The sequence below is a fragment of the Lepidothrix coronata genome, unplaced genomic scaffold, assembly GCF_001604755.1.
Source record: "Lepidothrix coronata isolate B3197 unplaced genomic scaffold, Lepidothrix_coronata-1.0 Scaffold39, whole genome shotgun sequence".
NCBI lineage: Eukaryota > Metazoa > Chordata > Aves > Passeriformes > Pipridae > Lepidothrix > Lepidothrix coronata.
This window is the reverse complement of record NW_016690219.1, coordinates 1269217-1557574: the sequence shown is the minus strand read 5'-3', so window position 1 is coordinate 1557574 and position 288358 is coordinate 1269217. Positions and strand designations below refer to the sequence as shown.

The 288358-nt window shown below is 37.0% G+C and overlaps 1 non-coding gene across 1 annotated transcript; it reads right to left on the bottom strand.

Moving 5' to 3' along the window:
* Nucleotides 1-63520: 63520 nt before the first annotated feature.
* TRNAA-AGC lies at nucleotides 63521-63593 on the bottom strand. The gene has a single exon. It is a non-coding gene; the product is annotated as a tRNA-Ala (tRNA).
* Nucleotides 63594-288358: the final 224765 nt, after the last annotated feature.

The window sequence follows — 288358 nt, the reverse complement described above, 5'->3', positions numbered from 1 at the left end:
CATGGATTTCTTCCTCAGCAAGGGACCAGTGTTAGCTTTGGATGTGAAAGTCTTCACTTTGTATCCCAACCCACCTCCAGTGAATTTTGCTAAGAAAATAATTTGTAAGTGACCTTTCCTTCTTATTTATGAGGTAGACTAAAATAAAGAGCTATTAAATCAGCTCTCATATAGTTTGTGAGCTCTGTCAAGAAGGAAAGAGAGGCAAAGAGGAAGGGTTTTTTTCCCTGCTGAGCTGATTTTCTCAAGGTCTAAACACTTCAGTTTAAAAGCAATAAAAATTCAATTATATGTTCAAAATTATAGATTTTTTTCCCAGTAGTTCCTTCTGTGATTAATTACTATAATGGTTTAGAAATAGCTGTTATTACAGAACCATCTTATGTTCCAAAGCTTATGGATCCCCACTCACTGTGAGAGTGAACTCATAAAAATACAGCCATTTTCTAAAAAGTAAGGAAGGAGGGAAAAGCAAGGTGGTTATTTTATATGCTACAAGGAGGTGTGATTATGTAAGTTGACTTATTGCTACATAAAGGGAGTCAGATCAAAATTAAGACATTCAACTCAAGCACACAAAATTCATTGCAAGTGCTGCAGGTAAACTGGCATTTGTTGAAGAAAGTTTGTGCTACAAATAGATGCGCCATTGGAAACAGAAACACAAAATTTCTTCCCTAGGACCATTCTGCTTTATTAAGACTGACAACTTCCACTTGAGCTCTGTGTCCTGATCTAAAAAAGTGTTTCATATTTGCTTTAAGCAATTGTCACATAATGTGCCAGTTGGAAAAGAGTTGGCTTGTAATTTTACTCAGTGTCCCAGAAAAAAACCCAAGAATTTCTTAAAAATTCTACAGTATTCTTGATGATGATAAATAAAGAAAAAAATACCTCTTTTATCTTTGTTTCATTGCTTTCTGCAATTGTGGAGATAATGGTATTAAAAACTGAGTTTCTGAGCTTCTGTTTATTAGTTGAAGTAAAATAAAGCATTTGAAAGTCTCCCACAGTGGCAAAAAATATTCAAGTTCAAATTTTCCTGATCGGCTTGTTAGCTCTGCAGTCCTAAAGTCTGTATAGTATGTCATCTGGGTTAGTACAGAATGAATGTTTCTTTAAATATCTAGTTGTATTGTATGACATTAATCAGAGGTATGATCCATAATAAAATATATTCTACCTCTTTGCTTTCATGGGATAAGTAACTTTACATGTCATTTACTTCAAATACTGTTATGTCTGTTCTCTCAATTCACACATATAACGTTCATTAATACCAGTTGAAGTCATTCATAAAACCAGAAAAAAACAGTGTTCCCCCATTATTAACTCCCTTTTGCATCTCTGTATTAATGACATTCATACAGAGATAGAAGGCGAGAAAACCTGAAATGGAGGATGGAAAGGAACACATATCCAAACTGGTTCTTTTTAAGTGCATGAGATTCAGTCGAAGGACAATTTAAAGGGAAGTAACCAGCAGACACACCCACTTCATCCATAGGTTTGGTTAAGAATGCAAAATTTTGTGGAACATATAGTAGGGGAACAAGTTAATAGTTCATTATTTGGATTACGATACAACCTGGAGACCTATTGTGCTGGACACTTCACAAATGCATGGTGCAAGTCAGTCCCTGTCTGGGAGTATAATCCAAACAGACAGGAGAGATGAATGACTTTTGGGAGCACATGAATGGAAAAACAAGAAATTACTCAGAATTGGGACTGTAAGACAGACGAACTATCCATTGTTATACATTGCATTTCCAGTGAATTTTCAGTCTCTTCTATGTATATTCAGATGATCCATAAATCAGAAGGGAGCAAGCAATGCTTGTTTCTAACTCCTTCTTCCCCCAAAGACTACAAAAATAATAACACATAATTATTTCTTCAGAACTAAAAATGATTAGCAACTCAGCTTCTTCTGAAATACCAGTCCTACCACACAAGAGGCTCATGGAAGAATATTTTAAGGAAGCATAACCAACTCTTTACATTTCAGTTTTATATTGATTCCTGAAACTAACAATAAACCTTCAGATTAATCTTTTCAATTGTTTATTGATTTAATTGGTCCTTAGGTTTTTAATGAAAATAAAAGCCGTTCCACTCTTTTTTTAAATGTTTTTGGGCCAGGATTTATTCCATTTCCACTCATCACTGAGGACAGTGGTCAGTTCATGTAGGTTGAGCCCTGCTGTTCATTCAGAACCTGCTGTCCCACAGTCAGAAACTGTTCTTCTTCTGGGCACATCTTCAAGCCCTTTGTCATATTTCCTGAAGATTCTGCTCTTCAGGAGGCCTGTCTGACCAAGTTCGACACAATGAGAGAAAGAACATGGAAAGAGGAAGACAGGAAATTCAGTTTCTGAATTACCCTGGCCTTTTGAATTTTTTTTTTATATTTTTTCTGTTTAACCACGTGGGAAGAGCTGGGCAGAGCCCCTTCCACTCATCCTCTCCTAAGAGTACATATAGCAAAGCAAGGTAATCTGGACCTTAGTCTACCTTTGAGCTGGCACAGGGAGGCTTTTAATTGCAAACACAACCCAAAAAGCCAGCAAGTGATTTAATTTCAATTAATACTTTATCCCATTTGCACCAGGTTGTTTCCCATAAAATTTATATCTGAATTACGCCTTCACTTTTGCTATTTGGTTATGGAGGGTATTTCTAGGTATGAAAGACTGAACTAGAGAGAAGATGGAGGAGGGAAGACCCAAGGAAGGCATAAAGGCAAACTGAAGCAAACACTGAATCATAATCAAGTTTCTGTCTTTTTGGTCTTTCTGTTTTCTTTTGTGCTTCCTTGTCCTCTTATTGCTGATGAATGCAATTCTTCAGGCTGGTGTTCCTGTTTTTTTCTTTGAAAGCATAGCTGTTTAAAGTCGTGTCATCAGCTATTAGACATCACAAACCCTTTCATTTACTCAGATACAGGCAATTATATTTCAGAGGGAATCTTTCTTATGTCTTTATGTTTGCTCTTTGCATGCCAAAAATAATACTTTTTTACATACCCTAACTCAACACTTCAATAATTTGTCACTTTTCCTCTCCTTTTATTTTGTCTTCAGTTTCTCTTGGCCGCCAGCCAAACATTCCTGTAATCAAGTGTCCCTATAACAGTGTAAACCCCAAAACATTAAGTTTTAGCTTCCTGCGAGCAAAAAAAGTTGTTTCTGTTTGATTGCAAGTTCAGGACAAGACAGGTAAAATTCCAGAGAGAGATCTTGAGCCTCGGTATCAACTCTGACTTGCTTTTAGTCAACTATGAGCAGTCTTCAACAGATCAAACAAACTGCAATATCTCAGGTGTACTAGCTGTTTTTCTTAACTTAGCTCTGTTCTCTAGATCTGATGACAACTTTCGAACACTTTCCTTTCTCTAAGTTTAATAGCAATAACACTGACGTTTGAAGACCGCCTGAAACTGCTTTTGCTAAGAGGAAAGTAGAGCTGAATAGAAAAAAGAAATAAACTTTTTAGTTGGGATTTGGTGATCTCAAAATTTAGTTTCTTTTATTTCTTTGAAACTTAGAACTAAGGTTAGTATTTTGCAAAATGCTTAGGAGTGCACCGTCTATTAAAACATTAAATTTTAATATTTGACTTCTTTATGGTAATGATGGAAAATAACATATATTAAAAAAAAATAAAAATCAAAGCATGACCACTTCAGAAAAAGAAATTAGCATATAAAATTTTGTTGTTCTCAGAATATTGTTTTTCCTCTTGCTTTCATTCAAAGCAAATGTCAAAGTAATTTAACATAGATATCAGCACACTTGGCAGATGATGGGGAAGGCACCTTCACTATCATTTCCTATTTTAAGTTTGGTCCACACTCCATATTACTATTACTACTACTGCTTTTTCTACTAGTCCTGCTACTACTTCTACTGCTACTAGTGCCAATAATAATTGTACATAATTTGTCTGACCTTTTCTTGCATATCTACTGAGAAATTTTACTCTGTTTAAAAATGCTTGAAAGATAATACGACTTTTGCAGAATGTACTGACAAATCTGTCTTCAAAAGGATACAAAAGAAAGATCTAGTGATTTACAGACCAGTTTACTTCAGTTTAGCCCTTGAATAAAACATACGGAATATATAATCAAATACATAGATGATAATCATGTGCTGTTGAGTAAAAAAAACAAACCACAAATAAAAAAAAAAGTTACATTAACTTAATTTCCTCTTGCAACACGACAGTTAGCCTAGTAGATTGCCAAAGAGCAGACTGCAAAAGCTTTAACTTCAGAGACACTTCTGGCATTGTATGCAATGACATTCTCATAAATGGGCTAGAAAAACGTAGTCTACATAATATGAGGGTACAAATAATACAACAACAGTGGTACAATAATGGTAGAATCCCCTCCCATATTTACACAATTTTTTCCAATCTTTCATTTGTCAAACTGATCTGATAAATAGAATAAAGTTACAAAGACTGTCATAGGTTCAGAGGTTTTATTTGACATTTTCATTAATGACTTAAATGATAGAATAAAAATAACAGTGAGTTCATTACTTTTGTAGACACAGTAAAATTGAATAGATTGTACACATATTGGAATGTGGAAGGACCTTCAGCCCAGCATGCTGTTACAGAGAAGGTAATGGAGAGAAATATTTGCACAGAAAAGTGCATTGACTTTGGGTGAATGGGGAAAGAGAAGGCAATTTTTTGGATCAGAACCTGGATCCAGCTGTGAATTTTGTTTCCTTAGACATTTAATGGTTTTTTACAACTGTGAATGAAATCTGAGGTGTTTTGAGAGCTGGGTTTGTGTCTGAATTTTGCAGTTTAAGTCTTTTATGTACTTTAATGGGATATGCTGTGACATACTGAAGTGGGAGCTTGCTCCTTGACACTGTGAAATGGAGAACAAAAGTGCTTAGGAATCAGATTTAAAACACAGGATCAAAAATACATCTTTGACACTAGAAAACTGAAGAGAGATAAGATCACAGACTATACAGGATATTATGTTCATTTAATCACAATAGCACTAGAGTTTAGCATGTCTCACTGTGTGAGGAAACATTATCTCTGCAATACTTAGAAATTTTCTGTCATTGTTTTGGATATTCAGCACTAAAATAGTGACTGTCGAGGTAAGATTAGGAATTCTAAAGCTATTCATTTTACAGGAAAGGGAACAGACTGGCATAGCCTTGACCCAGTGAAGATTTAATTTCTGTTGTCTCTTCTTGAAAACAGTGGTAAAACTAGCAAACATTCAGGTCACATCATGATAAATCACAGTGTGTTGCATTTTCATGTGTCACACTTCTTCTTTTTAATAGTTTTGTAATGTAATTATTTTTATGATGACCTGAGTTTATGTATATTTTGATTTTTCATAAAATGCTGTGCTATATGACAAAAATCCTGTATAACTCCATGAAGTTGCATGAAGCTTACAATATAGCAAAAGGTGACAGAGAAACAATTGTATCAGTCTCTGTCGGGAACTTTCAGAATGTTCCTTCAATATCTATCTCAGGGTTCAAAAGATTTTGAAACGTCAGAGTACAAAATCGTTTGAAGTAACAGACATTCTCTTGCTTTTTGTTTATAATATTTAGAAGACAGATAATATCAAGCCCTTTCACCTAAACCCATAAATGTTTCCTTCATATATGAGGTTAATTTCAAGGGCATCATATGCTCAGGTCCCTTATGCAGTGCAGCATATGCTGTTCTCTTAGAAATACAAAAATACCCCACAAAAAAACACAACAGAGTGCAAAGATGTATATATCTTTGCATATTGCTCATTATTTAACTCTCCTTTCCAACTAGCTAATAGAAATGTAATTAAATTTTTTAAGATTACAATAACAGTGGGTGGAGTTCTGGATTGTCCTTCATATCCTTCATATAAAAGGGCAGTTTGAAGATTATAAATTCAAGTAGTGTTAGCTAAAATCGTGGTGATTTATCATAAACTGCACTAGGAATATTGTAATACTAGAAAACACTGCAATTTCTTGTTTTAAGATCCAAGTATATTTAACACTTCAAAGAGGAGATACCAAGAAGATGTGATTTTCACACTGCATCCTCCTAATTCTAGTCCACTCGTATTTAACCTTCCTTCCACATAAATCAAAAATTCCCCAGGAGCTTTAACTTGTAACAATCAGTCTAGGGGAAGGGATGACAGTATTTCTCCCTGGAGAGGTGTTTGCGTGGATGAACCCTACAAGTATCACAGTCAACCATTGCTGTTCAAATCTGACAAAGAATGCTGTTTTGCAATGTCTCCTGAAAAATGCAAATAAAAGATTTAGGCAGAAAATATTAGTTCCAAAAGTGTAGGTGTTGCTTAGAGTGCAAAGTTAATATAATTGATTATCACAGTTACTTTCACTTTTTCTATCCACCTTCTTTTAGGTCCCAAGCATCATTTTTAGCTGACATACCAAACACTATCAATCTGTAGGAGCCAAATTTGCCCCCAGTAGGATGAGAATAATTAAGTGTAAAAGAATCCCTCCCTGCCATACAAAAGTAAGATATATGGATGGATGGGTGACTGTAAATTTGGGTAGCTTTAACACAAACACAATATGTATATTTGTGCTGAAAGTGTCATACACTTCAGAACAGCATATTGTGGTGTGACATGTGCATCCAGATGTGAACATTAAAAATAGACCAAACTCTTTTTTTTTTATCTTGAGAAGCTGGTGTTCTAAAAGCTATGATTAAAGAAATACAGTTGTCAGAAGGAAAAAGCTCTAATAATAATAATGCCAAGAAGAAAGAGTAGTTTAGAAAATTTACCATGAAAAGCCAACTCTGCAAAACAGTATCTCTGTGTACAGCAAAACTGAGTGTGGTGTACAAAGTTTGAGCCAGTAAAGTTTTATTTGCACTGTATTTACAATAGAAGAAGTACTAAAATAGAGAACACCTCAGCATTTTAGACTTATACACATAAACATATTGTTCCATCATCATTTTTATATACTATTTTTACTACTAATTTGTTATTTTAAGATTCTGTTTTGTTTAGTCTTAACATAGAGGCTGGGCTGTACTCAGGTAACTTAGGCCACCACTTACAGTTAGTCACCTTTATTATGCTAACTGATAGGTATTTTGACAAGAAATAGGTCTGGAAAACTGAAGTTTAGTGAGATTAGCTGGGATGACTCTTTATAACTAGTCAAATGCAACTCACATTGCATTAGTTTTTTCCAGGGTAGCTAACCAGTTTGGAGTGTGAACATCCCATTCTTTCCATTAGATGCATTAATGAATTCTCATTCTCTTCCTGTCTGTCTGGTATATATTTCAATATCTCATAGAGAGATTTTTCGTTTTAATAGTAACGTACAAATTTTTTTGACCCATGACTGGCAAAAAAAAAACCCCACAAGATTTTTAGACTGCCTGTAACAAACTTAAGATATAATTGGTAAAGCAAGAGTTCATTTATATAGTGGCATTTCCCCACCTCTCTGTCCCCCCATAAATATAAGCTTTGATGTGAAGGGAGTCTGAGCCTCCAGGGTAGAACATAAGTAGGGCTAACAATAAGCTCAATTTTAGTCCTTTAGGTTGGGGTATATTGGAAGTGATGCTGCATTATGAATTTTAATAAAAAATTAGATTTTCTTGAGTTCTTTGACATGCTCATCAATTTTTCACCTTACATTTATGCCAATAGCGGTTTGGTTTTTATTTTTTTTAAATAAAGTGTCTATAGGTTAAGTTGTGGAAACAAATTTACATACTTTGATCTGTCTATGATAAAAATATGATTGCATTAGGAAAATAATTTAAATATTATCTACATATATAGGGACTGAAGCCTATAGGAAGGAGAAAAGATGACTTATTAGGTGCTGCTTGGAATATGTTCCTGCTAAGGTAGTGGAGAGTTGAAACCTTTGAAGGTATCTCAGTTGAATAAAGAGACTGTCTTAGACAATTTTCAGAAATGAAAAGGATCTAAACTGGGATGGTGATGTATCAGAGAGCTTGAAAATATTACTTTAAACATTGTAATGAAAGATCAGTATTTTCCTACAGTGAGGAAAAGATTTCTGTGTGGTTGTTTTACTAGATAACCTACAAAAGTGTGTGAGTGAAAAAAGAAATTTTTTCATTTTATTCAGTAAGATTCTGAAGTCAGATGGTTAATATTCGAAGTACAATGCAAGTGCTGACCATTTCTGATTAATTATGTATTCTCTCTGAAACTACTGAATTAGTGTTAATCTAAATTATGCAAGGAATATATATGGTCATGATAGACTTGTAAAAACTCTGCTGTAGTTAATTTAAAGATACTTTAGTGTCAGCAGGAAGTGTTTGGACATCTGTAGGCACATGTGTGTGGTTATCACCAGTTTTCAAGCGCTATCAGTCTGTATGATTTTTTGTCATTTTGAACACAAAGGATGTAGACAGATCTGTTAACATTATCAGATGTGGAGATGCTGACTTCTTCAGTTTAAGTTTAATAATCAGCTTTTTTGAGTTTGATGATAGAATTTCAAGTTATTGATGCCTATACACCTGGTAGAAAGTTTAAAGGATTTATCAGTAGTGATCTTTCTTAAACAGTCGTTAAAATGTGTAGGTGAAGGTCTTCAGTCTGCAATATGCAGGAGATCAGACAAATTCTCCTAAATGTTACCTTCCTACTGAAAAATCTATGGACTAATAATGGGACGAAAAGTGCACTAAACTTCTGCATACAGATCTGGGCTCTTTGTAGGGAGTGGAAAACTTGCACAGTTTCCACACATACCAAACATGATTCATTTGCTTGAATATTTTTACATGTGAATATGTTACAACGTTCACATTTGGAATTTCTTCCATACAAAGCTCTAAAATAATTTCAGAAATATACGACATTGTAATACAGAAGTAAATAACTAGTATTAATGTCCTTCTTATACAGAACAACTTTGAGTGGGTTTTTTTGCAAGGTTTCTGGTCACATCTTTTCCAGATTTGGTAAATAGAACTCCATCTTTATCCTTCTTGTACTGTGATATCCATTACATTATAGTTAAAACTCTCTGAGCTGGACATTTCAGGAATTACTTTTAAAATAAAATACCTTGTAAGAGTAACATAGAATTTACTTTCCTTAGAAAAAAATAGTTGCAGCTAGAAGATAGCAATGTCATGTCTTCAAGGAAGACGAGCCAAAATTTAGACCGTGACCTAATTTTAAACACACAAACTATCTTGTTACATTCATCCCACAGAGAATATCAGCTGAAGTCAATAGCACACCAGAGAGATAAGATGGCCTAACTAAGCCTTTTTTACTGCTTTCCATACAATTTTAAGCCAGCACACATTATTAACCTTTCATTGATAAAGGAAACCAGTTTTAAGCAGATAACATCTTCTAATGATGGGCCTAAAAGCTGGAATTTAACACAAGTAAAGACATTTTATTTTATCCTCTAAAGCATCTAGTTCAGCTAAAGCTGAGGAGCCATTTCAAAAAATGTAATTAATAAACACATCCTTATTTCGAAAATGATAAACCTAAAAATGTCTCCAAGGGCTGTGCACATATACATCAGAACAAAGTAAATCAAAAAAATCCAAACAGAACTGGTATTTTCCATAAAGGTGGAAACATAATATATCCCCAAAATGACTGAACTGAATTAAAAATCATAGAATTCTAGAATAGTTTGTATTGGAAGGAATGTTAAAGATCATCCAGTTTCAACAGCCTGCCACCATGGGCAGGGGCATCTTCCACTAGGGGTTGCTCAAAGCCCCATCCAACCTGGCCTTGAACACATCCAGGCATGGGACAACACAGCTTCTCTGGGCAACCTGTGCCAGGGCCTGGACACCCTCCAGCAAACAATTTCTTCCTTATATACAATCTAAACCAACACTCCTTTAAAAGGTTGAAAATAGTCATTCCACCTCATTCTATCACTCTGTGCCCTTGTAAAAATTAGCTCTCCGTCTCTCTTGTAGTCCTTTCAGGTTCTGAATGGCTTCTAAAAGTTTTCTTCAGAGCCTTCTCTGCTCCAGGCTGAACAATCCCAGCTCTCTCATCTTGTCTCCACATGTGAGGTGCTCTAGCCCTCTGATCATCTTTCTGGACTCCTCTGGACTTGCTCCAGCAGGTCCATGTCATTCTTATGTTGGAGGGGCCAGAGCTGGATGCAGCACTCCATTGCACTCCATTGCACTAGAGAGTGCAATAGAGAAGAAGAATCATCTGCCTGGATCTGCTGGCCATGCTGCTTTTGATGCAGCCCAAGACATAGTTGACTTTCTGGGTTACTAGCACACATTGCTCATGCTGAGCTTCTCATCAACCAACATCCCCAAGTCTCTCTCCTCAGGCCTTCTCTCAATCCTTTCTCTGTCCAGCCTGTTTTAGTGCTTGGGATTGCTCTGACCCAGGTGCAGGACCTTCCACTTGACCTTATTATTCTTCATGAGCTTGCATGCGCCCAACTCTCCACCCATCCAGGTCCCTCTTTCACTTCCCTCCAGTGTGTCAACTGCACCGCACAGCTCGATGTCATTGGCAAACTTGCTAAGGGCGCACTTGATCCCACTGTCCATGTCGCTGACAAAGATATTAAACTGCACGGTTCCCAGTGCTGACCCCTGAGCACGACACTCGTCATTGATCTACACTTGGACACTGAGCTGTTGACCACAATTCTTTGGATGTGACCATCCACCCAATTCTTTATTCACTGTGTTGTCCATCTGTCAAATCCAAGTCTCTTCAGTTTGGAGACAAGGGTGTTGTGCTGGAGAGTGTCAAATGCTTTGCACAAGTCCAGGTAGATGATGTCAGTTGCTCTTCCCTAATCTACCAACACTGTAACCCTGTTGTAGAAGGTCATCATATTTGTCAACTATGATTTTCCCTTAATAAAGTCATTTGGATGTTACCAATCGCCGCCTCATTTTCCATGTGCCTTAGCATAATTTCCAGGAGGATTGAGGTTAATTACCATGACATTAAGCAAACTGTTGATGTCAATTTATATTTATATTTTACTCATGAATTTTCTAGGAAAAGAAAAAGCCATTGTCATGCTTTTAGCATTAACTATATAAACATGGAAGTCAAAGGTGATCTCTATGAGACCTGAGTTCTGTTATAACCCCAAGAAATCAAAACTCAAGGCCTTTAAAAATGTACTTAAGATTCAGCTTAAGAGTACTTTCCTTTCATTAAGTAGGCCTACTTGGGTAACTAAGCAAAAACTTTATTCTTTCCTCCTTCAGGAGCCAAGGCAATGCTCAATATTCATAAAGCTGACATAACCTGGCTTAGTGACAAGCATTTACTTCTAGCTAGGGCTTTTGGGAATTAACTATATTAAAATAATTTTTTCAGACATCACTTACATCATATTGATTTGTAATGAAATGTCCATATGTGTTTATAAATAGAACATGATCCATACCCTGTGCACCTTCCTTCATGAATCTCCAATATCTCCTATGTATGAGTATTTCAGTGAGAGTTAAGTCTAATTGAATGATAATTTGCCATAGCATTACAAATTGTGGTTTAACTAGAATTATGTGGAACTTTATATAAAACCCAATCAGACAGTAAAACAGATTTTTAGCCTTAAACCAGAGGTCATCCTTCCACTGAATTTTAATGAGTTATTCTGAATCCCTCAGAGGATAGAAATGTCTTTAACCCTTGCATTGCAAATAGGGACTTGCAAATAGCAGTGCTTCAAAATTCCCTAATAAAATGACATCGTGGTAACATCAGGAACCAATGTGATCTGATGCCAATTAACCCAATTAATCATAATTAACAGCAGAACAACTTTCCACTAACCTTTCATAAAAAGAAAATAAGAGGATTTTTCCATACTGTGTCACCAGGGCAGAAAAAGTATGTAACAGTGATTTAGACAAGTCCAAAATCACAATGTAACTGCTTCTAGAGGGTTTTGGCAGGGAAGTTGTAAGAAGAATACAGCTGGGGTGCTGAACAGCAATCCCAGAGTTTCGGTTTAATTCCTGATTTTTTCTGTGAACCTGAGAAAAAGGTGAAACATACTATGTGTCACATACTGTGTTTTCAGTTATGGAATGCATCTGAAAAAAACTAAATCACCTGCATGTAAATTATATTTATTAACAATGATAATCTTATACAAGAATTTATACTGAGTTCTGGAACAATTTTGATGTGAGAAGTTGATTTACTTTTAATGTCTGTGAGGGCCAACTTATACTGAAGTTCAGAGGAAACTTCCCGTGTTTCAATTTGTGTCCATTACATCTGATTTAGTCACACGCACCACTGAAAAGAGCATGCATACATCTTCTTTGCACACTCTCTTCCCCCGTTTATATACGTTGGTGAGATTCCACTGTCTTATCTTCTCCAAGCTGAACAGTCCCAGATCTCTCAGCCTCTCCTCACGTGTGAGGTGATTTGGTCCCATCGTGATCTCAGTGGTCCTTTGTTGGATGCTCCGTGTATGCCCATGTACCGAGGAGTCCATAACTGAACACAGTTCTCCAGGTGTGGCCTCACCTGTGCTTAGTATAGAGGAAGAATCACCTCCCTTGAACTGCTGGCAACATCTCTATTTCAGTGTATGATACCATCAACCTCCTCTGCCATAAAGACATATCTAGGGCTGTGTGGCACAAGGCACTGGGGAAATGGCACCATCAGTGCAAGACTCTTGGGACAATCACTCTGGTTAGCATAAATAGCCTTCTCAAACTCATGGCAAAAATATCTAGTTTGAGTCCTAGTTCTTCTAAATACGGAGCATAAAGAGGCAAAACAATGTCTAGTGGAGCTATGAATAGTAATAAGCATCCACCCCACGCCTGCTTTAAATTTATTCAAATCAGCTTTTCAGGTCTTGGGCTGGGTTATATTTGGTTTTGTCAGAATCATTAGTAGACAAATGCAGAGCATTACAGGAAAAGGACTCTATTCTGTCTGTGTGCTCTGCGTGTCAGAGCAGTGGAATGCTTTTCTCTCTTTTTGCCTGCAGACCTTTCTTGTGTTTGAGTAGATAAATGTAAATTGGAGATTGAGCAAATAGTGTTAGATATTTTAATGCAGGCAGATATGGTTGCTGCTGGATAAGAGCTTATGCTTCTATTATGTTCTAAATTTGAATAACTTGGTACAGCAAAATTCCTTTAGAGTTCTTAGCAAAAATAAAATCAGGAAAAAACTTGAGCAGCTCTGAGTTTATGACCAGCAATTTATCGTGAAACTCAGATGAAGCCCACAGAGAATTCATTTTATTTTTTTTTTTTTTTAATAAGAATGGAAGAGAAGCCTTGAAACATACAAATTCACAAAATTGCCCTTTTGATGTCTGGGGTATTGGAAGGGAGACACCTGCCCAGTGGCAGTCCATGCTCTGCAAAGACTTATTCACCTTCTGAACTTTAAGTGTATAAAAACACCCTCCTACATGCTCGAAGCTAAACAAACAAATGATATATCATACTGCAGTGGACTGCTAAGGTAGTTGAGCTAGATCTGTGTAAAGCATCTCAGGTGCATACACTGATGCCTGGCATACTGGGAAGCTCATAATGAGCTAATTTATCCAATTTCTTAACCCAGCTAAGTTCAGTACTCTTTAGATTGCTTTCATTGTGTAAAGCCAGCCCATCTATGGTTGGCTCAGGTATCTTTTTAACAGATCAGAGAGTGTTAAAAGACATGCTATTTTGACACCTTTTCAAGGTAGCTCATTGAAAATTCACCTTAGATGAGGTTTAGATTACGCAGCTGTTTCATGGACCCTCCTCTAAGGTATTTACAATGGCATCAGCACTTCCCAATGATTATCAGTTGGCAATGGGATACTTCACTGACCAATATATACTGTCATCCCCGACCCCAGGTTGGTGCCTGACGCCTGGGGACGTTCCCACTCCACGTCCTCCCCCAGCTCTCTGCCTGCCCTGCCCCTCACTGGGGTGGTGGGACCAGACCTGGCCATGAGGTCCTGCCCTGACCTTTCCTGTGGTAAACAGCACTGCTCCCAGCTTCTGCTGCAGGGATGTCACTGAGCCATGGCAGTTTTAAGAATTGAGACTTTAAATTAAACTTGATGAGTTTTGTAGAGTTGGTAGGTTTAGCAAAAAAAAAAAAAAACAAAAACAACCTTTCAAGTTTCAAGTATGTTGCAAAACGGTTCTCACCTGTGTATAAATGTTGTCTTTACTTAACATCGCTTTTTGTCATACAGATTTAATGGCCCGTATGCATTTTTTCATGGAGTTTTAGCTCTTTGTATTTGTATTTATTATTTAAGTGTTCATATTATCTGTCCTGCCCAGAGAATATCTGAAATATAATAAATTGGTAGACAAAATGAATTGAAGATTATATATACATTCCTGTGAGCAACAATTTTACTTTCCTGAGCACTGAGTTGAAATCTACTTTGAAGATTCAAAGAAGTGTTCTGGAAAAGTACAAGAGCAGCAGAATACTTTATATAATGTAGGGAAACTCTGGATGGGGCCTAAAAATAACAGAAAAAGAACTATAGGTACCTTGCTCTTAATCACTGACTGTTCAAAAGCAAAATGTCTAAAAATTACTCTACTGTTAACAATCTGTATAAAGATATTTTAATGGGGCAAGGCAAAAATATCTCAGGTTATGTTTCTTTGTTGATAGGAACACCAGGTTGCCTTTATATGGGGTATTTTGGGTTTTTTAATCGATTCTGGCTTAAAACTTAATTTGTTTTATTTAATAGCTATATGATTTGAATTGTAAAGATATTAATTCTATGTATGGAAACTTTAATTGCTTTTATTCTTTTAAAAATCTATTTAATTTCAGAAAATGCATGTATACATTGAGGAAAGGATTCTTCTCACACACAGGAGTTCAAATGCATGTAAATCCCTCAACCTGTGTTTATGAAGTAAATTCTTGGTTTACTGTAGTGCAAATAAGAGGGGAATCAAATCCATATATCCGGTGAATTACAGTACTAGAATAAACATAATACTGCTTAGTGTGTGTCCTGAAGAATACCATTTATTTACAACCCGCTATCAGAGCTTTTTGTCGGTCTCTCTTTACTGTACATATGAGAGAGAGTCCATAGACTCTTCTTGTTTTGTATTTATTGTAACGCACATAAAACTTTACTAAATTTTTATGGGTACACTTTACTAAGTTTTTTAAAGGTATTGCAATGAATATCAAACGAGTAGGAACAAGCCGGAATCACAGACTTTGCGGGAATTAAGACACTAAACCTGCCTCTCACAAATATCCCGTGGGTGGAATTTCTAAAAGCAATTCTTGGAATAAGGTACCCAGTTGCTATTGATTTTTCATTGACATTTAATGGATGTAGTGTTATAGAATTTTGTTTCTGTCTTTTATTAAAAAATAAATCTGAGTACAGTATAATGCAGTGACTTTCCCAACTTAGGTCCATGCATAAATATTGGTTAAAAAGAAATCACAGCAAATGTTCTTCCAAAAAAAAACATAACATTTGCATCTTTAACTGTCACACAGTGTGTTTAGTTGATGGTTTATATGTACACTGTGTTCTTCAGTGGTCAAAATTAGAAATATTGAGGAACTATTGGCATGGTGACAAGTATATTTAGGAACCATTGGCATGGTGACAAGTGTATGAAGAATTTACAACTTTCCGGGCTGATTTTTGATTTTCAAGAGACAGTAGTGTTATGAGTTAGGTCTTAGTATCACTTTGTAACTTATAAGTTTCACAAGATTCTGTACTTAAAACACCACATATATGTCTGCTCAGAAAACAAAACCAAAAAACCCAAAAAATCACATACAAAAGAACACTTGAAACAAAACAAAATCCAGTGCACCATGGCCGTAACCTGAAAGATAGCGAGCGTCCTGCAAGCACTCCAGGACTGCAGCTGAGACAGGAAGTCACTGGTGTAGGTATGTAAGAACTTGTTTGCAATTTTGAGCATAACTTCTGTAATGTGGACTTTCAACTTGATACAAAAAATCAGTACAAGTGTGGTGAATGCATTCTCTGTGCTCTGTGGTCACAGATGTCCTGCCAGCAGTTCTCAAGCAAGGGTTTTCAAAGCTAGCTCAGGTAGATTATGCATCCAGGAGCAATGCCAGCCCCTCTAATATGCTTTCCCTGGCTTTTCTTCCCCACAGATTCAATGAGCTGTGAGCCCAAGATTTTATGGAGACCCAAATCGTCAACTATCCTGTTGTGTAACTGTTTTGCACTACAGAAAGATCGAATGGCTCAGACAAAGAAGAGGCATTTAATCCATACAATAACCTTAGTAACTCTCCCCATGTGGCTTCTGCACAGCATTGTTAATTATTTCTGTGGACAGATTTGCCCTGAATGTTTATGTAAGGATAAACCTTATGTGTTTGCCATTTTCATGTCACCTTATATCTATAAGAATTTTTAATTTCTACCACAGAAGAAGAAATTACATATAACGTTACGACCAGGCTTAGCTATACCAGTCATTTCTGTCTGAACAAGTCAGAAGTAGTCATAGGCAAATGCACGTTAAGGATTAGAATCAATAATCAAAACTAAATATGAGCTATTTTACTTTGCTAGAGCTTCTGTCTCCACCATATTGACACTTCTTTCTACCAATGTCCACACAGGGAGTGTGTCAGAAATAGTTAGTGCACATTAAATTTGCATTTTAGCATGCTGTACACCAATAAAATAGGTCAAGATCCTGAGATTGTGCAGTTCTCACCTTCTTGATGCTTTCTATATAGAAACAGGGAGGTGGAGAGGTCACAGTGCTGCACTGCTACTGTACCTTCTGCCAGATGACAGGACCTCCTCCTCCAAGAGGCTCGGGTCCTTAGATACACTCTTGAGCAGTGGTTCCTCCTGTCTCACATCACCCACTGTGCCCTTGTTGTGTTACCTGTCACAGTGGTGTCTCACTTAGACAAAAACAGCTATTTGAGAGATTTACCCAATTTCCAAAGTTATATAAGCCATAAATTTCAGCTAAAAATGAAGGAGTCTGGTGGCATGCATTTGGAGAAAGCTTTCCACACCCAGGCCAAGGGTGAATCCCTGTTCTGCCTGTCTTTTCTGACTGGAACCAAAGAACACTGCTGCCTTTCTGCAGATTTAAAGCCAGCTTGTCAGCTCTCATTGCTGTTTTTCAGCTCCACATGGGGAACAGAGTGACTGAGAAAAATCAAGCCAGATTTATGACTAAAACTTACTGATATCATTTAGGGGTGTAATTCTGAATAACATCTCTATGCTAGCAAAAAGCCTAGCAGTGCTGCAGTTCCCAGGGAAAAAAATTGGATGAAACCTTTTACTTTTCTCCTCCACAATAGAACTGCATCCATAATAGAGTGCTTGCCAGTATTAGCTGTACTGAGAGATATATCTATTCCAGTAAACCTTTTACTAGTGTAGGCTAGACATCAATTTCACTCTGCTGAAGCTCAGGAAATCAATGACCACCTGCAAAGACAGGCACTGAAAATAATCACTGGGAATTATGTTAAATCCTTCTGGAGTTATGAGATTATGGAAGAAGCTCAGTCTACATTAAAATATGCATATATTCCAGCTCTTGTGGTTGCAGAAAGATGGCAAAAAACACAATGTGGCTATCAAAAGAAAAAGAGCAAACCCTAAAATGTTATGCAAAAACAAGGATGAAGGTTGTTTCCTTGTTCAGCTCTTTCTGTTACTGTAGTAAGAGACTGACATAATGTTTCACACAAGAATTTATGAGGCTGGGTTATAACCATGATCCTAACTCTCAGTCCCTCAACCTCATCTGGCATGAAGATATCACTGAACACAACAGTATTACCAGCTCATTCCAGGGACAATTGATTCTATATGAGTGTCTCCAAACCTTACGTTCCTGCACAGATAGAAAGTATCTGTATATACAATGATACCTATATATATCTATATGCGTGCTTGTGTGTGTGTGTGTGTTTCTGTCCAAGTGAGAGTGCTGCTGCTCCATGTACCCAGGTGTAACAAGTAGTGAGAACGAAGATCTAAATCCAGCACATACATGCACACAAAGCATGCATATATACTATATAAATGCATATATACTATATTAATGTATATGTACTATATAAATGTATATGTACTATGTTCACATGTTTTCATGCACATATAAATATATACACACATATATAGAAACATAGAATTATAGAGTTTTTCATATTGGAAAAAACCTTTAAGATCATCAAGTTTAAACATTAACCCAGCACTGCCAAGTCCAGCACTAAACTGTGGCCCAAATGCCATATCCACACGTTGTTTAAATCCCTCCAGAGATAGTGACTCCACTACTTCCTAGGATAGCCTGTTCCAATGCTTGACAACACTTTTGGTGAAAAGGGATTTTTCCTAATATTCAATCTAAACCTCCCCTGGTGCAATTTGGGGTCATTTCTTCATAGATATTCACACATCATATATACATATAAACATATGCATATGTACATGCGATCAGCCACACTGATCAGACACACACGCTCTGAGCACCAATGCAAACTGAGATAACACCAACAGCCTCATCCTGCTCCCCTCTCTGGCTGGGCAGGATGGAAGTCCACTGATGAAAATATGTACATATATGTACGTACGATATTTGTGTAGGATCCCTCAAACAGCTGGACTCAGACATTTTGTCTGTCCAGCAGCTGGCCTCTGAATGGCAGTCTCAACAAGCCCGTAGTCCTTCTCCAGTTGCTGATAGGGTGTCACACAGACAGAGTGATTCAGGACTTCCCAGATCCCATAGCTGACATATCTGTGCTCTCGCTCCTTGAGAAACACAGGCACTCTCACTTAGAGACTCACTCTACCCCCTGGCTCCAAGGCTACTCAGTGGCTAGCCAAGCTTGATCTTTCTCCACTTTCATTCCTTCCGAAATCACCTAAGCCCTTTCCTTGTCCTGCCTTTGGTTCTTCCCCTAAACATCCCATAATAAGTATGATCCAGAACCTCTTTTTCCTGCATCCTATATGTCCCACCCCTAGGCAGCCATAACTCCTCATAATCCAAAAGGTGATATAGAGAGAGCTTCTTCCAGTGACCTGTGGATTTCATGCTTTGGCACTGGGGCTGACGGCTCTGCTGGAACAACCTTGGGAACAGTCCAGACAGGGTGGGCATTCCTTGGGAGTCTCTGATTCGGATTCCTGTCTGCCATTGTGCCCCTGTGCTCCTCTGGGCTTGTGTAGATGTGCATTTGATAGGCTAATGGCCCCTGTGATGGGCCAATGGCCACTGTGATGGGCCAGGAAGTAGCCTGCCAGGGCAGTGTCAGAGTCTCCCTCCAGTCATTGTCTCTCTGAACTCCTTTGTGGGTGTCTAGATGGGCTTTATCATATAACCTAACAGGATGTACATAGCACATAAGAATACACTGTATTTAGATTGGAAGAGCAGTGATCTAAACAGACCTTGATTGCTATTGTACTATCTCTTGTCACACATGGCCTGCCATGCTTCTAGTCAAAACCCCATCATTTTAATTCACTGTGGTACTTTTATGCACTTGGATTTGACATAGTTTTAAAGAAAGCTTATTTAGAGAGAATTTTAAGTAGCTAGTGTGTGAAAAGAGCCAGTAATGACATTAATGAGTATAACAAAAAGTAATGAGGAGTTCTGAGAGAATAATGTAGGGCATAGGGCCTGACCTTTGCCCTTCTCATAAGTATGAGAAAAGGTTGGGGTGTCTGAGCCTTAGAGTCAGCTTCAGTAGTGATCCAACTTGGGAGATTTCTACGATAAATTTCATTGCAAGCCTGTAACACTAATGAATCACCAAAATAGTGTCCTCACCCTCTGTCCAGTGAATATTTAAGAAATTTTCTGGCAAATTACAAATTCTAGTCATGATATGAACAAACAAAACTGTGATATTTTTGAAGCTTCTTCCAGACTGTGCATACAGTCTGTTTACTGCATCTTGTCTTTTTCTCATGAACTTGATACAATGGCAAAAGATTGAGATTAGTGAGATGTTAAATTACACTTACTGGACAATAATTATACTACTGAGAATTTTGAAAGTAATAGAACCAATTCTCTTTTAACTTTTTGTAGGTGACTAGTATTTGGTTAATAAAAAAATACAAGGCACCGAAAAGAAAGCTAAGGGTTTGAAGAGGGGGATGGGGGTATAAACTAGGGAAACTTCACAAAGGCATACAAGTGTTGTGTAGGAGTGGGAAATAATTATGAACAGAATTTCAAAGCAAGAAGACATCCATAGAAGATTTGATTGCCACCCAAGAAGGCGGATGAAAATCAAGAAGGAAATTATATGCAGGGTTTATTATTATTTGTGTTTATATGTTTCTTGAAATAATGGCAATGATTTCAAAATCTGGGGAAAATTATTGTTAAAGGAAGGGCGAATTTCATTATCACATACTGAATATTAGTTAAAATCCCAAGACAGTCATGGGAGATTTTTTTCATGGTAAGAGGAATAATGACTCCCCTAAAGGAGTCAAGTGAGCCCAGTTTCAGTAAAGCAGCACTGCAAATACAGCAGGTGTGCTTTGGCAAAAATAATAAGTAACCTAAAGCACACCAAGTCTAACTGGTCAGGATACAAGGTAAATACAGCAAATACACATGTGCACAAGAAACAGTACAACAACATCTCCCACTTTGTGGTTTTCACACTTTTACCACTTCCCTTACCTGGGTAAGAGGTAAAAGATGTGAATTCCCTGTAGCATCTTCACCTATTTGCTAGGGTAATTCTAATTCAGAGCTAGGTGCGTCTACAGGCCTCCTATGTCCCTGTTCCCCTGCTCTGCCATGAGCCCTGGCCATATCGCTGTCACCAACCTAGCCCTGCTCAGACTCTGCCTGGTCAGTGACGATGCTGCCTCTGCTGTGGTGGTCCCAGCTCCCAGCTCTGACTCCTTGCTGGAGCAGACCTGTTTTTACTGATCTTTCTTGAGACACCTATATAAGAAAACTAAACAGGACTGGGGCACAGGCTGAACACTGGCACTGAGCTCTCCACAGTGTTTTAGCCTTGTGCATGGCACTGTTTCACTGACTCAAGTTCCTGTGTGGTTGCAGACAGCATTTGGTTTAGTGCATGAACCAGGGACCTTTTCCACTGGCCTATTTGGAGGAGTTCACTTTGTAAGTAAGAGGGTTCTGGCCATGCATGTGTAATCTGTGCAGCACTCATTGGCTTTGGGGATAGAGAGAGGTTTCTAGCTTAAATAAGCAAGTATGGTTATTTAGTTTCTATTTCCCACTGAGATATTGAGAAGAAATGGATTTCAGTGCTAACAAGTAGAGACTTAAAGGGAGACTTAAATATGCCATTAAGAAAATTTGTTTTAAGCTAAAATTAATTAGGCAGTGGGTGACCTAAGACGGCTTTGGAAGGTGTAAAAGTGGTGAACTTAGGAAGCAAATTTGTAAGAAATGCAGGAGTATCTCTCCTATCTCAGCAAAATACAGTGGACTGGTATAGGTTGCCCAGAGAAATTGTGGATGCCCCATTCCTGAAGATGTTCAAGGACGGGGCATCTTGGATGGGGCTCTGAGCAACCTGGTCTAGTGAAAGGTGTCTCTGCCCATGGTGGGGTGGTGGGAACAAGAAGATCTTTAAGGTCCCTTCCAAATCAAACTGTTCTGTGATTCTACCATTATATGACTGTTTTAAAAAAGATATCTTTTTAAGGCTTATAAGTAGTTTTAATACTCTTCTGAATAGATATAAAATATGCTACAGAAATAAAAATGGAAGAAGAAAGAGGAGAAGAAAATATAAAGTAAAGAATGTACTTGTGAGTGGACGTAAAAACAAAGATATCTTTGAGAAATAAGAAACAGACACAGCTCAAGGAACAAATCACCATAGTCTTACTAAGAAAGGGAAACACAGAATGAGGGAGGACAGGATTATCCATGTGACAAAATCTAGGGATAGAAAACTGTTAACTTAAATGAATAAATTTATGCCAACAGTTAAACATGGGCTGTTTATTAAGGGTTAATGAAGAACATTTTGCAAGCAGCATTGTAGTGATTCTATTTAAAGCACTCACTTTTTCTTCTGTCTATTCTGTCGCCTACTGAAAATTGCACAACTCTGTTCTCCAACACTATTATGAAGAAAGCAATCAACTGAATTGTCTGGGGTGTATTGATGCTGACTCCCTCCTTCCAGCATTCAGAGAGAGAGAGAGAAAATAAGATAAATAACCTGAGACAAAACCACAAATCATTAGAATTTTTAATAAACCTTCACCAACAGAAAGCTGAACACTGTTAGTTATATCTGCCAACTACTGCTCATGGTCCGTTGGACAACACACTGCACAGGGAGCTCAGAGATTTCTGCTCTTCTTCCAGCTCTTATAGTCTTGCTGCATAACAGCTTTAACAGGTAAGGTGAGCTTCAGCTTTGAGTAGTACAATGGAGATAATTAAGTAACATATAAATAGTGCTGGAGGTGTAGCATTCTGGGAAAAAAAGATACACCAAAATTGAGAGCAACCTTTCTCTGTTCTTGTTCAGATAGGAACAGTGACCCTCCCAAATGAAGTGTTGTGACCTCATGTAAGACATGGGGTCATGAGCCTGAGGGAAATTCAGTTGCAGACGTGCGGTTATAAGTCTAGAAATAGAAGCAGGCAAGTATTTCTGGCAAGAGGTTGCAGGAAACTGAACTAGAAGTTATTACTGTCAAGACTGCAACTAGAACTTTCAATGTGCACAAAGGCCCAAAGAAAATCTCCAGGAAACCATAGTTTGAAAGCCTTTTAATGCCTCTGTTTCTGGTTCATTCTTAGTTTCAGTTCTCTGATCTCTCTGATTAGGTTTTCCATAGTGGTTTTTTTCTTTTTTTTCTTGGCAAACCAGGACCAGTATGGTCTGGAAGTATGGCTGTGCTGGAGACATAAAGAAACTTCAACCTGCCACAGAAAAACTAAGAATGATTACCTGGGTAGTAAAAAAGATATCAAATTGCAAAAAGCTAGAAAAATTACCACAGTCCAAATCAAAGGCATCACCAGACCTGAAACAATATATATAAATAAACCTTTCACGACAACAAAGAATTTAAACCCATGCCACTGTGACTATATTATGTTTAAAGGCATCTCTTTTATGTTTGCCTAAATAACGCATACATTTCAACCCATCTGATCCTCCTTTCTGCTTATGGACTTTACAGCAGGAAATACATTGTTGAATTCATGATCCATTTGTCTTGTGGGTGTAGACAACAGAAAAACCAAAATGGCTTTCCTCCTATTTGCTTATTTTTCTCTCACAGACCAATTCTCAGTATTCACATAGATTTTGAAATTATAGCTAGGTTTAGGTCTCTTGGGAAGAAAGTTAGGTTGATAACACACCATGGCAAGAGAACAACGTGGGAACAGAGAAGCCCATCTGGGTCAGGTCGGTGATGTACCCAACAGTGGCAAAAGGAGGGAAAACACATGAACCTGGCAGCCACTTGTATCCATTCCCTTTGTACTCTTTTTGTACTCACATTAAGTTGTTGAGTTTTTTTCACTTGTTCCTGTTTTGGAGGTACACTGATACTGTCTGCTACCACTATATCCTTTGGCAGTGAGTTTTAAAAGTTTGCAACTCTCCATCTGTAGGGTTTCACTTTTTGACCTTGAACGCATTGAACTGCAGATTTCTGGATATGTGATAAAAATCATGATCTGTTTTACCACTAACTAATGCCTTTGTGAACTCTTATCCATGGTCAGACTTAAAAAGCTTTCTGTACAGATATGTTTGCTGTCTTTTTTTTTTTTTTTTGATGAGGGTACGGCATGCAGCTCAAACTCTTTGTGGGAGCACTATGTAAAGGGTAAAGCATAGTGTTAAAGAAGAGTGTATCTCCAGCTCTTCCGTAAGAAAATAGAGGAGAAGAAACACATCTACTTAACTGGGACAATTTCATGTGACTGATTCAGAGCAATTCATTTCAATTACTCTGATCATCAGATAAATAGCACATCTGGTAGTGTCTGCAAACTAATCATTAACAGGTGTGAATTGGTGTCTGCAAGCATGTATTTCCTACTGTGTGGCCCTTTGTTCACTTCAGGACACTTCTTAATTAGAGACAATCTGAACCACAAGCCTTAAGATGTGGATCTGTTCTTTGAACACCCCCAAAATCAACACTTTGTACATCAGGTTGTTATTTAGAGAAAAGATCTCTGAAAAAAAAGTCAGTTTCATGGTTCTGAGCAAGCATTCATTGCCCAGTTCTGACTTATTGGCATTAGCCTTGGATTTTGTCTTCTATTTACAGCAATAATGGCACGTATGATTTGTATGATGTGTTTACAGCCCATGGTACTTATAATTGAAATAACATTCATTGTAATTGTCAAGGACACATAAGTAAAAGTTTCCTTTACAAATGTAGAACCTTCTACTGTCATTGTTGTTGGATGACAGTTGTCATCATAGGTATTTAGGAAGAGGCATCAATAGGCTTTAGGGAAGTCTATATAAAATGTGGGAAAAAGGAGTAAACAGAATTGGAATGTAATAGCATGTGACCTAATAAAAGATAACTGTTACTGTGCCAGCAAATTTGAATGTAGATCATAGAATCATGAAATTGTTTCAGTTGGAAAAGAGCTTTAAGACCATAAGGTCAAACTGTTAAGGTAAAGACAGAGGATATTTTTCCATTTGAGTCCTGACCCTCATCTAACATACTGCGATGAAATTCCATGTCTTGATTTTAGAGCTGTGTCCCAAGAACACTTAGTCATATACCTGTGTGTAGCCATACACCAAAACTGTGTGGCTATCTTGGCTAACCTGCTTTGAATGTGATTATGTACATTCTTTTGAATTAAGCAGTTAAAGTAAATGTAAACCACTAGAACATGCAGGCTTCTGAGCTTCTTTTAATAATGATTCAAGTTTTAATATGATCTGAAAATTTAGTTTGCATGAGAACTTGTGAGATAAGAGGGTCATGGGGGCAAAAAAAAGGATATAAATGTTATGTTTTCATCCTTGTTTACAAGGCTAGTATTGCAAAGTACCACCTCTGCAAGAGGTGCAAGAGAAGTTGCACCAGTCTTCCCTGTGAGTATTGATGGGTGTCTTTCTGGCAAGAAATTTATATTACAAATTGTACCAGCACAGTTCAGCAAGGATTTCACCCTACTTTGTTATTTAATTCTTTTGTAATTATTTTCTGACAAGGTAAAGCAAACTTGGAATTTAAAATTTCATAGATGTTAATTGATTACTGCTGTTTCTAATATTTTTTACTAAAGACATGTACACAGAAACCCTGAAATGGACAAGAAAAGATCATGGGTCAATATTTAGGGAGAGGACTAAACTGCACAAATAAAATCAATCATGGAAGGAAACATTTTTGCTTGTAGAGCAGGTTAAACAAAGTACTTTTAAAGCATGAGGGGAATATCCTAAAATCATTCACTAGCTAAACACATGGTGTATGTAACTCTCTGTAGGCCTTTTCTGATCAATTAGGTATAAATTAAGTCAGGAAACTATAAGATAAAAGACACAAACAAGAAAACAAGAGACCACAGCAACTATAAAGAAGATCAAAACAGTGAAAGGTAAGGTAAGAAACCAAAGACTGAAAACCAACTGAGGCTTAGTAGAGATCTTTGTTTTTATTTTAACAGAGGTAGCAGTTCACTAGTCAAACTAGTTAAAAATTCACTTTACTTGTTAAAAAAACCAGAAAACATGACAGAGCTTTGGATCTGGTTCTCTCTAGTATTAAATTTTTAGTATAATGTCTGGCCAACTAGCACTTTCTCCAAAATTTCCAAGCATGGTTCGGGAGCTAGCAGAGACAAAAGATTTTTCTCAGTAAGTGGTTTGAATATGTTGACTTTGTTTTAGAAAGTTTGAATGTATACAGACCTGTCCATTTGAACTCAGGGCCAGAAAATAAGTGCTTGCATGTATTGTTTGTGATGTAGATGTAGCCACAAGCTACTTAAACTTCATGCTCATCATAAGGTAGGGAGTGTTGCTGATGTGAGCATTAATGCTGGGTGGTTGTGTGGGCTATGAGGCAACTATGATTATTGTTGCTCAGACAGGCAAAATGAGTATAAAACTACTGTTTGGAATTGGGTGCATTTTACATTCACTTTACACTGCTGTAAACATCTGCTCAGTTTCCAGGAAAATTGGAATGTTGTCTTATGATCCAATGATATGGAGCAAAGAGAAACTAAAGATAGAAGAATACTAGAGAAAAGATTCTTGTATTTTTATTCTTCTAAAATCTAAAAGATTTTCAACTCCTTCTTCTTGGAACATTCTGAATGTAGACTCCACTATACTTCTTCAATTAAAAGAGTTGAAAAGTGTTGTGCTATAATAGGAGACTACTGAGGCTTCGCTACTGCATGTGGGAAGCCCCAGGAGATCAGTAACAGTACAAAAAGTTATAAATTTGCACAAAATTCCAAGCAAGGGGGACCAAAATTTGTTTTTCAGGAAAGTTAAAAGAGGTAAGAGGTTATTATTACTAATAAATAAACACCCATAAATTTAGTGAAAATTCACCAAAAAAAAAAAAAAAGAAAAAAAGAGATGTTTTTCCCTTCTGTTTTTAGCATACCCAGCTTAACTGTTTTGCAGAGTTAACAGAGGAATGGATTCAGGGCACAGTAACAGAAATTTTTTCTTTCTGAGGACAATAACATAGAAAACAGAGCTCCATGGAACAAATTGAAGAATCCTCTGGCATGCAAAGACTAAAGATGCAATTCCTGTGCAGTGAAAAAGCCTTTTCCTGAGGTTCTAAAGTTTGCCCTTGATTATCTTCAGAATGAAATAGAATGTGTGTATGAGGCAGAGCACATCTTGCACTGCAAGGAGAAGAGTCAGTAATGGGTGGGAAACTACATGATCTAATCTGCAGACTGCACATTTTCAAATGCCACAATCTCAATTATATTGAATTCAAAGCAAAATTGAAACTGTCCCTGGTTCTGCAAATCCCATCCTATCAGCCTCTATCTGGATTTGCTTGAGGGACCTTCTAAATAAATAATAATAATAAATAAAGGAGTTGGGTTAAGTTATATATATGTTTTTAAAACAGCTATCGTTATTTTGAAGCGAAATGGGGGCTTATGGCACAGACACTCTTTTGTTAAAGTTAATGTACCTTGAAATCTTTCGACTCAGCACAGCAGACTGCCAAAGGTGCTTAAAAAAATAGTCCAATATTCTCCAAAGCTCTTTCTGCAAGAGGGGTCTTGTGTGAAATGATAACAGCCACAACCCCAATATTGTTTACAGAAATACAGCTTTTCACTGCAGAAGCATCGCATTGAAACTTGAGAGGAAAAGGAATACAAAATGAGACAAAGACTTTAGTTTATGAGTTTTGGAAGTTAATAAACCTTCAAAATTTTTTCTGCATATTGCATTTTTTCCTGAGTTCATTCAAATAGAGGTCATAGCGTTATGAGTACATTTTTAAGGGTCCCTTCTTCCTATACAAAAAGAATAGTGCTTTCTCTATTTGGAGATAGACTTATTTTCCTGTCCCTGGGATTTTGTGCCCCCAAATGTAGGGTTACCCACCTTCAAACCTCTTTTCCTCTTTTGTTTGCTTGAACTACCTCAGTAACTCTGGAGTGTAATTCTGGGAAATAGGCTATTTATATTTGTGCATCTTCATGATGGGATGGTAGCTCCTGCACTGTTATGCAGTGCTGCTGATCTTGCCCATCACAACTCCTTGGCTAATGTTGTGGAGTTGCAACAAAAAATAAAGTCATTGCATTACCTGCTTTTCAAAGCATTAATGGTTTGCATTAAAGTAGAATTACACTAAACAGATTGGATAATTCCAGGGATGGAAGTACACTTAATGTAAATGAGGTTCTTAGATCTCTCTCAAGGAATTCCGTGTTGGGCTAGTGCTGAGTGCAAGTTCTTCAGTCTAGAATGTGAGTGTCTGTGCAGCTATAGATTTTTGTGGTCCAAAACAAACATATTGACAGAACATTATGCACTGCAAAGTTGATATATGAATTTACTTTCCATAAACCTAAATGCTTACATTCCACCTAAGTGCTATCTGAAGCTGGAAAACAGATGCTCTGAATGTTATCCTTCGTCTCTTATGCTCCAGTTTACTGTATAGTAGTAGTTGTGATAACAGTGTTGGAAGGAAAAGCATATACCACATTCTAGCCACTCAACTGAAAATGAAGCAGATGCAACAGATTTGTGAATATACTAAAAAAACAAAATTATAAAAATTATGAGGAACCTTAGGTTTTTATTATTACTGTGATTATATTCATATTGCAGGAGAACCCAGAAACCGGAAAACTGAGCTCAATTTGTGAAGTGCTCTACAAGCACCATCCAAAAGTATGCTGCATAAAAATGCACGTACTATATGCAGGAGACAAGAAACAACACAAAAATAAACAAAAACATAGGAAGAAAAGGAAATAAAACAATAACAATAGGCAACAATCCTTGTATCATTTTCAGCTTATTTACACAAAGTATTTTTATAACCATAATGTCAAAAGACAGATTTAAAGAGACTTTAAGGAAAGCAATGACATTCCTTTGGAGTGTTTCTTCCAAGCGTGAACATGAAAGTAACTGCTTGAGAACAAATCAAGTGGGTGATGGAGGGTGTTATCAGTAGCTGATTAGAAGCAGGAGACAATCTCTTGTTTCTGAAGGAGAGGTAAAGAGGGATTAAGCTATGAACATAAAACAAATAACATAAATTTAATAGTGAAGTCACAAGCAAACTGTAAACAGAGCAGCACGTGATCAAAGGGTAGGGAAATGCACATACACAGCAACATTTCGTAGCAGAACAGGGGTATTTTTGTTGTGTACTCAGTAAGTAGGATGCTCACCAAGCAGGACCAGGGCTTTGGTTGTATGGATAAACAGGTAAAGAATAATATTGCATGCAGAATGAATGTAAGAAAATTAGGGATAATTTGGATTTAAGAAATCAAACATTTAAAATCATGTTAGAAGTTCAAGTCACTAGCAGATTGGCAGTTGTGTCCACAGTGTTGAAAAGGCATAGTAGTGACTTGTCTGCGGCTGAGGAATTATTTTAATCGTGCTTAGCTTGAACTGTTCAGTGAGTGGTATCATGGGTGTGGTATCAAAAGGGACTAGATAGTAATACTGAGACAGATGTGCCATCCAGACAGAGCTGTTTCTTAGGAGTATCTTGCAGATGTTGAGGTTTGGAGTGGGGAGGGGGAAGAAACAGGAACAACACTTGAGCATTATGAAAGCTCCCAGAGGAAGTTAGACAGAATGTGAGGGATTTTCTCTGAAGAACAAGCTGAAAGAAGCGCTGGAGGCATACAAGAACTGGAAGATAAGATGATCATACAAGGCAGAGAAAGGCAACATCTCAGCATAAGGAGCATGAACAACAGGGTTGAAATGAGGCAGCCACATAGGTTTTCTCATGAGGCAGCAGACTGATCTCAATTCTTGGCTAAGAAGAAGCTGGTGACTGGTGATCATACATCTATCACCAATGTCATTATACTATCAACATGCCTGCCCAGCATAAAGAAAGTCTATTCAGGAAGAATACATTGCTGAGTTGCTTTCTAACAGCTTCATAGAAATCATGCCAGTAAGAATATACTATGATACAACAAATGGAATTGAAACTTTGTTTCATTTACTGTAATTATAAATACTGTACTCTTTCAGTGTTCACTCAAACATACATAATTATAACATCCATTGCTATAAGAAGATATTGACTGTGAAAAAGAAATGGAAAGACTGGTTGATCGGTAGGTGAAACAGTGTCTGAACAATGGCAGTTTATTGTTTTACAGCCTGGCAACTTAATGTAAATCTACACTGATTTGCTTTTACCTTTGATAGCACAGAAGTTGTTTTGTTATCAGTTTTGCTGTTATTGCTCTAGGGATGGTAACTTTGAAGACAGCTTGGATAGATGAAACAAAACAGAACAGGACTTCACTCGGGGCCATAAGTGCAGCAGCCCCAGGTCTGACTTTATGGTAACATTTGCTGAATGTCCTGAAATTATAGATCCAGTTACAGTGAACTGCAGAAAAGGGAATACAGTAAGCATGTAAGAACAGAGTTAATGCTTCACCAAGTGTGTCTAACCCAGTCACTTGACTTCAGTTGTGGCTGTAATAGTTGTCTAGGGAAACGTAAGCTACACTTCTGATCACTCACTCTGACTGTTTTCTGCTTCGAGGACGATCTGAACCCACTCTAGTTTATATATTTGGCAACCATAATAGATATTTTTGTCTGAGTATTTATTGTTCCTCCCCTGGATTACCTAACAATTTTCACATGCACAGCATCCTATGATGAGAAATTCTACAAGTTCCTCATCTGTGTGGAGAACCAACTCCTTGTTGCTGTAAATGTGGTTCACACTGGGCCCAGATGACTGTGCCTCATTAGACAGTGAAAATCAACATCTTCACTCACTCTGGCCCACTCTTGACTTATAGTCCAATATCATATTCCTTTCTATCAAACATAACAACATGAGCTGGTATGGGCACCTAGCATTTCATAACAAGTAACTAATTTTAAAATGCCATCTCTGAAATGGTAGGCTTATAATAACTAGAATGGTGTTTTCTTCTTTATTTTTGTTCTGTTGTTGATGTAAAACATCTAAAGCATAGTTTGAACTCTGTTTCCTCTAATATCTTAGACCCTGCATTTATTGCACATGGAGTAGAAACTGGAATTTTTTTTCATTATGAGTCCCAATGTCTCTTTTGGTCCATGGATTAGCTTCAGACAGCAGCCACCAAAGACAGCACTAGTGTTCCATTAGAGGTAGAGTGGATTTTCAGCATTAAAAGGTTGATTTATTTTTTTCCCTAGAAGTTATGATGAGGTTCACTTGGAAATTGTGGGTTTAGTAACATTACATTTAAACATTTTTAGCACAAAGAGTTTTTTATTCTACATTAGTTCAGGTATTAGTACAATTGTTTCTTAACTCATCTATTGAGCTACTTGATGCAACACTAGCAAATTTCTGCTGAAAGCTTCAAACTCTAGGAGCTGAGTATTCCAAACAAACACTAATTAGTTAAACATCCAAGATTGTTCTTACCCAACAGTAGGATATATCACAACGCACACAATGTATTTTTGAGCTGATGAACTCTTTCTTCCACCCAGGAACTGGTAATGATTTCACATTAGCAAGGCTAATTGACATCATGTTTACTTGCTGCAAACAGTGATAGATGAACAAACACATTTCAATTCCTAAAAAAGCCTTCTGTGTTTAAAATAGTTTTAAGTTGTTAGAAAGACTTTTTTTCTGGTAGCAGAAATGAGAATCTTAATTTTACAGGTATTATCCACAATTTCACCCCAAGACAATTTGGATCTTCTACAAGTTCCAGGTTAAAGACAGAGATTTTGATCCTTAGAGAATTCTTGGGACCTTGCTATGTTCTCTGGTTCTTAGTGCTTTATCTCAAGCTTGAGCTTCTTATTTACTGTTATTTACTCTTCCTATATAGCTGAGGATTGTTTCATCCATATCCCTTAAGAGGAAATGAACTGACTCCTTGTTTCTCCATTATGCATATTCAATAATATTTTGCACACCAGATTCACTGTCCAGAGAGTTTAGCACTGTTCAGAATATTCAGCATTGCTGGCGGGGTTATAGGACAGAAATTAATATAGACTTCATGAAAAATCTGCGTCATTTCTTTTTGCTTATATCTGCTTACAAAGTTTATGTTGATACATTTTGGCATTTTAATTAAAAGACAACAGCTTTTTCAGTCTAATATCATCCTTTCAAATACTCTTCCATGTTTTTCTCCTAATATTCTGTCCAGCTCCTACATAATTCACTGTACCCTGTCCTTCTCATCTGATATTAGATTTTCAGATTTATGAGAACCATTCTAACCTTCTTACAGATTTTCCGTTCCCCTTCCAAGGATACTGTTTGGCTTGTAGTGTATTCTTTCACCCTTCGTTACTTACACAATTGATGCTTTTTCTTACCTCGTTTAAATGTCTCTTGGTTCTTTTTCTAGTGTGATGAATTTCTCTGTATTTGTGTCTGGTTTCATACTCCTTTGTTCCATCACATATTTCTTCAAGTGTATTTTCTTAGCCTTTTTACACTTTTCCTGTTATATTTATATCTGTAATATAGCTATATTACCACACCCTTTTATTGTGATGTAATATAATAATACATAACATGTTTCTTTTGCTGTAAGGAAACAGCTACACAGGCTGAGCTTCTTCATTGGCCCAGAGTTCCAGTAAAATGTCACTCCCCCTCTCCAGCACAAGAGAGACTTTAAAATGCACCAGTAGTAAATATTTTCCTCGTGTTTTTTTCTGGTCATTGCTTGCTGTTTCCAAGTAACTTCTTGTCCTCCATCCCTCACTGCTTTACATGGGCCTGTTTTCTCTTGCAGTATAAGCAAGGCAAATCATTTGTATTGCAGAGATATTTGGACTGGCAAATGACATCAGCTTTCTTTGTTCTAAATGTTGTGGCCATCTCTAGTACAGGAAGACTTCTTTTCAGAGGTAGACTATGGTGAATATTAAGCACATAGTCCAAGCTAAGCACAGCTTTCGCTTCCTTTCTAGAGCAAAATAAAACCAGTGATATCTTCTAAAGGTGAAATACACCTTGATACTTGACTGAACCGGGACATTAATTATTCATTTAAGGTGAGATTTACATTACTTACAGGTGGGTGACTAAATCAGGAATAATTTTCTACATTTCTGTTTGGAGGAAAGGAGATATAGTCAATAGGATTAATGGAATACAGGGTGTAATTCATCTGAGTAGGTGTAAATAAATGTCTGTTTTGGCATGAGATGAATTGTTCCTAAGGCTTCATTGACGCTATTGAGTAGATCCCTACTGGTCATAAGGAAAGTCTGGTCAAATTGGTCAGGTGTGGTGGTCTTTATTTAGCCAGAATGTCTGTGGAAGAGGTAGGAATAAAATTTCTATCCTTAAATTTCAGTCTATATCTCCTAATTAAATAGATTATGGTTTATTCTCGGCATATTAGCCTGATTCTCTGAAAACTGTATGTGAGCTTTCAGATTTATGGAAAAAAATGGAGTAGAATCTCTTTGCCTGTGTCTGCTCAACATGACAACAATAACATTTCCATCACTGATTGTAAAGAATGCCATAGAACACTCCAGGCATCCACAGATCCAGTATAAAACAAAAGTTGTCAGACTTTACTTCAATTTTTTTATTGTTACTTTTATTATTTCCAAGGCTGTCATATGCTCAAAAGTTACATTACAATCAGTTAATGATTTAATGGAAGTAAGTAAGACAATTCCCTTAGAGCTAGTAAAGCCCCAGGATTAAACAGATTTCTGTCAGGTTATAATAAACCTTCCTAACACCTACTGGGCCCAGTTTCATACCTCTTCAAAGAACCAGTTAAAATACCACCAATGAAAGGGAAAATTGAAAGAGCTTTTTAATCACTTTGTTTGTCCTTAAAATCACACAAAATATTCTCACAATGACACCAGCTCAGGGAAAACAACACAAAGACAAATCTCTTAAGCTTTTATATTTAAGGATATTTTAAACAGTGCACAGAGAACCAGAATTACCGTACAGGTGTTTCTCATTTAGCTCAAAGCAACAAATTTTGCCCATACATCCCAATTTACACCCACTAGAAAGTGTGTGAATACCTTGATGGCGTGCTGCTGATGCACGAGTTATTTTTCTTTTCTGAATTTCATGCCATTTGAGCAGGGAAGAAGGGCTGTGACTGCAGCAGCAGGTGCCATTTAGTCAAGGTTTTCAGAACTGAAGATGCCCAGCCTTTTGTTCCTGGCCACTCTTAACGGGCTCAGGAGCTGTTAGGGATCCACTTCTCTTTCTGAAGGGCAAGATTACATCAGCACCCAATGGATTTTATGGTGAGAGGTGACCTGCACAATAGATTGCTCTGTCTTTTGTTCATTACTTTTCGCTCCTTCTTCTGCATGGTACTTATTCTAGCAAAACATAGCCAACAATTGCAGAAGGCTAAGTGCTGAGCTGCAACCCAGTGCAGATCAATGCAGAATATGACTCTGGTTGGTAATTAATGGTTAGATCTGAGTACTCCACTTGCATTTTCATTGTAGCAGTAATAATAGATAGGAAAAAGTGAGGATTTTTGTTCTTTTACCTTCATTTACCATTTTACAAAATGCAGCCGAATCCACCTTATAGTTACAACTGCTTTAAAATTTGCTAAGTATGAAATCAACATGTAATGTATTTCTTTGTAAAACTCCCTCAAGTACTGGGTTATTTTAGATGAAGTTTGCCAAATCAGTCTCATGCTGTGACCTCTGAAATGCTGAAGAGATGTCTTGTGTATCCTCTCCGCTTGAATTAAATACTGAGCTTCTTTAAAACATGCATTTTAATTAGTTTTGGAGCTAAAAATGCCACCTGTGCTGAATGGTGATGCTGAGGGAATTCCATTAGTATTCCAGAATTTCTTTGAAAGCCATCTTCCATATGACAGATGGTAAAAGATGGTACATGAACCAAGTGAAATAAATAATGCAAATAAATGTAGATATGTGCCTTGTGGTTGCCCCTTTTTTCTGACCAAATTGTTATAACAAAAGCTATATGTGTCAATAGATGTAAAAAATTTTACACTTTTCTAGCTATTCCAAAATAATGAACTTCAGGTGCTCACTACAAATGAGGTTGATTTTTACCTTGCAAGAACAAGCATGAACTTTATGTCACAGTTTATCAGTCATTAAATACTGCCCAGAGACCACCATGTGTACCACAGCACGCTTCTGCCAAGAAGGAGAAAGAAAAAGCACGTTAGTGTTGCAAAGCCTGGATACAGTATGTCTCAATTCTAGAAGGAAGAAAATAAGAAATCAGACAGGAAAAGAATCATCTGGTAGATTGTTTGTTTCATGGCTCCAATGCTACATTGATCTTCTTCGTATTCTCTATTATTCAGAAATAAAAATTGGTACTGCAGTTATTGTAACAGTATGTTTCCAGTCATGCAGCACTATCCAGGTATTAGCAATTTATTGGGAAGGCAGCATCATTTACGCATCCGCTGTTCCATTTCTAATTGCCTGACACTTATTTAGTATTGAATGGAAGGACATAGCAGAGATCATTGGAGCAAAACTCCTTTTCTACTCTGCCCCATAAGCTTGCCTGGCTTTCTAAGATATCTGCGAGACAGGCACTCACTCTCTCTCTGCTACTGTGAGAATTGAGAAACCCAAGATCCGGAAAGGCACCAATTACTGTATTTTATGGGAATGTATGTTGTTCATTTTTAAGGTGATAGAGGGCAAAGAAAGTCTTTTCCTTTTCGTATACTTCGCTGCCTCTCTCTTATTAATCAGAAAACTTTTTAGCTCCAGCACAGCTTCAAATATATATTTTTAAGGTGCCTTATTCTTATTGATTCTTTTGTGACTTGGAGTCTTTCAGTCCATTAACATAAGAGCCTGCACTGCACTCTCATGTACCTAACTCTGTGCTTCATCATCCCTCTCAAATCTCATTCAAAATGTGAGACTGACATGGACTAAGATCCATGTGGTTAGTATTGTATATACCTTCCATTAGAAACTGGATTTCATGGCTAATGTCTGCCTTGAACATACCAGATCAATTTTAATACCATTATTTCTAGCATCTGCCAGGGAGAAGAAAGTCGAATGGGGGAATCAATAAACTACAAAAAGAAGAAAAATAAAATATATAATTAATATATTTAAAAGCTTCGAGTATCTTATTATTATTAATCTCCTTGAGTTCAGAACTGCTGGTATTAGTCTTTTCTGGTGAAAGTAATCAGCAGCTGTGACTAACTAATAGTGGTGTGGTTCCTTGTATATGACTGGCACTGCCACTTGCTGTTTGGTGTGTTTGCTTGCTCGGACCATGTCCTGAGCAGTCCAAATTAATCTGAGCTTTTTCTCCAGCTCTCCCACGAAAGCTTCTCCTAAGTAGTTGGAAAGGTGTCTAATGGTGAGGGCTGAAAGGATAAGTAATGTTTGCAACAATGTCAACAGAAAGATTTTATATTAAAAACAAAGATAAAATGAAAGGTAAAATGACATTTAAACTTGAAATATGCTTTTCACTACAGGAGTTTTCATTCTCATTTAGTCTTTAAATCTATATTGCATTATCTGAAATCAGTAATATCTTTGCAAACTGTGGATTCTAGAATTTCAAACTACTTTTTCTTTGGCTTGATCCCACTCTCCCATACCTCATTCACAAGCTCAGGCCTTGAAAAGTGTATCAATCATATATATTGGATTTAGTTGTACTACAGAGTTTGATTTAGTTGTACTACAGAGTTTAATTTAGTTGTATTAGCAGAGGTTGTATTAACATTTAGTTGTATTAAAATAGACTGCAACACATTCACTAAAAATATACATGCAAAGATACTATATTCTGGCATGTTGGAATTTAAATTCCCTTCTCACTTAGAATATTGTTCATTAAATCATACTCAGTGACAAATTACCAGTAAATTCAACCACTAGAAATGTATGTACTTAGTCTTCTGGTACCTAAGCAAATTACAAGCCTTTTGTTTAGACTGCAGAATAAACTTTTATCTTTTTGCAATGAGCGAAAGAATTTGGACTTTGTAGGGCACTAGACTCCAGATCACTGCACCAAAATGTAAACTCAAGGCTGTGCACACTGTCTTTCCTTTGACAGACAGGAGGTGCAGTGTCTGGGTAAGTGCTCTTGGTTCCACCCAAATGACGACCTTGTATTTGCAACAGCATCAGTCCTGCTTTGTCCTCTGTTAATGAGCTGTCTTACAATGTTACTAAACACTCTTGTGTGATTTTCTGCTGACCAGTCATTTCCTGTGATTGCTGCCACATCCACTGTCCTGCTTCTACATGTCTGGGTGTGGGAAAAGACATAAGGTGCCCTTTTAGTTCTGAATTATTTGTCCACATGAAACCAATATAACAGAGAAGTAGCTGAGAGACCAAGACAAAGCATTGTTTCATTTGATAGATTATTAATCTATTAAAGATCTCTCTTCAGAATGGATTTCTACTTTGTTAGTTCCAGTCTTTTTTTGGTCTTCTAGAAAAAAACAAAACAAAACAAATATTTTTATAAATATAGTAATTTCTCCTTCTGCCTAAGTTTAATCTTGCTATCTCTGCAAAGGTACTTTCACCCTGAAATGAGACTTTGATCCTCCTCAGGACAGTTCTCTGTTTTACAGGGATGGGTGGTGTGAGTGAGACACAGCAAATCGCAATGATAGTAGCTTTTTATAAATTGGTGACTGTGTAAATGTCAATCTGTAAATGTTTGTTTTTATAGCTGAAACAGTCTCACTTGATTTCTCCCCATCAAATGCAAGTACTTGAAAATTCCACAGGGAAAGCAAAGACATTGCTTATAGCTCATTTCTTCCTTTAAATGTGCTCTAGATATTCAAGCTTTGCAAGTGTCTTTGTTCTTGCATTTTTGTAAAGATAGTTTTCCTGAGGGATGTGCCAATAGTAATCACTGGTGCATCCACACCATAAATTGGAAATGCACATTATTGATTTTGTCAGAATTGTTGATGATAATGCAAAATATTAATAAAAAAATTTGTTTCAGTCTTTTTCTAAAATTAATTAATCTCCTATTGCATCAGGAGATGGATTAGGATCTGAATCTAACAGTCAGAGGAGGTTGTATCAAACAGCAGGTAAGGATGAAGTGCTAGTCCTGTGCTTGTAGCCTGGGAATGAAGGTGAATGGATCTGCTTTATGTTGCTTTCACATATCACCTCTGTGATCCTAGTCAAGTGTGTCTCTACTTCATGCCCTCATCAATCTGCATGTAAGTATGAGTATATATAAATAAGAGATATCTTGATTAATAAAACTATCTGCTTCCAAGATTAAGACAAAAAGAAATGCAATTTTTGGCTTCTGATAGCACCTAAAACCATCAAAGAATACAACTTGGAGAAAATGACTAAACATTCATGAAAAATGAGACAGACTTAAAAAGTATGGGTCTTGTTATGTAGTAGTATGCTAGTTGTGCATGTTTTTTGACTGTTTTTTCCTGAGATTGTACTTAATTCCAGTTTATTTGAAACTTTACCTTTGCCTATATAGTTCATAAAATAACATTTTTTATTTATTAAGTATTTTAATCTGACAAGCAAAATATCTCTAAATGTATTTTTAATTGAGTTTGTGTAGGGGGCACTAAAGGAAAGGTATGTTGGATGAAAGAGAGCTGGTACATAGTAGAAGAAAGTTTAGATTTTCTGAAAGCTATGCTTAGTTAGAATTGATATTTTAAGGAAAGGTATTAAAATACACTGGTGAAAAACAATGTTATAAATTTGTTGACCCAAGAGACATTTTTTAACTAAAACAATTGCAGCAATGAACTTTGCCTTAGGTTACGTAAAACTTTAAACCTAGATTTAGAAGTTCTTTGCCTTTCTATGACATTGCTAGTTTGTGCTAGAGAAAAGTGATATCGCAGTTTTCACTATGGTTGTGTGCTTGAGAGTGTTTGATACACACAAACCCCGCAAGTTGCTGACCCTGAAATCACTTAAAATATAATTCCTATGAAAGGCAGATTATCATATATCATGGTACAAAACTAACATGCCTGCAAATGTTATGGGGGAATGATATATTCAGTGTCTTCAGATCTTCTGGAATAAATACATGACTGAAGATACACTTCACACTACTCTGCCACAGACATCATTTTATCATCTCTTGGATACACTTGTCCGTTCCAATCAAGAAAAAAGAGTGATTTGTTTGTCTGGCCATCTACTACTTTTTCCTATTGCTATTACTTGCAATCTTTCATTTCTTATAGGGATAACTTTCCTATCTACTACAGTAAAATTAAGAAAATTTGTTATCAGGGAATAAGAGAATATCCAAGAGAAGAAAAAAGTAAATCAACTTGTACTTAAAATCAAGCAACCTTTAAATGGAAATGCGTTTAATGGAGGGCAGGGGAAATATATTTTATTGGACCATCTGACAAATCTAAAAGTTGGAGAAACTTCCCAACATGAAGGTCTTTTTTTCAAGACTAAGAAAGAAGCAGCAGCTTCAAGCAAACCCTGAGATAAAAACAATCATTCCTTGTTTAGCTTAATTCTATAAACCATCACATTGTGAGAGAAAAATGAGTCACAAGCTTCTGAAAGAGAAATGGATGTCTTAGAAGTAAGTTTAATTTGCCTTTTGAGAAACTAATAATGTGGGGCAGACGAAAAGGTTTTGAGCAGGATTATGATAACTGAGACAGTTAGGAGCTGGTGGCTCCGTACTGGTGGGTGGAAGTGACTCATGACACGTAATTAGTTCCACTGTTCATGGAGCAACTTGCTCTGATAATTACTAATGTTTTCGTTCTTGATTAAGCTCAGTGAGACAGAATCAATGGAGTCAATAATATTTCCGTGATTTTCACAGGACGTCTGTTGGAAGTAGCAAGAAGACTTGAGGATTTGCTAGCCGACATCCACAAGGATGACCAAATCAGACGTGGATGGATTTTGTTAAAAATGGTGAAATTAATTCAGAGAATGACTCCTTCATCTTTGGTCCTTTAATGCTCAACTGAGAAGGACATATTCTGTGGCAAAATTCTGACCAATAAATGTCTTAAGTACCAATTGCTTCTAAAAAAGCCTGTCAAAAAGCAATTATGCAAAAAAACCCCAAAATAACCAAGAGCCTATATTGATCATTTGCCTCGGAAGAGCACTTATCCTTATTTTAAACAGGCAGCTCAGATTATGATACTTCGCAATTTAAAAAGAAAGGAGCTCAGCCAATGGTTGCCTTATCAGTGTTTAAACTCTGACTGTAGTGGATTTTTAGAAGATTACCTTTAAAGGACTTTTTTTGCAAGCTCCAGAATGGAAAGCCAGGGAAAGTGGGCTCAGGAACTTCTGTTCAAGATCAATCACCTAGTAAGGAAAAGATGATAGATGTTAAAAGTCCTTTACCAATTTAATACTAAATAATCACTCAACTATACTGGATAAGGCCATGGATCTACCCAGACCTATATCCAACCTTTAACAGCATCAAGCAATAGATGCCTGTGACAGCAATTTGAGACTTGAATGTGTGGTGACTGGCAGCATTGTCTGTTCATAAACAGAGAAAACGAATGCAAACCCACCCCAAGTTACAAACCTGCTAGCTTCACATCATCTTCTATAAACCAGTGTTGAATCTTGTATTTGCAAAATGTTGGTAATATTAATTTAACTGCAAAAATGTTGATGGAAAATGTATTCTTTTTGACAGCTTCTTATTGGAGAATAAATGCTTCATTAATCTTAGACATTTCATGCTAAGAATATTATTGAAGTCAGACAGAATGATGAGTAACATTGCAGGGAGCACAGATTGCTACATGCAGGAATGCTTTCTCCCATTACGCTCCCTCCATACTGTTCAAGTCACTTCTTTTGTTCCTCAGGCTGCAGGCTGAGCATGCTGCTCTACCCCTGTTCCACAGCTCCTGATTTAATTAAAAGAAGACAGATGGAGTGGAGTGCATTAGTATATGTTAACCTGAGTGCCTTTGGTCATCTCAGGTAAAAAAATTGAAAGAGGAAGGGGAAAGAATCTTGAAACCAACATTAAATATTATGGATAAGAGTGAGTCTAACCACAATACTCGAGGGTATACTCTGTCCGATTGTGAGCTGTGTTTTCACCTTCTAATTTAATGCAAGCATGACAAAGCTAAGCAGGTATAAGATGGATGTTGAAAGTTTACATTATTTTGTTGTGAAGATAATTTAATCTACAATGGAAGAATATAACAGAATACCCCATTTTGCCAAGATACTTAAAGCTGTGTGAATGCTGTGAGTGTAAACGATAATAAGAAAAGGCAAAACTTAGTTCCAAGTTCTCCCTGGGTGAGATAAAGAAGGCTGCTGTGACTCTCCATTCTTATATTTTCCTTTGAAGGTTTTCTAAATTTTTGAAGATTTGCCTAAAACAAACCTTTATGTTTTTGATCAGTGTTTTAACTGAGAGAAAAGAGAATCAGAGACTTTCACAATGAGGTTTATACTCTCACTGTTTCAATAACTTTGCCTGGTAGCATACCTATGAACAGCAGATCGTTGCCTAGCTAAGAAAAACAAAAAAGTATATTTCTTTAATCTTGATTCTCAAAGAGTGATTTTAATCATGGGGTTATATGACTTGGGGAGTTATTTGTAAGTCGATTTAAAAAATGTAACTGCTTAAAAAATCTTTCCACTGCACTTTGGAAGTTCACTAAACTTCGTGACCTCTCAGATGAACAAACATAAACATGATGTGTTGCTGCCGAACCATTATAAGGAAGAAGGAGATTGGGGGTTCAAGAAAAATTAACGAAGTGTCTGTCATGCTCAAGCCCATCATCTTTTGACATTCCAGGAGCTTGGATCCAGCATGTCCAGTGGATGCTGAGGCTGTGCCTGTGCTTTAGACGAACTCTGGAGTGTTTGAGATGTAAAATGCTAAGTGCTCGCAAAGTGAGAAAGGCAGGACCATTCAGAGGTGGAAACCCTTTGCTTCTAGATAGCACTTTAGTATAGGCAAGTTTAAAAGTATACATCTCTATAATTCTGAGGAAGAAAAATGAAACCAGCTTCATAAAAAATATATTTTTGCCTTTTTCCAGTGTCCTTAAAGGTCTATTTCTCCACAAAATAGATCTGTTCTTCATGAATATTGAAACGAGTGTTTATAGAGTAATTAGTGTTTAAAAAGCATTTTTTCTCAACTACATGCATCTAGTCAGTCCAGTTAAAATTTTCTCTTTTAAATAATACAAATTGGTGTCTTTTTACTTGATTGGAAAGTTCATCCTGAGATTTATATATAGTTGCTAAATGGGAAGTAGAATATCAGGAAAAAAAACTCAAATAATGGAGTGAATCTAGAAACATTACATTTGAGATTTGTAGTGGGAAGATAATTAGTTCAGGCTTTTCCCAATATCTCAAGATCAGTCTTTCACAAGGTCTTCCATCAGAAACTTTAAACTAGCTGACTAAACTCTTTTCTCACTGTGAGGTGAAATGAAGTTATATTCTTGTTACAATCCATTTTTATCACTGCCCCAAATTAATTCCTGGATTGGTAAAAAATACAGGCTTTCATCAGTAAACACTCTCAGTTCACACTGAGTTTGTTAACTAAGGGTTTATTCGTGTCTGCTAATAGCTGTATAGAGGTATATGGAAAATAAATGCTGAACCAGCAATCTCTCACATCGTTAAACAAATAAAACAGTCACTATAAGAAAAGAAGGGATAAAACCAAGGAGAAACACTCATCATTCCTATTACTCATAAAATCTTTTGAGGTTGCACTATTTATCGTGACTTCTTATTTTAAAAAGTGTTGTTTTATAGACTAGACCAACAGAGTTCTAGTTGTGATGGGGAGATCTTTGAGCACAAAAGCAACATAAATAGGTTATAAAACCGTATGATCTGGCATGCTGCCATGTTTCTAGTTCTCTTGAAAGGTATTCTGATTTCCTAAATTTGCACCCCATAGATATCATCCATTGAGGATTCGTGCTTCAGACTAGACTCTTTAATTTTAACTTATGGATAAGCATGTTTAAAGTTCCACAAACATCAATAGGTTTAAATTAGTCTGTATAACCTGGTGTAGTTCTATCAATCTGTTTCTAAAATTCAGGACTAGCCTGAAAGATAATGCTCCAAAATTAAAATACTATGCCTTAAGGTTGAATATGAACTATGCTGCATGAGGAAACATATAAAGTATATACTTCCAGACAGTATTATTTCAGGGTAGACTCATTTGTAGAGCAATAGTCTCTCTGTCTCTTTTAGCTGGTTTTAAAAAATGTTTTCACTCAACATGTCTACTCTGTGACTCATGATATACATGTTAAGTACTAAAGCTATAACTCATAGAGCACTTTATCTTTCCCTGCCCTGCTCCTGGCACCATTTTCTTAAGTATTTCACATACTGACCAAAGTTAATCAAGTTCATTGTCAAATTGTTGAGAACCTTCCCATGGTTTCATTTTTTTTTCTGTATAAATTATGAGACTTTAATGATGAGATATAGAAATCATATGGCTTCTATTCAAATTAAGAAGCTGATAAAAAAGAATATGTCTTATTAGGTAGGCATTAAAACATTTTTCTGCAATTCACAGCTTGACTACTCTGACTTTCCCTTCTGGTAAAACAATGAAAGGACTCAAACTGGACCCAGAAAGCAAAGGAACAAGAAAAAGTCTAATTATTGTTTTCAGCAGAGCAATTAGCCTCTTTAATTGCCTATCTTCTGTGATTTAAGCAAACTCTAGGAATCTTCAGGGAGATAAACATTAGCTATTTCTGAAACAGCTAAGTGAATCTAAGAAGAGGAGGCTAAATACAAACATTCAAGGGTATTTTTCCTGAAATTCAGACAAAGTAAACACTGATCACCTTCAAATCAACAAAAAGTAAATCCATATATCCATTGTTGTGTTTAATGAGAATTTTCTAGTGAAATCTGTCTATCAGAGTATGTATCTCTCTTGTCTTAGTCTTTTAATTTCGCTCTCTTCTCATACTCTTTTGGAACGTAAGTTAAGCTAATTCAATGGATAGATGTTTCCTGGTGTCTTTGTCTACCACTCCTCGAGGTTCAATACAGAATGTTGTCAGCCCTAGATGGTGACAAGTATCATGATAACTTGCTATTTTACCAGAAGGTAATGTTTCAGACCTATTAATATGTGATATATCCAAAGTATATTGTCAAAAGAATGTGCCGATTCTTTGCTAGACGCTTGTGACACATTCATAAAGTGTGTTTGCTGATCTTTCTTTGGCAGGTGCATCCTCCCATATTTCCCCAATATGTTCCATTGTTTACAGTCTTGCAACCAGCTTGTTGACAACAGATATTTTCTGCTATTGTGACTTCATGAAAGCAAGTGGAGTTCTTGCTAATTCCCTCGCTATTTCATTTTCAGGCACGAGTATAACTTGCAATTATGCCCTTTTCTATGCACCAAGTCTAACCATTTTTAAATAACGTTTAGTTCCATGCTTTATTGGCTTTTCATGGACTTTGAATGTACTTGATGCAATTTTCCCCATATCCCAAATCATTTCATCATTCTTTGACAGCCAGTTTAATTAACCCACAGGCATTTGGATTTTGTAACGTAATGTCAACTTCGGGTTAGGTTTTGGGCTGGGATATTCATCAAACTTTTTGTAATACAGTAATTTTTCCCCCTTCATTTCAGATAACACATAATTTAATAGATTGCAAGTCCAGAAAGAACCATTGTGATCACCTTACGTAACCTCTCAAACAAATCAGCACAATGAATGTCACCCAGAGTTTTATCCACCCATCCATTTATTTTAACTGTACGTCTATACAAGTGCCTCTGAAGTAAATGAGTCACATTTCTTCTCCTACCACCTCTGTGTTTTCAGGATACTCTGCAAGCTTCTAGGGTTTTTTGTGCCCTATTCAGGAATTTTCCCTTTTTCTCCAGTCTAATTGTGCTCCCATTGTAGGTGGTGACTATGCATCAGAAATATATGGATAAGAACAGGCAACGTGTAACCCCGACTTGTGTCTGAACAATGTTATTTGTTATATTTCACTTTAATAGCAGTGTTTATTTTCTTACACAAGCTCTGACAAGCAAGCTTCCTTTGCAGTTTGTGTTTTCATCATGAAATACTGACCAAAGATACCAGTCTCATGAGATATTATGACTCAGTTAAGCTCACGGTGAAATCTGTAGATATGAATAAGCTTAAGGGCAGAAAATTTTCAAGTAATGGATTCATGTGGCAATGAAGGTGTTAAAGCTAAAAGGTTTTTAAAATATGTGTGCTCTGACAGGAGTGGGGAACATGCTGAATCACTTACAATGATGAATATTTAAAAATAGGGCACAGATGTCTAATTTAAATACAGAAATTTTCTTGGCATCTTACTAGTTGTTACTACATTTTTTTAACATGTATTTTATTCACACATTCAAATTTACTTGCTCTGATTTGCTTTGTCAACTGCAGGAGGCTGACTGATAATCCACACTTTGAAAGCTGCCAATGCCTCTCAAACAAATGTGAAATTTAAGTTTGCAGTGTGGACTTCAAAATTGCTCAAAACTTTTAGTTGCTTTGTCATTAAGTTTGGTGGGTGAAAGTGCCTTTCTGATGAATGAGAAAAAAGAGTTAGAGGGTGAAATCCTGGTGCCTTTGATATCATGACAGACCTCCCATTGACTGTAATGGGGCCAGAAGTTCACCTGCTGTTATCTGCTTAGCTATCTGTCTGTACATTTTTAATGTACTGAGGAAAGTGGAATCTGAACACTAGTTTAAAGCTGGGCTATGGAAATACCTCTTCTTCCTAAGTGACTCAATTGATTGTGCAGTCTGGAAGATGTGAGAAGCTGCTAATCCTTTTCAAAGCAGCTTCAAATAATGAGATATAAAGAGCAATATAGTATTCAAGCAATCTGTTTGTAGTGTGCTTAATTTTTCTTTACAGATTGATTTTAAAGAATTTTTACCCTTTAAGAAAGAAGGTAGAATAATTTTAGAGAGGAATTAAATTTTGACAAAATGAATGTTTTCTTTTACAAGATTTTCTTTCTAGTTAATACTTTTCATGTAAAAAAGATGAAAATTGTCTTCAGCTGTGTTTTGCTAATTTTTTCACCCTTTTTTGCAGAATATTTTTAACAAAGGAAAGACCTTATACCTCATCTGCTTAAACAACAACTGAAAATAATTGTTTAGGTTAGATTGGTTCTCTCAAAATTCCATATTCCTACAGTGCTTTAAAATTCCTAAAAAAAAAAAAAGCAAACCAAAAAACAATGAAACATATACTTATGGTATATTTATGTTATACTTATGATCTAGTTATTCATATGCATTTAAAAACAAAACAGCAAGTATCTTTTAGTTCATTATAATATAATTAAGATGACAAAATTTCTTTTAAAGAGTCTATCAATTACTTTTTTCATCATCATTTAAATGTTAAATACAGCATGTAGTAGTGCATTAAATAGTTTTCTTGAAGCCTCTTCTTATTCCTAGTGTACACAGCTATTATTATATTAATTTCTCTAGCACATTAAACTGAATTGTATTTAGCTCATCCACACAATGCAGGAATCATGGAAAATTCAGTGCCATGGATCATACAACAAGTAAGAACAGATGGCTATCACATTTGGTTTTAGAATGAAAATCTATGAATCTTCATTTATTCAGTGCCTTCCAGCTACTGGAAAAGTGTAGGTTTGTTTTCACTAAAACGTGCATGAATCCTTCTATTGAACATCACTGGCAGATATATAAGTATTAATAAAATAGCTCTGTGACTGCCTCAGAGAATTACTTGAGGGAAAGAAACCAATGAAATGACATTGGAAGGTGTCTGTATGAAATGACAAGTGTGTTCCTGACCCATCAGCAGTGGCAGACTCAGGTAAATGTGATGAGTGTCCTGAGACTCCTTCATGAAGGTCAACTCAAAGGCTTAACTTCAATGGCTTTTGTTTTGGTTTGGTTTGGGGTTTTTTGTTAGATAATATAAGTGAAGGCATTTCTTTCTGTTGTCCATATTTCACCATCTTCTTAATCTTTAATGTGTTCTCAAAAAATGCAACGACTCTGAGCTTGGTTGAGCACTTGATGCACACAAATATATTTTGGCCTTGCTCTGACAGCTGCTCACTTTCCATTATACTCAAAATGTCCTTTGTAGCTTTTGGAACTTGGTTTACTAGACAAACTTCTGTAGATGGTTCCAGCTCTGATGATTACTATTTGCCTATTTGCATTCATGAACCAACTGGCCTATCTCAACCCACGTTCCATGCAGGCTGCAAAGCTGGGTCTTTATTTATTTAACTACTAATTCTCGTAAAATGACTCCCCTGGATGCCTATCAAGTGATAGTCATTAACACGAGTAATGCATGTAGAAAATATAATGTGCACTTGAAGCTATACACTCTTTAATTAAATATCAGCATATAAAATGGACAATGAACTATTAATTTTTTTGCTATTATGAGCTTTGCAGTTGATATTGCAAACAAAATGCTAAAACACATCTTCCAGCAGGGAAATAAGGAACATTACTTCTGTTTATGAACTTTGTCTATTTAATTTGTTCATGGAATTACTTTCAAAAATATAGTGATTGTAAAATTAATAAATTACATGTATTTTTTATTGAAAAGATTATAACCATAGACATCAAGTAACATATTATGAAATATTTATTATCTGATAGCTAATAAGATGCAGAGAATGAGAGAGGGAGAAAAACGCAATATGCATCCTATTTTAAGGGTAATAAAATAATCAAAGTAATAAAATTATGTCTTTGGGTATGAGCTCCCAGAAATAGGGCTAAAACCTGTGTCACATAAGGTAATTATGACCTGCTGACAAGGTGAAAGGTCATCAGTTCAATATCTCATGGAGACATTTTTGATTTAAAAGTCCAAAATTATACATTTCCCTCTATCACCAGCACATTCTGTGTTTAGTTTCAGAACTTGTTTCCCTGGGGTGTTATTATAACACATAGGGTTATTTATGTGGTATATAGGTAAAGATATTTCTCTTTATTACAGATTTTTCTAGAATATTATTAATTGACAGGGATAAATTCCATTAGCCGAACTCATTATTTTTAAAATTTTAATTTATTTACACTGAGAATACCTCCTCCTCAGATGATTAGCTGCAGTATTAGTAATAATAATTCTTCTTTGTTTTCCCTTTATTAAGACAGCTAATTCAATTTTGTATGGGGATGAGCACTATTACATGGGCTGAAAAATAGATAAGGTATGTGGCAATGAAACTGTACTGAAGGCTACATCTGGGATCAATTCTACTGTGTTTCATATTAGATGTGATATAAAATGTGCATTATTATTCATATGTTTTTAATTATAGAGTGGACATAAATAGTACACAGAAAATGTATGTTAACTTTGTTGCTACATTCTGTAAAGTCCAGTATTTAATTAAAGTGAAAAGATATCTTTCACCTCTTTCATATTTCTCGAAAGAAGAAGAGAATTAAAATATAGAAATGTAACTGAAGGAAACAGTTTAAAAATTTTTGCTGTGAGTTTTTGAACTGTTTAATACTCTGTTGTTTAGTAAAGGCAGTCAAAGGGTACCCAAAAACAACCACAGTAAACCTATCCTATGAAAAGATTATCCTAAAAAAAGATCAAAAATCTGCAGAGATGGGTGAGTTATGTGTTTTTAGATAGAAATTGCATGTTACTCTATGCAAATAATTTGCCAATTCACATTTGAGGTGATTTACTTATACTTGATTTCTTTGAGAAATCTACTTTGGGTTGACTGTGACATGAGCTTTCCACATCCAATAACACGCACACAGGAAACGTGAAGCTTTCTTGAGTCTAAAAATCTGTCACACAATCATCTATCTGTAATGTTATTCTGTACGGATTTCTTCATGAATTATATATGGGTTAAAAGAGTTTGCCATAAATAGTGGGTTCACAGAAAGGACAGGATGAACATTTGAACTCATTGGTAAAAGGGGGAAGCCATTTTTTACTTTCCCCTCTCAACGTGCAATCACCCGTCTAATGCAGCCGGCTACAAACGTAACATTAGTTCAACATTAAAATTCAATAAACCTTTTTCGTAGTTTCCCAAACAGGTCTCAGATATTGCACAGAGAGGCACTACGAGGCTGCCACCACAGCTCTTTCCAAGCACTGTGAGGAAGTGGGTAACACCACGTCTTTGCTTGACTTACGTAAGTCAGGTAAAAAACCAATAGAATTGTTGTTTAGCCCTGTGAGAATCATTTAACCTTGTGAGGGTTTTTTCCTTGCTTTTTTTTTTATTTTTTTTTTTTTTTTTTTTGTCTTTCATGCAATTCTGTTTTGTTTGAGAAAAAAAAATGCATTTGAGAATGTTGAAAAGAGAAATAAAATAATATAAATTTTTCCCAGTGTTATGAGGAATGTGCACAGACACAAGTGTGAAATGGTAATTAATCATTCAGTTAGTGGATAAGCAGTCTGTGTGGGAGTGAAAAAGGGAGTTATTTCTGGTTTTATTTCCAGTGCCATCAGATATCAGGAGAAGCATCACTATAGTTTGAGTCATATGAGCATAAAGAAATGTTTTGTCTGTGCATATTTATTAAATTGTGCATGTATTATGTAAGAAAATATTGAAAACCAAAGATTTGTAACCTTCCAGACAAATTAAAGAAAACAAGTACACCCCAAACCAGCTAAAGATGTTGTTGCACAATACAGTTCCCAGGCAAATGATGTGGGTTTTACTACTGGACAATGCCATTATAGTGAGAAAAGAAATACAAATGATAGATTTCTCATGTGGATGCAACATAAATAAATGCAAGCTTCCTAGTGAAACAGTTCTTTAAAGAATCCAAAGTGGGTTAAGACTGTAAAATAATATGAGGTTAAGGTGCTTATAACAAGACAGTATTTGTTAGTTCCTCTGGCTTAAGCTCTCTGAAGAAACAGCAGTTTTCAGGGATGATTAGTTATGCTTTTTGAAGAGAATAGACACATCATTTTGTTACAATATTTTGATACTAATGCATGTAAATGTATCTGAAATGAACTGTGAAAAGACAAAGAGCAATTGTATTCTTCTCCCATAGTTTCCTAAATATCACCTTTGAGGAATCTGACTGTGCACTATCTCTCTAAATTGTTTCTTCCTGTCAATCTATATTGCTAAGATTGTTTTGCTAATTTCAGAAATCTTAAATTCACTGTTTATTCAGAAGCATTCACACCACTTCTACATACTATGATCTCTTAGTCATGGCAATTTTAAATAGCTAGTTGCTTGTCTCAGGTTTCAGAAAACAGTGAAATACTATTTTGCTTCAGCATATCATTAAGGATTGATTCTGCAAGCACTTTTTTGTGTACTTAACTGCTCTACTGGATAGCAGACTTCAGAGAAGTTGTCCTTATGACTTATTGTACTGAAGTGATTTTGTTTTGTCTTTATCTACACAGAAAGCTTACTTGTCAAAAACCCCCTACATATTCCAGAATATGCTGAATTAGACTTGGTTCAAGTAGGTATAAAAAGAACAGATTTTTATTTTCCCAGAATGATTTAGCAAATGGCAAATAATGAATAAATAACCTAAACATTGTCATTTTTGAAATGTTGTTCATCTGAAAGCTTTTAGCAGTTCTGAAGTGTGTTTTTTTGTGAAAATACTAAAGCTCATTATAAACATTTAGCTGAAATAGTTTGAGGGGATTTTACTGGCTTGTAAAACTGTGATGAACTTGTTCAGTGAAAACAAAATATTTTTACTAACTCTATATGTTATTTCTCAAAGAATCTGAAAATGAGCAAACAACTGACCGGTTATCCTTCCTATTTATTTTTTCTTCTATTTATTTTTTCTTTTCTTGTTACTATAAGCATTTCACATTTCTCATAATGTAGTTGGTTTTATAATGTGGTGGTGAGGTATTAATTTCATATTAACAGGATACTGAATATTTAAAATATAACACTGGGGAATAGAATTAAACATTTATATACTTATAAGAATATTTATTCAATAAAAATATTATATTTATTATTAAATATAATAAATGATTGTAATTTTTTAGAATTTTTGTTGAATGTAAGATGCAGAGATCACTTGTATATATATTTAATTAATTTAATCTAATTATTGATGTTTCAATCTATTGCTGCCTCATTTGTGCAAATCTCAATTTAATTCAGATGTAACTGAGCCCTTATTTTTTACAGTCATTCAATGTGCAAACTATGAAGAAAATGCCAACATATATTGATTTATTATCAAACATAGCTTCTAGCAAAATTTTAAATTTCACATTAAGCTTTCTTTATTGGATTTATTTTTTTTCTTGGAAAACTATCTTGTCATATTCTATTTTTAAGCACTAGCTTAAAGCACAGAGGACTCTAGGAGCTGCAAGAAAAATTCAGCTGTGTTATCTTTTTTGTTCTGTTTTTATGCCTTCTCTTTTTCTATTCATGGTGAATACACCAGGATTATTTTTCATTAATTTGAGACCATTTAAGAAGCAAGAGCAAACTTTTTCATATGCATAAAAATTTTAAAATCTTTGTACTAAGTTAGTAGGTTTATGCTCTTACGTTTAAATGACAACATATAATTCACAGGAAAATAGCATGGTGTGTCAAGCAACTCTTGGAAAAAGGGTTTTGCGAGACATTGAGTCCTTTTTTTCTCAGCAAGAAACTTGTCAAACCCCTGAGACTCCTAAATTATATTTTCTCTAATCTACAAGAGTAGTCGTTGTTCTTATATTTTTAAATAGAGTTTACTTGCCGAGTAGGTTTATAAATATACCCAGTGTCTCAGTCATCTACGAAATACACATAGATCTTTAGGCAAGATGTTTAACATTACTGTGCTGCTTTAGCTATTACACAGGTGCACGCCAGCTGTAGGTGAAAATGTTGGCAAGAAAGTGCTCAGTGATCCAGCTGGACCAGAATCCTTCCCCCTCACTGATCTCACTACAAATTCCTGAGGGATAGCACCACCTAGACCACTCCAACACATACTGAATGTATGGGCAATGAACATATTGACATTTCGGGAAGAGAATGGATCATTATTTACCGCTTTACAGAAAGGATGACAGTAAAAGTGGAATAGGGCTAACAAAAACGAAATGTCAAAAAACCAGTTTAGAATTCAAGAAGAACCCCTCTAAGGCATGTGGTCTGTAGACTGACTTTCTTGAAGCATTCCTCTACTCTTAGTTCAGATATTGAGGGCCCAAATCACTGGCCTATTCTTCCTTCCAAAACTACAGAAGTAATGACACCTTCTAAATACCGAACAGTTGTTTTGCAAGTAATGACCAGTAATTTGGATTCTAAAACTGTGGCTGTTGCCCTAATGAATGCAGTGAGGAACATGTAAAAGGCTCCCTTCTACCAGATTAGGAAGCCTCAAGGTTTAATGCACTCACAGGAATTCTTCACAGCACTTACAGGCAGTAATTCATCTCACTTAATTTTCACCACAGAAAAGAATAAGTAGAAATAATCTACTTAAACTAATCATCTAAGTCTTCTTTTTAGGAAATAGTGAGACTGTCTCCTTGAGAGGATAAATCCTAGTTTCAGTCCCACATATTAGGTTGGGATTGGTTACTCAAGGGCTCACATAAGGAACCCAAACATTTAATTTAAGTAAGGTAATTGGACAGCTTTCCTCTCCAAAGCACACCAGAGACCTTGGTTCTCTCTAAGTTTTACTTAGCCAAGCATTGGTGGGAATATTTTTCTACCTTTTTTTTGTTCCACTCTTTTTATAAGAAATGTGTTGCCTTGAAGCCTGAATTCTGGCACATAGTTTTTTTAGAAATTTACTCATGTGTAAGATTTGAGGCTTTTATTTCTCTTTGGTGATAAGTACTATGGTTTTACTCTATGTTCAAAATACTGGCGACATTGCAAGTTATAATAAAACATCCTACCTCTTTGCTTTCTGTTTCAGAGCAGTAGTCTGTAAAGTTTTTAGGAAAGCAAAGGGTGTTTGGTACATATCTGTCTAACAGTTATGACATCATGGTGCAGGAAAGCAGACAAATGAGATTCACTATGACTTAAAAGGCTTATTGACTTCCAAGGAGTTGGAGGAATAGGTTGCGAGGATAGAAAACAAAATCTGGAAACTGTGGGGAAGCAAGGGTTAAAAGAAGGAGGTGTATCTAAGCACCTCAGAAAACTGTGAGAAGTTAAAAAGAAATTTCAGAAACTATTTGAGAGGATATAATACCAGGGGATTTGGAAAAGATTAGCTTGACCAAAGACAACCAGTATTGGAAAGGAGTGCTATGCTTCACTGCCCTGTAATTCCTTGTGAGTGCTACGGCTGGAGAAGGCCATGGGATAGTATATATGGTGCTTAGATTATCAGTAAATACCTGACAGTGCCATTAAAAGTTTATAGCGTTGAGCCATGACACAAATTACTGGCTCATCAGATTATGAGACTGGGTAAAATAAGGAACAAAGAAGACAAAACAGGCAAGGACTAACTAAAGACATTAGGAATGCAGAAATTACACATTCCAACTTCTGTCTTTGTATTATGTGAGAGACACAGGGGATGATGGTGCCTGGTGGGAGTAATATCTTCAAGCCAGCAAATTTCTTAATGCTCAGAAAGAGAACAATGGGGGACAGGACCACCAGATTCAAAGGCAATGAAAATTCACTGCAGAAGAATAAAGAACCATATACCTCAGTGCAATGGATGTCAAAGAGGCCAATTTCCAGTGCTGAGCATTACACAGTGGATCTGATTTCCATACTTATGATCCCACTATAAGATGGATAAACGGTAGTTCTCTGAAGGAATTTCCATGTTCTCCTCTTTCACATCTCTTTTTTGATACCTGTACTCTTTCCCCATAATGAATTTTGTTACATGTTGGGCTTTTTTTTTTATTTCATTTGTAACCAGAATATGTTTCCTAAAGGGGATTTAACTCAAATGGCAAAATTCTAAATATATTAAAGAACTACTTTTGCACTTCACGAAGCACTGTTTAAAAATAAATAAAATTGTCTAATCAGAGTTGGAGCTGATGGACTGTAGCTAGAACAGACTGAGGATATTTTTAAAAGATTTGCACAGATTTTATCTTTTGTCTTTTTGCTCTATGTAAGTAGTTGCATGCTGGATGACTGTTTCAAAATAAAGTTATAAGAGTACCAAAACATGAATGAGTAATAAAGCAAACAGCAACCTCTAAAATGTGCACAACTTAGAAAAGAGCGTGTTTGCACTGTTCTCAATAAATGTTTCTAGCTCCTCTTTCCTGTGTTTTCTTCTCCCAGAAGTCACGGGACTGGCTTTTCACAGCCACGCCTAGATTTCAGGATTGCCTATTCAACTGAAATGCTATGATATAAAAAAGAATAAGCAAAATGACAAACACTCTGCTTTTGCTGCTTTTGCCATTGTTGTTGTTTCTGTGGGTTTTTTTAACCACATGGAATATTGAGATTCTGGTTTTGCAGTGAGCAAATTTGATCATTCAACGACACACAGAAATAGCACCAGAACGCCACAGAAGACAGCTCTCTTGAAATGCAGTTTCTGAATGTTACCTTTGCTGTTTAACTCTGTTTTCATCACCTTTTTTTTTAGACTCTGTGAATTTAGAGAAACACAATAATTTTAAAAATTATGTAGATATTTTTGAATTACTGTGCTTTTTTTAAGAAATGCAAACATTTTCCTCAAGTACTGTAATGAAAAGATAGCAACCAAAACATCTACGAGCTATTAGCCATACACCTTTAAAAGAACAATATTAAACATGACAAGAACTCACTGGAGAGCACTAGCAAAAGAAAAAGGTTTGTCTGAATTGTCCTCCCATTGAACTTACAGTGCTTAAGCAAACAAAAAATGTCATTAACTTGCAGCTATGAGTGTGTCAATTTATTGTCAGAGGAAATACTTTGAGACTGCTGACACTTTCTTAGAGTATTAAAAAACTTCACAATCAGAAGTTAAGTTCTCATGTGTATTTTGATATCTGTTTTCTGGAAAAAGGTGCCAAATCTAAACATTCCCTGTTCTGGTTGTCAGCCCTGTTTGAGCTAAGCCTTATCTCTGAGTTCTGTGCTCCCTGATTTCTCTGGAGGAGATTTGGATATAGCTTAAAACTGGATTCCATGTTTTTATTATAAACATTTTTATGGACATGTGGTTACTTGGACCATACTAAAACTGAGATGTTGTCAACTGTGAAGCCACTCCACCGAAAGTTTCCCTTGCATAAGAGTTTATGGAACTTTTCAGCACTGCAGCAGAGAATTGAATGTTGACCAGCATGACAGCAATGACGAAAACCTGAGGTTTGAAAATGTTTGCTGATCCCCAGCTCACTTAAAGATTATCAGAGATGTGTTGCCGAAGTCTCTTGCCAGCTAATTCAGATAAATTCAGTTCCCCTTTGCTGAACAGGGCATGAGTTAGGTGCTGGAATTCACTGAGTTCAATCCTGCTGAAGGACACCTAACCTGAAGGATACTGAACCCATGAAACAGCTTAGTCTGACCCCTAAATGAGATAATAAGATACAGTAAATTCAGCCACTTCCAGTGAAAAGCTTTCTGTGCTAGCGATACCGTTTCAACTTGGTGTAAGTATTTTGCCTTTCCTCACCAGGATTTGGCAGTGATTCTGATTCATATCCATGCCCATTCCAGCCCTAAGCCCATAATGAGTGCCTCAGTGTGCCAGGCTGTAATGTTCTGCAGTCAAATAGGATTTTCATATTTACCTTCAGGCTAGTCTAAACCTTTAGCTCATGTACTTGCCACCAGAGCTGCCCACAGATTTTTTTATAAGGAAAGCAAACAAAACCAACTCATATTTAGGCTATTTGTTTCTGGAAAAGAAATGTAGTAATTTTGGAAAATGCAAGTACAAATCCAGGCATTATTTTAATGAACTAGTCCATTAGTGAGCCTCATGATTAGCAAAAATAGCCTTGCTTATGTGAATAGTTAGTGCTCTAAATGCATGTTTTTGCTTACTGGGCCACTTGAAGGACTTGGCATATAACATTTTAAGTATGTTGTTTTGGACCAGTGACAATTCCTTCTGCAGCCCAAAAAAAGATGCACTTAGATGAAACGTTGGCAAAGGACCAACTCCTGCAAAGAAATGGCAATTTCTTGTCAAAGACACAGCACAGCTCTATTCTCATTTCCTGGTAAATGAAAGTGTTCTTGCTGTGACCTGTAAACATATTACACACTATTCTTCAATTTCGTTCATGGCAAGACTGACCCTCACTTGATAAAACTGCTTGATTATGGCAGCGTGACAGGAGTATGGCAGTGGTCCTCACATTCCCATTGTCCCCATACATGTGCAGATGCTGGTAAGAGTAACTAGTCTGGGATTTAGCTACTGCAACAGCCATTTTTCCCCTTTTCATTTTTCAAGACGCTTTCTTTTTCTTATATTACTTTTTAATAAAATTTCTGTGCTTTCCCACTGCATCATGCAATGAATTTTGCCTCTAGACAAGAATAGAGTGAGAAGGGAAGCAGAAAAAAGGTCAGTAGATGCTTCATGGTATCGCATGGTCTGTGTACACTGGTACTGTTTACAAATCTCTGTCCAGTGATACTCCTGTGCCCTAGAGGTAGAGGGAGAAACATTTCCATTCAGCTTTGTGAATGCAAACCACAAAGTTTTTTTTATTTTTGACTCCAACTCTTAGCTGTGGTAAATGTCTTAAAAAGAATTCCTCCCCCTTTCCTGTGCCAGTTCATCTTCCTGGGATAACTTCCAGTTGGTCTGAATCAGGCTAACTATTTCTGGATTTGGTGTAGATACACCATCTTCTCCCAGTGAAGGATAAGTCCATCAGTCTGAGACGCTTGCTTTAATTTAAATACATTTTACATTACAGTATTTCCTGGTTTATCTTATATACTCCAAAGGAATATAATTTTCAAAGGCAAAAGCCTTTCATGTAATATAGGTGGTGCCAGATCAATTTATAGTTTCCTGAAAGCTTTTTTCAACTGTAACAATTAAGTAAGAAAGCTGAAAACAAACATCTGAGTAATTTTAGTGTAGCACAGCTCTGCTGAATAAATGTGTTCTTTTAGTGAACTGGTCACAGTTGCACCAACAAAACTTTTTTCTGAAGTGATATTTAGAAGTCTACTGAATATAGAGAAGGACCATACATTAATACGACAATTCCACCCAAATTAGGGTTTCTTGTTGCCTAAATTTATTTCGTATCTTGGTTACATGGAAATAAGAATTACTGTGAGATGTTGTCCTACATAAAATACATATGGTTTATCAAACAGCAAGAAATGGTCTGTTGGTGAAGGTCTATGTTTTGTTGAAGGAGGTGTTTATTTTGTATTGTTGTTTAATGAGAAATTTCTTGAAGAGAGGGGGAGTTTTGTGACCATATAAAATGTATGTATATGCAGACAACCTTCCATAAGGAAGGGAAATTCAAGTAGACAGTACTTTAACGAGTTGTAAAATTTAAGTCATTCTTATTAAATAAAAAAATGAGAGTGTTCTCTCACTTCTCCAAATCACTCTTTCTTGTAAATCCTTAAAATTTTTACAAATTAAGACAGTGTGAGATGTCCTGGTTTTATAGACCTTTGTTTTTCATTTGTACTGATGTTTTGTTTATTTATTTTTATGTTCTTTTTTTTGGCAGCTTCTCACAGCAAGTCAAAATAAGAGCTAAAAATCAGACAAAGATTTCTTAAGTAAGGCCAGATGTTATGGCTACATAAATGTGCAATTTATAAGCAAAATTAAACTTTTTCTAAACTTTATTTTTCTTATTTCCTGAAACACTGATCTAAAGACATGATATTTGATGGAAATATAATTTCATAGGAATACAAGGGTCATGATATAAAATAGCAATGGTTCGTTTCTGAGCTACTCAGATCTGGGCATGTATTGTTCTTTAAACAGACTTTGCTCTCAAGAACAGTCTTGGCTCTCAAGAGATGTTTGTGCATTTTCAGGAGGAGGTATTAGTAATGTCTCCATATGTTATTTGTGATCCAGGATTTGTCTGTGATGGGAAATTTTGTTGGTCCTCAGCATTTACATAAGAATTTGAAGAATTTCAAGGAGCAGAAATGTACCACTAATAGTGTATTTCAAACTCCAAAAGTCTTTTCTAAAAAACCACTGAATGTACTGAAAACAAAAATCCTGCATACATTATAGGAAAATTCATCTGATGCCACGGGTAGTATTTCAGTTTTCTGCTTTCCAAGTATATCTTGGGGGGACCTAACTTTCTTCCAACCATATGAGTAAAATTTTGAGAAAGTGTTAAGGATTGCCAGGATGTCTACAGTTTCTCCTGTATCCTATATCACTGGTTGAATATAGGGATATCACTTATGAGAGTGTTTATTATGCATATGTAGAAGGTCAAACTTCCAACTCAGACTACTCAATCATTCTGTGATTCTACATACATTTTGCATTCCACATTCCTGTAGAGCTGCATTGTGAAGTATTGGAGGCTTGTGAGACCCAGGAATAGCCTAAAGACTTAATCTTAACTTCTAACTTAACTGAAAGCTTTATGAGGTTTCAGAGTTATTCTGACTTATTGAAAGCCTGGCATCTTCATACTGCTGTGGAGGCTGATAGTGATATAAGAACCACACCTAGATTTTGACCCAAAGATTTGGGTAATGTGTATTTTATGTGCCAAACTGCTTACTGTTTTTTCTCTCTATCATTTGAAAAAGCAAATAAATTATACTTTCAGGATTCTGCTTAATGGATCTAGTTTGAAACACTATAGGACTCTGTTTTCTGCAGGTAGTAAACTCTGCTGTGGTCCCAGAAAGAGCAGACAAAATTTTTGGGCCAACTCACGTTTGATGTTTTTATTTGCTTGTTCTTGCTCTGAGTACTCACTTTTGAAAAGCAACAAAATATAGATTATCATGCAAACTCCACTTCCCTGGTGATGGAGCAGCTGTCTTTGCTTCTTAATATTAGAATAATGAGACACAATACAAGATTAAAATTTTGAGACGTATGTACAGACATTTTATTTTGCTGCCTCCAGCCCAGCTCTGAAAATCTAAAGCATTTGCTGTCAGGTCTGGTGATTTAATAGTTCTGACATCCCTGCTCTTACCAAATTCATCACAATAGCAATACTCAGTCAAATCAAAGGTATGATTGGCTGAATATATTACAATATTTGTGTTTTTTCATTTAAGAAAAGTGTGTTTAGAATTAAAGTCTTCATGTGTGCACATGCACAAGTGTGTTTATATATGAGAAAGAGAGAAAGTGAGCTACTGTGCAAGTATTTTGAATGGAGTAAATACATTGATTATGCATATCACATATCCTCCCTTTAAATTGCAAATCCTGAGATCAGAAATCTGGGTGGGATTAAGCTGAAAAAAGAACAGATGGGACTGTTGATGTGACTGCCAGAGGCTTGGGCAGAAGGCAACAAAAAATAATTCTATTTTTCCCCTAAATTGAGAAAGCTAAACTGGTGATCAGTGGTAGATTTTGGGCAGATGGGATGACTTGGAGTAAATGGTTGGAAGACTTAGTCACAAGATAATGAGAGTAAGATAAGGAGTTTTAGGTGGCATCAGGGGATCTTGAATCACGTAGCTGTGCATGTTTTTACAAAGGCAATAGTACATGGAGAAGAACCTTTACCGACAATATGTGATAATCATTCCAGTTCTATTTATCACCCAGCACATGTGTGACACTGAATACACTGCAGTAAATACGTATGTTTCCATCCAGAATTGGAAATGTGTTTGTATATATGTCAGTCTGAATATTTCTACTATTATTATCAGTATAATAAACTGAGGTTTTTTCCTTTCCCTCACTCCATTTTGCACTTAAACCTTCTCCCAGCCCTCCGATTTTACCCAGTTGCTCACTCTCCCATTTTCTTTGCCATGAATTATCCACTGTTAATTTGTAAACACTGAAATGTGAACATATCATTGTGTTGTGAAAGAAGCAGAAAGATGAAGTCAAAATGCTTCTTCTCAATGAAAAAAAGTACTAACATTTACTACAGTAACAATAGCAAATTTATCTTGAAAAATACATCATTAACTTAAGTGTGATGGGATAAAATAAATATTAAATAATGGGGATTCTATTGAGCATTTTTCCAGAATTTTCTTTCCTTTCCATTCTTTCCATATCAGATGTTAAGATTAAAGATCATTGTAGTGACAATTTATTTTGATTTATTTTAGTATCTCTTATTGCATAAATGTATATTTTATAAACAAAGAAAAACGACTCAATTTATAGCACATATGGAAGGATTGTTTAAATATGAAAGACTGAAAGGATGATTAAATCTCAACTATTCAAATTTCATTATTTGTGTTGCAGGGAATCTGTTTCATGTTGAAAAATGATAGCAACAAAAGCGTTGGAGTTGTAATATAACTCATGGTACAATCAGTACAGTTTGTTGTGTTTGAATGTCACCATACCTTTAAATATTGGCAAAAGACCTCAGCAGATAGACTAAAGTGCCACTGGAAAGTGATTTTTTACCCCACTGGCTTTTTCATAGTCTATAGCAATTCAACCAGTCAAATCTAATCAGCTTTTACAAAGAGATCTTAGTATTCCTGAAAGAATACCTTTCAGACTTGCTCTGCAGCATTTGAAGGACAAGCTGACATCTTTTAACCAACGAATGGAATAGCCTTTCATATGAGTAATGTTAACATTTTACAGTACATGTTAAAAAAGGTAATTATGGTACCAGATTGCCTCACCTATAAATTGGAGCTCATAAAGAAGATCTGTAGGATCAGGAAAGCTTTGAATCCAACTATTTGGGCATTCCAAGCTGTGTAGGGTAAGAGAAGATTCAGCAGCTGCTGGAGTAGGACCTGGGCAATCTTTCATTGTGAAATGATCCTGGTCAGCTGGTTTGGTATGTGCTGTAGCACATGCTGGTGCATACACATATCTGTGCAGAAAATTTCTTTTACGCATTATGACATTCTGCTGTTCTGTATCTTTTAATTTCAGTTCTCCTTCCAAAATCAGATCCTGAATTTGAATATCCTCATCAACCCAGAAACAGCCACAGGCTGAGTTGTAGTTACATGATCCTGCATGTTACTACCTAAGCCCAAGAAGATTTAAGTAAGAGCAATGCCACACATGCTGGATATAATGTGCATTTCAACACCCATCTTCTGTGTTAACTGTAGGAATGCAAGGAAATAACCAGTATGGAAGCCCAGTCTTCATCATAATCACATCTGATTTCCCTGTCAGTTTAAGAGTGTGGCAGCTATAAGTAGCTGGCTATAAACTGACATACTTGAGTAGCCAGTTGAGATATCACCCACTATGTTTCAGGTGCTGTACAAATGTTGTTCACACGAAATTCGTAGGACTCATTTAATACCAGTACTTTTGGAGTTCAGTGACAAAACTTTGTCAGCTGCTGTGACAGTTTAATGAAGATAAAGAAAACTTTAAAAGCTTGTACTATAAAGGAATGTCCTATTTGGGGAAAATAATGAATGGATACCTGGCTAGGCTGGGAAACAGAGAAAAGATGAATCACTTCTCACTGTTGCAGGATGTCACAATGGCATTTTGGCCAAACTCTCTTTGAAGGATGTCCACATAAAACAAACTTTTTATTCTGATATTTGAAGCAACAGGGAAGATTTGAAATAGTGGCAAGAAGTTTAAAATTTGAAATCTAAGTACAGGATATTTAAATCCATAAATAGTAAGTAACTTGATTATCTGGACTGATCAGATGAAGTAATCAGCAGAGGTCCCTCTTTTGTTAGACTTTGTGGGAAAGAGGGGAAAAGGTAGCCAGGCTAACCAACCACACAGATATATTTAGTTAATGAGAAAAGAGCAAAAGATTTTAGCATACTGATATCCTTTTTCAGCAGTGAGGCAGGTACTTACCATTCAGTTTCACACAATCTGAGCCATATAAGCTGTTCATTCATGTCATACCATATGTGAGGTGCAGTCGTACTTTCTGAAATTTCTTTTCTTTTATTTTTTTCTTTCTCAGAATATTTTTAAAATAAGTCACCTGGAAAATGTTCTGTACTTTTATCATTAACCAACACTTCTCACCATTTCACTCTCAGAGACATGGGTGTTGTCTTCATTTTGGGCTTTAGAACACTTCTGACTTGCAATAGCGTCTCATGGCACTGCCAGGACAAATATTGTGCTTCACCGCTGATTTCAGGTACTACTTACATGCATCTTTACTGCACCAGCCACTCATGTTTGAGCTGACATTCCGGCAAGTGGATTTATAAGAGGTCTATAAGAGCTCATAGAAGTATGTAGGGTTGGGATTACCTGATTGTCTGCTATATTAATATTCATTCAACATTCTGGATAGATAAGACTGGTTTTTTTGTTGCCTTAACAATTCTATACACATCAGTGAAAAATACAGTGTAACCTTGGATCCCAATTTTTTTCCCCACTGTAAGTCTCAGTAAAAGAATAATTTCTTTTCTTGAACCATGAAACAAATTTTTGGAAGCCACACAGGTGAGCTAAACCTATTACAAAACCACCCAAAAAAAGTAAAAATTTTCTTCACATTATGTTTTGGATAAATATTTATGTACCATCAAATTTCTATTACATTCCCTTATGAAAAACTCACCAGGAAAGCAATGACATTAACAGAATCACCTACCATGAGGTTTCCTACAAATCATACTTCAGTTTTGAAATGCATATATCTTGTGGGCCTCAGAGGCATTTAACAATGTTGGTCTTTGGTTAAATGGAATTGAGTTCTCTACATACCATTTTTTATGGAACTATTCATGAAACATGTAACAGTTTTCTTCTACAGTAATAAAGTGCTTCTATTCATGCCTACATTTTTTTATTAGACTTTACTTTTAGTTAGACTTTATATGGTGCCTACAGCATCTGCAATGCTACCAATATTGCATCATTTTTATGTGAATCATAGAATCATAGAATGTCCTGAGTTGGAAGGGACTCACAAGTACCATCTAGTCCAACTACTGGCCCTGCACATGAATGCCCCAAGAATCACACCACGTGCATGAAAGCATTGTCCAAATATTTCTGAACTCTGTCAGGCTTGTTGCTGTGACCACTGCCCTGGGGAACCTGTTCCAGTGCCCAACCATCCTCTGGGTGGTGAACCTATTCCTAATAATCAACCTAAACAGCCCTGACACACCTTCAGACCATTCCCTCTGGTCCTGTAAGTGGTCATCAGAGAGAAGAGATCAGTGCCTGCCCCTCTTCTTCCCTTCATGAGGAAGTTGTAACTGCAATGAGGTCTCCCCTCAGTCTCCTCCAGGCTGAACAGACCAAGTGCCCTCAGCCACTCCTCATATGGCTTCCTCTCAAGGCCCTTCACCATCTTTGTAACTCTCTTTTGGATGCTCTCTAATAGCTTTATATCCTTTTATTGTGATGCCCAAAACTGCACACAGGCCTTGAGGTAAAGCAACATCAGTACAGAGCAGAGCGGGACCACCCCCTCCCTCGACTGGCCAGTGTTGTTTTACCTGATGCACAGGACATGATTACCCCTCCTGGCTGCCAGGGCATACTGCTCACTCATATTCAATTTGCCATTGAGCAGGACCCCTATGTCCCTCTCCATGGTGCTGCTCTCCAGCCTCTCATTCCCCAAAAATTGTGGAGAATGCGGGTATCGATCCCGCTACCTCTCGCATGCTAAGCGAGCGCTCTACCATTTGAGCTAATTCCCCTTCCTATCTGGAACATTTTCATGTAAAAATATCCATCATATTGTTACTATACTTGTGTCATCATCTTATTGTGAAAGTCTCAGAGAAATAAGTGTCACAAGAGTTCCATTCATCAGGAATGGACTTTGTTCACAAAATAATTATACGTAATAAAGAGACATGCTATGGTAGCTACCGTAACACCAGCTGATTGAACAAAGCCTTTATCACATTCAACTCATCCTTAACTACCTTTTACCTGTATAAAGACTACCATCAAAGGAACTCACATGCTGGATTCACATCACCCAGCTTTCATGAAGTTAAAGTTTCGCACGATAGCTAATTTGCCTGGCTCTCTCACCAGACAGTGGATCAAAATATGTGACTTTGGGACACGGATGTTCATATCCTAAACAGGATTTCTGAAGGTGCTTTTCCCTTTATTTCATGAAGATTTTTAATGAATGTTTAGTCTAGATACTAATTTTTAGCTGTCTGTGTGAGTGGGATAAATCCCACCTTGTGAGCTAAACTGATACTGAAGAAAATGCAAGCACTGAAGTATATAAGACCTTAAATAGCATTACTAATGAACTCTGTTGATCTGAGTCATGCTACCCTGATCACAACTAATGACACAATGCTGGCTTGTCCTCCCATCAGCTAAATGAGTTATAGATAAATCTGTTAACTTGTACTTCTGAGAAACTGCTTCATACAATTCTCCTACCAATTTCATTAACTTCTGAAGGCAAAATCTGGGCTCAGCCTTGTGGTTCTGTTTTACGCATGCAAACTTTTCAGTCTTACAACACCAGTTTAAAAATCACTGAGCTCTAAATACCACTAAATTAATCAGAACATAAAATTGAATAAATATTGGCTCATGAAGAGACAGATGCTACTTTGCCAGATAATGTCCTTCATCAAGAAATGAATTAATGCATGTTTCTTCCTTCCAAAATTATTGCTATATTCTTTTTCTTTCTTGCAGGTACCATTAATTTTAGTCAGGGGAATTGTAAGGGCAAAAAGCAAAATCAGGCCAGAATACTCATGCTCTATCACTGTCTTCCAGGCCAATGTATAGACCCAGTTAAGTATATTTGTTGGCCAAAACAAATGAGATATATTTTTGGTCAGACATATTTTTTATTTGTAGAGAAAAATAATTTTGAATATACTGACAGCTAATGGAATGCAGCTGGTCTAGAGCCAGCCCTTTCATTTTAGCAGGAAGTACCATTCAGAGGCTTGAAGTAGTACAGATTTATCGAAGTCCACTCCTAATGACAGGATAGAATTTGGATTCATACTCTCTGTGCTTGACAAAGATATGCCAAGCAGTTGAGAATGACTGGGAATCATTAACTGTTTTTCTGTTCAAAAAGTATAGAATAGATGATACTGTAGTTATTATTGGTTTTGAAAATCTCTCTGGAATTGAACAGCATGCTTAAAAAAAGAAGAAAAAAAAAAGAAAAAAAAGAAAAGACCAAACACAACACATTCTGGAGAAGAATCTCTTAGCATAAAAAGAGAAACTCAGCCAAAAAAAAAAAAGTGTGCAAAAAGATGGATATATTTTACAGATTAGCTCAGATCCTCAGCTGCAAAGCACCCTGAAGTCAGCAGAACTGTATCTATTTGTCCCAGTTTGTGCATCTGATCCAATCTTCCCTTGGAGAGCATGGGGATAGCGCAGACACTGTTGTTGAGATCAGCAACACTTTTGTACATCTAAGCAGCATGACAGCAGAGCCTCCCGGACAGTTGCATGAGCACAATTAACAGATTGGGCTGGAAAATCACACCGTTTGTGTGATAAGTGCCCCTTTGCAGGGTGCAAGCTGTTCCACATCTCCAAACTGCTTTGCTGCTTTTTCCTTTACACAGGGAGAATCCTCCACAGTGTGTGACTTAGTGGCAAACTGCCACTGCCAAATTCATGCAGCTATTTAATGCCTTGCTGCTGAGATTTGGGATTTCTTGATGTTCATCTCAAATGTAAAATATATCTGAATCATAATCTCTGAGAGGTTAAAGATTTCAGCAGGGGAAAAAGTGGTATTTTGTCATCCTGTCATCTGAAATTGTTTTATATTTCACACTACAAAGTAAAAATATAAAGGGATCATCACCTAGGTGATAAACTGCCAGTTTCCAGACAAACATTTTAACTGATTTACACCTGTTTTCCTCTAGGAAAAGCTCCGTTTTATGTGATGTGTTTCTTTCTCAACTGATAAATGACAATGGTGCAAGTATCTTCATCTTGGTGTGAATTGACCCAGATTTTAGAAGACTAAGTTTTTACATTTTGACCAATCAACTTCTAGAAACATAAAAACTGCTGAGAGTTTAGTTCTGAAACTTTTATAATATTCACCTGGTGACAGAGTAATGTCCTTAATTATATACTTTATATAAATGAAACTTCAAGAAAAGATAAAACCCATTTTCATTGTAGCACATCAATATTTGATTTAATATCAAATAAGAGTCAGAAAACATAGCTCAGTCTTCTTTTTTCTGTTCTATAATTTCTGTGAATACCTTCAAGATCTTTCCAAAATGCGAAATGGAAAGAAAGAGAGTCCAAACAAGTCTGCATATAGATTTTCAAAAAATTCCTTTAGTATATACATCTCAGAAAATATACATAATGATGAAAATATACATTTGAGTTTGAAGATAATTTTGTAAACTATGATCAGTCTCTCCTCAATGATGAATGATGCTTCTGTAAAGTAACAGAAGATTATTTTTACAATGTGTCAAGACACAGAAAGCAAAAATGAAGAATCAAAAGTAACAAATCTGCAGATACACAGTATTATTCTTTTTATAACTCTCGTAAAGCTCCCCTTTCCATGATGAGTACCAAAACCACCGGGAATGCTCAAAATGGCAATGCTTTCCTCTTTACAGTATCATGAGTTTGGTCTGCTCTCCGTCTTTCTGCATCTTTTTTCTTAAGTTTTTGGTGGAAGTATCTTATTAAGCAGATGGTCCAGAACTAGACTACTCATTAATATGGTAATGCAAATAAATAATCATAATGATCCCTTTCCTCCCCTCCCTCCCTTCCCCTTCCCTTCCCTTCCCTTTATGGCAGTTTAAGAGATTTCATCTCTATTTGGTTTGAATTAAAGGGAACAATCACTGTTTTTAAAAATGCATTTTTCCAGTCATCATCAGAACAGGAACTAAAGGTGGGATATGTTAGGTTTACCTGAACTAATTCAAGCATTAATAGAACATCCCATTTGTTTAGCTGGGGAAGTAGAATTGCACTGAGTAGTGAGGGAAAAATAAAGTCAGAATTCAGGGTGAAAAAAAATCAGTTGCTCACTCATAAGGCAAAAGAACCAGAGATTTCATTTTAAGGTATTTGAGAACTGTTGCATGTCTACTGAGCATCCTCAGGCTACTGAGTCTCATGGATGTGTTTTCCTAATGAAATTCAGCAAATGCTAGCTACTACTTCAGTATTCCTCAGAGACTGGAATTTGATAGCTGGGGGACAGGTAATGAAGCTCTATGTATATTTAAGTTTTGTTAGTAGCATATGACTTGTCCCACTATGTAGTTAATCAGCAAATGTAGCTCCTCTGAAATGAAAGCTTACAAAATTCAGACTAGCTTTGGAATGTTAAACATGTTTGCCTTTTTCTCTGTAACCTGTAGATAATATTATTAATATCATCATTATTAATAATAATTAATTACTATTATTTTAAGATCTAGTTCAATGTTACATGAGTTTTATTATATCACTAGAAAAATATGCTCTGTATAGTCTCTTGCTGCTGGAAGGGGGATAAAATTTAGAAAATAAGAGTTTTCAATGACTTTTTTCTTTTTGTACAACAAAATCAATCCTTATTTTATCTTTACATTTTATCACAAAATTAGCTTAAAACTGCAAAATTAAAATATAAAAACTATGACAATCATAAGAAAGGCTTTGAAAATCACAGAAACATTTTGCTGATTAAAGGTCTTCTTTTGAGACACAGCTACGCAACACATTTACTTTTTCACTCAGAGAAATGAAAGCATAAAAATATGTGTAAAGTTTTGATCATTTTCTGCTCTTGAACAAAAAGAGAGAATTAATTCACCTTATCAAGACAGCACTTTTTTTTAAGGGAGGAACTGTCCTCTGCAATGTCGCATGGACAGACAGACACGACCTTTTCATCTTCCACATGAGTTTAAAGAGCAGTGGAGGTCAAGCTCTCCTTGAGTTTAGAGTGTGTGCTTGAGTTTCTGTGGATATGCGTGCCTCAGGGAACTTTCAAGATATGTTTTCTCACTCCTCAAGGGCTCTATCTGTCATGTCGTTGACATTGCTCAGAGCAAGGTTCTTCACCCAGAGAGTGGTTGGGCACTGGAACAGTCTCCCCGGGAAGTGGTCACAGCAACAAGCCTGACAGAGTTCAGAAATATTTGGACAATGCTTTCATGCACATGGTGTGATTCTTGGGGCATTCATGTGCAGGGCCAGGAGTTGGACTAGGTGGTACTTGTGGGTCCCTTCCAACTCAGGCTATTCTATGATTCTATGAAATATTTTCGCTATGTGGTCCTTCCTAGAAGGTCCTTAAGACTGTGTGTCTCAAAGGCAGCTGGGGTATGTGATGTCATGTATGGGTCTTCTCCTGTAAGAGCCCTTCAGTTGCTGTCACCTTTCACCAAGGTCACAAGGTTGGAATCTGCTTTCTGTGTCACACTTACAATGGGCAAGATGGAAATATACATTTTGTGACATATGTTTGTGACGCCTTTGTTAAGGGAACTTTTGCATCTGACCATTCAGCAGGCACTCTGGCAGTCACACTCCCACCACCAAAGACTTTCACTGAGGGGATTGGAGCCCTTTTGCAGTGGGTGACTCCAGTGAGCCTACGGGTCCTTTTTTGATTCCCTGCACACACCACTTTCACGCAGTCAGACCAGATTTCCTTACTGGTTCAACCCTGGAGTTCCCATAGCAGAGTCTCAAATGCCTCATTACATAAATCAATTTATTCACAGTGCACTAACATAAAAGCAGCTCAAGCTGGGTGTTACCATGAAGAGACCCCAAAGGAAGGAATTCCTGGTTTTTTATACCCTCACAATCTAAGCACATGACAGTTTCAACTCTTCCTCCTGAATCCTCGGCTCCTGCTGTGTCACTATGTCCAGACACCTGGTCAGCGCCAGGGGTCCCCATACCCCTTGTTGTGCAAAGGGTTGGCAGTTAACATTGCCTCTTGCTTCAGGGCCTCAACACCCAGAGCTCAACCTGCAGCTTGCACTGTAACTGCACCCTGAGCTACCTACACGCCTCAACACCTTGCTAAGCTTTGTTGTATTGCACTCACATTAAAGCATATATTTGAAATTCATATTGAATAAAATATGGTAGGGTGGCCTCTGATGAACTAAAGGTTGGTCCTGTTGCCAGGGAAGGGAAGGAGATATTGGTCAGTAATTTCAGCTGGTCATTTGTGGATTTTGTGGATTGCTTCTTCATGACCAATACTTTCCTCATCAAAGACTTCTGTTAAAGATAGAGAAGATTTACTATACCAACACACTAATAAATTCCCCTTACTGTTATAGAGTGAATATATCTTTAATCTCTTTGAGGTTGCAAGTCTGAACTTGTCTCCTCTGATGTTCATCTCATGTTGAACAAGAATTTTACAGGTAGCTGCTGATCAAGAATGTGAAGAAAATACGCAGTTAAGGAACAACGAACAGATGTAAAGAAAATTATTGTGTTATGTTAGTGATCAGAAGATTATGATCAGAAGGCTTCACCCTTGAAGGAGATGAATCATTTTTTTGTTTGTATAAACAGAAGCTTCATGCAAAATCCAGAGCAGTAAGGCGTGTTGGCTGTATTTGGTTCAATCTTGTGAAGCAGCAAATTTCATTCCTTTTTATGCACTTGGAAAAGTTGACTGTAAATGACCTCATGTAGAACTTAAAAACATGTTATGAAAGAGGAAACCACCATTCATTTGAGTCTATATCCTTTTAAAAGCATTTTTAAGTGCTCTCTCATTCATAACTTCATCCAGCAAAACAGGAGGAAAGCATGTGAAACAAACATTGTAACCTTGATTATTTTGTTAACTCTTGGTGCATTTTTTTCAAAGAATTGCTTTCACTAAACAAGCAACTGATTCAGAAGTTCTCCAGAAAGATTGAACTTATTAATATATATTCTTTTAAGATCTCTGGAAGATTTTTTCATCTAAACCTTTGTCTTAAATGAAGAAGAAACTTTCCTATTCATGCATCCTTCTGATAGTGATCCTTCTCTAAATGTGAAATTTCAGTGTGGTCTAGATTTTGGGGGTTTGAGAGGCCTTTTGTGGGTTAGGCCACATTAGCAGAGAGATGTTATTTTATATCTCATGAACACAGTTGGGCAGAGATTGACTGCGTCTTAGGAGTACAACTCCAGTTCCATTTGCTTCTTCATGAAGACACTAAATATCCAATTTATATAAAAGGATTTCTACAGAAAACCAAATCTTTTTAATCATCCTTTGACACCTATGCAAGTTCTCTCAAAATCAAATCTCAGTTAAAAGACCAAGAAAGTACATTATAGCTCTCTTCAAATGGCTCTAAGCATGTATTACTCTTTTGACTCTCATGATTTTTAATGCATTTCTTTGTCAAGAGGCAGAGGAAACTTTTAATTTTATATATTAACTAGTTCATCTAAGTACTGAATTTTTATGAGAAAACACAGATTTGTTGCAAGTAAATGTAAGGGCTTGGGTGAACTCGTTACTGGCGTGATTTGTCTTTCCTAAGTTTATGTCCAACTAAGTTGATTTTCAGACTTCTATAATCACCTTCTGAGGTCATGTACCTTGTCTATTCATGGGCTTGGGTTTGGCCAGTGGTGGATTCCTCCTGGAGCTGACTGGCACTGGCTCTGTCAGACATGGTGGGAGCTTCCAGCAGTTTCTCACCAAAGCCACCTCTGTAGCCCCCCTGTTACCAAAACCTTGCCAAACAAACCCAATACAATTTGTTACCCACAGTAAATTTCACAATTGTTCTTTAAGACTACTGCCAATAAAATCATGGGAAACCACTCCTGATGCTTCCATATAGATACAGTATTGCTGTATCTACTGTTAACAATGCCGTAAGCATTAACATGAAAATAATGAAATGGCGATATCACTGAAGTATAGCTAAAATCAAGGTAAAATGTGGACATCTTATGTAGCTTGTAATTTTTTCAAGAAATGTTGACAAATATGTTTATGTACTTCCTTGGTTTCAAACAGGGTATTTTAAGACAGTTATAAATACTCTATAGTAATGCTGGTTTTCATCAAAACATTTTAATTTTTTAAAAAAGAGAAAGAAGAACAAATAGAAGCTTCACAGAGGAAAACACCTCTCTTTCTTCCTTGGGTTCTTCAGCCAACACTTTTCCCATCCAGGAGAAAAAGAACAAGGTAAGTAAAGAACTCCTGAGAATTTTTTTTTCCTTATTTTGCAATCAGTTTCATGATACATGATTTTTTTTTTTTTTTGATCGATCCTTTTCTTGTTCATCAATCATTGTCCGAAAAATTAGGCACCGGCCTTACGGACTCCATGTTGGAGCACAGGAAAAGTGTGAGGAGTCCTCCCCCTGAGAAGGAAGGAGCGTCTGAGACAACGTGTGATGAACTGACCACAGCTCGCATTCCCTATCCCCCTGAGCTGCTATGGGGATGAGTGAGAGAAAATTGGAGTGAAATTAAGCCCAGGAGGAAGGGAGGGCTGGGGAAAAGGTGTTTCTAAGATTTCATCTGATTTCTTCTTATCCAACTCTGATTTGATTGGTTATGAATTAAGCTGCCTTCTATAAGACAAGTGTGTTTTGCTCAAGATGGTCACTGGTGAGTGATCTCACCCATGAGATTTTCACTTTATTTTGTCCCTGTCTGGTTTATAGTGGGGGGGGTAATAGAGTAGTTTCGATGGGTGCCTGGCATCCAGCCAGAGCCAACCCACCACACAAATTAGGAAAATATTGACTGTCATTATAGATTGACGCGGATAAATATAGTAAAGTAATAAAAAATTTGAGAAATATAATTTCTCTTTTTTTGGCAACACAGTTATTGTCATCTAATAACACATATATTAAGAAGAAATGATTTAATCAAATTTTACATTCTTCAGCTCTCCCAAAAAATATGTAGATCAACAGTTGTGATTAGAAGTGCTTTGATTTATAAAATATATCACATATTTACCAATAAAAATATGTTTACTATTGGCAATTACATTGCTAATAGTTTCTCCTTTATCCTCATTAATCTTGCTATATATGCCTCTACCACATGTAACCATGCATTTCTCTTGCATTTTTTAAACTAACTTCAGAAAATGTTGCACATTTATAATTGCTTGGGATTTTAATTGTATGTTACAGAAAAATCTGGATAAATTGCAAAGCACTGACACTCCAATACTTTAAACCAGGAAAGTGCTGAAACATTTTATAACAGCAGATTGAAGTTAAATCAGCTATTGAAGTGGAGATAAAATGCCGTCAAAAGGAACAAATATTTTTTGCTGACATCCACTGCACTTATTTAAAAACTGATTGTTTTCTAGTGTCTCAAAGTTTGAAATTAAGCATCTGACTTTTCCAATGAATCAATTTCTTAGTTCATGCATTAATATGGCACTAGATTAAGCATTTGCAACACAATTTTTTGAAGAAGAAATTAATTTCCTGTGGGGAGATGGGCATTCAGGTTTCTTCCACCTTTGCCTATTTCTCCTGATAAAGTCTCAGTACAAAGTTGGAACTACTTGGAAGAAATTTGTGAGCATTTCTTTTGTTCTATATTGGCTCCCTTGCCCAAAGATGGACAACTCACGTTTCAAGTCCATATCTTGTACTGAAGCTGTGTCTGCTGACTTGTGTGTAGCTTTGCTATTCTAGCCTGAGGGCTGTAAGAAAAAATAAATCCCATGATAAAAACCAATCTGTAGCAGTAGAAACTGTTGAGATCAACTGATGGATTGTTTTGGGAACTGCCTGAATAATTCTCCCAGGGCTAGTCTGCAGCAGACTGAGCTGTTTTGCTTTGCTAACGATGAACTGCTCCCAGGGTAGGATGAGGAAGGAAAGATACCTCTATCTTAGCACAAATCCAACCCAGCACAAGGTTGCTAATCGTTTCAGCAAAATTTAGGGGAATGCTTTCTACTCCTCCCAAGACAGACACTTTCATTTGTTTGGCTGGATTAGTCTCCATTGCTTATAATGGGAGTGTAGGCACATATACTTTAAATGTCTAAGGTGAGATAAAATCAATCACACTCTAGATATCTCTGATGTAGACATCTACAGCAGGGCTAGTTTCTTGGTATTCCTTTATAGTCAATGGAGAGAATAGGCACTTTTATGTGCAATTCATTTGATCTATTTTAGACATGTACTTTAGGACGAGATGAATTGCACACTAGAAACTCTCATTTCTCTCTGTTGAATTTAAAGGGAGTCTAGGGTGACTAGTTCAGGTGCAGGCATCTGCATTTGCGTTTAATTAATCAAATCCCTCTGCAGTATGTCTGATGGTTCCAAGAAATGTTGGGTGGACTTAAACACATGTCTGTAGGATTTTTATAGCAAGGAATATTAGATTTACTATGTGTTGTATGTGGACAATCTGTTTATCCATCAACCCAGAGCTTCTTGTAACTGTTATTTTTACCCTATTTGTTTAATGGAGAATTCACACATATTTCTGTGCAGTAAACCAAAAAAGTAGAAATGTGGCAGTTTTAAGCTGAAAGTTAATTGTATGTTTTATTCCCTATACATCTTAAGTTATTCTCTGATTCTAAGTGATAATAAATTGCCATGGACTACATCATCCCTATGAACTTCCTTCCAGGGCTGCATGGGTTGAACCATTCTGGTTAGCTGTTGGTGGAAGAGAAAGGGAAATTATGAGAAACCAAAATTTTCTTGTTCATTCTCTTTACCCAACTCTTCTTTGGGTGGAGTAACATTCCCATTTAGGTGCTATAAATTAGATATTGCACTTTAAATAGAAATTAAATAGTACACTATGTTGCAACCAAAAAATTGTGATTTCAAAATTGTCCAACACATCTCAGTGGTCATTAACTTACTTCTTTGGACTGCTGAAAGCAGTGAATTTGTAGCAGCATGGATTTCACTCATGGTCATGTCTGCCAACACACATCTGAGTACTTGTACAACCTGCAGAGAAGGTCACACCAGTGTAAGTGAATAATGGCCCATGTGTGTTTACAAGTATGTAAATTCAGCATATTTAGATATTTAAATGAAAGCTGGTTTGTTATATTTTTGGAGCTCAAAACTTTCACATGGTGTAAATACTTGTAAGTTTGGATGACAATTGAGACTGAAGTATGTGAAAATCAGCAAGGGGAATATGAATCATCTCATTCTTTGATAGACTCAGAGTTTTGAAATAAATCCTTGTTCAGAAAGGAGAAGTTGTGTATGGGAAAAAAGGAAGGAAACTATCCTGAAAAGTGAAGAAAGCTCAAGGATATTCTCTCATCATAAAACTGACAACTCAGAAACGAAATAAGCCTTATCCCTGAAAAATCTTAATATTTCAACAATTTTTGGGTGGTTTTTTTTTTGTTTATTTGTTGGAGTTTGTTGCTGTTGTTGTTCTGGGTTTTTATTTTATTTTTTTTTGTTCTTTGTTTGTTTGTTGTTTTTGTTTCTGTGGCTACTGTATCCCTAGACCCAAAATGCAGACTGGTAGAACTGGATAATGCATTTTCTCATAGCTAATCAATATTTGTCAACAGAGATTTAATTTTTTTCAACAGCTTCTACCCCTCTGATTAGAAAAAAGATCTGTTCTTAACTAGTTATATGCTTTCAGTTAACCTTTGACAGGAGTATCTTATATAAAGATTTTTCTTTAAAAGCTATATTAATACAGAATAATTCAGATAGTTTGAGGCATATCAGATCAACCAGCTTTGACAATGCAATTGCTTTAGGCTTTCACAGCTATGATAATAGCATCCCTTTAGACTATAGTAGATTGAGTCCTCTGAGTTGGATCAACACCATCTCAGCCTAATAATGGGGATAATTTTTATGTCTCCAGTCCCTGATCAGTATTTTCATTCGCCTTCCACTGTTCATGATTCTTTCCACAGTCAGTCCACATAGTTTTATATTTTCATTCTATTTTACATATTATTTTATTTTATATCTTTTGTCTAATTTTGTTTATGCTCTATATATTTTTTCTTGTCATCCTTGTCATCTGAAATAATTGAAACTTTAGAAAAGGATTCTCTTGCAATAATTCTTCAGCAAAGAGAATCTCAGTTTTTCTCTTCGTATTTAAAACAACAAAGAAACTCAAACATTTTTTTTAAAGAACACTCACCCACCAAAAAATCCACCAGAAACAAACAAACAAAAAGACCAAAACACTGAAAATGAGCACTAATTTCCCTCCCTGAATGATTCTTCTTCTGGTTTGTTACACTATCATCTTTGCATGTCTTGCAGATTTTGGTTCCCGATGAACCCAAGGGGGAAATTAGAGTACCTCTTTAATCATCACTTTCTGAACCTGGGGCAATGATTCTGAGAAGATATTTGCACTGCAATTTAAAAAGGAAAAGAATCATAGAAAATGTCTTCCCCTAATCAGCACTTATGATAGAATATATGTTAATAATAATTAAAAAAAAAGTATTCCCATTCCATTCATGATTCATAAAGCAGATAGGTTGGAACTCGTACACAATATAGTGTGTGGAAGTAGATATGTGGCTATAATCTTCTTTTAGATAACCATGACATAGCTTTATTGAGACCAGTGGAGCTACTGCTGATTTACACCAGTTCGAGTAGGATAGAAATCAAGTCAGTCATACTTTAAGGAAAACCTTAAGTGGTACACAGAGTGTTTTAAAGGAGGCATTCTACTTTTATGCTTTAATATTTTGCAACCTGAATCTCCTATTTGTTAACAAGGTTTTAATACTGCTGCTACTTGAACAGAGCCAATAGTCACAACAAGGTGAAAGTGTCATAGGAGACTGGAAAATCATTGAAGTAAGATGATCTGTCCATAAAAGAAGAGACTGTGGATATTTGTAGCTGGAAGGATTGACTTGTGTTGCCCAAGATCTGTCTCCAATATTTCTCCTTAGGTTCCATCTTGAAAAGACCCAAGGCAGTGTGTATTGGTCCAGAGGCACCACAGAACAGGAAGAAATTATACCGAGACAGAAAAATCAACTTTGGTGCCTCTTCTCTCACTCTTTCGCTTCTATGCCACCAACTCAAACAGAAGCAACGTGGTGAGGCACAAGCAGCAATAGGATATCACCTTGTAGTAGTAGCACGTAAGGGAGCACCAAGTAAATGTCTTGGGAGGAAATGGTCTCGTAAAAGAATATAGTGTTATTTCCAAAAACAAATGGAAGAGAAATTGTGTTTATGAATAGTAGAGTATCTCCTTGGGGCTGGATTCTCATCTTAATCATTCCGGTATTGGAGAGATGGTGCTGCCTCACAGTCAGCAATAACTCACCTCCCACGCTGTCTGAAGATTTCATAGTCTTTTATTTATCCTGCAGCCTTAGTATTTTTACTGATAGGGAAGAAGACAGCTGTATTCAGGCCACCTACTGCAGGGGAAATGAGGGATTCAGATGGTACTTTATGAGCTGACAGTCTCTGGCTCCATATTCCGTTAACAAGAAGAGGGAGTCATGATTTCTAAGTCAGACAGAGTGTTTGCTGTAGCTGCCTCACCCAAACATTGTGATTAGTTCTCTTCAGTTTCAAACAAATCCAGAGCATACGTCTTCAGTCATTCAATTCCCCTTTGAATTTATATGCCATGGGAGGTGTTTAATTGCATCTTTGGCTCTCTACTAGGCAATCTGACTATGGGCCAGTGCGACTAACAACATCGTGATGCCTAGAATATTTTCTGTGACGGTTGGAACCCACTCCATAAAATAATACATTGATGGCTCATTCATCCTCCTTAATGTTTGTGAGCCAGATGTACAAAAATATGGTACCAATGTGAGGTCGAAATTAGGAATTTATCTTAAAAAAGAAAAGCTCTTAGGCGTACGAAGTCTCTGCAGAATGCAGATGTCTGCTTTTAAGATACTATTGAAGATTCTACTAGAATAGGCTTCATGTAACTGATAAAAATAGATCATTATATATAGATTATGCTGTGATTCAAACCTGTGATTCAGGATAATATAGCTGGGGAAGCCATTGTGACACTTGGGAAACCATCCTTATCATGGAAATGTTGCCTCCTTGCAATAATGCAGAAATAATCACTGCCTTGTACCAGATCTCATTAACTGTATTCAAATGTTTTAACATTTTTCAAATCTTTGGCTTTAAATTGTTACAAGTTACAGCAGAACTGCAAGCATTATTAGATGGGCATAGAAGTTAAAAATGAAATTGCAAAAAACGAAATGGCGGGACAAGGTGTCATTACAATGAGCTGTAGGAATATATGACTCTTAATCTCATTCTTCTGGACTGACAAATGCACTGTCTGTCTATATGGCATTAATGAATGACAGCTTCTCACCATTTGGTAGAATCATGTGTCATCATTTGTCTAGATGACATCTTGATTTATAGACATCATTGAAAAACATTATAAAATCTTTCTACAAGTTTGATGGGAATTCTGAATATGTGCAAGTAAGGACTATTATTTTTTTCAGAACAGTTCATTGGGGTGTACTATTTCAGGCAGTCAGAGGGGCCATATGGTCCATTGGTTAGGCTTTCACTTGGAAGATGGGTGCCTTGAATGAAGTTTACTGCTGTACCTGAAGCTGCTTTTTGATCTTGGGCAAATAATCTATTTTATCAGACTCACTTAACTCTACTGTAAACAAAAAATGTGATAATTCCTCCTCTCACAATGGTAAATAAAATCTTGTTGAACATGCTGAGTTGTTTAGAGGCTACAGTAATTAGAATCACATATCAATTTGAATTTATGCATTAAACTAGATTTGAAAAGCAAATTTCTCTTAAAAGTATACGAGAAAATGCAAAGGGATATATAAGGAATAATTTGCAAAAAGTATTTTATATGTTTTCATTATGTACATTGAAAATGTGGAAAAGAAAGAAAAATTCATCCCACTGCACTGCAGAAAAATAATTCTAGCATAGGAAAAAAATCAAATGGTTGGAATGGTTGGAATACCGTGGAATGTTATCACTAAGAGTTGACAAATATGTGTGTGTACATGTGTGTGTATGGTGTACAATAACATACACAACTTCTGCCAGGCTGCCTGCACACAGAAATTTGCACAGTTCAAATTAGCAATGTATTACATTTTCCAAAGACTGAGCATTCATTTGCAGCTTAAGATCAAGAAAAAACCAAGCAGATATTTATTATAATTCTGCTTTAATAGAGAATTATTATTTTCCCATGGAGCTTTTTATTAATCATTCTGGTTCTACTTGTCATTCTAATATTTTTTATAGGATTTCCCCAACAAGTACCAACCCTCTGACTGTTCTGTATATGTTGCAGCAGTCTGCAGCAGACAGGATTCACACAATATCTTTGGGTGTGCAGGACTGGATATCAGGCAGCTTCCACACAGCCACTCACACACACAGATGAGCATTTTCTGGCATCACGTGAGGCACTCGAAAGGTGTAATACTGCTAAAAATATAAGCTTTGAAGCACAGTAAGGCAGAAATTGTTTCAGAATGGCTTATTCCTATCTCCTGTAGGGTGTGCTGCCCTGTTAAACAGGGAAACAGGGTAGTGACCAGACATTTCAGTTGAGCCAGGACAATCCTAGAAGACAATGCTTTTCCTTCCTCTTTGAAAAAAACCCAAACATCTCCAGAATTTTTTTTCGTCTCATATTTTGATTTTTTTTTTTTTTTTCTGGCTCTCACCATCCAGTAACATTCCTGGCAACTTACCTTTTCCCTGGACTAGAACTGTAAAGCTGAAAACAGAGATCTCCTTCCCAGCTTCAGCTCCAGCTTCTCTGACCAGGCAGGATGAAAGGTCTTTACATCACCCAACCCTTCTCATGTGACCCTCCTTTGAAATAAAACTAAATTTGGTTAAACTGACGGAGGAACCTTTAGGGGAGCCAGGGGTGGTACCTTTCTATTCCTTTCCAAGCAGTTAGGATGAATAGGTACACCCTAACCTAGAGTGAGTACCTCTGGTGGAAGGATATTCTTCAGAATAAAGCATCTCATCAAGAATTGCCTCCAGGCTTTTTGGGTTGCCTGCACTGTGCTTTGGAGGAAGGATACAAGGCTTCAACTTTGCTGTAAGAAGCATTTCTACCTTCCCAGGACTGCCCAGGCTTGACCCCATTTAGCTAGAGAGATCAATTTAGGTCAGGAAGAGAGGTCATCTTCTATACACTGTTCTTGGAGAGTTTAAAAATGACTACCTAGAGGTAGTTAGCCATTATGCTTGTCTCAGATCATCTCTCACCTCTTTCTGCCAGGGTAAGAGAAGTCATATGTAAGAGTGCTTTGAAGTGATGGATGTTATAGTTGAACTTTTAGTGGACAGCCTGTTAACTGGGCTGAAAAAGATAACAATAATATGTAATAAAGAAAAGGGATAAGGTTATACATGCTAACTTTCAGCAATGGTCTCTGAATCAGATGCTTGTTGTCATCTCACCATGAGGTGAAGCTGACCTAGAACAGTGGAAAGGACTCATGAATATGAGTACAAATTACATGTCATAGCTGATTAGTGATTGATGATTAAGTACTGTAGCACTCTTTTCTTGGAATTAAAGGCTAACACTGGGAAAAGTATAGGCTGCAAAACTTCTTCCCTTTAGAAAGGATCACCATAGGATGGTTTGGATTGGAAGGGACCATCAATATCACCTAGTTCCAACCCTGCTACTGTGGGCAGGCACACCTTTCACTAGATCCGGTTGCTCAAAGCCCCATCCAGCCTGCTCTTGAACATTTCCAGGAATGGGGCAGCCACAGCTTCCCTGGGCAACCTGTGCCAGTGCCTCAGCACTCTCACAGTCAAAAAGTTCTTACTTATACCTAATCTAAACCTACTCTCTTTCAGGTTAAAGACTGAAACTTTCCTATGTTCCCTGTGTCCATCTTACATGCCCTTGTAAAAAGTCCCTCTCCAACTCTCTTGTAGTCCCGTCAGGTACTGAAAGGTGCTATAAGGTCTCCCTGAAGTCTTCTCTTCTCCAGGCTGAACAGCCCCAACTCTCAGCCTGTCTTCATAGAAGAGGTCTTTTTATATCTCTTTACATCCTTACATTTACACAAAATACATTTCTTTATTCACACACTCATATTTCATGTAATTTTGAGGTTTAAGGGTGGTTTTGTTTGGTTTTTGTTTTGGGGTTTTTTGACTGATTTTTCTTTAGATTTTTTTTACATGTGGTCTTTTTTTATTCCTTCTTCTCAGCAAAATCCATTAATGGAAGAGCCTATATGTTTTTGTTTTAATCTGTGCTTATAGATCAAAGTAACTGAGAAAAAAAATCCCTCTTAGAACACTATTATAATCATTACAACAGAGATCATTGAGGGAGATAAATTATAGTTTGTAGGAATGATGGAGGAAAAGGACAGAAAAAAGGATTTCTTTAGTCTTCACCTGTACAGCTTCTAACATATGTAGGACTTACAGATGTGGCCACAAATAAAGTACCAGTAATAGTCATAGTAAATATTAAATTTAATGACTCAAAGAGCCAGAAAAACAGAAACAGTGGAGATCCATAGTTGGAGTTGGTTTAAGTTGACATCTGCATGTTGACTTCAAAGGTAGATGCATTTGAAGATCAAGTATCAGATTACAAGTGTTTGAAATGCACAAATTTCTCCACATTAGGCAATACAAAGGGTGATTTTGAAACTTCATGAATGGGAGCTGAAAATTCCTGATTTTTAACTAAGAAGATGTTTGGACAAACAAATGGATATTTGCAGGTAAACAAAGCATGTTAACTTGAAAGCTTCAAGCAGTGACTTTGGCTTCAAACATTTGAGTCTAAATATCAAACTGAACTATGGTCATAATAGGATTTTGAAATCAAAAACATGCAGTGTCTCATTAGTTTATATTTTCTTGTATCTGTAGTCTTCTAACAAATTAAATATGAAGATTTGCAGAAATCCAAAATCAAGGCTAGGAATGCTGATCTAATAGCCAGCTGGTTAACACAGAGCTATGATTAGTGTTGGTTGTTCTGCCAAAAGTGCAGTTGGTTTAATAAGTAGAACTTTTCCCTAGTCATTTTAGGGAAAAAAAAGATAATTAAAAAAAAAAAAAAGAAAAAAAAAGAATGAAAGGAGCTCTGTCAGATGAGGTTTAGCTTTTACGAAGTAGATGATTCAGCAATACTTTCTAACCATCTCCCTACAGCCTGAACTCCTCCTTTCCACCTTCCAATGTTCCATCTCCATATTTAAAAAGAAATAATAAAAGGATATTTTAAACTATATATTTCCAGAATATTATTCTTCTATTAAAACCACTTGCAGAATTTCAAATAATGCAGTGCATGATGCTCTTATTCTGTGAACTAAAGAGATTAAATTAAAGCTATTCATGTGCTTTTAGAATAAATTACACACATGGATAAATTCTGTAGGATTCAAGGTAAAAGAGTAATTTTCTAGAGTTTATATTAATAACCAACAAAACTTTGGGAGTCTTATGTACAAGCCATTTGTACTGCTTACCCACAGTCTTGCATCATGGTTCTAGTAGCAGGAAGCTCAGCCACTGTGCTGTCATACATTGTGCTTTGAAGAAATTAGTTGGATAGCAACTAATATTTCACTTGGTAAAAATATATTCTAAAAAACTTTGCGGTAAGAGACCTTAGGAAAAACCTGTATTTGGCATAAATTGCCATTTTCTGTCTAAGTCAATGGACCTGTTACAGTTCACGCTGGCCAAGTGTTTGACTCTTCTCAGATCATGAGCTGTAACAAAGCTGGAGGTACAAACAGATATGGAAAGACTGTTTATGTTTTGGGTAGATACTATGTAAGGGAAAAGTACATGTGTAACAATTTAAAGATGTGTATAATAACAAGACCTCAGGAATTTATATATACATTTGAATCTTTTGAAAAGGAAAATTTTAAGGGCTAAATGTTCACCAGTTTTCCAAGGATTTTTATTTTTTCAATCCTAGAATTGTTTTAAACATATACTGAAATATCTATTTGTTCAAATTTCACTGTTTCTTGTCACCTGATAAACTTGGTTCTTAGGATTAACTAAAGCCACGACTATTTTCTTTTACATCTTTGTATTTGATTTTGTCCCAAACATACTATAAGAAAGAAAAAAAAAAAGTCCTATAGCTGAAATACAATATGACATTGTAAACAGATTGATCTAAACATTTGTGGTATCCTCAAAAGTAGAATCTATAAAATAATAATAATAATATGAAGTACCTGCTGATGTATGTCTGTTTAATTTCAATTCAATCATTACAGAATTTTACATATACTTTCTGTAAAACTTACATATTAAAATTTTATTATTAAATATAATTGATTAGCTTTTCAGCAGTATAGATATGTGCAGGGTATCCATTTTATCTTTGAATTGGTGGTCCTTTTCCACATTTAGTTAAAATGGAAAAAAACTAACAGCATCAAATAAATTAGTCATGCTGAAATTAAACAAATATTTTCTCCTTGTTTCTTTTCTCTAGCCCACACCCCATTTCATGAGTGCATTAAACGTCCACTTATTCTTATAAATATTATTTTTTCTATGAGGGTCTCATACTCCCTTACAGATATCTACATTATCACATAATCTTTACAGATACAAATATAATTCTCATGTGCTGCTGTCTGTAGTTTGTGGATCTATTTTCCAATCAATTCAGGGCCAACTCTCATTAATGCAAGGAGAGCTTTCATGAATAAATCCCTCATTTTTCAATGATGGAATAGATTCTTCATTATTGAGTTGCATGAACTCAAGTGGGATCTATGTGCATCCAAAGAAATAAATTCATGATTTTTTAAATCATAATGAATGCCCCAGTATATTTCTTACCATTTTGTTTCTTCAGAACTGTATCTAATTTCCTGAATACCTTTGATAAACATTGGCTTTTTTTCTACCTTCTTGGTTAATGAAAACTCAGGAATTATTTCTCAAGCCTATTAATTAGGAATATTTGTGTATTTTTCAATCTACCCTGAGGAGTGAGTGGTATCCAGTGATATAAACAATACTGAAAGTCCAAGAACGAAAGGATGTATGGGTTGTCATTAACAAAATGACCAAAAAAAGAGTCTATGATTGTTATTTGCACGGTATCTATCTAATCAGTGGTAGATTCAGTGCAAATTTACATGGATTATATTGAAACTTCCTCTTCTTGCTTTAAAATCATCTAGGAGGTGTGCATAATTTACAAAAGCAGTGTTATAGAAAGTAAAAATATAAAATTATTATGGTGGGTAGAGTATATTGAGTTTCATCCACTAAATTAAATATTATGATTTTACCAGAAATACTGGATATCCAAAAAATATTCCTACTCTGTTTATTTATGAGATAAAGTATACTTTCATTGATGATATTGTGATTTTTTTTTTTTTTTAGTATTTGATGCCTTGATTACATACTAAAAAATTAAGAATTTTAAATGCTCTTCATTGTTATTAATGTGACTGAAAAGGTAAAACCACTGTTTTGTGTCCCATTAGGACAGATAAAACACTTATGAATGAGATTCAGAAGTCTGGAGGTTGCTGAGACCTTCTAGGTCTTTTTTTCTGTTTCAGTCTTTGGTCCTTCCCAGGCTGCCCTTCACAGGGTGATAATGTCACGTGAAGTATTGAGCCACTTTCACAGCAATAGAAATAAGACTGTGAAATATCATCCCTATATAAAGAGGTTGAATAAACACCTGTCAGGCATTAAGTGTTTTGGATCCTGCCTTAAAACAAGACAGAGAGCAGAATGGCTTGCTGAAGTGTCTTGCAGCACCCAGTTCCAGGGTTTTGACTGATATTTGGGAATTAGTCACTGATAAGATATTCCCATCTGGATAGATCTTCTATTTCATTATATCTAAAATGAAAAGGTTTTTTGAATACAGCCAAGGAAAAATGGGCTGAATCACCTCCTGATGACCTAAGGTGAATTGTCTTACAAAAGGACCTCTCTCTCCTCTACAGCATTCAGAAAAAACTAGTGACTACACAGTTAGCAGAAATATCACACTTGAATCTGCAAGGTTTTGAGGGAAGAATTCAGTTTTTTTGTGTTTAGTAAAGTTTTCACTGCATGTAAAGATGTGTCTTTAGAGACAAAACATTTATCCAGTTTTATTTCATATTAGATTTTTGGAAAGACAGGGGCTGCAGAGCTCAGCTGCAACCCAGAGTCCAATCACCTGTTTTCTCAGCTATCAGTTATGTTAAAATAAAAATTACTTCCCTGTAGAAATAAAGTATACTGTAAGTCAGTGCAGTTTGTGTTGAAGACAAAGTAGATCTTCTATTAGCAGAGCAGTGCAAGAATCCCTTTTCCATGAATTAGGGAAAAATAACTAGTTATGAACTACTGGAACATTATGCATCCTCTGATCCACAGAGAATACCTTAGTGCTTTCAGCTGCAGTGCTACACTACTTGCTAAGTCCCTAAACCCAGCAACTTTATCAGTTGTAGAGTTTTCTAGGATAATTCCCTTTCATACGTAAAAATATATAAGGTCAAGTAATGCAAAAAGGACATTTGCAACAACTCAAGCCGACAAAAAAATTCAGGTTTGTTGCAGTGACACTGGAGATTGATGACGGCCTGATTCTGCAGCCTATAAAAAAATATGCAGATAAACTGCAGTGCTGAGTATTATTAATTTAAATGGCTTCATATACCTGCAATAGTTTGCACTTTTTCTATTGAAGACCATTTCTCTACATTATAAAACAAGTAGCTTTTGCCCAGAGTGTTCTGATTCTGATAGTTGTTCCAGTGGCTTACACTGCTCAATATTTTGTAGTCCCCTGTGACATCCCTTTTTCTTGAGTGTAGTAGACTTCTTATCTAAGTCAATTCCAGCAGTTTATTTAGGTGTTCTCTTTTAAAATTGATTGCCTGGATTTATTTATGAATCACTGTTGTGGTTTAACCCCAACAATCAACCAAGCCCCACGCAGACACTTGGTCACTCCCCCATCAGTGCGATCAGGGAGAGAATTGGAAGGGTAAAAGACAGAAAACTTGTGGATTGAGACAAATAGAGTTTGATAGGGAAAGCAAAAATTCACCACTTCCCAAGGGCAGTCAGGTGTTCAGTCACCTCCAAGAGAGCAGGGCCCTATCATATGTAATGGTTACTTGGGAAGACAAACACCATCACTCCAAACGTCCTCTCCTTACTCCTGCTTTCCCCTACTTTATATACTGAGCATGAAGTCATATGTGATGGAATATCCCTTTGGTCAGTTTGGATCACCTATCTCAGCTGTGTCTTATCCCAGCTTCCAATGCAACTCCAGTCTCCTCACTAGTGTGGCAGAAGGAAAAGCAGAAAAGGCCTTGGCTCCGTGTGAGCCCTGCTCAGCAATAACAAAAACATCTGTACGTTATCAACCCTGTGCTCATCAGAAATCTAAAACATCCCCATACTAGACACTGTGAAGAGAACCAACTCTACCCCAACCAAAATCAGCACAATCACTCATCTACCTTTTTCTTTTTTTTTTTTTATCTTGATCTATAAAATAATGACAGAAGCAGACGTGAAAAGAGATCAACAGACTTACCATTACAGGCAGAAACTGTGTCATGAATTTACAGACAATCTGCACTGCCTGATACACTGTAAACCAATGGGTACCTGCTTTCTTTTTTTCACCTTTTCCCTACCTGACATATAAAAGATGATTTTTGAGTAATTTTGAATGCAGTAGATATTCACATAAGTTTTAATTTTACTACTGGATTTGCTGATTCATTAAGAATATCCTCACATATAAAAAAAATTTGCTCTTAAGTTTTGACATTATTTTCCAGTGTTTTCTATTCTTAACAATTAGTATGGGATGTGTAGCCACAGAGAAGATATAAAAATGGAGTAAGTAATTTAGAATCTGTACTTAGAACCAAAAAGGAAAGACAACTTCTGTTGCCATGTGTCTGAATGTGTTAATTGCATCGGATTTTAAATAAATATGATATTTCCTTGATGCAAATATCCTTTGTTCATAATAACAATAAATCAAAATTTCTGTAAAGTTCAGACAAAGTGATCTTTGTCTTATGAAGATGACTCTTTATTGGTTTCGTCTTTTTTTTCTTTTATTTGGCTTTCTTTAGGCACTTCTTTATCTGTGTCACATATATGCCTCAGAAACTACATATTAGCAGAGTAAGGAAGTTTTGTGGTAAGATATTGCAGATTTAGGGATTTTTTTTTTCTTGGTTTAGAAGAGCAAAGTCAAGGACAATTCCATGTGTTCTGCAAAGTTCAGCAGTAATATTATTATTCACACAAGTTGTCTCAGCTGTGAAGTCAGTACATTTGTTCTGGATGTCTCTTTATTATTAATGGCCCTTTCACCTGACTTTCTACATTTGTTTGAGCCAATATAGCTCTTACCTGCTGGCCAGTTCACCTAGACTGTTTTCATCCCCTGGTTGCCTTAAAGGTGAAGCTTTGTTCCAAATGTCTTCTGAAAGGTTAGTCTTAACTACTGTACGGATATAGGATTGAAAATAAAATACTCAGGAAATAACTAGGGCAAATGAAATAGTGAAGCCTCTCCTCTTACTTCCAAGGTATCACTCAGTCAATCAGAAATGCTACCCCCATCATGACATCGTAGGGTAAAATTGATCATGGACCCAAGGTAAATATAGCACAAAGATCCACTCGAGTTTGACACTGCCCTGTATCTACCTTAAGAGAATTTTAAATGGGAATGAAGAGGTCTGGCTTTCTATAGGCCCTTTGCAAGGGTTTCATAATCTGAGATTTATTTGTAATATAATTTTCATTTAAATCTTAAAATACTTAAGAATATTGCTGACGGAGAGCTACTTATATTATCTAAGATGTTTATATACAGCAGAAGTAACACTGCCAAAGAATTAATTAGCACAAGCAGTGGAGGTCACTGGAACGTGAAGTGCAGGGCTCTTACTGCAGAATCACGAGCTGAGAAAAATGAGATATTGGTTTAGCTTCAGTAGATTATATTACAAAGATCTCTGTACCAAATGGCTACAATTTCATCTGCTTGTCTTTTCTCATTTATGAAGTACCTTTAGGAAGTTATTCCAGTCTTTCAAGAGGATTTGTAGGGTGACTCAGTACTCAAAAAAACATATATCACAATCAGAGTAAAATAATAAGTTACAAAAGACTTTTTAAACTCAATACCAAGTAACATTCAGATATTTCTAGTGTATGGGGATGTATGCGTGCATGCTAGAGTAATGTGAAATACAGAGCACCAAGGTGATAATATGCCACATTAGGACAATTCATTTTAAACATCTTAAAATAGAAATGTCTAAGGAATGAGAGATGGAGGTCAGAAAAAATTCATGAATTCTTCCACCTTATTTTCATAAATCAATGCCTTAGGCCCCACTGAGGCAGCTAAAAATACATTTCTCTTTCAGATGAAGGAGATTAGGAGGTGGGAGGGAGGGCACGTTGCCTAGCAAACAGAGGATGTCAGAATTGTCATGTATTTATGAACATGTTGTGTAGGTTACTGCATGAGGGATCCACTTTCCCTTTTAGTGACATAGGCAATAATAGTCTTTTAAAATCCACTATATAAAATTTAAAATTTCACCTTTCAAACTATTATGTTTGTGGTGCAGCCCCTAAACAGCCAATAGGAGAGAAGGGGTGAGGTTGAATGGGCTGAATGAATTTTCTTTACTGTTGTGCAAAATTTGTGGATTTTGGGCAAGAAACTGATGATGAAGTGGTACATGATGAATGCATCATGCATCATGTTCTTTTTCTAGGAACTATTGACTTTCCTGGGTGTTCTCTTTAAAAAAGACAGAATTACCAAGGTGAGTGCATTTCACTCTGGATGATGCTGCTGATACTTTGGAACTATCTGTTTCCCAGTGAGTGAAGCAAGTCCTAGAGACTGCAGCCATTTCAAAGGTACAAAATGTGAGCTGAAGTCATGTAAATCCAGTTCAAACCCCTGCTTCTTAAACACATGGCTATTAATCAGTTACTTAAGTTAGCTAAAATGTGAATATAGACTTCACTAGAGAGGTGATAGCACCTCCTTACATATTCATCGTGGAGAAGCAAAGTCTGAACTCTAATGACTAGACTTTCATGGTACAAAAATTAAGAAGACAAATAATGGTATGGGTACCTGTTAATTGGAACAACTCAGTGGGTAGCCAGTTAAATGGCTGTCTTGATGAGGAGAAAAAAACCACAAAAATACCTTTGAAAATAACCAAATTGATATAAAACTGCACACAAACTAAAAATTGTAAAGCTAAACATTTTATATGCTCCTTCTTTATGGAATCTGCCTCCTATAATGCATCCTTTGCAAGACAGAGGTGTCAGTATCTGTTCCGTATTGAAGAATACAGAATACACTGCAAGTATGGTGGCAGAAAAGGTAAAGATGGTTGCACTCACTAGGCAGATCCTAGTTTTTCTTCAACAGATGTAAACTTTGGAGCTTCTAAAAGAAAATGTTTATTTTTCTCACTTTTTTGTTGCATATAACTTTTTACTTGCTACCTGACAACTCCTGCATCAAAACATCAATTTCTGTGACTCGGCAGAAACGATTTCTGTGCAAAGATTATGCAAATACTTGCACACTCACTGAACTTGACCCACCTATGTTCTAGTGAATGGCACTACCAACCTTTACAATGGCATATTGCCATTTTCATATAACTGCTAAGTATCATATTTATGCCTTCTATATAGCAGCTCAAGGAGGGCAGTATCAATTAAGAACCCAATATTTCCCCCATCCTTAAATAGACCTACATAATTTCGCACTGTGATGACCACTGGAGGAACAGCTTTGTTCAAAATGCTCCGCATTCTGTAACTAAATGAATTTTGTAGAATTTTAGTCTGATTTTCTCCTAGTGCTGCTGTGGTGGGAAATATTCTCTCTAACGTGATGGAGCTGCAACTCAGCTATGTGTCCCAAGAAAGGATTATCTTTTTTTTTTCTTCTTACAGTGTTTCATCACTGTTTTTTACAATTTCCCTCCTGCTTTTTCACTTACCTGTGATGTATCTCCTGTCAGCACAAGGTCTTCGGTACATCTGTGCGCTTTGCCCTGCACTTTTTTGGTCGGAGCTTCTGCAGCTCACCTTGCAGTCTTGCACTTGAACATATGAGAAGATAACTCTCTGGTGGAATGTTTTTTCGTTTTGTATTGGGCTCACATGGCAAGATTTTGATAGTGGGGTATTGGGAGGGAGAGTGGTGCAGGCATGGCTTCTGTAAGAAGACAACATAAGATTCCCTCATGTCAGAGAGGTCCTATTCCAGCCTGTTCAAAAATGGATTACAGTTAGGTAGGCCATCCCCTTGCATCTGAACCCTGTCCTATATACTTGAAGGAAACTTAGGGAGATTTTGGCATCTTATTATGGCATGCAGAATGGAAATACCAATAAATGCATTCAAGTGCCTTGAGCTGAGCAAGAAGGATACTACCCAATCTTTCTAATTTTCCCATAGGACTCACAGTTTATAGCCCAGGAGTGTTTGTTGAAAGGGTATAAATACATCTTTAAAAAAACTAAACAATATGGGCTTTTTTGTGATTTTATTGGTTTTTCCCCCCAGATTTTTGAGCAGATCTCTCACCGAACTTGAGACATCTAAATTGTAAATACTAGAGGTAGTACTATTTGAACCCTTTAGAGTCAATGAAAAGAAGTAGATTAATTGCTCCAAAAAGGAGTTGCCTGATTAATTTGTCAAATTGCTGTATAGGTGTACCTTTATAATGTAGTATCTGAAAATTCATGTATTTTGATTGGTTGAAGTCATTATTAACTAGAAAAAGTTCTGTGAATCATTTAATATGCACCAAGATTTTCGGCATCAGCAACTTGCTTTAACATCTCAGTCTCTTTTCTGATTCGCTGCTGCTGTCAGCATTCTTCATCTCTGTGTGATTACCAGTCCTGGGAACCTGTTTATCTTCTGACCCTGCTTCTCATCCCAAATCCAAAGATTTTATCTGCCTCAGGCAGAAATAAACACGTCTTAACAGCCATGAATCCCCATGGGAAGTACAGATCAAAGGATGATAAATCCTATAAAATTTAATTTAGTTGATTATTGGTAGACAGTGAAGAGGAGTAAGTGCACTCTTGTTTTTGACAAAGAGAATTTAAGAGCAGTTATGTCTGCAGTTATGTCTGGTGAGAATTTTTTCTTAGCTATCTTACTGTTTCCTCCTTGCTGCTCATCACCTCCTCTTTATCAAAGGCTGTTTATTCCCCATCTCCCTCTGTTAAGCTTTAAGTTCTCTTTACTATCTTTCAATCAATCTGAAATTAGCAAAAACTCCTACTTAAGCTGTTCTGCTGGCTTGTCTCATTTTCATGGAGACTTGCTGGGAAGTTACCTCATGGGCAGCAAATGCCACAGCTCTAATGAAATGCAATAGGGAGCAGCGGTGTCTGTAACCCATTTTAAGTTTTGCACCTGAAGATGAAAGACACAGGAGTACAAGCCCTGTGAAACCTGGAATTATGATACTGGAAGGAAATAAATTAACACAGAGAAGGCAACTTTGCTTTAATCATATATGTTGAGAGAGCAGGAGCTAATCAGATCAGAATACAGACATGGAGAGAACTGCTGAAAGTATCTAGGTACATTCAATAACGCTTACCAGTAATGACAGATGTCTCAGCTTTGTAAAGTTCATAGCAGCTCTAATAAAGAGCTCTGCAGTCCATTTATGTTATTTTTTTCTTTCTTTTTTCTTTTTTTCCAAGAGTCTTGAAGAAATTTCATAGGATTGGATGAAAAACAGTGTTAGGTCAGTACTAAAAGGGCAAACAGGCTGACTTAGGGTAGCTATACTGTAGTTAGTTTGAAATTGGTACTAGGCAAAAAGATAGAAAGGTTGACATAAGAAGCAATCAGCTCATAATTAAAGAATATTCTTAGTGACAACCAGTATTGTTTCCTGTAAGAAAAAAATTAGTTTGCAACACAGCTACAATCACTGTGGAAAAAACTGTCAGTGTATGGCATTGTCTATGGCCAGCTGTAATAGAAACACAATCTAAAACTGGCAGTGAATTTGGTAACAACAAAGTGCTGGAAGCCAGAGCTACCTATCTATTTCAGGTGATCACAGTGTTGTGGTAAAATATAGAACTACTGAATATTATTTTGCTGAGATTTCCTGCAGGAGAAAATACTTACGTTGGTGTGAATGATACTAGTTCCTGAACCATTATTGTTTTTCAGCACAAGAAGTTGCCACTACCTTTGGTTTAAAGTCAGGCTTAAAGTCAGGTGCCGAAGGAAGTTCATACACAGTAACAAATAGAGTTATCAGGCTCCTAATGATCTATTTTCCCATTGATACTCCTGGGATGTTGCATAAAGTTCTCATTAATGCAAATAGAAATGTGGAAAGTACATGCTGAAATCAACAACTCCCCCTATTGTTATAATGAGTGAATGGTCCCCTTAGGCAAAAAGGAACATTACTGACTTTAATTTTTCCTTGACTACCTCCTCCTCCTTACGAGACAAATCATGCTAAAAAGTGTGGTCTTTTGGATTTGTTTGTTTTTTAAGTGGATGTCACAGGAGAAAGTCAGTCAGGAGGATTTATCGAAAACAACATTCTTGTTACAACCCAATTCTGACCCAGCGTAGCCAAATCATCAATCATGGTGACAATGGGCCATATTTATCCCTGGTGCAGCTGTACTGTAATTGACAGAATTACATTTAGAGGAGGTTTGCCCTATGGCTGTTTAGTAAGAAGTCTGGGGTGATGATTAGTCGAAGGTTTGCCTTTCTCGGCAGCTTGGATTAATGCATATATTATGCAAAGGTATATGTGTATTCAGTTTGCTACAGATGTTGTAGTCAAGAATTCATGGATGTTTGCACTTTTTCACTCCTAGTTTCATTATAACAGAATGTAAAGATTACAGGGCCAGAATCCTGTTATACAGTTGAAAGGTTGACAGAATAATTTGATTGTATTCTGCTTTTTTACCCTAATATTCAGGTATACTTGGTGGCTTGTAATAAATACTAGGCATGGGAGAGCTAAAATGGATAGCACTAATGATGTCCTACAGCAAACAAATATTATTCCAAGACTTTTTATTACCAAAAACAACACACAGACAAAGTCAGAACTCATTTACATGGTTCTAGTGAAAGAACAAAAATACTTGCCAGAGTCTAAGATATCTGCTCACTTTTAGTATCCTTTTTAAGTTTAGATGCCATTTAATCAATTGGAGTGATCAAATCCAAACGTTTCATTCTATGGAAGGAAATTTTTCAAACTCTCTGATAGCATTAACGAACTGGATCTGTTAAAGTTAGTTGGTGTTACCTAATGTTAATTAAGCAGTGTGTTACAACTTTTATTTCCTAAACTTAGCAGTCACAATCAGCTACTTAATGGGTGACGTTATTGCTAACCTGAATTAAGGGGAGTCCTAACATTGACTTCACTGGGGTTATGATTTCATCTTTATCACATGAATTAAATGCAACATGACTAAGTAACAGGGCTCAATACATTGATCAGTTAACGAAAAAGTAAAGATTAACACTTAATGCAGGTGTCATCTAAACACAGAAAGCAGGGATAGAACAACCTCTGGTTTATTACAGTGCCCTGTGATACATATTTCACAGTTGTGCTATGTCTGTATATAAATGTGGCTGGTATCGCTTTCTAGAACTGAAAGTAGTTATGAATTTACTATTTAGTAAATGGATAATATATGTGAGGAAATTATTTACTCACAGTAATGCTGCAGTCCAGCTGAATAACTAGTTGTTTTACTCACTAATAGGTAGTTGTGTATCTCATGCCTCTATAATTCTATCAAAAATTGTTCCAAATTAATTGGATTCACAATTTCTACAAACACAGGTTTAGGCACAATAAATAAAGCTCCTGGATCTCTTTTGGAGGAGATATGTAGAACAAGACTGGACTGACCAATTTTTTTCAATTTTACTGGAAAATTTTCTGAGATATAGAGTTAGTGTGATGTGTAGTAATATGAGGGCTTTGTACTGAAATTCCATGTGGGGTTGTGTTATCAATCAATGCGTCCTAGGGATTTACACAGAAATCTGCTAATGGAATACAGTTAACATAAAACTATGCCATCAGTAAGTGTCACTTGCACTATTGGGAGACATTAGCTATCACAGCAGTGGCTGGGAAAAATACAGAGTACAGTATATGTAGTTCATAAACTGTTGTGAATTACATGGCAGTTTTTTCTGAGTTTCTTTTGTCTAATAATCTTAAGATTTTTAATAGCACTCTTTGCTCTTACCCTGGCACAAAAGACAGATCAATTAGAAGAAGAAATCAATGTAAACCTTCTTCTCAGTAAAATAAAATAGGTGTTGGAGATCTTGAAAGCTTCTGACTACATCTACACAGCTTACGCTCTGTGTCAGTATTTCTCATTCAGTGGGTTACAATCCCAAAGTCATGAAAAAATGTCACCAGAGGGCTAAAAGAGAGTAAAAATTTTATAACAACTTAAAGGATGTCTCAGTCTCCTGTTCTTTTCTCAGATCTTTATCTTTTAACGCTCAGCAACTTTTTTAAATCTCTTGAAACACACATAATGGCAATTACTTTTCTCACTGTTAGATTTGTAGCATATAGAGGAGGTTCATAATTTTTTTCTAATATCTATTAAATAACCCCTGTGTAAATGCTCATAAGTCATACTTCCATTAAAATGTTCTGATGCTTGTGATACATGATACTAGCTAGCACTTGATAGCTAATGCACATTACAGTTCTTGGGAGGATTATGTGAATTTTAACACATCAGCTGACAGGATTTACTGCAACTAGCATTGGCCAGATAGTTTATGGTAAAAGTACAGCAGGACTTTAGAACATTAATTAGTATGTGTTAGCCATAGGAGATGAAATGAATCTATTTATGTAATGATAACTCAAACACTAATTTTTGTGGGATGCAAAAGTTAACAAAACTCAGGAAAAACTTACCATATTTTCTTTCAGAGCTAATTAAATTAAAAGTACTGAGATATTATGCCCATATATAGCATTTACACCTGTGTTTATCCCAGCATTCAACACAGAAGTATAGTTTTGTGTGTTAACAGTATTTTTTGTTTTAGAAAGCTTGTGCTGATATGAGCTTTACTGAGCTGAAGCAATGCTAGCTAAGAAAATGAGCCATGAGATGTTATCCGCAGTTGTCCCTTTGAGAGGCTGCTACTCCTTCATTCTCGTCCAGCTGCTCCTTTACCTGCTGTCTTACTGGTTGCTGCATCCACTCCTTTACCCAGCAAAATGAAGTCCCTAACCTTAACAAGTTTATTAACAAATCTTTGTCCATCTGGTCTGATGATTGATCATCTCTGTGATGACCAATCAAAAAATCTCTAAAGATAATGACAAAGAATAAAAACAAATTTGGCAGAAATTAATGTAGTTTCTTCTGTTATACATATGTATACATATACATTTAGGGTATGCCTCAGCCCTGGAAGTGTTCAAGCCCAGGTTGGTCTAGTGAAAGATATGTCAACAACTTGGTCTAGTGAAAGATATGCCTGCCCTTGGAAAGGGGATTGGAACTACATGATCTTTAAGGTCCCTTCCAAACCAAACCATCTGACAGGACAAGAGGAAAAGGGATGTTCAGATTGGGCCTCAGAAAGGCTTTCTTCACCAAAAGAGTGGCCAGACACTGTAACAGGCTGCCCAGGGAGTGCTGGAGTCACCATCCCTGGAAGTGTTCAAGCCCAGGCTGGTCTAGTGAAAGATATGCCTGCCCTTGGAAAGGGGATTGGAACTACATGATCTTTAAGGTCCTTTCCAAACCAAACCATCTGACAGGACAAGAGGAAACGGGATGTTCAAATTGGGCCTCAGAAAGACTTTCTTGACCAAAAGAGTGGCCAGGCACTGTAACAGGCTGCCCAGGGAGTGCTGGAGTCACCATCCCTGGAAGTGTTCAAGAAACGATTGGACATGATGTTAAGTGCTATGGTTTACTTGGCATGGTGGTGTTTGGTCAAAGGTTGGTCTAGATGATCTTGAAGGTTTTGTCCGACCTTAATGATTCAATGATTCTATGTGGGGGGAAGTGGCAGCTCCACAAAGCCCCTGGAGCTTGAGGAGTTTGAAATATTGGAGAGTGTTAGGCCGTTTCCCATGAGAACAGTAAGGCTAATTAAATGTTCCCCATGGACACAGCCTTGAATTTTAGGGAATTAGCTAGAAAAGGATAACAGTGCAAGGATGAGGTTGTTGGTTGTGTGCAGGTGTTACATTCCTAAGTGGTTTTGCAAAAATATATTTTCATTATGTGTGTGAGAAAGTAGAAGCCAATGAGCTCAATAAAGCCTTCCTGCTACACCCAGCAGGCAGACACCTCTTGTCTCATCACTCTGTTCATGTTTGTGTGTGTGTCTTCTTTTCTTCACGGACAAAGACCTACCGACAGATACCCTAGGACAATTCTATGATTCTATGACTCTACTATTCTATGGTTCTATTTCTTTTACATGTGTACCTGCATATGTAAGTTATGCTCCAACTTTACTTAAGAAGAAGAAAAGATTAAACACAAAATCATAGAATGAAGAACCACAGAGCATATACCTCACCCAGGAAGTAATCTTGCTGCAGAAGAGACCACAGGCAGACAAATAAACTTGCAGTAACGTGAAATTGTAATTTGATGGTTATTTGGGTCAAAAATATTTCAGAGAAAAACCAGAACAGTTTACACTTTCCTCTCTGTGTCATTGTATTTTTCTCTTCTAGTAATCTAGTTTAGGGAACTGATCTAGCTGTAAAATAGTCAGCAAAAGACAAGATAAAGATCAGTTTGTTTTTTTATTTGATCAATTCTAGTTCATGATTGAGAAATACATTTGTTGACAGTTCAGTGAGATCCACGGCCCCTTGCAGAAGAAACTAGCAACGTTGTCTTCAGTGCAGCTCAAGCTGTGCCTGATACTTGATATGGGAGAGGTAGCTGATGCGGCAAGATGCCTTACAGCTATAGGAATCGGCTGGTAGGTAAGAATATGGAGAGAATCCATACGAATGTTGAAGAAAAAGGTGTGGCTTTTCTATATTTTCTTTCCCAGATAAACAGGAAAGCAACAAAGTGACACACTATACTAAAAAATGAAGAGCGAAGTGAGAAAAGAGAAAGAAGGTCAAACTGCATCATTGTCCTGGGCATTGAGCAGACTTTATAACGCTTCTGCTGGAATATATTTTCCCTGTTTGCAGACAACCAGAGTCTGTGTTCTACCATTGCTCATCTCTTTCTATTTTCATGGATGTACATGATGAGACAATAAAGGATCTTGGCAAGGTACTGGACAAAGTCTAAAAACAGCTAACAAGAGGAGCATAGCCTCTAGATTCCTCACGGAGGAAGAGACAGGATTTTTGCTGTCCTGTGGGATGCAATTATGTTGTCCACAACCAAAGAGTGACCTGTATTGCCTGTCCTGTTTATTGAATGCAAACCTGATGCCTGGTTTCATTGCAAATTCCCTGCCTAAGATGGATATCCTAAGGCCAAATTCAATAGGCAGTCAACCTCTATACCTGCCAAGAGCCAGTATTTTCAAAAGAATGAATGTCAGTAGATTATGATGTCTGTTCCAGTTAGAATCAACATTTCTTTTCTAGTTCACTTAAAATCAAATACACCACAGTCCAAGAGATATATGCCTTAATTCCCACACATTTTAGAGCATCATCATTCTAATATGTGATTCTGACACTCAGAAGAATTTGGGTTAAATTTTCAGATGCTTCTCTGATGTTGGATATTTAACTTCTTTGAATCCTGAAAGAAGAGACTTCAGGATTAATACTTGACTATGTCTTCTCAGAGAATAAAAGTAGCAACAATAAGCTGCTAACAGAAATATCTGAAATAGAATCAGTATTGCAAGTATCAGAGCTATGGCTCTTTCAAAGAGGCACTCAGAAAAGAATTTGGAGAAGAAGCTTTAAAATCTTCGTGTGACTTTATCCAGTGGCAATCTAAAGGATCCAATTCCAGCAAAGGAAAACCACACTGATGTCCATGTTGTTTGGAACCTTTTTGTGATGAAATCACAGGAAAATATACCAATGAAGAGAAATTTTATTTTTGAATTTTGAGGGGTTTCGGACCCAACTAGTACTGTATATGTACAAAGCAAGGGGTTTATCTCACTGCTCATTTTTGTCAGACTAACAAGGTTTCCCAGACACCATGTCTCAGATCCATACCATTCTCTCTGCTTTTATATGGACCTGTAGGCTATCTACATGTATTTATTTATTAAAGAGAGATATAGATTTCCCTAGAGAACAATTCAGGGCATTGCCCTCTTCCTAGAATTTAATATTTCAATATGCTACAATAACACAATAACATCAGATAAACTAGCTCAGACAACTAAGATAGTAATTTAGGCATTTTGTTTAGCTACCTCAGTTCAGATGAAGCAATCCAAGCTGATGGCATTGCAAAAATAGTCATAATAACATGAAAAACAGTAATAACAATGAAGCAATATTATTGCAGATTATGGAAAACTGGCGTATTTTATCATTGATGTTATAAAATACGGGTCATTTTCTACCAAGTCACTAAGAAACTTAGTGAAGCAATGAAAAACAAAATAATCCCATACTGGATCAATCTGCTTTGTTATTGTGTTGGTTCTTCTGGACAGTCTCTAATGAATACTTTATAGGATCCTGATAAATTGACTGAATAAGCACAGATTTTATATATCAGTGGGCAGTTGGAAGATGGGAGAGCCTCTATCTATTCCAGAGGAGAGAGAGACAAACATCAAGGAAACCTTGGGATTTAAAGGAAAAAAATAAAATCCTTACAAATTTGAATCTACATTGAAATATAGCAGATATTAACCCCAAAAAGATAATACATGGAGAAGTGTATGTGCTGTTGCTGGAATACAATCTCACTGGGATCACAGAGGTATAGTGGGATAGCACTGCCGTGGCCATATACCATCCAGGAAGGTGAAGAGAGGTAACTATCCTTTATGTCAGAGAGCAGTGGGAATGCATGGAGCTATGCCTTGGGACGAATGAGGAGGGAGCTGAAACTTTATGCATTAGGATTATACAGCAAACAACATTGGCAACATCATGGTGGTGTCTCTTCCAGATCACCTGATCAGGAAGAAAAAATAAAGAGACCTTCTTCAGAAATAGGAAAAAGTTGCACATTAACATTAACACTTTGTCCTTCAGACTTTCTCCTCTTCAATAGCTGATCCAGGAGTTTTCTGAGGTCCCCGAAGAGCAAGAAAACAATTAAAACATTGGAGCATCTTTCATATAAGGAGAGGCTGAGAGAACAGGAGAAGCAAAGACTCAGAGCAATCAATGTGTATAAATACCTGATAGTAGGAGGTAAAGAAGAGACTCATTTCAGTAAGTTCAAGTGAACAGGATAGGATACAATGGGCAAAAATCAAAAGAAAGGAAATTCTATTTAAAATGAGCGAAAACATTGTAAGGAAGGTCAGACACTGCAAGAACCTGCCCAGAGACATTGTGGAGTAAATCTCCATCCTTGGAGATTTTAAAAATCAATTTGGATAATGCCCTGAGCTGTGACTGACCCTGCTTCGAACTGGAGGTTTGGACTAGATGATTTCCAGAGGCATCTTTCAGCCTCCACTCTCTGATTTTGTGTAATCCTGTGATATATGCTGCATTTTGTTAAACTGAAAGGAGTGGTAGCAGAAGTTAATTAAGCTGTAGTACATACACAAACTCATGAAATCACGGAGTTATAGCCATTAATATTTCCTCCTTTATTTATAAGTGATTGAAGTCTATATCACGCCATTGCCCGTCTCTTTCTATTTATGTGTCTGCACTGAATGATAGGAGTAGAAGGCTCGAGGCAAGATTTTTAGAGAAAAGAGAAAAGCTAAGTCAATTGAAAGCAATTTCTGAAGGGAATAACATCAAAAACAAGGAGGAGAAATATTTTAAGAAGAGGAAAAGGATTGAAGGATATTGAAGATATTATGTTTATGTGGCATTCTGGCACTTCTGAATGTCCTAAAAAAAGAATTACACCAACAGTAAGTTAGTGGATAAAGAAAAAATTTTGAGGAGAGGCACAAAGGAAAACCAATAGAACATTAAGAGCATTTGAACTGCTAGGAGGCATTTTCCTTGTGGAAAATATCTGAAAATCCTTAGGAGAACTCATGAAACTTCATTTAAATAGCTGAGCAGCTCATTTAAGCAGTCAGCCAAAAGCCTCAGTATAGCTTTACAAAATCAAGCCGTTGCTATAAACTGGTGGCACAAAAGACAGAAAGAAAAATGCATCATGTGTTCTGACACTGTACTTTGTCAGAAATTCCTTACAATTGGCTTAAAATATGCACTGATTAGGCTCCACAAAATACCTATAGTGCACTACGTGCTAGAGGTTAAAGAACAGATAAAGCCTAAGCACAGTATTTAAAAATTATAAAATGAAGATTCTTTGGGAATGTACTTCTGCTCTCAAACACAAAAGCAAGCCAAAAGACCAGAACTTCTGTTGATTCTGCAAACTGCAGGACCAAAGTTTACCGGGCACTTATTGCTCACAGAACATCTGGCAGCAACAGAGGAAGGAAAAATATTCCCATTATTGATATCATATGCAGTATATTGCAATAACATAGAAGCATTTTACATTTTGTTTAAGACTTTGCAGGCATATCAGAACAACTGGAGACTTCCACGGAAGAAATGAAACTCTCTATTGCTGCTTTGAAGATAATTTTCACGTTTTGGTGATACTTTGAAATCTTAGAATCTGATTAATCCCGCTGCCTAGATATTGGCACTGGTTTAGATACTCAAGAATAATAGCAGCAGTAAGGATGTTGATGAAAAGAAAAAACTACACTGATTTCTTTTCTAACAACTGTGAGAGAAAAGCTTGAGTCTAAGATGCACACCTAATGTCTTGTTGATCTGACATCTGTCACAGGTAGCAGTGGTTCTAAGACAAAAGAACTCAGGAAGAAATAAGCACTTTCAGTTTTCCTTGTACATCTTATACATCTTCAAATAACAAATTTGAAAATGAAGGCCTAAGGGAAGGAAAAAGAAAGGTTTCAATGCAACATCATGACAGTAAATTATAAAATCATAAAATCAAAGTTTCTGAAAATTTGTGTTTGATGGAAGGGTCACTGTAACTAGAGTAAAAATGACACATCAAAGAGTTCCTAGAACCCTTCTCTAGAGAAATTTACACTAGAATACAAGTTCAAAATTAATCTTTTTTTTTCTTTTTTTTTGGCAGATGATCTGGTTAACACTAGGTCACAGATACCAAGGTTTAATATTGTCTTTTCCATTATGCAAAATAATGAAATAGAGTATAGAGTATTTATAAATATGTAGCAAGTAAAATATGTAATCTAATAATACTAATGTTATATGAAAGAAATAATTACATTACAGAAAGTTCTTGTATCGCCATAATTCACTTTCTGAATTATAACTTGTTTTCCTTCCACATTACATTGAACTTGTTCCACACATTTGGAGATAAGCAGTGAGTGAGGGATCTGTCAAAAAGAGAAGGTTGTGTCTGACTCTTGTAACTCAGCCAGGAATTGATAGCACTTAAGAGAAAAATATCGGTACAAGATTTGGAAGCTTCAGTTCTTTCTTTCTAAACCAAGCCATGACAGGCAATAAAACATTTTTTTATCTGTTTCCTTGATGCAAGTAATGAACCACTGAAGAAACTTCTTGAGCTTAGATGTGGACAATACTCAAGAAACCTGAGCAATATTTGATTCATTAGAAAAACAACCAACCAACAATAACAAAACAATTAAAAAACAAATAAAAACATCACCAAAAAACCCAACAGTAATTTTCTGCATTAAATGCTTAAAACTTTAGTGTAAACTATAAAATAGATACTTCTATATGTCTGTTGCTCTTACAGAAGAAGTGAAAAATGTGTGATTGAGTTTTCTGATTTATAAGTAAGAAATAAGTTTTATTCTGTTCTAAAATAAGATTTTAAAACCCCAGATTATTATCCTGATGAGAAAAATGGAAGGGCAGTTGAGGACAGTAAGAGGCAGGGGTTCCAGGGTTAGCTACTGTAAGAAGACATGAGGAGATGCCCCCGTGTCGTGTAGAGGCAGTGCCAGCTGGCTCCAAGACAGACCTGCCACTGACCAAAGCTGATCCCATCAGCAGTGTTGGTAACACCTCTTTGATAACATATATAAGAAGGGGTAAAAATGCTGCACAACAGTAGCTGTGAGAGAGGACTGAGAATAAGCGAGAGACCAACTCTAGAGACACCCAAGTCAGTGCAGAAGGAGGGGTAGGAGGTGCTTCAGGATCTGAAGCAGAGATTCCCTTGTAGTTCATGGTGCAGACATGGTGAGGGCAGGGTGACCCCACGCAGTCTGGTGGGTGTGTGGGGGGTGTATGTTGTATCATTTCTACCCACTGGCACCAGAGAGAAAACTGACTTGTTGACAACGCTCTGTGCCTTGCTCCTAATGCCAAAATACAACAATGAATACATTCCTGTGGGATGGAAACTTTTAAGGCTTCAAGGTAATATTACTGTGTATTCAAAGCCCTAAAGGTCTCTTCAGACAAGTTATTCCACTGGCCTATGGGCAAGTTGGTGTATCAGCTCCTAAAGCACAGTTTCTCTTCCTCTAGCAAGTTTCAGAATTTTTCCCATGTTATCTCAGTAGCATTGTGTCTTCCAGTCACTAAAGCAACTTCCTGAAGTCATTGGCAGAGCACTAGAAAAAACTTCACAATGATTTTACATCCAACATAACTACAGCTAATCAGCAGAAGATTTAAAATGAGAGAGAAACTTGAATTCGGTAGTAGAGCTTTTTCAATCTAACAGGATGTGCAAACTTAACATGTATTCTCTGGAAAATATTATGAGTATCTATAGACTTTACAGAAGAGAGTTTTCAAGTTGTGCACCCTTTCTTAGACTGCTTCGGCTCAGATATAAAGGCCTTTTACATACTACAGAAAATTTGGTTCAAAAAAGGCAGACAAAAAAACCCCACCATACAGAACAGAATTATAAACAGGAAAGATGTAGGGTGTTCTAGAAACAATTCTGCCATGATACAAAAGAAACTATTAATCATCAGCCTGCCCTACCCCAAATAAGGTCATAAATCCAAAACCCAGCCTTTTCCTCATCACATCAGTACACTACAAGTAGAAACAATGTGAATCACTGTGCACAGATGAGAAGCTGGGACCAGTAAGTAGTTGCTAAAGGAATATAACAATGTATGAAAGACCTCTGATCATGGAGGGTTAGGAATTACATTTGTATTGTAAAAAATGATTAAATATGTGTGATACCTGCTGATGGCATATATTTGTCAACTGAGGTATAAAAACCAGAGATATGCAAAAAATGGTTTCATAGTTTAAAAAAAAATCATATTTTATGGTACTAATGAAATGTTTAGTATCTATTGGTTTATAGGAAAGATTGTTACACAGCAATTACTAAGTTTAAATGCCTTGGCTACCAAACATAGACAATTTATTCCCTATATTCAAAGAATTAACCATGAAACTTTCTGATTTCTGAAAAACCATGTTCTAGATGTCAGCTAAGAATTTGTCATGACAATGTTGAAAAAAATAAGTGGAGTGCTCAGGAGAGTGAAAGCTGTGTAAGAAGTCAGTGGGACACATACAGAAAGGGTCTCTGATATGGAATTAAGTCCATATAGACCTAGACCACAAACAAATTATTTTTGCCAACTAACATCTTATGATGGAAGGGGTTTTTTTGTACTTGATTCTCTTCAATGAAGAGAAAGCAGAAAAGGAGAAGCCCTTTCTCATAGGTGATGAGAATGTTTTTCCTTTTCATGTGTTGAAGAATTGTATATGGCTATCCACAATATTGTATTTTTTTTCCAAATTCTTTGTAACACAGGGCCAGGAGTTGGACTCGACGATCCTGATGGGTCCCTTCTAACTAAGTATATTCTATGATTCTACGATTTTTTTTGTGAGAAACACAAAATACAGACATTTTTTGTGGTTGATATTTAATCATGATTATAATTTAATTATTTTCACAGTTAGATTGTATATCCCTTTTTCCAGAAAGGGTGGCTAGAAGGATCATTTTCAGCACTGTACTTTGATTTTATTGATGCAAAATGTGGTGTCCCTCATTTCAGTACTGGACACTTGTACAGTGACTTACAGAATGGTAGTGTGTCATTTTGGGATTGATCCAGATTTGCTTTAATTCCTTTGCAAAAGTATGTTGTGTTTGTGCTGGGAATCTCTCTTATGGATTGTATATGAAGTTTGCTAGACACTATCAATTTTTTTATTCTGCATTACAGGTGTTGACTGTACTGTTAACATGGGTCAAATTGGTTTTTCTTGATTCATCCTGGAGATTTTAATAGAAAGGTATTCACTGGAGAACAATATGAAATATCTTGAGGGACAGAATTCATCAAAATCTAAGGAAGATCAGCTAACTCCAAATGTTCTGCAGGTATCTGGGGCCAAAGGAGGGAAAAAAAAAAACTTGAAAGAAAATACTATAAAAGAAATGTCAAACTGCAGAACCAAGTGAAGAAAAAAAGTAGAACTGATACACACCTGACCTGACTTCAGCTATCTACAAAGGAAACATGTATATCTTAGCTGGTCTCCACAGGTTTACTTTAAAGTCGATGGAGGCTTAGCAAAAGTCCACATGTAGGCACTTGGTTTAGGATTAAATTAATTCCCCCACTGATTATATTGCCTAGAGATATGCTAAATACAAAGGGAATCCCAGATAGCTAGCCTACATTTCTACTTTGTCAGAAACTATAGGTAATTGAATGAATTCTATTATAACTTTCCAGAGTGAGAAATATCATCTGAAGAAATATTCTGGATGCCCTAGAGAATTCTAACCAAAGACAGGTTTACTGTGCTTAGGAGGCAGAAAAATCAGTATTTGCCATTATGGTTCATAGTTTGTTAAAGCTGCATGGTTTAGGGATTGCTGAAGAAGCCAGTAAAGGCTTTCAGCAATGCTTAAAACACTTGTAGTATGAATACACCTTATGTCCTTGAAGAAAGCTGTCAGTGAAAAACACTGCACGGGTAAAGCTCTGCAAAAGGATCTGGGATCTGAGTAGCTGGTACAGGTTGTGACAGGAAAACAGAGAAATCGTCTGTGAAATGGACAAGATGCTTCCAGTGAAAGTCTGTCCTGCAGCATGTAAAGTCAAAAGAAATGCAGCAGAACACTACTCTTCTCATTGGCACTGTTGTCTAAAAGACCAAGAAGGAAAAAAGACTCCAGGCCAATTTAGGTTGGAGATAAGGAGAGCAGAAGCTTTAATGAGCCTCCAGACCCCAGGAATACAAACCACTGCCCGTGCGTTCGAACACAGGTTCTATGATTTTGTAATGATGTCCATTCAATCCCCGCTCGTCCACCCCCCTGTTCCACCCCTCAGCACACTCCCTCGGGAATTGAATCTGGGGGTGTTTGGGTCCCCTCTTTCATTATCTTCATCCTCCTCTCCACACGTTGAGTCCTTGGAGGCTCTCCAAAGTTCTGGGCTTGAAGGTCGTTGTGCCTATGTTTACACCTCCTGGTGCAGGCCTTAAGGTGTTTTTCTACAATTCTATCTTGATAAGGAGACTAAACAGCTAATGGAGTTTTGAGGGATTGATATGAGATGGGGTTTGGTACGTGCAACCATTAAGCTACTTCCGTTACTTTTACTGGAAAATGCTGGTAAGAGATATAATACCGTGAGACAGTAAAAGAATGCATGTTAACTATTCTGGTAGAGACCTCAGTGTGAAAATGATATCTCAGTTTTGTGCAGCTGTAGTTACTTCTACTAGAAATACTGATACATTAAAATCTACATCCACTACATAACTACTTCTAAAAATCTATAAAAATTAAAAAAAATAAAAAATAGAGATTGGACAAAACTCAAAGATCTTGTCCAATCTCTACTACACAGGTAGAGCAGCTCAGTGAGTTTCCAGGCAGAACTGTTAGAAAGAAAAGTATTTCAAGAGGCACATTAACAATTGAGAGTTTCCATTAGAAACATAATGCTGACTATTCCTCTGTACACTCATTCCCATTTAAGGAAGTTTCATCTGAGGGGCCACATGTTGCTCAGCCCAACAAAGTAAATTCCCTATTCATCTTCCAAAGAGTGAAACCCAGCTAGTCCTGCACTGGTCATTTGCTGTATAACAGCCATCCTTTTGTTTTCTGATGAAATTTTATGCTCCAAGATGAAACAAACCTCCTGAAATGCAATCCTTGAAAAAGCCAAAGCCGACATGGTTGCCTGTTGTCTGTTCAACTGTCAATGAGCAATAGGATGACTAGAGGCAATCTGCATTATTTATTAGACAGTACAATTAAGGCAAACCATTTTCCTTTCCAGAGAGGAAATATATGTTAATTCATGCACATGACAAGTCTTACATTTTGCAAGTATCTGTAGGTAGAGGTAAACAATACGTATTCTTCTATCTACATATTTCTTATAGATTAGATTTGCCAAGCAATCCAGGTCACTATAAAAAGAAAGTGGTTTGGTCTTGCTACCTTTTTTTCCTCCCATAAGCAATTAAGAAAGAAGTTTCTTTTTGCCTTGAAATGATCACTGTTCAGAAGACTGTTGAGATGGCTCTTTAATTGGCAGCTGCATCGCTGTGGGTCTTTTGAGTGGGCTGTGCTCACTGAAAAATGACCAACAAATTTTATTATTCTTACTAATTGAGCAGCTGCCTGCCTCCAAGAGTATTTCAGGTGGTAAAGCCAGTTATTTCATTTAGGAAACAGAAAATGAATATAAATTAACCGAGAAAGTATCACCTTTCATACACCGACAACAGAAACCTGATATTGAAAGACATTTTCAGTACTTAGGAAAATAAATTTTCTATACTTGCTGATGGTAGTCTACTTCAAATCTTCAAGCTTTTCAATATTACAGATCCATTTCATGAAAATATTATATTGCTTATTAACCAAAATAATCTAATATTTTTTATTAAAAATAAGAGCAATGGAAAATATATTCCTCAATACTAATTTCAGGGGTTTTATTAGACTCAGTTTTATTTTTTGATCCTCTTTTTCTGCATTTATTCTTCACAAATTTTTAAGTGATCTTATTTTGTTGACAATAAGTGTGCAATGGAGGAGGATTCCAAAGTCACAGTTGTGAATATGTGTGCTGGAAATACCTCTGCTGTTACCAGAAAAGTAAAGAGCAATAAAATGATGCGAAATTTATCATTAGTCACTATCAAGAAGTACATCTCAAGCACCAGGTTAAAAAATTTTTGATTGCCTCAAAATTTTAAAAATAAAGAGATCATCAAAAAATATAGCATGGACAACTGATTAAAAGACAGTAGGATTTATTCATTAAAAGATTGTATATGAGGAAAAGAGGTACCATCCTGTGATTTAAATGACTATTTCTGTGGGGTTTTTTGTTTTTCTTAGTGCTAAGTAGTTGCAACAGTCATAATAATTTCCATTTCATAAACCCTCAGCCCCTCCACATTCTTAGTGATAATGAAATTTCATTGGTTGACAATATAATTTCTGAATGTGTTGGTTTATTTATTCATCAAAGCATGAGATAAAAGCAACTATGTGACTGGAGAGCCCAGTCTCCCAACATCCCCATCATCATCACATAACACCCTGAATCCCTGTCATGCCCTGAAAAAAAGCACAAGCATTACTCAGCCTGAATAAAACACATCACTTCTTAAAAATTCTGCCTTCTACCCTCCTTCCTTCATTTTCAGGTTGTCTTGTAGATAGACAGCTAAAGGGGCCAGCTAAAAGGGTTTTCACCTTAATTTCTGACAGGTTTCAGAACAAAAATGATTAACAGGCTTGATCTGCACAACAGATGCTCAGAGCCATTACAGAGCAGCATACCAAGCGACACATGAAAACCACTTTCATGAGGGATAATTTGATAACACCACATTCCCAAGGAGATTTTTCATCTGGGCAGCTCAGTTGCTTTTGTTTTTTCAGCCTTGATGCAACCAGAACTGCTCTGTGGAATGTCCCTGTCCCTCTGTCACACACACCTAAAAATCCATCTCTCAGAAGCCGTTTCCTCAGGAGATGAAGGTCATCCTTTTCTTCAGGTTTCCAACATTGAACTTATGCAGAATGTAGGTAAACTGATATCTAAAAGTCCTGGCAATCTTCAGATTTTTTATGGATATCTACATACTATGATAGATAAAGGAAGACTTTCCTGAGCTACATCTTCAAGTTCACTTGGTTCACAAACTTATACAACTTAATAAATGAAGACAAGTACTGGGCCATAAATTAATTTCTGAAGATTAGAAATTAAATTAAGTTACTCATCATTATGGGGCTCTATGAATCATGTCTTTTTCTTTCTGCTATTTAACTATTTAAAATAAGCATTTTAAGCTTAAAAGTATTTCAAACTGCCTTCATTTGGCTTATATTTTTGATTCTTTTGAGACAATTTGACACATCTCTGAATAACTGGAATGGCAGATTTCACTGTTGCTCATATGGACCAATCAAAGCAAGTGTGAATGTAGTAAGTAGTAATTTCCCATCCTATCTGATAGAGATTGTTTGCCCTAATATCAATCATAGAATCGAAATATTGGGAGAAATTTGCTTCCAGAAAATATAATCTCAGGGTAAGTGTAACATGAAGGACAAAGAAAGATCATACTTTTTTACCTGTACATCTAAGCTAAGTGATGAAGGGATTTCTTTCCACTTAAAAATATTGTGCTGTCAGGCTTACTAAGTACCATCTTCAACTGTTCTATTACTGAAGTGATTGAAAAAAAGTAGTCACAAGAAAGATTTAAGTTGTCTATTTGTTTTCTGTGTGACAGGCTAAAAAAGAGAAAGTTTTAGGTTTAGGCGGGGTTGTCTAAATTAAAAAAAAAATTGAGCTATGAAACTTTAAAAAACATCAATTTATTTTTTTTAAAGTATCATAGTCAGAATATTTTCCCATCTGTACTTGAAGCTTCTCATTTTTCATTTTCTTATGAATATGATGCAATAAATAACCTCCAGTTTTTATCCAACAGCTATCTTTCTTCATCCTTCCTGCCTTTTTTTTTTTTTCTGTATAGTTAAACTTATGCAGAGTAAGTATTTCAATATGTATCTGAGGTCTTAAACAGCAACTGTACTATACCACATGTTGCTCCATGTATATACACATATGAATTCCCATTTATAATCTTTCACACCCGTTTTTAGATACCTCATGTTCATTCCTATATCTCAAACAGCTACTAAGAAACCAGCAAAACGTTGAAATTTTATTATAAAGCCAGTATCTGTGATGCTGTCAGGACTTAGATTTTGGAGACTTTCCTACAGCAGAATTAGAAATTGATGTTTGACTATTTGACTTTAAATCTTTCCTCCTTTTCAAAGAAAGTATTTCCAGCACTTAATAATTCCTCCTGACAACATACATAAGCAGAGAATCATTTAGGCTCAGTAAGATTCAGGGGTAGACTAATGGAAAGTAGCACAGCACAGCCTTCTCCTTCATGTACAACAAATTGCAGATCACAAATGGTGTATAGGTTTGATACGAAGCACTTGTATTTCCTTCTCTCTTTCTGCTCTTAAGTGTCTTAGCCTATTCCTTGTCTTTCACCTGCACTCTTAGTTCTTGTTGTAGATGTTTGGTTTGCAGCAGCAAGCACTGGTCTCGACTCTTAAGGGGTATTAAAAAGAGGCTAAGTGTGAAAAGTTTGCTGTTTTCAAAACATGCCTTTGGTAAGTACTTGTAAGACGCATCTGATATGAGTGAAAATGCAGTAAAGACATGCCCTGAGCCATGTGTCAAAAGGACAAGTTTATCTAGGGCTGCCAGGATTTTTTAAAAAGAAAAAATAGTTATGAAAACTTGCTTTTTCATCATATCTACTTGATAAAAAAAGCCTGTTGGGGAAAAAAAATTGAGGAAGATTGAAAATGAATGTTGATGACTACTTCCAAAGAAAAATGATGTGGCTTAAATAAAAGATAATTGTATTATTTAAAGCTATTATGTATTATTCCAAAAGGAAATGGGTTAAATAAGGATTGAATAAACCTTGTCACTGATGAGGCACAGCCCACAGTCCCCCAGAAAAGGGAGGAGAGCGGGTCTGGTGATGGAAACCAGGGTCAGACACAGTCCAGACAAATCCGTGCTCATGACTTACATCCAAGATCAGACCAGGAACCCAGGGTGTCTGGGTGAGAGGCACAGCTGACTCAAACTAGCACTGTGGATATCCTGACCCGAGTGGAAAGTAAGACTGGCTGATCTGTGGAAATGCCAATAAACCAATGCTTCTGTGAAACTTTAAATCTGTGAACTCCTATATCTGGAATAGGCAAAATAGAAATAGAATGCAAAACCTGCAGTGCTCAGAAGCCTGTTTTAAAAACAATTGGACCACAATGATTTCACTCTTAAGTTCAGTTCTTAATGACTCCTAGGTGATCTTTGACAGCTGTATATCCAAACAGAACCCAAAATCTTACTGTGTTTTAGTTCATAGTGTCTTTGTGACATTTTGAGACGTTTGTAAATAAAAAGAAGAGTAGTTATGGATTATTAACCTATCTATGTTGGAGCAGAAACTGGAAGTTCTGCTAGAAAACATAATGGCTATGTCTGAACTGATAAATAAAAGGGGCTAGTCACTATTGTCTTGCTTAAATCAAGTGACATGCCTTGGGTTGTGTTCATATGAGTACTCTAACAGAGATCCCTGAAACAGACTCATACGGGGAATTGTTCCTGGGCCACTTTGTCCTTTGAACTGTGGCAAAACATTATTCAGGGGAGTGTTGGTTTGAAATAGTCCAAAACTCTGCCAGGAACTCATCTAACAATTACACTGTAAGAAAGAGTGTGTGACAGGTCTTGATCTCAAATTCTGGCCCTGTTATTTGCTGATATAAACATGTAAGAAATGTCCACATAACATAATGATTAATTGAAAAATTATATTAAAAGTTTACACGTAGTGGGATGTTCTTGGGTGACAGATATTGAGGTTATTGACTCATATTAGGGCCAGAAAAAAATCTAGTGCAATGGAAAATTTTCTCTAAATCACTGAATCTCTCCCAGGTGTAGAAAACAAAGAGACATAATTACTAATCCAGGCCAGACCCACCATATTTTAATGCATGTGTCCTCTTAAGGCTCCCTGGATACAAATTTTTCCACCCCTATTTTTCAGAAAGGAGAACAAAGCATAGATCATTAAAGAAGTACAAAATGCCATATTCATATTGTTTCAATATAAATGAAATGAGAAATAATAATTTAAATACCCTGGGGGTCAAGATCTAGGTCTTTTACCTGCTGTCACACAAGAAGTCTCTCAGAATACACTTGAGTTGGATTATCTCTTAATGAACTGTCTTGATTAAAAAAAAGGATCACCTTTCAAGAAGGAGGAAATGTCAAGCAAAAAGATTTTAGGATATTTATTGAGCATGCAAGCACCTAGATCCTCTTTATATTTCTGTTATTTGTATGATCTTTGTGAGCATAGTGTTACTAGGTTTTTTTTAGTACTAAGGGAACAGTTAAAGTTACAATAAATGGGCATTTCAAAAGCCAATTACATTTTAAATAATTGATCCAATCCATCTGGGCAAGATTAATTTATTACATACTTTGGAAAGTGTCTAGCTGTTCAGTTACTATTTTACACTCCTAAGTTTGAAAGTACTGGCCCAAGGATGCACCTTAAGTTTTCCATGAGAAAAACTTATTCATAGGCTCAACTATTTAATATCACATGCAAGCACATTTTAATAGGTGCTTGAAGTTATGGGAAGTGCTTATCCAGAAGCTATGGAAGCCATTATTGATCTTCCTTCCATTTGCTGTTAAAAGCACAATTTGTTTGAAATCTTGTAGTCTTTCTGTTTTAGGAATTTTTATGTCATTTTGGTTTTAATTGTCTTCATATTTTTAGTACAGTGTTGTTCTACCCATGCAGCCAGATGGGGCTCCCCAATTAAATTGTATTGGTATTTTTCCATTCCTGCAAACCAGTCTATTTACCTTGGCAGAGTAAAGTATGTTTTCTGCTTTAAAATTTATTTTACTATACATCTATATATATATATATGTAAAGTATATGTATGCAATATATATACATACACATATAGATTATATATACATACTACAGCACACTTATATATAATGCACATGCATATACAATTATACAGTTATTCCAAGCATGTGCATATATATTTTTCTTTTTCTGTGCAAAAGGAAAGACAGTCACAAGGGTTAATTATTTTCCAATATTACCTTTATACATTTTGACTTTCAGAGTTAGGTCATGCTGTTATCTGAGTATCTAAAAAAAGCTAAAATATTTCCGAGAGGCCTTTGTTTCAATTTTAGAAAGAGAAAACCTAGGGCTAGATCATTAGAGATACTTAGGTGCTCCCTGAATGCACTGAAGGATTCTTTAACCCTTGCCCTGTGGCTGATACCCACCAATGCCAATAATTGTTAATCTTTTCCTATCCTGGAATATTTCTAAAGATGCTTAAGGTTCTTAGCTGGAAGACATCTTCAAACAGAAGAGAGGCACCTTGATCTGGTCAGTGACAGGTTATAGCAAAACACAGAGATTAAAAGTGCCAGAAAGTCCCACTCCTTTCAAGTGATGGAATGGACTTGCCTGAACATGCACAGACCTGAATCAACCCAATATTTATCTTAGAGAACACTGCACCAAACAGCTGACTTGTTGCGTGTGTATTTGGAGACATAAGAATCAGCTGTACTACTTTGGACAGTGCTTTCTGATTTCGTGTGTCCTTTCTTGTTACTGGAAAAGAGAAGCTGAGAGGGTGGAAACACCTCACAGTAGCAGCAATCCCTGCTTTTACCTATTGAACTTATTCTTAACCTGCAGAAGTCTGAGAAAGAAAACAGTTTTGCAGGCCAGAAACATCTTCTAACTCTCCTTCACTGCTTCACTGTTCCTCCTTGTTGGCCCTGTAGTATGACAAGGAACAGCTAAAGGGATCCAACATCTTCACAAAAGGTTGGGGAAAGTAGGCAGGGATTGCTCTAGATGGATCAAGAATAAAAATGGATGTTGGGAAGGAGACGACAACAGTCTGACATCCTAGAAGAAGCGTGGAGTGAAAGCAAATGATATCAGGGAGAAGGACTGGCTGAACGAAAGGGGAGAATCACAGAATCAATTAGGTTGGAAGAGACCTCTGAGATCATCAAGTCCAATCTATCGCCAAACGTTACCATGTCATCTAGAACATGGCACTGAATATCATGTCCAGAACACCTTTAGGGACCGTGACTCCACCACCTCCCTGGGCAGCCCATTCCAATATCTGATCACCCTTTCTGTGAGGAATTTCTTCCTAATGTCCAACCTAAACCTCCCCTGGCACTTGTTGCATGAGAGAAGAGAAGAGAACAACCCCCACCTGGCTACAACCTCCCTTCAGGGAGCCTTTTTTCTCCAGGATAAGCACCTCCAGCTCCCACTACCACTCCTCATAGGACCTTTCACCAGCCTTGCTGCTCTTTGAACACACTCCAGCACCTCAATGTCCTTCCTGAATTGCAGGACCCAGCACTGGACACAGCACTTGAGGTGCAGCTTCAGCAGTGCCAAGCACAGGGGAAGAATCACTTCCCTGGTCCTGTTGGCCACACTGTTCCTGATACAGGATGCCATTGGCCTTCTGGGAGTTTTGCCTGTTGCTGAACGTGAAGTGCAGTTTCAAGATTAGTAGCACCAAGACAAGGTTAGTGGCATCAAGACAAACTAGTAGCACCAAGACAGTAGGATAATACTTTACCTGAAATAGAATCGCAGGCATCCAAAGGCTTTTTAAAACATGTAGGCACATATGCAATTAGGTGTTTCTGACATTTCCAGTATCACCTGATTTTTCAAGTCCAGTTGGACAGAAATCACTGGGTCAGCTTCATGCTAGATTGTCTATTCCTCCCATCTCACATTTGTCAGGTGGCTGGGCTTTGCGGTCTGCTGTGTCAGAGTACATGATTTAAACCTAAATTATATGGTATCTGCTATCTCTCATTTGTATCTCAGGCTCATAAAATGCCTGAGAGGAGCACCGTTGCTCTGACTTCCCTCTGTATTCAATGGACAGGGACAGTGACACAGAATATGTACGGCCGGAATCAGTTAAAATGGGGTCTGTCCAGACTTGAGTATGACTGTACTAAATCTGTGAGAGCAATGCGAATTTCCGTGTACTTGAGGAGAAGGAGATATAACTTGCAAGTCAGTGCCTGAGGCTACTAGTCACTTCTTGTGACTTCATTCCTTCCCCAAAAATTCAAACTCACACACAGGCACTTTTTTCCTTTTTATTTCATGAGAAATGAGGGTGGAAGAGCCATTTTACAGCAGATTATCAATGTTAGTATTTTGGATGTAATTGGACAAATCTACAAACTCTCTTGGGTATTTTAAAATAATTACCAAATGTAAGGCCTGGAGATTTGTAGAGCTCAGTAAGCAGTAGTGGATTCACTTTTAAAGTCTCTTGTGGCTTTATGTCTTTAAAAAGCATATTTCAGATGCTAAGTTTTTATTAATGATTCCAGACTTGGAACATTTGAAATAAGTGTAGAATAATAAAGTGTTTCATAGGAAATATTCTGTGACCTGCTTTCTCAGCCCTCTCTGGCTATGAGCCAGTAGAAGTAGGAAATGGAAAAATAACATTTAGATTACCCAGCAAAACAAAGTTAATTATTCTTTTTATTATATCTGAAAGAATGTTGTGTTTGAAATAGTGTATGAACATTTGTCACTCCATGGTAGGAGAAGTTATACTTAAGGAGTGTCTTTCATGGCTGGTTCATGGAAGAAGATTCCTGGCACATGTAAACATTTCTCAGAGAGGTGCTAGAACCCCATGGCTTGAGTAATTTAGTTTATGTCACCTGTCTTTGCCTGTGACACAGTTCTTCTGCATGTTCATGGTGAATCACTGTATGAAAAATCCATGAAAGCAAACATTTTTGGAGAATATCAAAACCTTCCTTGCTTCCTAAGGTAGATAACATAAATGATTTTATAATGTATATTTTACATACAGAAAGATGAGTATGTGCAGAGTATATTTATGAAATAGCAATAGTAAGTAACAATGAAAGCAGATGGTGGTTCAAGAAAGGATTTACTTTAAGAGCAATTACTCAACTAGAATAAAGGTGACAAAATTAGGTCTCATAAAATCAGTGACACTGTACTATACAGTATTTGAAAACAATTTACAGGAGCTCCACAGGTGTAAATATATTTATTTGAATTTAGAAAGATGTTGTGGCACAATGTTGATAGAAGTGATCAATGTATGAGAGAAAGATGCTAAAGTATCAGTCCATGATTTCTTTGGCTAGGGTATTTGACTGAAGACATATATATGCATATATATGAACTTATGTATTTATTTATAGAAATGCCCTATTGATTTTCAGTACTTCTCAGTGGTTCATGCACTTTTGGATGAGTTTTGGCTGAAGGCCTATTGGAGCTCATGAAAGAAGGGCCATAATGGTGAGGCAGAAATTGTTAGGTAGCAGTTCCGTGTTCCCAAGTCCAGAAACTTTATATTTCTATATAGTGTGTGTTCTGCCATACAAGATCTCTGGGGAAGTTATAGATCACACAGATATAACTCTTATTCATGATCTTTTTATTACACTGAAAAATTACTTAGACTGCACCCGTCACCACCTCCCACTATAGCTCTTATGAAACAGTTTGGAACGGAAATGCTGCTTAGAGATTTTGTGTCAGACACACTCCAACCTGTGCTTTTAGCAAATGTCTGCTTCCCTGCATACTCCTCCTTCTCTCCCTTTTGGCGTGCATAAAAGGAAAATAATGAAAACAGAAAATGCCATGGCTGACTTTTCTTTTTCCTCTTTGCAAGGACAAAGCAACATAATTCTTCCTTTCTTAAGCTCTGTGTGGTCTGATTTCAAATCCAATTCGAATCTTTTTAATTTCTTTGGAATTGTGAAGTTATATAGGTGAAATTAAAGTAATTGAAGGGGTCAGTAAGGTAATCAGGGCCCTGAGCCAGGGAACAAAATCTTGGATTGCATTGCTGTATCTTTGCTTTTCCAAGGGACCTCAGAGGTGGTCCTGCGTCTGGCTGGTCCCACCAAACATCAAATACATGCATCTCAGGAAAATAATGAAATTAAATGGCAAATTAGGAGCCTAAATGTGGTTAGTATAATTATATCCTTTGACGAAAACTGAAGAGTATGAAAGAGTTGTTATGAGATATACTTGTGGGCTTGAAAAAGCATTTTTAGTAGCTCAATTTCTCAAAAACATGTTTCACAATTAATAAGTTAGCTCAGATCTTGAGTTCATAATATACAAATGTGGAGATATCTTATGTTTTAACTATGAAAACCTACACTGGGTTTAAGTAATGGTCAGCAGAAGTGTAGCAAAACCTTGTGACGGAAAACCTGATGCCAGGGAAAGTTTATGAGGCAAAAATGTAGAAATCTGTGGGTGATTAACCACTGAAGCCGTGTCCCGAGAGAGTAACTGAATTAACCACAATGTTCATAAAGAGCACAAGGTGTTTTCCAAGTAGATGCATCTTAACAAGTTAATGGGTCCAAGGGTAACTAGAAGAAATGTAATTACTTTTTATATGCAGGAGATAACACAAAGCGATCTAATTAACTTATTTATTTGTATTCCACCTTCTTCTAATTCTGCAACAAGAAGTACAGGTGATACAAAGGAGATTTTGGAAATGTTAGACTACATTACAGATTGTTTTTCTTGATATCCTTTTCCAAAATTATTCATTGAGGCATTATTTTCAGTTTACTCAGATCAGCCTGTAACATTCATTTTTCCCCCAACCACATTAATAATAAGACAAAAATAATTTTTTTTCCTTTCCTTAGAAGTTTAAAAAGATATATATCTATATATAGATATATATAGGTATAGCTACATGAGGAAAACAGCCAGAGTACTTTTGATTCAGCTGTGCTGTGCATATACCTTTGCTTCTGCTTGTTTTAGAGTAGTCAATAGGAAATCAATAAGAATTTAGGGTTCTAAATAGAAGCTAAAAGCCCAGATAATTTCCTGAATCTTGGCCAAAAAGATTAAATGGCTTGTCAAAGATTGGCAGGAGACTCAGGGTCTAGATCCAGATTTTCTGATACCTTCCACTTTCCCGCACATATAAGGCCATCAGTTTCCAGATGTTTTTTACTGTGATGCTTGTCATCCCTAACAAAACAAAGCTGTGTTTCAGTCCTTTGCTGCACTTCATGCAGAGAAAAGCTGCGTGCATTTTGGGGTAGGATTTGCTCTGGCACTGGCTGCAGCCTCACTTATTTATGGTTGCTGTCAAAACAACTTACTACTATTAATTGTTTGATCATCCTTAGGAAAAGCCTAACAAACTTCCAACTGTACGTCTCTCAGAAGTGCATGAAAATAATTTAAATAAATTAAAAGCCCTCAGATAGAGTGAACTTAGGGAAAGGTTACAGAGTGAGAGAGAGAAGAGTCCCCAGAGATATTTTTTCAGATGATTTCATGGCAGTTGACATCAGTGAGATACCTGCCAAGGCAAATCAGCTGCAATATTTGAACACTGTCATATACAAAAGATGGGACTTTCACATAGGCTACATGACAGCTGGATGTTAAAGGTGCTGAATTTGGCAGGAGTTTGTCCTCTTGATAACACCTAATTCTGTTGCAATTTATTAATTTTAATTTCCATTACTTTCTTTCACAAAATTCCCATTTCAGGTGGGTCTTTAGACACCTATGTGATGACAGTCCTTGGGACAAAAGCTTAAAATTCAGGTAGGAGAAAGAATCAGAAGGCTGAAGGAAAAGAGAGTCAAGTTGCGGGCTTTGTCTCACTTTCCTCTTACACATTTTATAGCATTCCTGGCCCACATCTCTGAGTCCACAGCTCTCTCAGGAATCCTGTGGCCCAGCTAGGAACTGAAATGAACTTCTCAATTTTTATACTTTTTTATTGTTTGTCTAAAACACTTGTGACAAACAGCACACCAAATTTAGGGCATTATAGCACCATGCAGCTGAAAGGATATATGTGAAATTAAAGTGAAACCAGACTTATCTGGAAACTTAACCCCATAAGATTCTGGATGTTCAAAGTGCTCCCTCAACTCACAGCCACCAGGTTTTGAATGGAAAGAATGGTCAATTTGCTGCATTTTCTTCTGTTGCAGTGGTTCACAAGTGTCTAGATTTTTTTGCTAAATTATTTGAGAGCATGGTTTTTTAGTAGAGGTAACTTTAGTGAGTTAATGGGAAGCCTAAGTAAAGAACTTGGAAGAGATAATAGCAGCTCAAATCTAGATCTCTAGATAGTTATGTGCTTGAAAAGACTATGGTTAGGATAGATTAAGAAAAAATAATTATTTGATTTTAAATATAGGAAAAGAAAGAAGCAAAAAAAAGAAGTTTTGAACCTCTCACTGCAGCTTCTTCTTATTTGAGAGACTTGGAAATGAATTTCTTTAAGTCATAGGAGACCATCCAAATTTTTGAAAATTCAGAGATCATTTTATGTAAAAAAGACAAGGAGTCATTGGAAGGAAACTGCTGTAAGTCAGATGTCTGCAAAAAAGATTTTCATCAGAATTAGTTAGGTGAATAAAATCACATGAAATTTCTGTTCATATGTAAAGAAAGAAATATTTTTTTTTCTGAGAGAGAGAGAAAGAAAAAGAATGAAATAGAGAAAGACAGAGAGAAAAAGAGAAAGAAAAGAAAGAAAGAAAGAAAGAAAAAGAAAGAAAAAGAAAGAAAAAAGGAAAGGGAAGGGAAGGGAAGGAAGGAAGGAAGGAAAGATGGAAAAGAATTAAAACTGTGAACTTATCATAGACAATGATCAGAAGTTGTCACAAATTCTCAGCAGAGTGGTAAGGGGTGTCCCTTTCTGTTATTAGTGTTTATAATAACTTCAAAGTCAATTAGGACAAAAAATATTGTCCTAAAGGGAGTGTTTTTCCCTTGTAGATGAACGAGCACAGAAAAGGATCCTCCCGGTTCAAACAGATCTGTATAGAAAGATCCTTTTTTTCTTTCCCCATAAAATGTTGCAGAAATATCATAGCATTTACTTTAAACTTACGAGAAAAATGACTAAGATTTTAATCCCACAGAATTTCTGGGAAACAAACAAAAAAAAATTGTTTCAATCCACCTAAAATTTTAATGAAATAAAAATAGAATATTTCAAGAGAACCTGAAAATTACAGTAAAAATTGCATGGAATACATAGAAATATTTAATTTTTATAGTATCAAAAGTGGAGGGTTTTTTTCTTAGATCTATGAAAAATTGATTTGTCTAGTGGTATTTTACTGTATTTCATACAGTAAATTTACTGTTTTAATGAAAAGAAAGATAAGGAATAGCAAATCTTACATTGTTTGACTCTTTTGCATAATTTCATTTTTTTCTTTAACAGAAAATTTTAAAATATCAGGTTTATTTTTGATTTTTTTTAGTAGCTCAACAAATAAATCTTTTAGAATTTTCCAAAACCAAGCAACATGGTTCTTTAAATTTTTAACATAAATTAGTTCTTTAGAGGGTCAAGGAGAGGCTGTGATAATATACAAGTTTAAATCTCTCATATTTTATTAGTCTTTCAGAATGTTAGGCTAGAAGTACCTTCCAGTGCATGGAATAGGCTGCTGCTAAATTTGCATTAAACATGTTTTGTGAGGCAAGATTTACATGCATAAATCATAAAAAAGTCACAGTTGTTTCCATATGACACAATGCCCCCAGAATTTTAAAAATTCTTCTGCAATTTTTGAACTAAGGAACAAAGATGACACTAAAACTAATAAGAACACTGAAGAGTTAATTCATCCCAAATGAAATTGTTTAACAGATTTTATGAAGCCTGTGTGAATTGAAATTGCTAAAATTTAGTTCCTGGTTCCATGTGCTTATCTGCAGAGCTCATTGCCCTCAGAATGTTCAAGGAAGTGTAACTCCATGACTAAATGGTTGTTTAGTAAAGCAGTTTAATAAGAAGCAACAGAAGATCCATTTCTTGAGGAAGAATCGCATGCTAATTTGTGGGATGGTTTAATAATTTTTCAAGTTCACTTTCAATGTTATTTTCAGTGCTGTTATTTCCTCCTCCTTTGGTTTCAGATCTGTTTTTACCAAATGGACTCTGAAGCCAGCCCGCCTATTTGAAGTTTTCAACTTTGTTTACTGATTAACAATGCCAGAAGCTGCAGTGAAATTTTACTCATTTTAATTAGCTTTCTTCACCCACTGCACAAACGAAGTACGAGCTTATTTAATGCGACAGTGTGTGTACAGAGCCAGTGATTTGACTTTTGCTCTTTAACACATTCTTTCAAGTTGCTTTACTTGGTGATTCATTTACATCAGTAAGTGAAAAGTCATCAGTCTCATCTTCATTTGAGAGCCTTACCATACTTGCTAATGATATGCATGATTGGTCATCACAATATGAATGTACCATAATTAAAAACAAATAAATAAATTACATTATGTGAATCAATCAATATAAACCACAATGATAGCATTTTAAAACAACCCTTCCTAATCTATTGCAATTTGTTCCCACTGGAAGTAAGATTGGACTTCTCCCTTCCCCCATTTCTAAGAAGAAAAAGTCTTGCTGATATTTGCTTTAATAACATTAAAACAGGATGATAGTGAAGCAAGTTATTAATCTTGGATTAATCCTGAACCTTATTCTCTGGTGTGAGGATCACCATTTGACATGATAAAACATAATAGAAATGGTTAAATTCCTTTCATATATAGTATTCCAGCATACAAAAAATATTCAAAATATAATAAATAAGAATAAAAATAATAACTCAAGCCTGGTTAAATATTTAATGTTTTATGTGTTTCATAAGTGAATAAACTGAAGGTTGGAGAGGTTAAAAGTTGTAATCAACTCTAGGAATATATCTCTCTAGCTTTAATTCCCATTGCCTCCAGTAAACAATGTTGCACCATATACTCAAGGGCAGGAGTCATCACACTGACATAAATTGTAAAGTACCCTATTATTTCCTAGTTCAATGCTCGGTACATGCAATATTTTGTTACAGGGATGAGATTAACAAAAAAAGGAAGGATACCTGTTAGCTTCATCAGTTAGTTTTGTCTGAGCTGAAGAGAGAAGAGGAACTGTATCTGGAAGCTACAAAGACACATCCAGAAGGGTGCAATAATTTGCTGCCTTTATAAAATTAACTAAGTAAGTAAATATTAAGTATCTGATGCTTAAGTTGTGCTTTCATGCTATGGAAAGGAAGGAGGCAAGGAGCATTGCCAAGTGGGCGCAACAATATAAAAAGCTATTACAGAGCGTCCAAAGGAGGGCCACGATGGTGAAGGTCTGGAGAGGTAACCTTATGAGGGAGGAGCAGCTGAGGTCACTTGGTCTGTTCAGCCTGGAGAAGAGGAGACTGAGGGGAGACCTTGTTGCAGTTACAACATCCTCATGAGGGGAAGCGGAGGGCAGGCACTGATCTCTTCACTCTTGTGACAGGGACAGGACTAGAGGAAATGGAATGAAGCTGAGTCAGGGGAGATTTAGCTTGGATATGAGGAAAAGGCTTTCATCCAGAGGGTGGTCGAATACTGGAACAGGCTCCCCAGGGCAGTAGTCACAGCACCAAGCCTGCCAGAGTTCAAGAACCATTTGGACAATACTCTCAGGAACATGGTGTGATTCTTGTGCTGTCCTGAGCAGAGCCAGTAGTTGGACTTGATGATATTGATGGGTTGCTTCCAACTTGGCATATTCTATGATTCTATTCTGTGATTCTAAGTTTCATTCCATGTGAGAGAAAAATTTACTTCTGGTGGATCAGAATGCTTAAAATTTGCACTCAGTGAGCATGGTAGCCCATGTCCCTGTGTACATGTCACAGGACTACACAATTAAAAGCAGAGATTTTCCATTTCTTGCAAACAGACTAAAGGACTGCCAAGGAGGTGACTTATAATCATAGAATGGTTTGATTGAAAGGGACCTCTAAAGATTATCTTGTTGAAACTCCTCTGCTATGGGCAGGGACACCTTCCACTACACCAGATCACTCAAAGCCCGTTCAATCTGGCTTTGGCATCAACAAATTTTCTGGGCAACCTGTGCCAATGTCTCACAATCTTCACTGTGAAAAATGTCTTCGTCATATCCAATCTAAATCTACCCTTTTTAAGTTTTAGACTGTTGACACTTGCTTGTCACTACAGACTTTGGCAAAAAGTCTTTGCCTTTCTTATTAATCCCCTTTGATCTGAAAGGCTGCAACAATGTCTACCCCAGAGCTTTCTCTTCTCCAGGCTGAACAACCCCCACCTCTCTCAACATTTCTTCACAGGAGAGGTGTTCCAGCCCTCCAATAATTTTTGTGGCCCTCCTTCTGGACTCACCCCAACAGATCATAGAATCATAGAATCATGGAATCAATTGGGTTGGAAAAGACCTCTGAGAACATCAAGTCCAACCCTTGAGCCAACACCACCATGATTACTAGACCATGGCACTAAGTGCCACATCCAGTCTCATCCTAAAAACCTCCAGGGACAGTGAATCCACCACCTCCCTGGGCAGCCCATTCCAATGTCTGATTGCTCTCTCCGTAAAAACTTTCTTCCTAATATCCAACCTAAACTTCCCCTGGCAGAGCTTAAGACCATGTCCTCTTGTCTTACTGATAGCTGCCTGGGAGAAGAGACTGACTCCCACCTGGCTACAACCTCCTTTCAGGGAGTTGTAGAGAGTGGTGAGGTCTCCCCTGAGCCTCCTTTTCTCCAGGCTAAATAACCCCAGCTCCCTCAGCCTCTCCTCACAGCACTTGTGCTCAAGTCCCTTCACCAGCTTTGTTGCTCTTCTCTGGACCTGCTCCAGCACCTCAATATCCTTCCTGAACTGAGGGGCCCAGAACTGGACACAGCACTGCAGGTGTGGCCTCACCAGTGCTGAGTACAGGGGAAGAATCGCTTCCCTGCTCCTGCTGGCCACGCTGCTCCTGATCCAGGCCAGGATGCCATTGGCCTTCTTGGTCACCTGGGCACACTGCTGGCTCCTGTTCAGCTTTCTGTCAATCCAAACTCTCAGGTCCCTTTCTGCCTGGCTGCTCTCCAGCCACTCTGTGCCCAGCCTGTAGTGCTGCATGGGGTTGTTGTGGCCAAAGTGAAGGACCCGGTATTTGAACCTGTTGAACCCCATCCCGTTGGAATCAGACCATCTCTCCGGCTTGTCCAGGTCCTTCTACAGAGCCCTCCTGCCTTCCAGGTCATTGACATTCCCCCCCAACTTAGTGTCATCTGCAAATTTGTTAATGGTGAACTCAATCCCCTCATACAGATCATCAGTAAAGATATTAAACAGAACTGGGCCCAACACTGATCCCTGGGGGACACCACTAGTGACCAGCTGCCACCTGGATGCAACTCCATTCACCACCACTCTCTGGACTCAGCCCTCCAGCCAGTTCCTAACCCAGCAGAGTGCCCTTGTCCAAGCCATGGGCTGCCAGCTTTTTCAGGAGAATGCTGTGGGAGATGGTGTCAAAGGCTTTGCTGAAGTCCCGATAGACCACATCCACAGCCTTCCCCTCATCCACCAGGTGAGTCACCTGATCATAAAAGGAGATCAGGTTGGTCAGACAGGACCTGCCCTTCCTAAACCCGTGCTGGCTGGGTCTGATCCCTGATCCATCCTGTAGGTATTGTGTGATTACACTTAGGATGATCTGCTCCATAACCTTGCCAGGCACTGAGGTCAGGCTGATGAGCCTATAGTTTCCCAGGTCCTCCTTGCAGCCATTTTTGTGGATCAGTATGACATTTGCCTTGTACTCTTCCAGAGGGGCCCCCTGGTGGTCTAGTGGTTAGGATGCGGCGCTCTCACCGCCACGGCCTGGGTTCGATTCCCAGACAGGGAACTCCTCCGGGCAGATGGAGCTCGTCAGCCCTGTAAGGCCATCCATCTAAGAGAAGGTCACTCTAAACAAACCTACGTCCTGAGGACCTCGCTGCCACCCGGCAAATGAACCTTAGGATTAAAGGGTGGGCTCAGTTCAGCGCACACTGTGTCTCACCTAAAAAATCCACTGCACAGGCTCGAAGGGTAATGACCTTTCCCAAATCTTCGTTCGCGAAGACTGGTCGTACATATACATGATATTTGCCAACTTCCAATCATATGGGACCTCCCCAGTGAGCCAGGACTTTTGGTAAATGATGGAGAGAGGCTTGGTGAGCTCTTCCACCAGCTCCCTCATCACCCTAGGATGGATCCCATCTGATCCGTGTCTTCCTTGTACTGGGGACCCCAGAGCTGGATGCAGCACTCCAGGAGAGGTCTCACAAAAGCAGAGTAGAGAGGAGAAATACCCTCCATCAACATGCTGGCCATGCTTCCATTTATGTTTGCATGCTTGCAGACACATAGCTAAGGTAGAATTTTTCTTTATGTACTAAATATTTTGCAAAATTTGTTGCAAGACACAGATGCAGCAAATATTTTGGACTGGAAAGGAAGACTGGAAAGACTTACCCTCAATAAGCATAGAGGACATACTTTTTTTTTTAATGTTTCTTTTTTCCAAACTGAGATTTCACTATTTCAGAAATTATTGCATTGTAGCTCTGTAAAATTAAAACTTCAGGGTTTTGTAGTGTTTATTTAAGGAAAAGGTACAGGCAGTTCCATACGAAACTCTTGACAATTTTGGGTCTGTCACATGACACTTGAGAGAGAGTGTATTCACTGATGAATGACCTTGTGGCTGTCCTCAGCCAGCTGGAACCATGCTTTCCCATCCATGGCATGTATTAGAGTGTGCACCACAGCTGTTCTCCATCAGAAGCTAAGTGCAATCCTTTCAGAAAGCTGTCGGCAATTAATTGTCTCCCTTTCTGAATTTGTCTCTATTTATGGGTTTTATAAAGAAGAAAAGGCTGCAGTAGAGAGCTAGAAGTAGGGAATCTGGGGAATTTTGTTGATGTTCACAGGCTGCAGATGGATAAACATTGCTGACAGCAGAGGAATAAAAAAATGCAGGACCAAGGTCATACCCCAACATTCAATAGAATTTCCAGGCCTGGGTGGCATATATGCTAATACAGTAATTCAGTTAGGTGTCCCTAATTTGTAATGTGAGTCCTCAGTATAAGTAGAGCTAGTTATTGAGGTACATACTGGGGTATTTCTTATCCTTCATTACACCTGAAAAATGCTTGCCAGGGTCAGAAAAGTTCCTCTCTGCTTCTAGGCATTGTCTGTATTCAGCTGAGTGTACCTATTCATGCTAAAAGTCAAGCCAGTACCACAACTCTGGAATTCCTTTGTCTGTTTTGTTTATAGGGCTCCATGTAGGAATACATATTTAATTTCTCTTACAATATAATTAAGAGACAGTGGTGTTTGTCTAGGTATTAGGTCATTCATCTTATCTGTGGGAAACCTGCCTTTAAATTCCTTCTCAGCTGGACGGGACTTGGACTCAACTACTCCCTCTCCCAGGAACATTACTGAACCATTCACTGTGGCAGGCTGTGTCTGTTTAATCTCCCCTGCTCAGGCTGTTTTATGTTATGCAAGTAATGAGGTATGCACCAAACAGAGTTTGGGAACTTGCCTTTCCCATACTGTTCATGAATGTCTTAAATACTGAGCTGTTGAATTTGTGCAGTTTATTTCTCTCCATTCAGTGAGTGTCTAATTACTCAATACAGAGTTGGAGAGGTTCATTAGGACAAGTAGTGAGTCCATGTATAGAGCAGCCCATGGGTAATTCATGGGAAAGCTGTTATAGTTGGAGTTAAAACCTCTGAGCTGAGGATGAACAGGAGTCTGAACTCAGCTTGCACATTCCAGTGTCTGTGGTCTATAAGGTCTAAGCCTTGTGTGTCCTTCATGTCTGCTACTTCTCAGAGACAGAATGATTAGTTTAGGTGCCAGGAGAAGTCTAATGGCTGTAAATACAAGTGGAGATAGGTTCCTGAAGCTCTTCTCTCACTTAGAGGGAATTTAGACACTTACTTTGGGATTATGTATTCTGGAAATGGCAGAGTGCTCATTACAATTCTGATCCCAGATTCTCTTGTTCAAGCCCTATAAGAACTCCTGCTGAGACTAATTTAGTGCAACTCTTGTTTGTATGGTCAGGAGAGGACATCTTTTGGGCTTACTTACTCTCTCGTACTCTGCAAGACAGAAGAAAAGCTCTCACAGACTCCAAATACAGGTAATTAGGCCTTTGGATAGGACTCTATTGATTAAATCGATACAATACAAAATTTAAAGCTTCTTTTAAATATGAAATAATTTTAAAATATTTTTATTAATACACATATAGAGAAAATATAATAATGAAAATGTTAACATCATTCTATAAATAAAGGTTTGTCCTCGTGCGTTATACTAGTTTTGGAAATATTTCCTCAAGATTGTATGCTTTAACTGGAAAAGATTCAGACATGGTAATTAACAAAAATAGTTAGGTTTGGATGGGGTCCTTACCCAGAAAAAAAAAAAAAAAGTTATTTACTGGTGTCGTTTTCATTTGAGTAAAGGTTGAATAAGGGACACATTTTAAATTTACAGTGCCAAAACAGACATGGAAAGGTTAAATTCAGTACATCTGTCTACTCTGACCTTGTTTTCCAAGAGCACAGGGATGTATAAGGAGACTGAATGATAAAAAATTTAGAGGAGAACCCCTTTTACAAAAAAAACCTAGGACAACCCATAGCTGCATAATATCAGTAGGACTAAAAGCGAAACGGACAGTCAATAAACAATTATGAAAATATGTGGGCAGTACATCAAAGTTATGACAAATAATAGGCAAAAATGTAAAGTAAAACAATGAACGCTGCTGGTCTTTTATTTAAATCTAATGGTGACTAAAAGGAATGAAGGACACTCATTACACATAGACTTCTTCATAATTGATCTCTGCAGTATACTAGTAATTTCTAACCACAGCATGAAAATTTCTGTGCTTTTACAAGGATTGTTTGGCTGTGGCAGTCTACCCGACAAATTCAGCTATGTTAACATGAAGTACCTTGAGCCTATAACTGGAAACTGCTTAGGAAAGAAATAGGGAACACAGGATGTGTAAAATTATGCTGCTTCTGATTTCCTACTGTATTGGTATAATCCCCAGTAATTGTAGATATCCTATACAATAGTGGACATATATGGATCAAGATGCTACAATGCTGCAATATGGGACCATCATGTCACTTCAGCTTGTAAAATCAGGGAGGGAGGAAGGTCTTTTAAAAAACCCTAAGGCCTTCTTTCCAAATCCTCCTTAGGTGAATTCAGTCTATGTGATGTTCTACATCTACTAATGAACAGAGGTTTCTTTTCTATTGAAATGTAGAGCTGGAAAGAGTCAGAAGAGATTTAATCCTTTCATCCTCTACTTCTAACTCTGGCAATGAAACAATGCCCTCTATATTTACACCATACTTATCTGTTCTTAAAAACCTCCAGTGACAGATTCAAAAAGAATCACTGGCTTACCAGTTCCAGTATTTAACTGTCTTTACAGTAAAAAGGATTTTCTTAATATTTGATATGTGTCTTAGTTACAAACTAAACTGATTACTCCATCACTACTGACAGCAATCAACCACTATCCTGTTTTACTTTGGTCTTTTACATATAGGATAACCTGGGCAGGAATTAATTGAGAGGAGTCTCTGCCTGGTTTATACAGAAAAAAAACCAGGTAAGCTCAACAGTCCCTTCCAGATTTATAACTTGCAAATATGTGAATCATATATCTCTCTTGAGCAAAAATATCAAGTCATTCTGCTTTCTTTTTGCAGACAAATACTGCAGTGTTTCATTTGACAGAAATATCCCATTCTTCTCTGCACTTATGCATTCTGGGAACATTCCCATTATATTTGTAGAAAATTGCAAATTTGTTTTCAGTATGAATGACAAGTAATAAAATTAAACTGTATTGTACTGTACTAGGTCACACATGGGAGCTGGAGATTGTTTATTACCAGTTCCTCTGTTTTTCCCTTTCTTAGCAGATAGCTCATTATTTCCTACAAGATGAGTTATTTGAAATCTATAGAGTTGGCTGTAAGTGTGTGCTGTTTACTATTCTACACATCAGTCCCTTTCCTCCCTTTCTAAATATATAATTACATTTTTTATAGGTTCTTTGCTACATTTTTAAAAGGCATGTAGGTTTGGGGGTTTTTTAGAGACTCTTGGAAGTAAAGTGGGACACTTTGATGTTCATTTGCACACCAATACCCAGAATGACTGAAATTTTGTTGTAGAGGTTTTTTTGCTTTGTTTTTTTGTTTGTTGGTTTGGTTTTTTCCTTTTTTTTTTTATTTTTCTGATTTTGTTTTCTCTGCTCTGGAAATGAATGGAAATATTGGAGACTGCGCGCTGCTGCAATCATCCCCCTTGTCTGGGGATCCTATGAAAACTGAAAAACCCAGAGGGGGCCTTACCATCTTACCTTTGTTCTCTGGGTAGTCTGGGTATTGTCTTTAATTGGAAATAATGCAGCCACTAGGACAGCTTGGAGTATCTGTAAGCATGAGACTAACACACAGCTTCCTGTCTGAGAAGTATGGACTTATCATAGTCCCATAAGGACTGTGATGTAGAGGTTTGTACTCTAAATGATCTGCTGCTCTTTCTTGGATGTCCAGCATGACAGTGAAATACTTTCATTTTCCCGATGAGGAACATAAACAGTCCTGGTCAGAACACAGATCATTCACCAGCCCAAACATTAGCTTTGTTTGCAATGGGTCATCTGGCACAAATTGGGAGTTGTCCTAATACAGCACTCTCAGTTTAAGCTTTTTATGCTTTCTATTCTGTCCTAACTGAAAAATTAACTTATATTATACATTTCTAATAAAAAGAAGCAATAACTACTTAATTTATATTTTTTGTTTTCTATGTAATTACACCCACACTCTTTTAATGATCTCAAAATATTATTGTCAAAAATGACTTTTTTAACTATAAAATATACCTGTCCTAGTTTCTATGTCAAAATAGAAAACATTTTCTATTAAATTTCTAATTCTTTATGCTTCTTTGCAGTTTGGCTCCTTTTGTTGTTTTTTTTTTCTTACTTTCCAAATTCTGCTTGTTTATATGCCTAAGGACTTTCCTGTGATATGAGTAGCTTCAGGGAGGTGCTGAAAAGGAAATAGAATAAAACTACCTGGGATTCTTTCTGCAGTTTTGGATTCTCTTTAGAGATAATAAGATATACATTTCAATGTCTGATGCCAACACAGCAATGTTGATAAACTCTAACTAAGTTGAAGTGAATTGTGCTCTCAGTGGACTAAGAGGGCAACCTTAATTCCCATATCTGTATCAAACAATAAAATGTCAGGAAAATAGACCAATAAAATATCTTTTCCATCTTTAGTGGTTTTGTATTACATGTTTCATAAAGCACAGCTATTCCGAAAAATAAGAAAACCAAATAAAGCAGTAATTTGCAGTAGATGATGAGCTACTGTCCTTTTCTCCTTCCAAAATATTATTTAAAATCCTTGCCTAAATGAAAGAAAAATATGGCAAGGATTACAAATATTCTCATGGGTATAGATGAATATTTGATTTTTTTCTTGTCTTCCTGGAATATTTCCTGTTGTTGCTGAAAGTTTCAAATGGTAAGGAGGTAAAAATTAGATTATTTCAGGAGCTGCAAGTGCTTCCAATTTGATTGAAAACCCATGTACTTCAGAACCAGGCAAAGTAGGTTGTTCCTCTCTAATTATTGTGGAAACCAAAACATTTTTCCCCTTCAAGGAAAAATAATTATGAGCTGCAATAAAATGGTTAATTATATTTTAACATAACTTTACCTTGAGGTGAGTTTTTAAACTGCTAGAGCAATACAACTTCCAATAAATAAATTTTGCTAGCAGCCATAGAAATGAGGTTATTTGGGCTATCAGTAAACATTATTGTTCCTAAGCTCAATGAGTTTCCTATTAGTTATTAAGAGGCACTGATGCAAACTCCTTGTGGGGAAAACTTATAATACAGTGTATGGTAAAGATAAAGCCCTTCCTAAGGTAACACAGACTTTAGTTTTTGTTTTTGTTTTTGTTTTTTGTTCGTATTCCAGGTAATGTTTATTGTCCCACACAATTAAAGAGCCATACAGAGAGAACTTACTGAAAAATTGACTTCTGTGCATTAGTCTAAAATAATAGTCTTGGTTTTGTCTAACAAAATTGAAACCAAACATATCCCCTACTTTTACGCTCTCTTTCAGACTTTTTTCAAGCTTGCACTGGTTTTTAACTTTTCTGTTATTTCCCCTAATAGCAATGTCACATAGTGGCTCATCTCCCATGGACAGTCTAGATCAATATTTATTAATCATGCTTCTCCAAGATTAGACAGGATATTCTTATGTTGAAGAAGTCCATTCTTCTCTTTAAGCCTTAATTCTTTATTTTGAATATTGCTTTTCAAGAATTCTTGAATTTCTGCTGCAGAATCTGAGAAATATTCCTTGTTTTGAACTCCCAAAATATTAATAGAAGTATTTCTGATGCTTGAAATTGGCATGAAGTGGTGTGTGTGGCACATTAAAAGGTGACATGATACTTTCCTTTAAACAACTGGAGAAAATTATTCCAATTAAAAATTATTCTTTAGCTATTGGTGAATATTTCAGTGTCAGACCCAGGAAAGGCATAAATCCTATAAAACAAGGCTATTTGAATTTTTAAAGAGAAAATGCTGTTCTGAAACTTAGGTCTATAGATCATTTGTCTTCCGGTGTATGGATAATATTTCAGTATAAACTCTAATTTCTCATGAGATTCGGGGCTTTAGAATCTTAAAAGAATTGAAGGACTTTCATGATATGTTAGGAAAAACTGGAAAGCCTACAACTTTTTTCTAACAGTTCTTACTTTTCAACTAAAAGAAAATCTGGTCATCTTCCAGTTTGGAGCAGCTGAGACCCATCAAACAACTGAAAACAATTTGTTCAGAGCTGGAGCTGTCATAGTCCATTAACGTAAAAAACAAATGAAGTGCTGCTGCTGACTTCAGCTCACCACTTCATACAAGCACCCTCCCATTTCACTTGACAGTTGTGGACATTGAAATAATACAAAACATAACCCAATCAACAGACTGTGAAGAATATGAAAGCTAAAGACAGATGTTCAAAAGCTATCATCACCTTTCAGCTTTAATTACATTGACATGAAACAAACAAGTGATAAATCAACTATTTTATAGCGTAATAAGCCTTATTCTACCTGTTAACCTAATGCCTCTTTGGGTGGCATATTCCAGGTAGATGGAAGACCACAGAGTGTTCTGTATGCAAGCAGTCACAGAAATTAATTGTGTACTAAAATAATATTGAAATGTTCCTAGTTTTCAAGATGAATATGACATTCAACAGGATTTTCTTGGGTTTTCTTCCTATACCCCTCTACCTGTTATAACTTTGATGCTCTTCTTATGTTATTCATACTAAGTCCTGCAGCAATTTGTAACACCCAAAAGAGAGACAAAATCCATAGGTATTTTTTTATTATTTACTTTAGGTTTCAGTTTTATTGGCAATGATGAGCAATTATCCAACATGATTTATGACAATCCATTATGCACTGGACCAGCTCATAAAGATGAAAGACAGGTTGTAGCAAGGTGTGAATTCAAGGACCTATTTTATCTTTAGTGCTGGAAAAGACTCTTTGACACTTATGGAATTCTGTTCCTTAATTTCACTGTGATTTTTAATGGCAAAATTTTCCCATGGTACCCAGCACAGGAGACAAAGGACTGAAGGTTGGACCTGATGATCTTAGAGGTCTTTTCCAACCTTAATGAATCTATGAATGAACAGAGTAATCCCATCCATATTTATTGAGTTTACTCACAGTCTCTGGAACACACTGTGGCCAGACCAAGACACAGCAGCTTTAGAGTTTTATGTTTGCTCTATTAGCAGCTTACTATGAAATGCAAGCAATGGAAAGATGTACATAGACGGCAGATTTACACTAACTTTTAATGTTTGTAGACTTAGATGACTTTTATGATAATGCTTCTCTGTTTGGTTTGGGGGCTTTTGTGTATTGAATATTTAATGATGTTTTAATTGTTGTTGGTTGTTCTGATTAGAGTTAATCCATGTGGCACCTACAGCGTGCTGGCAGGGGGCGCTTTATAAATGAAAATGGTCATTATTTCTTACTGTAAAACACTGAATCACTTCCATTTAGGGAAATGGACTGAAATTTTACAGATGGGTGGTTTTATGAGTTCAGAAGAAAAAAATAATACATTCAGATTGTTAGGCAATAGTGCAAAGTAACCATCTCCTTCATCACATGGCTTTTCCCCAATTGAATAGACTCCATCTGGAAAAATTACAGAGCCAGGAAACAGATGTAAAGGTACTATTTGTCCTCCACTAAGTGAAGTCAGAAGTAATTTTCTGCCATATCTATATAACCCCTTGGTTATGTGGACAGCAGTAGTGTTGTTCTTACTTTGTTTCTACACAATCAGCCTAGGAATTGCTGCTACGTTTCAGACAACCTCCAGCATCTTCAAACTTGTGTATGAAGGGCATGGTGTACAGATGTATTGAATCTACTGCACCATGTTCAAGACCCTCTGACTTTGCAAATTTTCCCATCTGTCCCATTAGAGCAGGTTTTTGATTGTTTTGTTTTACAAAGGTTTGGCCTCCTATAGAGAGTTGTATTTCAGTGATTATATGACAATGCTCGTATCTGAATATCTGATTTCATGACAACAAATGACCTCTTCATAACTTTTGCCAAACTTTATTGATTTTGAGACAATACTGAATTTTTGAGCCCATGTTAAATTTCATGTTCCTAATAAGCATTTTCCTCTACAACAAGAAACTCCCTGCCGAAAACCATCTTCTCAGAGACCACTTACTGCTACTGTGAAATGCTAGACTGAAAAAGTTGTAAATCAACAGGCTGTCCTTATCCTCAGACCAGCTGTTGGAGGAATTAGTCAGCTCATGCTTATTTAATTTGTCCTACTCTTCTGCCTTAAGACTGACCTTCAGCAAGTGAAGCCCGGGAGAAGCAGGATTTGATGAATTCCCAGTGTTCTGAAATATTTTGCCTCAGGACTAAATGGGCTGAGAATGTCACTGTCTGGCCAGTATACAGCCATCCCTGATGTGAGAGGAAGACATATGGGTGAAAAGCTCAGTGTTGAAGAGATCAGAAATTTTTAGATTATAAGAGATTTGTCTGAAGTTGAACATTTCTGATGTACTTCGTCAGCTGACAGTTTCATCAAGAAGACAGGAAAATTTGTTAAAGTACTCAGTGGCCTCATACCCAGGTCACTCTCAGGATGTTTAGAGATTCATTCTGAAGTCCGTACTAAACCTAAACCACACAGATGATGGTCTTAATTCATACAAGCATAGCCTTGCATTAAATGCTTTACATTTTAGGTTAACCAACTACCCAAAAAGCCTCCAGCTGCAAGTTATTGGCAGCTGAGTTAGATGAGCCTCCAGCTGAGTTACTGGCAAAGCTGAGTCTGAAATGGTCTGAAATCTTGAAAGTTGCTATAAATTTGAGATTTCCCAACCACCATTTGGAAGACCCAAATCCATATTTAGTATAAAACGCCATAGTGACATTGAATTCTGCTACATCGCCAAGTGCTCAGTCATAATTTTAAAAGCCTATTGCTAACATACAGAAACAGCTGTTTCTTTCTTTTGTTCTCCTACCCTCTCTTTTTCTCCTTTAACATGAGCTATTACACCCACACTCTTTGAGTCTACTCTTCTGATATGTAGAAGGGATCACAGATAGTTGATTCCGATATGTAGAAAAGATCAAAGCTGCATTTTCCCATTTGGAATCAGAAATATGTGAAACAGGAAGATTGTAAAGGTGGCTTTACATTGTTGATATTATTCTGATGTTGTAATTTGCTTTGATCTAAAATAATTGTTGTTTCTTTGCTTTCTATGGTCAAACTGAAAGCAATAATTTAGCTAGGTAGCTCTTTAATTTGTTTTTACTTTGGATGAAACTTAAATATATTCCCTAAGATCCTTTTAAAAGGTAGGAGTAACAAAATCATAAAAAATAAAAATGCTATTAAGTAAGTTGTAAATTTCAAAATGATGCATGAATGCAATAACTGGAGAGTTGGAGAAAGTAATAAAACCAGCACTGCTAATGCAGTGCTGATAATGCAAAGGCAACAAAAATCAGAAAAGGGAGTTTAAGAATCTCAGAAATTGTAAGGTATCTGCTTGAAGTACAGTAGAATTTTTGAGAGGAAGGTATAGAGAGCTTCAATCATCAGGACTTAAAGGAAAGCAAAACTTGCACTTCAATGGATTCTTTGTTCTGTTTTTTGATGGCTTGTGATGGAGTTTTTTCTTTAATTATTTGGAACATTTATTTTTCTTTCAAATAAGGCAAAACCTTGAAACAGGACTTTGTGAACCTCGCCTTCATAAACTGAAGCTGTTAGTGTCTGGTTCTTGGTATTTACTTCAGAGCTAAATACAGCAGATGTAAATGTAATGGTACAAAACCTTTGAAAGTAATTAAATCACATAGTAAGATTAGTTCAACCCTTAAGATAAAAGGCCTGAGGCTGCTTTCATGACAAAGAGCTGTGCGTTTATAAAACCATAAAATCACTTGCTTAAATCATTAGTGTATTTAGCTGTTTCAGTAATAGATACTGGAATACATCACATCAGTCACCTCTTAGGACTTTGCATATACAACATCTGCTCTGTTTTCTGGTTCCAACAATTTCAGTTTCAAAGCAAAAATCCTAAAGATCTGTGAACAAAGAATAATTTAGGTTTTTGTGCTATTTTTGCTCCTTTATCATAATGCTTGATAAGGGGGTAGGGGTTAGTATTTTTGTCAGTCAATCTCTTTGATTATTCATGTTTCATACAAAAAGATTCAGAACTTAAATATACTTCAGTCTAATATCTGTGACTATTCATCATCTGATAGTTGAGAGCAGTTTGGAAGAGGCATAAGAAAAACAGAGGTATGTTTCAAGTCCCTCAAGTAATATGGTATTGTGATTATGATTGCTATTAAAAAAAAAAAAGACTGGTTGTTCATGGGCTTTGGCATTGTCAGAATGAAGGATGACAAAGAAAGCACATTAGAAAAAAGTTAATTGTCTAAAGACTGCTAGAACACGTGAATAGCATAATCTCATTTTCAGAGAAAGAACATTATATTAAAATTGACTGCGTATATTTAAATTTAAAACAGTTGGGCTCTTTCTCAGAGAGAGGGAGAGAAAAAATGACTATGTAAGTGAATTAAGGAGAGAGAATCTGGATTTATTTCTCTTATGGCTTTATAGCAAGTAGTTAAATGCAAGTGCACTGCCCATTTGTAACATCTAGGATTTATTAGGCAAGCTGACTTACGAGAAGGAGAAAAGGAAGAAAAAAAAAGATCTATTAATCTGCCTTTTAAGAGAGAGTCCAAGATAGTGGAGTAAACTCTAGTTTAGTCTATAAAACCCAGGTCTGGCATCTCTGGAACCTTTAGTTACTGCTGGGAAAAAAATAGCCACAGCCTTCACCAATTAGTCCAGTCCTCAGATGATTCAAGGTGTCAATATATACAATAAATTTTAAAGAAGCCAAGATACAGCCATCAAATCACTCTATATAAAAATGTCATTTTCATTCTTTCTTTTCAATAGGTCTCCATTGGACACTAAATAGCTTGGAGTTCAATATCTGTCCCAAAATAAGGTTTATCTGAAATTTGTGGCAGGGTTAAGGGGAACTATTTTCTTAAAGTCCAACTCACTGAGTGGTAGAAAAAAATCTAACTCCATCAAAAAGAAAAATATTCTCCAGAAAAACTTTAGTCCAAGTATGTCACCAATATTACTTTTAAAATATCATCTTTCATGCAAAGGTATAAAACCAATTCTTTAAGCTTTTATCCAAAAATCACCATTTAGAATCATGGAATGGTTTGGATTGGAAGGGACTTGAAAAATCACTCAGTTCCAATCCTCCTGCCATGGGCAGGGATGCCTTCCACTAGACTACACTGCTCAATATCACATCCAACCTGGTTTTGACCACTGCCAGGGATGGGGCATCCAGAAATTCTCTGAACAACCTGTTCCAGTGCCTCACCACCCTCACGGTAAAGAACTAATTATGTATATCCAAGCTAATTTTCCCCTCTTTCAGTCCAAACCCATTATTCCTTGTTCTGTCACTACAGTTCCTAAAGAAGAGTCCCTCTCTGGCTTCCCTCTAGGTCTCCTTCAGATACTGGAAGATTGCTATGAGGTCTCCACACAACTTCCCCTTCTCCAGGCTGAACAGCCACAGCTATCTCAGCCTGTCCTCATAGGGGAAGTTCTCTAGTCCTCTTATCGACTTTATGGCCTCCTCTGGACTTGCACCACCAGCTCCATGTCCGTCTTAAGATACCGGCCCCAGAGCTGAATGCAGCAGGTGGGGTTTCATGAGAGCAGAGTAGAGGAGGACAATCACTGGAAAAGTGTGAGTGGGAGAGAAAGGGCCAGGAGCTAACAGAGACACTCAAGATATTTGTGCTGAGATGTCTTTAAACCACCCCTTCACCCTGGAGATACTTGCTTAGTTGTAGTAGTTTGTCATCAGGAAGGAACAACTCTGCCGAGCCCAATTTCCTTTGAATTCAGCTCATGTTGAAGTGGTGCAGTGAGCATTTGTACACTACTCTGTAAAAGTAATAACAGTTTGATGTTCTAGTAGCATCTTGTTGTGACATAGCTTGACTGCAGACAATATCCTGAGCTCTGGTCAGCATCCTGGTTTGGGTTTAGAAAACAGATTCAGAGACACCTCTGTCTCTGATTTGCTATGTGACTTTGGGCATATCTTCTTAACTTGGCTAAGTCTGTTTCCTCAAATCTAAATATGTTTGGAGACACCATGACTTCTCTGGGAAAAACTGTTCTGCCACAAGGACCTGGGATCAGTTGTGCCAGTGCTCAGGCGGTAAGTGGCAAGTTCTCTGCCGGCCTTGCTAAGATCTCTTTCCTTTAGAAAAAACAAACCTGTATCTAATCCATGCCAGGTAGAAGTGCCAGGGCTCTTGGAAACCAAGAAGGCAGTGGGGTTAGAGTGAAGTAGTTGGTCACATAACAAGGTAGGAGTATAAAACTTTCTGTGATGGAGTTGCAACAATTTCTGCTAGAGTTAGCACCTGCCTCGGCGGGGGATTTTTCTGTGAATGCTTTTCATGGGGTTTTTACGCATTTAAACAGCAAGGATCAAGTCTTCCACTGCACTGTTAGTCTGAACCAGTCTCTGAGTTCTTACATTCTTCCTCCAGTAAGAAATTATATCAGAGGAAAAGATATATAGAAAGTAAGGGGAGAAACATCACAACTTCTGAAATTATTCATATTAACAAAAAAACCCCAACACTTTTTAAAAAGGACACAAATAAACTCATTTCTCCTCCAAATTCCTGCTCTGTTTTGAGGCAATTTGTGGTTTGAAATCCCAGAGGTTTTTAGAAAACTAGAAGAAATTAAAGTTGGAAAAAAAAGCTATACTCAAGCTTGACTAAGTCTTCCCCTCATCTCAGTATACTATTGATGCCCCCTGCATCTTGCCATCCACCTGCCTTTGAAGATCTGAGCCCCTTCCCATATGAATATAAAATAAGAAGAACACTTAGATCTCCTTCTTCTAGTATTTCCCACAAAACCCAAGCTCTCCTTGGGGGTTGGATCAATAATATAGGCTGATTATTCTCATAAATATCAAATGAGGTGTTTAGGATAATGCACCTTTAAGACAAACTCAGACCTTCCATTAAAGCCAACCAGGGTTGCACTTCTTAGCAATAGGCATACATTCAACTGTATTCACTGATATGGGTCACACTCAAACACAAAGAGGTGAGAGGAAATATAGAATATATTTTCTATTTAAGCTCATCAGGGCCAGTGGAATAGGAACAGAAAAACAGAAGCAGAAGAATAACTACACGCTACCAGCCTTTCTGAAAGCATTTTGTCTTGAAGAGACTGAGGGAACCTGCTGGAGTGCTACAGAAGTTTTGATGAAGGGAAGCACTCAAATAAGGACATTAAATCTGGGCTGATACCAGCATATGGAAGTTGAAGTCTTTTCTCATTATCTTGGCTGATTTTCTGCCAGGAGACACATCTGCTGGACTTCTGCAGGAGCACCGTGGGAATATAAACCCAGGCAGTCACACCAGCCTGCTAAGTCATATTTATGTAACATTTTTAGGTAATTTCTCACATCAAGGGATGCACTGGCTCAGAAACACATTCAGGGCTCATTGAGGGTGGGGAAAAATCATATGGGAGGCATGTTTGCCATCTGATGGGAAACTACATGGAGACCAGTGGAGAATTCTGCTCCAGAAAGATGAGAGATTACTGCTCTTCAGGATTATATAGCAAGTTGTTCACATTACATATTTAGAATGATAATTTCCCTGAGCTGTCGAAATCCCAGATTTAAGACATATGATTGAACAGCTGTTAGCAGTAATAATGGTTATGGTAAACTAATGGCAGTTTCATGCAAATTCTTTAAACTTTAAACTTCATAAAGTTTTAAAAGCTTAAGGCTTTTGTCATTTCAAGCCAACACTTTCACATTATTATCGTGGGTTTGGATTAAAATTCTTTATTTTCAGAGTTTGAATACCCCTAGAGGGTTTCCTTTTTACACAGATAGGGGAAAGAACATGGTGTGAAGCCACAATGAATTATAGCCTTGTCTCTTACCTACTCGCATAGTTTTATGTTTCAGATATTTGGCATGTTAAACTCCCACTTTCCACTTACACTTGCAGAACTCTCCAGGGCAACACCACTAATATGTCTTGATGCATTGCATATGTCAAGGTGGGTTTTATGTGTTTTTAAAGATTGGTCTTGATTTTAAAGAAAAATGAAGAAGAATATTGTGTTGCAAAAAATTGAGTTTACGTTAGCATTTCTGAGATCTTCATTTTAATTGAGAAACAGAAGTATGATTTCAGCTAAGTCCATTTTATCTCAGGGGCAGAAATCTCATGGAGGAGTATGGATTTCATGAGAAGCTATATTCTAATGTGTTCTCTCATTTACTACTGAGATTTTAAACCAAACCAAAACATATCAACCACCACCCCAAAATGTGACTTTTCTAGAGAATTTAGGATTTGTCCACTCTATGTAAATACCAACCAACCAACCAAACTGTCTGACAAAAAAACCCCATGTAATTGTAATAATTTAGAAGTTATGAAGTTTCTGAAAATTATTATTTAGCAATATACTCTCATCTGAAACCAGGGGCTACATACCGATATCTTCTTTAAGGATATTCAGCTGTTCTCACTGAATTTTGTATCTTGAGTTTCTCTCTAAAGTCTAACTCTAATAACTGACCAGTTACCTCTGCTGTTGAATCCTAGTAAGGTAAGTATGTGGGTAAATCCCAAACACAGTTTTGTGTGCATCAAAGGGTTTTGCTGGATCAAGTGAGAGCACTAAGTCATCCTCTTTCCCGATAAAACTCTAAATTTTGAATGCTTAGCAGATTCCTACCAATAATGCCCAGTAAAATGTGAGAACAGAAGAAGTCATACAGGAATTTGACATTTCTGACACAAACAAATGTCTTGAATATACAGAGTTGCTCCTTCAACCTTTTCTTAAGGAACTACCTCACACATTTTGAAAATTTATATGCCTGTGTCCAACCTGTGAACAATTAATTGCTACATCCTTCACAGTAGAGGTTTTTTTCCTCTACTCTTTTTTCCTTTGCATATATATACATGATTTCTCATTATTAAGTGTGTTGGGAGCACTTATCTGCATGGAGGAAAGATAGTGAATTTTTCCAAGTTGTAATGATAAGCTAAAAGTAAGCCCTGCAAGGTAAAATCTATTTAAAATGTGGCAATTGGGGAAAACACGTCCCCCAAGCACAGCAAACACACCATCAAAGTGAGTTAGCTACCAATTAACTTCTACATTTTGCACAAAGGGCATTAAATTCTAGGGTAAAAATAAAGCCAAATGATGTATGCTCACTCTCTGTGAACAACAGATCACACAAAACAAGCTCTAGATGAGGTGGTTTTCATTGTGTTTCAGCATTCAACTGTCTTTCTGGAAAATATTTGCTTTTCTGCTAAAAATGCCTTTTTTTTTTTTTTCTATGCAAACTCCTATCACTAGGCATGTGAAAAAAGAGAAACTATAAGTAAAATGCAATAAATTAAAATGTGAGATTTTAGGCAGGCTCAGACACTATGATCCAGGACCTAATTTGACACCAAACTAATAAATGGACCATCACTCCATAAATTCAGAGATGTGCCTAAACTCTTCCTGCTGGAACCAATCAGAGAGGTAAAACATCTTACCAGAGATAAGGAACTTAATTCTCAATTCCTGTGGCACAGACAATGTCATCTCCACACGGGAAAATAATATTTTAGCTGGTCTCTGTATTTCACTTCAGTCACTAGGAACACATATTTCAGAAAAAAAATATATGGAGTTCCCAAGAGAATACTTTGGCAGTATTATGTCCTTGGAGAATGCTATATCTTAAATCCAAATATAAAGTAGTTGACTTCTGTTACAATTTGTTATATGCTACCTTATATAAGCATAAATTTCTCCACGTTTATAAATGTCTAAAGATGTTGCAAATCTGTAGAATCATTTTATTTGAAACGGGTGACTGAGTTCACTGAAGCACAGAATCAGGGAATGGGTAAGGCTGGAAGGGACCACTGGAGGTCACCCTGTACAATGTCCCTCCTCAAGCACAGTCCCCCAAAGCACGTTATTCAGGACTGTGCCCAGACAATTTTTTTAATATCTGCAGGGAAGGAAATTCCACAACCTCTCTTGAGTTCCCCAGCTCAGTGCATTATTTCTGTGAAATACCTGCTTTATCAATTGTAAATGTGCTTGACTGCACCCGACTTTTGTCTTTCTGTGATTTTTCTTGCTGTGATTAACAGAAGACATTGTAAGGACCCTCCATTAGAGCATCACTACATTGCTCTTATGCCTTCAACAGGTAGGTACTTTTACACTGTTTTGTAAAATTGAACACTTCTAACTCTTTTTGGCATCTCATTTTGAAATTCTTCTTTTCCAGTGTTTGTATCAACTTCATACCTTAAGTGCTTTGAGAGAGGCTTCCAAATATTGCATTTTGCCTCCTGAAGATATCCAGTCAGATGCAATGTAGAATCAGATTTTAATTATTAATAATAATGAGTGTTATGCCTACATAACATACCTGAACAGTGCCACTTGTCTTCAAATTTATACCCAATCTCTGCTTCACATGTTATCACCATTAACACATTGTCCTGCACACACACACACACACACACACACACACAGAGTAAAGCAGCAGAAAATCAGGAAAAAAGATTATTGAAAATATGATAGGGAATTCTACCTCCGCATCTTATTTTTCTATGACTTTTAGGAACCTCATCAATAACCTCATCCCATGGCTCCAGTGCCAGTTGACAAGCAGTTCTTTCTCAGCCTGGGATGCTTCCCACACAGGTGACACACTATAAGACTCTCCTACTTCAGAGGAAATCCGAATAGCCTCTGTGATTTTTCCAGGGATATATCTTGAGGAAAAAACTGAGCATTAAATCAGTGAAGACCAATTCTTGGAATGGAATTACATAAATATTCCAAGGTATGCTTTAATGTGCATGTAACCCTAGAGGTATACACCTAACGTTATCCTTAAAGAAAAGCCTATTTGAAGGAATATTTGGCTAAGTGCTTCACTTAAAGGCTGTGTTTCATCTCCACTGACTTCCACAGGGTGAGATTACTGCAGTCTTGCATGTGATTCTGTTTTGAAAATCTGCAGTCTTTCAAGACTGCAGCAAGGACCTGGTTCAAGGGTTCAATGAGCTTACAAAGACTTCTTAAGTTAACTTCTTAACTTAAGACTTCTGATTGTGTTATCAGACCTTATCGAATAGAAGATTCAGCTACATTTCAATACTTTTTTAAAAATTCATCTAACATATGTTTTTTCTGTTACTCTCTAATTTTGGAGGTTTTTACTTAGTCATTTATACAGTATGTTGGAATGAATTGAGTGTCTTTCCTCAGGGTTGCTACAGGGGCCAGCATTGTTTAACATCTTTGTCAGCAGCATGGACAGTGGGATTGAGTGCACCCTCAGCAAGTCTACTGATGATACCAAGCTGTGTGGTGTGGTTGACACGTTGGAGGGAAGGGATGCCCTCCAGAGGAGTCTTAAAAAGCTTGAGAGGTGCAAAACTTATTAAGCTGAACAAGGCCAAGTGCAAGGTCCTGCACCTGGATCAGGGCAATACCAAGCATAAATACAGGCTGGGCAGAGAATGAATTGAGAGCAGGACTGAGGAGAAGCTCTTCAGGGTAGTGGTGGCAATGTGAACCCAGCAACGTGCATTCATGGTCCAGAAAACCAATCGTGTCCTGGGCTGCATCACAAGTAGCATGGGCAGCAGTTCAAGGCTGACAATTCTGTCCTTCTGCTCTGCATTTGTGAGACTCCACTTGAAGTGCTGCATCTAGCTCTGGGGCCCCAAACACGGGAAAGATGTGGACCCATTGGAGCGAGTCCAGAAGAGACAACTAAGTTGATCAGAGGGCTGGAGCACCTCTCCTATGAAGACAGAATGAGAGGGGCTGGGGCTGTTCAGTCTGGAGAAAAGAAGGCTCTGAGATGACCTTATAGCACCTTCCAGTACCTGAAGGGGCTACAAGAGAGCTGCAGAGGGATGTTTTACAAGGGCCTGTAGTACTAAAGAAGGAATGGCTTTAAGCTGAAAGAAAGCAGGTTTAGATCAGATATCATGAAGAAATTCTTGATTGTGAGGATGGTGAGACACTGGTAGAGGTTGAAAATTTGTGGGTGCCCGATCTGTGTAAGTGTTCAAGACCAGGTTGGACAGGGCTTTGAGCAACCTGGTCTGGTGGAAGGTGTCCCAGCCCATGGCAGGGGAGTTGGAACCAGATGGTCTCTAATGTCCCCTCCAACCACTCAATCATTTTATTACTTTATGAATTTCAGTATTTAATGGTGCAGTTTGTAGAATGTTTTTATAATTTTCTCCTATGAATGGATCAAAATGTATTGAAAAAAAGTGTTAAAACATTGATAAAAATACAGGAGTGAAAAACTAGGTATGAAAGAGGGAAGAGAGACAGGCATTTTATGAGCAAGCATTATAGGAATTTATATATCTAAATCCTTATCAATAAATCTTAAGTCTCAGCACACACATTTTTGCTTAGGCAAAAGCAAAATGTGTGTTTGAAAGTTGCACTCAATAACAATTTCTCTAAAGGATTCTTGTGTGGTTGATTATTTTTAAGCAGTTCACTGTAGGCATGCAAAATCCTTGTTACTGTAATCGTACACAGAGGTCACAGAGTTTGTTCCTGTAGTTTGAAATTAATCATTGTAGCTTTTATGAGTTGATTTCTAGGGAGAATACTTTCATTCATCAGGTCAGGATTTCCATGACTATTCTTTAAAAATCTAAGTTAGTGTTTTCAGATATGATGTTGATGTTTGGTAAAGATGTAAGCTTTTTTCTGTTTAGCTGAGGCATTTAGTAGGAGTTATGGCATGACTGTATTGCTTCCTGATTGTGCTGAAGTGTAAACATAAAAGTACTTTTCTACAATGAAATTATTTTTTATTTTTCTAGGAGTGCTCATGTATTTATTTTCTCATCAGGGAGACCCTTGCTATTTTGGGCTGGTTTGTTGGACACTATAGTGTATCTGTCATTAATTGTACAGCAAAATAAACACATAAAGGTGAATAAAGGCAATTATTATAATAAACTCATATTTGCAAGTCACCTGATCAAGGAGCACAGAACTGTGCCACAGCACGTTTATAATTTTCCAAGTCCTGCTTTATGTTTAAATTTCTCCTGAGGATCTACTTTTGCATGATAGATTGTGTGTACCTGCTTGAGACATGGATTTACATCAAGCTCAATTTCCCTTGTATTGTAAAGTGGAATGGTCACACCAACCACCTTTAAACTGCCTTTATACAAGTGATCAATAATTAAGGTGTGCTTGTGTGACCAGATCTAGGAGGTTGAAGCAGGAATGCCAAATAGTTCTGAAAAGTTAAAGAATCATAGAATTTTTGCAGTTCAAAAAGACCTCTAAATAACCAAATCCAACCATTAACCCAGCATCTCCATGTTCACCACTGAACCATATCCCTAAGCACAAAATTTACATGTTTTTTTTGACCCTTTCAGCAAAGGTGATTCCACTACTTCCTTGGGCAGTCTGTTCCAATGCCTGACCACTCTTTCAGTCAAGAAATTTTTCCTAATATCAAATCTAAACCTCTCCTGGTGCACCTTTAACCCGTGTTCTCCTGTCCTATCACTTGTTACCTGGTAGAAAAGACTGACCCTTACTTCACTGCAACCTCCGTTCAGGTAGTTGTAAAAACTTATAAGGTCCTCTCTGAACCTCCTTTTCTCCAGACTAAACAACCCCAATTCCCTCATCCACTCCTCATAGAATATGTGCTCTAAGCAGAGCATATGCTTGGGAGAAATTATCTCAGGGAAGGACTGTGAGATTTTTTTATTGTTATTTCTGGGAGACTCCTCTTGATCCTTGATGTCAGATGCAGGTAGAAATAAAGCACTGTAACAGCACTGGTAAAACAGAAATTATTATTTTATTCACAGATGCAGATGGACAGAAAATCATCTTCCCACAACCTGAGCTGGCCAGACCTGTGCCAGATATGGTGTCTAAAGTCCTATCCCTGAGTTCAAATGTTTTGCCATTTAGTAGTATTTCAGTGTAATCATTATTTCAGACCTGCCTGAATGTTTATATGAATTGTGTTATTTTCATGTTTGCAGATATGAACTGGAAATCAAATGCTGCTGATTATTACTCAGTGTAAAAACTAGCAGATTATCTTCTCCTAGCAGCCCTTGGCTTCTAATAGCCTTTTTTTTTTCTTTACTGACCATGATACAAAACAAAACCACTGTGTACTATTCTGATGGAAAATAAAATTTGTTTAATCTAAGAAAACTGATTTGATTTGCACTGAATGTAAAAATATTCAAAAATTAAAAAAAAATGAGAAAACTAGTAAAATGAGTTGGACTAACGAACTCAGGAACTGAACTACAATAGAGGCTTGAAATTTCAAAAATTCAGGGACAAAAAGTAGGGAAAATATGACTCTATAGCTTAAAGAATTAACCTGGTAAAGAATCCCAAGAAATTAGAAAACATGAGATAAAAAAGACATGATAAATGTAGTTTTTCAGAAGACATGACATGTAGAGGGTAAAAAAAGATGTTTCCCAAAGGGAAGTTCAAATGGACTTGTAAAACTATTAAAAGAAATGGCAAAATTCTTTCCTCAATTAAAAAAAAAAGGGAGTGGGGGCAAGAAAATGAGGAAATAAATAGAATGAAGAGAGATATAAAACTAACGGGTTTGAATGTGTTCAAATGTAGGAGGATTGGACAATTTCTAACCCCATTTCTGAAAGAGCTGGGACATGAAATTACAGGCTGAAGAGTAAGCATTTAGAATAAATCTGACACCTTATTTGAGAATAGCAAATTAACACCTATATTTAAGAAGGGAGGAGGGGAAAGTGATCTAACTCAGTGCAAGCTTGTTAATCTAATTAACAATTTTATAAAGGATTTTATAATTTTATAAAGGATTTAGAATTCTTTCTTTATAAAAATACAGAAACCATGGTAAGTGTAATATAAAATCATGCACAAAGCTATGTTAGCAAAAATAGATCATGCCAGACAGTCTATTGAAAGAGATTTCATATTTAAATGAAAGGATGGTAACTCTAATACATATGGATTTCAGCAAAGTATTTGACATGATGCTTAGAAGAAAAAAGGTCATACTAGAATGTAAGGAATGGTAGAATAGAGGGCATATGTTTAAATTCTAGTAAAGAGGGAAAATATTGAGTAGAAAGAAACTATCAGTGGCAATTGCGGACTTCATTAGTTCCCACAGTAAAGAAGCAGGGGAAATACTGATAAAATTTACTGACATCGTGAGTTTTGGAGTCATAATTAATACAGAGAAATATTTGTCTATTACACTGAAAGGAAGGCATGAGAGATAGCCCTGAGGACTAGAATAGCGAGGATGAGATGAAACTCAGAAGTACAAAATACAAAGCCATGAACTTTCAAAATAGTAACAACAATTTTCCTCTAAACTTGGATTTCATGAGGTGGTAATGATAGAGGGACAGACCTTGTAGAACTGACTGATCACAGACCAATTTGATGCAGCCAACAGAAAAAGGCACTGAACATCCTTGTATGTCTGAAGTGAGACAATTCCTGCATCCCACAGAAGTAAAACTCAGACTAGATTAAGTGTAGAGTAGGGTACACAGAAATGATTGGGAAATAAAAAACTTCTCTTATGAAAGGAGACTGAAACAGCTTGGCTTGTTAGCCTTGCAAAATGAAGGCTAAGTAAGGATTATACTTGCTTTCTGTAAATACATCAGTGATGATAAACATCCGAGAGGGGAAAGTCTACTTGGCACAAGAATAAATGGAAATAAACTTGAACTGAATAAAATTTATGTTGGAAATTAAAAGAAGGTTTCTGAGAACCAGGAGTGTGGAAAAGTGTCCAATACAAGAGGTGCAAAAAGCTTAATTAATTTTAAACTTTGATTAGTTTATGAAATGGGATGTGTAACATAATTGCTTGTAAAAGCAGAGACTGAACTCATTAATCTATGAAGTCCCTTGCAGTTCCACGTTCATATTTGTACTGAAGATGATGTGAGGTTTATGACATATGATAATAATCCATTTACATATTTAATGGGAACAATCACGGCTGTATGGCCACATATCTGATGTCCCTTCTTGCAGTACATTGAAATAATTGGCCAAAAAGAAATTAAAAGCAACCTGGTCTGCTGAGTGCACACGATTTGTCATTTAGTCAGTGGTTTGTGCTTATTCATTATCATCAGCTGGCATTCTCTATCACAGAGAAATTTTTATGGACAAATGAGTTAAAGCAAGAATGACAATATGCAAAAGAGATCAGAAAATAGAAGGTCTTTTTCCTCCTCTCTTTTATTGTTTGGTTAAGGAGCGTGTCACTGAGATCAGCACTCTTGATAAAGTATGTAAATGTTTAGAGCCTGTTATTCCTGGACTATTACTTGCATAGTCTTATCATAACAGCAATCTGACAGAAAGTGATAGGGATCAGCTCCCAGGAGGAGAAAGCTTAGAATGACTTTTTGGTTCAAATAGCACCATGACACTGTTAGTTCTGGCTTAATAACTCTGATGTGGTTTTTGCCTTCAGGTCATTGAGGTATCTTCAACCTTGCTGACTAGTATTCTGTTTTTTAATAATTCTAAACACTCCAAACTCTGTTTGTGATTATTTTAGCATTTTAACAATGTTTATCTAATGTGTTCTAAGGATTATTGTAATAAGAAGTTTCTATATTTTCCTATTCCTATATCATATTTTCAAGTTGGCCTCTAAAAAGTAAACCAGGTTTGCGCCACAAGGAAAACTTTTCCAGTTCAAGTGGTTTGAACCAGAGATCAAAGCAAATGGTTTATTTATTTATTAATAGCACAAAACTAACATTCAGTGAACTATACATTTAAGGTCAGTATCGACAATACAACAGATAAACTGCACTACTAGATGCTGTCAATATTATTAAATATGCAACTACTAATTTCTAAACACTCTTCTGAGCTCATAACATTTTATCGAAATTATACTCAAATACACACGGGCTAATATTTACATGCACACACTCACATCCCGCACAAATTGTGTGGGTTTCAGGCACAACAAACTTCTCCAGGATTTGCAGTCCTCAGCTGCAGCCCCCTTCTGTGGGAGATGCAGATGCTTCAGCTGTACACGTGTCCATGCTGTTCGCTGCAACCCCCAATGTACACGTGGGGAAGAAATCAGACACACACCCAAGGGTTCCTGCTTGCTATCTCCAGCTGCCCTGTGTTGTCCAGGTGCAGGCTACTCATAGCACCCTAGGGGAGGATGCTCAGCCTGGACTCGGCAGGGTGATGATGCCATGGAACAACTACCAGCAGGAGCAAAACAGATTTTGACAGGTTTTCTGTTTCTGTCTGTCTCTTACTCTCTGTTGCTCCCTACAAGTTATATTTTTAATACACTTTTTCAAGCTGATTGCTTTTTCCAAAAGTGCTTTTGCAATTAAACTGATTCTCTTCCTGTTTAGCTTTGCTGGCCCGGGACAATGGCCACTCAGGCAGTTTTGAGTATTTCACCTTCAAACAACGCTGTGCTCACATTCCTGCCTAACCATAATTTTTTAACCAGGGTGTGTTTTCTCAGAAGAGGCAAACAAGCTCCCCAGAGACTGTAATTGTAATGCTAAATCATAAACTCCTCCTTAATGACTGTCTGTCATAAACAGACAGCCTGAATTTTATAATAGAGTTGAGTACAAATCCAGAATATTAGGTGTATCATGCTATTCTGAATTCTGGAAATGAATGTCACAAACAATCAGGCAAAATATTATGGCTGAAACAGAGTTGCTTCTATAAAAGTCTGAATAACAAATGATCTGTTGGACAAGTATTGGAGTTCGAAATGTGAAAAGGTAGAACGCTATTTTTTTCTAGTAGTTTCCACTTGAAATTCTGTGTCAGGAGAATGTACCAGTCAATAAGTCAAACATGACTTATGTATTCTGGTGAAAAGTCTGACAAAAGTATGTTCTTTAAATTAGATCCTTTTTATGAATTGGGTTAAGCATCTGGAATCTAATCTGCACTCCTCAAATCTTCACTGTATTGTCTGTAAAGAGCAAAACAAAACAAAGTAACGGAGAATCATAGAAAAGTTTTCTAGAGTTTATGATTTCTTTTTTCTGATATTGAAAACTATTCTTGAACTTTCAAACTGGGATCTAAAGGGTGGTCCTGAAGGATCATGTAATCAAATGCTTAACTTTAAGGGTCATCACCTCTTATTTTATCATATTTAGACTTCTAGAAAAGGTCTACTGTTGAGAGTACAGTCCACTGTTGAGAGCACAGAAGATACCTAAACTATATCTGGTCTGGAACTTGGGAACAGATTAAGTGCCTAACTTATCAGCACATTAATCTCTAGCAGAGCAACATATCCACACCTGAAATATTAACCTACATCCACACACTAGTTCATAGCTAAATAGTTAATAGCTAATTTCTCCCGCTAGAAATACTCTCCACGACAACTACTGAGGACAAAAGAGATTGAGCTGATGCTTTCTAAGGAGTTCCTCTTTTTCCTTAGACTCTGTGAATCATTTCTGTGTCTGTACACTTTTGTCTACAACAGAATTTATAATATCCACCCAATTTAGCTCCTGGGATGAGCCAGAGAAATAAGCTTTCTCTTCTGCAGAGTTCTGGAAACTAGTGTCTGGATCCTGTCATGTTCCTATCCTATTTAACAGGCAGCCCCTTTTCTGTGCCAGATAATTACTTATTATAATGATAAGCTTTTTGCTTCTCTTATGTCCAGTCCTGCAATGTTATGTCAAGTCTTGCCATTCTTTTATAGGTGTAACTCCTACCAAGATCAGGTGAAAGCTGAAAGAGTCAAGATTTATTCCTGCTCATGACTTTCATATAAAGTCATTTAGGTTAGAACTGTAACCTGGCATCTCTCTACCTGTCCAATTATGTCCTTCCTGCACTGATACAATAATTTGTGATTAACTTTTAAGATCTCAGAGACTTAAGAACTAAACAGAGACAAGGAGCAAGATGCTCTTAAGTCAGCAGTGATTTGGGGTATGTAGCTCAAGGTTTTTATTTCCTGGAGGACAAAGTTTCCAGTTCATTGAAATATGTCTTGCAGAAGTTGCAGTTCTTAGCACTTTTCTTCTTAATCAGTTGGAGAAAGTGCTGTACGCTCGTCATAAACAAGTGATGTTGGAGGTCAAAGCTGGGGCTGTAGTAACACCCTGTTTAAGGAGAAAATCACATTTCAGACTGGAGGCCCAGTGCAGTTGTTGTCTCTCAACCTGTTGCCACTTATGATGTTTGATATTCTGCTTGAATTGAGGATTGACTCAAGACTGAAGATTCGAATTAAAATTCAAGATTGAAAATCAGCTTAATTAAATTGTCTGAGAATAAATTTGCATTCAAAAGTGTGTTAAGACCATGTGCACTGGCCCTGTTGAGCTTATCAAGGATGTTATGCCATAACTTAGATATCATGAACATTGATACATAAGTTAATACATATAACTGTCCTCAATGAAGGTAATAGAAGGCTTTTTCATTGGTATTAGTAGGAATATTTTTTTTTCTTTTTAGAGTTATTTCACCATCCTTCTATTTTACCTGCTTCTTGCTGTAGCCTTTGAGTCTAGATTCTGACAATGAGGGACTATACATTGCTGGTGCAATGCTGCTACAAAAAGACAGCTCTTCTACTGGGGCCATTATCTATCTCTTTGATACAAATTCAAAATAAACACAGTCAGAGACAATTATTGTGCAATTAACCATAAAATATAAGCATATTACCTGAAAATGAGTAATAAGTTGCTGTATTAGGATAAGGTGGCCTGATATGACGGAAAGCTAGATATAAAACAAAAAGAAAAATTTTCCAGTTTCATAATCTGCCCTCTCTTATAATACAAAATATTTTTAGTTCTCCTGAGCTAACACTAATGCATTACCTTTTTCAGAAGTTGAGACTAAAACTCCCTGTCACACTCCCATCAATGAACAGACATCAAGAGGAGAGTTCCCACAATAAGGACTTTGGGTGTAGATTTCCATTTGTAGCAAAACATTGCCTTATCTACTGGAATATTGATTAAAGTGAGATGAAGACAATGTATAGCTCATTCCTAATATACTAAATCATACTGTAAGAAGTTTACAACATTCTTTCATTTTTTTTAATGATACACTAATAATGAATTTTATATTGTTTAAGAAAACAAGATACCAAAGTGAAGAAATACTTTTTTCTAAATCACAGCCTCTAATTCTCCTCTTCAGTTGCTTCTCATACATTTTAAAGAACAAAATATGTCTACATTGGTTAAAAAATCCCTTTGGGGTGCCCAGCTAAAACCAGTCAGCTAGAGAATAGAATAATTAATTAAAAAAAATAAATGTAAAATGAATGGGTCAAGTAGAGAATGGGTACATTTTTTTGTGACAAAAAATCTCTCCTGTGACATTTGCATAGAAATGGCCTGAATATATATATTTGGGAATATAACCCACACTGTTCAGCATGGAATGTTTTATTAATCATAGTTCTTAAAGACAGTGAACATGGGAGGGAATAGATCAGGAAATAAATAATACATACAACAGAAATGGCCCTGAGATGAGTGGCTCTTCCCTTTATAAATATTACAAGCTTCCCACAATCCCCCAGGTAAGAACACAGTATTCAACACGTTTAATGATGAGCAACAACAAAAGAAGAGCATTTTAATTTAACATGGGAGTCAGTTCTAAGTCTATCTTGGCTATCCTGAGAAGTGTATTACAGCCCTAATATTGCTAATATGGTGAATTCCGGTATATTTTTATCCTTCATTACTGGAAACTGCCTCATGCAGTAGCAGCTTTGTAACATATTACTGGGGATGAAATTATTGGACTCTGTATGAATCATCAATAGCAGATTAAAAAGTGGCAGCAGTGAATTTTGTACCATGCTGCCACGTGATACAATAACGGTGTTAGTAATATGTGAAATTATGATTTCTAGTCCCCAGTTAGATGATTCCAGAAAGGGGGGGGGGATGGAATAATTTTTTTTTCATGTATCTCTTTTTCAAGTAAATGTTCTCTTGAATTAAATTAAAATGTTCTCTCTCTAAATTAAAAATAAAAAAAAAAGTGTGCAAAGATATTGGGGAGCCCTGATGTGGTTTCAGCTGTCCCCCTGCTGACAGCATAGGATGAGTCAGTGCCTAATTGAGGTGTACTGAACCGTGCTGTCAGGGCTTGAATGTACATTTTAAGCATTACAATAACATCTACAGTAGCTGGCGTAAATCTCTTCCCCAGAGGCTGGCATTAATTGTGTGAACATAAGAACACTGTTAATGGGTCAGGGCAGGAATCCACGTAGCTCCGTTTCCAGCACTGACCAGCGGCAGGTGCACAGGGAGGCTTGTAAGAGCAGGACAACATATGGAGCCACCTCCCTGGCATGATCCTTTGGCAGCAGTGACTTCTGCCTCTGGGACTGCCTGAATGGAAGGTGTTTAATAGAATCCTGTCAATTTTTTTTCATTAATTTGTCTCGTCTCTTTTTCAATTCAGAAAAGCTTTAGGCATCCACAATGTCTTGTAGAAGCCACATATGGGAAAGTACCTCTATGGCTTGCTTTTAATCTGTTACTTGATAGTGTTATTTGATGGTCGTAGCATAGATGAGGTAGTTTCTATTCATTCCACCCACTCTGTGTTACCGCTCTTCTATAGAGATCTGTCATATCCTTTCCTCAGTGACTTTTCCTAAATAGGGTGTTACTATGCTTAGATTTTCACTATCATTGGTCCTCCTTCCTGTCCAGCTCTGTTTCTTTCCCAGTACTACTGCATTCTTTTGGAGGGAAGGGCACATCTATATTAAAGACACCTGAGGGATTTAAATAGCGGCATTATAATGTTTTCTCTTTTGTTTTCTATTGCTTTCCAAGTAATCATTAATTCTGCATGCTTTTGGCATCCATTAAACACTGAACTAATAGTTCTACCTGCTGTAACTTCAATATCTATGTATAGAAATAGTTCAGAAGCTGTCACAGTGAAAGCAAGATCATTCTAAACGCAGAGTGAAGATTTCTTTCCCACAACTCTGCTTGCCTGTCACATCATTTTTACTAGTGAAGCAGAACATGGACAGAACTGCTCTTTGCAGCAGACACAGCCCTACAGATTATAAGATAAATATCTTCAAGGTCTGTTCCTTTGGAGTCTAAAGAGTCAGAGAGGAAGATCCAAAATGAACCTTTTGCATCTGAAACAAAGTATGCCAAATGACTGAAAGCACCTTTGTGGCAGAGAGATGGGAAAGGTAAACAAGTAGGAGCTGCTGAATCACTGACATAGATATAGAGAACAGTAGTCTTGCCATAACTGTTTTATCAAAGGAAGAGGAGGGAGTCCTGCAGCAAAAGGGACAGAGGTAGTCCAGTTAGGCTTACTAAACCAAGAGAAAGAGGCAGACCACTGAAAAAAATGGGTTCTTACAGTTCCTCTACCTTCTCACAAAGGGAAGCTGTACGTATTCGTAGTCTTATCCTGGAGGCCTTATAAACTGGGAGAGGCATTGCAAATGTGGAGCTGAATGTGACATGATGAAGCCCTTCTTCTCCTGCCAGCACCAGGTCTATGTATCATATTCAATGACTTTCTTTAGATGTGTTGATCAAACATGAAATATGAGAATCTTCTTAACACGAAGAAAGGCTGAGGAGGTCTTTTCTGCCACAGAACAAAAGACCATTTGATAATGGTGGTACAGACTGTTACCAGGATGACTTATCTATGATAAGGACAGAGGATGACTGCATTATGATATTGCTGGGAAGATTTACAATTTATTCACTCAATAGGGTATTGAAAACTGCCACTGATAGTGATCTCTCAACCTCAAGGTAAGGGCTTTTCATCTAAAATTCCACAACTGGAGAATTTTAGTACCGAGAAATTAAGGCCATGTTTCCTTTTATGGGGGAGTTTGAAATTATGGCACCTAAACAGAGGTGTAGACAAATATGCATAGCTCATACCACAGACAGACACTCAGTGGGGCCCTGTGAATTAACCTAGTCAGAGAGCCAGTGAGTACCTGTAGAAGCTGCCCAAATAGAGGCACCTGGTGCCATATAACACCGTCCCTGGGCTGACAGATATATCAATGACTTCTATGAAGTAGCTGGAGGCCAGGTAAGATACTCCATGGTGCTTAAAATAAATTCATACTCTATGCTTAGGATATTGAATCCCAGTCTTAACTCATATGGTCTGAGGTGCTTGGATAATGACTCAGCTTTCTAGACATATAATGTATGATTTAAATGCTTGAAGACGTGTTTATCATGGCTTAGGTGTGTTTGCTTTCCTATTTGGCCATAAATCACCCCTCCTAAGGCCATGGATCTAATGTAGGTCATGTGTGTTGTATCTACCAGCCTTAGGGTAAATATTTTACATGTACTACTCTTTCTCAAATGGGGTGTCTGTCTGTTTGTAGCAAACTGAATTGCATCCCTAGTCACTTGTCAGAGGAATCTCCCCCTAAAAAACAAAGACTGTATTGAGTATGTCTCTATTGATTATGTGGCAACTTAGACACATAGTTCACCTGCATGCACATTCATTTAGACCTCTCTATTTGGTGTCTTCATTTTGAATTGAATCCATTCCTCTGGTCTAGTTTCCTGCATATCAACTACTTCTATTTGCTATTTTTTGCAAGTGAGCTTCCTTTTATCCAAGTGATGCAACTGAAGTATATGCATCACTTCTCTGCGGAGAACAGCACTTACAGAGGGACCGTAGCTCTAGTTCAGCAGTCTATGTATTGTGATGTTAGCCTTAAATTCAGTTTGAGACACCAAGCATGACTCAGCTGTGGTTGATGTTCGACAGCTAGTTCTACATAACTCACTCTACATAAAAACCAGGCAGATGAGCCTCTACCAGCTTGTCGAGGGCGGCACACACACACATGCACACAGAGTAAACCCACATGCTGCTGACATTCAGGTAACCCAGTTTGAGATTAGGTCTTCATGCAATTTTCCTTAAATGATAACATGCTGCTCAGTGAGTCTGATGCAGCTTTAAATTATTAGCGTGACCCTGGATGACACCAGGGTATGGTCTCAGCAGCCTTATTTCCAAGGATCCTCGATCAGACTTGACAGCTGGGATCCTTTCAGGAGAGCATTCCTTGCAAATCCAGGATTGGGTATGAGAAGGGAGGTAAAATTTCCATTTTCCTGAGTCCTGTTAGAACTGGTTTATTTTACTGTTATTTCATCAGTCCTTTCAGGATCCCTTTCTTTATCCCTTCCATCTTTTTTAATTTCATCAACACACAGAACAACAGGATGTTAAATGGGTGCCTGGGGTCTGAGCTGGTTTCTTTTGCTTCCTCCTCTTTATCTCTCTAATGTTGACACCCAATCTAGTCCAAGGGTTTGCCTCACACACACACACACACACAAATTATCAGATTGTGAATTAGATAGAAGAGTAAGGATACTGTTCAAAAAATCACCTTCTATTTCAGCAGCTCTGTTGACTCCCATATTTACCTACCTCAGCTGTAATCTTGTCTGTATGTGACTTGTTTACGGGCTTGGCAGAGACACATAGGAGGAATGCAGAGCGGGACATGGAGGAATAGCAGGGTAGAAGAATCCCATGAAAGGAGAAACAGGTAAGATGCTGCTTGCTGGAATCATAACTCCCAATTTTTTATTTTTTTTTTTTTTTTTATTTGTACAACTGGAAACATCCTTTTTCTCAGGACAAAAGTCCTGAGCTTTAAAAACTGTATTGATATATGATTCACCTCTCATCATTTTCCTGGCTTTGTGAGTTCCTCAAAAACAACTACAAGAGGAAATGTTGCAAAAAGCATTGTTTATGAGGATTTGTGCAGGGTTCCAAGGTGTCTGATGCTCCCCAAAATCGGGATGCATGATTAATTTTTGATGCTAAGAAAAGTTATCCTTTTAACTTGCTTTTATGTTGTGGAAAGTCAGCTAGAGGATAATAAAAATGGAGCTAGTGGGATAAAGCCTCAGTAGAGTAAAATATGTTATATCTAAAAGGAGACGTGGAAAGATCAAAGAGGGAGCTAAATGTGTCCTGAAGTACTTCAAAAGGTGGCTCTCTTAGAGAGTATTGATCATCTCAGGATAGAAGTGGAAAATTGGCCATCTTTTACTGAAAGAATTGAAGAAACTGTTGTAGAGGTGGAAAAGCAGCAACATAGCAACATACATATAGCAATAGTCTATATGTAGGTTTATATACTCATAAATGTGGTGGTTATTTGCAGCTATGTAAATTAGTGTATGAATTAAACATCGCCTTACCACTGGTGTTTTCAGGTGCAATCCATTTTATCCAGAGTTGAGAGTTTTTGTTCTGCTACTGTTCATAAATACGGAGATTTCCTTTATTTTCTAGAAATGTAGAGTACTCTTTGCTGCCTTATATTTATGTCACATTTTGTAACAAGTTCAAAGAGAACGACTTTCGAATTTGGAACAAGGACTGGAAGAGATAACCAGTACAGCATTGTTTGTAAAAAATTGCAGAGTTTTTACATATATGTATATACAGAGACATATACAGAAACACATACAGATAGGCAAGTATATATTGCATGTTCTATATTAGTGTTGCATGTAATGTCAGATGTAATGTCATAGAATCATAGAATAGTTTAGGTCGGAAGGAACCTTATAGATCACCTTGTTCCAACCTCCCTTCCATGACCAGGGACACCTTCCACTGCTCCAAGCCCCATCCAACCTGGCCTTGAACACTTCCAGGCATAGGGCAATATATGTAATCATATATAATGCAAAAAAAGATGTAATTATATATAATGAAGTGTAATAAATTTTGCCCTGAGTTAAAGGACAAGTAAAAAGAAAACATAAAGAAAGAAAAATATATATTAAAAAAAGAAGGAAATACATGTACATTTGCATGTGTATTTTGCATGTAGTCTGTCACCTTCAAATCACTTTTTGGCTTTGACTGGTTTTCAGATATAAGAAACATTTCCAGGGAAACAAAACAAAAGTACTCTATTCCACCTGAAATGGAACAAAATGACACCTTGCAATGATGATGGATTGACAACAACCTTCCAGGAGGCTGCTGAAGTAGCAGCAGTTGGGTTTCTGTATTTTTATCCCTCCAGCTACCAGGTAAGGAAAGATGTCCCAGCCTGGAGGAGGCAGAGATCTCGGGTACTCAGCTCTGAGAGTCTGCCTGGCCAACACAAGTCAAATTTGCCTTCTGCCTGCCAAAAGTGCAGCTGACAAAAACCTTCAAGATGAGGAGCCTGGAGACTTGTCAGTTTGATTCTTCCCACCGGAAAAATGGAATATTTGTTCACAAAATAAATTTTTAAAAAATCAATTTTGCAAGAAGGTCATGTTCTATCAGAAAATCCTCCTAACTGAGCCTTTTCCAACTACCTTCACTGACAATTTTGATCCGCTCTGGAGACACATAAAAGGACTGCAAAATATGTACTCTCTAATGGTATAATGAGCATCTGTGGCTGCAATGTCCCACACTCCACAGCATACATGAACATACCCCTCTATCTCCTGCTTAAAGGTGTGTTTGGCTGTGGAAACAGTATGATTTGGCAAACAAAATCCAATTTGAGCAGGTCAGGAGGCCAGAATAGGTGTCACTGCCAAGGGGATGCTGGAGAAGAGGCTAAACTTCTGCTGAGGGAAACATGGAGCCCTGTCACAGGAGTGTCTAAGAAAAAAGACTGAAAGAAGAGCGTGTACTAGAGTTTCTATGCAAAGATGCCTGGTTAATGGATAAAATAAATGGATTAAAAAATAAATAAAAATAAAATAAAATCTGTTTAAAATTTCTCTGCTATACACTCCCAAACAAACATATGAGTTACTGTAATCATAACAATAGGTTGAGTGTCTTTAGTGAATGGAATATTGTTACTGACCTGAGCAGGAGCTTGAGGAGATTCTTAAGAAACAAATTTTTTCACTTTGGAAATCTGATCTTTGAAGTAACTCAATTGGATTATTTGGTTAAGCAAATATGGTGTTTGTATGTTAAGCATTCACAAATATTCTCTTTTTCTTTTATTACTCTTATGTAAAATCCAGAGTAAATTCACAATTATCAGACAATTTACTTCTCAGGTAAAGATAAATGAAAGCCCCCTTTACTGCAAGAAAACACGGAAAAGGATTTTTTGTCTGGAGGAATACATGAAATACTCATGATTTTTAAAGTGCAGATACTTGAGAGCAAAATCAACCCAGTAACATTAGTGAAGAAAAGAAACGAACATAGGTGCAATACAAAAACCATAGCAACTTTAAGTGTTCAGTGAAAGCAAGTAAGAGCACAATCCTGCTTCCAGTGGAGTCAATGGATTTCTACAGGATCAGGTTCTTAAATCCAGTGGATATGCATGGGCAAGAAAGACTTGATGTGCTTTGAGCTGTCTTGATGACATCACTAGTCATCCTGTGGAGATGGTGTATGCATACATTTTTTATACATATACACACACATATATACAGATATAGAGATATACAGATATTTGTGTGCGTGTGTGTTTACACAAAGAATCCTATTGGTGAAGAGAAAAATGGGAACTTATGTCTTTAAATATTTGCTAATATATAAATCTAACCTGAAAACTCTCAGGCAGCTCCTTGTTTTGTATATCCCATGTATATAATTTGGATTGGTTTAATGGGAAATTTTTGTTTTATAATATATGGCATTTCAGAAAGATTAAAGCTTTCCATGACAGTTTTATTAAGAAAATAACCAGTGGCAAATGTTGAGCTAATTTTTAATGTTTCCCAGAATAATATCATTAAAGCAATATTTAATTAAAATCCAGTTAGTGTCTGATGATAAAACATATTCTCAATACTGAATTTAGATGATTATTTTTCCAAGGTTTTTTTAGCATGAAGGCAGTTATAGTCAGCATGTTTCTCTGCTGTTTTCAGTGCTAAAGCAAATTTTCTTTTTTTTTAATTGTAGAAGACTGATTTTTTGAAGTGATGCATTTGGATTATCTGCTTAAGAAAATGTGGCATTTATATATTAAACAATCGCAAATACTGTCTTTTGCTTTAAATAGTCTTTAAATCTCGAACTAGAATTAGACAGCAACAGACCTAAAGGTTTGCAGTAGTTGAAAGAAACTTCTTGTATTCAGGACAATGTGTTTAGCATCTTGCAGGTCTATAAAATGGCAATTCTGTGGGCTATTGTTGTTATTTATTATGTTTTATTGCATTTCACACAGCCTCACAAGCCCATCCTGACAGAGTTATGTACTGCTGGAAGACAGTCTACCTTCAGAAAGGCTTTTATTCTAAATAGGACAATAAATGAAATCAACATATAGGGAACATAAGCAGAGTGATACATATAAAACTAAATTTGTAGGCTTAGTGCTAATCATGTGAGAGAGAAAAAATGATTGTTGACCTCTATTTTCCATTTTTTTCTGGATTTTGTACATAAAATAGCAATTACCTAAAATCTGTAAAGATCCTGGGGAAGAAATAAGGGGTTTTTTTCACATTTCCAGGTGAATGTCCTGCCAAGCAAGGTACAGCACCACCCTTGTTCTCTCCTTTTCTCTCAGGACAAAGATGTCACATCACTTTTCTGTACAAACTCAGGTTTTATTTTTCCTTTTTTTTTTCAACCTCAGAGAGAAAGGTGCATTCCAACACAGGGAATAACAAAAGAGGGGAGGGTCAAAACCTGGCAGCCAGCGCATGCCTAGAGGAACATGGGGTTGGCTCCTTCCCCTCTGCCTGTGCAGTAAGATACATTCTAAATTAATCCAAATACAGACATCTATAAATATGCTTTTCTTAAAAAGCCCTAGTCTAATCACACACAATACTCTTCTCTGAATAATACATTCCTACCCCACAAATCATGTCAGCCTTTTCTCGAGAAAGGCAGTTCAGTAGATTTACTTTTAGTTACACTTTCCACATCCCCCTTCTCCTTAGGATAACAGAGAAACATGTTTTCATGACTCATTGGTTTTTTATGACCTATGTGAACTACGGAACGGTATTTCAATATTATTTTTCTTCATCTTCAATTGTCCAGTGTGAAATCTACAATATCACATCTCATTTGTCAGTCTCTGTCCTGTGCTGGAGTACCAGAAATTGTGTGATTGGTAGGACCAGGGCACTGAACCTCCTCCTGTACTTGGCATTTACTGGTGAGGTCACACCTCAAATCCTGTGTCCACTTCTGGCTCTTCGCTACAAGAAAGACTCTGAGGTGCTGGAGCAGGCCCAGAGAAGAGCAACAGGGCTGGGAAAGGGTCTGAAGTACAAATCTTTTGAGGAGCAGGTGAGGGAGCTGGGGTTGTTCAACCTGGAGAAAAAGAGACTCGGGGGAGACCTTATCACTCTGTAAAATTACCTGAAATAAGGTTGTAGTTATGTGAGGGTCAGTCTCTTCTCCCAAGTAACTAATAATAGGACAAGAGGAAACGGCCTCAAGTTGCACCAGGAGAAATTTAGATTTGATATTAGGAAAATATTTCTTCAATGAAAGAGTTGTCAAGCATTGTAACAGGCTGCTTGGGGAAGTGGTGGAACCACCATCCCTGGAAGAGTTAAAAAAATGTGTAGATGTGCCACTTGGTTGTATGATTTATTAGTGAACATGGCAGTTCTGGGTTAATGGTTGGACTTGATGATTTTGAAGGTATTTTCCTACCTAAATGATTCTACAATTCAACAGCTAGTTTCTGCTGCTCCAGTAATCATTCACAGTTCTGACTGTGCTCATGCAGATAAAGGTAATGTGATCTATCAAGGGCACATATTCTCTTCTCATATGGCTGTCACATCTGAAAAACTTTAGCTGCAGCTTGTCTGTGTATTAAATCACTGACAGATGACAAAGTTTGGAAGCTCTGATGAACTTCCAAGGTGGAGGTCAGCCTATCTGTGATCACTGCTTCTTTACTCAAGTGCTTCCTGTATCCTCTTTTATTTTCTTCCCACTAAAAATCGTTGAGGAAACAATGTCAGTAGGAAACTACTTGTTTGATTTGATGTAAAGAATGCAACATATAAATAAAATGACTGACCTCCACATGAAGCTCACAGAAAGAATGTTTAAGGTTAGAAAGGAGCTCTTGAGATCTTCTACTCCACACCCCTCCCTACTTAAGCAGCATCAATAAGAGCAGGTTGCCCAGCACTGTATCCAGTCAGGTTTTCTCAATTCCAGGGACGTCTCAAAGGACAGAGACTCTACAACCGCTCTGGTCAACCTATTCCAGTGCTTGATCACCTTCACAGTAAACAAAAAGAGTGCTTCCATATGTTCAGATGGGATTTTCTGCTTTTTAATCTGTGCCCATTGTCCCTTGTTTTGTCAGCAGGCACTGCTGAGAAGGATCTGGCTCCTTCTGCTTCATCTGTCCCTTCAGGTACTTAGACATATTGATAAGATCCTCCCTGAGCTTTCTTTTCTCTAGGCTGAACAATTCCAGCTCTCTCAGCCTCTCCCCATACGAAAGAAGTCCCAAAGTCTTGATCATTTTTGTGGCTCTGTGTTGGTCTTGCTCTTATAATTCAGGGTCTTTCTTGCACTGAATAGCTCTGCATTGGTCACAGCACTGCAGATGTAACCTCTTTGGTGCTGAGTAGAGGTGAAGGATCACCTCCCTCAACCTGCTGGCAGCACTCCTGATGCAGCCCAGGAAGCTGTTGGCCTTTTTTTGTGATGAGGATGCATTGCTGGCTTACGGTCAACTTGTTCTCCACCAGGACCTGGATTTCCCTCTCTACAGAGTTGCTTTCAAGCTGGCTTGCTTCCTGGGTAGGGGTGCCTGGGGTTTTTTGTCTCCAAATGCAAATATCTACAAAATAACTACTGGTTAGCCAACCATAACTTGGGACTATTATCAGTTTGAACAACTCAGATAACTCAGTGAACATTTTTGTTTCCAAACAAGACCAGTAAAACTCCGGCAACTATCAGTTCTAATATTTTCACTCAGATCAGAAAAGATATTCTGGAAATTTCCTACTAAGGATAAGTAGTATTCAAATTCTAGATAATTGCACAGGAAAGATATCAAATGTCTTGCTGGAAATTAATATAACTCAAACAAGCAGTCAGTCATTGTTTGTTAATTCTGCATGATGGTTAGGGGGATCATCAATACAAGAACACATCTTTCCTACATCTCCATGACATTGTCCTAGGATAACTGTTCTCTTTCAAGATCTTGATGCAGGGGTTTTTCTTTCTGCTTTGTAGTTTATCTACTTAACAGTTTTGGTACTGTTATTATTTGTACTTCTAGAAAAGTAGTTGTGCAGCTGAAATGCAAGTAGGAAGAAAGGACACATGCTTCATCCTCCTCTCATGAGTACAGTACTACCGATTTCAACAGATTTCCTCCTGAGCAGCCACAGTTAAATAAGAGGTAAAAGAAATGCATAATCTCTCCGGAGTGCAGTCTGGGATTTGGTACTTGATGCCCCAAAAATAGGCAGGAAAAAACTGAAAACTCTAACCTCACTAGAAAAGGCATTATAACCTCCTTTACTTGGTGTAGACTTTCACTGTCTTCTGATGGGAGGTTACACTATGTAGGGAATGCAGAAGTAGACTCTAAATCACCTTTCAAAAAATCTATTGACTGTTGTCCTTAGAGTAGTTGGTAATTTACTTCCTTTTCTTCAGGTGACTTGATAGTCTTGATTTGCTCTTTCTTGCAAGAGACAGCCTGGAGTGTAAAGGAGTCGTCTCTGGCAAGCAGTTCACTGCTGTTTGAATTCTTTGTGTCTTATTGTTAGCAAAAGTAGCATGACCTTACATAATGTGACACATGATAGAAGAACTAATGTGACAAGACATATCAGACAGGCCGTGCTGCACAAGAGATATATGACACATCTCGTCCAAAACAAATATTGCACTTAGTGAAGATAGTACTTTAAAAGGCACTTTTCTCTCTACCCTTCAGACTGTTGATAGATATGAAGGTCATTACAAAGCCTAAACCTCTGTCCTGAATAATAAGTTCAACAAATTGCTGAAGCTAATGTTTAAAATTAGAAGATTAAAATCAGAAATAAAACAAAACACAAAAATATGTTAAGTTGTGTGGCCAGAAGGATAAGATGGTAGGACTTTTTCCACATTGACTGTTGGATCAATCATACAACTAATAGCACAAAGCAACACTTGCAATCCATTAGAAATAATACAAGTGAAATTTCATTAGTTTGGATTACTGTGATTGGAAAACCACTTGGAAAAGCAGGAGTTCTGTGAATTGGTAAAGAAACACTCTGGACATTATTCCATATACTAACTATACACTTGTCAACCATAGCTCAAGTTTTTTCAAAGTTTTTTATTGTATATATGAAAAGATGCTGCATTCTAAGTTTTATATCAAGCACAATAGACAAAAAAGTGTAATAAATGGATTAACTGATATTACATTAGACCAAACTCCAGTGATTAGCTCTTGCACTACTGCACAGAAACTCCCATGCTTGAGAAAATTTCTGAAACAGAGGAATTATTTAGATTCATTTTTATCAGTTCACCTATATGTGGCCACCTTCTTCCAAAGAGTGGCAAGAACTTTCTAATAATGAATATATGAAAGTTCAAAACATCTCAGCTAACAAAAATGACATATCATTTACTCAAAAAACAGGAGGGCTGGGGCTCAAGGATCAGATACAGAAGATGGCATAGAGAATTGGTGACCAAGTCCAGAATGCATCATCCACACAGGTATCCACTTTGATTAGAGGACAGGGATGAAACCATGGGCAAATATGTTCGGCTGACAAAAGTGCTGACAAAACATGTGGATTACCCAATCCTCAATATAGCATTTTTGGCACCTTCTTTGTACCTGTTAGGACTAGAGGCAAATGAGTTGGCTGCTGAATAATAGACCTGAGGTTAAGTTCATTGAACAGGACATGGAAAGCTATTGGACATAACATGAGGAATCTCTGAATGTGACAAAAATAACAAAAGAAACTGAAAAAAGTTAGGGATGAATCCATGAGGAATAAATTGGGTTCACATGTAGTTAAGGGAGAGTTACATAAAAAACTGAAGGACCTCAAATATAATTCTAGAGGATCTTTGGGGACCTTTTCCTGAGAAAAATATTGCAAGAGGAAACCTTGGAAGCACCTTGGTTAACATATCAATAATACCGTATTAGGCTGTGATTATCTAGGTAAAGGTATCTGATAAATACAACATGGTGAGCAGGAAAAGTAATTCAGGATAGGGAGGAGATAGGGAGGTGCAAGGACAGTGAAAAAGAGGATCAAAAAGTAAGAACATGGTCAGTACAGTATTCAAATCCTGTGACCAATGATGTCTGAGGGTACATGCAGGGCAGCACTACACTTGATCACTGCAGCCTAAATCATGACAATAAATCTCATCTTTTTTTGCCAATGCCATGCAAATAAAACCTTCTTGTGACATCAGGAAGGCTTGGGTGATCCTTAGCAAGCTGGGTGCCTTTCCCAGCTGTTAGGCAAACATGGATGGATCCAATGTCCTGGTGTCAAGGTGTTACAGCCTGGTGCAGAAGCTCCACGCTTTTGCCAGTTGTACTTTTAGACTTCAAGAGTCTAAAAGTACATGAAACCTTGCAAAGTCTCGAGTCTTTGAATGAGAATATGAATATGAACCTTGAGTTCACATCTGGAGGAAAACTACACATTTTTCTCTAAGAAAAATTTCTTTTAATTTGGTGAGAAAATAGGTGTATTGGCAAAAAAGGTTTTACAGAAATAACATACAACTTCCCAAAAGCATTACAACAGATTACTCAGACTAGCAAGCATTGCTATAGTAAAGGAACCTTTGTTACACCCAGCAAACACAAACTCCATACAACTTAAGTGAAATACTCATAACTTAAGTGAAATACAGAAAATAGGTGTTTAAGTTGCCCACAGGAGTAAAGGAAGAGAGATTAAGAGAAGAAAGAATAAGGAGAGAGAGGAGAGAGACATATTTACCACTCTGGAGGTCACAAGTCGACAGGTTAGGAGGGCAGAGGCCAAGGCAAAATACAGATCAGGTGCATGTCTGTTTATAGACTCTGGCTATTGTGGCCACTCCCTCTAGGTGGGACCTTTGGCTCACTGCCACCCACTGTCCCCCTAGCCAAAGGGAAGGGAGCCACAGCCACTTAGAGTCTCCAAGGGGCGTGGTGTGGCTGGGCTGTCAGGTGGACCTTATTGACAGCCCAGCCACATGGCTTTACCTGCCATGTGCTCTCAGACATCTTGGCTGCAGGCCTAGGCTTAGCCTTTTCCTCCCCCTTCCTTCCACAAACACCCACCCTCACAAGGTGGTTCTGACCCAATAATAACTGATCTGGTGTCTAACACAAGGCATTACTGCCCACTTCAGTCTAGCAGAAGCAGCATCTGCCCACTGCCTCCTACTAGTATCACAGCTGTATCCAGGACTATGTCTGCACCCCACATCTATTGGAGGCATAGTTCATGCCATATGAGATCAGTAATGAGTGAAAAGAAAACTGAAGACTGTGGAATTCAATACACTCTTTTTTTTTCTTTTTCCAGATTCCTATTAGTTTTCTACCACAACACAACTCTGCTCATAATAAATCTTCTCTCATCGTTTCCAGAGCGCTTTTCTATATTCCTGCTGTATGACCAGCTTTCACACCATACAAGAACTTGTAAAGTGAGGTCGGTAGTTTTGCATTGCTTCACTGCAAATGGCTTTTTATTGCTCTGGATGAGACACGCGTCTGGATTTGGGATGTACAAATATGAATCCAGTCATAAATGAAAGCTGTGGCAGTAATGTTTTTCTCAAGGGGCTCATTTCTGTCTTGCTCCTGCTGTGAACTACACCTGACATTTCATCTTGCTTCCTGACCTCAGTTTCCTTTCCTTGTTTGGAGACAAGAATATGAAGCTTTCTTTGAGGTGTATTTTGTGATTTAAGAGATGACATATGATGAGAACAATTCGAGTAGTGTTATGTGTTCCTATATTTATTGCTATTTAATTTTCCCCTGGTGAGTGTGGACAAGCTTTGGGCAAAAAAGGGGGAGGGCTCTTTATAAGTTAATACTTGACAATTTCTTATCAAGATCTTATCAGTGTGAATTTTGTTGGACTGCCAGCACTCTTTGGATAATATTTTAAAATGCAAACATTTTAGAAGAAGGGTTTTTCACAGAAACCATTCTAGTTGGACGAAAAGATTTACAAACAAAGAAAATTGGACAAGAAGAAACATGAGACTATTATTTTCTTGTCAAATGTTTTGCTGCTACCACCAGTTTTGCAAACTCCTGTGGGTCACATCCTGTGTAGTATTAGAGAGGACACAATTTAATCTTCTGCATGATATATCTTTTGGGGATTTTTGTTATTTCTCCCCCTGGTTTTAAATGGTGAAATTTCACTGATTTAAGGGAAGATGCTTCTGGTTTCCATCAAAAAAGTGAGCAGAGAATTGGACTTTTGACTTACAGCCCTCATATTTGCTACCTAGTTTTGCACAAGAAAATATGTACTAAGTGAGAGTTCATAATACTTTGCTATCTCTCTGTTAGAAAAAAGATATTCCAGTATATACAGGACCATATTATCATTTTTAAGAATAACTTGAGCCAGTTATCCAATTCTTATATTATATAAGAAGTTTTTTGTGCATGTGTTTCTTCTTTCCCTTCTATAGTTTTTAAATACTCTCTTGAGGACTATTTTGCATATTTTTGAGACGTTTGTTGCTAGAATAAAAAAAAATTGAAGGAAAGAATGTAGTTTTCAACTGGTATAAAAAACCTCACTGCCTTTAGTCATAGTTCTAGGTCATTTCTCTAGGTTAAAATCTCAATAAACAACAAGAAAAGAAGAGGTGAGAGCCAGGTGTGCTTCACTTTTGCATACTCAAGGCATAAGGGTTGTCACTGGATTGTTCTTACCAGAACGCAATATTGATTACAACATATGTTTTCACAGAAGTTCTGCTCTTCACTGAAGGACTCATTTCCCTCAGTATTAATTCAGATGCAATGACCTCCAGGAACACCTTAACAAGAGATATATTTCCAATATGAATGCACAATAGTGTGTGTTGCTTTGGACTAGGCTTCATTCACACTTGACATAAATGTCAAATTGAAGCCCCATCTCTCTTCTTGAGTCTCAGGAAACAGAGGTTACACAGCCTGACAGCTGGCAGCCTGATTCACTGTCTCAGTGTCGTTGTGGAGTGGTGGCTTTTATTCTTCTTTTAACCTGCTTCCCTCTTGCATCTTTTTTTTCTTAAATATATGATATTTTGTCATTTGAAAACTGAATGACACATTAATTTCAAGCACTAATGGGAAACTTTCAACTTGAAATCTAGTCAATTTAAAGGAAGTTAAATGCAGTTTCTGTCAATGCACTTGCCTTGAGACATCCTGCCAGTGTAACAGTTTTACATTCACATTTTCCTATCTTTAAACCGTATTTCTTTTTCTCTATTAGTGTGTGAAAGACAAAGTCACTGAAGGATGATAGTGACAGAATGAGTGACTATACAAAAGGTGCCCACAGAATTGTCTCTATGTCATAAAGAACAAGTTGAATTTTTTCACATTTTTTCTTTTCCAAAGGAACTTAACATAACATGCAAATTTTCTAAGAACACCTGCTGTTCTTTCAGAGATTTGTTACAAAATTTAAATCAAACTTTGCTTTTTTAGCAAAAAAAAAATCTGTAAAAACATAATTGCAACAGAAAATATATGATCAGTCTTGGTACAGATAGTCCTTGCCAAGTATATGGATGAGAGAAAGAAAGGCAGATTTCCTAATCTTTGATGGTGTCTGGCAGTAAAAAGTACTACTTCTAAGTGTTTTAAACATTTTCAGAATTAACTATAATTTTTATCATCCCTTTAATTAATTAATTAATTAATTAATTAAGCATAACATATTAGCTCTGGCTCTGGATAGTGCTGCATGCAGCTGAAAGCAAATAAGTCCCTACAATCTCAGATATATTTATGCTATTTACATGGTTTTAAAGCCACGAGAGCTCCTGCTTTTTCAGTGCAGAGAATTCAGGAGCCACTACCCAAGCACTAACCTAAAATGTTCTTCACAGGTTAACATTTCTCTTTAGGGGTCTATTTATCCCGAAGATCCCACACTACTCCCTCATGTGCTGTTTCTCTCTCTTCTGTTCTTACTTGATTTCCAATGTGGTCACAGAGTTACCTCTTTGCAAACATGAGGGAATACTGCAGAGATGGCCAAGAGCAATTACCTTTCCCATAGGTAACAGAACAAAGGTTACATGTCCCAGGACAAAGGTCTTAATTTATTTTAGTTTTTATTATTTTTGGGAGACAGTTCCTGTGGATTTCAAGCTGAGATTTCATTGCATTGGGCACTTTTCAGCAAGTTGAACCACCGCCTAGAGCTTTCTGTTCTTTTAGAACTAAGTAATGCAAATTAAGAAATATCAGCATAACTCTTTACATGTAACCAAAATTCTTTTTCTTTTCTCAGATTCTCTCGAATTAAATCTGGGGTAAACTGTCCTACAATAAAACAGAGTTCACTTCTAGGGTTTGTCTACTTACAGAATATAGACACAGAGATAGTAGGATCATGGATCACTTGCTAGCTTAAGCCCCAAAGCATCAGATGATTAAATCTACAAAGAGAAAATAAGTCAACAAAAAGAAGTGTATTTGCCTAAATTAGTAGTAACATCAGTCCTAAAACTGGTGACCTCAAGACATGCAGCAATAAAATAATGACTGTACATCTTTGTACATCTCAAGTAATTCTTGCGGTTTATCCACTCTTTTGTTTCTGTTCCAGACACATCAGGAATTCTCTGTCCTACTTCATTTTTCCTCTGAGAATGAAGAGAGCATGCTGACTTTAACCACAAAGGCTCAGATCTCACACAATTTGCTTGTCAACAAGGATGCCCTGCAACTAACAAGTGCTCTAACATATTTCAGTGATTCATCCCTCACATGATGATAAACATTTAATGCAGAAAGATGTGAGGATTTTAGGTAGCTATATTTTCACTAACTTACTTTTTGTTTGTTTGGCTTTCTTGCTTTTTAAATGTATCCAGCAACTGCTTACCATATATCAGCAGCTCTCTCATTATCAAAGTTTTAGTAGCTCAGGGAAATTATAGCTTTTGCTTTACTTTTTGAATATTCTGACAATCAGCATAGGAAAGAACAGCAGATTCTCCCTTTCCATATTGTTTTCAGTTGGACGGAGGAAAAAAGCTGGCTCTGAAAATGAAAAATTCTGTCTGGTCCAAATTTGTACTGATTCACCTGACATTCCTTGAAAGCAACTTAAATATAGATAGAGTGGCCTTCAGCAGAAGAAGAACCTGGAGTAGGTTGCCAATTAAAGAGCCTGACATTAATGGAAGGCACAAATCTGTCTCACTGGATCACAGCAATAAGCATCATGCTCTGTGTCAGGACACGGTGAGAAAATGAGAGAAACATTACAGAACCTAGACTGTTACTACCTCCTTAAAGCCAGGCATATTGTTAAACCACAACCTATAAAAGGTTTGTACCTTGTCAGCATTTCTAATTTGAGAAAATTATGACGTATAGTCCATAATTGCCTTTTGTCAATTGTCTTTTGAAATGTTTGCTAAAACTAATAAGACAACTTCTCCCAGGCACAGAGAAGAAAAAATCTACAAAATTAAACATTTGAATGATTGCTACATACTGCTTTCCTGACAATTACATTTTTCAATGTTTTGGATTTTAATTCTAATTTTTATATGATTTTTCAAAAATCCTAATGAACAAAAAAATAGTGGTTTCTACACAGTGGTTTTTTATCCCTTCTCCCTTGGTTTGATCTCTTCTTATTTCTCAGAATTTCCCAGCTGTTTGAATCAGAACTTTTCATCTAACCAATTGTGAGCATTTGTTAAATGACTGTTCTTTTCACATTAGATAATCCAAAATCAGCAGTGAACCTGGACTTCTTAGGAATCCCAAATATAATGTGCAAATCTTATTTAAAAAAAAAAAACACTAAGAAGTCCCACAATCTTCTTATCCTTCTTAGGCTGAGAACATAGGAAAACAGCTTATATTTTGGGCTGGGTTACTGGTTGGGTAATAGAAAATCTGGAGAGTTGAAATAAAAGAAAATGCACTCTCAGCAAAATATTGGAATATTTAATATTAATTGTATCTGCTTAGAGCACAGGTATTATTTGCCCAGACAAAACTATATCTTTCTGGCCAAGAGTTTTGTGTCTGGTTTTGCTCTTCTTAAAGCTTTAATGGCCAGAGGCGGGCTGGTCATTATGCAGCAGCCACCTTCCCACTTCCTGAGCATGCCATCAAACTGGTACAGCAGTTAGTTCTGAATGGGGCAGGAGGAGTGTATTTAACCACTTGAAGGATCACTTCTGCTTGCCTAACATCCCTCTGGCTTTAACTGTGGTTTGGCTTCTTTTAATCATACTATTTTGCTCTAACTATGGGCTTCCTAAAGCTCACATACATGTCCATCTTCCCATGTCATTGGAACCTTTTTTTTTCACTATATTGACCTGGCCCTTGACTATTTCATATTTTTATTATTTTTTGCCACAGGCCTGTCACAAAACAGTGTTGCTGACATTCTGGATCTGAATTTCTCTTTCTAGCAAAAGCTTTTTTTTCTATTAGTCATTCCTAAAGAACTCCAATCCACAGTCTTTTACAGCAGAAAGGTAGGTAACAGGCATAGTGAGACAGGTGAAAAGGCAGGTGGCTTGTTAATATCACGTAACATTTTCTTTGTTGACCAAGGAGAGATACTTTTTGATTTTCTGCAGAGGACAAGACCATCTGAATTTCCCCTTGAATGACCTTGTGATGTTAAGCTTGATTAGCTGCAGGTTAAGGGGTTTTAAACACAGTTTCTTGTTCCCATTTATGAATTATGTTGGGTTTATGCCTACAACTGTTTTAGATAATTATTTTTACCGTTTATTTTTATGGACTAAACATAATTAGAGACATGATCTTCCTTCTGATAGTCTGTCTACCTTTACCCCAAAAAGTCCAAGATTGGTCTCTGGGCAATTCCTAGCCAACAACCGTGTTGTATTAGACTGTCACATTATTCACAAGGCATTGTGTCTTCTACTTTGCATCATTCTCCTGCAAAAAGAAGGGAAAAGCCCCACAGGAGACACACAGCAGAGACTGCAGGGCTGCAGAGGAGAGGAGAGGCAATTCAAAATCGGGAGCAACCATAAAGCTCCTACTTTACATGAAAGTGGTATGTAGGTATGGAATGCCATACTATACTTCATTTAAAGTCTCTCCTAAGATAAGAGTGACCTGGTTGTTATTCTTCTGGAGACATAGAAGCCCAGCAGTACAGATTTTAGTGCTGGTACAGACTCTGTGATGCTGTGTGTGGGATCAGGCAGAGCAGTCAAATCAATGGAAAGGTTCATGCTGGCTTCTGTCTCATAGTATTTGCAAAAGCAGAATTAAGAAAACCTTGCCTACTTTGCCCTATTTCCTATACTATTAATTATTTTTATGTTATTAATGCTTTTTTATGTTCTGTCAGTTTTGTAGCCTCTGAAATTGTCTTTTATTTATACTCTAAATTCAGTGCTGGAGACTCAGGAGCACTTACAGCAATGAAGATTATAGAGTAATAAATGATATAATTTTAATTGTATTTTTATTTTATTCCAAATTATGGAGTATTTCTCAGTTTCAAGTCTCCTTAACAAAACATAATTAATGTAAAAAATGCCTGTCCAGCTCCAGTCTCCCTGGAATTTCTAATTAAAAAGCTGACTCATGGGCTACACTGATGCATTTACAGTAAGACAAATCAAGAATAATTCAGTTGGTACTGATTTACATACTTCAAGTTTACAATGGTGTATGTGAAAGCAAAAACTTGCTCAAATCCCTAATGCACTTTGTTTTATGTAAGCCATGCCACACATTTATAGATCTCTCTTTCTAAGTCATTTAAGTGATAAGGTATTGCAACAGCATGACTTCCCTACACAAGCCATAAATGTTCTTAAATTGATGTTGTGGAGTGTTTCTGAAGTAAAGAGGGAATACACCATTCTGAATTCAGTTGTGTTTCATTTAAAAGTTAGAAATGCATCATCAGCGGCCACACTGAGGAAGATGCTACCTGCAGGTGCCTTGGACTTTTACAGTGCTAAGGGCTTTCCCCTGGAAGCTCTGCTGCCTCTTTGTCCATAGCACCTCTGCACCCTTCTACCCCAGCTGTCACGGCACTGCTCTCCCACAGCCTCTGCGGAGGCATTTTCCCTTTGCTGTTCTCCTTCATTTCTCTCCTGTCATTTTCCTCATGTTGTTATTCTCATGTCTTTTTGCCTGCATATACAGATATGGGAAATGCTCGCCATAGCATGAGAATCATCCCTTCTTTACCTCCTTTTCCTCTGCTTTTGTTGTAGCTTTTGTGTTATTTTAAAGACCCAAATAACAGAGAAGCATAAAGCTGAGCAGCCATTCAGAGTTTAGCCTCTGTTGCTAATCAAAATATGCTTCAGCATTGTAAGCAGAAGCAAAGAATGGAGGCTTGAGTAGGTCCTGAAAACAAATACACAGTTACTGTGGCAAAATATTATAGGGACACTCACTGCACTGAATGGGGACCCAGGGGACGATGTTCATCGGCACTTCTTATTGTTTCTCCTCCTCCTTTTTTCTCTCCTTCTCTTTTGTTGATTTTGTATTTTCTCTAGAACTAAATTTCAGCCTTAGAGCTAATGAATGACATCAGGTACGGAGCCTCCCAAAAAATCTTTATGAGCATGAACTTATCTCAACCTAGTTTATGCAACAGAGGCACTATAAATCAAAAAGACCGAAAATAATAGCCTACCCAGTAAGACCATGCCTATACTAAGCAACACAGAAGTGTCTGAGACTGTGTCCTAACCTTGAGGCCAACTGTCAGGACTGATCAGTGTCCATGTAGACTCTTCCACACAATCAATGTGGCTACATCTGTTCTTCCTGCTGGGAACAGCTCTGCTGTGAGCTAACGATGACTCGGACACCCTTAACTCCATTACACAGTGATTCATCTCAATCACACAGTGGACATCAAGTAGTCACTTCAGTCATACAGACACATCTGGTGCCAGCTGAGCTACCCATACAGTCAAAGACAACTTCATGGGGCAGGCAGAGATCACAGAGGGCTGTGCAAGACACCATCCTGAGTTCGAAAGGACACCTCGAAGCTTCTCAAATGACACCTGATTACCTACATGTGAGACACAGTACTGGGCACTCATAGCTGGTCAAGAGTAATTCTTTAATTTTTACTCAGTGTTCTTTAGATCTGACTGCACCAGGAGTTTAAAAGCCTGTACTGTGACTCTGTTACCAACTTTGACAGCCAGTGGGAGGCTTGTTTTGTTGTGGGTTATCCCAGAGACTTTCTTTTTAGATAACTGCATGAAGTGCACAGGTAAACGTTTTGCCTTAATCTTGATTTGAATCCTGCCTTTTGGCACTGTGATATGAATGACTGCAAAAGCCTTTAAATACAATGAGTATTTTTGTGGAATTTTTCATGGTAGGGTGTTACTCTGAATAAGTAATACTAGTATAAGTGGCCTCTACATTCTAACAAAACAAAACAGAGAATTTGTACATTAATTAACAAACTGAAGTTAGATAAAATCTGGCTGTGATAGAGCTCCGTCTTCTTTGATATTTCATCCTATGTGCTAACTTCACACCATGAGCACATGAATAAAGGTATTACAGACTAAATAAGCAAAGCACGGAAAGCTTTTTAAAAAATCTTTATCTTGATAGTTTGTTCCATTAAGCTTTGCTGCTAAATTCAAATAATCCTTCTGATATTACAACTCATACCTAGGGATATTATTGCACACCTTAAAAACCTGACCATATAGCTGATAGCAGATCAATAATTTCATAATTACTTTTTTCCCAGAATGCTCTAATAGCTTAATACTAGGAGTAAACTACACACGTGCACACCCTGCTTTCACAATGCTTTTCATTTACCAAAAGGGATGTCAGAGAATTTTTATTGTGCTCTCATATGCAAGGTTGTTGAAAGAGATTGAAAGATGAAGGAAGAGGAGATCATGAGAAATGAGAAGGATTATAAAAGACTTAGAAATAAGCTTCAATTTCATTGAAACGGGTACCTATATTGTTTGGCTTTAAGAAAGTTTTAAACCCTTATCTTAAGGATCCTTGTCACTGCAAAATGAACTGGTGTTACAATGATTCAATCCTGAGCACAACGTTCCTGAGCTCGAGTGCTCTGCGTTCACTGTCTGTGTCGTGCAGGGTTGAGAGATAACAGGCAGCTCCTGACAGACCAGCATCCTCTCGGAGGTGTCCTAGGGAAAGTTTTCTGAACTCTCTTTTTGAGCTTTGAGCAAAATACAACATGAAAGAGTAAAGAAGAGTAGGAAATTGAGAAGTTGAAAATATAAAGAGTTAGAGGCAATGAATGTGAAACAGAGGAAACAGAAGCTTGAAGAAGTCAGTGGTAACGAGATGAATGGATGATATGCAGGTTCTGAAAACCATTGTTTATCCTGGGAAACAAACCAGATAATTTCACAGTAAGGAGGCTGCTATGCTGTTAAGTTTTTGGAGGTTATGCCTAGCTCCTCCAGAGCTCTGCTTAGAACTGTGATACTTTACAGTTCTGCTTCAGCAGAATAGGGAGCTGCTTGAGCTCCCTATTCTCAAATCAGAGTCACATCAATAGATTAGTTTCATTCCCATTCCCATTTCATTTCCCTTGGTACCTCTTGGTGAACTCCAGTGACTATGAGGAAAGGGGATTATTTACATGGTCTAGATCCAGGTAGAGATCAGTCACGGCAAATGTTTATTTTATAGTCTGCAAATTCATTGCCTTTTGTGACTTGGATTAACCCAAACAGTGATTTGCAGTCATGTTATTAACCTGTTATATAACCTATCATGTAGATAATATCAGCCTGGATAGTACCTAAAAGCTTCAGGCTCATTTAGTATGTTGGGGGTTTTTCTCTAGTGAAGCAATAAAGGTGTTTACAGGATTTCAAGAATCTCAGTAGATTAATCATTCAAAAGAAAAGTTTGCTGATTCTACGAAAGGTTTAGTGATTGCTTAGTAAACTTAAGAATTTCTTTTCCATTTAGCATTTCTTTCTGATTTGTAAAAATGACCATTTTCTACTGAAAACTTGATTAGATAGAGAGCTACTTTCAATTAAGTAGATAGTAGAAAACAGGTAAATAGGGAAATCTAGCAAGAAACAGAATGCTTTCTACTTATAGTATTCATTAGAAGATTCTACCTTGGCACTAATGGATTATGGTCTTGTTTAATTATTTATGAAAGATAGGAAAATTTGCTGGGAAATCATTATTACAAGTCATAGAATCAACTGGGTTGGAAAAGACCTCCAAGATCATCAAGTCCAACCCTTGATTCAACACTACTGTGGTTACTAGATCATGGCACTAAGTGCCACATCCAGTTTCATCTTAAAAACCTCCAGGGACGGTGAATCCACCACCTCCCTGGGCAGCCCATTCCAATGTCTGATTACTCTCTCTGTAAAAAATTTCTTCCTAATATCCAACCTAAACCTCCCCTGGAAGAGCTTAAGACCCTAACAGAGCTTAAGTCACAATATTTTATGGGAAGTAAAATTTTAAATCTCAGAGTATTTGCTCACGTCCATGACCTATTCCGGAGGACAGCAAGTAAGTTATGATCCATCTATAACCTATTCTTAATAACAAATGTTACCAGCATCTCATTTTGACAGAGTATGGGAAATATGAACAAGCAGTTCAAGACTAGTCAGAAATGGAATAAGATTATGTCTCTCTATTTTTCTCTATAGTTTGCCTTGAATTTCATTATTTGATTTTTTTATAGCAGCTTTGTTTGCTTTAAAAAATACAGAAGGAGCTATGGAGGAAGGACTCTTGAAATACCATCCATGTTCTAAAAAGGGGAAACTTTGCATTTTCATTTTATAAATCTCAGCTTTGAACAGAACATAGTCTTCTGGGTAAGGGAGAAAATGTTAAAAGCAGACAAAAGAGATAACCTTAAACGTTACCAAGTTCCAGTTTGCATTTGAACTTGTGCCTCAGGCTTTCATTTTATATTTAATACTGTTTCCTGGGTCTAATTTCTCCAAAGAAGGAGTGATGAAAGATAAAGAAAGAGACTCTATAACACTAAAAAAGTCTGCTTGTGGTTATATCTATTGGTTAAGTAGATCACTCTCTGTGAAGTTCATTTGCTGGGAACTCCTGAAGAAATTAGATGTTTCACATCCAGAACATTCTCAGAGATTACTAGTGGGTACCAATAATGGGAGTTTACTACTCCTGACTTGTTTGCCCTTCCCTCTGCTTACATTTTCTCTCCAGCTCTCCATACATATGCAGAGAGTGATTTCAGGAGAATGGAGCAAGTGAGATAAAATGAATGCTTTTGGTCCTTTCACAGGTTTCTACCCCATCTCTGAAGGCAAAGAAGTAATGAGTTGTCTGTGGAGAGATTCTGCTGCTGTTATTTCAAATGCATTTTAAGTGTTACATAAAACACATTTTAAGTGCTACTTAAAACACATTTTAATCCCCAATATTGTTGAGGACATCTACACTTTCACACAGTATATATGGGGCAATGAACCCTTATGGCTTCACATTGAAGCAGAATCCCGATTTATATTCCTCATCCTGCAGCTAGTTTTCCCCTTTTGAGGAAGTTCTGACTTTGCTTGTCTCTCCATAAAAAGGATTATGACAGGAATTTCTTGTCATCAAGGCACGTTATGTGGCTAATTAACTTATATTTGCAATGTCTTTTTTATGGCACTTGTATGAAAAGCCTTACATTGCTGTTGTAATGAGTTTGCTCTCTTCCTATCAACTGCAAATGAAGCAGTGGCTGTTTAATACTGAAGCATATTTCTACTCTTAATTATGGGCTAGATTATTATCACTCTCAGCCCAGCTTGAAGGTACTGTCTTCTTTGCAATATCCATTTCTCAGGTTTGTGCTGTTAGGTTCAGCTAATTTATTTTTGTAATTGGAAAGGAAGTGAATTTGAGGAGGCATCACTGTGCTTCATCTTGCCCATCAGGGCTGAATAGCTTGTGGTCATTTGAATGTGTTAAGTATCCCTGAGTGCAGTCAGGAAAAGCACTGTAAAATGGAAATTGCGTTGCACTGAAAATGTAGCAGCTGTTAGGAAGAGTGAAGAACAGAACTGAAATGCAGGTGAGCCTCAGCTCAAAGACTGTGCTCAGTGCAATGGGCCTCTCAAACCGGGCACTAATCCATTTCTGACTCCTACTATTTGCAACATCCTATTTCCTTCGTATTATTTGGAAGTTAATTACAGGCCCCAGCAGCTCTTTTGGCTGACTTATATTTCAGTGAAAAGTATTGAGGCATTATGCGACTGGTTGCAAGGGAGATTATCGAGAGTCAGAGAAGTGTAATAATCAAGGGATTTCTTTGTTAATAAAGAACTCAATGAAAAACAAATTAGTTAACAGTACACTGAGTTGAAATCTTGCTGATGGCAAATTTTGAAATTAATTAAAAAAACAAACTCGAAGACATTTTAAACTTTAGCATAGCACCAAAATTATGCAGAAAATTTATAAAAATTTAGATCTCCAATTCATCTTTTTAGGTGTGCAGATGAACCTCATTGGTATAACATCTGAACACTTCTGTCACGTTATTTGAAAAATCGGAAACCAGAAACCATGGTGTTTGAAATTAAAAACTCAATGAATTTGTCATGCTGGAATCCACATTTATCCACAGTTGCATTACATCTTACTATGACTGTTTAGGAATCATGTTAAGGAGAAGCCTAGGCCTTTACTTTATCTACAGATAGGACAAGCACAATGTGGCTGCACATGCTCCTTGGTATGTCAAGAAAGAGTCTGCCAGTTCTGCAAGATGCTCAGTGTGTGGCACACTGAGGTAGGGCAGGCACAATTGGGCTGGCATTGGCAGGATCATCCCTACAGCACACAACTTTCCAGTGTCAACTGAAATCTAGATCTTCTCAGAGACTCTCTGAAAGCAGTAGCTGGAAATCTGTATCATCCTGCTTTTTGCTGACTGAAATACAGGACCCGGAGGAATAAACTTTCCCTCAACAGCTATCAAGGAGGTTGTTCCCACATTGGTTTTCTCCAGAATAAAGTAGTTTTCTTCTTGCCAACTAATGTATATTTCAGCTGACATGATGCTTTGTAAGCTCAATAGGCAAGAGCTCACTTTGTATTAGTGTTTGAGTTCCCAAATGAAACATTCACATGATAATGATAATGCAACATAAGAAGAATTCTTTCACATTTGCTTTCCTTCATGTACTCTGTTCATGGATTGTGTGAAGGTTTACATTGTACGCATTCAGCATGCAGTCATGCATCAGTGCCAGGGCATTTTCTTGATTCTGCCTATTACACTTTTCAAATGAATAATATAATGCACATATATTTTGCCTCAAGAAAACAGATCCATCCTCATAAACACCAATCAGGAAGGGAAGTGTCTTTTCATCTTGATAATTCTAACCATTAGTGATAAAACATCATGCATTGGGTCCTCAAAAATCATAAACGTGTCTTAAAGAACACAAGAATACGAAAACTTTATAATACCTTGAATTTTTTTCCTATTTTTTTTTTCTCATTTTGCTTTGAGTATTGAGATACACTTGGGATATATTTTCAAACTTTTTTTTTTCAACCATGAAGGATAAAAACTTGGTTTTTTTGAAAGAAAAACTTTCCAATACTTCTGCACATATTTCAGACACAAAGTCAGGTTTGAATAAATACCTCATTATTTATTTTGACCTTTATACTAAGATCATGATGGCAAGGGGTTTGTCATATATTTGCAGGCAAAGAAATATGGCACATAATAAGCAAATCAGGGTTTTGTAATGAAAACTTCTTTCAGCAAGACATGCAATTCCCTTACAGTCTCCTGAAAATGCCATGTAGAGGTGAGTTCATTTCACCTATTCCAAGTTTGTTGTTTGGAACATGTAATTGAAGAGATTCATACCACCTAATTCTATCTGTCTTGTAGGTGTCTAGCCTAAGTAAGCTGCTAAGGCTTCTCTTATGGTTAATGGAGATTGACAGGAACCTCCAGACTGCAATTCATTCCACCTGTCATAGGCACCTGTCCTGGGGAAGAGCAAGTGTTTCCACAGCCTCCCGTGATTTTACAGGAAGCTTGAGACAACTCATTCCCACCAGTATTTTTCAGACAGCTGAGGTCAGTTTTGAGGGATCCCACCACAAATCCCTTTCCAAGCACCACTGCCCCCATGTGTGAGCTGGATTCCCAGTCAGAACCTGAATCAAAACCTGGTACTTGGTAGTTAAAATGGAGCTAAACTTTTGTGCTTCTATGCATTGACAGCTTATGAAACAATTTAGTTTGTAATACATTTGCTTAAATGAAAACCTGATTAATTCCACTGTACTGACTTATTAGAACTAATAGGTTTTGTTACATGTGTTGCAATTTAAGCATTGTTAATTATTCAGAGCTGAATATCACAAAACATTTGTCATGAATATTTGCACACATTTTAAAGAAAATTGTCCTTGGCAGTGTTTGCAACAGTTAAATATTTGATTTCCATGTATATTTGTGTGAAACAATTTTCTTTTCATGAATATCAGCAGAAAGTGAATCTCACATGAAAATCCACACAAATATTTATTTAAGAAAATAGTTGTACCTGCAATATACTTGCCAGCATCTTTGAGAATCAGTGAAAGGAATAGTCATGCAACCAGCAAAGCTATTTGAAATATATTAATAACTTCTGTAGATGTCACTAGGAAGAAGATGGGAATGGCAGTTATTGTGTAGCACGGCAGTCAAGTGAAAAACACCTCAATAGCCATTTGCTAATATCTAAATCACAAAATAATCCAGAATCTCCACATTCAGGGAAACAACTCTGGATCTCCTAGACAGAGATGCCACTGGGACATCTACAGGGACTACACAGTACACTGGGGCCCTTCTCTGCAGTGGTACCAGCTATGCATCCTGTTGCCTGGAGTGAGGTTTCCAGTGTTTCCATATGAGACAAGGGGAGTGGGGGGAATCTGAGCATGTCAGAGAGTGACAGCCTTTGACACCTGTCTTTCGTATGGCACAATGGTTGATATTCATCCTGCCAAATGCTGGATTTCCATGGGATAGGTATTTGCACCTAACCTCGACTACTCTCTTTAAAGTGAATGGAGAAAATAAACTGTCATACCCAAACCTGCAGTGAACCTTAGGAAGGAGTGAGTTATATTTTTTAAGTGTATCTACACTTCAAATCTTCAATTACACAATCAATTGACTCAACTTTCCTCACTGCTTCAAGAACTTGTTAGCGGTTGAATATCCTTTTACTTGAGCTTTTTGTCTTCCAAGATGACCCAAGGTCAATCTGGGGATAGGAAGCCCCAGAGACAATTTCATATAAGCAATATGAGTTTGTGGTGGACATAGCTCTCAAGTCCAATAGAACGCATGTCACGGCTCCAAACCACCTTGCAGAGTGCAGAGCACAAACCATTATCCTCCTGATACTAAAACACCATTCCTTGTGGCACAGCCACTGTGTCATTTCAGTCATTTTGAATTAGGACAAAATCACACAAATAATCACAATGTTCTAGGGCCAAGTGCTCAAATGTGTGGAAGGAGACTGTTTGTGCGTAAGTGGGCAGCTGTGAGCAGCATGGACATGATACAACCTGGCACCAAAGTACAACACTCTTCAGATGCATGAATGGGGCTATTACTCCCTATTTTTAATAAAGGGATTTAGACGTCTGCATTATTAAAATCTAAGCATAGGTGAGATAATTCCCTATTGCCTTGGATGTCATACCTCTATTTCTGCCTTTTTAGAAGAAGAAGAACCATTAGGAAGGAGATCAGGCCAGTGGGATGAACCAGCAGCTGTTGAGTGAGGAATGCACTGGCAGTTTCTCAGGACTAAAGAGAGCTGGTGCGTGAATCCAACGCCTGCTGCTCTTTGAGCTGGTGCCTGGACCAATAAACCTCCTGTTAAAATGAGCCTGCTGTGACTGTTTTGTTGGTATTTTTAATTTAAACAATAGCTAATTAAATATGAAAGCAATTAGTATTTCTGTTCAAACAGCTGTCATGTAATGTCTGGTGCTGCAGTTATGATTCCTTAGCAGCACTGTAAATGGTTTAGAAGCAAAGACTTTTGGGGAGAGAATGGGAAATAGAGCAGTATTTACTATGGACATTGAAAACCACTAGCAGGTGCATTTAGCTTTTGCTTCTTCAATTTACAAGCATGTGGGATGCTTATAAACATAAATACCTTTTGGATTCTGGTGGAACTTTAAGTAACATTAAAATATACATGAAGGAAAGAAATACAGTTGCTGATGTTGTCTTCCGGCTTTAACCATGGAAGATTTTCCTCTGCAGGGTCTCAAAATGTCAGTGAAGAATGGAAGTATCATGGTCTTCTTCCACTCTTGATGTTCTTCCTACAGCCCAGCTTGATGACAGCAAAATAAAGGAGGACAGTAAGGAACTAATGAGGTATGAACTCAGCTGGAATTCCTGTTTTCCTCTTGGCAGAAGACTGCAGTTTGCATAAGGGAAAGCTAAAGCACTCCCAGCTTTCCTACACTTCCTACCCTACCCTGTAAGGTAGTGAAGCATCAGTTCTCCAGGGATGTGGTTTTACTGAAGACATCCTGGCAGAGACAGGATGGGCAGTAGCCTTGGATATGGGTAGTGGATGGAGCTACCTGTGTGTGCCCTGGGAAAGAGCATCTGCTCTTTCACTCCTCATAGCTGTGTTTATTTGTCCCTGAAGCCCAGGGGCTGTGGTGCAGCTGCAGGCATGTATGTCTGACAGCAGTCTGGGGGATCCACACACCTTCTCTGTGCCAGTCTTGTCCAATGTTACTGCTTTGGAGAGCCCTTTGCAGCTTTTAAAAAGCCTAAAGTTATATAACTGCTACATCTACTGTTAGGGTCTGTGTCCTGACCCACTGGAGCTATACATTTGCTACTCATTACCTGACTGTAGTTCAGCCTGTACTTTTGTATTCTGAACTGTTAAGTGTACTTGATCAGATATTTTTTTCACAAACTATTGACAAGGGTTCTACAATATTTTAGGTTCTTACTGATTTTATCATATCTTTCTGTGTTGAACCATCTACGAACTTAATGATACAGTTAAACAGAACTTCCATCACTACAAATTCCATTCTTGCACAAGAATATGGGGAAAAATGTATTCTTAAAGCAGACCTCTAGCTAGCCTAAATCATCACAGTTTCCTACAAATTAAAAGCTCGATTTCATTTACTGTGACTGAAAACCAAGCCTACTTCTGGCACGCATACAAAAGAACCTCATTACTTCCAAGTTTTTTATTGTGAATAAATAATTGGCATTGATCTATGTTCAGTCACCTTCTATACATTATTAAACACTTGTTTACTAAACAACCTTTACAGTTTAAAAACAACAACCAAAAACTTCACTGAAAAATGCATCACATCTCAGTATAAAATCAACCCAAGGAGTTTAGAGGTAAGGTGAGTGAAGTTCATTTAATTAAAAGATTGCTAGAGGGGAGACATTGGCAGATCAATTTTTTAAGTTTGTGGAATTATGCACTGATATGCAAGTTTAAAGCTGCTGCCTCTGATTGCAGAATATAACAAATGGGAAACATTATATATTTATGAGTCATTCAATATCTTCCCCCCTGTTTTCAACTCGTTTATTGAAAAAGAAAAAATATCCATTCGAAGTTGTGACAGCCCGAGTTAAACAGACATTACCAAAATATATATAAGAAGGTGTTAACACACTTTTCAACATGAAATTCTAATTGAAACTTCCACACAGTGGGAAGCCAGGGAGTAAGTTTATGGCCTGGGGACATGCAGAAACTGCTTTATAAGAAATTGCCTTTTTGATAATGAATATTAACTGATTATTTTTTAGGTTCATAATTTATTGAATAGGCTTCCACCATTTATTTGTACTTGGGGAATTTTCAGAACTTTGCAAAACTTTGAACCTTTTAGTTCCTCATTAAAGAGTACATGTAAAAAGTATACTTAGTGGAAATGTTAAAAAAAAGTTTAGTAACAAAGAGTCCTTTTAACTAATCAATAGTCTGAGGACTAGAGATCTGCCAATGCATATTGTTAAGCTGCAACACATTGAGATACAAAGGCTTTGGAAGATTCTTTAAAGTCTGTAACAATAATAATTGTGAAAAATGAAGTATCTTGGAATTTTAAATATTTGTACTGTGATCATATAAATGGCTTTTTATGGATTCACATAAAACCATGTTATTTTTATTAATATTACTATTGTTGTTTATTATTATTGCAGCATAACACAACACTTACTCTAGTTAAAGGTCCCTTTGCATTTCCATTACATATCCCATTTTTGGAGGGGTTTATTAGTCAGTCATTAAAATTCTCCACAGGCTAGAAATTGGCAAAGGAGTTCATAGTCTAAAGTAATCTATTTAAAGGAAAAAATGGAACAAAATTAATCTGGCTGGTTAGAAAAATGGTTGGGAAAACTCACGACTCCACTAAGCAGTACCTAAAGTTTGTTTATTATAGTTTTCTTTTTAAATAGCTCTTGTTGTCTGGAAACAAAGCCATAAGCCTATTCCATTGGTCCTGATTCAGTTTTTGCCTGGGGACTAGTGATTTATATCAATTCAGATTTGGTGCAAAACACTTGTTTTGAATTGATGCCATCTTATATTAGGTTCACATATCTGAATTTTGAATATGTAGGACATCAAGATATTGGGCCTCTTGAGTTATGGCCAGTGGGTGTGCTCTGCTTCACAGGTTTGTCTATCATACCAGTTGGAACACAGGGCAGAAATCCCAGAACCAGAACTTTATCCAGTCTTAAAATCCTTCAAGGACAGACACTGCAGAGGCTCTATAGGCAGCCTATTTCAACATTGAACTCCCACTGAAACCTTCTCATTTTGTGGATGAAGTCCAGCTCCCTCAGCCTCAGTACTATAGCCAGTGTTCCAGCCCCCAACCATTCAGTGAACTATCAATGTCTTTCTTTTATTATAATGCCCAAAAGTAGATGCAGATTCGGGCTGACAAGAGCTGAGGAGAAGAGGACAATCACTTCTCTCAGTCTCCTGGCTGTGTCCATGCTCATGCAGCCCAGGGTGCTAGTGGCCCTTGTTGCTGCTTTGGTCCCCTGGTGGCTTGTGCAGCTCCCTGTCCCTCTGTCTCCATGGGGTCTTTTCTGTATAGCAGCTATCCAGTTTCTGGGATTGCAAGGAGTTATTCTTTTCCAGACACTCGACTTTGCACTGCTCCTTGTTGAATTTCACCAGGTTTCTATTGAGCTATTCCTCCAATCTGTCCAGGTCCCTTTTGAAGGCAGTCTGGCTGTCAAGCATACCAAAGAATTATAGAATGGTTTGGGTTGGAAGAAACCTTATAGGTTGTAGAATCATGGAATGGTTTGGGTTGGAAGGGATCTTAAAGATCATCTCGTTCCAACCCCTCTGCCATGGGCAGGGTCACCTTTCACTAGACCAGATTGCTCAAAGCTCCATGCAACCTGGCCTTCAGCACTTCCAGGGGTGGGACATCCACAGCTTCTCTGGACAACCTGTTGCAGTGCCTCACCACCCTCACCATAGAGAATTCCTTCCTAATATCTATTCTAAAGCTACTCTCTTTCAGTTTTATTGACTCTTTCCCCCCAACTTAATATCATCTGCATATTTGATAAGCAACCATTCTTCCAAGTCATTGATAAAGACTTTAACTAAAGTCAAGACAAACAATGCTTCTCTCTTTTTATCCACAAACCAGTCATTTATTTTATCATAGAAGGTGCTCAGGTTGCTCAAACATATTTTACCCTTAAGAAATCCATTCTGACTGTCCCTGGTAACCTTCTCTTTTATCTGCTCAGAAATTTATTAAAAGAGGGTTGGGTCAATGATTTTTCTAGGGACCAAAGTGTTGATGACTGTCTATTCCCAGTTGCCCCTTTGGCTTTTCATAAAGATGGGAATGTATGACTTTTCCTATTTATAGAAATGTCCCCATAAGAACTATTGCACCAGGCTACATCTGCAACACAGGGACTCTAAATTTGAAATGCAATATATATTTCTTTTTATGTAAATATAATTGTAAGGAAACAAACATTTTTCTCTGTTTTGCAGGAAAGAACAAGACCATAGTGACTGGGATCTCTCAGACTATTAGAATATATATAACAAGCACCAAGTGAATATTACTCATGACAATGACATTCATGCTCCTGGACCCAAAATACCTTCACAAATTGGAAATAAATTTATGTTTGTATATCAGAAAATCTATTTTTGTATGTGTATGCATGCTTAAAATACTTTGCTTACTGTCATTTAAAGACCTTATTACACCAGTAAGAGGAGAAGCTATTTATTCCGGTTTTGGATCTAAGATCATTGGAATGAGTGAAGTTTTTGGCTCAAGGGGTACAGTCCCTCAGTGTCATAAGCATAGCATCATATCATCACTTTCATAATGTAATCAAACTCATATTATTTTACATATATTCAATGGATTTGATTTATTTTCCTTTCTTTTCAAAATCCCCTTGTGTGTAAAGACTGTTACATCAGCTGGGGTATAAATATCTTTGGCTTAATCAGTAACTCTTTCCTTCTGTCCCAATTTCACTGCCTCTTTCTTCAAGACAGGTGAATAAGCATCTGAACAATGTTCTAGATGAACACTCAGTAGTGCCTCAAACACTGATGTAAATGTTTTCTTTTCTTTCCTAGATAAACCTGTCCTGTTATATTATATGGCATTATTTCATTAAAATTTTCCTATGATTGACCATAATTTCAAGGTGTTTTACTTCCTCTGTGTTTTCTAGTTGATGGTTCCCCACCTTATGGAAGAAATTCTTCCTGTTAAACTAAGCTCACTCCCTTGCACTTTGTACAAATTTACAATTAATATTTCTCATGTTTCTTAGAATAGTCTTCAAGCTCCTCTTACCAACAATGGCTTGTAACATTGTGCATTAGCAGCAGACTTGTGCCAGGATCCGTAATAAGGATATTATGATCAATTTCTTAAGCATTAGTTCTGGGAAAACCTCAAGAATAACACGTGACTCAACTTTTAAGTTATCCTTAACCTATAAAGGTCAATAATACTTTTTCACTACCCTCTTATGTTGTTCCATTTGTTTGTATCTAATTCTTATACTAATCTGCATCTTCTGCAGTATAACCAATGATTTCCCATATGGCAACATATCAAATGATTTACTGAAGTCCAGTTAGATGAAACCTATTGCCTTTCCCTTATCTAGAAAATCAATTAACTCATCAAAAAGAAATATCTGCTGAGGCTAATGTGATCTATCTTTGGTGAATCCATGTCAGATTTTACCCTATTTCCCATTTACTTCCATATATTTAATTATTCTTCCTCTTAAAATATCTTCTAACTCCTGGATAATGTGGCAGTGAAATTAATGTGTCTAAAGCTGTCCAGATCACTTTCTTTCCTATTCTTAAGTCTAAAAGTAGTAGATATAACAGTACTTTTACTACTAGTGGTAGTATTTGTCAACACCATTATTTCTTCATAATTTTTGTAACATTTACATAATAGCAGACAAAATAAAAGTCCTTACTAGTGGTTTCCTGGGATGTCTGCAGATTAAGAGAAAGCATAGAATCATAGAATATCTCAGATTTCAAGGCACCCATAATCTAGCTCAAAATAAACCATATGATTAAGTCATGGTCCAGTTGTTCCTTGAGTTCTGACAGGTTTGGTGACACGATGACTTTCCTAGGGAGCTTCTTCTATGGAATCATGGAATGGTTTGGGTTCAAAGGGCCCTTAAAGTTCATCTAGTTCTAACCATCCTTCCATGAGCAGGGACACCTTTTATTAGACCCCATACAACCTGTCCTTGAACACTTCCAGGGATGAGACATCCACAATCTCTCTGGGCAAACCGTCCCAGTGCTTTACCACCCTCACAGGAAAGATTGTTTTCCTAATATCTAAGATAAACCAGTTCACTTTCCGTTTGAAGCCATTCCCCCTTGTCCTGTCACTACATGCCCTTGTAAATAGTCTCTCTCCACCTTTCTTGTAGGCTTCCTTCAGGCACTGCAAGGCCACAAACAGGTCACCCCAAAGCCTTCTCTTTTCCAGGCTTGATGGAGGTGAGAAAAAATGAGTGTCAGAACACTACAGGGTAATGGTGAGAAGAAAAGCCTTTATTCAACTAACTGATTCAAAATGGCTCCCGCCTTATATAGGGTAAGGCGAGAACATTCTAGCAAGAGGGAGTAACCAGGGAGGAGCATGCAAACTAAGGGGATGGAATAACCGTATAGGGAAAGTGCTGCAATGCACCAAAAACTAACCAGTGGGAAAACAGGTGGCCATGAAGGATAAAGGAAATTACCAGAATTTAGAGTGCAGAATACAGGGAATTATACTATAAAATATGAAACACAACATAAAATCCAAAATACATATTCTTCAATAGTTCACAAAAGTCATTATGTGCTTATAAAGCACTCTCTTCCTCAGGAAAAATGCCAAACTCGATGTTTTCCCTCAATCCTCATAATTCTTATCTCCAACGCAATCCCAGTTCCCTCAGCCTTTCCTCATAGGACAGGGGTTCCATCCCTATAATCAACTTGATGACCCTTCCTTTGGACTTGCTCCAACAGGTCCATGTCCTTCCTGTGTTGGGGACCCCAGAGCTGAAAGAAGCACTGCAGGTGGGGTCTCACAAGGGCAGAGGAGACGGGCAAAATCTCCTCTCTCATGTACTCCTTCCAGTATCTCTTTCAGATGAATTGATGATACCAAGATATATTCTGAAGAGAAGAAAAATTATTATTATTATCTTTAAGTTAAACAAGCATAATACTGAGATGTTAGACCGAGATATCACATCTTTGTGATCTGTAAATTTATGAATGTAATTGCATATAGATAATTACCTATATCAAAAAGTTGAGGATAAAAGATGAAATTTTATTGCTTTTTTTCTATCCAAATTTGTGCTTAGATTTAGGTAAAAGACTTTATCCTATGGCAAAGATCACTCTACATATTATTTTCAAGGAATGTTTAATACATTATACAGTGTCATTTTAGCAGCCTGTTCTAGCCCTTGGAGTTACAGTGCATTCACTGTCCAGTAAAATTTCTACTTCCTCATAAAATTGGTAAATATCTATAGGACCTTTTGTATATGACTACGTTGATTGTAATGTTTGAATGACTGGAGGACCAAACTGATGTGAGGAGTATTCTGTTTTAATGCATTAATGGTCCTAATGCATGCCTTGGCTAATCCTATCTGTGTGTCCAGACAAAATATGAGTGTGAATTCTTCCTCTTTCTCCCTCATACTCATGCTTTTGTGAAAAGAAAACCCAGATACATTGGTCAGAAAGGATATTTATCCAACAATCATATATAAATGGCATTTCAAGGGTCATTTAGGAGGAAAATGGAGGAAAATATGTCCTACTATTCCTGCCAACTTCTTCAGACCTGCTGGGAGAGTTGATGTAAGCTTATTTGGTGTCAGGGTGATTTAGTGATTGGGAGGTAAGAGGATAACACCAGAGCAGGGATGCAGTGGGAGGAGCAACCTCCATATAAACATACCTTGTTGCAGATCTAGCCTTAACAATCTGTGCTAGTTTCCTGTATCTTCAATCCTGATATGTGGAAATGGCATAAAAACTTTCTTATCCCACTGGGTGTTCTGAGGATAATTGCAGTGAAGCTTGAAAAGGCTCATATCCTGTCACAGTATGGGCTGTACAAGCAGTTAAGACATTGGGAACATTGCACAGTGTGATAAATATTGACCTTTTAAGTAGCATTAGCAGTACAATCATTCCAGTGTGTATCCAAAATAATGTAAGTCAGCACACGGGAGTGTGTTTTTCTGAACATCAGCGGGCACATTTCACCATCTCTGTGTTCTGCATCTTGGTGGCTTTTGTTTACCAAAAGTCTGCAATAATTTCTCCCAATAAAAATTACTTGTCCTCAAAGAATATGCAAAATTATGTGCTAATTTTGGCAGAGGAAAGTCTTTTACTACCTGCTTTTATTAGGTATTAAAATTAAGAAATATAAATGTTCCTTATGAACATAGGCCTGATGAGTCAATTTGAGGGTAGGACTGGAACTCAAGGTTAAAATCGTCTTGGACAGAAACAAAAGGCACAGTAGACACACCTGCAAGTGAGAGATAGAAGACAAGGATGAAGTCATATGCAATGCCTGTTGTTAATCACTGACAGGAAACACACTGTATCAGCAGCACTCCTACAGCACACACTGTCAGCAGGCTTTACTTCCCAACCACAGCTGAAGTTTGGGGTCCAATGTCCTGACCTACTGCACATATTTTCAACTTTATTTAGGGAATAAAATAAAGTAGTTAAACCCATTTTTAATTTCTTCTTGTATTTAGTGTAAAACTAAATATACTTCAAGTTTTGAGTATTTTGCAATTCTTAATAAATATAGTTACAAGCAAAAAGAATATTTTCCCCTGTACAAATATAGTGTTGTTTTAGGTTATTTCACAGTATTTTTCACTCAATCATGATGCCTGAATTACACAGAACAGTGAGTGTGCCTTTTCCTTCCATTCTGTCCATTACTACATCCCCCCAAAAGACTAACCCATAGAAAATAAAAGTATTGTCAAAAAACAGATGGTGAGGAGAAACAAACAGTTTCTAAAGATGACAAGAGAAGGGCTCATTCTGATCTAGTCATGTGAAGCATTGCAATAGAATTTGCCAATAATATTTGCCCTTTTAGACTGAATACTTTCAGATTTTTTTTCCTCCTGGGATAATTCATAGGGAGCCTTCATATTCTGCCTGCCAGAACTGTGATGATTAATTTAATCTAAAACCAGATATACAGCTTGCAAAACTTGCAAAGGTCTAATATATTCAATGTATCCTTTAAAGACGTGCTGCTATGTACACCTCTCCTGCATCAGCTGAATCAGCTGTAAGGAATGGAGCAAGAGGAAGAAGAAGGAGGAGGAATTGTTTTTTATCTCATCTAAAGAAATATTTCAAACACATTTCTGAGGTTGGATTCCCTATGTTTACCTCTACACTAGTAAATTAACATGTTCTTGGGAATATTTCTGGCCAAATGGCAGGAAGGAGATAACATCTATTTCAAACTCTGAAAACAGAGAGGCTACATGCAAACTGGCTGTTGGAAATGGTGCCTAGAAATCTACTGTTCCCAAGGACTGTTTAGGAAACTGCCAATTGAGACAAACTTGAAGCAATTCAGAGACTGTTCTAAGTATTTAACAGTTGGAAGTATAGATTATATAGATTATTGTGTTGGAAAGTCCAGAAATGTACTTGGTGGTATTTAGTTTGATGGTATAGGCACAGTCCCAAAGTACATGTAACAAACATTCACAGTTTATTTTTTGCTGCATCCCAACTGAAAGATCTGAGATGTTTGTAATATCCAGAACATATTCCCAGTCTTCCAAAAGTAGTATGATTATCTGAACCAAGGAACTGCTGGGTCATAGAACTAATGCCTTGTATTTTCAGTATTGACTGCCTTGACATACAGGCAGTAGTCAGGCTTTGTCAGAAGTTCAAAGGATCCTACTTTAATTTCCAAAAGGGTAATAATATAACAATTTTCTTAACTGTAGCACCTACTAGAGATGAAAGATTTAAAATTTAGCTAAAAGGAAAAGAATGTTTTATTCTACCTCTGCAAATTTCTCCTAAAAATACCCCAGCAAGGCAACAAGCATAAAAACAAACAAAAAAACCCCAAAACCCCACTAAATTAAACAATGTTGATGTTTGATTGTAAGCAATAAGCAGAAGTCTGAGCAGGTTTTTATTTTATTAATTTATTGCAACAGTGAGCAAATAGATTATACTATTCCTTGGAAACTGCACACTGGAAAAGAAAGTGTCTGCATGTAGCAAGCACAAAAAAAAGAGGTAAAAGAAAAAAAAAGTCAAACATCAGGCGAGGATAAGTGATATTACAATGCCAAGGCTCATGGAGGTCAGCACACTTCAGAAGCCACTGAAGAGTGCTTATCCTCACCTAAACAAAACAATCATCACAGAGGCAAAATGCGGCTGATATTAGCACATATAATAGTCAATTAGACACACTGATAACTTTTGTTAGCCAAAAGAACTGAACAAAAACCTTTTGGTTGTGTGATCTTATTTCTAATGAGTGTCACAGTTGTGCTGAAGAACCTCCACCCCACAGTTGTGTGAGGTGCACTGTTTAGTATGTTAATAATTATTGACCAAATAACTACAGTGCCACCCACAGGCACTCGAGATTTCTCCAGGTTACTAAACAGGTTCCCACCACACATTTCTAATCCAAACGGAGTTGCTAAAGTGTTGTGTTTTTTCTTCCACTAAACTAGAATCACCCTATGACAAACTAGAAACTTTTCCCAACTATTACAAGATAAAACAGAAAGAGGAAAACAAAAAAAAGGAGGAAATAAAAGAGAATTTTCAAAGGTGTAACACTGTTTTCAACTTTAGTGCTGACATGTCTGCCTAAAGCTTTCTACTAAACTGGGATGAGTAATCAACATCTGTTCTGAATTATTTATTTATTTTCGATTGCAGAAAATTGGCAGCTCCAATGTCCCTAAGAGAAGGATAATTGTAATTATCTATGATGTTGTGAAAACTGTTTCAATGGCTCAGCAGTTACTGAGGGCCTGGGGTTTTTTCCTCTCCTTCCAGAATATATATTCCAGTGTGGGTATAGATGTGAAAAAAATAAACTTTAGGGGGTTTTGTAAGTTTTATTGTGTTTTTTTCCCCTCTATACTACTTTGAATAGACTATGATGTTTTGCTAATTAGGGGTCCAAAATATGCTGTCTAAATACACCACTTATTGTTAAACCTGATAAAATGGTTACTCATCCAAGGTCTCCATCCTTCAGTATGCTGTGCATAAAAGGGCTGTTGCACCTGTGTACACCTGGAGTGCCTAATATAAAATATATGAAAAAATTTGCAGAGCTAAATATTGTATGAAATTCTAATAATTAATTACATATATTTACCAAATGTGTAAAAATGCTGATCTCTCATTTCTGTCATTTTGCAGGGAGCAGAATCAAATATCAAATCCAAGAAGTGAGTAATTTTCTCAGAAATCCATTTTTATTGCTATCTGAAAGAAAACCAAATAAAATTTATAGGTAATCCTTCACTGAAGCTTGTGTCTCCAACTCATCATCCAGACTACTGGAATTCTTATTGCCTGGCTTTATGTAAAAAGTGGAAATATTGAGAAAAGAACTGCTTGCCCTGGAACTAAAGGAAGGGAAAATGGGGAAGTTATTGCCTTATGTATCTAGGAAAAAAATAAATCAAATATGAACACAGAAGAAAGTGAAATATGGAATAATCAAATATCCATGGATTGAGATAAAAGGCATATGTGACTCCTACAGACTACCATGTCCAGAGACTGTGTTGATGGGGAATTATTAACAATGTAACCGTGACAATAAAATGTAAGGACTAGTGGGACTGAGGGATTTGAACTAACTTAACATCTGATGGATAAGGAAAATATCAGGAGATAGATGTTAGATCTGTACTAATAAACCAAACAGTGCCAGGGATCATTCTCTGACACTGAGGCCAATTTGCACAGTCCAGTCACATCCACACTATTAAACTCTCTTAGTTTCCAGCACAACACGGGCAGATCTGTGCTGCCATTTGGGAATGGTCCCCAACCTGTACTAACTCCCGAACTAGATCCAGAAATTTTCTGGTTAGTTGGCTGTGGCCAAAAACATGAGCACTATAACAATTCACCAGCAGAGATGACTGAATTCCAGTGCTGGTTCTAGCTCTAGTTCATTGGTTTGTTATCTGTACATAGCTATAATTTAAAATAATCCTTAAATTTTATCAGAGAAAAAATGTGCAGAAAGTAGTAGCTGGTACATGATACTAGAAGAGATCAAATTTAAAAGACTTTTATTTTAAATAAGTTTGCTATGCAAATAAATTCATCATAATCCAGTTGACAACAAAATAGGAAAATAGATCAAAATAGGGAAAGAAGAATTCAGAGTTACTTGGATATGTTATCATTGTATTGCTGAAAGATACTTGCAAGTAGTTCAAAATGTTAGCCAAATCACAGAAAAAATATTTCCAGAAATGAAGAGATGATTCAGAGAACAAAAGAAAAACAGCAGAATACTAATATTTAGAGTGGGGAAAAGGAAATCCCAAGGACTTTAAAAGCATTTGACCTCATTTTGACACCCCAAAAGAGATAGAAACAAAATTGTTAATCTGTTTTTGTGCAGCTGGTAGATAATAAGTGCTAAGGAAAGGGCAATATGGATTTGTCAGGATTTGACAAAATATGCCAAGCCATTCGAATTTTGTTCTTGACATGTTAACTGGCCAAGCGGATATGCAAGAAACACTAGATATGTTTGATAGTCTGTCTTATGTAAGTCTTTTGATGTGGATGCATGGGGCATTTTTACAAACAAATTTGGGAAATACAGTCTTGATCAAATGCATCTGATGCAGTTGCAGATGCAGAACTGGTTGGGAAAAAACCCTGCGTACTCAGAGCAGAGTTTTCACTAGTTTTATGCCAAACTAGAAGGCTCTTTCAAATTGACCTCACATACAATAGTTCTGGGACATGTATTATTTAATATTTTCATTAAAGACATGGATGACAGACTAGTGAATATACTTATGAGAAGTGGAAGGACTTCAGGCTGGGAGTAGTTTTATCACTTTAGAGGACAGAAGAGTTACTCAGACATATTATGGTATATTAGAAAAATAGACAGAGATCAATTAGAAGAAATTTCTGAAAGGCAGCTACAAAGAAGTATACTGAGGAAGGAAAAATAAAAAGATACTTTAAGAAAGAGAAAAAGGAAATGAGAGCAATATAAAACATGGGAGTTAACTATAAACAGTATGTGGGTTAAATATACAATGTTATAAGAAAGACTATTATTCTAAAGTATATTAATTTCAGAGTTGTGGGCAGGAATAAAAAAGGTAATTATTTCATTCTTCTCAAACTACTGAACTCCGATTCAGTTCAAGTTTGTAGAATTTGCACTACTCATTAACAAGCAGACTGGCAAATGTTGCAGAGTCTAAAAGAGATCAACAAAGAAAACAAAAGATCATAAAGACAAATTGTCAGGAAAGGATGAAAAAATAAATGTTTAGTTCAGAAAACAGAAAAATCAGGAGATGTAAACTGTACTCAAATCTATGAAATAGAAACAGGCTCACACAGGCATAAAAAGGGTTTCTGAGTCTCAAGAAAATCGAATTTAATCCACCTAATTGTTTTAATATGTATGTAAATTCAAGGTTTTTTCCAAGTTTGTGATGAATCAAAACTTCTCCAGACTGTGCAGCAGCTCATTTGATGCTACTTGTCAGCTTCACTGGTAGTATCAGCTTTCAGGGTCTTTGGCTTCAGGGCACACTTGCAAATATCATCTGCTCCAGGGCTAGGGATCCATGACTTTGAGCATCCCCAGGACAGCCCCACTACTCCAGCACTCCCCAGAGCTATAGCTGCCTAGGCTCCAATCATCCAAATCCTTCTCAGCAGTCTGAAGTCTTGATAACAGGGAAATGAATATAAAGATTGTTATTATGGATTTCAGTGCTGAAATTAGGTTTATATAACAGTTAATTACTACTTCTTTTATTCATTTACAAATAACATTTCCCCCTCCTGCAGGAAGAAAAGGAAGAGGAACAATCCCAAATGTTATAATCAGCGTCTCTCAGTACCTGCTGGATAGAATACAACAATGGTGTTATGCTGCCAAAGCAAACCCAGGTGCAGATTTTATAAGTGGGAGACTGGGAGGGGAAGGAGGGGAGCAGTAATCTCATTTTCTCCATGAGTCCTCGTTGAGTGCAGTATGAGTGTATGGGGTGGAGAACAGAGTAACTGCTGTGTAACTTCACTGTCCATTTGTCACTGCCCCTTCTAAGACACAGGTCAAATTGATTCTGTTGTGAAAAAGGAATGGAAAGATATGTAAGGAAAACAAAGATGTGACATCCTTCTGCTGTAGGAAATATATCCTTGAGTAACATACTTCCTCAGTTTTAAGGATTTGGGAGCAAGAAATGTGTATCGGCAATGTGTGATTTGGATGGAGCCCTGTTCACTTAATAACAGTTTTTCCTAGCCTTGAGAAAAAGGGTTTAGAAATCTATGAGTGTATGAGTGTTTGCAAAGAGGCAGGATCCATGCTCAAGGCATAGTTAAATAGAGCTGTGGGTTGTACTCCTTTGGTCTGCGACTTGTGCTTCTGCAGCTGGGCGGATCCCTCCATGTCAGACTAGGGAGCAGAGAGTGCAGGCCATGCTGGGTAAATTTTTGTAACTTCAGACCTTTCATCCTCTGTTACACCGGTAGAATTTATGGCTGAATCAAGCCTCTATGGTGTGAAATGCTAATGTAACCCAAATACATGAGCTATAATCCATAGCCCGGAGGAAGGTCTCTTATCCTTACGTCTGGGAGTGTGCTACTTTTGTGGTGCTGAGTTGATTTTGCTGGTAAAATAAGGCAGCTCCTGCCTCCAATGATAGGTGTATATTGTATGCATGCTACTCTGCTGAATTTTATATACCCTAGAGCTCCTCTGGGTTTAAAGAAATAAGGGAATGAGGACAATGCTACAAGGGGATACTTGGTATAATGACACTAGCAAACTTTGGTGATGTTAAAAGTAACTGGACAAGAAATTGTTTTGACTGAAATAGACATGAACAGTTTTATAAGTCTAAAAGATTAGAGGATTTATTACAGTCTCAAGAAAATTATAGAAGTGGCTTGTGGTTTGGCCACTTGCTGTGTCCTCAGTGAAGTGAGATCCAGTTTAGTTTTATTTCAAATTTATAATTATGGCGGAACTGGTTTAGCTTTTCAAAGTTCAATCTTTGAGAGTTATAATGCTGGGATTCTTGTGTAAACACAGGCATAATTTTGCACAAAAGAGCAGATAAGCAAATACATATCAGGCAACTGTCATTTTGCAAAATAATTATGAAGTCATTTTTCTGCTATCATTTGTTTTTATTGAGAGGCAGTGGTTAATCCCAGATAGTTTTTACCCCCTTAATAAGGTCGAGGGGAAGGCAGAGGGGAGACGAATAAAGAAATACATCTATAGATAATCCCATGTTGAGCTGAGCTTGTTAAACCAGACACTCTGAAGCTAAAGAGTTTCACAGAAGAAAAGAGTAAAGAGCTTTTTCAGCTTCCAGAGAGAAGGTAGCAATAAACTGGCTTGATGATCACTGTTGTTAAATTGAGCCCCTTGGGATGCCAGGTAATTTGCTAGTAACGTGAAAGACTTGGTCTTTAGCAAGGCTGTTTGAATGACTGTCTGGAGGTTCCATCTTTATAGTCCCAAATTCTCTAGCACCTTTCTTGCAGGGGGACCTATTATGCTGCAACAGTCAGCTGATGAACTGCAGAAAGTTAGAGAAGGCAAAAGGCCATTTTCACTGCATGGGCTAGATTCAAAAGCACTAAGAGAAGCAGGTTGAAGGGAGAAGAGATGCTTTATTGTTCATCCCTAGAGAGACAGTGGAGTCTCAAAAGGGATCTTCAGAGAGTGAACATGTATTTAGAGTGTTGGGAAGGTTTTGGAGTTATAATCTATTTTTAATAAAATTGCTAATTTATCAAAACTACAAAAAGTTTCTAGAATTTCTACATGTTCTGAGGAGTAGCTCAACTAATCTGTTAACTCTCCACGTATCAGTTAAAACTATTTTTCTCCCAGTAGCTTGGCAGAGTGACTTAGTTTTGGAGTTCCTTGGTTTAATAAGATCATACAGAAATTTTTCTTTATATTTTACTACTCTGGCCTTATAAATTGTAAATGCCGAAACAACTCACAGATCTAACTAGGTTGCTACTAGTTCCAGTGGTCATCTTTCTTGAGAAGAGGCAACATATTTTTCCAGTAATGTTGGTTTCCTATTTTCAAGGTCAGTTAGTTTTCTTCTCTTTAACCTGGAAAACTCAAGGCTTTCCATACACAAAGCCTGTTTCTCAGACAAGGAAAAGAGGGAACCTCTACTCCGACCAACCAAAACTAACATTTTTTCATTCCAGCTGTAAGAGAACATTAGAGAGTTTTGGGTTGGAAGAGACCTTGACAATCACCTAGTTCCAACCCACCCAGCCACGGGCAGGGGCACCTTCCACTAGACCAGGTTGCTCTAAGCCCAATTCAGCCTGTCTTTGAACACTTCCAGGGATGAGGTAAGAGCAGGGCAACTCTGTCTTGCATGCCATGGTTTCTGATCCCTATATTGAGAATGCGTGTTCAACAGTTTTACCTTTTCATTAACAATGACGCAACAATGGATTTTTTTTCCTCCTGGTTGACAACTGAGCACTGGCCCAATCTAGCGAAGAGAACTACAGTTATAATTTAGCAAAGAAAAAGTGATGATGTTTTAATGGTACTTCTTAAAGATCATTTGATTTACTGACTTAGCAATGGGTGCCAATATTGAATGAATACTTATGAAGTATTTCTGTGAGTAAGCACTCAAGTAAAATAATTGAATTCTTCATGTTATTTTTTTGCTTCCTTTGTGTTTGCCTTTTGTGAATATTCTATAAAGTGAATTTAATGGCAGAATGAATGTGATAATAGTTAGTTTTAAGCAAATATTGGAGAATATTCTGAGCCTATAAATACTGAAATTCGAAATGTAAATACTAGCATCGTATTCTGAATATTTTCAATTAATTTGGTGTTGGCAGTCATCCAATTTTTTTTTTTCACCAAAACTGCATAATTTGTTTTACACTCTGGATGAGTAAAAGCTATTTCTCTTGGTTTTTGACAACATGGTAGTAGTATGGTTGTAGAAGACAAAAGAAACACTTTTCTATAGAAACAGATGCCGCTGCATCAAAATAGTATCTAAATTGGTGGTTGCAATATGTGTTCTAGGAACTGTGGCACTAATATCTTGCACTCTGCTGTCTTTCAGCATAGTGGGTAACTCTTTATGCAGCCAGCCAATGGTACCCTGCTCTGTAAAGTCACAAAAATCTACAGGGTGATCAGAGACAGAGTTGCACTCTTTAGATCTACCACTGAACAACAGTGCTAGGCATTTTTAAGTCTGTTTTGTTTTTTTTGTTTTCTTTTTCACAAGAAAGGCATGAGTACCTGGAACCTGTGAACTTTGAAGGATGATACAAGGCTATGGGAATTACTATAGTATAGCAAATATTGTCCAGGAAGTCAGATATTATAATTCTGACAGAAAGCCAATATCAAACACTTCAGACAAACAGAATGAGAAATCCTCTTAGGGACAATTATGTTATAACCTAGCCAGTCTAAAACTCTTTCATTTAGTGGTTTTCTCATATTCTGAAATGTTTCCCATAGTCAGAGGTGACTATTCCAAAATGGTCAGAGTTTCTCTTCTGATAGTTCAGACTTTTACTAGTCTCAAGAAAGATTTGTAGATTGCAATGAAGAGAAAGTAAAACGAGAAAAAAATTGTGTTGAAAGTGCAAGGCCCCTCTTCATTATTTTGCACTGGAGGGAGTGGTGGTGGTGTAGGAAACAAAGAAGAATAAACCCCAAATTTTCAGTCAATATCATATTTTGTAATGCAAATATTTAAAAATTACTGACCAAGATAAAATTTAGAATTAAATTAAAAATTTGTTTCTTTCCAAATTTTATATTTCAAGCCATTAAAAATCTGAAAGCAAGTACTATTTGGAGTTGATTTTTAATTTAATCTCCTCTTAAAAAAATATTTTTCAGACTAAAAACTTTAATTTTTCTTTATCACTAGTCTCCTGTTTAGTTTAAAGGGAGATGGTGTCTTCATCCTCTACATAAAAATTTCTTGCTACTTTTCTCATCAAATCATTCTCACCTCAGAATCCTATGAGGAATTTGTTTCACATCTTTAAGCAATCTAACACATAGCTGAATCAAGGGGGTTTTTTTACTTTTGCTGAGTTAATGTTAAATGTCTCCACAGGGTGGGTAAGATACATTTACAGAGTACAGATTTTTCCATGGAATCTCTAGAAATAGTTTTCAGAAGCTGTTTGAAACGTAACATTGAACGAGAATAATGGGATGTGTGGTTTGTAGGGGGAAGCTTGAGTTAAGTTGTCTCCTGTAACTCCCTTGTCTCTTGTTTTTAAGTTTTGTGTGTCTGGTTTGTACTTTGAAGGATCTACTGTCTGGTCTTTAAGAATGTGTTTGGTTATTTGTTGTTTTGGGGGTTTCTTGTCAGAATCTACTGCTCTCTCATCTTCTTCTGATTTTAATGTATCCAATTGCCAGTACATGTCTTCCAAGTCCTTTATAATGTATAACAGTGGAAAATGTTAATTATGTCCCAAACAGCCCCCTATATACACAGTTTATGGAGGAAAAAAGAGACAACATAAAAGAACTCACAGTATTATATTAATTAGTAGGACAGCAAGAAGACCATATGCTTTAAAATATATACATATGTTCCTTGGCTATTTGCTCTCCCTAGTGAAAGTTTTCTATTAAAGCTGAATTTGTCATTTTTTCAATTTGTTAGTGACAGTTGGCAAGAGTGTTGTTCCTCCTGTCTGAAGACTGCCAAACTAGCTACTTAGGGAGAAGTAGGGACTGCTCTCAGTGCTCTTGAAGGGGGGGGGGGGGACTGAATTCCCTTTACCACATATTTAATATAGAGAGAAATATACTACTTATTCCCCAAATTAATAATCCTTTCCTCTTTCTTCTGGTATATTGTCTCTGTGTAGCAAAAACTAGTGAGATTTATTGAATAGGAATAACTTTGAAAGCTGTCCTTCCACTCTATAACCATACGCTCTCCAAAAACTTCCTCTCTCCAACCCTTTTTCCTGTAAAAGCCTGGTCACAGGGATAGGTATTATGCAAAACCTTGGAGATTGATCAGAAAATCACTCCTGCACCTAATAATGCTCCACTTAAATTTCACTGCTCCACTTAGAGTTGTTTCTTGGAGGTGTTATTTAATCATCTTTCATGATTTTTTCTTCTACAGAGACAAAACAGACAATGGTGATCTGGGAGTCAGGGTCTAAGGCAAACAGGGAATAGTTCAAAATAGGAGAAACATTTTTATGCATGTGGATGAAAACTGAACGATATTATTTTCTCCAGTGTCTCATCTAGCGTGCTCAGTGATTAGTACAGTTATCATCAAGCACAAAGGTGTATTAGGGATAGCTATTGTTTAGTAATTTTGGGGGCTGATGACGATTTATTTGTCACTGATTGCACAATACTAATAAAGCAATGTTGGAATTTGTTCAGCTACCCTTAGATAAATTGTTATATCCTAATTGTGCCCATTCTCTGCTAGCCTCTGAAATTAGGGATATGGGGAACAAATTTAAGCAAACTGTCTTTTAGCTGCAGTTCTTGAGCCACATTAATTCCTGTACACATCTGAGAAATTGTGCTGGATCTCAGAACAAAGCTGTGCCAGGAGCCTTTCCAGTAATTTACTAGAATGGACAACTGAATGCGTTGCCTATTCCTGGACTTGATTTATTCTCCTGCTGTTGTCCTACTCTATAATTATAAATATATATGTATATATATATACACACACATATATACATACATGCACAAATGCACACTTATGCACATCCAGTATAAGAACTGTAAACGAATGGTCTGTAACAGACTTGTAAAACTCTGCCTCGAGCTCCATGTTATGGTATCTTCACTGCCTAAATTAAAGGCAGTGCAAATATGCTGATACATGCTGCAATCACACATCTTCTTACAGTGCAGACACACCATAATAATGAGTGTCAGTTAAGGTCTTGGTTCAGCTCTAATCATTTTGCACTGCTCTGTAGTACAGCGAATGCATTTCATCTGCAAGTGGAGAGTGCTCCCAGCAGAGAGAAATTCTCTACTTGTATAAAGTCAGCACAGCTGATTCCCATAAATACCTTGTCAACCCTGTAGAATGGACATATACAGAATGAATAATAGAGCAGAAAGACAGTCTTTCACCAGTCTCATGAAAATGCTATAAGACAGAAGAGCCCTCAAACTATTTCAGATGAGGTCACAGTACCACTGGCTTTCCTATCTCCCTTTCTGACTACAGGCCCTGTTTAATTTTACAGTCTTTGAAACTGAAGCTAAACAAAGCAAACTCTTCTGTGTTAACCCTTTGTCTGTGGTGTGGTGAGCAGAAATTGAAGGTGGATCCATGGTTTATATCTTTTGTGAAGGGGAAAAAGAAAGGACAAAATGTTTATGCATAAAAGTATCAGAGTTAGTATGGATCTCCATTTTTTTATGCAGAAATAAAGTAAAATAGGGGAGAAGATGCTGAGAGAGCTGAGGGTGTACTGCTTCATTCAGAACAATACTATGTCATCTTTATGATTCAGATATATTTTTTCTTGAATGTTCAAATGAGTTGTTATATGAACAACAAAGGGAATGAATTCAGGTTTTCTGTGTGTTACTGCCTTATATCCACTCATCTATTCACCATAGAGTTTTACTACTTTGACTCTATTGCCCAGATGCCCATTAGCCATTCAGATGTTCCTTCTGCCCTCATCCACATCTTTAACCTCCACCTCTTCCATCTGCAATGTCCTTTCGCCCATGTTTCCCCTAATTCCTGCCAGTGAAGGACATGACATACACAAGTTTCTTCTGAGTGGTCTAGGGACTGGCCAGCCAGCCAGGATTAACAAGATGGTTGGCTAACAGCAGGCCAACCAAATGGATGATGATCTCTTCCTGAATATTTTCTGGCTGTGGGGCACTAACTTGGGCCTTTCTTCTTGGCCAAGCTTCTGATTTTGCAGAATGTGTAAGAATTTTTTTATCCTCCAGGGCTGCTGTGGCAAATGTTGAATCTGGCTAATGCATTCAGAAGATCTGACTAATGGATTCAGGGGGTATAGTAGATAGCAAATAGTGAGGTTGTGTAAGACTCATTTCCTTAGGAAACGAGGATAAACATGGATTTGCATTTTGTACATTACAGTCACAAGTCAGCAAGATAGACATTATTATATAACATCAGACTAATTGTCTGTTTTGTCTAGTATCCAGTGGCAGTACTATTTGCTTCAGATGATGTTGCAAGAAATACTTTAGTAAGCAATTAGGGATTAACCTCTCCATAACAAAAGTTTCTTAATTCCCATCAGTTAGTGATTAGCTTATGCTCTGAAGCATGAAGGTTTATATCCCTTATGAATTTTTGTTTAATCTAATATAATTGCAGATGTTCTTGTTATCCATATAGCTGCTTATCCTGCTTTGTTTCTTTTTTTCTTCTTTTGATCTTACTGTGTTCTTGGCCTCAGTGATATCTCATGGTAATAAATATTATGGAAGTAAAATCCCTATCCCCAGAATTGTCCCTTATTCTAGAATATAATTACAGGGAAGTATATAGAAAATTGAGAAGTTTTGCAAATGGGAATATAGGCATTGTTTTCTAAGCAGAACTATGTGAACTCATTGAATATGCAAATACTGAAATACTAGATTATTCTCCTTACTACAGAGGGTAGGATTTATCCTGCCTAACATCAGTATCTGAGTACATCACCTCAGACTGTGTTTTGTAGTGAAAAATGTAATTTGGCTAGCAACATATCTGAGCTATGATAGATGTCCATAGCAAGAAGAGATGAAATGCACTGTCAAATTACCACTTTCCCTCTGTTCACAATGATACTGATTTTGAAAACTATCTCAGGTGTAGAAATTTATAATATAGACATTGGTTTTAGTCAAATTAATACTTCTCCTTATGAATGTTTAAATTCTCAAAATTCAGTGCAGGAGCTTGGATACTTCCAGAGATTCATTTTGCCTAATAAAATCAGGCTCTGTAGGAACCTGTCTTTGCTGACTACATGCAGAGTATAGCAGAAATTGATTCCTAACTTCATGGAAGTCAGCACAGAGTTTTTTGCCTTGTCCAATCATGCCAGTTTTCCCTTTTCTGTATTTCTCAATTAATATTTTACATATGCATGTGTGCATTCCTTGGTAAATGTAAAGGGAGTATTTTCCTCAGTTGTTCACTTTGACTGGACTATTTGTGGAGTCAAGGTGACCGAGAGATGTTCTGCCTTCAGTTCAGTGTAGCATATCCACAGCGTAAATTTAATCTCCCCTCTGTGTGAGAAACTGAAGGAAAAGAAAGCCAGGTAAGCAAAAGTTAGGGACAAGACACCCTTATTCCTAAACTCAACAGACAACATGATGGAAGAATGATATGGTAGAAGACAGGTCACAGTATCAGTAACTTTTTAACCATTCTTTCTTCCCCTGGAAAGAGTGAAATGAGGATGACAGAGCAATAGCATCTCTGGCTTTGAAATTCTGGTAAGAAGACTTTGAGAACAAAAGATTTGTGAACCCCTGTCATTACAAGTGCTTCATTTCCCTTTTAACATCTCACCTTTTGCTTTTTTTGTCATCTGAGATACACACTCCACTTTTAATCCTTAATTAGAGAGTGTGAAAGTGTAACCTTATGCATATCTATATGTTTGAGCAGCTTTCAAGTTCACAAGGAAAGGATGCCAGGAAGAAAGCTTTCCCAGTTTGAACAACAGTAAAAGAAAGACCCTTAAACTCATTAATTAAGGATTGTGATTTAGTAAAAAAAACAAAAAAAACCCCACAAAAACAACAACAACAACAACAACAAAAACCACCAAAATTAATCCCAAATAACAACCTAAGAAATACATCAAAAAAAGGCACCAAAAAAAAGAGGGAAAAAAACCCTTCATGTTTTTTCTAAATGTTTACTGATCCCAGTAAGTTCACTAAGGCATCTCATGATGGATAGAGAACAAGAAAGGAAGATGTGGGAGATAATCTTCCAGTGCTGGGAACCACTAGACCAACTCAACTGCTCCAGCTGAGAACTCCCAGGGAGCCACAGAGGCTCACATTTGGTTCTTACCTACCCAGGAATTTCAACTGAAACTTAGAAATACAAATGGGGATTAGACGAGCAGATTTGGGCTGTAAATGTTAACCCGACCTCTGTGCTTAGATCCAAGGAAACCTAAGGCCGTCGGTTGTGACTTGCTGTCAGAAGCTGTCAGCCTGCTCCACTCACATCTGTCCTACAGCATCTAAGGATATATAAATACATAGGAGTATATATTGTAATACCATTTCATTGGATTGATCCTGACTTATTTTACTATCACTGAGCAACAAGGAACCAGGGTTATTAAAAATCTAAGAAGACATAAACAAATGAAACTGGAAGCCTGACTGGCCACTCTTCATTAATGCTGAGTCTCACAATGCATAAGTAAGATAGGTGAGACCTTGGCCCACAGTTTTGTTCATTTTAGTTGTATCTCTAAAAATGAGAGCTAAAATGATTATTAAAAGTACCAAGTTTCTCAAACTGGTTTGTTTCTTTTCCCAAAGTATTAAAGTCGTGATCCTGTGGATGGATTCGTAGGAGTGGCTCAAAGAGGGTAGATTTTGTTTAAATGGATTTGCTGGAAGATTGCTTGGATTAAGTATGATTTGTTCTATTTTCAGTCAAAGAAAATAACTGTTATTTTGCAGTAACATTTAATAAAGGCTTTCTGCAAAATAGTCAATGGTGTTATATTATATCTCTGTTACAATATTAGTAATGAAAAATGGCAACCTGAAAAATAAGGTGAAATCAGGTTGGTTTTATCTAGAGAAATAATGTTGATTTCCCAGACAATAATAAGCTCATCACTATATGTTACTTTGCATTTACTTCTGAAAATGCAAAACAGCAATATTGTCTGTATCTGCTTAATTCTGTTTGACAATAACAAAATAAATTTGCTATTGTTTATTAGATATTTTCAGGGAAGTCAACTAACTTATCTTAGATTTGAATTTCAAATACAACCTTTTTAAAAAACATAGGCAGAGATATTAATCTGAAATATTGATAAGAAATTTACATTTGAGAATATCTAATTGTAGTCATAGTTCTCACATTAACAGTCACTTGCTGTTTGCTTTTTGGAATTAAAATCACAATGGCCTGACAATCTCAGGTGTATTTCAGCATATGTCACTTTTGCATATGAAAGAATAAATGCAGAGAGGTATCTGAAAGCAAAACAAAACAAAGCAAAACAGTATCTTCATTTTAGAAATACCTTTCATTGTTCACAGAAGAAACAGCTTCTTGATCATAGAGCATTTAGACACTTGAATTTGAGCAATTATAGCTAACTTTTAAATTATATCTAATTCAAGCAGCATATCATAGTTTCATACATCTTTAAGCTTTATTGAAAAAACATAGAAAAGAGGTTCTTTTAAAATCATTCAATTAAATAACATTTGGGTGGTGGAAGAAGAGGTGGAGGAAGAAGAAATACAGAGAATTATATTCCCATATAAAGAAGATCATATTTTTGACTTGAATACATGGTGAGGAGTTGCAGAGAAGACAAAGTAAGACCTTTTTAAGAAGTGTATTTTGGTAGGATGAGAAAAAAAACAAACAATTTTCTTCAAGAAAATTTCTGGTTAGAACATTGAAAGATTTTTTTAATTATTATTTTATTTTTATTTCTTTATTTTTTTCACAATGAAGTGGGTCAAAAGAGTAAAATGTTGCCCAGGGAAATTGTGGAGTATTCATCCATAGCTAAGCAAGAGCTGGAGAGACCTGATTTAGCTTCAGATTTGGATGTGCCTTTGAAGTTAGCCTTGCTTTGAGCAGGAAGTTGGATCACATGACCCCTGAAATCTGTTTCCATCTAAATTATTCTGAGTTTCTCAAGTAAATGTAGCCTGAAAATTGAAATAACAAATTGGAAGAGAACTAAATATTAATTGGAGTTCAAATGAGTGATATGGGATGTGTGATGTAAATTAACACCATGTGAAAAGGGGCAGTGTTCTCTTCAGTCTTACCCTCATGCTTGACTTATTGAGATATTGTTTTTTCAAGTGTACAGCTTGCAGTTATATGGGAAAATTCCTGAAGTATAGCAGTGGAAAACATGTGTAACTGGTAACAAAATAGGGATAAATTTGCTCTACAGTTCCCCGTTCCTTATATAATGCTAAACCCCATGATACCTCAAGGTTTCCCTCTCTAGACCACAGAGATAACTTACTATGTTTTGTGAACAAAGGGTCCATATTTTAAATTCTTCTACAGCAAAGAATTTCCAAGTGCAACACGAGATCTTGTAGGCAGCTGCAGGATGTATTTATCAGGATTATGAATATGTACACAGTAGATAGGAAAATAGTGTTGGGGACAGGCAACATTGGCTCAGCCAGGGTGAGCTGGGCATGTATTTAGGATAAAATGTATCTTCAAATATTTTGAAAAATTTGAATCAAACTCCTAATATTTGTCTAATAAACCTAGAATTATCTCGTTTATGGTGAATATAAATTGAGTAAATCCACTACTTAGTGGTAGGAGAATTTTCCTTTTTAAAAGCTGCAGAGAGACAATGATTGAAGATATCTTTATGAAATCCACCTGAAAAAACATATCTGGATATGAAAGGGGAAAATTCATGACTGAACGTGATTGTTTAAGTTTAATTATGGTGCTTTTAGCTTGAACCATAAATTTACAGGAATGGACAAAGCAATCCAAGTAAATGAAAGAATCAGATCTATTACGTTCACTTCACTGTACACCTGAAATGCCAGTGTATTTTACTCAGCATTTCATATATGATGATGCATCTCTTCAGACCCACTATGTGAATTTTTTTTATGATGCAAGTTAATGATTATTTTGACAAATGACTTGACATAATTTCCTTCCTTCTTTGAAGTATCAGGTTCTGGGTTTCTTAGGAGGAAAAAGGCGTGTTGTTCTCAGTGAATGATAATGGGAGATGGATGGCTAAATATTTATTGAATATACATTATTGTGAATATTTAGAATGGATTGTGTTGAGAAACCCGTTTAATTAACTGTATTTCCTAGATAACTTTTGAAACATTTTAAGAAATACGATCCCTTCTATTTATTTTGAGATCTTAATAAATCATGGCTTCCTCATATATTTTGTAGAATAATAGTCTAACTACTCTTACTGAAATATATTTAAGGAATCATCAATTATTGCCTTAGACTTCCGAGGTAATATAGATTCTAGTGTTCGACTGAATAGTTTTGTGATTATCAGATTGTCATCTTCCATTTTTTTTCTAAGTACGAGAGAATGGTCAAAAGACACATGCAGCTATTTACAGAGGTAAGGCAGAAAAACTCTTTAATAGTATTTTCATGCCTCAACAAAGAACTGATTGTATACTGGTAGCTTCCAGATCTTTGTTCAACTCAACATCTGGTAGCTGCTTCACTTTTACAAATCCTCCCTGTCTCATCATCATGACTGGTTTTTCTCATAACATGAATTGCATAACGTATGTAGGAAGTGTTTCTCAGAGCAATTTGGTAGTGAAGTAATCCCCCATAGCAAAAAAATATCTTGGCAATATGAATTAACAGGAATATTATATGAAAAATATTGATTTTGTCCATTCAACTGATAAGAAAATTGCTGGATGAAGTGGCAATCAGCACTGCCACCCTTAAGTGTTCAGCTCAAGGAGAGGAACTCATCAGGGTGATGCACATTCTTTAAGGTCTCTCTCTACATGGACAAAGGGTTATTCAGTGTCTCTACTGAGATTAGCAACACCCACCATTCTGAACAGTAGATGTATGGTATTAAGAAATGTAAAGGATAAAGGATCAAAGAATACCAGAAACCCTTCCTCTTTCCTTTGGAAGTTCTGAGTTGGGTGCTCCCAAAAAACTGGAAAATGTAAGTGATTGGACAGCAGGTCAGAGGTTCCTCATAAGGAGGATGTGGTAGCAGCAATTTTTGCTTTTGAACAACAGTTTAGATTAGGCTCTCATTCTGGAAGGTTTTGAATCTACATGATGAATAAACACATTAGCCACCTGGCTATGGGGTTTTATAGGAGAATGTATTTCCATTCCTCCCATTAACTGGCCCCCCTGTGCAGACAGGAATGCAAATCATGGGGTCAAAGAGGGAACAAGAACTATATCTCCAATCTGTTGCTAATTCATTGAGCTGAGGATGAAGAGTCCTAGGCCCTTTATACATTTCATACCAAAACAGTAAAAAAAAATGTAACATCTCCCTCTCTCCTGCCAAATGTTGTTTCAGAAATGGCTAAAAAACAGATAAAATACTTATTAGAGAAAGTGCCTAGTGGATCAGAATAAGCAAATATGCTTCTGCTTAGCTATCAAACTACAAGAAGATCAATGGAAGACTATAGTTCAGTAATTATTTTTTCTTTTTGAATCCACATTCTGTTAGCTGATCAATGTATGAAGTTAAAGTAGCAGCTCTGCAAAGAACGACAGATGCATATCAAGAATTTGTAATGTAATCTACAGAATTCACTCACAGCAGGATATGATTTACCAGGAGTCTATTGATTGGGGAATAAATGTTATTTTACATTTAATAGAATATATTTCAATAATGCTGGAGCTCCCACTCCTGGGTTTTGAAGGATCCTATTTTATCCATTATATAAAAATCCTGTGATGTTGTTGCATCATGCATGCTACCCAGAAAACCTATCAAAGTTTCTTTGGAGCTGTGACATTGCCCATTTGGCTTGTAGTTTGAGGCAAATACAGTTACTGGCAGGGACTTTTTAATTCTTTGAGAACTGATGTTTTGGGCACAGAACCTTCAGTGCTTTTAGCCACCATAGATCTATAGATCAAAGACAAAGAAGCCAATTTGCCAATTAACACTAAGTAAGGACTTTTAGGAAAGTGCTGTCCTTTTCTCAGATATCATCCTGCAGGAACACAGGACACACCATGCCTTGCTGAAATTAGAGAGCCGTGTCAGAAAGGTGTTGTGTTAAAAGGCAATGAGAATTTGTCTTGGAGCTCACTAATGAATTCTTCCTTCAATATACCGACCCATTTCATATGTTTCTTGCAATTCTTTTCTTTTTTCTCTTTCAAGTAAGGCAATATTCTTCTCCTTAGACAGTCCAAGGTTAACAGTATTCCTTATAGTCTCATATATTTTGCTGATTGGTTATACACCACTCATTTTTTTTCCACAAAAAAGCCTTCAATTAACCCCCCGGTGATTGGGAGGTGGAATTTCCAGATTAGTGTTGGAGAATTCCACCTCCTATCACCAGGGGTTTAATTGAAAACTTTTCTGAGAAAAATTAATTGGTGCAAAAAACATCAGTAAAATAACCCGAAATTCAAGGGATTCTGTTAATTTCAGTCTATTTTAAGGAAAGACAAAAAAAAAAAAAGAGAAGATTAAATAGGAGCATTGAACAAGGAATAAACAACATTATTGCAGCAACATCAAGATTAAATGGGAACTTGCAAAATGGCCCTGCAAAGACACAAAATGCAGGTAAACTTACCTTTAATTTAAGTTACAATATGCTAAAAACAAGCAAGAGAAATTAGCTTATTTTAGAAACTATTTCACAGTCAGGTGATTTGCTTCAGATTCAGAGACATAAATCACATTTTAATAATCTCTCTCCCAGTATGAAAGCTCTATACAATCTGATATGTAGATTTTTTTTAAGTAGGTGCTTTCTTTGCATAACAAGAAGCTGCAATAAATTAAATGGAGCCCAGGAAATCTTATAATGCAGCTGTGTAAAGAAAGAAAAGGTGCAATTTAAATCCACTACTTGGAAATATATGTATCTTTGCTAATAATGAGGAACATCCACTGTGAATGAATGCATGTGCAATAAACCTGTCTGAAAATCGTATCTTTAATATTGCTCAAATACATTTTTTTGCAATAAAGATAACAGACTTTGACCTGTAAATTATGAAAAAGATTAAGATATGCATCAGCAGAGAGATTTATGTCTAGTGTTGACAAATTATTCATTAAAGTTTTATGTAACAGGCCCAGAGAGAGCATTAAATAAGATTATTATGGCAGTTCTTATAAGTGTATTCATCTTGACTAAGAAGAGGTCGTGATAAAGTTTAGGACTGTTTACTTACAAAGTTTCTTTAATTAGGAAAAAATAGAAATAAATGTTCTCTATTTGGCATCTTTCACTGATTTTATCTTTATTACTTCTCTCTCCCAATATTGTGAAAGATCAACATCAATAAAAGTAAATCTATTACATGCAATTTGACAAATCATTTGCTTAATGATTTCTAAATATAGAGAAAGATATAAAATTTCCTTCTTAAATTAACAGTACTTTTTTCCTTGTGAAAATAAGCAAAGATATCTTTGTATCTGGAGTGATCATTAGTAAATAAACAAGGTAATTATCTCTAAAAGGAGCTAGTTTCAGTGAAAAACAACTGTGTATTCCTACTGTAAAACACAGCACTTTGTGTTATACTCTGCCATATATTATACTTTTCTGCTGTCAAGTGAAAATTCAACCAATGGCTATTTGATTACTTTGGAAACATTTGAATTGATTTTTATTACCTGTTCGTGTACCTCTATAAGGAAGATATATGACCACTCTTCTTAGAAGAACTAAACAACTTCTCTCTCTCTTTTGATGGAACATGTAACAGAGGCAGGTAGAAGAGAGAGAAATACATTCCCAGTGGAAAAAATGCTACTTATTTTGGTGGAAAGGACAACATTATTTTTAAAGACATTTTTTCTCAAGTAACGTAGCATCTTGCAAGGGTTCAGAGGAACAGGAGCTTCTTTACTAATCACTGAATACCTCAAAATTCTCTGCAAATAGTAGTCAAAACCCCAGTATTCTTCACATGGTAATATTCAAAAATGTTCCTGTTGTGCCAAAGATGTTCTAGCACTGAGTATATTCACTTTTGCATGATGTCTGTCATACAGACTAATTCTCACTATCAGAAATGCTATCTATGTTTTATAGGAACATTCTTATTTCTCCTTTTTATTCCATTATTTCTTGTATTTTAATCTACTCTTTTGGTCTTTCTTCCTTCATTTGCATATATAATCCTTCTCATATTTTTGGTTCTAAATCAATTCTTATAATCCATTACTGTATAATAGCACTTGTCATCAATAGAAATGAAATCCCAAACACATTGAAGAAAAGAGAATTTGCAGGTACTGGTTTCTAGTAGCAAGTTGTAATAGAAGCAGTGGGAAATCCTATTTGCATAAAAAGATCCATATTTGATACAAACTGATGCAACTTTCATGATGGGTATTAAATTTTCCTCTACCTTTGCACCATGGGCACAAAGCAGATAATAATCTATGACTATTATTTTTCATAAGCTCTTGTCTGAGGTGTAATAAAAGTAGGAGTGTCTTGATAATTAGCAAGACTGGTTCCAAGTCTCCTACTATCACACTGTAATATTAGAAATTAAGTATAATGCTACAAATCTTGATCACAGAAAATTCCAACATTTGGAGTGGAGAGAAACTGAAATGCTTCATTGTGAAAGAAAAAGAATTGTTCCAATGAAGTTTTAATAAAATACTTACAACAAGCAAACAATTATTTTAAATAAATACTGTTAGACATGACAATCCAAGTCCTCATGTCAACCATAGCTTCTGAATGATTTACAAGGGGGGGAATCTGAGAATCCAGGGAGGGCATAACTGAGCAATAGATAGATGAACATATAGATAGGGTGTGTGGCAGGGTCTGAAATCACCAAATTCATCAGTACACACTCCAGCACTCCTAAACCAGACTGAAAATGGTGATCTAAAAAATTCCAATTTCTCGGCTCCACGTCAGTAAAGCACCGAGATTTGCTGGCAGTATTCGTGGTGCAATTCCCGTATCGTTGCATATGGTAAAGGAAGTCAGGTTTCCCCACTGAATGCATCAGCAGAAAAACAGGCAGTTTCATTAAGCTCTGGCTGAATTTCACTGGGTGTTTTTCAAAAGCAATATATTCCTAATAAGCATTTTGGTCTTGCTGAATCAGCTCCTTCTGGGAAGAAAAAACTCCTAAACAACTTTAATCTGTACCCAATAGATATTTCACCTTGAGGATTTGTCAAGTTAATAGAGCCTACCCACTTAGAGAAAGAGGAAGGAGGCCCTTCTAATCGGTGCCTAACAGCTTACACTTAAGGGTCATTAAGATGCAATACTGGAGATAACAGTCTTAATGGCTCCAGTCCACTCTCATGGGGAGCACTCAAGGTAGCCTGAATAAAAGGGAACAAGACTGAGAGAAGCCAAAGACGCAGCAGGGTCTAGGCTCGCTAAGAGGATGCAGATTGATTTAGTTCTGCCCCAGTAACTTAAGAGGAAAATTTATCTCATTTTACTTGTAGTGAAACATAAGATCAGGTACAACTAACTACAAGATGGATGGAGAGGTACAATATAAAAAGTATTCATCATTGTTTTAAAATATGTGTTTTCTGATGTATGTTACAAAATACTAAACAGAATTGTTTTGTTTTAGGGAAGAAGTTGGCCAAACCTACCATCTGAAGTTTCTGAATGGAATAAAGCACAGCTGCTTGAAACCCATTCAGTCCGAACCATAATGTGAAAAGCATTTAAAAAGAAAAACATGACCCCACCCAAGAATTGCAGTTTCCAAGCTGTGACAAGAAAAGCCAAACATGGTTCCCCCTGAGATTCCAGGCCCCATCTGCACACCAGATGCTGAAGTTCAGCTCTGGAGCTGTCTTGTGGCTGTAATATGAAATACAAGAACTTCAGTAACTGAGGCACCTGAGCTGCTCCAGCATCATGCCCCACTGGACAGCACAGTTGTGCTCATCATCTGAGTGGTGCAGAGGTTCATCTGACCCTGTCCTGAGATGCGTTTTTCTCATAACTCTTCTCCATAAATACCCAAGACAGCTATAAAAAGGGGTGAGGCTGAAAGGTCAGACAATTAGCTTTCCTATTTGTGAAGAAATGGCTTTTCTAAGCTTATTAATGGAAAAATACAGGATGAGGTCCTCAGTTGCTATAAATCAGTATAGCTCGGCTGATTTCAGTAGATCTGTGCTGTCTTATACCAGCAGAGATTATATTGTCTCTAATATTAAATAATAATAAAAGTCTTACAGTGAAATAATCCTGTTACATTTGGGGAAATAAATGCTGAAATTACATATGCATGTTTTCCTAAGTAAATTTAATTCAACTTTCATACATCTTCCTGTTACCTTAAAAGTTATTCTTCTTCTGTGGGATGCCTGCCTATTTCAGTTCATCTGATATATGGTCCACACTGAACAGATTTCAAATATTGCTGAGCTCAGAAAGGTTCAGCTTATCTGATTGCTTGTCTGATACAAGCCTTGGACTTTCATTCACTAGACCCTATGATAAGTCTAAAATCTCGTTCTTGCCAAAGTCTGTCCACTACATGGACATCCTGCAAAAGACTTTGGGTTTCAAAAACTGTGGGATTAACTTCCCTTCCTTTCTTATGGTGTATGACCTACTCTTGTGAATACTTGTGGGTTTTTTTCTTTCCTTCGAATTTCTGTAGCCCCACATTCGGCTTTTATTTGTTCTCTCTGCCTTTTTTTTTTTTATATCTACTATCTCTTTTATGAAGTGTATAAAGGCATTAAAAAAATCCCAAAAACACAAAAGTTTAGTTGTAAGTTGAGTATGATGACTTATGAGGTGATTGTCCCCCTCTGCTCTTGTCAGACCCCACTTGGAGTACTGCCTCCAGCTCCAGGACTCTCAGCACAAGGAAAGAATGCATCTTTTAAAGCAGGTCCAGAGGATGACCACAAGGTGAGGATGGATGTTCCATTAGAAGGATGGAACATATCTCCTGTGAAGACAGTCAGAGGAAGTTTGAGTTGTTCAGTCAACAGAAGGGAAAGCCCAAGGAGATCTTGTTGCAATCTTCTAGAGGTGGCTTATAAGAAAGAAGGAGAGACAATTTTTAACAGGTCCTGTAGTGGCAGAACAAGCGTTAAGAGTCTTAAACTGAAAGAGGGTAGATTTAGATTAGACTTAGGGGAAATATATCTTACAATAACGGTCGTGAGACACTGGAACAGGTTGCACAGAGAAGTCGTGGGTGCCCCAACTTTGGAAGTGTTCAAGGTCAGGTTGGATGGGCCTATGAGCAACTTGGTCTCATGAAAGATGCCCCTACCCAGAGTCATTGGGGTTGGACTAGCTGGTCTTTGAAGGTTCCCTTTCAAAGCAAACCATTACATGATTCTACTATTCTATGATCTCTATTTGCAAAACAGCATACATGAGATATAAACTACTGTAATGACAAAAAAAAAGAGACAATAAAACCCATTTTACAATCAATCCTGACATTTTGTAGAGTGCAGCTAATGTGCACTGCAGCTCTGAGGGGCTTCGGTTCACAGCTGGATGCACTGTAAAGCTTTCATCCCTTAGGAATGTACAAATTAAAAGTGATATATAACATTTACCATTGGTTAGTATATACTTAACCAGAGATGTTAATACATTAACCATACTCCCAGCAGACTCATGTAATACTTCAACCAGCATTCTGCAACTCTGATAAGAGGAGCATTTCCTAATGGCCACAGATAATACTTATTTTAATTATATATCCTTTTTACATATGTGGCTTTTTGGTGATTAATCACGTGTAGAGGAATAGTGTGAATCTGCCTACATTCCATAGTAAGGACTTGTTTAAAAAAAAATTCCAAATCATCTAAACAGAATTTTGTGCTAAGGTTATTCTTGATATAAGAACAAGGAAATCTAAGTACAGATGTTATAGTAAATTGAAGCATAAACTTAAGGAAAGATATTTTTCTTTCACCTTCATAACAGTAAAATAAAATCTTTTCTCAGAGTAACTCAAATGCCAAAATTCTTTGTAGTATTCAGTTTCATATGTTTGAAGTCATGGGCTTCACTTTTCACAGCATGCTTACAATTTCCATCACATAAATCATAGAAATTGAAGGTGAATAATATACATAAGCAGTTCCTTATGACATTTCCAGCTCAGAGTCTTCATTATGCATCTTCATTTTAAATAAAAATTAACTACTCTTAGAGCTGTGCAATGATGTTGATACATTTTGCATATAAAACCAGGATTAATCTTTCAAGCACATACATCTATTTTGGACCACACTAACTATCTGCAAAGAGACAGGATGATGGCATTAATATAAAACTGGTTCTTTTTTGTTGCTGTTGTGTGCCAGGGAAAGTAGCTGAGAGGATAACGATGTTAGAGGGATGGCCTTCCAAAAGTGTGTGCTTTTTACTTTTTATTTTGTAGATGACTCAGAATGTTTCTATTTTCTTACATTTCACTACTTTAAAGCTAGAAGAGTCAAAAAATAAATGTTTTGTTTAAAAATATTCAAATAGTCTAGCCTAAAATATGAGAGAGGTTGAAGGAAAGCATCCTGCATTTGAATGAAAAATTATTATCACTGTCACCATTAGAAGACTCAAACATTTCACAATGCTTTAGGATGACATTATAAAGACAAAAAAACCCCAACATTAATAGTGTTTTTCTCAGAACACAAATCCAGATATTCTGCTTTGGAGAATGTTGACATTATTTGAACAACCTTTTATTAAAAACTTACTTTAATCTCTCGTTTCCTGTCTCCTTCTCTTCCACTTTATATTTTGTTTAGTTTACTTCCTCTTTCTCTTGTTTTGACTAGAAACCTTATTAAGGACATTTCATAGAAATAAGTACATTCCTTTGAAAAGATTCTGATATGAAAATTTATCATTTTACTAGTGGAATGATACCAACAATTTTTTGACTGGCTTGATTTTGAAGTCTCTCACTATTGCCAAAGTGGTTTTGATCCTGAAAGATGTTAATCTCTATAGGTTTCCCAGAAGAACTGGAAAACAGACATATCAAAGTCCAGAAGAGGACTTTGTCTTGCTTACAGAACAGACATCTTTTTCTCAAATAATTTTGTAGACTTTCTTAAAGTAAAAGGAGGGTTGTCCAAGGGAGCAGGCAGATTTCATTCAAGATTTATCTAATAAGGTAGAAGACTTTTTTTTTCCTCTTTAAAACTGCTGGTTTATCTCCACTGATTATCAGGAGAGTGTAAAAGGCTAATTCAGATGGAGTCAGATTTTCTGTTGGTATCTCTCAGAAGTCAAAGTCTCTTGATAAATGATCATGCAAATTTGTGTGGTTATTGTTACGGGATGCAGAGTTCCAAACTGTTACTTAAGATAAAATAACTAAAGACTGCAAGATAGATAAAAAAGTATACCTACTTTATAGGCATATACATGTCTACCTATGTATTCATCGCATTCACATACAGTCTGACTTCATATGTGGAATGACTTTGGTATCATCCTAATTATGCCCCTCTAAGAATTAGAAGTGATTTTTAATGCTGCAAATAAGCATTCAAGAGTAATAATACAAGTATGTCAAATGAAATGTCAAATGACTTCCAAAAAGCTCTTACAGTAATAAATATGTATGAGATAAATGAGTGTGGTTGTCAAGTACTCGATGTAGAGATACAAAAGATTTGCTTTTTTTTTCAGCTGGATTCTCTTGCCACCTAAAGTCAAACATAATTCACTGGTTCAATCATGGTTGCCAGGAAAGGGACCTATTCCTCAAAAGGAAATTGGGATGTTACAGGTGTGGACATCACCTACTGCAGGTGTTGCAGGTTTAATATTTGCTCAGCTGTGCCACTCATGTGGCCTGTGGGCAGCAGCTGAAGGAGGGACACCAGTAAAAAGTTCAGATTACCTACTACAGGTACCTGGCACAGGTGTTACGTAGGCAGTAGATAAAAAAAAGTCAGGGAAGAGTGTCAGCCATTACTTGTGCCTTATCAGAAAATTGTTTATGAAGAATTTTTTCAAATATGAACTTCAATGAACTCCAGTCAGTTTCAATTCAAACCTTTGGGAAAATAGGAATAGTGGTATTTAAAACTTTTTCTTTTAGGGTATTGAAATTCTAATTTATAAAGTGTTCTTTGGTTAATTGTAAGATTCAAGGTGTTATAGGGCTCATTATTTTAATAAAAAATCTCAGGTAAGAGAGGTGTTACTCTTCAAAAAGGGAAAATGTATAGGAAACAAACTGCTGCATTATGAGAACATATGTTGGAGTATGGGGTTGCATAAGACTGTAACAAACCTTCAGGAAAAAAATATATCTGCTGTAAGGTAAATCAGAATATGGATAGTGTCCTTGAAGATTACAACCATATGTTCAGTTCAAAGGTTAAAATGCTGGTGACAATATTTCTGGATTCAGCAAATCTGAGAAATTTTATGCTATAAATCTTTGCCTAATTAATTTGAATGCTTAATGTCTTTACTTTCAATATAACACAAAAACTTTACTAGATTTGCCCTGTTAATTTTTTCTTTCGTAGAATCACAGAATCTTAGACAGTTTGGCTTCAGAAGGAACTTTATAGATCCAACCCTGCTGCTATGGTCATGGACACCTCCCAGTAGACCAGATTGCTCAAAGCTCCATCCAGCCTGGCCTTGAACACTTCCAGGGGTGGGGCATCCACATCTTCCCTGGGCATCCTGTTCCAGTGCCTCACCACCCTCGCAGAATTACTTTGTAACATATAATCTAAAACTGCCCTCCTTCAGTTTAAAGCCATTGTCCCTTGTCTTACCACTACAGGCCCTGGTGAAAAATCTGTCTCCATCATTCATGTAAGAATTTATATACTATCAGGCAGCAATATAGTGTCCTCTGAGCCTTCTCTTCTACAGGCTGAACAACTTAAGCTCTCAGCCTTTCTTCACAGGGGACACTTTCCATTCCTTTGAACATTTTCATAGCCCTTGTCTGGACTTGCTTTAAAAGTTCTGTGTCTTTCTTGTGCTTAGAGTCCCAGAGCTGGATGTAGTACTCTAAGCAGGGCATCACAAGAGCAGAGTAGAGGAGGAGAATCACCTCCCTTGACCTGCTGGCCACATTTCTTTTTATGAGGCCCAGGATACAATTTACTTTCTGGACTGTGAACACACATTTCTGGTTCATATTTCCTTTTTCATCCACCAATACTCCCAAGTCCTTCTCCTCAGGGCTGCACTCAGTCCATCCATCCCTGACTCTGTACTGATACTGTGTTTACCTCAATCCATGTGCAAAACCTTACACTTGGCCTTTCTGAGTTCCAAGAGGTTCATATGGGCCCACCTCTCAAGCCAGTCGAGGGCATCCCTTCCCACACAGCTTGGTGTCATTTTCTTATCATATATGATGTGTTCCCTAACAACTTCGATGGCCCTTCACTGCATCATTCCCAGTCTTACAGCATATTTGTTGTAGTGGGGAGGACAAAATGAAGTATAGTGGCCTCCAAAGCAAACTTGCAGGTGGCAGATACCAAAGAATAATCACTTACTTTGATCTTCTGGTTAATAATATTTAGTGTGGGGTTGTCCATTATAGGGATATTCTGCACACTTCTTGTCCACCAAGACCAACTCCAACGTCTTTTTCTAGAGCTGTTTTCTAGCCTTGCCACCTGCACTGGTGCAAGGGTTAATTCCATCCCAGGTGTAAGGTTCTCTGTTTACACATGTTGAACTTCATGAGGTTTCAATTCAACCTAATTAACCAACCTGCTGAGATACCCTACCTTTCTCCCCTCAAACCAGTTGTCACACCTGAAATTTCTGAGGGTGGATTCCATCTTTCATACTGATGATTATTAATTATATTAGACAGTATCTGTCTCAGTATTGACACCTCAGTGCTAAAAAACACTTGCTGGTTGAAATTTAAACTGCTGATCATTACTCTGGTACATTATATGTCACTTTTGCTTTTTATTTCTTATTTATGCAACCACAGACCCCTGGTTTATATAAAAAGCATGAAGTTTATAATAAATATGAGTCAAATGACTAATTTTCTGTGTCAATGAATCTAAATACTATACATTTTGGTCTCTTGAGATTTTGACATGCAAGTACCCAAATTCTGCATAAAAACATTTGTGTGCAGCATTGTGTCTGAGCTGATGAGAAGATAACGTCAGTTAAAAGGCATTAAGAAACACTGTTCTTTCCTTTTTCATCAGTTTCCCAGAAAAATGTGATTAATTTATCATTAAATGTGTAGAAAACCATTATATTATTATTCCAAAATGTATCGGAATGGTTCCCAAATTCTTTGCCATTTGTTCCATCGGCAACAACACAAAAATTATATCAAACATTTTCACCATGATGTAATCACAAAGAAGCCAGTTGTTGATGATTATTGCCAGTTTAGCATGCCACGGCTCTGATTTTATATTTACAATGTGCTCTGTGAATTACAGACTTTCTAATGATCTAAAAGTGAGATGAACGAGAATTGCCAAATTAGTCCAGCTGAGAGAATGGTTATTTTCCTCTCCCTTTTTGTGGTTATAAGGATCCTTGCAAAGTAGGAATGAAATAACCCTCAAAAATGTACAGTTTTCTGGATCAACAAAAGTTTATGATAGTATCTTAGGAAATTTTCTGTGAACTGAGATGTTGTAATATGGAAAAAAAAATAATATAGGTATGGATTGTTGGTGATGGATTGCAGTGTCTGGTCAGACTTAAAGAGAGGACAGAAATTTGTGTATACTCTTTTCCCATGATGTGTGTCACTAGGTGAAAAATTTTACCACTGGTTTTCAGCATTCCAGCAGCATTAAATGAACGTGTTTGCCTCAGTAGCACAATATCAGAACTAAGTCACTTTGTGCATCTCATTAGATGGACGTATTTTCTAGTCCCATTTGACTAGGCTGTGCATCTCAAGAAGAAATAGAGAGGTGAAAGAAACGAAATGTCTTTTTCTGTGAGCAGATACAGACAGATCTGCTCCGATCATTCCACAAATGGACTCCCTGGGAAGGAGATATTCTCTGAAATGCATAAAGCTGTGTTAGCTTGGCTCTGTGTCTGAAAAAGGAATCTCTAGGAAGCAGCAGCAGAAGCAAGGAAACGTGAGCTGTGTTGCAGAGAGCAGTAGCTGAGATAGTAATGGTAATGTGAGTGAATGGGTTATTGGCTGGATCTGATTTACCAAAACTGGAGAAGAAGGGAAAGGAGAGGAAACGATGTGTCTTTGAATTAGACCCACACTAAGGATTTTTCCTCCTAAAAAGTCTCTTCGGTACTTAACCTTTCTCCAAACTGAACAGGTTCTCCATATTCTCACAACACAGAAATAGAATGGAAAAATAGAACAATTTACCCTACCAAGTGCAGAAGAGAAATCCCTTTTCTTTGAGGTATGAGGTGTTTCAGTATGTGTAAGTTAGTGTAAATGTTGAAAGTATTTGAAGATATAATTATTGGAGGGAAAGAAAAAGATGCATCTCAGCAGACCCTTTAACAGCAACACCTTTGCCCAGGATTATGTCCTGGATATTCATTTGTATAATAAATCTTTGTGGATTTAATTCTGTAGCTCTTTTCAGATTACAATATTTGTGCACAAAACTTATGCCATGTAAATTAGTACTCCTCTTCTAAGCAAGTGCTTCTCAACATGGTTGATAGTTCATTCAAGATATTGGATTCTGTGCAGAGATAACTGGATGAAATTTTGCATTAAACAGGAGGTCAAGCTGGGTGATCTAATGGTCCCTTCTGGCCATAAAAGCGATGAATCTATGAGGAAAGCACTCTGAGATCATATGATGAAAAGCACAATTAAATTGGCAAGTGTTATCTTGATGTTCCCATCACAAATCCCTTGAGCAATCTATCCCCCTGTCTTCCTCTCACCACCTCCTCTATTATTAGATTCCAGAAGAACATACACTCCGCTCAAGTCATTGCTGATAAAACCATTTTGATAGCTGGCTCCACTCAGTCTCATGCTAAATCCAGTGTTCAACGCTGTGGGAGTGCTCACTTCTTAAGTGAGGGAACATTTCTACAAGGCATTTTGCACTCTCTTCTTCCTTCAGATTGCTCAGCTAAAGGCTTTTTCAGGACTTTATCAGTTATTAATAATTGTGATGATTCATGATTTATTCATAACCATTTGTACATTTGCCATATGCTGCCTGCACATGCAAACTGTTTTTCTGAAGCACGCAAATGTGGCACAGTGGTTCTTACAATTCATATCCAGTAAACAGATGATAGAAAAAGATTAATGAAATGCAAAATACAACAAAGTATCCTGCAATGGCTTTACTTTGGAACTTTTGAATTAAATGTTGTAGAGTAATTGTCTTTAGTAGTTTTAAAACTAAAATAAGCAGGAGGAAGAATGGTGTGTGAAAAGCCAAGTTTAACACAAAAACTAGCACCTTATTCTGATTCTAATCTGTCCCTTCTAAAATAATTACAAATGATAATTACAGAGAGTATGAGTAAAACTGCTCATCAGGTAAGATTCAACTCAAGACAAATAAAAGTGGTAGTATCTGCACTATCATCTTTGTTGCTCTTTTCTTTATTTTCTGTTAAATCTGAGGGGGTAATTTTTGCAGTGAAACACCATAATAGTTAGTTGGAGTGAGGGAGAGAGGGAAAGATTTGACATGCAAATCCTTCAAAATGCTGAATAACAGAAACCTGAAAAGAGAATGTTACTCCTTGACGAAAAAGAAAAAGGCTTTTTATGGTGATGTCACTAACAAAGTCATTTCTCATAGGCCCACTATGACACCTTCTGCAGCATTCTACTCTCCAGATGAAATGCCTGGTTTTATGAGAGGATAATTATTTAATATAAATAATGTATTCCTGTTTTTGAGTGAACATGTTCATTAACAGTGAGATGGGCCCTGTGGGGGAAAAGATCAGTGTGTTCCAGTGCAAAGTCTCAAGGCAGAGGGACCAGCTCTGATCTGACTCATATCTCTGCTAGTCCCACTTTCTACTGCATTTTAACTGAAGCTTTCGGACCAGAATGTTTAAATTTTTACAAACTGCATTGAAAGTGAACATCTGAATTTTTACTATCTGCCTGTAGTTGCCTACTTTTTTTATTCTGTAGGATGGTCTAAAATACATTCAGGTCCTTGTCATGGCTCCAGAACTATGGACTGCATCCAAGACCTTAAGATATCTTGTTCCCCCACGGCAGGATCAATGTTACCTATGTAACTCCTGCCTTTTGACTTCCCAACAGTTTCTTGAAGACTTTCACCAACTTTACAAAAATCTGAGGCAATGTCTTCTTTTGCTTCACTTTCTTCACTGTTAGAATTATTTTTTCCCAGTGTGTATGCTAAATATGATTTGTTAAAAATGTTTTTTCTTGTTCTTCCCAGCATGAAGCTATGTCAGTTATATTTACAGCAATCTTTGACATTTTTAATAGCATTCAAGCACTGTTTCTTCATGATGCTTGAGAATCCTGTATGTCAGTGAAGGCACCCACCAGATGCAAAGGTCTTTCATTAAGAAGCTCATACAAAAAACACCTGTAAGGCCTTGAATTTCCACTGTTACATTTTGCTTGAACGGAAGGTAGAAGATAGTTTTGAAATTTGGAAACTCAGGTCTTCTGTATGAGATAACTCTGGACAGAAGTTTTGAAAACATCTTCAACCCTCCACTGCTTCCTTAGAGAGCAGGTCCAGTCTTATTCTCTGTCTGGCAACTCCCTGAATTTCACATAGTTTTATAGAGAACAAGTCTTATCACAATTTTGCAATCCTTGTCTCAGAATCAGGTAGATACAAAGATCTCCAGACTGGACAAGACAAGTACACAGTCACACTATTTGCTGCTTTTTGACATTCTTAAAAAAAAAAAAAAAATATTACATAGGTCAACAGTGACCAGATGTCGTGTTTTAACCTTGATCAAAAAGAACAAAATCCAGGACCATAGTTTTATAGAAGTGCAATGTCATTACAGTTTACATGTCTTCACTTAAATGACTTTAAAATTGTGTTTCAGTGGTTCCTGGACACAAATATTTACTAAGAAATTACCTTTCAAGGACGAAAGTTGTTAAAAAGCCTAGCCCCTTTTCTGTTTCCTATGGTATATAAAGGAAACATTTATGACTCTAGTTAAATACATCCAAATACCAAGAATATACTGTTAAGGGAAAAATTAAAAAGAATAATTGAAATGACTAATTTCAACTCATCAGAAATAGATCATATGCATGTGGGTGGAAAAATGTTATTTCATTATTCATTTGCTGTATATATTTAATGTTCATTTCACAAATTCAAAGTGATCTTCATTTATCATCCATACAATAGTGTGTTTCTACATCTTGGGTTGCATATACAGGATAGAGAACAGTTCATTTAGAATATTTATTTTGTAATATCATTTTACACTCTGGGAATTATACATTAGTTTTAATCTATTTTAACAACAGTAATGCCATAGCTAGAGAAAACAGACAAGATATTTGGGCACTAATTAGGCTTTTTGTTAAGCTATGAGTTGATAGTTTTTAAAAACATGGCTGCAATGAATTTTCAGGCATTACTGTCTGTTCCTGTCCATGCTAATCAGTACCCTGTAGCACAGTGGGTCTTACATTTAATGGAGCAGTACGGAGCTCTTGCCAGCATTCAAGCAATTGATTCCATAGAAGGGGCACAATATAAATCAAGCGCAGAGTAAAACTGCTGTGTTCTACAAGCTTGGAATAAGAGCACCCTTTTTCATATCCAAGGCACTCAAAGACTCTCCTGCTGTGCTTATGTTGATTGTACTTCCTTTATCTTCTGCTCCGTTTTGTTTTTGTCTCCTTTTTTTTCTGTGTCTTTAGTGCTAGTTTAATGTGCACTCCGACCAACCAAAGTTCACTTCCATTTTCTTCCTTCAAAACTTTGAGAAGGTGAGGAATGGGGATCTTTTCCACCTGATTGCTTCTTGTAATTTTTCCTTCCCGATAGCAATACAATCTAGATGTTAGAAAAGGAACTTCATTGATTTGACCTCACCCAAATTGCAAGACACCTTATTTTCTTGTTGTCTCAATGATTACATTAGATTTGTACACAATGCATTACTTAAAAACTGGCAAGTAACCCAGAAAGACCATTAATAAAAAAATGTCATTTAGCTGAGGATAGCTCAAGTGTCCCAGAAGAGTATCTAACCTGAGTTCTTGTATTCAATATATTTTATCAATGTCCTGCAAGAAAAATATAAAAGTATAAAATCATAACTGATAAAGTATAAGGGCAACACAAAGAAGTTAAGACAAAAAAGAATATCTTAGCAGTATAATATTATGCTACTCAGCAATCACATTCATCTGAGGGGAGTCAAATGTAGCACCATCTACCTGGGAAACAAAGGCTTTTTTAGACCATTCCTACAAGGCATATTCTAGAAAGCAATTGCTTTGAGAATGACCAAGGCTGTCACACACATGAAAACATAATGAATTTAAACACTGCCAAACCACTGTAATTAAAAGTAAAATTTTATGGGGATAAAGAGTATTTACTTTTGGTTATAGCACTAGAGGGAAAAATAGTAGTTATTTACAGTGTTCATGTTTCACTAACAATACTGGAAAGTTTTGGAGGTTCAGAAGAAAACTGCAGGAATAATGCATGGTCTGAAATAAAAAGTTTAAAAGGCTCCATCAACAGTGTATCCCAGAAAAGGTTACAAGGTGACATAATCACAATCCATAATAATCACATGGGACAAAGTGAACAAAGCCATAACAGGAGACAGTGGCCAAGGAAGGACATTTATTAACAAATAGAGAAAAAGTGGAAGCATTTCCTGCAGGAATTATTGCTTCTTCTTAGTTCTCTTTTTTTTTTTTTTTTCCCAAAGGCTTTTTGCCAGCTCTGAGAGAAAGTTGAAGTCAGGAAAAATTATACCAAAACTCAGATGCATATTTTAGCATTGAAATGAATATTTGAGCTATTTGCTGGGGGAAATCCTGGATTTTCTTGGGGACATTTTTTGCTGTGGAGAACCCTAGTGTGATTAAGCCTACCTAATGTAGGGCATTGTAAGCATTGACATCTACATCTGAGCTCTCTTATTATCTAGAAACTCTTTATATTCATGATTCACCTACCCTGCTTTATAAATCTGTCCTGTGCATTACACCCTTTCAATGCCTACACCTTAGATATCCAGATTGTATGTGTGTGTTTAACTCATAAACTTTGACAGTAAAAGAAATGACTCATCACTTTTGTGTCTTTAAATTGAGTCTTGATAAAACAATTACTGGGGAAAATGATGTGATTTGTGATATTCAGGAAACCAAATCAGAATTGTCTTGTGTGAGCTTAGGAGATATGAGTGTAAGAACTCCCTAAGGATCTTACCTGCTTGTCATTCTGTAGATGAAGAAAAATCCAGTTATTAAATTTGTTTCATGCTCATTTTTTCTTTGTCATCAATGTCAAAGCTACATCTCTCTTCTAGATGTTTCTATATATGTTTGCAGATGATTCTTTTTTTTTTTTTTAAGTGAGTGAGATGAACAGAGAGGAGAAAAAACATCCTTTCCTGCTGGTATTTCTGAGAAAACAAGAAAAAATTTTATGCCAGATTTATGACATTTTAACCTGAGCCTATATCACTGGAAATAGATAAAAAATCGTGGTATAATTTGTTTCTCAGGGCTGTTACTGGAAAAGAAAATTGCCAGTTTGTGAGTTATGAATCTGTAGATGGGGCCAAATTTGTCTTATATTCACACCAATGGAACTTAATTGAAATCAGTGAATTTGCACTAATGTAACTGTGAGCAGAAATTGACCTCTTGTGCCTGCTGGAACATAGCCCAAAAGCCACTTGACTTACTTGTGCTTAAGATTTGCTCTGCATGAATGTCTACTGTTTTACTGGCAGTAAGTTATGTAATATTCATGGTTTAATGGCGCATATTCTACAAATAGACTGGGTAGATGCCAGCAAACTACATCCAAGCATTACTACACATTTGCTTTGTTGACCTCTGTACTCATTCAATCACATGAAGTAGTTACAGCTGGGACTCCAGTAAGGAATTCCAACTTCCAAAATGTTCCCACTGCCACTGCGCACATGCTAGCGAAGAGCCTCTGTTGTAATTAGCCTAGATTTCCTTACAATATCTAGTTATAAAAGAGTACCATGAATATTCATGGCCAATTCATTTGAATTACGAACGTTCATGAATAAATCATTTGGCTGAGAACAGGGTACCGTATGTTGTGTTTCACGGCTCCTGTGATTTATTCCATAGTGCTACAATTTGTAATATTAGCAGCTATCATAAAGTTTATTTTTCAAGCCTTCATTTCCAGCTGTGACCATGGCACTCTGGGGATCAGATAAGCCTTTTCTTATACCCTGTAAGGTCAGATCCCAGCCTAGACACATAATGCAGATTTACTGCTCTTCTACTACACACTCTCATTAGTGTTTCTGTAGGGTGCCTTTGTTCTCTAGGTGTATGACACCAACCTCAGACAAAGGAGGAATACAGCCGGGTTTCTGGGCTGCTGTGGAGAAGGGGGACAGAATGCTGGAGCAAGCAGTGGAGCAGACTGCCCAAAAACCTTGTGCAGTCTTCATCCTTGGAGGTTTTCCAACGTGGCTTTAAAAGGCACGGACTCCGTTTCGGTGGTAAAACGAAGACGAAGACCTTTATTTTAACAATGCATAAGCTTATATACAGGCAGAACAATAGGTAATTCAAGCAGAACAATTGGTGATTTTCTACTTATGCTTACTTTCTCAAGTCTACATAATGCAGCATATGTTTTAATAGATACGAACAACTACACTTCTTAGCAACCAAGGTCCTTCTTGCAGTCTTGTATCTTCTTCCATGTCTTCTTTGTCCTGCTTACTGTTCCCACGGCTTCCTGCTTACTGTTCCCACAGCTTCCTGCTAGCCATCCTGGGCCCAAGGTGGACATTGTTCATTTTCATATTCCAAGGTGAGACTGGATAAAGCCTTGAGCAACCTGGTCAGATCAGGAAACATAGGATAGAAACAGATGTAATGTTAACACTGGAAGCTGTGAACTAAGTGCTTTTAATATGGTCAGTGGTAAGGAAGAAATAAGATACTTATAAAATTTGTCATATCTCAGTTTTTCCTTTGTCAGAAGAGAAGTCAAACAGTATTGATACACTCTGTTGTTGCAATACTGTTCTTTAAAGGGCCACTAATTTTCTCTCCTTTTCTGTCTATTTTCTACAGGTACAGCATTCTTCATTGTGGCATCTCTTAGAAATGACTGAATTAGCAGTGATTTATTCATACACTTGCTGGCTATTAGTTGAGTTTAAAGAGCAGAGACAATACTACATGATCAAATACTGCTCAAATAAAGAAGAATAAAACAAGGAGACTCAGAGATTCACAGGCAATAGCTTCTTCTTAGTGATTGAGTTCCTCTGGTGTGGCTGAATGCAAGGCAATCAAGACCTCATTATCAATAATATTTGAGCCAGAAAAGAGGATACATGTTTCTGAACAAACTGTCAGATCTGTTAGGCCAAAGAATGTCTGTTAACTGCATAACTAAATTCAACTGTAGTAGTGAGTTAGTCCATGTTTTTCAATAATTACTTCTTTTGGGTATGATATCATGACTTGAGGAAAACTTGCTTCCTGAAAGGTATTGCCATCTAGATTTTATTTGCAAGAGACAGAGATGATCCCATTAAAAGCAACAGATGTACTCTACCAAAAAAAAAAAGAAAAGATGTAACACAAAAACAAAAATACAGAAAGACATCACAAAAGAGATAGAAGATGAAGGAAAAAAAAGAATGATTTATGGAGTTAAAAGATCTAATCACAGAAGGTAGAAAACAAGAACTTGAGCTCCTGATTAACACTGGCAGTTATTGTTTACCCCAGGATCCACTTGGGATAACCCCCATAACAAATTCCTTTCTAATCACAGTCACAGTTGGTAGATCGCTGATATTATGGCCTTTAAAGGCTTCTGTGCTATAAACAGAAGATTCTTATGTGGCACTTCTGGTTATAATTACACTAGTCACAGACATAAAGTAGCTGGAAAGAAAATAACTTGTAATTGATTTGGGTTTGAAAAATTGTATTAGAAGAAGAAAAACATGAAAGGCTGTTTTAATGTTTTTATAATCTCCTTCCATGGCCACTGAGCAGATGTGGAAGAGAACAGTGGTAAAAATATTTGATTTAGAGGAAAGACGGTAATAGAGGATGAAACCAAATGCATGATAAGAAATCCCCAAAACAGCTGAAAGAAATCTGAGAATTGATCTTCTGTTTGAGTTCCTCAACTTATATTTAAAGAGGTTAACTCCTTCAGTATCTGTTTTGTTAAAAAAAAAAAAAAAAGATAGGGTAACACTGACTATCAAAGTAATGGCTGAATTATAAAAAGATTGTCCAGATGTAAAATATGGATGATATAAACTAGGAAAGTCTTGCCTATATCTGCTTTCTGCGACAACTGAACCGATTCTGAATTTGAGAATAACAGGTCAGCTGGCAAGCCAGCTAAATTCAACATAATAAGAAAAATTGAAACATAGATGAAGCCTTTGATTTCAGAAAAGAAAATTTTAAGGAACTGAGACAGTTATGCCTTGAAGATGCAGAGGTCTGTTATTGGTGTTCCTTAGTCTCCTTCATACTTTGGAAGAGAAAGTACTAGAGACTTGTTGATTATCCAAACAGCTGACCTGAAATTTCCTCAGGTCTTTAAGAAGACCTAATTTTTGAATTCTGCATAATCAGAATTCAACAGCAGGGCATGGCAAGGCACTATAAGGAAGCAGATTAGACTAAAGTTAAAAATACTAAGGGTAAACATGATAACATACTTCAGTATATGTTAGTACTAGAAAAAGAAAATTAAGAAAGTATTTCCAAAATCTGCTGTAGATAAATCCAGTAAAGACAAGGTTATACAATAGGAAAATATTTTACAATAAGAGTCTCTTAAGCTCACTCAAAATGGGAAAAATATTGAAATCCTATATTGACACAGGAAAAAAGTAACAGACATATGGTGGTGATCTGAATGATAAATAAACTTTTTTGCCAAAATTTATGGAGGAATTGAACCCTTTTTTAAAAGGTAAAAAAATATATACTCTTAATATTTTGAAAGTAGTTGTTACCAAGTGATTCATACCTTTGTTTTTCCCCTGAACTTTATGAGCTGTAACAGACCAGGTCTGTCTGCCTCAGTCTGTCTGTCACTACTTATTGGAAACTCCCTCATCTTATGCTGAACCTTTCCCCATTTTTATCCTCATATATATCTGAGAAAATTGTTGCATCTCGTAGTTTACTTATGATTGAAGGTAATCAATATTCATATTTAAACTGAACAAATCCTTAAACAATTACAGAGTACTGCCTAGGGGAATTGTCTTACTGGAATCAGGCATCAGAACAGCTGATGAATCATTAGGAGAAAAAAAAGCATACAATTAAAAAGTGATGCTAGATTTTTTAGGAAGACACCAAAGCCAGGCAGTAGGAAGACAGTTCTTTGTCACAGGGGAGTGCATTGCCCCCAGGTAAAAGGAACAGAAAGAGATAAAATAAGAGAATTCTTTCCCAGTTTCAAAAATGACCTATCAGACTAAAACTGAGGTAAAATCTAACATGAGAAATTACTTCTAAAAATGCTTTATTTTGTTACATTTTTTAAGACGAGCTTGTGGTGAAATTACTTTTCAAAAGATAACTGTCAACTCTTAGAAAAATCACAATTTTAAGAGCCTTTTTTTTTCTTGAAATATTTTTTACTATCTTATGATGCCAAGCCAAGAGATACCCACAGGTCTCATGAAGAAAGTGATTTCTGGGAAGGAAGGAGGGTAGTTATTTAAGAAACTAACTGCAAGGACTGCAGAATCACACAGAAGAGTAAAGCTGGCAATTAGCTTACAGAATCTAGTTAGAGTAGCTAAATAAAAAAAAAATCTGAGTTTAGATCCACTTACAATCAGCTAGTGTTATAGGACAGCATTTAGTTTTGATGTGTGTCTGACAAACCATGGAGAAAGAGCCCCTCTCCCATCATCATACAGATCTAAGCTTCTTTGTTTAACTAGACTAACGGGGCTGTTAATAACCAAAGACTAAGGAGAAAACTGTAGTCTGCCTTCACGTTATACCCTAGAACATTATCTTAGGACTCAGGCTGCATTTGTTGCAAATGACAGATAGATAGTAACGGTGTCCGGAAATTAAGAAATTCCCTCCGTCACCCCAAATATTTTCCTCTTTTTATTTAATTCTATAATTTTATTAAAATAGATGGAATTTATTATGGGAAACTAATATGAAAATTGTTTTAACTTAAGAATAAGAAAAGTTATTTTGAGAACGTAATATATTTCTGTAATAGTAGGGTGCAAATGATACCATTCATTAGTGATTGGAATACAAATTGATATGAATCTTGTAACAGAGAAAAGAGACTGTTACTTTACTCTAAACTTTCTAGTTCCCACTCTCCATAGTACATTAAATGAGCCCTGATTTATACTGGCTCTGATTTACATTTGGCACTACTTGGCAGCAAGCATTACAAAGAACCTTAAACTGTGAGTGAATACACAACTCACTGTAATTTAAGAACATTTTGAGGTCATTTTATGCTGGCAGAGTGTAAGAAGATATTTGGGTTTCTGGTGTCTAGACTAATAGGGCAAAAAGGCCTCCTACAATTCTGACAGAGCAAGGATTGATGAAGAAGAGAGACCTCACCCTCACCCCAGCACTTAGCGTCAGGAGAAGCATCTGAGCCAGGCAACTGGGGCACCTGACCCCATGGACAGGAACAAAAACTGCTGCTGCTCTAAGATGTGTCAGACAGACCCAGCATTAAATCCACCCTGGGCACAATTCAGCTGACCCTGAAGATGTTGACTGCTTCTGAGGACAAGACTGGATTTCTGAGTTACAAAACTATTACTAAGGCCTGGAATAATCTCCTACTAAACCTGCAATACTATTAACACCAGGACTGCCACTAATAATAATAGCAGGGGAATCCTGCTCAATTGTTGTTATTTTTATTTTCCTACACTGAAATAACATTTGAGCATGACACAGAAGCAATCATATTTAAGATGGATAAGATTTACTGAAGATATCTCGCATATGTCCCCCCAAGACAGGTGGGTCTCTCCCCATGGAAGGGAGATTGGAACTAGGTAATCTTTAAAATTTCTTCCAGCCCAAGCCGTTATATGATTAAATATTACACCTCTGGGTCATTCTTGACCTCTTGATCTTATTCTTTTTATGTGAGGAAATTCTCAGTTGTAGCACTGCTTGAAAATATTTAATACTTATTTTTAAGTAAGCAAAGGTTGTAAATACTCAAAAACTGCACACTTTTATTCCATTGCAATTTAAATTATTTCCTTATTTTAGTTCTGAGAATTGTAAAAAAAATCAAAAGAAAAGTGTCAAAACATGAATGGATGTAATCTTGCTGTTCTGAGGCTATTGTTCTCTACTGGATAGCACAGAATTATTCAATGAAAACACATATTAGGTCACCTCAGATGATCAGGGTTCCTTTCAAAGGAGACCTGCCTCTCATTCTTACAAGGAAACAGTACAACTCTTCCCATCCTTCCATACAGAGAAAACTAATGATGAATTAGAGTTATACTCCTTTAGCTTCTTCGTCCTAGGCTCAAAAGTGTCCTTTTGAGTCTTTATGTCATCTAAACATTGATTACAAATATTCTGGCACATCAGGGTTAGTTGAAATAGTAAAAAAATACACATTTGAATCACAGTGTTGTAACTATTACTTCATGTTACCATATGATCAAATGGCTGTTATGAGTATCAATAAATAAACATAATGCTGGTCAAATATTGTCCATATGCTAATAAATCATCTGAAAGAAAACCTATTCAAATTCCACAACAGCAGCAACACTCACATCTATACAATAAAATATGACATATAATTCACAACTTGGAACTCCCAGCTGTATTTCTCCACTATTCACAGTCTCATAATACCCAATTACTTTTACAAATGCAATTGCAAAAAGTTATGCCAAGCAACTTTACATGTTTGTATCCACTGAGGATTTGTTATAAAATTGCCAATCTCAAACACGTCCTTAATCTCATTAAAGAGTTATCTACTCACCCGGGGAACTTTGGCAAAATTAAAGGTTTAGTTTCCTTTATGATATGACTGCTATTACTTTGTTTCTTGCAGAGGAACTTTTATTGGAGGATCTCAAAGCAGTTTACAAACTTTAATAAATTAAGCTGCTTATCTCATTTGTCACATAGATAAGTGTTATTATCCCTTCTTTGTAGATACAGAAAAGTGAAGTATAGTAGTCCATAAATTTATTCACAAGGGTAAGCATTCTGTATAGCAATGCCTAAAGACTGTGATAAAAAATTAAATTTCCCAGAAAGCTGTGGTATTTAATATCAAACATATTTTCATCATGAATGAACATGAAACAAAATATCAAGTTCAATTCATAATTTGGCATCTGACTCTGAAATCAAAGTGTTTCACCTTGAGAAAAACACCTTTTTCTTATTCCAAAAATATTACAGGAAAGAAGCCAATCCTTTCTTTGTCTTTTGTGAAAAAAGGAGTGAAAAACAACTTAGCCAAATAACAAAGCACTCTATCTATCCAAGATGCCAGGACATAATAAATTACAGTTTATCTTCCAGGCCCTTAGCCAAAACGATACAGACACTAGAAAGGTAAAAAGGGCAGCATAAAGTTGTCAGCATTTATTCATAAAAAGCTTTTACAGTTTCAGAGCACTGGGAATGGAATAGTATATGTTAAGTTACACGTTCCACCTCTTCACTTCAGATGTTTCTTTTTCCAATGAAAAGCTTCCTGTAAACTTTATCAGTGTTTCTGGTTGTGCTCTAGAAAAAGAATTTAAATTGTGTAGTGTTCTGTTTTGTCCACTTAGGTTCTTCTAGTGGTCTTGTCGCCTTGCCATTTGAGCACTCTGGTCAAATGCCTTCGAACAGAGAGTTGGAAACGATGGGTGGCCAGAGGACTTGAGGTGACTCTTTGTGGTCTTGGTTAACCTGCCACCTTAATTTTGAGAACAAAAAAGTGGTGGTGAAGAATCAGACCTATTTAATATTTTGACTCTGACAGTGACTAAAATCAGCAGGGTTTAGCAGTTACAGACAGTGCTTCCCCTCCCATCATGCAACTGTTGGTTTCTCAGGGATGTCTTGAGCCAGAAATAACCCCTGTTTATTTAGAAAACACTTAATTTCTCTTCTGTGAACTCAGACTATCATTGCTTGAACTCAGTGAAGCCCCAGTTCCAGGTGATACCTTCAGTCTTTTTTTAATATAAAAGGAAAGGATCCTGAGAAGGCTGGTCCTGGGGAAAAAAAAAAAAAAAGAGGAAAAGCTTCTTGCAGCTTCTTCACTCAGAAATGAACTGAAATATTGAGTGAGGCGGAGTAGCTGATCTTAGCTCATTGATCAGGGAATTCACCTGAAATGCAGAAGACAGATCTGCAGACCGTATGTATTAGCTATTCAATGTCATTACAAACTGACAACTTGAACAGAAAATAGAGGCAGAAAATCATCACTAGGGTAACCAAAACACAGCAGCTACATTCCCCTAAAAAGAAAGCTTCAGAATAGGGATTTAGCAACTTGCATGATGAAAGTTCCACAAACCCAAGGTGCCAAATGGTGCCTTCACTACCTATCTTTTGGATGAACTGCACCTCCTGGCACAGTGGGTTATCTACATGAAAGTTCCTTGTTCAGATTTTCATAATTCACAGCTTAGTCTAGGACTTAATTTAATTCCTTACCTGTGAGACAATTATCATTTAGGTACCTTTGTGCATGCCCACAATTTTAAAAAGCATTTGTATTTTTTACAGAATGCTATTATCACTTTGATGAAAATTTTGGACACTTTTAGATTCTAGCCTGACTCTCTGGACTTTGGACTATGGCATTACTTTATACTGGTTACAGTCACATGATTTTCAGAAAAGGTATTTGGTTCATTTCTGTCAAGAGGACGTGTATAACTTGTCTTGGCAGAAGTCAACAGTTGTTCTTCACTGCCTTGCATCAGCTTGAAAAAGCATGGATCTATTTTGCACTTCAGTGACTGATCCTGAGGGGTCCTAGAATTCCACAGCAGGGACCACAAAGGACCAAAGTGCATTGGGTCTGTATCATCCAGAATACATATTTTCTGCTTATGAATTTGCTTAATCTTTTCAATGACACAGAGTGAGAGCTATTTAGAAAATTCTATGCTCCAGTCCAGTGTCTGCTCATGCAATGCATATTGATCAGCTGTTTCTCTGTGTGAAATGGCTCTGCTGGCCAAGAAGTCCTGGCCATCATGCTGGAAGACAAGAACATTCAGTGTAGGGTAAAGTATGAATGATTAAGCCTTTCTATCCACCCATTAGCACTTTGACCTTTTATTTGGTGCTTGAAGAGTCTGCCTTTTCCTGCATTCAAATCTTTTCACAAATAAGCTTCGCCTGTTGGGACTCTTGATAAAATGGGAGATACATGGCTTTAGCTTGATGCATTCAGGACAATGAGCATCTGTCTTTTCCTATTGTTTTTTCATTAACTGGAAGGTGTCAGTGGGTTGTGCATATCTGTTTCCCTGTATCTGTATATTAATGGGCATTCCTTTGTTCTGACTTTGCTATTCATATCTCAGCTGTGCACGAAAAATACAAATATTATGTCTTATGTTTTTATCAACACCATTAGCATAAGAAAAGTGCTTGAAAAACACATAAAAATTCACCTTGAGTCTGTTGTACTGTTTGGTCCTCACAGCAATGGCATTTATGTTTCTATTCTTTCTCAACCAGAAGTTAAAGCTCTTAAATGTGAGATTATACTGCTTAGTTTGAAAGCTTTTGCGAGCCTCTGTAGTATAATAATTTTACTTTAGGGAGCATGTAATTTTAAGTTCTTGCATAACACCACACATTTTTATGGTATTACTAAACTTCGTAATTTTATTTCCCTGTGACAATTAAGTGCACACCAACGTTATGGAATTTTTCCCTCCATCACAGTTGAATGAAATTCGAATGGAGTATTATACGGTGGGTTGGAAGTTCTGATCTCTGGAAATGTTAAAGGTTTTCTAGTTCTCTTGTTACGTATCCATTTCACACATAACCAAATCCATCAATTTGTTCATTTTTCCCTTCAGCAACCTACAAGCTGTAAAAAAAATGTAACAAAAACATATTCACTGTGTACTTCTTATACAGTCCCTTTTCTACAGATACAGCTGGCTGTGTTAAAGGAAATTAACTTTGATATTTCACAGATTTAATTTGTAAAAATTCTTCTGTTTTAAACACTGACTGCACTTAGAGGCTCTATGGATTCACAGTGTAAATGTGGTGTTGCTGAGGTAAGCTAGACACTGTATGACCTGGCCTGCTGCCCAAGTTCAAACGCCAAGTCAATGCACATCTATAAGTCAATCCTGTGTAAGGCAAAGAAGATCTCATGCATCACATTGTCTGCAGTATGACGCAGAGAAAAATTTTGGTGCTATGACATGAACCCATTCTAACTGCAGGTCACACCACAGCTCACATAATGCCTTAGATTTCAAGCAGAGAGCCTGTCATAATTCCAACTTTTTAAAAAATGTTAGTTTTAGTAAAGATTGAGTTTCATAGAATCATAGAATGGCCTGGTTGGGAAGGGACATTAAAACTCATCTAGTTCCAACCACCTTGCCATAGGCAGGGACACCTTTCACTAGACCAGGTTGCTCAGAGACCCATCCAACCTGGCCCTGAACATTTCTAGGAATGTGGTATCCACAGTTTCTCTGGGCAACCTGTTTCAGTGGTTCACCACCCTCACAGTAAAGAATTTCTTCCTAATAGCTAATCTAAACCTACTCTCTGTTTGTTTGAAGCTTTTCCCCCTTGTCCTATCACTACATGTCCTTGTAAATAGTCCCTCTCCACCTTTCTCATAGGGTCCCTTCAGTTACTGGAAGGCCACAATTAGGTAACCCTGAAGCCTTCTCTTTTCTAGGCTGAGCAATCCTGCTTCTCTCAGCCTTTCCTCACAGGAGAGGTGCTCCATCCCTCTAATCATCTTGGTGTCCCTCCTCTGGACGCACTCCAACAGATCAATATCCTTCCTGTGCAAGGCCTCAGAGATGGACGCAGCACTGCAGGTGCTCTGTTCTGGGGTCTCATCAGAGCAGAGCAGAGGGGCAGAATCGCCTCCTGGACCTGCTGTTGATGCAGCCCAGGACATAATTGAATTTCTGAGCTGCCAGTGCACATTGCTGGGTCATGTCCAGCCTCTCCCAAGTCCTTCCCAGCAGGAAGTCTGTCCCACCAGCACCCCCAAGTCCTTCTCAGCAGGGCTGCTCTCAATCTGCTCATGCTCCAGCCTGTGTTGATACTGGGTGCTACAGGTGCAGCACCTTGCACTTGGTCTTGTTGAATCATAAGGTTCCCATGGGTCCACTTCTCAATCTTGTCCAGGTCCCTCTGGATAGTATCCTGTCCTTCAGGTGTGGCAACCGCACCACTCAGCTTGGTGTCATCTGCAAATTTGCTGAGGGTGCACTCGATCCCACCATCTGTGTCATTAATGAAGGTATGAAATAATCCCTGTCCCAGTACAGACCTCTGAGGGACACCAACTTGTCACTGATGTCCATCAGGACTCTGAGCTGTGGACCACAACCCTCTGGATGCAGTCAACCTACCAATTTCTTATCCACCTAAGAGCCCATCCACTGAATCCATCTCTCTCCAACTGAGAGAGAAGGATGTTGTGGGGAACTGTGTCAAAGGCTTTAAAGATTGCCTTCTTTCAGTTTCTTTCAGTTCTTGGTGTGTTATGTTTTTCATAGGGACATTTATTTTTCCCCTTCTGATAAACCATCTCAAAAAAAAGTTTTAGTATTAATTTAACTCTGTACATCATTTTTACACTAGTATCTCAGATAAAACAATGCAGATGAAATTCTACATGTTCGTGTTCTTTTTCTGGGAGAGGGAAATGTGCTGAATGACTTTTACTTACAGAAAATAATGTAACAGTTTTCTTGTCATGTGAGGCCAACTTCATATGTTAGGTCATCAAATCACAGATACCATAGGAAGTGGTACCAAGTCATGCTTAGTTATTGTTTTTCCACTCATTACCTAGCCATCACATACATTATTCAAAATAATCAATTATACTATGAAAAATAAATAAGGCTTTCCCTCTGGGGTGCATTTGCACCTCCAATGTAGCTAATCTTATACAGTCTATCATCAGAATAAACAAAAAAAACCCAAAATCCCCAAATCCGGGGAATATAAGTCTCTGGGGAAATACTCCGGTAAATCCATTTAAAATATATGCTCTGCCTAAGGCTGTATATACAAGTATATGCATACATAGAGATGTATATATATAAGCATATACATAAATATATACATATATATATATTAGGGACTCAGTTGACTGTAGTAGTTAGAAAAAGAAATATGAGTCAAAAAGTCTGAAATTGGATTCTTCTATTGCAGTGGATATCCAGTAATGTTAAAGGTGTTATACCATCTTAATAAAAAAACCGAAATAGAGGAGAGGAAAAACAGACTTTTAGGTTGCATTTTAGCTCAGTTATGTCTATTATTATGACCCTGAGGATGACCTATTCTACCTGCCTGCAATCATAGTATATAGGAAATCTAATAGTAAATATGACTGTATATGAAATATAAGCGTGAATACTGTTTGTAAAAAAATTAGTTTTCTGAATTAAATTAATTTACAGGAATATCGAATGACAGAATTGGAAGGCACCTTCTGAATCTTCAAGCCCAAGTCTCTGCTTTTTTTTATCAACTATATCACATAATATTTCTGGGATTCTTAAAATGAGAAAAATTCCCATACTGAACATTTTGAAAGCTTGTTGCAGAATGTTAGTTTATGTATGGTTTAAAACATCTTTCTGATTATCAGTCCTAATGTGCTCATTTCAAATTTATGCCTATTTTCTCTCATATATGCATCACATTTAGTCTGATTTGTCATCTGTAAATAACAATAGTAACCTTTATCAGTCGTCCATTTTTCAGCCTAAATGGACACAGCACTTTTAGCTTTAAGTCATAAAATACAGCCTCCTTCCACTTTATTATTCTTTTAGTCCTTCTTTATTCCAGATATGGAAATAATATTTCCTTAATTCCTTTGGATGTACCTTACCCATTTTGAGTAACACTGCCATTTGCACATTATTTTGGGATCAAGTAATAAGTACATATATTTCTCCTCCTCACTTACTTCCAAAGATTGGCCTTCAAGTAAAGCAGGTATTCTTGTAACTAGTGTAAAAGTGCATGGCCATGCACACAGATACATTAAATTGGCCTAATTTCTGTAAGTTCAGTCCTCAAGGTCATTCAGTTGATTCTGCATGATATTTTCACACACACCCCCGCAGACACAATGCCTCTCAACATCATTTCAACTGTAAATTTTATTAGTTCATACCTATTTTGCACAAAGTCTTTAATGAAAGTATTTAATAATAATAATCCCAAGACCAGTCTTTGAAGACTCTAAAAATAGCCTTTCCTCATTCTGAACTGTCCTCTTCTAATAATATCCATTTTTGCCTGTTTTGGTCAGTATATTTCTCATATTACAATTTTTATTCTAATCCCTACGTTATCTCCTTTGAGTAGTAATATTATATCTGACACCATATCACGTGATTAACTGAAACCCAAACAGACTAGATCTAGCGTGTCCTTTAACTAGAAAATCAGCTATCTTGTCATAGAAAGATATCAAGTTACTGTGACACCATCTACATCCATAAACTTTTGTTATATTTTTATCATATTTTCCAATTGCCTTTATGTCTTTAATAACTATTACCTTAATATAGATATTCTATCCACTGTAGAAGACAAGATATCAGAGCAGCAGCAATTTGACCATGTTATTTTCTCTTTTCTTATGTATGGGATATTCACATACACACTAGAAGACTGTTTCAAGAAATATGAAGAATGCACTACTTTTTTTGTCTGTGAGTACACCCGACGACAAAGAAATTTCCCCAATAACTAGCAGTCTATATGAACATGTCCTGTTCTTGAAATTTGCCTTGAAGTTATGAGTTAAAATGATCCAATCTCTCTACATACGGTGGAATTGTCAAAGATACTTTCAAGGCGATATATTTATCTGCACTGAAAATAAGTTAGGTACACCGTTTCACACAGCTGCAAATGTCCATCACTCCTAAAAAATAATATGCAAATTCTTAAATCACTTGAGTAGTTTTCAAAGCATTACATACAACTTCTACTGGGCCAGAGAGAAAGGCAAATTCCAATCGTACTAGCCTAACTCCCTTGTAGATGTTGTCACTATTTAATTAATAAATAAATTTTAAAAATAGATTATCAGATGAAAGAGTCCATTAACATACAAATTAATAATGTATTTATCAGATCTTTAACCAGCTCAGTCTCCCAGGCACAGAACCATGACTGAAGGTGTGATAGGAGCCAACTTCTGTAAACGGCTAATCATTGTCTTCAGAAAAGTTGGCCGTCAACAGAAGGGAAATGAAGTCTCAGGAACTCTCCTTTTATGAACTCAGGCCAGAAATTCTGAAAGACTTTCTCAGGGTATTTCTTACATTTTCGGATTCAAGTCAGGCCTGAAATCTCTTAGCTATAGGCTTTTTATGAGTAATTTGTAAACTTTCCATCCATTTCTTTTTTAAAAAATCCAAACATCCTAACGGAGGGAAAAAAATGCCTAAATCCCATAAATGTATGTCTTATTTCAGATTAGTTGAATTACTTCACTGCACCATAAAAAATAGTTCTCTTGCCTTGAATCCTAATGCTCATCCAGGGCCTGGTTTCACAGGCTGGAGCACTCCTTATTCTGCTTTCAAAGGTGGCATGAGAATGCATAAGAACCTTGCGGGAATACAGGACCACAAAAGAGAGAGAACGTGGATATCAGAGAAAAGGAAATAAAATTTCCATAGAACATCTATGCATTTCTTTGGCATAACAAATCTTGAACATAAAATTTTGCTAATCTCAGTGTTCAAAATTTATAGAAAAATTTAATTGTATAGGAATGCGGAAAAAAAGAGGGGAAAACACAAACTTCCTTATCTCTGAGTTTTGTTCCTGTGTTTGTCATTTTTCCTTAGTTTCATGTAAAACACAAACTGTTTTCTCCTACAGCTGTCTTTCTGATTTAAGCATTTAACACTTACCTTCATTTTGGATGATGGTTTCCTTAGCCTGACTCACTTTAATCGATAGAAAGAGTGTTCAAAAGCCTAGAATGATCAGTTCTGTTCAAGACTATGTAGCTTACTTAAGCAATAATTTCTCTTTCTGATAACTTTCAAAAGGCACTGACTTTTCTCCATTTTATAGAGTGGAAAATAAAGGACCTATTTTAGATTAATTTCTCAATTAGGAGACTTAAACTATAAAACTAACCAGATGAACTTGATCCTAAACTGTCTCATTTTCTACCTTTATTCTATGGGGTATCTATACAAAAGTGTATTTTTTCTAAATAAAAATATATTAATGAATTAAAACATTCTGGGTTCTTGATTGAACAGAACATCTGATGGTGTGCTAAACCCCAAACACAGGAGCTATAGCTCTGAAGTCACTGAGATTATTTCTACAAATGCTTCAATGGACTACAGAGAGAATTTAATAGCCAAGCCTTGCCATTACTGTATATTACATTAACCATTGGAGAATATGCCCAAGTTTTACATTTTTGCTTTATAAAGGTTTTTACTATAAAATGTTAAATGGCCTTTTCAGCTGAAACTCTGTAAGGCTAAGAAGGCAAGCCCTTCTGTGCATACTATATTACTTCTATTAAAATGATCTGAAGTACATGCATTCCCAGTGACCTGTCTTCAAGCATCTTGCTGAAAAATGTCACAATTAGCAGCAGACTCCTGCTGAGGGTTTGATTAGAGAGTAAGGAACTAACTTTGCACCTATGGAAGTTTGACTTCAACTGAAAATATCTCTGTTGGTTTCAGTTTATTCCCCACTGAGTACATGTCCATATCACAACATCATCACAAAATTTATCATGATGAACACAACAGTTCCTAAGGGAGGAGCATTAGGAACAGAAAATGAAACAGCCCAGACCAGTCCTTTAGCAACAAAGAAAATTACATCATCATACAGGAATTAGTGCCCTGTAAAAGAAAAGAAAAAATGGCTAACAGAAAGGTAGACAGATATCTGACTGGAGACTAGTGAACGGACAAAACAGTTACCATAAATGTGGAGAATAAAGGAGTGGGATTTGGACCATCCTATGCCAAGTGGTGCAAACCTAAGAGTTTCTGATGCCCTTAGAAAGTGCCAGCACCCACACTTGTAAAAAGGATTGCACAGCTGTAGCCAGGGGTGCTGGAGGGTGTTGACTTAAAGGAGGACTTTAAGTTATCTGCTTTCAATTCCTGTATTCATATTCTTGGTGGTCTGCTGCAGTCAGGAAATCATGGACCTTAAACTAGTCTGTTGTAAAAATGTCTTGAGACAATTCTTTTTATCTCAGATTTGGAAAGGTCTAATAGCATTAAGCTGTTATGGATCAGATGAATCCTTTTAATTCACTGGGAGACACACATGCCCAGCTACCACTTTGAGTTTTAGATCCCAAAGAGCACTGATGACTCAGAAGTAGGCTAAATTTGCCAGATGCTCAATTACTCAGTGACAAAGTGTCTTACGTGTACCTGAGCATGTTCTGAAGCACTTGAGGCCCTGATGTCTTATAGAAGCTGCCAGAAAACAGGAGCTGCATAAGGACAGAGCCCAGTTCCTTGATATTTACAGCTATGTAACCCACCTCCAGGTGGGAGGTCAAATGTAATTAAATCCATCCATCTAATCTAATTTGAAACCTAAGTCCTCAGAATTCCTCTGAAGATACATTCCTACCATCAGGATTTCTGTCTGTTCTAGATATTTCTTAGTGACACGCAGTGAACCTCTTCCCTTGTCAAGAAGGTTGTTCCTAAATTTCTTACACCCCACATGAACTTTTCTTAGCCACCAAGGTTTAGAGACCATTTCTTGATTTTTTCTTTTTGCCCATGTATTGCCCTGATGTACACATTAATTGATTCATTCAAATTGAAGGGACAACTAAGAGTGACCCTCAGCTTAGTGACTTGTTGGGATGGTGAGTTCACTGATAGGAAGGTGAGCCCAGCTGATCACAGATGTGCTCCACACAAACCAGACATCAGCATGGTCCTTACATGGCTGTGGCAACTGAGAGACTGCAACCACCGAGGTGAACAAAGCCTTCGGGGGGGGGGGTTTCTGCTCAGCTTTCTACCTCAAAACTGGTGAACAGGCAGTCAGTCATCAGTGTTGTCGCATCCATCCTCGGCTATGTTTCCACCTGAAAAATTTAAGCGGAGCAAGACCTTTTCCTGTGGTCCTGCAGATGTTTAGTTGCTAGTGTGTGCTGTGGTGTAATGAAGGGTGCAACGTGCTCCATGCCAGGACGCGCTATTCCCTCTGGAGACCAGGTTTGGGTGTCACCTCTGTGCAGCTGTTGTCAAAGGCACCTTGTGTGAGGTGCACCACTTCACAGATAGAAGGACAAATTTCATGGACATGAGGCTCTTGCCAGCAGACCCAGAGAGTGAGTCTTGGGTCATTTTATTTGCTGTTAAAGCCGAAGCATCCTCCTCGCAAGCTGTGAAACATCGGTTTAAGTACAAGCACACAAAAGAGGAACCTATACTCCAGTCTGGCATTTCCCAAATGGATGTGACAGCTATTATCTCTTAGTTAAGACTTCTCCCAGAAATGTGACTTGAAGTCATTGGCTTTTCCTCCTGGCTCTGTGAGATGGCTTTCTGAATGATGTCTGCTGTGACTTTAACCCTTCAGTCCTGAACTCTGCTGGTGCTTTGTTTTGGGGAGTGAAAGGCTAACACAGGAATTTCCTTGGGTAACAGAAAAGCCTGAAAGCTTCCTGCAAGCACTAGGATCATACCTTTTCCTGCCCTTGTCAGCATCCTGAAGGATAAAAGCTGGATGTTCCCTATCACTGACATGTGCAAGAATTATAACCAGGTATAGCCTGCCTGGCTGAAGGCTTCATGAATAATTATGGCAGATACAGCAGAGCTCTGCACTTTGGTCTAGCCTGTTCTACCAACTTCTCCTTGCCAGATTAAATTTGCCTACTAAAAAAAAAATGACCTTCAGTTCATTTAAATTTTTTTTCAGAACAATTGGATTTTTGCTACATTAATTAGCACATGTTTTGTTTTATGAGTCTTACACAGAAAGAAGCCGGGGAATTATTTAGCTTAAGAGAAAATATTAGAACTTGTCAAGATCTTTGCTGCTGTTGTTGTTGTTGTCGTTGTACTATGCTCTATTAATGCAGATGAGCAACAAATATGCTTCTATAAATTGAATCTGACTATGGCGGCCCCAAGAATAACCCAAGGCACAAAACTAGGGGAAAAAAAATAGAGAGACAGAAAATCTCTCTCATTATTTTACTATAAAAATCTTAATTAGTCCCAAAGGTTTTTGTTATAAAATTCAGGTAGGTAAGGCACAGAAACTTTTTGTCAAACAGACTATGCAAAAAGTAGGACAGTGACACAAAAAGAGTTGCAAATGAAGCTAGACTTGTATTCTAACAAGTGAAATATTTATAAACCTACAGAGTTATCTGCCCATGGAACAGGTAAGGTAGTATAAATAAATTAAATTTCAGAAATTAATACTTTCTTTTAATTGAATTTATACTTGAAAATTAATAGAATTCTACCAATCTTTGAGGCAAAAACTCTCCACACATTTGCTTCTATATTACAAGGGAAAGATTATTAGAGCCTTGTAGTATGGTGGTTGCAAATTAAATATGGAAGTTTGCAGCAATTTGAATATCACAGGGAAATTATCTTTTCCTGTCTATATCTTTCAGCCTCTACAGCTAGGATTTTAAAATTAGGCTTATAATATTTTTTACTTCCCTGAATTATTACCCACAGCTATATTACAGCTAATCAAAAAGCTCCAGTTCCAGAAATGCACAGAACAAATCAGTAAATGCACGATAGCTCCTGGCACCTCATGACAAGAAATTGGTGCTTGAATTTGACACATGGAGAAATATATCTTGAATTCATGCACTATCTCTCAACTTGACCTCTGTTTACAGCCTGTGATTAAGTGTTCATCCAGAACCGTGCTCCACTCCAAACTTGCATCTGGTGTATGCATTGGAAAACAAAAAGGCACTTTGCTTACTCAACTGGTGAAGGCATCCTCTTGTTTTAAAACCAGTCTGGATAGCTGACTTGCTCACATTTACCTTAGTTGTGATTCAGCAACAGTTCTGACACGCTGATCGTGTCTTCATTTAAGACCTAAACCTTTTATGCCAATACTTGAGTGTTTTGATTATCGTATTAGTAGGTAATCTTCTGAACAATTTCCTGTAGGTTTCTCTAGAATCTCTCTGCAAAAAGTTAGGCGCAATCTTAGCGTGGCAAGGACAGCTGCTGCTGTGAATGACACCTATCCTTCTCACAAATCTCTCATGGGCTGAGCTGTGAGACAGGTGAGATGTTTGGAAATTTTACATACCCGCAGAGAAACAAAACCTAAAAACCCCATATTTCAGTACTTGGGCTAGGCAGGGTGACAATTACTCACCTAATTCCTTATTGTAATCCAGCCCTTAAAACCTAAGCCTTATTGAATTCTATATACAGATGTGTGAGGGAATGCTGTAGAAAGCTGATTTATGACTTTGTATTTTTTTTTTAATACTGTTATGTTGCACAGGGAAACAGGATACACCTTATCTTCCGGTCAGCTAAACATTAGATCATAATCCCTTGCCAGTTATGGCCTTTAACCATTTCAAAAGGGACAGGGTAGGAAAACAAATAGCTGTGGGAAAAAAAAACAATCTTTATTTATGGCAATACAGACATCAAAATTGCTTTACCCAGCTAGTATTCCAGAGATGCACAAGCATAGATCAGTAAAACAGCAGTTCCTAGTAGGTTTTGATACAAAAGAATGGACTTTTCCTCAGGCATTTTCTCTCCCATCAGCTCACACAGCATTTTCTGTTTATTCACTCAGTAGCATTCATTGATCAATTACTCAGCTGTACTTGGCATAAGGAAAGTAATAGTTCACTGGTGAATCTGAAAACAGGCAACATGCTTGTATTCAGTCTTTGTGCTGTTAAATACCTGTGAATTCTGTTTTATTTTCTGTAATCTATCAGATGTTTCATAAGGGGTAATCCAATATTATTTGAAATGGGAAGCATTCAGTATTTCAATTACAGTAACTTTTTTTTTCTTAAAGTTATATCCCAATAGTGTGGGGAATAGTTATTTATTTATGGGGATAGCAGTAAGAAAGTAGGATGTTATCTTACAAATGTAGCAGTCACTAGTCAGGATAGTGATACATTTGGAGCATTCGTAGAATCATAGAATGGTTTGCATTGGAAGGGACCTTAAAAGTCATCTCGTTTCAACACCCCTGCCATGGACAGGGACACCTTTCAATACACCAGGTTGTTCAAAGCCCCGTCCAACCTGGCCTTGAACATTTTCATGGATGGGGCATCCACAACTTCTCTGGGCAACCAGTTCCAGTGCCTCACTACCCTCACTATCTCATACATTTACTGAATAAATTATATATCTGTATGTATGTATTTATAGAGAGAAAGATGTGAGTGCAATCTAGGAATTCTTTAGTCCTATTCCAAATAGGGAAAGGCCAAAAAACTAAATTACCTCAGCTATCATGGGAACAATACTAATGTAGAAGGGATGAAATCCCTTTAGTTCTCATTGGTAATTCTGTGCCTGTGTGTCTTTAGAGAGAGAGAAAGAGAGAGAGAGAGAGAGATTTACCCTGAAGACCTTCTTAAAAATAACTTAGGAAGAATACAATACATTAATAAAGGAAAAGAGGGAGGTATTTCATAAATAGTATCACAAGCATAATATATCTTAAATATTAGAGAAGGGAATATTTTTAATACATATAAACGTTCAAAAAGCCTTGAGCTAGGGGGTGGCCAATTGCATAAAGCTTTCTCAATGTTGTATTGAAAATGTAAAACTTATCAAACTTTATTGTTGTTAGAAAACCAGACCATAACTCCCTTTATGAATATGAAAATATTTGCAGAGTTTGGCTAGCTGATATCTCTGAGTAACTCCATTATTTTATATTTATGGTAAAGATACATGCCTGTGTCAGCCAAAATCCAGCATCCATAGCAAACCTCAATAGCAGAAAAAGCAGCACAAATACAACAAAATCCATATATATCTGTGTTCTCTGGACTGACCGAGTGGTTGTAGAAATCTAAGAAAATGCAACAGGTTAGATTTAACATCAGTCCCTGCCATCAGAAGGGATTTTCCCTTCCAGACAAATCTAGGTGGTCTCAATTAAGTAGTGGGTTTTTGTTTATTGGTTTGGTTTTTTTTACAAAATCTTTTTTTTATTTAAAATTAATTTTAATTATGAAAAAAATCAGACTTCAAAGCCTTGTGAAAGTGTTTGTTTCAAAGTGCAGGTAAACATAACTAAAACCCTCAAGCTGATTTTATGATACAAAGGCATTTTAAGTTAATTAAAAAATATAACACCAAAAATATTGTTTCATCATTACTTTCATAATCCGCAGTCCTAGTTCATATGGTCAAGCATTACATATTTATTGTCATATTCATGAACATCATGATCAGATGCCTCGCTCTTCTCCTTATAGACAAAGTTTGGAATGAATTTTGCAAACTTGGGCAAGTTGGTGGTTTTTTCAGCTATATTTCTTTTCTGTGATATAGATGTATAGTCTCCTCATCTTTTTATTTTATTCTGAAGAGCATAAAACATTATATTAATTTTATGCAGCCATTTATCCATTATCAGATCTGGGTAAATTATTATTTGGAACAAAAAGTAAATTTTTCATACTTGAAACTTTGTTAAGGAAGGTCAGTTCCACTGCACTTTTGGATCTAGGCAATTAATCCCATCTCAGTTTGATAGATGTGAATATGTTGGTTGTCATCACTCCTAAGTGCAGGGAAAATTGTAGCAGAGCCTGTGTTACAGAGGTGTAAATACACACCTATACAGAGAAAATATGCACTTAACAGACACCTCTATAAACCATAAACAACACAAACGATTTAATACTGTATCTCCTTTCTGGCTAACCAGACTTATAGTTCACTGGTGGAAGGCACACAAGTCCTATACTCCTTTAACTTAAGGAATATCGCCCTCATTTGAGGATTCCATGGCGCTCTATGCAGGCACCATGCCCAGATCTCAGGCCTCTTCATCCCTTTTCAGCTCTCACCTTGGCTCTCACCAGAGTCTGGTTTTCTCTACCAGCTGGCTATCACAGTCCAAAGTTTGCTGGTAAAATATGTATATATATGCACACACATGTATATGCACACGCAGACTGGAGACCACATTTGCACAACAAATAGCCAGGAACAGAGTTCATCAGGAAGACAGATCAGAGTGCAGTGATAAAATGCATGGTTTGAGGAGGCAATTACTCACTTATATGTCCCCTCAATCTCCCTTCCTCTCCATTTTGCCATGTTTCTTTTCCCTGATACACCTTAATCCTTTACTTCTTCATCCTTGTCCCTGCCTAGATAAGCAACCTGTCCCTAATCACTTTTTCCCAAAGGGTCCATTTTGGCTACATCGATACCCAAATTTGATATTTCTAACGTTCTTACCTAGGTCACCTTGGTCTTACATGGTACTACTGATTGGCTATGGTCCTTCTCGGCCTTGCAAGACTGATCCCCAAAATGTTCCCAAAGCTCCCTTTCAATTATTTCTGAAGTTCGACCATTTCTCACACAATTCCCCCTTAACCATCTGTGAAATTTATCCATCCCTCATCTATATCCATCCCTATCTCTAATATTTGTAAGTTGTCTGATCCAAAAATTTTTCATGGCAAGTTTAATAATTTCTTATATCCTGTTTCTTTTGTGAGCCCTCAGGACAAGGTTTATTCATCTACATGCGTATTTGAACAAAGTTTAAATTTTTTTGCTATTTTTTGCTATTAAATTTGCCATTGCCAAAAAATTATCACAATTTATTTTTCTCTTTGTTTTCATTTTTGTATAAGGATTTTTCTTTTAATTAACTCAAATATTTGAAATCCTGGTGTGTTTATTTTTTCTAGATTGTTAGCATGCACTATGCATGATTTCTAGAAAAACTTATCCTCTAGGCCACACTAAATCACTGGGAAATTGTTTTGAAATAGGACAGGAATGAGAGTTAATAAATGACTTATTTTCTTATACAACTTTTCAGGCAATTGATTACTTCAAAAATATCTTAGAATCATAGAATATCCTGAGTTGGAAGGGACCTACAAGGATCATTGAGTCACATCATGTGCCTCAAGAGTCACATCATGTGCCCAAGGGTGTTATCCAAATGTTTCTTGAACTCTGTCAGGCTTGGGGGTGTGATCACTTCACTGGGGAGCCTGTTCCAGTGCCCAACCACCTTTTGGGTGAAAAAACTTTTCTTAATATCAAACCTAAACCTCCCCTGACACAACTTCATGCCATTCCCTCAGGTCTTGTCACTGGTCACTGGAGTAAAGAGATCAGTACTTGTCCTTCTACTTCCCCTTGTGAGGATGTTGTAACTGCAATATGTCCCCTCAGTCTTCTCTTCTCCAGGCTGAAAAAACCAAGTGACCTCAGCTGCTCCTTGTATGGCTTCCCCTGTAGGCCCTTTACCATCTGTAAAGGGCTATTTTGGATACTCTTTAATATACTCTTTATACTTTCATTGATTCCAACTTTGCTTAGCATTCACCTACAATAAAATAATCTGTGTGCAGTTAAGCAATTTTATTAAAACATTGTTTTTAACACAACTAATCAACATTATTCACTGCCAAATTTTGTCTACTGCCTTCCAGATTCAGAAAGGAATGCTTAATATATGTGTTTGATTTTTTCATTTCCAAGAGCTATCTTTGCTCATGATGACTGATATGAGAGATCAGGGATACTCCAGTTCTCCCACATGGGCAAGTGTATATTGGGCTCAGTCCTTCCTGGCCAGCCAACATGCCAGAATCTGTGCTAAAGTAGATTATTTTTTAATCATTTGAAACAGGAGATAGAGAATGGTATTTTATAACTGCTAGTCAGACAGGATGCAGCTTAGTGTATGCTCTCTTCTACAAGAAAAACAAACTGTGCATTAAATTGGGAAGAACAACTGAATTTCACAGTGGGAAGAATGCATTAGATTAAAATGATGCATAATCATAGATGTATGATACTGTGCTTAGGTGCATAAAATGTTTCAAGAGAACGAAGTCCTAGACACAGGTATTTCAAGAGCTGTTTATTTGCTTTATCATTTACAAACAGGTGAACAGGGAAAAAGAGGCTGGCAATCTCCCTCAAATTAATTTTCAGCTGTGGGGTCTCTTGTATTAAGGTGATAAGCAACTTGTGCTGAATCACTATACAAAAAGTTAACTGTCTAAAGAACTCTTGAATCAAAGGTTATCTAGAAAACAAGAAAAAAAATGGTATTTATGAAGAGAATAGTGATAAGAAATGTGTAAATGTTCTAAGCCAGATAAGTTAACCATCTAATGTAAGGGACTGCAGAAGCCCTTTAATTGAACTCTAGAGCAATGCTTGAAATGTGGAATTTTCCTTCCTATTTCCTGGCAAAGTTTCCTCATTGCAGGATATCAAACTGTTCTCTTTCCTAATGATTGTTATTCCACCTCCTTTATAAAGACCATTTTCCCTCCCGCACCACTTAAGTCTGACAAGCTTTACCTTAGGAAGAGGGACAAGTATTTATTTTTCTTGTTTGACTGTACAGAAAAGTATAAACCCTAATTTTAAAAGGGCAGGGTTGAATCAAAGGAGTTTCCCAGGATCAAAAAAAATTCATCTGCCTGACTGCTGTAACATCTGCTCTACACACCCCCTTTTGTCTTCCTCAGTTCTCCTTATAGAATATATCTTGTTCCTTTTACCTTCTCGTAACGTTGTTGCTCATTTTTATTCAGACACATGATGAGACTGATGAAAATATCAGAGACTTGAGATGATAGAACTTGTAGATTAGAGACTGTAGACCAGTGGTTGGAGCCCACATTCCTGAATGCTGGTGATGTCCTCAAATGAAATTCCCTTTGTTTGTGAACTGCTAAACTGCTCTGAAATAGAAAGAGCATTTTCATCACATTAGATAAGGTTACTGTTTTGTTTTAAAAACTACTTGCTGTACTGTTCTTTGGCTTTTACTTTATAAATGATTATTTTAAATTTCATGCATTTTTCCCTGAAAAAGTTCTATGTCACCTTCTGCGAAAGTTTTCTCTTTTCTCGCACAAGATTAGGTATTTTTCTCAGTATTTCCTTTTATGGACAATCATGGAAAGCAGCTAACTTTATCTGCATACTGTGAAAAACTACTGAGAGAAAATTTAAAGAATACTTTTAAGGAAACAGTGGGATAAAAAGGTCTTTTAGCCTGTCTGAGTGTCTTATTCAGTCTGATTCTTCAAAGTCTAAGTCTAATTTCCAGTCCTGCTATAAGCCACATGTCATGACCTTGCTAAGTGGGTGGAAATCACAGGTAGACAAATAAGAAAAGAAACAGAAGAAAGAAGGAGAAGGAAACTTCAATTACAGCAGCAAGAACAATGAGTAGTTCAAAAGCAGAGTTTCTAGTTGTTCAATGGATAGATTCCTTTTTTTATTTTTTGAGTGTAGTAGAGCCACCAACAATTCAAGTGTTTCTGTCGAGTAATTGATTTATCTGCTTACTGAAACGCATGTATAACCTACATATTTCTCTTTTTTCCATCCCTGACTTTTCCAGTATTAATTAAATCCTGAGCTCTTAAACAATTTTCACACTTTTTTACATTCACATAGACATTATAAAATAAACAACATCTTGCTATAGCAGTTACATACCAGAAAATACTGAAATCAGTAGGGCTGCAATGGATCTGATTTTACTGATCTGAAACAAAAAACAGTGTGAGTTGTAGAGCTGATCCTGTCACACATATGCACATGGAAATGTTATCCTAACTGAATAAATTCTCATAGCTATCCCCAAGGTGGTATTTTACAGTCATTTTATTTCTGAAATGAAAGCAGAAAATAATATTTGAACTGACATTATGATGAAAAAAATATAGTGATCAATGTACGTGTCCACTAAAAAGGATACGGTGCTCCTGCATAGAATATTATGCTATTAAAATGAGAGCAAGATCTTCAGAATTGATGTTTTTATCATGGTTGTTACGGAAAATATCACTGCATTAATTTGCACTTTGAGCTCTTTGCTCGTCTGCAGCCATTGTGTCTGAGAGAGAGAGTGTAGCAATATTGCAGATTTTTCCTTTCTGTGTCCTATTTCTGTTATATTTGGTCTACAATAGTTTCACAACCCTGAATGCAATCCCTGAAAAGTTTTAAGAGGTAGCTTTTCTGAAAGTGTGAATCCTGCATTGAAATGCAGGTGGTCAGAGATGAGTTCACCAGGATGTCACATCCCAGGGTGTAATTATGACCCGTCCCTGAAGGCAAGGGAGGGTAACTGAGGTTCTTATTAACAGACCCCTTGGGGCACATTAGAGTGCAACGGCACTGAATGACTGGTGTTTATATACATATCTATCTATCTATCTATCTTTCTCTCTATATATACATATGTGTATATATACATAGGGTTTGTTTTAGAACAATTTGATTTCAATGGAAAGGCTGTATGTAGCTGTTTTGGTTATTATTATCTATAGTAATATAAAACTATAAAAGTATAAATATATCACTTAAGAGAATATAAAAGGAAAAGAAAGAAAGAGAAAGAAAGGATAACAGTAGATAGTGGAGAGGGAAGATATCACCACCCGTGGATACAGTGACAAGAATTGATTGTTGCAGTTTCAACGTCTGTTGGTTGAAGCAATGGTCAGTCTTGATCCCTTGGGGGTGGGGGAAGACCCTGAAACAGAAAGTTCAATGGGTTAGTACCCATTCAGGTTTGGATGGGAATGCCCAGGTACCTCCTTTGGAAGGTGGAATTCCACACTGTCTGATGCAACATTGTGGATCTGTTGCAACACTGTGGATTGTGCACAGTCCTCAGGTGGAAGGCCCAAGAAATGAGTCTGGGGGGAATTCAGGGGTCTTTTATGGTTTATGACACCTTCTCAGACGTGACAGCTGCCTCTCACATCAGTGTAGTTGAGCCAATTATGCCCCATCAGAAGGGACAAACGCTTCAGGCCTATGTGTAAATGTGAATGTCCTGATAACTTCCCAGGGCGGGGAGTTTTACACCTGAGCCAGTTGTGTAAGGGAGGACATTGGCATGATAAAAAGCATTATCTCATCTCACAGGATCTTCTTTTTATCAGCCTCTTCCCTTATTTGGCTCTAAACCCAGCTCCTTGATAAACAAAGGTTGATTTGTCCTGGTAATCTGACCTTGGTGGGTGCTCACCCAATCTGCACCTGGGCTGTCTATGCAGATCAGAGGTGTCATCACATACCCAAAACCTCTCCTCCTCCCCTTTGGCCTAGTGTGCAAACTTGGCCTCAGCAAAGCACCTGCTGCTTTTGCAAATGAGCCATGATTTGAGTCATTAACAATTAACATTTTAGTCTCCCATAGGAGTGCAACAAAAAACAAAAGCCAGTGCAGCTCCAAATTGTGTTGTTTTAGCAAGGCATTCCTCCACATCCTGAACCTCACAGACCTTGTAGGCAACATTCTGCCCTGGTTTATCTGATCCTAGGGCACAAATGACAGATGCAGCTTATTGGAAACTTCATCCTGAAGCTTACTGAGACATTGAGCTAGAAGGCTTGAAGCTTCAGGTTTAGTGATTATGCATATTCCAACATTAGGTAAAATACTCGACATTTTCTTTTCTGTTACTGTTGTCTACACTTGGATTTACAATATAAAAATTTTTCTTCTCTGCTTCTTTTTCACGTTTACATCCTTAATTTGTTAAAGCCTAAGTCAAATGGGAAGTTTAACATAAAAGAGAGGGATTTGGCATTTTTAGAAACTTGATCAAGACTTAAGAAAAAGTGTGTTGGAACTATGAAGGTATCAAACCCTTTAAATTTTTTAGCAATTAACATACTTAGTCCTTCGGATAAAAAAAAGTTAAGTAGTGGAGCTTTTTTTACAATATTTCCATGTAAACCAAATGAAGTTTTCATTTCACTTTGTTATATTGTTATTGGTTTTTTGTACACCATGGCCTATCGGTCAAATAGAAATTTATTGGACAATAGTCTATGTTCACAAAAAGATTTTTATATTTCTGTGAACAGTGCAATTAATCTTCAAATATATGTAAAAAATGTATTATATTTATTTCTATACACATTTACTTATGTATATATAAGTAAAACACACATATATAGCAAAATAGAATTTTTTCTCATTTTTTTGCTAAGCTTCTTGTGCTAAAAATGTCTTTATCCAACCAACTCTTTTGTTACGAGAAGAATCTGCAGACAGAGTCAAATGATGATGGTAAGCGGAGTTAAAGTATGTGAAAAAATTGGTCCCTGATACCCTGGATGATGGAAAATCTGAAGTACTAGAAAGGAATAAAACAATACACAGCTCTACTAAGCCAATTTTCATTAAAAGATCTCAAAGTACCTTGAAAACAGAATTAGTGTCACTGTCCCCAAAATTAAAATTATGGAAGAGAGACACATTAAGAAGATGTGACTTGTTTTAATTGGCCACTAGGCTTGCAGGAGAAACAGATGAGAATGTTCTTCATATTCCCTGCCTTCACCTGCAGCTTTCATTACTACTTATGATGTTTTAGTGTGACAGGGTTAAAGACTCAGAGAGAAAATAATGTCTTTTTATTTTTTATCACTTTGCAACAGTGCTGTTAAAAGTTGTTTCTAGTTTGCAGCTTTGACTGTGTTCAATGCTCCATTCTTCAGATGTAAGGCTTAGCCTTTGCCTGAAAGTTCTTGCAGAGTCTATGAAAAAGTATATAAATGAATGAAACACAACAACATTATGTTTCATTATTCTTTGCCCTTTACTGCATACAAAAAGTCTCATGAATAAGTTACAGAGTGCAATCCTCATCAACACAGCCTCCAGCACTTCTCATTTGGAGTCTCACTCATCAAAGGGCACTCTGCAATGATGCCTAGGCTGAGGTCGTAGTCCAGGGGAGAAGAGATTTTCTTCACAGAGACACGTGATAAAATTGTTCTCTGGCTTCTGATTCAGAGAAAAAAATACATTAAGTTATATAGTTATTTTCATACTATGAAAATCTGTGATAAGAAATGTGATCTTGATAGGTGATAGCTTTTTTCCTGTGATGGAATAAGATATTTCTGAAGATGGCAAATATTGATTTGTGCACATTTTCCACGTATGTGTTAGAATAGAATAGAACAGAATAACAGGTTCTTATCAGATGTAAATCAATTGTAACTACACCAATATACAACAACTTTCCATGAAGTTACTCAAAGCAGAGCCGTTAGAAAATATCTTTCTCCTCATAAATTTCTGTATACATACATAAATATTTATATATAAACTAGTTATTTATTTACATTTAGTATAAACTGACATCTTTACTTTTTGAAAGCTTTATGGTGACAGTTATATTCAACTGCTACTCAAAATGTTTCAGGTGAAATCACCCTTGTGTATTCATGAAGAGGGAAAAGTGCATGGTTATAATGCTGATTTCTCTGATTTTACTTATATGATTTTTTGTAGTTTACCAAATACTAATAGACACATAGATGTTGATGCTGTGGCTACAAACCTTTGCCCCCATCGGTATACAGTGTTTGGCTTCACTTTTCAGAACAATATTTGAACCTGGAAACATTTCACACTTTTTTTTTCCCTTTTATTTGCCTTTTATTCTGGATCCCTTTCCCCACCCACAGCGTGGGGGAGCCCAGTTCTAGTTCCATCTCCATCTGATGAACCATTCCGACGTCTTGAGGGACAGGGAAAGGGAACTCCAGCGACAGGGTTTTTCAGGCCCCGAGCCTGGAGGGGAGAGGTGCCCTCCCCTCCCCCCAGCACCCACGTGGCCCCATGGCAGGCACAGAGACAGCACACCGGTGTGGAGAGGAGGCAAGAGAGAGTTTATTGCTGGGGATGTTACATTTATAGGGTTTAGGAGGATTCACAGAGTAACCAACTAGAAGTCTCAAGGGGCTTACAGGAACACCCAATCACAGGATGGGGTTAACAAGGTCCAATGGGAAACACCTTAGGACACCTTTCCCAGGACATTCCTGCATGGGAGATAACCTGTCGTGGGGGGTGTTGGGAAGAAGAAACACGTGTTTGCAAAGAGACCACAAAAGGCCATTTTAAGACATGTTTAAACAAGTTTCTCATCAGATTTAGTGCTACATTTTATATTGTTATTATCTTTTTTCCCTGCAATATTTATATTGCCACACAAATTTCAGGACAAGAGTCAATCAGTTCCTATAGGAATTGTCCATTAAAATGTGCATATGATTAAAAAATGACTGTCTGACAATCAAGCCACAGTGGGAAATTGTTTTGAATTGTGTTTTTCCAATACGCTAAAAAACTCCAAACCAAAACAAAAGAAATCCCTAAATTGATACATGATTCCTCTGGATTGGATTAAGTTTTATAAAGATTTATAAACTGAGAAACAGTGCTTTCTCAATTTTACTGAAGACTTTAAGACCAAAATTACCAACTATTTGTACTTCATCAGATGGAATTCTTTAGTTTTATAATAAACCAGAAATAAATCCCATGTTATTCACATATGCTGCTGTTATCTACTTAATTCTACAATTGCAATTCACATTAAGCAGTAGTACTGGTGTTGCGCCTCATTCTTAAAACCTGTTCTTTTTGCTGATGGATTTAGGCATAGTGCCTTATTATCCCGCTAAAAAAACCTCCTTAATAGTGTCAATAATCTTCTCAGTGAGAAAATAAAGAAATGTTGGTTCATTCTGAAGAAGGAAATGAGTGCAGATGCTCTCTTGAAATTGTAGCCTACATTCTGGATACAGGTCTATTTATTTTAAGCATTGAGGCAGACAAACCACTGTTAGTACCTCCGACAGTCCCAAGGAGAAAGCCCCTCTGGAGGGTGATCCAGGTCCTAGATGGACTGAACTGATCACTTCAATAACTCATCTTTTTCCCTGGGCTATAAGCGTAATATATGTTAATAGATGTCTAATGTGTTAAGTAACAATTAAGTTTCAAAATATGAAGAAGAATGAACAAGGACCTATGATTTTATTCTGGGTTGGTCTGTTTGTTTTTTTTTAGTAAGTATTAAGTCTCTGGAAGAAGGAATGTGCCTGAGAAGCTAGTAGTGGTTACAAATGCATATATGGAACTTCACAAATTCATCTTCATCTCTAATGACCAGGTGACTCAGCTGCTTTACTTACAATGGTGACCAGTAAAAGTGCTCCACTGATGCATGGAGCATCTCCCCACAGCAAAGCATCCGCTTTGTGTCATGTAAGTTCTTTTTATTTTGTTGTTGAATGGATCTTTAGCAACTATCTCTCAAAGTTTAAGGGTATATGTGGCATTATGCAGCCCACTGCAGTCTGCTTTGCTGTTTTCTGACTGTCCTAGGGCATCCATCAATTTAGTTGCAGAATTTCAGTCTGGCTGCTCAGTTAAAGCTTGTTCTTCATTTTGTGGTGTTGCCAGTTTTGGTCTTCCTATTCCCCTGGGCTGCTGATTTGCATATGGTTGACAGTTTATTTACGTGTTCCTTGTGGGTTTTTTATATAGTGTTAGGGCTTAAATCTGTTTGGAGGAATTTATACACAAGTAGAATTAGCTGGCATCCAACTCTGAATCTAATAATTAGTGATGAATGAGTACACAAGTACCCATGCTCTCCTCAGGCTTTCTGAACCAGCAGAATAATTAACCAAGCACCTCAGGCAGGCTTGCTTTAAGAGGAAGAGAGTTCCAGAAACATAATGCTACAGTTCTGTGATGTATCAAGGCTGTTTTCCTTAGCTGAAAAATATAGAATGTATTCCCTCTTCACTTTGACTGACATTCGGTTTCTATCTAATTGCTGCGTTTTCTCTTAGATCTTAATCATTTGCATCACACTTAACAGAGAAAAAGATCAAAGATCAGAGGGTAAGAAGATATGAAATAGGTTTCTTAGCTGACCCATAGTCATGTATAAAGATGAACATAAAATTTGAGGCCTGTGGGGGTTTGCCCCTCGCTTAGAAGTAGAAATGCTCTGACAAGACAAGGGGTTATGGATTTTAACTGTTTCATGAATAAACACATTCTTCAGTCAGTACCTTTTTCAGGTACTATATTGACTAAAGAAACACAGAAAATTACTGAAAAATTGCTCTATATTGTGCATTCTGTTCTTACATGAGGACAGAAGGAAAAAAAGAAAGATTATGAAAAACAATATAAAAAATTTTAAAAATATTTCCTTGCTGATATTTCTTGTGTACAACAGTGTTACTGAACTTATTAGTTCAATTGAGTAAAAGCCTCTAGATTAAAATCTGAAATTAATGTATTAGTGATTTAAGATTTATGATTTAATTTGTGGGTAACTGTGTCCAATCAGTATTGGAAGCATTTGAAAATATAATGGCAGTACTAATTAATAGATGTATATAGAACAAAATATTCCACTTTATAAGTTCCTTATTTGTCCATAACTTGAGTAGTGTGTACAATATATGTTAGAGGTGGAAAAAGTGCAGGATTATCATAGAGTATGGGATATCTTCTCTAGAGAAAGAGTTGAGTAGTCTAGGTGTAATCACCCTGGAAAGGAAATGACTTGGGGGAATACCGAGGGGGAGTTTCTACAGGATGAGTATCATGAGAGGATGGGGATTGAGTCCACCTTTAGCAAATTTGCAGATGCCACTAAGATGAGGGGGAGTGTCGATCAGCTGGAAGGCAGGAGGGCTCTGCAGAGCCAGACCCAGGCCAGAGCCAGGTCTGCCCAGGGATCTGGACAGACTGGAGAGTTGGGCTGATTCCATCAGGATGAGATTCAACAAGGCCAAGTGCCGGGTCCTGCACTTTGGCCACAACAACCCCTTCAGTGCTACAGGTTGGGGACAGAGTGGCTGGAGAGCAGCCAGGCAGAAAGGGACCTGGGAGTTTGGATTGACAGGAAGCTGAACATGAGCCAGCAGTGTGCCCAGGTGACCAAGAAGTCCCATGGCATCCTGGCCTGTATCAGGAACAGTGTGGCCAACAGGTCCAGGGAAGTGATTCTTCCCCTGTACTCAATGCTGGTGAGGCCACACCTGGAGTACTGTGTCCAGTTCTGGGCTCCTCAGTTCAGGAAAGATACTGAGGTGCTGACACAATCTCTAGAGATCCCTCACAGTCTCATCCCCTCTGTGAGTCTATGACAATTCTTGTCAGATAATAGGTATGAAAAAATTTATTTACTTTCAAGCACAGCCTACTTTCCATGGTTTCCCTCTTCTTGGTTTTGTGATTTACTAGAGCACTTTTCATCTTCTCACTGTCAGTGGTAGACTGTGCACCATGTTTATGTGTTTACAAGATGGGAAAGATCTGCCAGGTTATGAAAATTCATGACTTAAAGATCAGGGTGCTGTCATGAGTTCACACACATAGCTGCGTCTGTAGAAAAGGTAGACTAGACACATTGTAAAGCTTGAACAGCCACATATGCACAGTATTTTTTTCCTTCACAATGTGAAGGAAACACAACTCCTACATTGTGTCTATTATACCCAGCACCATCTTATCTTTAGTAGCTGTTATCTTAAGTCAATGAACTGTGTTGGAACAATTTGCTGAAGTTGCCTACACATACTTGCTGTAGCCACCTTCAGACTGCACGACACTTAGCTTTGTTAATACAGATATACCATTTATAATGTTAATGTGTCATAATTAAGAAGAGACAAATAAAAATATGGCCAGTGGAAATTTCATGAGGTTTAACAAGACCAAGTGCAAGGTGCAGGCTGGAGGATGAACAGATCGAGAGCAGTCCTGCTGAGAAGGATTTGGGGGTGCTGGCAGATGAGAGGCTGAACACAAGCCGGCTATGTGCACTCACAGCCCAGAAAGCCCTCTGTAACCTGGATTGCATCAACAGCACTGTGGGCAGCAGGTTAAGGGAGGTGATTCTGCCCTTCTACACCACTCTTGTGAGACTCCACCTACAGTGCTGCATCCAGCTCAGGGATCCCTGAGCAAGTCCAGAGGAGGGACACCAAGACAAATAGAGGAAAGGTTCACCTCTCCTATGAGGAAAGGATGACAGAATTGGATATGTTTAGGCCAGAAAAGAGAAGGTTTTGGGGTGACCCTACTGCAACCTTCCAATACCTGAAGGGAACCTACAAGAAAAATGGAGAGAGACTTTCTACAGCAGCATGTAGTGACAGGAAAAGGGGGAACATCTTCAAACTGAGACTAGTTTTAGATTAGATATTAGGAGGAAGTTCTTTGCTACGAGGGTAGTGAGGCACTGGAACTGGTTGCCCAGAGAAGTTGTGGATGTCCCATCCATGGAAGTGTTCAAGGGCAAGTTGAATGGCACTTTGAGAAAACTGATCTAATGGAAGGTATTTCTGCCCATGGCAGGGGTGTTGGAACAAGATGATCTTCAAGGTTCCTTCCACTCCAAATCATTACATATTCCTCACTCTTAGAAGACTAGACGTTCTCTCTTATTTTTCCCAATTAAAACAAATATTAACAATACTGTGACAGAAGGTTATGAAGTTGATAGCCTAGGAGAATTTGTAACTGTTCAGAAACTGTCCAGACATCCTCAGAAACCTTCTTCTGTGTACCTGCTCAAACCCTGACATTTCCACACTGATGACTGCCACCCAAGAAGTGTAAAATATTTGTAACACTTGGCTTCAAGTTTCATTGACAGCTGATTATCTGTCTTCCAAAAGACTGAGACATATGTGTGAGTTAGCGTTAGATATTTAGGGCCAGATCTGCAACTGAAATAAAGATGCACAGTTCAATTGACCACTATTGAATACATCTGAAATTGTACAGGGAAATGATAGGCAAAGAAGTAGTGAAGAGAAACGAAAATGACTTTATTGCATTTGCAATTGAATATCAAGCTGGTATTTATGGAGATAAATCAGCCTGTAAACAGTCTTCATTGCTAATTGCTCTTGTCTTTGAGGCTATTAGCAATGTAATATTTTATTTAATTGATTAATAAATTAAAATTTTAGTAAATAAATGTTTTAAGGATAAAATAATAAATAGCTTATAAACAGCTTAAAATCATTCATTTTGGCCTTATTTACATGAAAGAAAGTGAAGGCTTCTCGCTACATTATAATAATAACAGCTAAAACACGGCAATTAGTACAAAGAAGTGGCATAGAAAAAGCTGCACAATACAGCCTGTGCTTTCTGTAAATTCTCAGTGCCATATACTCAGCTCTCACCACTATGATAGAATATAGTCAAGTCTTCCATTCCAAGAAGGCAAACAAGGATGTTTTGTCTCTTCTTTATTGTGCAATACTTTGAGAGTGTTTTCATCAACATATGGTTCTTGCTGATCAGAAAATGTAATGTTGATGTTGCAATGTCCCCTGGTACTGTACCACTCATCTAGACCAGGGCTGAATGGTTTACTCCAGTCTGTAGATGGTTGCTTGTAATTTCAGAAATTCTGAGGTAAAACCATACTATGGCCAAAACCAAGCTACTCTTTACTCTTTACTGGACATATCCCAGGAAAGAACAACAGTGCAACATGAGAAATTTGGTATAAGACACACACACAATGCATGTGGGAGCAAGGGGATTTCCTAAATGTTTGTTCCAGCAACTGTAGAATCAGTCGAGGAACTCACAGGAAGAACTATTTATAGAACTACTGAGAAATATAATTTTTAAAAGGCTATTAAATAGCATTATTTGGGGACAGTTTCCCTAAAGTAAGTGAAGGAAAATGTAGGTCATTTTGGATTAAGAAATTCCTCTTTTGAAGTTCTAATCCCCTCTCTAGCACCATTTTCAACATAAATTTAGTTTGGGCTTCATGTACAGTATGATACAGTTTTAAATGATGAATGCATAATGAGAAATGCTCCTGATCACAAAAAAAAAATAATTCAGCAAAACGTATCAATTACTATGAGAGATTATTTCAGCTTTCTACAATACAACACTCTGTTTCAATGTGCTTTTGTAAGTCACCTTCTGTACAGTGACTGAACCAAACAAATGATAATAAGAGCATCATACATTCACTCCATGTGTGTATAATATAGCGAAAGGTTATTCATTAATTTCAGCACTTCCCTCAGAAACATGATAGAGTTTCTGGTGAGACTGTAACAGAAAAGACACTTTTTTCTTTCCCAGGGGACAAATAGCTTTTGGCCAGGGCACTGAAATAAGCAGTAGAAGACAGCTGATTTGGTTCTGCTGAGCACTTGCTCTAGGGAAGATACAACTGATAATGAAGATGCAAGAGAAGGGTTATGAGGTTTAGACTACTCTGTCTGCTTCAGAGCATTGCTCTGAAACTTGGGGCAATGCCAAAGCAGAGATATTGACTGCCTGGCATAACAACAAATATAATCTTATGTGTAGCTCGTATGTCTTGGTTTTCATCACTTCATCTAGAAGTTTAGAAGGTCATGTTCCATTTCAGGGAAAAATGAGACTGTTTTGAAGCCACAGGGATGTTTTTGCAGTAAAGGATAATTTGTTCCTATCTGGTTGGGTTACATAACGCCCATTTAGGTGGTATCTCTGCAGATAACTATGAAGATGATTGTGTATGTGAGTGTGAGAAAGAGAGAGAGAGGGTGTGTGTGTGTATCCATTTAAAACAGCCAAGTGTTTCTTCTTCATTGCTAATTTAACTGAGTTGAGGCTTCTTTGAGATAGAGCTTCCAGTTAATTTTAGAACTCAGTTGATTCAAGCACCTTCTAACTTCAAGTAAAATAATCACTACAGCATAGAGATCCTATCAATCATAGCAAGGTTTGCATGCTTATTTAGCTAGCTTGTAATTAAAGGCAGCTAAAAATATCATGCATGAATGGCAAGTTTCTACTTTTTTATTTAGCTCATCTCCTTCAGAGAGAAGACACAAGTCCCATCAATCACACAGTTGGTAACTGAAGTCATTATCACTAAAATTAAGGCAATTATATACAAATGAATATTAATGAATCTTCCAGTCAAAATCCAGGTCAGTTTCTGAGAATTTTAATAAAAATATAAAGAACTATGCTTCTCCATTTAATCTTTTGTCAAATAATCAGTACCAGAAAGGACACACCTTTTCTATTAAGCTAACATCATGGATTGAGGTTTTAATGAAATTAATAACAGTATTTTTACAGCGTGGTGCAAAGTGATGTATTAATTAACATTGTTCTCCCAAAAAGTGACATAATGTTGCACTAACTTAACTTTGAAGTTGTCATTTCTAGTTGCCATTAGCTCTATTATAGGGAGAAAAAGGATTGTCAGTGCACTGTGCTCAGCCAGACGGGTAAAACAAGATTGTATTGTTTTAAGTCTAAAAAGAATCATACGATCTGAACTCTCCCAGATCGATCTCTGTGTCCCCCACAGGAAAGACCATCAGACAATTTGTCCCCTCCTCTCTAAGTCAAGTCACGTTTACTTACAGCTGAGCTAAAGGTAAGGGGAAAGGGAATAAGTCAGAGTAGCTTTCTTTGAACTGTGCTTCACCCCATGTCTCTGGAAATGATCTCAATGGCTTTAAGGTAAGTCGTGGCAACTGTTAACTGCACATGGACACACAGCACAATAGTAGATGGAACTGCATCTCTGAATTATTTAAGGAGGTAGAAAGTAAGGCATTTCAAGCAGCTATATAAGACTGAAATTTCCTCATTGTAGCTATCAGCTTTCATTCTGAAAGTGCACTGAAAAAGATAATTTTCATGTATTTATCTTTTTGCTGTAACTGAAAGTCATTCTGGTGATAGCAATGGTAAAGGTGTGCCTTCATACTCCTTCCCTCATTAACACAATTAAAACTAGGAGTGATTTACCTGTCATTCACACAGAACCACCTTTGTGTTCATACAAGAGGAATAAAAAAAAGAGAGCTTTTTTAAAGATCCTTTACAAAACATTTATTCTTTTGCCTAACTCCATGGGCAGATGGAGTTACTGCTATGCTGATGTACTCTTGAACAACCAAGATCAGCTTCAAACTCCTTATTACTATAAGTATAGAGGAAAATTAGGTAGGCAGAATGTAATCACTCAAGCTGGTGTTTTGTTAAATACAGGAGTGAATAAAATAATTATTTAGCTTGTAAGTAAACAATCCTTTGCTATTCTGAATTACCTTATACTCAGCCTTAGCAATAAACAGGAGTATGTTGCTAGGAAAAAAATAATTCTATACCTACAGAGAACCCATGTTTCACACTTAATGTTTAAATTAGATAAAGTATCAAGAAATTCAGTCTACCTTTATTTTGAACTGTGCAAAATGGAGATGGATTTGAGAATAGATGTGTTTGTTTCTTTTTTTTTGCCCCCATGCTGGTTAAAGTAGAAGAATTATCTACCTTGAGACTAACATTAGCAGGTTTAAAATGGTTTCAATTAATTAAATAAAATCCATGGACTGGGGAAAAAAGTATTGACTGTAAGTTTCTAGAGTCCCAAGAACAATTTCAAGTAACCCATGTATGTTTATACCCTGTGAAAACACTAGCATACACTTTCTTTCATTTAACCTGTTACCAAAATAAATTGTAGATAGATATTTTGTTTCATAATAATTGATTGTCTTATTCAAGAAACGAATACTTTTCAGAAATAACAGCTGTTCATGGACACAAGTATTCCCAGATCATATATTTTTTCCCCTAATGAAAACAAAACTTTGTCTTTAAAGAAGAGGTGTACTTAGAAATGTTGCATATGACTCAGTCCTGCTGAGGAACACTTTCAAACAAATAAATCAGAAACAGATAAAAAAACTAGAGGCATAAGTAAGCAGCAATGGGCAGAAACAAAAATTTCAGAGTAAATCTGAGGTTCTAGTTTCACAAGTATTTGTTTAGGCGTCAGTATTTGCTTACTCATCCCCTAAGCCTCACTGATTATCACTGTCTCATTTCTGTCCCTCAGACAAATCAGAGTAAACACTGTTTGGTGTCACACTGGGAAGAACATCAGAGATGCTAATTCAGGTTAAAAACCCCACAGCTTTATGTTGTTGGGTTTTAAGGGCTTTTGGTCCTGAGAGAAATAACTGTAAATGCATGTCTTGTTTAAACTTGCCCTGGGATTTCTGTATTGCTTTATATCATAGCAAGCAGGATCCTAAATATTAGTATTCCAATTAAGGAGTTTAACATTCACTTCAGATCAAGGTAAATTAGAGATTGTCATGAAATGTTTGCAGTCCCATGACAGTTTTCTCAGAGCCGATATCTTTTTCCAGTTCTGATTCAGACTTGAAAATTCCTGAAAATTCCACCAAATCTAAATTACCTCGATGGAATTATTATTGTTATAATTGATATTACTGCTATTATTAGATACTTAATTTGGACTATATGTATGTTTATTTTAGCCATTTAAAATTCTCAACCTATTGTACTCGTAAGTAAAACTCAAAAATTACCTAAAAGGGCATTCAAAATCTGAGCAGGAAAAAGGTAGGCAGTTTCAAAAGTGAGTGCTATGGGTCTGTGACCGCATTTACTTTTGATAGGTATGGTCATATCTAGTGAAATAGTTGGCTTGTGGATTGCACAACAATAAAACAAGGCTTCACTTGTCAAGGAGTCTTGCATTTGCTGTGGGCAAAGGTCGGGGACATATAGTATTTCTGGTTATGACATGTGGCTACTTGTAGCTTTTTGATAATTTGTGTTTGGTCTCTGTGTCTCCTACTGATCAGCTCATATTTCCATAACAGCTGTATTGGTAATGACTATTGGGAATGACATCCTGAACTACTGAATTCAGGCTCTGCTAAGGTCAATGGCTACATGGCATTATCCTTTCAGAAGTGCTTTTCCTTGATCTTAAACCATTTTTTTTTTCTGCTACGTTTTCAGAAATAATTTTTTTCTTATTCAGAGACTGCATTTGTTCATATCTGATTGGGATCAATTTTACTTAAATCTTTCTTTCTCCTAGGTGTTTCATCTTTTCTCCATTTCTTGAAACAAGGGACATGCCATGGTCTGGGAAGCACAGCGGGGTTGGATCAAGGGTTGGACTTGATGATCTCAGAGGTCTTTTCCAACCCGGCTGATTCTGTGATTCTGTGATTCTGTGATCTTTTCTCAGACTCCACCTCAATAAGCCAGGCAAAATAAGTTATTTTAGTTATTCTCATAAAGGAGCCTTTATACTTCCTTTAAAGTCCTCTTGGACAACTGGTGCACTGTTCCATCTTACCTGTGCAGCACTGGTGAGTCTTTACAGGTATGATCTCAGCAGTGCCTCATGCAATCACATTACAGTAGGAAATACTTCCTCAGATGTCGCTTAAGAGATCATTTGATCTTTCCACGATGTTAATGACGCATAATTACCATACCCACCCAAAAGCCTTTCTTCTCCTCTCACACTTATAATAGTGGAGCTTCCAAAGAGTAGCAGGGATTATTTTTCCCTTAGATACCCAAAAGATATTGGACTTTTTAATGTTACTCTCCTTCTATTTCTACTACTGCATTTGTCATAGCTTGTTTTAAATGGTATTTGAGTACCCAGTACACCTCCTTGGCATTTTCTCTTGATTTTCTATTACTGACATTATGCTTACTCATACCTATAATTATTATTAAAGTTCTCCTTTTGTGCCAAATTCACAAATGCAAATAAGTATAATAAAAAAATATGTTGTCTGACAATTTTTTCATCATCACTAGAATACATCATGATAATTTGTGCACCACAAAATGAGAACGATATTAAGCTGTTAGACTTTCCAAAGAAGGGCAACAAAGATGGTGAAGGGTCTTGAGGGGAAGCCATATGAGGAGCAGCTGAGGTCACTTGGTCTCTTCAGCCTGGAGGAGACTGAGGGGAGACCTCATTGCAGTTACAACTTCTTTATGAGAAGAGGAGGGGCAGGCACTGATATCTTCTCTGTGGTGACCAGTGACAGGACCCATGGAAATGGCCTGAAGTTGTGTCATAGGAGGTTTAGGTTGGATATTAGAAAAAGGTTCTTCCCCCAGAGGATGTTCAAGCACTGGAACAGGCTCCCCAGAGAAGTGGTCACAGCACCAGGCCTGCCACAGCTTAAGTATTTGGTAAATGCTCTCAGGCACATGGTGTGATTCTTGGGGCTGTCCTGTACAGGGACAGGAATTAAAATTTGATGATCCTAGTGGGTCCCTTTCAACTGAAAATATTCTGTGATTCTGCAATAATTTAATCTTTGTCTTGAATTTTAGACTGCAGACCTAGAAGTGGAATTACGGTGGCAAGTTTGTCATTGCTGTAAGCAGGATCCCCGCTGTTCTTCTACTGGAAGTTTCTCTTGACACCAGTCCTTTTGCTTTCTCTCTTCCTTTTCAACCTCATATCTTCTTCCTCTAACTGGTTTTTGTTCCCTCAGTAATGATGAAGAGATGCTATAACAATACAAAATAGCTACATGAGACATCTTTTGGGAGCCTATGATAGCCGTGATCCACAATATTATTTCCCAGCTATCACAACAGAGGAAGGTACAGGGTACCTATGTGAATTCTTCCTTACTTTCGTTTAGTTTCAGTGTTCTCCTCTCTGGCTGCATTTCAGCAGTAGGCACAGAGCTCCCTCTACACGTTTTGTCGATCGGATAAAGGACTTTTGGATTCTGCTAGATGCAGCTAGATGAACAGTACTAGACAAACATAAGTCATTTTCATTAGCTGTTACAGCTCTCAACTACAGCTAAGAACCAAGAAACCAAACCAGGCTGTTAGGGACCATCTTAGTATTGATAAAAGAAAATAGTTGACATTTGCTTCTGGCAGTTTTACTTAGAGATATGTGTCTGCTAGTCTGAGAAAGATATCATCAGCTGTGTGAAGTCTGAGAGATCTCAGAGGAAGCAGAAAGAAGAAAGACCTGAAAAGGATTGAGGTATATTTTCTTTGTGCTTAGAAAAGGAGAGAGCTTCTGAAAAACTAAAACAAGTAATGGGACTTACTGGCAGACATTGGTAAAGGACTTGATGGGAAATTTGATCTTCTCTGTTACGAGTCACGACCTTGAACGTTACAGCTTCTGCATGAGTAGCAGCACAGTTGTAAATAGAAGTGCTTCAAATGCCATGACAGTATTGAATTCAGCACAGAAAGAGGTAGATCTAATTTGTCCATATTGTATCTCTTTTGTAAACACTGCACTTGAACCACAGGTAAACTTGGTTCTCATTCTTTCAAATATGCATCATCTACAGAGTGATATATATAAAAATTGTTAATATGTTCTACTTGCAGAAGAGATAATATGTAATTAGATAAACATTTGGGGACAAAAGAAAACATTTGTTCTATACTTGTGTGACTGAGCTGCCTGCTCGTGTGTGTTACATTGTTACCCATAAATTTAATTCTTCTCCTCAGTCTAGGTTTCTTATTTTAAGATAAATAAAATGGACTAGGTTGCTGCCCAAGGGATCACTGCTTAAATCAGCTGCTCCTCCCAGTTTTGTGTCATCAACAAACGTGCTGAGGGTACACTCTGCCCTGTCATGACCTTTGGTGAAGCCATGCTGACTACTCCTGATTAATTTCTTGTCCTTAAATGCCTGGAAATTAGGCAGTATTCAGGATTAGCAGTTCCATTGCGTTCCCAGGGATAGAGAGGAGGCTACCCAGCCTATATTTACCTGAGTGTTCCTTTTAGCACTTTTTGAAGATAGGAATGACGTTTAATTTCCTGCAGTCTTTGGGTACTTTCCCCACTCACCATGGTTGATTGGAGATTTTTGGGAATGGCTTTGGAACACATTATCTGCCAGCTCCCTCAGAAAAAATGGGTACATTCCATCGGGGCCCATGGGCCTATGCATGTTCAATTTGCTTAAATTTTACCTGACCTGAGCCTCTCCCACCAATGTTACAACCCCCTTGCTACAGCCACTCCCCTTGGTCTCTGGAACCTGGGATTCAAGGCCAATCTTGCTAGTAAAGGTTGAGGCAGGGATGGTGTTCAGTACCTCAGCATTTTCCATGTCCTGAGGAATTGGGTCCCCTGCCTCATTGAGAAATGGGCCAATGTTTTCCTTAATCTTCTGTTTGTCACCCATGTACTTACAGGAGCCCTCCTTCTTGTCTTTGACATCCCTGACAAGATTCAATTCTGTTTGGGCTTTAGCTTTCCTAACTTCATCTGGGAATACTCAGACAGTGTTTCTGTATTCCTCCCAGGTTACTCATTCTTGCTTCCATTCTCTGTATACTTCCTTGTTGTGTTTGGCCTCTCAAATGAGAGAGTAAAGACAGATGTAATGGCTTTCAGGAGTACCAAAAAAAAAAAAAATAATAATAATTACAAGTTATGACATGTTTGAAATACTAAAACAATATAGAACTCACATCTGTTTGGTAAAAAACGAACAATTAAAGACAATAGGAAGAATTTGTATACCTCATTATTGACTTCTTAACCTCTTCTAAAATCCATCTTTTCTGTAAAATCTGCAGATGTAACAGTCCTCTGTATGAGGACAGATGGAAACAACTACTGCTTATTGCTTTGAAAAACTATTATGCTAAACCAGTATCTCATTACAACACCTTTGCAATGATCTGGGAGCTTTGCTCAAGAACAAAATGGATATTTATGTTCGTTGTGCTTTAAAAATCATATTTTAAAAGACTCTTAATGAAAGACAGTCTGTGACCTTTTAGCTGTTTCAATACTATTGTGGGAACGAATTTTCATTTCATTGAAATAATTATGTTAGCAACTTCTACTTTTTCTTTTTTTTTAATTGACAGTAAGTATGATTAGGAATACAATAGCACCACCTGAGGCACGGTAGCTGCCTAGATGACTTGTCAGTTCATAAATACAGGGTCAAATTTAGCCTCGCTGTGAGTGAGCGTACTTTAATTATCTGTTATTTATTATAAGTTAAGCTCTGACAATACGCTCTATACTAATAAGAATGGGAAATAAAACAGTCATACAAAGCATTCTTAAGCTAAGAAGCTATTTTTGCAATTCTAATTTATGTTCTGTTTAAAGTATGCAGCCAATTAATTTTATTCTTTCAAAATTACAGGTGAAGAAAGCTAAAAGTTTGTTCTTACATTCATATATGGATATCTTAGTAAAAGAAAAACTTGAATTTCAAGTGCATTGAAGTCCCATAGGGATCTTCTAAAAACAGCAAGTGCTAAGTGCCAGTGTAATGCCAAAATGCATAGTAAACAAGAGACTCATCACCTGAGTAGGTTTGATGATGAGAGTTGTCTGACCAGAAGTGTGGCACCAAAACACTCAATCAAAGTACAAATGCAATTTAGCTAAGTGGTCAGCTTCATTACACTTGTAATATCAGAGTGTACAGCCTAGAACACCGATCTCTCAAGTTCAGCTGGGTAAACTTAGCTAAAGAGCTGACTGAGTACATAATGCAAAAATACACAGAACTGCTGAGGTCAAATGGGAGATCAGCCTGTTTTGTCTGTTGGACTTTCTGTCTTAAATGAGCATCCTGTTGTTGTTTTGCAGGCTATCTCTTGGGTATAGGTTTTGGTACTTAATAGAGACACACAGAACAAGCATGGTGTGCCAAGACCTGAGGGCTTGTATGACCCAATAAAGATTTTTTGACCATTTGTGCTACAAAGAAAAATAGAAAAGTGCATGTAAAAATCAACTAGTATAAGATCACCACTAAATATTCAGAATAATTCTCATTTTAGTGATAATGTGATGAAAATTGTCCCTGTTAAGTACATTGTGGAAATTAATGATGGAATAAGTTGCAGTCCTAGAAATGTACCTTGCAGATAAATGTTTGCATTAGACTTTAAATTGTTGTGCAATTTGTTGTAAGTAATGCTGCTGGTAAACAGGCATAAAGCAATGATTAATCTGCACATTTTTTTGAGTTTTCAGACATTAGCAAAGACGTGTCGGTTTGTTTTGTCTAGAGATTTTTAACTATTCTTTTGTTTGCTGCTGTCCTTTGAATTCCTCCATATTATCCATCCACCAAATGTTATTGTTAAACTGAACCATATTCTTATAGCAAAAGATCCTACCAATTCACTAAATAAGAGAAGAATGATTAATTTTTGAAAAGCAGATCCACTATAATTTTGCTTCCTATGAGCAGTATTGAGCCACAATAGCAGAAACATTATTAAAGGTATCACACTCAATTCTCTAGTTAAAACATTATTCCAATGAAACATTTTTATTTAATGTTCTCTTACAGATTCATTACTCTGAGTTTTATTTTCTAGATAAGTGAAAAAACAGGCAGATTATGACAAAGTCACTTATTATTTTGTCATGCCTGCATTTTATGCTTCTAGATCACTTGCAGTTGGGCAATGGTTAGAAGATCAACCCAGTAAAAATCCTTTTTTTTAGCTCATTCATCTACAAGGGAAAAACATTCCTTTTAGGACAATTGTAATAGGGAGAGTTCAGAGCATATGGAAGCTGGAAACCACACCACCATTGAAAGCTCAACAAAACTGATCTTTATTACCCAAAGGTGGCCGACAAAACGAACATGCCCAAAAGAGAGGAAGGAGGAGAGAAATAAGCCCTCGGTATGACTTCCCCAGTCACCCAGCTGTTGCTTATAATGTTATCCTACCGACCCAGAATTCCTATAATTACCCATAGCAGAAGCTGCATCCCTGGAGAGTCAACGAGTTCACAGTAATGGGCGTTCCCACAAAACAAAGGCCTCGATGTGAAGCTTGCTTCCCCCAAAAACGACATATCTGCTTTTATACAATTAACTGAGTGACCTCAACCTAGGCAGGTGTGGTCAGCACCGCCCAGCCAGAGGCCCTCAGTCCCACCCCCGTTACGCCAGTAATATCTCTTCTGCGCATGCGTGGCTTTCCCTGCGCTTGCGTACTGCACCCGGGGGGGTCTTTTCCAAATGAGTCTAGGGGTTTACTTCATCATTACAGTCTTCAATTTCTCCTTCAAGTGACCTTGGAGGACAATTAGCCAATAATAAAACAGCAATTAAATATAGCTTATACAAGAACTCTCTTCAAGGATGAAGTTCCCGTTTTGTCAGTGCTTGTTTTCTCATAACTTGGCAGGGAAAGAACAAAACTTTTACAGGTGGTTGGGCCAAACACAGACCAAAAGTATCAGCATAAATTCACCCTGATACAACAATATTCTTTGTCCTAATTGACTTTAAAGTTATTACAAACACTAATATAATTTGTGACAACTTCTGATCACTGTCTGTGATAAGTTCAGTTTTATTTCTTTTCCATCTTTCCTTCCTTCCCTTTCCTTTCTTTCTATTCTTTCTTTCTTTTCTTTCTTTCTTTCTTTCTTTCTTTCGTTCTTTCTTTTTCTTTCTTTCTTTCACTTTCTTTCTTTCACTTTCTTTCTTGCTTTCTTGCTTTCTTGCTTTCTTTCTTTTTCTCTTTCTCTCTCTTTCTCTCTCTCTTTCTCTCTTTCTGTCTTTCTCTCTTTCTTCCTTTCTCTCTTTCTCTTCTCTCTCTGTCTCTTTTTTCTTTTTTCATTCTCTCTCTTCTCTCCCTATCTCTTTTTTTCTTTTTTCTTTCTCTCTTTCTTTCTTTCACTTCCTCTTCTTTCTTCTCTCTCTCTCAATTCCCCAACCTGGTGTGTTTAAAAAAGGTTAAAGTAAGTAGAAAATTAAAAAGGGAAAAGCTTTGGCAGATAAGACATACGTGAATATATATATATATATATGAGACAGGTTATATATATGGAGGTATGTATAAAATAGCCTTGGTTAAATGGGAAGTCTACACTGAGTGCTTGCAAATATCTTGTCTATGACAACAATATTTATTCCATATTATCTTCTGTATCCTCATCCTCCTTTCTGTAAAATCACAGTAGCAGAAGACTTAACTGTGCTACTGATATTGGTGATAGTAATATCTTAAGTACTCAGCAGAGCACAGAACAGCAGTGCAGTCTGTATAAATCTATGGTACACCTATATCTCACACAATATGTACTGTTCTGGTACACCTATCTGAAATAAGATACAATAGAAGAAGCGAAGTGAAAGAAAGACGATCAGAAATATGTAATAGCTTTCATAAAAGTAGACAGTTAATAGACTAGAACTCCATTTGCTACCAATGCAAGGAAGACATTAATCACAATGACATGCTGCATAGCAATAAGAACAATTATTCATCATTTGACACAATACAAGAACTAAGGAAGACCCAATGCATTATTAGGCAGAGTTTAAAGCAAACAAAAGTAAGTGCTTTTCACACAATGCATCATTCAACTGTAGAATCCATTGCCATACATTGCTTTAGGAACAAAAGCATAAATGAGTTTTAAAAGGTCAGACAGTTTCACTGGGAATAGATCTGGTGGTGGTGGTAAAACACAGTTCAGATACAATCTCTGTCACAAATGTCTGCATACCAAAAGCTGGTAGGCACTATGTCAAAAGAAGGATTTATCTTAAATATATGTGGTTCTTTTTTACTGTTCAATCAATCTCTGTATCGACCCATACACAAAGATAGAAAACTGGGCTAGACAGATATTTGTTCTAACCCAGAAAGGTTCCTTTTAGGTTCTCTGTTATTTTGCCAGTCAAATAGTTATTATCCTTTTGAACTATCTTGTTTCATTAGGGAAATACACACCTCATTGGATGACAAACTGAAGTTTGGTAAATTGCACAACACTGTTGATAACAGGAAATGTTTGGAAGAAGTACTCCAGTTGAGGAGCACCTTCCATCAGTTGAAATCTCCCCTTCTGCCAAACTTTTAGGCTAGCAGACCATGTAAAGTAAGAAGCAGAAGGAAAAAAGAGACTACAGATAAATATGTGAGATTAGTTCAGATAAGGATTGGATTGGAGTTAGTGTTAGCCCTCAGATATTAGAGATGAGACAGGCAGGGATGAATTAAAGACAGAAGAGGAAGATAGATATGGGCTGTGTGGGAATCTGAGTTCAGTTAAGCTGAGGAGTTCATGTACAATGTGCAGGATTAAAGCAGTGTATGGAAAAGCCAGAGGCCAGTTCAGATAAAAAAAACACAATATTTGTTCTCAAGTTACAGTAATTTGGTCACTGAAGGTATGATGATAAAGGGTCACGTTTGAGGAACCTTGTTTGAGGTTTGCATTAATAATACCTCAATGTCAAAGTAATACGATAATTACAGGAACATTTTTGAACAGGTTCTCTCTGGGATATGTTACTCTTGTGACTCATGTCAACACATTAGCTACCAGTTGCCTTCAGAAGTAAATCTGTCTATTGAATATAATTGGTCCACAGACTCCAAGGTTCTGAGGAATTTGTTCAGGAACTGTGTCTGTTCATAAGAGAATCCATAATTTTTAATGGCATTTTTCTGGTCTTGAGGCTATCTGTCTAATCTTTTTCCTGGTCCCCACAACAGAGGTCTATGACATGTAGTAAACACTGGACTATGCTTTGGAAATGTCTGTAAAAGTGCTAAGCATCCCAGGCTAAAATACATGTGCTGAGTTGACCTTGGCTGGGCACCAGGTGCCCACAAAGCTGCTCTATCACTCCCTTTTTGAGCAGGGTAGAGGAGAGGAGAAAATAAAAATGAAAAAATGCATTGTGGATCAAGATAGAAGTAGTTTAATAAAGCAAAGTCTGTATGAGGAAGCAAATGAAAACAAAACATTATTCTTGACTTCCCATTGCCAAACAACGTCCAGCCCCTTCCTGGGAAGTAGAGTGTCAGTACGTAAAGTGATTGCTCTGTAAGACTATCCATTGAAGTGGAGGAAGAAAATATTTTTCTATTATTGATGAATAAAATAAAATATTTTAAATAGTGTTTAATTCATCTTTATCTCCCCTGTTTCCTATTTCTATTTGTGTGTCTTTTGTGCAATGTATATAGTATATTAATAAATTAATAGATGTATATATTTTAATAATAAAGAAATATTAGAAACACAGAATGGTTTGTGTTGGAAGAGACCTAAAAGAAGGTACGTCGATATATACATATATCGATGATGCATGCTAGAAAGATTTTAATGACAGAGGTAAACAATAAAAAATTTATATGACTGCTCCATAATATCTGAGTTAAGTGCAAATGGATGACAGATAGGATGATGACTTACAATATCCAGTGGGACAGGTGGCGGGAAGCCTAAAACAGCGCTTAGGGAATTGTGTAGGCTTCTAGTAACATTTGAGACAACCAAGGGGGCTTAAAGCACTTGTATCACAATAGCAAGTTTATTATATTTAATGTTTAACTTCAAAAGTGCAACTCAGTTGCATTTACAGGGATTCATCATCTAACAACTGAACTGTGACCATAATTCGCTTGACCTGTCTGAGGAATCATTTAGATGCACTTTGGCCAACCAACATAGGAAAGATCAGGGCACCATATGTTTGAGGGATGACCATGCAAAAAAATTTTTGTGGTGATACATTATGTGGTTAAACAGATAACCACATATATACCACAGAGGGGAGACATCTCAATAACAGCACCTGGTGAGAAAGAGAGAAAGAAATCTAACACTTGGGAGTGAGGTTGATGGCTGACAGGAAATTAGGAAATAGGCTTCCATTCCAAATAACTATTTATATGTTTTGTAAAAGACTGGATGAAAACAACCTTTCCTTTGCTAATTAGCAAGTATTTAATCTCAATCAAGGTGGAGGTAGGGTGGGTGAGGAGGAAGATAACTTTGTATGAATACTCTGTGTATATATCTCCCTATTTTAAACTGTTCACTGAACTGTGTCCATTTTGCTTTATTTCAATCCACCTCCTGAAATAGGAAGCTAGTTCAGCACACTAAAAGGAGGATTGTGACACAAAATCAAATGAAATTAAACTCTGAGTCACAAAAGAAGAGTTACCAGATGTCACCCTACACCTAGACACTACAGGGTGCCCCTTAACTACGTTTTAAATATCCTGTGTTGTGTCAGTGTGTTGTGTGCCATATGGTAAGTATTACTTTTAACAAAACTCCTTCACATCTTTTGTTTTGCATCACAACTTTAATGCTATTTTAATGTATTTTTCTGGTGGATGAAGAAAAAACTATTTTTTTTCTAAGTCGTTCATTATGTTTAGAGTCTATAGTTTATTTTATTTTTGTAAAGTGAATTTAGGCTTGATTCAAATATTGGTGAAATCAATGAGTTCCCTCAATATTTTAAAGAAGGTAGCAAATAAAGTCATAGAAAATTAACTTTGTATATTTTTCACTGAAACTGGTTTACTGTAGGCTATGCTATACAAAAATAGCCTTAAATGCATCTCTACTCTTAAGACTAAGGGGTAGAATCATATTTTAATTTCATATCTACTCAGAGTTCCTGGAAAATGTAATTATTATCATATTAATGTTCCTTTAAAGTCTGAACTTTTTTTTGCATTCAGAGTGACCATTTGCTTCCATAAAGTATCTTTAGAAAATTGGTAATGAAAAATTGCATTTGCTTACTCAATAGATCATGGTATTAGACTCATTACATTATTTATTTACTGAAATAATGAGACCATCTGGTCCAGATCTCTACTCAAGTGAGGTTATTTCCATCCAACTATTTTTTCCAGTCTAGGCTTAACATGTCCCAAGAGACAAATCATCCTTTAGAAAATGTTCTACAGCATCACACATTGAAAGGAAAAAACATTTTCAGGTGTTATCATAATTTTTACTACTTTCATTTCAATATTGCTAGTTAAATCTTAATCTTCATTAAGTACTTGCATCAGGTTTTTACAGTTGACCCATTTCTAACATTTTTAATAATTTCTTCATTCTCCGTTGTTGTTCTGTGTCAGTCAACCAGTAATTTTTAGTTTTTCCTTTACTAGCTGTGTCTGTCAATCTACTAATTTCTTCAGAGCTGAATGTATATTTTACAATGTAGAGTCTTTCTGAATAAACTATTTAAAAGTTCACCTACTTTTTGCACTAATGTATTGCACTGAATTTTTATACATGCACACTCAAAATGGAATCAAAAATAAACTGATTTTTGTAGAAGCAGACTGTGATTCCTGAAAGGATTTTGAGGTTACAGTAGACAAATTTAATTTTCCTAAGTTAAAATACTGTGGAAGGAAGATTCATTGGGTCTAGTTATCAAGAGAATAATGAATAAGAGAAATTATTTTATTTTCTTCCGATGTGTGGCATTGCTGAAACAGAAACTTTAGTATTCCATAAAAGTCTTGTGACAGTATTCCTCTAAAATAAAGTTGGCAAAGGGAAAAGAAAGAAATGTCACAAAAGTGATTTAGACTTAGGAAAATCTATCAAAAATTGAGTTTTAAACCTTCAATCTATTAATTTATCAAAAGAAGATCACTGTAATCTGATATCCCCCCACAGAAAAAACATTGACTTCTTTAATCAGGCAGAGAAAGGCATGCTGAACATCAGCAGATGTTCAAATTGATGTTGAAATTTTCAAATTTGTGTTTAATTTCCTATTTTTAACTCAGTGTGAATCAAAGAAAAATACAGTAGGATAACTGGATTTTATATCTTTCAAAGTCTACATATAAGGAATGCCACTTTTCAGGCACTGACAAACTCTGTGCAGGAATAGCTGGATTTAAACCAGTGCTGTGGTGATGGTCAGCCTGAGTGTTGTGAACACCTACTGCCTTTGTAGCTGGCCCAAAGCAAAGGTGGCATCAGGGCTTTTAAAGAGGGGAGGAGTGGTATTGGCTCCACAGAGATATAGTTGATGTTAGCAGTTGGCCTGAATCTGAGAACAGAAGGAGGAAAACATTTAGCCCTTTATTTTCCCTTTTTTTATTATTTTTTTTGAGTACAAATGATAACAAAACTGACACAGCAAGATCTCAAGGGTGCTTTTTTTGGATGGTGCAACGACACAGAGGTCCCTTTCATACAGCTTCTCTGTTCCTGAAACCCAAGTTAGCTAGAGACAGCTCAGATAGGACTTTCCATCACCTCTCTGCAGACTAGATCTGCTTCAGTGCTGAAAGTCATGGTAGAGGGCTGGATCCAGAATTCCCACGTGCTTCTAATTATGTCTGTGAAAGTGGTTGCAGCTTTTTTAATTGTAAGCTTGGCTGAAAATGAAGGGACTGTCAATTGCTTGTTTATCTTGAGAGTAAGAAAGCGAGATTACATGAATACTAACTACAGGATAATAGGGAAAAGAAGGTTGTTTGGCTTACATAAGATCAAAAGCAATGGAGTTTGAAGGTTATTTCTCTGTGCATGATGCTCAAACTCTGGAACTGGACTATGAGCTGCAGGGTTGCTGTAAGGGAGCTAAATATTACCTTAGACATTATTTGAAATATCTCAATTTACAGTTCTTAATCAATTTGCTCTGTTATACAATGAAGTCTAGTTAACTTTTAGCTTTGGGTTAGTTTGTGAGAAAAGAAAGAGTTGAACTGACTTTAAATGAGATAGGAAGAAACCAGATTTTTGTTCTACTCCTCTGTCTATCTCTTTGATGCACAGTTGTCCCTGTATGAATCATAGTCAAATATTCAGGCTTTGTCTAACAGGTCAATTTCTTTTCCCTAAATTAGGCTGTATTATAAGGAAGCACCATATATCTCTGCCACTCCTGCAGTAAAGCTGTCTAATTTTCTGCCTCCAGATGCACACCATCCCTGCTCTTTAGCTTGAAAAATACTTTGTACTAAATATGTCTTTCAAAATGACAAACTATTTTTAATTTGTGCTACTATCGTAGTGCATTGCCCCAGGGAACATATGGCAAGATGGCTGCTGCCATCTGTAGGATGCCCTGAGGAGTTCGCTGGTGCATTTCAAAGGGCCTGGTATGAACTGCAGAGAATTACAGAGAATCACAGAATGGCTGGGGCTCCCCCTTAATTCTAACCCATAAGATCTCAACTCATTCTTCATCCACCCCCATGCAGAGCTTGATACATTCCCCCTAACAGTCACCCACTGTGATCACTAATTTCTTTTCGTGATATCCACTGTGTGTTGCTGCAGTTACTCCTTGCAGACCTTGCTCATGGGTGTCTGTTGATGTTAAAGTATCACATCTGGTTTTGGTTGTGGGTTTGGAGGCTGGAGACTGAAACGGAGACCTGCTTTTGTGGGTCACCAGGGTCCAAGGTGCCTGGAGTTGTTCTGCCTGGAAAAAAGGAGGCTCAGGGTGGACCTTATAACTTTCTACAACTACCTGAAAGATGGTTGTAGCAAAATGGAGGTCAGTCTCTTCCCAGGTAACAAGATCAGGAGGAAATGACCCCAAGTTGCACTAGGGGAGGTTTAGGTTGAATGTTAGGAAAAAAGAAAGGGTTGTTAAGCACTGTAACAGGCCGCCCAAGGAAGTGGTGGAGTCACCAACCCTGCAGATATTTAAAAGATGTATAGATGTGTCACTGAGGCACATGGTTTAGTGGTGGACTTGGCAGTGCTGGGTTAATGGTTGGACTGAATGATCTTAGAGATCTATTCCAACCTTAATGTTTCCATGACTCTATGATTCGTTCTCAGTGGTGTCTGCTACAGGACCATGGTTCTGAAAACATCTATCTCCATCTTGGCTCTTCTAATGCTGTGAAGTCTTTTAACTCCTTCCTGCAACTCAACCACCTGATGCAACAGATCATCAGTCTGTGCACACCTTACTCAAGTATTTACCTTTTCCCCAAGGAAAGGGTCTGGGTCCTTGTAGCAACCTATTGCCTGAACTGAAGTCCCCTTCCTTACCAGTTTCATCTGTTTCATCTGTGGAAGCAGCAGACATAGAATCACAGAATCATTTAGATTTGAAAAGACCTCCAAGTTCATCAAGTCCAAACTTTGACCTACCTCAGGGGTTTCTCTGTAGAAACACTGGTTTTAATTGAAACAGACTCTTTTCATCACTGAGTGAATTAAATTCTCTAAACAAAACAATTCATGAACTGTTGGAAAGTGAAAATCATATCTGATATATTCAAAGCAAGGAAAAATTAATATCCTTCTAGATGGTAAAAACCCAGAAGGGGATAGGATAAAAAAATCAATGGAGATAGGCATTGATAAAAAAAATCAACAGAGATAGGCATTGCTCTCTCTTCCTTTACCTCCAAACCCTTCCTTACTTACTTAAGAACTGGTACCTGAATCTGTGATGCTGATTTATTAGCTCCTATGTCTATAAATCTGGAATGATTCATTGCATCTAAGGGATTTACATCTGACTACAGTTAACAACAAAATATTTAAAGGTGGAATAAACTGTGAAGAGAAAATGAACTCAAATCTGAGCTGCACATAATTTAGTCAAAATAGGGAACCTCACAGTGCATGTTAAAAATGTACGTAGATAATTCCTTTTCAAACAGTAAAGAAAATAAATGGCTTTCAGCAATAGCATTAACTTCACGTGTTAGTTTCCATTATGAAATTTGCTTATACACGACCATTTTCCTTTTAAAAATTCTTTTTGTAGGTGAAACTTTCTACTGTCTAAGTTTCCAAGTGATGTATTTACATATTCATGTTCTTCAGCCTCTCTGGAAGTCCAATATCATACTGAAAGACAAGGCAAAACAAGAATTCCCATTTTATTAAAATACCTTAAAGTTCTGAATAATTAATTTAATTTTCTCTCTCTTTGCTTTACTCTTGGTGACATTAACTACATTTTCTTTGTATTAAACATGTTTTACAATCACAGACTCATAGAATAATTTGTGTTGGAAGGGACCTTAAAGATCATGTAGTTCCAACTCCTCTGCCATGGTCAGGGATACCTTCTACTGGACCAGGTAGCTCAGAGCCCCATCCAACCTGTCCTTGAACACTCCCAGGGATATGGTTATGGTTAGGGGGGTATGTTTCCCCTTTTCTAATCAATAGGAACTTCACCATAATGCTATGACTTCTCAAATGTGATGGATAATGGTTTAGCCACTCGCTCAAACAGTTACCTCATGACAAGTCCCATGGACTTGTGCACCTTCAGGCTTCTTAGATGGTCTCGAGCCTGATCTTCTCCTGCCGCAGGTGGTTCTTCATTCTCCCAGTCCCTGCTTTTGCCTTCTGTGTCTTGGGCAGTGTGGCTGGAGCACCTGCCAGTGAAGACTGAGGCAAAAAATCTTTGAGTATCTCAGTCTTCTCCATACCCCAGGTAATGAGGTCTCATCTTTTATACAAAATCTCTTGCATATTATTTGTTTTTGTGATGTTCATTAAAGACTTTGCAATCAAGTTGTAAAGAAAGTGATGCCCAAAATTGTGGCCGTAAATTTTAAACAAGCTGTTTCTCAAAATTGCAGAGCATCTAAACAAACTTGTATTGACCTTATTTTGCATGTTTCTGTATTTATTTAATTTTCATGTCATTTTTATTGGATTTGAAAAGGCATTTTTGTCTCTCTGTACTCAGGACTTGTGAGGCTGCACCTTGAATACCGTGTCTAGTTCTCGGTCTCTCACTTCAAGAAGGACATTGAGGTGCTGGAAATGTTGTCCAGAGAAGGGCAATGAAGATGGTGAAGGATCTAGAGAGAAAGTGAGGAGTGGCAGAGGAAGCTGGAGGTGTTTAGCCTGGAGAAAAAGAGGCTTTTTCTCCAGGGGAGACCTTATCTCACTCTAAAACTACCTGAAAGGAGGTTGTAGCCAGGTGGGGATTGGTCTCTTCTCCCAGGCAACTAGCCAGACAAGACAAAATGGGTTGGATATCAGGAAGAATTTCTTCTTTGAAAGGGTGGTTAAACATTAGAATGGACTGCCCAAGGAAATCATGGAGCCACCACCCCTGAAGGTGTTCAAGAAATACCTGGATATGGCACTTAGTGCTGCAGTTTAGTTGGCAAGGTGGTGATCACTCAGAGGTTGGACTGAATGATCTTGGAGGTCTTTTCCAACCTTAATGATTCTGCAATTTAAACTATATTGCTGTAATCACATATTATACGTTCCTATCTAGCTTGTGCTATTGTGTGACTTCCCTCTTTCATATATCCTTTGGAAATTTGTATGCCATGTGTAGATGGGAAAATAGGTATTCAGCCTGTTCAAGAAAAGATTCAAGCCTTTACTCTTTTAAAATTAAATGAAGACTTCTCAAAGGTTTATAAGCCTCCACCTTTTTTGATTAGGAAATTAATGTAAAAATTCTACTAGATTGTAGACAAGTATTTCAAGTATCAGATTAGTCACTACATTATATTGTGACAAGATTCTCACTCTGGTTTTCAGAAATCTTTGCCACCAGAGATTTTCACCAAAAAAAAAAGCTGTTTCAGTAAAGAAAGTTTCTAAGAAAATTTGTGACCTGAATTACTTTCAAGTGAGATGAGAGATATAACTCTAGTTGCTTCTTTTTAACATCTTATCTTCAGTCCAATATATATCACGCTACAACAGTTCCACTTGCTCTTATTCATAAATATATTCTGCTTATTTTTACGTCTCTGGTGCTTTCTTTTGTTTTATAAAACACCCTAAGCTTTTTTTTTTTTTTTAATATATATATATTAAGGTTGCTGTTTTGATTTGGTTTTGAATGGTTTGAAGTATTCAAGGAAATATCTTCATGAGTTTTGGAGTACAAAAAAAAAAATCCATTAACCTTCAAAATAATTGATGTGTTTTCCAGGTTACTGATTTATTGAGACACTTTGTGCACCTGTTCCAATCATTAGTGATATATTGTTCCACAGTAAGCCCTCATTCCATCTTAGTTAAATAATATTATTTGGTTGGATTGATCATTATTTGCAAAAGCTTGCTAAATTAGGATCTGGGGTTTTTTTACTATGATTTTCTTTAAAAAAATGGTATTTGAAACAAAAATAAGAATACAAATTTGCCCATAGATATTGAACAGTTTTCATATGCAAACATCTGCACTGAAAGTCTCCGGTGTAATACTGAAGATCTTGAGTCACTGTGAAAAACATCAGCCCAGAAATTTCGTCTAATCATAAGCAGTTATCCCAAAAAATTCATTTATCGCACTTTGATTTCATTTATCAAAAAACTGATTTATCACACACTTGCATACTGAAGTCATACTCTTAAAGAATCAGAAATTTAGAACTTTGGAAATACACCACACGACAGCTTTTCAAATGAAGTTTCCTGGAAGCTGAGAACCATTATATCTTTACAGATTTTTTAGCACACTCATTGAAATCAGTGATTCTCCCAGTTATCTAGATGGATCAGACTATATGCAAAGTTCCTTTTAACATGCTAGCCAAAATTAACTAGTCCTAAACTTCCCTCTCTGTGAAATAAGTACAACCCACCAAGTGACAAACAGAAATTTCTTATTCTGAGTAAATAAAGTTTGCCTGGCTGTCTAAAGTCTGGAACTATGCAACTCAACAGAAATGCCTGGATCTTATAGAGAAAAAGAAAATTTCAATTTTGGGTGCAATTTTCAAGGTGAGTTAGGTATGTGGCAAGACTATACTGTGCAGAGACTGATCTAGCATCTATCGATCTTATGAATCTGCATAAAGTAGGGTCAGAGAGCAGATTAGTTTAGGACCTGAAAGCTATTGCACAGTGTCAGATATTAGAAAAAGTCCAATGCCTCGCATGTTCCTGTCCTGTCCCAGAGCCTGTTCTGATTGGGTCTCTCTAATGACAATAATGTTATTTTCTTTAGCACCGTGATTTAACTCTTACCCAAAGAATAGATGTTGAAGCATATAGTAAGAAATTGGTTTGCTGTATTGTAGCTGTCAGTGTCTGGGAGTAATGTTCAGATAATATTTCCCAACTCTCGGGACTCTCCTGTACATAAAGAAGCATTCCACTTTGGTCTGTCACACTTGTCAATCTGACAAGAAAACAAGTTTGTCAGAATACCCTAAAATCACTTCGATACCAGCCAAGATTTAAAAGAAGCTTCTTTAATCTATCAAATCAAGATAAAATGGTGGTTTGCAAAAGAAGAGATGAAACTTCAACTATAGATTTTACTTGCTACTTGTCTTAATCCTTACTTTCTCAAGCGCTGAAGTGCTTTTGGAAACTACCTGGAGTTCACATTTCTTGTTTGTTCAATACGTCTTCAGAAACCTACTCCTCTCCCAACTCACACCTGAATTATCTCACTTTGAATTTATTTGTCCTTCATAAGAAATAGATTCTGCTTTCTCTACCTGGAAAACCAGAGCATCCCATGGCAGAATAACTACTTCATCCATCGTCTCATGCTTCATTTGTGAAACTGTAGCATGAGTTTGCAACCCTGGCTTTGGACTGTTGACTGTCTTCTATCTCCTCCCACTCCTAGCCCCACACTGCATCCAATACCCTTTAAATCATAATGTGCATTCAGATATTGTGACAACCCCCCCCGGACTTCTAAGATTGTCCCACCTTTTAGTTAAAGCACATATGCCAAAGAAAACCAGGACTCTGTACATGTCAACTGTGATCGTGTAAAGATTGCTGTGTTCAGACACAAAATATTCAATTTATGTTGGCATTATTTATTTATTTATTTATTTATTTATTTATTTATTTATTTATTTATTTATTTATTTATTTGTTTGTTTGTTTGAATAGGCAGAACACTGTTGGTGAGATTTATGGAAATGGCTTAAAAGCAAACATACAGCACTTTGTCCACTGTCTTCGTCAAGAATGAGTCTCTGTCTTGCTCTCAGACCCAACAACTTTCAATGGTTCTAAAGATGCACAAATTCTGTGCCACCAGGTCTGATTCTGAGGGTCTGCTTTTACCAAAATCTAGCTCTCTGCTCCTGCTATTGCCTACATGTGCTCTCTACTTGTTGGATCTCTGCCTGCCTAGTCCATCCTTAATATTTTTTAGTCCATTCTGCAAAGTCCCATAATTCTGTAGGCATTTAGAACTTCTGCCTTGGCCCTGTGGCTTTCACAAAACTGATACATCTACATAGTAAATCAAAAACAAGCAGAAGATAGATAGATAGAGAGATACATATATACATACATACATACCTTTTGCTACTTTTACATTTTATGAGAAATGTTAAATTCATGCTTTTCTTCCTAGATTATTCAAGCTTATTTTATCATGTTTGCAGAATTCATTTATGACTTCTAGTATTAAGTCTTTCTTATTAGAAAGGACATTTCTGTTCCCCCTAATCCATGCTTTCTCTCAGTTTGGACAATTCTTCCTCATAATCTTTGTGGGAATTAAAAATACCTACTCTGTGAATCTCAAGCAGCCTGAGGCAAGTGATAACACCTCTAGGTGTGTTCAATGACTGAGCTTCATTGCAGCTAAATAGCTTTTGTAAGGAAAAGAAGAGCTAACTGATTTTTATGATGAAAAGCTTTTTGGATATGAGATGTAAGCTTGGCATACAGTACATTCTCCCAGATTCAAAGATCACTCAGCAGCATCCTAGCAGACACATGAAGAGATTTTGAATTTCTTCTTTTGACATATGTGCCTAATTTCTGTTTAAGCTGTATTTTAAGCTCCTATGTGCTCTTTTGGATCTCATCTTAAGTCCTATACCAAAATTGACAGAAGGAATCTGTAACTAATTTAGGAAGTTCACAGAAACCTTCTGAATCTCATTCTAGGGTCATTTACAAAAGCTTTTCCCCCCCTCAAAATCAAAAATTTCCAAAGAAAGGTTTGCAGAAACTTTTTAAAGTGGAAACAGAATTGCTCTGTCTTTGTGTATTTATTTTGCCTCTGCTGTCTCCTCTCTGCTGCAGTTATTGTACAAGACTCTCATACTCCACTGGCATGAGTCTGCTTCCAATTTCAAGAAGGCAAACTCTTCAATCTCTCATGCCTTAAGGCAAAAATGAAAATCTCTGAACAGCTTATCCAAGAACTACTTTTTGCTGAGACAGCTCCTCTTGTTGTCTGTTCCAAGCAGGAATTCAGGAGTTGGTATTGTAATCCATTTAATAAACAATGAACTCTGGTTTTTGTATCAGCAGGGAAATATAAAAGGGCTTTTTTTTCCTAATCACCATCTGGATTCATTTCATTTGCCAAAAATCTTCACCCGTGATCAAAAGCCAAACGTAGTGTTATATCTTTACTTCCAAAACAAAGCTTTATATGTTAGGCAATACATGAGAGAGTATTGTGAGTCTCCCCTGAAAGGAAATCTACTCACAGTATTTGCTAAATGTATGAACACACATAAAGTCAAAGCCGTAGGATTATTTGGGGCAAATCTGACAAACATGCTCAGTTAAAGGGGTGAAAGCATTTCAGAGCATTCTCCAAGACAGATTCTCCGCAGGAATTCTCTTATAAACAATTTCTGTCTTAAATTTTTTGCTTGGAAAAGAATCTTTTTGCTTTTCTGGCAGTTTTCAGGTCCTACATATGTTGGTTAAAGCCCTTAATTTATCTAATGGTATTTTATCTTCTGAAGGAAGGCTTTCTTGAGGCAGAAACCATCTTTTTTGTTTGTGCAATCTGTATGCTTGATATGGTAGTATTTACCTCATAAGCTCCTCAAAAGAAGAAAAGAAGCACCAGAAAAGAAAAAACAAGTTTAGGCTGGAGTGCTCTCTCTCCACACATATGCTGGGAACAGGGTAAAGCAATTCAGCCACCAAGACCCAGAGACTTCAAGAATTCAGCTGCTACAGTTTATGTTTCTGAACCTCCAAAGGAAATTTTCACCCTGGATGCTTTGCCAGGGAGACTGAATGCACGCACCCTCCAAGAACTGAGTCAATCCAAGCACAGATGAGTCATGAAATTACAAATATAGGCACTAAGGGTTGTCTGAAGGACTCTAGTTGTCATGAAGTGAGACTAAAATATTTGTTTCCCCTTCCAGTATTGGTGTAATTTGGACACAAACTCATATGTTTCTGCCTTCACCTAAATCTGAGGATCAACCAGCTATTAACTCAAAACCTGTTCTGCTGCTTGCTGTGAAGGCTTCTCACTGTTCACTTGCTGGCAGGTTTGTGAAGTGTTTACAGACAAACTGAGAAGCTGCAATTCTCCTCGAGCTCTGCCAGCTCCAGGACATACTCACTGCATATCGTGGTTATCCCTCAGAGACTGAGAAACCATCTCTGCAAGAAGATCTGAGGTGAGAAAGCTACATAAATGCAGGAAAGTAAAGCAAGCTGAAAAATGTCCAAATGCTGTGCTTGAGCAGGTCTAGCAGACAGATGGGAAAGACTATGTACATATCTGTTTTGTTTGCAAGTTAATACTAATAATCAATGTTTAAACCCAAAGTTTATTCATTTTTATATATCTCTGTTAAGCAAACAACCTGTTTTTCTAAGAGAGCAGTAGACAACTGGCAGGGGAATTATTCATACCTAAATTTCAGACATGCATTTATATGCCAGCATGGACCCTCCTTTGCCAATCTGTGTGCTCACCCACATCAATGGACGTGTGTTTCAGGTTTAGCTGCACAGAATGCCTTCTGAGAAGTCCTCAGCAAAGATAGCTCCAGTTTGTACTTCAGGGGAGACAGGAGAATAACATGAGTTTCCTGAGCCTCAGCAAATCTGCGTATTCTGAGGCTTAGCAGCTACCTCAGTAGGGTCTCAAAATTCCTATTGGTCTCTGAAACTGATGTAATATAAATAATATTGCTGTGAAAAGTGTAATCGGGAGGTGACAATACTTCATCTCAAGTGTAGCACTGTGTTTTTGCTTGAAGAAGCTACTATTGCCATTCACACTTGTTTGAATGCTAGAAGTCTCTCTTATAAAGAAATATGACTTGAAATGTAGTGGAGAAATATGATGCTTTTTCCTTTTGCTTTTTTGGGAAAGCAAAGCTAAATGTCTAAGGCTGAAAAATATTTCTTCACTTCCATATCAAGACAACTGTGTTCTTGGCTACCATCTTGGTTAACAGAATAGGAACCAAAATGGACATGCAGACAACTCTTAGTGTGTGAGCTGTTCTGGTTTTTCAACTTGAACACTAGCAGCAATCTCATCCTAGTTTCTTTGGGAGAGCAAGGTGCTAGCAGCAAATGTAGTATTCTTTCTCCTTCCTACATCACAATTTGTTTTTCTGATATAATACTTATTAGGGATTCTGTATCAAGACCCATAGGAAAAATAGATAAGATGCTGTCTGTACAGCTGAAGAAAAGAAGGGAGCAAGGGATGTAAAACCAGACAGATGTTTCTGCAACAGTGGGCAGAGCAGAAGTTACTCAGAGGGAATTCTAGGAACTATAGCAGAGTTATTAGGATCAGCTGAGAGAAAGCTGGATTGAATAGTTGGCTTGAATTGAACAGAGCTGAGAGGATTATTATTATTTTAATTGAAGACACCTGATATATTTCTCCAGGCCAGAGCAGTATCATATATCATAGTGCCAAAGTTCATTTGTATCCACATTTATTTCTTCATAGATGGTAGCATCTCATTTAAATAACCATATGTATAAGTCACATTTACATGACATATTTTGTGCAGTGACCATAGAGAATATAAGGAGTCCCTGAGAAGCAACTGGGTGTTTAGTTCATTCATTCCCTCAACATACAGATGAAGTGGAGACCACGCTATAACTGCATGTGGATTGAGGTTTCACAGGCATCTCTAGCTGAGGTGAGGAAAAGGGGGGATTTCGTTGATATATCACTGAATAAGATTTTTATTAACTCCATCTGGAAAAGTGTCAGGCCATAAGACTGCCAATCCTCATTTTGCACAAAGAAGGGATTTACTTTCAAATGTGACATTTTTAGGTGCCACCAGATGTCACTATCGGTAGTTTTAGGCTTTCCCTTGGATTAAAGAGGGCTATTTTGGAGAAGTGTTCTTTACCAGCAGTGATGCTGTTTACATTAGAAACCTAGAGCAATCACCAGAAGAGAGAGTTTAGCCTTTGCCTTTGAAATCCTACTATGAATCTCCCATACACAAGTGCTGCTTTTAGTTGCACTTATGCCAGCAAACAAAACCTTGAACAATGGTGAAATTTAGCAACAGATGTATTAGGCACAAGAGTCGTGTGCAAGCACAGTGCTAATTACCAACTATCAGCTGATAAATTTGCCTGAAGGCTTGGGCCTTGTATTCCCATGGTAAAGAATGCAGTTTAATTCCTTTTTCTTCAACAGACATACCACTTCAGCATGGACTCTCGGCCAGTTTCGACCAGGAAGCTGTTTTTTAAAACCTTTGAGTTCTACAAGCTCCAGACAAAGAGAGCAGGGACTGCAGAGGGAACTACAGATATTTAGCAAAGCCTTGAATTCCGACCCTGCAATTTCAGGGGAATTCATTTCGATGCAGTTTAAAGCTTTCAGGGAAGCAGCACATATAGAAATGAGTTAAAAAAAAAAAATCAAGAAGAAAGTTTCTTATTGTAAATTGTGTTTATCATCTATGTAACATTTAGTCTTTTCCATACCCGTGTTCCTGCATTTCTCCATACAGTGGAAACTAGGTTATTGTTGGTTTGTTTTGTTTATTTATTTATTTATGGAACTTTGACAACTCACCAAAAAATCATTCTGAAAAGTAAGAAAAAACTTGATATATATTTTATTATATCTACTGGGTTTTTTATGGAGACTGTGGGTCCCTGTGTTTGGCTGCTTGATTGCTGCTGTTCTAGCAGTGGTTGATAGGTAAATGGGCATTACACCACACATACAGAAGTAAATCCACTCTCTGTC